The following is a 274,641-nucleotide window of genomic DNA, read 5'->3' as shown; positions in this document are numbered from 1 at the left end:
CGTCTCACGGACGTTCGGGTCGCTGGACTGGAGAGCGTCCTGTCGCCTGGCGCTGGAGAGAAGAGCCTGATTTCCCCTTTGCGCCCCCCTATTTATCCTCCCAACCTCAAAAGGATGCTGCGCTGAACAATGGGCTCGCGCACCTCCAGCACGCGCACGGCGGTTCCGGGCGCTTTTGATCTGCTAAACAGTGAGCGGCGTGCGCGGCGTAAATCCTAATTAATCCCTTACCCTTCCTAACAATGGGGTCTGCGCGCTCAAGCGTAATGATCCCAACCCTCCATGACTATGCGCAATAGCCCCGGCGGTCCCGCTACTCATGCTGTCCCGTCCCTCCCATGCTTGCCCCGTCGACACGTGGGTGGTGTGTGTGGGGGATGCGCTTCAACCGCGGTGGCCGAATGCCCCTTGCCGCGGCCATGCCATCTTAAGGCAGGTCGCAGCGCCGCGGTGCAACGTAGCGTCGGGGGATGCCGTCCAATTCCCTGATCGCCGGAAACCGTGAGAGTTAATCCCGATAAGGGTTTCTCGGATAAAAACCGGTCGATCAGGTGACCTTCCCTTCCAGCTCTATGGGGGGGCAAATGCGTGCAGGTGTGTTCATGTGAGGTGAGGTGAGGGGGACGAGGGGTTGGCTCCGTTGCTTGGTGGTGGCGAGGTTGGGGATGGGGCGCCTGCTGAACGGCTTCGTGGTGGCGGCATCACACAATTAAACAAATGCTCTGTTCATTCCAGATACCCTTTATGTCTTATTTAGGAACGGTATTTGAGCAGCATTCCAACATTGCATCAATCATGGAACATGGTTTAGAATAAATTGGGATGCCTATTGGAAGAAAGTATCGTGTTTTTTAAAGAAAAAAACTCGCTCTTTTTGAGCGGTCAGATTACATATGAAGTGGAGTCGGAGAATGGTTCAAGCACTTTAAGGCATCTGCGAGCCACCCTCACGCACCACGCAAACACGACATCTCCGCTCTCACGACAACACGCACCAATCACACGCGCGGGAAAGAGCTGGACGGGGGTGTCAGGGGTTAAAGGGCAGTGACGTCACCCGGAGCAGGCGTGCTGGACGCGGATGTGTATTGGGAGCGGAGATTGAGGAGTTAAAAGGGGCTGTGGGACGTGTGCCCGGGGTTGGTCTTGGAACGAGTATTGCTGTGCGTTGGTGAAAACAGGACCCTGCGGGGCGGGCTGGTAGGAACGAATAACCAAAGAATATAAACATAATGTATTATTACACTTGTTTAGCCAGGAAACCCCCACTGAGACTAAAGGTTTTTGTAGGGTCCTGCCAAATGTTTGCAGTAGGTGGCGATGTTGCTACACTGAATCGGACGATACGAAGGGAGAGTGTGAGGCCTAGGTCTAGGCTTTAGGCCTAGCTGTACGCTTTAGGGCGCCGTGAGTTAATTTTTAATTTACCTGTTTTTATAATTTATGTAAAAGCTTTAAATTTAAATGTTTCTATTTTAAAGCATCAGGGAATGTAACATTGTTAAACATAACTCCCTTGCACACACGCAGGGGAACAATACGAAGGGAGAGTTTGAGGCGTTCGAGGCTTGAGGCCTAGCTGTAGGCTTTAGGCCGCCGAGAGTTAATTTTTAATTTAAATGTTTTTATTATTCATGTAAAAGCTTTAAATTTAAATGTTTATATTTAAAAGCATCAGGGAATGTAACATTGTTAAACATTAACTCCCTTGCACACACGCAGGGGTACGATACGAAGTCAGACTTTGAGGCCCAGTTCTAGGCTTTAGGCCTAGCTGTAGGCTTTAGGGCGCTGTGAGATTTTTTATTTAATTTCAAAGTTTTAATTAAAAGCTATCTCAGGGAATTATAAGGGAATGTTACACGTGTTTAGCCAGGAAAGCCTCATTAATGTAAATGTTTTAATTAAAAGCTATCTTAGGGAATTATAAGGGAATGTTACACTTGTTTAGCCAGGAAAGTATCACAGAGTCTAAAGGTTTTTGTAGGGTCATGCCAAGTGTTTGCAATAGGGGGCGATGTTGCTACACGGACGGACGGACGATATAATCTATTGTAGGCTGGTCCACTTCGTTGCTACCAGTATAAAGAAGTGCATAAACCATTCTACGACTCCTCTTCACATGCGCGTGGAATGAATGATTCTTGCATTCGTTCTAGATTTGAAGCTTTCGTGACTGCAATGATTCATACTCTTAGTTTTTTTCGGTAAAGTCACGTAGGTAAAACAATAATAATAGATAATTTAAATAATATAAATAATAATTAAAATAATAAATCAGGGGGGGGCAGAGGGGGGGGGCCTTATCTGAATGTGGTTGCCGGGGAGTGGCGTGGGGTGTCGGGGCTAAAAGGGAACAAATGAGCACATCAGCTCAGGGTTGTGGCCAGTGTTAGCTGATAGTAAGCATAAAAGTACTGGTAAACGCTGGGGATGTCAACACTCGGTAAAGTATAATATTACCTGTCAAATAAGATGGTACAAATATGTGTAGTTAAATATTTTTACATGGTTAATAACATCTTTCCAATGATTACTCATTCGTGTTACCTAGTGCAGTAAATACGTGTTACTTATTGCAGTAAAAACAACTCATCGCATGAACCATCCTTCGCTCCTAGAATATCAACTCTGTCGGTGCATTAAACGTAAGATTATATATTTTCTTTAAACATTCGACTGCGGAGTCACTTGAGTTGAATTTGAGTGGTGATAATTGTGCACCGTGCCTCGATCTTGTTCAAGGCGCACGACCCTTCTGCAGTGCGTGAGCTATGTGGGGGTCGCTAGCCCCCGAGATCCCTCCCTCGATAATGCTAACGGCCGGGCTAACATCATCAATCGCCCCCCCGCTGCTAAGCGAACCGCCGCTAGGCTCCTCACCCATGGTGTGGGAGCCGTCGCCCGAGGATTCCCCTCCCCCGCGGGTCCGCGTAGCAGGCATGGTTAACCGCGTACGCGCACACCCACACCCAGCTCTGCACGGCACTCACTCAACGCTGACCACTCACGTTAGGATCGCGCACCTGTGTTACACACGTCGTGAACGTGCGCGCACACACATACAGCTCCACACGCGATACCCACTCTTGCGCCGCTCTGCGCCGCGCTGGCCGCTCACGTTACGATCGCTCACCTGGGGTACGCCGATTACGCACGCCGAGAGCTTACGCAAGTAACGAGCACACGCAAGCGGGGCACACGCCGACACAACGACTCAAGCCGCCACCGCCGTGCGCGCGAGACAAACCGTACAACAATGCGCAGCCGATTACGCGCTCGAGCCGCGGGGTCGGGGGTCAGGGGTCCACCACCGCGCCACACTTTACGCAAGTAACGAGCACACGCAAGCGGGGCACACGCCGACACGACGACTCGTCCCCTCCCCCACTCGCGCGTTCACGTAAACCCAAATATCGTACAAGGACGATTCTCCTCTCACACGGCTGCGTAGTCACGCCAACACACAAAAGTGCTCTCCCCGGGCGTTAACGCACACACCTCCGTACCCGCACAATCGTACAGAGACCACGGCCTTTATGCATACAACGACCACACACTCGCGAATGCAGTGCACGCTAATACCACGTTCCAAAAACACCCAACAACACGGTTTTGTTACTACGCTCGAGATTTTATTAGCCCTTGCTAACCAACCGAGCCACCCGTGTGTGTGTGCGGGCCAGCAAGGCGCTTCTAACCCACACTCTGGTGCCGTGTAGCCCTATTCTATGCTGCGCTCTCTGCTAAACCGCTTTCCTACTCGTCCTTACCCCGAACTAACCCTCTCCTACGGATCCTACTCTCCGCTCTGAGGTGTTGTAAGGCGCGCAACACGATACCGTCTGTAGTCCTTGGTGACCTTGCGGCGCTCAGATCGTCCTGCAGACAATCTAGCGGCTCGCCCGATGACTCCTTCGTCGCTGACCCCGTGTCCAAACTCCAGAAGAAGAGAGTTCCCTACTGCCCCTGCGTTTTCTTTTAAACTATTCACATCAAAGGCTAGGCGCCCCCGTCCCGACCGCCTTGGTCTCTCGACCAATCCTGAGCCTAGGATTTCCCGCTCTTTTGCGATCCCGCCGGCCTTTGAACTTTCGACCAATCAGTCGTCCCGGGTCCTGATCCCAGCTATCTGCCTTGCTGACCCGTGTTTGTGTTTGTATGCGTTTCTAACTGCGGGGCTCTCTGAGCTCGCCGTGGTCGTGCGATCTCAAATCCGCCCACGGCGCCGCAGTGTTACTTGGCCTGGGAAGGGTCCTGTCCAATTCCCTGGCCCTGAGAAACCGTGTGGTAACCCCCCTAGGGGGCCCTCGGGTGAAAACTCAGGGTAGGTGACCCGACCACGAGGCCCTACGTGGGTGCGGGTGCGTGTTTATGTGGGGGGGGTGATGGGGGGCAGTGCGGCGGTGGAAGCCGGGCGGCTCCCTGGCTCGGCCGAGCGGCCCCGTCGCTGTGGCACCACATAGCCCCCCGGGGTGCCAGTCCCCGTCCCGGGTTGACTGGAGCACCTCGCCTGTGTTGCCCCCACGAGGTATCGCCGCGGGGTCCGCGGGATTCGCCCGGCCCTTGTGGCTGGCCTCGGGGGTGGCGGCTCCGTCTCCTGGGGCTCCGGCGGTGGTCTACTCCTCCATTCCAACGGCTCCCCTCGGTCTCTGGCACCTGCGGGCTGGGGAACAAACTCAGAGGCGGTGGGGTTTAAGGGTCGCCGTCCTCGTCGCCCCCGGCCCCGCCCGGGGCCCCTCGGAGCCCAGGGCTCCGTGGGGCCCATATACTGCGCGAGGCCCCCGGGCACGGGGGGTGGGGGGACCCCGGGGTTTCGGGGTACTTGGACGGCGGGGCTCCCCCCCTCGGGGGCTGCTCGCCACGGCTTCAGTCGGCGGATGTTGACCACCATCTCCCGGCCCCTCTCTCCTCCCTGAATCAGCACCGTCCATGGTGAGATCTGCCGTCTCACAATCCAGGGTCCTCGCCAGTAGGTGGTCAGCTTCCCCACCTGTCCGGCACCGACGCGGGGAGTGTACAGCCACACCTCGGAGCCCGCAGTGTAGAAGGGGGGCTCCATACGGGGTCGGGCGCCCTGCTCTTGCCGCTGGTGCGCGGCCTCTCCGTGCGGGTAGGCTCGGCCCCTGGCCCCTCGCAGGGTCTCCAGCAAGTGCTCCACGGGGTGGCTCCCTTCCTCCCGTTGCGGCGGAGGGACACCGAACAGCAGATCTGCGGGCAGGCGAGACTCGCGACCAAACATCATTAGGAACGGGGTCTGTCCTGTAGATGTGTGAACGGCGGTGGTGTAGGCGAACAGGGCATAGGGGAGGTGTTTGTCCCAGTCCTGTTGATTCGCGGCCGCCATGCGTTTAAGCTTCCCGGCCAGAGTCTGATTCATCCTCTCTACCATCCCGTTCGCCTGGGGGTGATATGCCGTGGTTCGGTCCTTCTGGATCCCGAACTCTCGGCACAGCGCCTGGAATAGTTCGGCCTCGAATTCACTACCCTGGTCGGTAATGACTCGTTCGGGGATCCCGCACTTAAGTACGTAGTTTTCCACGAAGGCCCGGGCCACTACGAGGGCTGTTTTATCCGGAATAGCCACCGCCACGGGGTAGCGGGTGAAGTACTCCACCGCTACAAGAATATATCGGTTGCCCCGGTGGGATCGTGGAAAGGGCCCCTGCAGGTCGATTCCGACCAACTGATTCGTCCGACTGACTCGGAACGGCCTCTGGGGTACCTGGTACCTCGCCGGCTTTTGCCCACACTGCTGACAGGCCCGGCAGCCCTGCACCCAGGCGGCCACATCTTGCGCCAATTTAGGCCAGAGATACTGGCGACGCAGAGTCTCCCGGGTGCGCCGTTCCCCATCATGGCCCCCGAGCGGGTGGTCGTGTACCAGTCGTAGTAGTTGGGGTCGCACATGGGCGGGAACGCAGATGCACCCAGGCTGCCCAGCGTCGGCCAGTTCCCTCACCACCCCGTTTTCCACACACAACCGGGCATACAAACCGCTCCAGGGCCCTGGTAGTGCATCCTCCTTCTCTCGCAGTGCCGCCTCCACCGCCGCCAGATCCGGATCTCGCTGCTGGGTCTGTCTCAGCTGCTCGTCGTTCAGGCCCGGGAAGGCGCAGCCGACGTCCTCCTGGATCCGTCCGATCGGGTCCCGAGCTGCGGGTCCCGCGCTTGCCGGGCGGTCGACGGGATCCTCGGTGCCACCTGCGAGGGTCTCTGTGGCGCACACTGCACTCTCTCTCGCTGGGGGGGGGTCAGTGGCCGCAGCCTCTCGGGGGTCCGTTGCCTGCCGGCAGCGTCCCCCCGTGAAACACGGGCAAGCCTCCTCCGCCCTCGTCTCGGCGAACACCGTGGGTCGCCTCGACAAGGCGTCCGCGTTTGCATGCGTCCGGCCAGCCCGATACTCGATTTGCAGGTTGTACTCCTGCAACTGCGCCAACCACCGGGCCATCTGCCCCCGCGGCTCCTTGAATGTAAGAAGGAACTGCAGAGCATAATGGTCAGTGCGTACGCGACATCTCCTGCCGTACAAATACGGCCGGAACTGTTTGCATGCGAAAATTACGGCGTACAACTCTTGGCGGGTCACGCAATAGTTCAGCTCGGCCCCACTCAAGGTCCGGCTGGCGTACGCGATGACTCGTTCCGTCCCATCCTATACCTGTGACAACACCGCGCCTAGCCCGCTGCTGCAGGCGTCGGTGTCCAAAATAAAATCGGTGGTAAAATCGGGGAAAGCGAGGGTGGGGGCGTGGGTGAGGTGATCTTTGAGAGTGGTGAAGGCCGTCTGGCAGGCCCCCGTCCACTGGTAGGGGTGCTTAGGGGAGGTGAGTTGGGTGAGAGGGCGTGCAATCTCACTGAATCCCTTTACAAATCGACGATAATAGGTGGCGAGCCCCAAAAATGATCTGATCTCCGTCAGATTCCTTGGCCGTGGCCACTCCACTACGGCGCGTACCTTCTCCGGATCGGTGTGCACGCCTGCCTCGCTGACGCGATGCCCGAGGTACCCCACCTCGCGTTGTGCGATGTAACACTTACGTGGCTTGAGCTTGAGATGAGCCGCTCGCAGTCGCTGGAACACCTCTCGAAGCCTGGACCAATGCTCAGACAAAGATCTACTGAACACTATCACATCGTCCAAGTAAATCAGGCACTGTTCCCATTGCAAGCCCCGCATCACCAACTCCATCAGCCGCTGGAACGTCGCAGGCGCATTGGTGAGTCCGAACGGGAGTACTCGAAACTCGAATAGTCCCATCGGGGTGGTGAATGCGGTTTTCGGCCGATCCTCCTCCGCCATCTCCACCTGCCAGTACCCGGACGCGAGATCGAGGGTGGAAAAATATCGCGCTCCGGCGAGGCTGTCAAAGGTGTCGTCGATGCGGGGTATGGGGAAGGCATCGCCGAGCGTGACTGCATTTAGTTTACGGTAATCGACGCAGAACCGAGTTGACCCTTCCTTTTTCGTTACTAGTACCACTGGGGCTGACCAGGGGCTCGCCGAGGGCTGAATTATGTTATCGCGAAGCATGTCCCCAACTGCCTCTTTGATTTGGGCGCGTTCGGGTGCGCCCACTCGGTACGCAGGGAGTTTGATGGGTCGGGCTGCACCGGTGACAATTTGGTGCTTAACAAGTTCGGTCCGACCCAGGTCCGAGTCGTGTTCACTGAATACGTCGGCATACTCCCGCAGTAACTCGCTCAGCCGATCGGCCTCTCCCTTAGGTAAATCCGCCCATGGTACATGTAACGCGTCGAGCAGGGGAACGACCTCGGCTTGGGGAGTCGGGCCGACTCGCCATGCCAGGTCTTGGTCACCCACAGGACGCCCGGGGTCCTCAGCCCAGAGTGCGAACACCGAGTCGTCAGAGTGGCGTGCGTGCAGGGGGTGTACGGTGGCTATCGGGGTGCGCCGCCGCAGTATCGCTGGGCTACTGTGGGGGTTAAACATCCGCATAAACAATCGGTCCCCATCTGCGTTTACCAACGTGGCGGATCCCACTATCCCATACCGTTTTGCCAACTCCGGGTGAGGAGTTAGCATTACCTCTCCTGATGGTCGGAGCGCGGGGTCGGTGGGGGATGTTGCCACCGGCACCAGCATCTCGGTGAGCGGGCCGATGGTGACTGCCGTCGCCAGGATAGCGGCCACAGGTGCGAAGCGGGGGCGCGTTGGTTCTCGTCCCAGGAACGGTATCCGCTCGCCGTTGCTCTCCATGGTGGCGCATCGCTGGCGGGGTTGCACGTTGAGTCCCAGCCGTTCTAAGAGGTCGGTACCTGCGATACACTCGTGACACAACGCACTCGACACGTAGAACTCCTGGGTGCACACCTGACTGCCTATGTGGACCTCTAGGGTGGCTCTCCCCAGCAGCCCCATTCCGGCTCCGCTCGCCGTGTGCAGCGCGCGGTCCGGTGCCTGCAGGTGACGCACGTCGACCCCGATCGCGCTGCAGTGCGCTGCGCTCACGAGCGAGGCCACCGCCCCCGTGTCCAGCAGAATTCGGGTACGCACTCCGTTTACCTCCCCTTCCACCAGCGACGTGGCCCCCGTGATCCCCGCCACCAGCTCCCGTAGCCAGTCGCCAGGAGTCACCGTTTCCGTGGGCGTTGTTGTTGGAACCTGTGTGGAGATCACTCGCTCGCCATTATTACCGTCTTTTTGCATCGGGACCGCTTCGAATGCACCCCCAGATGGTCCACTCTCTAGGGGGCGTTGGGGTTTTAACCACGGCGCGTTTCTAGCGCGGGCGATCTGCGGACAGTCTCTCACGAGATGCCCTCGCCGGTCACACAGGTAACACGCACGGGGGCCGTCCCGTAGGAGCCCCCCCGTCCGTTCCCTATCCCCCCTCCGGCACGCCGCTGCCCCGACTCTGCCTCCAGTCGAGCCACCCTCCCAGATAACCCTCCCACCGTGGCGCGTAGGTCCCCCATTTCGGATCGGATGGTCTCAACGGAGTATTGCACCTGGGTTACCTGGCCGGCTATATCTCCCATGCCGGTCTGTAACCCAGCTACCCAACCCGGGGTTGTCTCGCGGGACACTGGAGGTTCTCTTTCCCGGCCCCTTACCGTCCTCGCGAGCTCCTGTTCCTCCTCCTCGTCTTCCGAGAGCAGGCTCGCAATGGCGCGCTCTCGTCCCAGCCCCCGGAGCTGCGCGCGTTCGCTGTGAATTCTTTCACACTTACGTGCGCGCTCGACAAGGGTGTTAAAGGGAAGACGTGGGCAGCTCATGTCTGGCTGCCACCACGCCGTGCGAGACAGGTACCGCTGGATTTTCTCGGCAGCCAGTTCCTCAATAACCTCAGTTGCGTACCCCGGGCGTGCGATCTTTGTTAACTCGCGCACATCCTCGGCGTAATCACGGAGATCTTCGCCAGGTTGGCGACGGCGCGCCTCTAAGGCCGATTTTGCTTCCTCCTCGTCACGTGTTCCAAAACGCTGATCGAGTCGGCGCATCAGCTCCTCTAGCTGTGTCTGTGCGCTCGCGGGTAACGCTTCTTCAAAATCGGCTGCCCGCCCATCAACATTCATATTAAGTTGACGTACTGCCTGCGCGTCCGTCCATCCATTAATTTCCTTGGCCCCTAAGAGATTGTGGGCGAATGCCTTCCACGAAGGGGCCCCCCGGCCGGTAAATATTAGTCTTATTTTAGCGTGAGGTAACGCGGGGGTCCGTACCGCTTCTGACACCAATTTGTGGGGGTCGCTAGCCCCCGAGATCCCTCCCTCGATAATGCTAACGGCCGGGCTAACATCATCAATCGCCCCCCCGCTGCTAAGCGAACCGCCGCTAGGCTCCTCACCCATGGTGTGGGAGCCGTCGCCCGAGGATTCCCCTCCCCCGCGGGTCCGCGTAGCAGGCATGGTTAACCGCGTACGCGCACACCCACACCCAGCTCTGCACGGCACTCACTCAACGCTGACCACTCACGTTAGGATCGCGCACCTGTGTTACACACGTCGTGAACGTGCGCGCACACACATACAGCTCCACACGCGATACCCACTCTTGCGCCGCTCTGCGCCGCGCTGGCCGCTCACGTTACGATCGCGCACCTGGGGTACGCCGATTACGCACGCCGAGAGCTTACGCAAGTAACGAGCACACGCAAGCGAGGCACACGCCGACACAACGACTCAAGCCGCCGTGCGCGCGAGACAAACCGTACAACAATGCGCAGCCGATTACGCGCTCGAGCCGCGGGGTCGGGGGTCAGGGGTCCACCACCGCGCCGCACTTTACGCAAGTAACGAGCACACGCAAGCGGGGCACACGCCGACACGACGACTCGTCCCCTCCCCCACTCGCGCGTGCACGTCAACACAAATATCGTACAAGGACGATTCTCCTCTCACACGGCTGCGCAGTCACGCCAACACACAAAAGTGCTCTCCCCGGGCGTTAACGCACACACCTCCGTACCCGCACAATCGTACAGAGACCACGGCCTTTATGCATACAACGACCACACACTCGCGAATGCAGTGCACGCTAATACCACGTTCCAAAAACACCCAACAACACGGTTTTGTTACTACGCTCGAGATTTTATTAGCCCTTGGTAACCAACCGAGCCACCCGTGTGTGTGTGCGGGCCAGCAAGGCGCTTCTAACCCACACTCTGGTGCCGTGTAGCCCTATTCTATGCTGCGCTCTCTGCTAAACCGCTTTCCTACTCGTCCTTACCCCGAACTAACCCTCTCCTACGGATCCTACTCTCCGCTCTGAGGTGTTGTAAGGCGCGCAACACGATACCGTCTGTAGTCCTTGGTGACCTTGCGGCGCTCAGATCGTCCTGCAGACAATCTAGCAGCTCGCCCGATGACTCCTTCGTCGCTGACCCCGTGTCCAAACTCCAGAAGAAGAGACTTCCCTACTGCCCCTACGTTTTCTTTTAAACTATTCACATCAAAGGCTAGGCGCCCCCGTCCCGACCGCCTTGGTCTCTCGACCAATCCTGAGCCTAGGATTTCCCGCTCTTTTGCGATCCCGCCGGCCTTTGAACTTTCGACCAATCAGTCGTCCCGGGTCCTGATCCCAGCTATCTGCCTTGCTGACCCGTGTTTGTGTTTGTATGCGTTTCTAACTGCGGGGCTCTCTGAGCTCGCCGTGGTCGTGCGATCTCAAATCCGCCCACGGCGCCGCAGTGTTACTTGGCCTGGGAAGGGTCCTGTCCAATTCCCTGGCCCTGAGAAACCGTGGGGTAACCCCCCTAGGGGGCCCTCGGGTGAAAACTCAGGGTAGGTGACCCGACCACGAGGCCCTACGTGGGTGCGGGTGCGTGTTTATGTGGGGGGGGTGATGGGGGGCAGTGCGGCGGTGGAAGCCGGGCGGCTCCCTGGCTCGGCCGAGCGGCCCCGTCGCTGTGGCACCACAGCTACTCACCTCTTGCCACGTAAAATGTTAAACTTTCTATTTAATGTCGGTTAATTTTGAGTAATTTTCTTCAGTTTGTTGTCCATCTGAAAATCCATATATTTATTAATTTCAAAGTTCGATTAAAACGTCCAGTTAAAAGTTCGTTGACAAGGGACGGTTGGCATGGCGTGCAGTCCTCACCATAGCGCGAGAGGAGGAATCGCGATCGCGCGAGGCAAAACTTAAATATAAAATATTTCGTTGGAATTAAATATGAGTAGTCTGTTGAAGCATCTTGTCTTGCAAAACATTCGAGTGTGTTTTAAATAGTGTTCATCATTAACACTTTTGAAAAACGACAATCATCATATCTCGCCCTGACCGAACAATGTCTCCCAAATGTTGGTTGTTCACTTGTTTTGAATTATAATTTATATCGTGAGCATTGTCGTATATTGCATAAGTAACGTACATTAAAGAAGTGATCTTCGTGATAATGTATCAACTATATGCATGTAAGTATGAACGTTACGGGAGTAATCGAGCCCAAAGGCAGGCGTGATAAACACAGTGAGTATGGTGGCAACTTCCTCACTAGATCTGAGTGCTGGATGATCTCAGCGACGTCCGCATTCAGTACGCCGCTTCTATAATAACCTCGGGCCTGGAGGACGCTCGGTTTGAATTCGTGAGAGCGCTGATTTCGATTTCAAAGAGGCGAGGCGATAAAAGCGACGTTTTGAGATGGTGGAAACTGCTCCTGCTCAACCACCCGCTGGGGCTACTTCAGCGCCTAAAAGCCCCAAGAAGAAGCGCGCCGCTCCAAAGTCCAAGAAGGTCGGCCCCAGCGTGTCCGAGCTCATCCTCAAGGCTCTGGCCAGCAGCAAGGAGAGGAACGGCGTGTCTCTTCCTGCGCTCAAAAAGTCGCTTGCTGCCGGAGGATACGACGTGGAGAAGAACAATGCCCGCGTGAAGTTGGCCATCAAGAAGCTCGTGGCCAAAGACGCCGTGGCGCAAGTGAAGGGCAGCGGTGCATCTGGCTCTTTCAAACTCAACAAGGAAAAGGCTGCCGCAAAGGCGAAGCCCAAGTCGTCAACATCAAAGCCCGCAGCTAAAAAGCCCGCGGCAGCCAAGAAGGTGAAGAAGCCCGCGGCAGCCAAGAAGACCGCGCCCAAGAAGTCTCCCAAGAAAGCAAAGAAGCCCGCGGCTGCCAAGTCGGCCAAGAGCCCCAAAAAGGTGAAGTCGGCTGTTAAGCCCAAGAAGGTGGCGAAGAGCCCAGCCAAGCCCAAGGCTGCGAAGCCCAAGGTCGCTAAGCCCAAGACCGTCAAGGCCAAGGCCGCCAAACCCAAGGTGGCCAAGCCCAAGAAGGCCGCGGCCAAGCCCAAGAAGACTGCGCCAAAGAAGTGAATCCGATCGGACGATGCTCGATTCACTCCACCTCAACGGCTCTTTTCAGAGCCACCCACTTAGTTAAAAAAGTGAACCAGGTGCTGCTGCGCTTCAATTAGTTCATCGTTAACACATGGCAGTGTATTGTGGGGGTCGCTAGCCCCCGAGATCCCTCCCTCGATAATACTAACGGCCGGACTAACATCATCAATCGCCCCCCCGCTGCTAAGCGAACCGCCGCTAGGCTCCTCACCCAGGGTGTGGGAGCCGTCACCCGAGGATTCCCCTCCACCGCGGGTCCGCGTAGCAGGCATGGTTAACCACGTACGCGCACACCCACACACAGCTCTGCACGGCACTCACCCAACACTGACCACTCACGTTAGGATCGCGCACCTGTGGTACACACGTCGTGAACGTGCGCGCACACACATACAGCTCCACACGCGATACCCACTCTTGCACCGCTCTGCGCCGCGCTGGCCGCTCACGTTACGATCGCGCACCTGGGGTACGCCGATTACGCACGCCGAGAGCTTACGCAAGTAACGAGCACACGCAAGCGGGGCACACGCCGACACAACGACTCAGGCCGCCGCCGCCGTGCGCGCGAGACAAACCGTACAACAATGCGCAGCCGATTACGCGCTCGAGCCGCGGGGTCGGGGGTCAGGGGTCCACCACCGCGCCGCACTTTACGCAAGTAACGAGCACACGCAAGCGGGGCACACGCCGACACGACGACTCGTCCCCTCCCCCACTCGCGCGTGCACGTCAACACAAATATCGTACAAGGACGATTCTCCTCTCACACGGCTGCGTAGTCACGCCAACACACAAAAGTGCTCTCCCCGGGCGTTAACGCACACACCTCCGTACCCCCACAATCGTACAGAGACCACGGCCTTTATGCATACAACGACCACACACTCGCGAATGCAGTGCACGCTAATACCACGTTCCAAAAACACCCAACAACACGGTTTTGTTACTACGCTCGAGATTTTATTAGCCCTTGCTAACCAACCGAGCCACCCGTGTGTGTGTGCGGGCCAGCAAGGCGCTTCTAACCCACACTCTGGTGCCGTGTAGCCCTATTCTATGCTGCGCTCTCTGCTAAACCGCTTTCCTACTCGTCCTTACCCCGAACTAACCCTCTCCTACGGATCCTACTCTCCGCTCTGAGGTGTTGTAAGGCGCGCAACACGATACCGTCTGTAGTCCTTTGTGACCTTGCGGCGCTCAGATCGTCCTGCAGACAATCTAGCGGCTCGCCCGATGACTCCTTCGTCGCTGACCCCGTGTCCAAACTCCAGAAAAAGAGACTTCCCTACTGCCCCTGCGTTTTCTTTTAAACTATTCACATCAAAGGCTAGGCGCCCCCGTCCCGACCGCCTTGGTCTCTCGACCAATCCTGAGCCTAGGATTTCCCGCTCTTTTGCGATCCCGCCGGCCTTTGAACTTTCGACCAATCAGTCGTCCCGGGTCCTGATCCCAGCTATCTGCCTTGCTGACCCGTGTTTGTGTTTGTATGCGTTTCTAACTGCGGGGCTCTTTGAGCTCGCCGTGGTCGTGCGATCTCAAATCCGCCCACGGCGCCGCAGTGTTACTTGGCCTGGGAAGGGTCCTGTCCAATTCCCTGGCCCTGAGAAACCGTGGGGTAACCCCCCTAGGGGGCCCTCGGGTGAAAACTCAGGGTAGGTGACCCGACCACGAGGCCCTACGTGGGTGCGTGTTTATGTGGGGGGGGTGATGGGGGGCAGTGCGGCGGTGGAAGCCGGGCGGCTCCCTGGCTCGGCCGAGCGGCCCCGTCGCTGTGGCACCACATAGGCCCCCGGGGTGCCAGTCCCCGTCCCGGGTTGACTGGAGCACCTCGCCTGGGTTGCCCCCACGAGGTATCGCCGCGGGGTCCGCGGGATTCGCCCGGCCCTTGTGGCTGGCCTCGGGGGTGGCGGCTCCGTCTCCTGGGGCTCCGGCGGTGGTCTCCTCCTCCATTCCAACGGCTCCCCTCGGTCTCTGGCACCTGCGGGCTGGGGAACAAACTCAGAGGCGGTGGGGTTTAAGGGTCGCCGTCCTCGTCGCCCCCGGCCCCGCCCGGGGCCCCTCGGAGCCCGGGGCTCCGTGGGGCCCATATACTGCGCGAGGCCCCCGGGCACGGGGGGTGGGGGGACCCCGGGGTTTCGGGGTACTTGGACGGCGGGGCTCCCCCCCTCGGGGGCTGCTCGCCTCGGCTTCAGTCGGCGGATGTTGACCACCATCTCCCGGCCCCTCTCTCCTCCCTGAATCAGCACCGTCCATGGTGAGATCTGCCGTCTCACAATCCAGGGTCCTCGCCAGTAGGTGGTCAGCTTCCCCACCTGTCCGGCACCGACGCGGGGAGTGTACAGCCACACCTCGGAGCCCGCAGTGTAGAAGGGGGGCTCCATACGGGGTCGGGCGCCCTGCTCTTGCCGCTGGTGCGCGGCCTCTCCGTGCGGGTAGGCTCGGCCCCTGGCCCCTCGCAGGGTCTCCAGCAAGTGCTCCACGGGGTGGCTCCCTTCCTCCCGTTGCGGCGGAGGGACACCGAACAGCAGATCTGCGGGCAGGCGAGACTCGCGACCAAACATCATTAGGAACGGGGTCTGTCCTGTAGATGTGTGAACGGCGGTGGTGTAGGCGAACAGGGCATAGGGGAGGTGTTCGTCCCAGTCCTGTTGATTCGCGGCCGCCATGCGTTTAAGCTTCCCGGCCAGAGTCTGGTTCATCCTCTCTACCATCCCGTTCGCCTGGGGGTGATATGCCGTGGTTCGGTCCTTCTGGATCCGGAACTCTCGGCACAGCGCCTGGAATAGTTTGGCCTCAAATTCACTACCCTGGTCGGTAATGACTCGTTCGGGGATCCCGCACTTAAGTACGTAGTTTTCCACGAAGGCCCGGGCCACTACGAGGGCTGTTTTATCCGGGATAGCCACCGCCACGGGGTAGCAGGTGAAGTACTCCACCGCTACAAGAATATATCGGTTGCCCCGGTGGGATCGTGGAAAGGGCCCCTGCAGGTCGATTCCGACCAACTGATTCGTCCGACTGACTCGGAACGGCCTCAGGGGTACCTGGTACCTCGCCGGCTTTTGCCCACACTGCTGACAGGCCCGGCAGCCCTGCACCCAGGCGGCCACATCTTGCGCCAATTTAGGCCAGAGATACTGGCGACGCAGAGTCTCCCGGGTGCGCCGTTCCCCATCATGGCCCCCGAGCGGGTGGTCGTGTACCAGTCGTAGTAGTTGGGGTCGCACATGGGCGGGAACGCAGATGCACCCAGGCTGCCCAGCGTCGGCCAGTTCCCTCACCACCCCGTTTTCCACACACAACCGGGCATACAAACCGCTCCAGGGCCCTGGTAGTGCATCCTCCTTCTCTCGCAGTGCCGCCTCCACCGCCGCCAGATCCGGATCTCGCTGCTGGGTCTGTCTCAGCTGCTCGTCGTTCAGGCCCGGGAAGGCGCAGCCGACGTCCTCCTGGATCCGTCCGATCGGGTCCCGAGCTGCGGGTCCCGCGCTTGCCGGGCGGTCGACGGGATCCTCGGTGCCACCTGCGAGGGTCTCTGTGGCGCACACTGCACTCTCTCTCGCTGGGGGGGGGTCAGTGGCCGCAGCCTCTCGGGGGTCCGTTGCCTGCCGGCAGCGTCCCCCCGTGAAACACGGGCAAGCCTCCTCCGCCCTCGTCTCGGCGAACACCGTGGGTCGCCTCGACAAGGCGTCCGCGTTTGCATGCGTCCGGCCAGCCCGATACTCGATTTGCAGGTTGTACTCCTGCAACTGCGCCAACCACCGGGCCATCTGCCCCCGCGGCTCCTTGAATGTAAGAAGGAACTGCAGAGCATAATGGTCAGTGCGTACGCGACATCTCCTGCCGTACAAATACGGCCGGAACTGTTTGCATGCGAAAATTACGGCGTTCAACTCTTGGCGGGTCACGCAATAGTTCAGCTCGGCCCCACTCAAGGTCCGGCTGGCGTACGCGATGGCTCGTTCCGTCCCATCCTGTACCTGTGACAACACCGCGCCCAGCCCGCTGCTGCAGGCGTCGGTGTCCAAAATAAAATCGGTGGTAAAATCGGGGAAAGCGAGGGTGGGGGCGTGGGTGAGGTGATCTTTGAGAGTGGTGAAGGCCGTCTGGCAGGCCCCCGTCCACTGGTAGGGGTGCTTAGGGGAGGTGAGTTGGGTGAGAGGGCGTGCAATCTCACTGAATCCCTTTACAAATCGACGATAATAGGTGGCGAGCCCCAAAAATGATCTGATCTCCGTCAGATTCCTTGGCCGTGGCCACTCCACTACGGCGCGTACCTTCTCCGGATCGGTGTGCACGCCTGCCTCGCTGACGCGATGCCCGAGGTACCCCACCTCGCGTTGTGCGATGTAACACTTACGTGGCTTGAGCTTGAGATGAGCCGCTCGCAGTCGCTGGAACACCTCTCGAAGCCTGGACCAATGCTCAGACAAAGATCTACTGAACACTATCACATCGTCCAAGTAAATCAGGCACTGTTCCCATTGCAAGCCCCGCATCACCAACTCCATCAGCCGCTGGAACGTCGCAGGCGCATTGGTGAGTCCGAACGGGAGTACTCGAAACTCGAATAGTCCCATCGGGGTGGTGAATGCGGTTTTCGGCCGATCCTCCTCCGCCATCTCCACCTGCCAGTACCCGGACGCGAGATCGAGGGTGGAAAAATATCGCGCTCCGGCGAGGCTGTCGAAGGTGTCGTCGATGCGGGGTATGGGGAAGGCATCGCCGAGCGTGACTGCATTTAGTTTACGGTAATCGACGCAGAACCGAGTTGACCCATCCTTTTTCGTTACTAGTACCACTGGGGCTGACCAGGGGCTCGCCGAGGGCTGAATTATGTTATCGCGAAGCATGTCCCCAACTGCCTCTTTGATTTGGGCGCGTTCGGGTGCGCCCACTCGGTACGCAGGGAGTTTGATGGGTCGGGCTGCACCGGTGTCAATTTGGTGCTTAACAAGTTCGGTCCGAGCCACGTCCGAGTCGTGTTCACTGAATACGTCGGCATACTCCCGCAGTAACTCGCGCAGCCGATCGGCCTCTCCCTTAGGTAAATCCGCCCATGGTACATGTAACGCGTCGAGCAGGGGAACGACCTCGGCTTGGGGAGTCGGGCCGACTCGCCATGCCAGGTCCTGGTCACCCTCAGGACGCCCGGGGTCCTCAGCCCAGAGTGCGAACACCGAGTCGTCAGAGTGGCGTGCGTGCAGGGGGTGTACGGTGGCTATCGGGGTGCGCCGCCGCAGTATCGCTGGGGTACTGTGGGGGTTAAACATCCGCATAAACAATCGGTCCCCATCTGCGTTTACCAACGTGGCGGATCCCACTATCCCATACCGTTTTGCCAACTCCGGGTGAGGAGTTAGCATTACCTCTCCTGATGGTCGGAGCGCGGGGTCGGTGGGGGATGTTGCCACCGGCACCAGCATCTCGGTGAGCGGGCCGATGGTGACTGCCGTCGCCAGGATAGCGGCCACAGGTGCGAAGCGGGGGCGCGTTGGTTCTCGTCCCAGGAACGGTATCCGCTCGCCGTTGCTCTCCATGGTGGCGCATCGCTGGCGGGGTTGCACGTTGAGTCCCAGCCGTTCTAAGAGGTCGGTACCTGCGATACACTCGTGACACAACGCACTCGACACGTAGAACTCCTGGGTGCACACCTGACTGCCTATGCGGACCTCTAGGGTGGCTCTCCCCAGCAGCCCCATTCCGGCTCCGCTCGCCGTGTGCAGCGCGCGGTCCGGTGCCTGCAGGTGACGCACGTCGACCCCGATCGCGCTGCAGTGCGCTGCGCTCACGAGCGAGGCCACTGCCCCCGTGTCCAGCAGAATTCGGGTACGCACTCCGTTTACCTCCCCTTCCACCAGCGACGTGGCCCCCGTGATCCCCGCCACCAGCTCCCGTAGCCAGTCGCCAGGAGTCACCGTTTCCGTGGGCGTTGTTGTTGGAACCTGTGTGGAGATCACTCGCTCGCCATTATTACCGTCTTTTTGCATCGGGACCGCTTCGAATGCACCCCCAGATGGTCCACTCTCTAGGGGGCGTTGGGGTTTAACCCCGGCGCGTTTCTAGCGCGGGCGATCTGCGGACAGTCTCTCACGAGATGCCCTCGCCGGTCACACAGGTAACACGCACGGGGGGCCGTCCCGTAGGAGCCCCCCCGTCCGTTCCCTATCCCCCCTCCGGCACGCCGCTGCCCCGACTCTGCATCCAGTCGAGCCACTCTCCCAGTTAATCCTCCTACCTCGGCCTGGACCGTCTCTACCATTGTCTCCAGCGCAGTCATGTGTGCCCGTACTTGGGTTACCTTGTTGTCTACTTGGGTTACCCTGTCACCTACCTGGGTTACCCTGTCACCTACCTGGGTTACCTGGCCGGAGACATCCTTTATACCCATTTGTATACCGGCAACCCATCCCGGGGTTGTCTCGCGGGACACTGGAGGCTCTCTTTCCCGGCCCCTTACCGTCCTCGCGAGCTCCTGTTCCTCCTCCTCGTCTTCCGAGAGCAGGCTCGCAATGGCGCGCTCTCGTCCCAGCCCCCGGAGCTGCGCGCGTTCCCTGTGAATTCTTTCACACTTACGTGCGCGCTCGACAAGGGCGTTAAAGGGAAGACGTGGGCAGCTCATGTCTGGCTGCCACCACGCCGTGCGAGACAGGTACCGCTGGATTTTCTCGGCGGCCAGTTCCTCAATAACATTAGTTGCGTACCCCGGGCGTGCGATCTTTGTTAACTCGCGCACATCCTCGGCGTAATCACGTAGATCTTCGCCAGTATGGCGACGGCGCGCCTCTAAGGCCGATTTTGCTTCCTCCTCGTCACGCGTGCCAAAACGCTGATCGAGTCGGCGCATCAGCTCCTCTAGCTGTGTCTGTGCGCTCGCGGGTAACGCTTCTACAAAATCGGCTGCCCGCCCATCAAGATTCATATTAAGTTGACGTACTGCCTGCGCGTCCGTCCATCCATTAATTTCCTTGGCCCCTAAGAGATTGCGGGCAAATGCCTTCCAAGAAGGGGCCCCCCGGCCGGTAAATATCAGTCTTATTTTAGCGTGAGGTAACGCGGGGGTCCGTACCGCTTCCGACACCAATTTGTGGGGGTCGCTAGCCCCTGAGATCCCTCCCTCGATAATACTAACGGCCGGACTAACATCATCAATCGCCCCCCCGCTGCTAAGCGAACCGCCGCTAGGCTCCTCACCCAGGGTGTGGGAGCCGTCACCCGAGGATTCCCCTCCACCGCGGGTCCGCGTAGCAGGCATGGTTAACCACGTACGCGCACACCCACACACAGCTCTGCACGGCACTCACCCAACACTGACCACTCACGTTAGGATCGCGCACCTGTGGTACACACGTCGTGAACGTGCGCGCACACACATACAGCTCCACACGCGATACCCACTCTTGCGCCGCTCTGCGCCGCGCTGGCCGCTCACGTTACGATCGCGCACCTGGGGTACGCCGATTACGCACGCCGAGAGCTTACGCAAGTAACGAGCACACGCAAGCGGGGCACACGCCGACACAACGACTCAGGCCGCCGCCGCCGTGCGCGCGAGACAAACCGTACAACAATGCGCAGCCGATTACGCGCTCGAGCCGCGGGGTCGGGGGTCAGGGGTCCACCACCGCGCCGCACTTTACGCAAGTAACGAGCACACGCAAGCGGGGCACACGCCGACACGACGACTCGTCCCCTCCCCCACTCGCGCGTGCACGTCAACACAAATATCGTACAAGGACGATTCTCCTCTCACACGGCTGCGTAGTCACGCCAACACACAAAAGTGCTCTCCCCGGGCGTTAACGCACACACCTCCATACCCGCACAATCGTACAGAGACCACGGCCTTTATGCATACAACGACCACACACTCGCGAATGCAGTGCACGCTGATACCACGTTCCAAAAACACCCAACAACACGGTTTTGTTACTACGCTCGAGATTTTATTAGCCCTTGCTAACCAACCGAGCCACCCGTGTGTGTGTGCGGCCCAGCAAGGCGTTTCTAACCCACACTCTGGTGCCGTGTAGCCCTATTCTATGCTGCGCTCTCTGCTAAACCGCTTTCCTACTCGTCCTTACCCCGAACTAACCCTCTCCTACGGATCCTACTCTCCGCTCTGAGGTGTTGTAAGGCGCGCAACACGATACCGTCTGTAGTCCTTTGTGACCTTGCGGCGCTCAGATCGTCCTGCAGACAATCTAGCGGCTCGCCCGATGACTCCTTCGTCGCTGACCCCGTGTCCAAACTCCAGAAAAAGAGACTTCCCTACTGCCCCTGCGTTTTCTTTTAAACTATTCACATCAAAGGCTAGGCGCCCCCGTCCCGACCGCCTTGGTCTCTCGACCAATCCTGAGCCTAGGATTTCCCGCTCTTTTGCGATCCCGCCGGCCTTTGAACTTTCGACCAATCAGTCGTCCCGGGTCCTGATCCCAGCTATCTGCCTTGCTGACCCGTGTTTGTGTTTGTATGCGTTTCTAACTGCGGGGCTCTCTGAGCTCGCCGTGGTCGTGCGATCTCAAATCCGCCCACGGCGCCGCAGTGTTACTTGGCCTGGGAAGGGTCCTGTCCAATTCCCTGGCCCTGAGAAACCGTGGGGTAACCCCCCTAGGGGGCCCTCGGGTGAAAACTCAGGGTAGGTGACCCGACCACGAGGCCCTACGTGGGTGCGGGTGCGTGTTTATGTGGGGGGGGTGATGGGGGGCAGTGCGGCGGTGGAAGCCGAGCGGCCCCGTCGCTGTGGCACCACATAGCCCCCCGGGGTGCCAGCCCCGTCCCGGGTTGACTGGAGCACCTCGCCTGGGTTGCCCCCACGAGGTATCGCCGCGGGGTCCGCGGGATTCGCCCGGCCCTTGTGGCTGGCCTCGGGGGTGGCGGCTCCGTCTCCTGGGGCTCCGGCGGTGGTCTCCTCCTCCATTCCAACGGCTCCCCTCGGTCTCTGGCACCTGCGGGCTGGGGAACAAACTCAGAGGCGGTGGGGTTTAAGGGTCGCCGTCCTCGTCGCCCCCGGCCCCGCCCGGGGCCCCTCGGAGCCCGGGGCTCCGTGGGGCCCATATACTGCGCGAGGCCCCCGGGCACGGGGGGTGGGGGGACCCCGGGGTTTCGGGGTACTTGGACGGCGGGGCTCCCCCTCTCGGGGGCTGCTCGCCACGGCTTCAGTCGGCGGATGTTGACCACCATCTCCCGGCCCCTCTCTCCTCCCTGAATCAGCACCGTCCATGGTGAGATCTGCCGTCTCACAATCCAGGGTCCTCGCCAGTAGGTGGTCAGCTTCCCCACCTGTCCGGCACCGACGCGGGGAGTGTACAGCCACACCTCGGAGCCCGCAGTGTAGAAGGGGGGCTCCATACGGGGTCGGGCGCCCTGCTCTTGCCGCTGGTGCGCGGCCTCTCCGTGCGGGTAGGCTCGGCCCCTGGCCCCTCGCAGGGTCTCCAGCAAGTGCTCCACGGGGTGGCTCCCTTCCTCCCGTTGCGGCGGAGGGACACCGAACAGCAGATCTGCGGGCAGGCGAGACTCGCGACCAAACATCATTAGGAACGGGGTCTGTCCTGTAGATGTGTGAACGGCGGTGGTGTAGGCGAACAGGGCATAGGGGAGGTGTTCGTCCCAGTCCTGTTGATTCGCGGCCGCCATGCGTTTAAGCTTCCCGGCCAGAGTCTGGTTCATCCTCTCTACCATCCCGTTCGCCTGGGGGTGATATGCCGTGGTTCGGTCCTTCTGGATCCCGAACTCTCGGCACAGCGCCTGGAATAGTTTGGCCTCGAATTCACTACCCTGGTCGGTAATGACTCGTTCGGGGATCCCGCACTTAAGTACGTAGTTTTCCACGAAGGCCCGGGCCACTACGAGGGCTGTTTTATCCGGGATAGCCACCGCCACGGGGTAGCGGGTGAAGTACTCCACCGCTACAAGAATATATCGGTTGCCCCGGTGGGATCGTGGAAAGGGCCCCTGCAGGTCGATTCCGACCAACTGATTCGTCCGACTTACTCGGACCGGCCTCAGGGGTACCTGGTACCTCGCCGGCTTTTACCCACACTGCTGACAGGCCCGGCAGCCCTGCACCCAGGCGGCCACATCTTGCGCCAATTTAGGCCAGAGATACTGGCGACGCAGAGTCTCCCGGGTGCGCCGTTCCCCATCATGGCCCCCGAGCGGGTGGTCGTGTACCAGTCGTAGTAGTTGGGGTCGCTCATGGGCGGGAACGCAGATGCACCCAGGCTGCCCAGCGTCGGCCAGTTCCCTCACCACCCCGTTTTCCACACACAACCGGGCATACAAACCGCTCCAGGGCCCTGGTAGTGCATCCTCCTTCTCTCGCAGTGCCGCCTCCACCGCCGCCAGATCCGGATCTCGCTGCTGGGTCTGTCTCAGCTGCTCGTCGTTCAGGCCCGGGAAGGCGCAGCCGACGTCCTCCTGGATCCGTCCGATCGGGTCCCGAGCTGCGGGTCCCGCGCTTGCCGGGCGGTCGACGGGATCCTCGGTGCCACCTGCGAGGGTCTCTGTGGCGCACACTGCACTCTCTCTCGCTGGGGGGGGGTCAGTGGCCGCAGCCTCTCGGGGGTCCGTTGCCTGCCGGCAGCGTCCCCCCGTGAAACACGGGCAAGCCTCCTCCGCCCTCGTCTCGGCGAACACCGTGGGTCGCCTCGACAAGGCGTCCGCGTTTGCATGCGTCCGGCCAGCCCGATACTCGATTTGCAGGTTGTACTCCTGCAACTGCGCCAACCACCGGGCCATCTGCCCCCGCGGCTCCTTGAATGTAAGAAGGAACTGCAGAGCATAATGGTCAGTGCGTACGCGACATCTCCTGCCGTACAAATACGGCCGGAACTGTTTGCATGCAAAAATTACGGCGTACAACTCTTGGCGGGTCACGCAATAGTTCAGCTCGGCCCCACTCAAGGTCCGGCTGGCGTACGCGATGGCTCGTTCCGTCCCATCCTGTACCTGTGACAACACCGCGCCCAGCCCGCTGCTGCAGGCGTCGGTGTCCAAAATAAAATCGGTGGTAAAATCGGGGAAAGCGAGGGTGGGGGCGTGGGTGAGGTGATCTTTGAGAGTGGTGAAGGCCGTCTGGCAGGCCCCCGTCCACTGGTAGGGGTGCTTAGGGGAGGTGAGTTGGGTGAGAGGGCGTGCAATCTCACTGAATCCCTTTACAAATCGACGATAATAGGTGGCGAGCCCCAAAAATGATCTGATCTCCGTCAGATTCCTTGGCCGTGGCCACTCCACTACGGCGCGTACCTTCTCCGGATCGGTGTGCACGCCTGCCTCGCTGACGCGATGCCCGAGGTACCCCACCTCGCGTTGTGCGATGTAACACTTACGTGGCTTGAGCTTGAGATGAGCCGCTCGCATTCGCTGGAACACCTCTCGAAGCCTGGAGCAATGCTCAGACAAAGATCTACTGAACACTATCACATCGTCCAAGTAAATCAGGCACTGTTCCCATTGCAAGCCCCGCATCACCAACTCCATCAGCCGCTGGAACGTCGCAGGCGCATTGGTGAGTCCGAACGGGAGTACTCGAAACTCGAATAGTCCCATCGGGGTGGTGAATGCGGTTTTCGGCCGATCCTCCTCCGCCATCTCCACCTGCCAGTACCCAGACGCGAGATCGAGGGTGGAAAAATATCGCGCTCCGGCGAGGCTGTCGAAGGTGTCGTCGATGCGGGGTATGGGGAAGGCATCGCCGAGCGTGACTGCATTTAGTTTACGGTAATCGACGCAGAACCGAGTTGACCCATCCTTTTTCGTTACTAGTACCACTGGGGCTGACCAGGGGCTCGCCGAGGGCTGAATTATGTTATCGCGAAGCATGTCCCCAACTGCCTCTTTGATTTGGGCGCGTTCGGGTGCGCCCACTCGGTACGCAGGGAGTTTGATGGGTCGGGCTGCACCGGTGTCAATTTGGTGCTTAACAAGTTCGGTCCGACCCACGTCCGAGTCGTGTTCACTGAATACGTCGGCATACTCCCGCAGTAACTCGCGCAGCCGATCGGCCTCTCCCTTAGGTAAATCCGCCCATGGTACATGTAACGCGTCGAGCAGGGGAACGACCTCGGCTTGGGGAGTCGGGCCGACTCGCCATGCCAGGTCCTGGTCACCCTCAGGACGCCCGGGGTCCTCAGCCCAGAGTGCGAACACCGAGTCGTCAGAGTGGCGTGCGTGCAGGGGGTGTACGGTGGCTATCGGGGTGCGCCGCCGCAGTATCACTGGGGTACTGTGGGGGTTAAACATCCACATAAACAATCGGTCCCCATCTGCGTTTACCAACGTGGCGGATCCCACTATCCCATACCGTTTTGCCAACTCCGGGTGAGGAGTTAGCATTACCTCTCCTGATGGTCGGAGCGCGGGGTCGGTGGGGGATGTTGCCACCGGCACCAGCATCTCGGTGAGCGGGCCGATGGTGACTTCCGTCGCCAGGATAGCGGCCACAGGTGCGAAGCGGGGGCGCGTTGGTTCTCGTCCCAGGAACGGTATCCGCTCGCCGTTGCTCTCCATGGTGGCGCATCGCTGGCGGGGTTGCACGTTGAGTCCCAGCCGTTCTAAGAGGTCGGTACCTGCGATACACTCGTGACACAACGCACTCGACACGTAGAACTCCTGGGTGCACACCTGACTGCCTATGCGGACCTCTAGGGTGGCTCTCCCCAGCAGCCCCATTCCGGCTCCGCTCGCCGTGTGCAGCGCGCGGTCCGGTGCCTGCAGGTGACGCACGTCGACCCCGATCGCGCTGCAGTGCGCTGCGCTCACGAGCGAGGCCACTGCCCCCGTGTCCAGCAGAATTCGGGTACGCACTCCGTTTACCTCCCCTTCCACCAGCGACGTGGCCCCCGTGATCCCCGCCACCAGCTCCCGTAGCCAGTCGCCAGGAGTCACCGTTTCCGTGGGCGTTGTTGTTGGAACCTGTGTGGAGATCACTCGCTCGCCATTATTACCGTCTTTTTGCATCGGGACCGCTTCGAATGCACCCCCAGATGGTCCACTCTCTAGGGGGCGTTGGGGTTTAACCCCGGCGCGTTTCTAGCGCGGGCGATCTGCGGACAGTCTCTCACGAGATGCCCTCGCCGGTCACACAGGTAACACGCACGGGGGGCCGTCCCGTAGGAGCCCCCCCGTCCGTTCCCTATCCCCCATCCGGCACGCCGCTGCCCCGACTCTGCATCCAGTCGAGCCACTCTCCCAGTTAATCCTCCTACCTCGGCCTGGACCGTCTCTACCATTGTCTCCAGCGCAGTCATGTGTGCCCGTACTTGGGTTACCTTGTTGTCTACTTGGGTTACCCTGTCACCTACCTGGGTTACCCTGTCACCTACCTGGGTTACCTGGCCGGAGACATCCTTTATACCCATTTGTATACCGGCAACCCATCCCGGGGTTGTCTCGCGGGACACTGGAGGCTCTCTTTCCCGGCCCCTTACCGTCCTCGCGAGCTCCTGTTCCTCCTCCTCGTCTTCCGAGAGCAGGCTCGCAATGGCGCGCTCTCGTCCCAGCCCCCGGAGCTGCGCGCGTTCGCTGTGAATTCTTTCACACTTACGTGCGCGCTCGACAAGGGCGTTAAAGGGAAGACGTGGGCAGCTCATGTCTGGCTGCCACCACGCCGTGCGAGACAGGTACCGCTGGATTTTCTCGGCGGCCAGTTCCTCAATAACATTAGTTGCGTACCCCGGGCATGCAATCTTTGTTAACTCGCGCACATCCTCGGCGTAATCACGTAGATCTTCGCCAGGTTGGCGACGGCGCGCCTCTAAGGCCGATTTTGCTTCCTCCTCGTCACGCGTGCCAAAACGCTGATCGAGTCGGCGCATCAGCTCCTCTAGCTGTGTCTGTGCGCTCGCGGGTAACGCTTCTACAAAATCGGCTGCCCGCCCATCAAGATTCATATTAAGTTGACGTACTGCCTGCGCGTCCGTCCATCCATTAATTTCCTTGGCCCCTAAGAGATTGCGGGCGAATGCCTTCCAAGAAGGGGCCCCCCGGCCGGTAAATATCAGTCTTATTTTAGCGTGAGGTAACGCGGGGGTCCGTACCGCTTCCGACACCAATTTGTGGGGGTCGCTAGCCCCTGAGATCCCTCCCTCGATAATACTAATGGCCGGACTAACATCATCAATCGCCCCCCCGCTGCTAAGCGAACCGCCGCTAGGCTCCTCACCCAGGGGGTGGGAGCCGTCACCCGAGGATTCCCCTCCACCGCGGGTCCGCGTAGCAGGCATGGTTAACCACGTACGCGCACAGCCACACACAGCTCTGCACGGCACTCACCCAACACTGACCACTCACGTTAGGATCGCGCACCTGTGGTACACACGTCGTGAACGTGCGCGCACACACATACAGCTCCACACGCGATACCCACTCTTGCGCCGCTCTGCGCCGCGCTGGCCGCTCACGTTACGATCGCGCACCTGGGGTACGCCGATTACGCACGCCGAGAGCTTACGCAAGTAACGAGCACACGCAAGCGGGGCACACGCCGACACAACGACTCAAGCCGCCGCCGCCGTGCGCGCGAGACAAACCGTACAACAATGCGCAGCCGATTACGCGCTCGACCCGCGGGGTCGGGGGTCAGGGGTCCACCACCGCGCCGCACTTTACGCAAGTAACGAGCACACGCAAGCGGGGCACACGCCGACACGACGACTCGTCCCCTCCCCCACTCGCGCGTGCACGTCAACACAAATATCGTACAAGGACGATTCTCCTCTCACACGGCTGCGTAGTCACGCCAACACACAAAAGTGCTCTCCCCGGGCGTTAACGCACACACCTCCGTACCCGCACAATCGTACAGAGACCACGGCCTTTATGCATACAACGACCACACACTCGCGAATGCAGTGCACGCTAATACCACGTTCCAAAAACACCCAACAACACGGTTTTGTTACTACGCTCGAGATTTTATTAGCCCTTGCTAACCAACCGAGCCACCCGTGTGTGTGTGCGGGCCAGCAAGGCGCTTCTAACCCACACTCTGGTGCCGTGTAGCCCTATTCTATGCTGCGCTCTCTGCTAAACCGCTTTCCTACTCGTCCTTACCCCGAACTAACCCTCTCCTACGGATCCTACTCTCCGCTCTGAGGTGTTGTAAGGCGCGCAACACGATACCGTCTGTAGTCCTTTGTGACCTTGCGGCGCTCAGATCGTCCTGCAGACAATCTAGCGGCTCGCACGATGACTCCTTCGTCGCTGACCCCGTGTCCAAACTCCAGAAGAAGAGACTTCCCTACTGCCCCTGCGTTTTCTTTTAAACTATTCACATCAAAGGCTAGGCGCCCCCGTCCCGACCGCCTTGGTCTCTCGACCAATCCTGAGCCTAGGATTTCCCGCTCTTTTGCGATCCCGCCGGCCTTTGAACTTTCGACCAATCAGTCGTCCCGGGTCCTGATCCCAGCTATCTGTCTTGCTGACCCGTGTTTGTGTTTGTATGCGTTTCTAACTGCGGGGCTCTCTGAGCTCGCCGTGGTCGTGCGATCTCAAATCCGCCCACGGCGCCGCAGTGTTACTTGGCCTGGGAAGGGTCCTGTCCAATTCCCTGGCCCTGAGAAACCGTGGGGTAACCCCCCTAGGGGGCCCTCGGGTGAAAACTCAGGGTAGGTGACCCGACCACGAGGCCCTACGTGGGTGCGGGTGCGTGTTTATGTGGGGGGGTGATGGGGGGCAGTGCGGCGGTGGAAGCCGGGCGGCTCCCTGGCTCGGCCGAGCGGCCCCGTCGCTGTGGCACCACATAGCCCCCCGGGGTGCCAGCCCCGTCCCGGGTTGACTGGAGCACCTCGCCTGGGTTGCCCCCACGAGGTATCGCCGCGGGGTCCGCGGGATTCGCCCGGCCCTTGTGGCTGGCCTCGGGGGTGGCGGCTCCGTCTCCTGGGGCTCCGGCGGTGGTCTCCTCCTCCATTCCAACGGCTCCCCTCGGTCTCTGGCACCTGCGGGCTGGGGAACAAACTCAGAGGCGGTGGGGTTTAAGGGTCGCCGTCCTCGTCGCCCCCGGCCCCGCCCGGGGCCCCTCGGAGCCCGGGGCTCCGTGGGGCCCATATACTGCGCGAGGCCCCCGGGCACGGGGGGTGGGGGGACCCCGGGGTTTCGGGGTACTTGGACGGCGGGGCTCCCCCTCTCGGGGGCTGCTCGCCACGGCTTCAGTCGGCGGATGTTGACCACCATCTCCCGGCCCCTCTCTCCTCCCTGAATCAGCACCGTCCATGGTGAGATCTGCCGTCTCACAATCCAGGGTCCTCGCCAGTAGGTGGTCAGCTTCCCCACCTGTCCGGCACCGACGCGGGGAGTGTACAGCCACACCTCGGAGCCCGCAGTGTAGAAGGGGGGCTCCATACGGGGTCGGGCGCCCTGCTCTTGCCGCTGGTGCGCGGCCTCTCCGTGCGGGTAGGCTCGGCCCCTGGCCCCTCGCAGGGTCTCCAGCAAGTGCTCCACGGGGTGGCTCCCTTCCTCCCGTTGCGGTGGAGGGACACCGAACAGCAGATCTGCGGGCAGGCGAGACTCGCGACCAAACATCATTAGGAACGGGGTCTGTCCTGTAGATGTGTGAACGGCGGTGGTGTAGGCGAACAGGGCATAGGGGAGGTGTTCGTCCCAGTCCTGTTGATTCGCGGCCGCCATGCGTTTAAGCTTCCCGGCCAGAGTCTGGTTCATCCTCTCTACCATCCCGTTCGCCTGGGGGTGATATGCCGTGGTTCGGTCCTTCTGGATCCCGAACTCTCGGCACAGCGCCTGGAATAGTTTGGCCTCGAATTCACTACCCTGGTCGGTAATGACTCGTTCGGGGATCCCGCACTTAAGTACGTAGTTTTCCACGAAGGCCCGGGCCACTACGAGGGCTGTTTTATCCGGGATAGCCACCGCCACGGGGTAGCGGGTGAAGTACTCCACCGCTACAAGAATATATCGGTTGCCCCGGTGGGATCGTGGAAAGGGCCCCTGCAGGTCGATTCCGACCAACTGATTCGTCCGACTTACTCGGACCGGCCTCAGGGGTACCTGGTACCTCGCCGGCTTTTGCCCACACTGCTGACAGGCCCGGCAGCCCTGCACCCAGGCGGCCACATCTTGCGCCAATTTAGGCCAGAGATACTGGTGACGCAGAGTCTCCCGGGTGCGCCGTTCCCCATCATGGCCCCCGAGCGGGTGGTCGTGTACCAGTCGTAGTAGTTGGGGTCGCACATGGGCGGGAACGCAGATGCACCCAGGCTGCCCAGCGTCGGCCAGTTCCCTCACCACCCCGTTTTCCACACACAACCGGGCATACAAACCGCTCCAGGGCCCTGGTAGTGCATCCTCCTTCTCTCGCAGTGCCGCCTCCACCGCCGCCAGATCCGGATCTCGCTGCTGGGTCTGTCTCAGCTGCTCGTCGTTCAGGCCCGGGAAGGCGCAGCCGACGTCCTCCTGGATCCGTCCGATCGGGTCCCGAGCTGCGGGTCCCGCGCTTGCCGGGCGGTCGACGGGATCCTCGGTGCCACCTGCGAGGGTCTCTGTGGCGCACACTGCACTCTCTCTCGCTGGGGGGGGGTCAGTGGCCGCAGCCTCTCGGGGGTCCGTTGCCTGCCGGCAGCGTCCCCCCGTGAAACACGGGCAAGCCTCCTCCGCCCTCGTCTCGGCGAACACCGTGGGTCGCCTCGACAAGGCGTCCGCGTTTGCATGCGTCCGGCCAGCCCGATACTCGATTTGCAGGTTGTACTCCTGCAACTGCGCCAACCACCGGGCCATCTGCCCCCGCGGCTCCTTGAATGTAAGAAGGAACTGCAGAGCATAATGGTCAGTGCGTACGCGACATCTCCTGCCGTACAAATACGGCCGGAACTGTTTGCATGCGAAAATTACGGCGTACAACTCTTGGCGGGTCACGCAATAGTTCAGCTCGGCCCCACTCAAGGTCCGGCTGGCGTACGCGATGGCTCGTTCCGTCCCATCCTGTACCTGTGACAACACCGCGCCCAGCCCGCTGCTGCAGGCGTCGGTGTCCAAAATAAAATCGGTGGTAAAATCGGGGAAAGCGAGGGTGGGGGCGTGGGTGAGGTGATCTTTGAGAGTGGTGAAGGCCGTCTGGCAGGCCCCCGTCCACTGGTAGGGGTGCTTAGGGGAGGTGAGTTGGGTGAGAGGGCGTGCAATCTCACTGAATCCCTTTACAAATCGACGATAATAGGTGGCGAGCCCCAAAAATGATCTGATCTCCGTCAGATTCCTTGGCCGTGGCCACTCCACTACGGCGCGTACCTTCTCCGGATCGGTGTGCACGCCTGCCTCGCTGACGCGATGCCCGAGGTACCCCACCTCGCGTTGTGCGATGTAACACTTACGTGGCTTGAGCTTGAGATGAGCCGCTCGCAGTCGCTGGAACACCTCTCGAAGCCTGGACCAATGCTCAGACAAAGATCTACTGAACACTATCACATCGTCCAAGTAAATCAGGCACTGTTCCCATTGCAAGCCCCGCATCACCAACTCCATCAGCCGCTGGAACGTCGCAGGCGCATTGGTGAGTCCGAACGGGAGTACTCGAAACTCGAATAGTCCCATCGGGGTGGTGAATGCGGTTTTCGGCCGATCCTCCTCCGCCATCTCCACCTGCCAGTACCCGGACGCGAGATCGAGGGTGGAAAAATATCGCGCTCCGGCGAGGCTGTCGAAGGTGTCGTCGATGCGGGGTATGGGGAAGGCATCGCCGAGCGTGACTGCATTTAGTTTACGGTAATCGACGCAGAACAGAGTTGACCCATCCTTTTTCGTTACTAGTACCACTGGGGCTGACCAGGGGCTCGCCGAGGGCTGAATTATGTTATCGCGAAGCATGTCCCCAACTGCCTCTTTGATTTGGGCGCGTTCGGGTGCGCCCACTCGGTACGCAGGGAGTTTGATGGGTCGGGCTGCACCGGTGTCAATTTGGTGCTTAACAAGTTCGGTCCGACCCACGTCCGAGTCGTGTTCACTGAATACGTCGGCATACTCCCGCAGTAACTCGCGCAGCCGATCGGCCTCTCCCTTAGGTAAATCCGCCCATGGTACATGTAACGCGTCGAGCAGGGGAACGACCTCGGCTTGGGGAGTCGGGCCGACTCGCCATGCCAGGTCCTGGTCACCCTCAGGACGCCCGGGGTCCTCAGCCCAGAGTGCGAACACCGAGTCGTCAGAGTGGCGTGCGTGCAGGGGGTGTACGGTGGCTATCGGGGTGCGCCGCCGCAGTATCGCTGGGGTACTGTGGGGGTTAAACATCCACATAAACAATCGGTCCCCATCTGCGTTTACCAACGTGGCGGATCCCACTATCCCATACCGTTTTGCCAACTCCGGGTGAGGAGTTAGCATTACCTCTCCTGATGGTCGGAGCGCGGGGTCGGTGGGGGATGTTGCCACCGGCACCAGCATCTCGGTGAGCGGGCCGATGGTGACTGCCGTCGCCAGGATAGCGGCCACAGGTGCGAAGCGGGGGCGCGTTGGTTCTCGTCCCAGGAACGGTATCCGCTCGCCGTTGCTCTCCATGGTGGCGCATCGCTGGCGGGGTTGCACGTTGAGTCCCAGCCGTTCTAAGAGGTCGGTACCTGCGATACACTCGTGACACAACGCACTCGACACGTAGAACTCCTGGGTGCACACCTGACTGCCTATGCGGACCTCTAGGGTGGCTCTCCCCAGCAGCCCCATTCCGGCTCCGCTCGCCGTGTGCAGCGCGCGGTCCGGTGCCTGCAGGTGACGCACGTCGACCCCGATCGCGCTGCAGTGCGCTGCGCTCACGAGCGAGGCCACTGCCCCCGTGTCCAGCAGAATTCGGGTACGCACTCCGTTTACCTCCCCTTCCACCAGCGACGTGGCCCCCGTGATCCCCGCCACCAGCTCCCGTAGCCAGTCGCCAGGAGTCACCGTTTCCGTGGGCGTTGTTGTTGGAACCTGTGTGGAGATCACTCGCTCGCCATTATTACCGTCTTTTTGCATCGGGACCGCTTCGAATGCACCCCCAGATGGTCCACTCTCTAGGGGGCGTTGGGGTTTAACCCCGGCGCGTTTCTAGCGCGGGCGATCTGCGGACAGTCTCTCACGAGATGCCCTCGCCGGTCACACAGGTAACACGCACGGGGGGCCGTCCCGTAGGAGCCCCCCCGTCCGTTCCCTATCCCCCCTCCGGCACGCCGCTGCCCCGACTCTGCATCCAGTCGAGCCACTCTCCCAGTTAATCCTCCTACCTCGGCCTGGACCGTCTCTACCATTGTCTCCAGCGCAGTCATGTGTGCCCGTACTTGGGTTACCTTGTTGTCTACTTGGGTTACCCTGTCACCTACCTGGGTTACCCTGTCACCTACCTGGGTTACCTGGCCGGAGACATCCTTTATACCCGTTTGTATACCGGCAACCCATCCCGGGGTTGTCTCGCGGGACACTGAAGGCTCTCTTTCCCGGCCCCTTACCGTCCTCGCGAGCTCCTGTTCCTCCTCCTCGTCTTCCGAGAGCAGGCTCGCAATGGCGCGCTCTCGTCCCAGCCCCCGGAGCTGCGCGCGTTCGCTGTGAATTCTTTCACACTTACGTGCGCGCTCGACAAGGGCGTTAAAGGGAAGACGTGGGCAGCTCATGTCTGGCTGCCACCACGCCGTGCGAGACAGGTACCGCTGGATTTTCTCGGCGGCCAGTTCCTCAATAACATTAGTTGCGTACCCCGGGCGTGCGATCTTTGTTAACTCGCGCACATCCTCGGCGTAATCACGTAGATCTTCGCCAGGTTGGCGACGGCGCGCCTCTAAGGCCGATTTTGCTTCCTCCTCGTCACGCGTGCCAAAACGCTGATCGAGTCGGCGCATCAGCTCCTCTAGCTGTGTCTGTGCGCTCGCGGGTAACGCTTCTACAAAATCGGCTGCCCGCCCATCAAGATTCATATTAAGTTGACGTACTGCCTGCGCGTCCGTCCATCCATTAATTTCCTTGGCCCCTAAGAGATTGCGGGCGAATGCCTTCCACGAAGGGGCCCCCCGGCCGGTAAATATCAGTCTTATTTTAGCGTGAGGTAACGCGGGGGTCCGTACCGCTTCCGACACCAATTTGTGGGGGTCGCTAGCCCCCGAGATCCCTCCCTCGATAATACTAACGGCCGGACTAACATCATCAATCGCCCCCCCGCTGCTAAGCGAACCGCCGCTAGGCTCCTCACCCAGGGTGTGGGAGCCGTCACCCGAGGATTCCCCTCCACCGCGGGTCCGCGTAGCAGGCATGGTTAACCACGTACGCGCACACCCACACACAGCTCTGCACGGCACTCACCCAACACTGACCACTCACGTTAGGATCGCGCACCTGTGGTACACACGTCGTGAACGTGCGCGCACACACATACAGCTCCACACGCGATACCCACTCTTGCGCCGCTCTGCGCCGCGCTGGCCGCTCACGTTACGATCGCGCACCTGGGGTACGCCGATTACGCACGCCGAGAGCTTACGCAAGTAACGAGCACACGCAAGCGGGGCACACGCCGACACAACGACTCAAGCCGCCGCCGCCGTGCGCGCGAGACAAACCGTACAACAATGCGCAGCCGATTACGCGCTCGAGCCGCGGGGTCGGGGGTCAGGGGTCCACCACCGCGCCGCACTTTACGCAAGTAACGAGCACACGCAAGCGGGGCACACGCCGACACGACGACTCGTCCTCTCCCCCACTCGCGCGTGCACGTCAACACAAATATCGTACAAGGACGATTCTCCTCTCACACGGCTGCGTAGTCACGCCAACACACAAAAGTGCTCTCCCCGGGCGTTAACGCACACACCTCCGTACCCGCACAATCGTACAGAGACCACGGCCTTTATGCATACAACGACCACACACTCGCGAATGCAGTGCACGCTAATACCACGTTCCAAAAACACCCAACAACACGGTTTTGTTACTACGCTCGAGATTTTATTAGCCCTTGCTAACCAACCGAGCCACCCGTGTGTGTGTGCGGGCCAGCAAGGCGCTTCTAACCCACACTCTGGTGCCGTGTAGCCCTATTCTATGCTGCGCTCTCTGCTAAACCGCTTTCCTACTCGTCCTTACCCCGAACTAACCCTCTCCTACGGATCCTACTCTCCGCTCTGAGGTGTTGTAAGGCGCGCAACACGATACCGTCTGTAGTCCTTTGTGACCTTGCGGCGCTCAGATCGTCCTGCAGACAATCTAGCGGCTCGCCCGATGATTCCTTCGTCGCTGACCCCGTGTCCAAACTCCAGAAGAAGAGAGTTCCCTACTGCCCCTGCGTTTTCTTTTAAACTATTCACATCAAAGGCTAGGCGCCCCCGTCCCGACCGCCTTGGTCTCTCGACCAATCCTGAGCCTAGGATTTCCCGCTCTTTTGCGATCCCGCCGGCCTTTGAACTTTCGACCAATCAGTCGTCCCGGGTCCTGATCCCAGCTATCTGCCTAACTGCGGGGCTCTCTGAGCTCGCCGTGGTCGTGCGATCTCAAATCCGCCCACGGCGCCGCAGTGTTACTTGGCCTGGGAAGGGTCCTGTCCAATTCCCTGGCCCTGAGAAACCGTGGGGTAACCCACCTAGGGGGCCCTCGGGTGAAAACTCAGGGTAGGTGACCCGACCACGAGGCCCTACGTGGGTGCGGGTGCGTGTTTATGTGGGGGGGGGTGATGGGGGGCAGTGCGGCGGTGGAAGCCGGGCGGCTCCCTGGCTCGGCCGAGCGGCCCCGTCGCTATGGCACCACAGTATTACGTTGCTGTTGAATGCGTGCCATATTCTGTAAGTCAAACCCATTCACGGCGTGGCGTTGGTTGCTCGCCTTGACTCGGCCCTGATCAAGGAGCTCGACGCTTGGTGCAGTTCAATCGTGAGGATTTGTGTAGATTGGATAAGTTTCGTACATTCGCCAAATTAACTGTATAACATTTTACCCACTCGATGTGTTTTAAGCATTGATGTGATGGGAGTAATCGAGCCCGAAAGCAGTAATCATAAACACAGGCGGGGCGGGTGGCAGCTCCCTCACTCGAACTGGGTGCAGAGTAATGTCAGCGACGTCAGCATTCTCGCTGGCGATTCTAATCTAAATCCAGATTCAAATCGATGCATTCTTGACGAACCTCCAATTTTGATTATGTGTTGCACCTCTTCATTCCGTCATCATGTTACTGGTGCCAAATATGGAATTTAGTCTAAAAATGTATTGATTCCAGACAGCTTTACTCAATTTGCCTTCATTCGCTCGTTCTCGCCTTTTCACTTTGTTTTTGTTTTGTAAACATTGCGGTGCACCATCTAAACTTCTCTATTAAAATAAATGTCTTTCTTACTTTGGGAGAACTAGTTGGTGACGTTCACTCAACTATTGTGTTGGAAGCCGTTTAGCTTCACACGATTATAAAGTTAGTTCATCTTGTTCACTTGAAAACAAGACCTTACACCGATTATTCACTCCACGTGCAATCTTGCAACAGATTGCGTTCCTCTCGCGTTCGCTGCGGGTGTGCCAATATCATTACAGAGTGCTTCGAAGAAGGGTCATTGCCCAAAACGTCGCATATTGTACATGTCACGGAAGTGTTTTTGACGACGGTGGAGGGTTTTCTTCGTCACAGAGGTTAAATGTCGAAGGTTTAAGGCGGAGCCATCGCGGAGGGCAGGGGTGGTCGGTGACGTCACCACGCTTCGGATATAAAGGTGGCTGCTGCTGCAAGCTGAGCGCGCATGTCTCTCGCGTGCTTTGTCAGAAGTAGTCGCAATGTCTGGACGCGGTAAAGGCGGTAAGGGGCTCGGCAAGGGAGGCGCAAAACGCCATCGCAAGGTGCTGCGCGACAACATCCAGGGCATCACCAAGCCCGCCATCCGCCGCCTCGCTCGCCGCGGCGGTGTGAAGCGCATCTCGGGCCTCATCTACGAGGAGACCCGCGGCGTCCTGAAGGTCTTCCTTGAGAACGTCATCCGCGACGCCGTCACCTACACGGAGCACGCCAAGCGCAAGACCGTCACCGCCATGGACGTGGTCTACGCCCTCAAGCGCCAGGGCCGCACTCTCTACGGCTTCGGAGGCTGAGCGCCCATCTCTCGCACATTAAGCCAACCCAAAGGCTCTTTTCAGAGCCACCCACCTCTTCGAAACTGCTTGCGCCAGTGTTGCCAAACACTTTCTAAATGGAGCACATGTCCTGGGTTATTGCGCGCCAATTCCTCGTGAGCGTGGTGGACGTTTGCTTGTTGAGTTGGCGAATCTTCATCTGCTTCCACATGAATGAAAGAAATCATGATATTCACGACACGTCACATTTAACAAGGCGTAATTCTTGAACGCATTAATACAGTACCCATTTCTGGTATTTTTGCGTGAATAATTTCCAGCTGCAGCCGATTCCGATATTACGTAGAGCATTTGGCGCCACAATCTTACAGCACACTCGTCCTAATTGACGTAGCGTGCCGGAACGCTAATCTCCACCTGTACAGCACAACAGCGAAGTTATTTTTCTCCACCGAGCGCTTGTATTTATCCAAATTGCGTTCATAAAACGCCCGTGTGCCGTATTAGACGAGTTGTGAAACAATCCTTCGTAAGAAACAAAAAAACCCACACTCAAAACAATATACTGTATTGGGTTTTCTAGTCATCCTTTTTAAAACAAAATCAATGGCCATGGCTGCAATTCACTAATATACATGTTTGGACATTACATTGTGTTATATTCACAAGTCATTTTTGCAGTAAAAACTATATTAAAGTGAACATCGCGTCCGCGTTTCTCATTGGAGGCTGATGGAGAGGGATGGTACTAAAAGAGCCACTCAGCAGCGCCGCGCACTACGATCCTCTGATTTGCATCTCGCCTCCTATAAAAGGAGCTCAACGCGCGACCGACATCCACATTCGCTTCCCGTCTGTTGTGAACTGACCCGAAGCTGCCTACGACGCGTCGACATGCCCGATCCTCCCGCATCAAAGAGCGCTGGGCCGGCTAAGGTTCCTGCTCCCAAGAAGGGCTCCAAGAAGGCTGTGACCAAGGCTACGCGCAAGGATGGCAAGAAGCGACGCCACCGCAGGAAGGAGAGCTACGCCATTTACATCTACAAGGTGATGAAGCAGGTGCACCCCGATACCGGCATCTCGTCCAAGGCAATGAGCATCATGAACTCGTTCGTCAACGACATCTTTGAGCGCATCGCTTCCGAGGCGTCCCGCCTGGCGCACTACAACAAACGCTCCACCATCACCTCTCGGGAGATCCAGACCGCAGTGCGACTGCTGCTCCCCGGCGAGCTGGCCAAGCACGCCGTGTCGGAGGGCACCAAGGCCGTCACCAAATACACAAGCTCCAAGTGAAGCCTCGACTCCACCATTAATTACAAAGGCTCTTTTCAGAGCCACCCACCTCTCCGAACCTGCTATTACCAGTCCTAGCAGGAGTACAAAACGAAACTTCCAACAAAGTCCCGGTTCACGCGGGGACATTGTTCGCTCATTGAAATGGAGAGATCGATCGCATTTTGACCTGTTTCAACGTGAATAAAAGCGATAACAATATTCATGGCACATCATATTCACCAGCAGGCATTTATTGGACTTGTTTGTCCATTGATTTCATCTGCAGCCCATTCAGATATTACATTGGATATTTGGCGCCAAAACCTTGCAATGCAATATATTTAATTCGTGGTTGTATTTTCGGGCAGGAACTAACATTTTGCACGTGTACATATATGTAAAAGTAAGCGCCTAGCATGGATGACTCGTGCAGTATAATTGATGATCATCATCTCAATGCCAAGAGAATAGATATCTATCCTTGTGATCGCCTCTTTCCGACATTTTTACGTATTACTGTTTCCAATGAAGTGCAGTTGCGGGGGTCGCTAGCACCCGAGATCCCTCCCTCGATAATGCTAACGGCCGGGCTAACATCATCAATCGCCCCCCCGCTGATAAGCGAACCGCTGCTAGGCTCCTCACCCATGGTGTGGGAGCCGTCGCCCGAGGATTCCCCTCCACCGCGGGTCCGCGTAGCAGGCATGGTCAATTACGTACGCGCACACCCACACACAGCTCTGCGCGGCACTCACTCAACCCTGACCACTCACGCTAGGATCGCGCACCTGTAGTACCCACGTCGTGAACGTGCGCGCACCCACATACAGCTCCACACGCGACACCCATTCTTTCGCCGCTCTGCGCCGCGCTGGCCGCTCACGTTACGATCGCGCACCTGGGGCACGCCGATTACGCACGCCGAGAGCTTACGCAAGTAACGAGCACACGCAAGCTCGCACCAAGCTAACAGCTTCACTGCGCACCGCGGTTCCGCACACGCGAGCGGGGCGCACGCCGACACGACGACTCGTCCCCTCCCGCACTCGCGCGTGCACGTCAACACAAGTATCGTACAAGGACGATTCTCCTCTCACACGGCGGCGTAGGCACGCCAACACACAAAAGTGCTCTCCCCGGGCGTTAACACACGCACCTCCGTACCCGCACAATCGTACAGAGACCACGGCCTTTACGCATACAACGACCACACACCCGCGAATGCCGTGCACGCTAATACCACGTTCAAAAACACCCAACAACACGGTTTTGTTACTACGCTCGAGATTTTATTAGCCCTACCTGGAACTAGATGTTAAGATCAGTGTGAGTCGACGAGGCTGGTCTATCCTACTTCCCCTGGACCTATTCCCTATTTATCGTTCACGAAATACTTTAACCTCCTTAATCACGGTTTGAGGCACTCGACGTTCTGTGGGTTTTCCTCGCTGCTTGCCTCGACACGTCGCACGGACGTCCGGAGGGCAGAGCTGGGGGCCGTCTTGGACGCTGGCTTCTCGGAGTAAGAGAGCGATTTCCCCTTTGCGCCCCCCTATTTATCTTCCCTACCTCAAAGGGATGCTGCGCTGAACAATCGGCTCGTGCACCTCGAGCCCGCGCACGGCGGTTCCGGGCGCTTTTGATCTGCTAATCAGTGAGCGGCGTTGGCGGCGTACATCCTAATTACTCCCTTACCCTTCCTAACAATGGGGCCTGCGCGCTCAAGCGTAATGATCCCAACCCTCCATGACTATGCGCAAGAGCCCCTGCGGTCTCGCTATTCATGCTGTCCCCTCCCTCCTCCGTCTGTCTCGTCGACCCGTGGGGGTGTGTGTGAGGGGAAATGCGCCTCAACCGCGGTGGCCGAATGCCCCACGCCGCGACCACACCATATTAAGGCTGGTCGCAGCGCCGCGGCGCAACGTAGCACGGGGGAGGTCGTCCAATTCCCTGATCGCCGGAAACCGTGAGAGTTATTCCCGATAAGGGTTTCTCGGATAAAAACCGGTCGATCAGGTGACCTTCCCTTCCAGCTCTATGGGGGGGGGGGGGAATGCGTGCGGGTGTGTGCTTATGTGAGGGGGGTGATGGGGGGCAGTGCGGTGGGGGAAGCCGGGCGGCTCCCTGGCTCAGCAGAGCAGCCCCGTCGCTGTGGCACCACATAGCCCCCCGGGGTGCCAGTCCCCGTCCCGGGTTGACTGGAGCACCTCGCCTGGGTTGCCCCCACGAGGTATCGCCGCGGGGTCCGCGGGATTCGCCCGGCCCTTGTGGCTGGCCTCGGGGGTGGCGGCTCCGTCTCCTGGGGCTCCGGCGGTGGTCTCCTCCTCCATTCCAACAGCTCCCCTCTGCCCCTGGCACCTGCGGGCTGGGGAACAAACTCAGAGGCGGTGGGGTTTAAGGGTCGCCGTCCTCGTCGCCCCTGGCCCCGCACGGGGCCCCTCGGAGCCCGGGGCTCCGTGGGGCCCATATACTGCGCGAGGCCCCCGGGCACGGGGGGTGGGGGGACCCCGGGGTTTCGGGGTACTTGGCCGGCGGGGCTCCCCCCCTCGGGGGCTGCTCGCCACGGCTTCAGTCGTCGGATGTTGACCACCATCTCCCGGCCCCTCTCTCCTCCCTGAATCAGCACCGTCCATGGTGAGATCTGCCGTCTCACAATCCAGGGTCCTCGCCAGTAGGTGGTCAGCTTCCCCACCTGTCCGGCACCGACGCGGGGAGTGTACAGCCACACCTCGGAGCCCGCAGTGTAGAAGGGGGGCTCCATACGGGGTCGGGCGCCCTGCTCTTGCCGCTGGTGTGCGGCCTCTCCGTGCGGGTAGGCTCGGCCCCTGGCCCCTCGGAGGGTCTCCAGCAAGTGCTCCACGGGGTGGCTCCCTTCCTCCCGTTGCGGCGGAGGGACACCGAACAGCAGATCTGCGGGCAGGCGAGACTCGCGACCAAACATCATTAGGAACGGGGTCTGTCCTGTAGATGTGTGAACGGCGGTGGTGTAGGCGAACAGGGCATAGGGGAGGTGTTCGTCCCAGTCCTGTTGATTCGCGGCCGCCATGCGTTTAAGCTTCCCGGCCAGAGTCTGGTTCATCCTCTCTACCATCCCGTTCGCCTGGGGGTGATACGCCGTGGTTCGGTCCTTCTGGATCCCGAACTCTCGGCACAGCGCCTGGAATAGTTCGGCCTCGAATTCACTTCCCTGGTCGGTAATGACTCGTTCGGGGATCCCGCACTTAAGTACGTAGTTTTCCACGAAGGCCCGGGCCACTACGAGGGCTGTTTTATCCGGGATAGCCACCGCCACGGGGTAGCGGGTGAAGTACTCCACCGCTACGAGAATATATCGGTTGCCCCGGTGGGATCGTGGAAAGGGGCCCTGTAGGTCGATTCCGACCAACTGATTCGTCCGACTGACTCGGAACGGCCTCAGGGGTACCTGGTACCTCGCCGGCTTTTGCCCACACTGCTGACAGGCCCGGCAGCCCTGCACCCAGGCGGCCACATCTTGCGCCAATTTAGGCCAGAGATACTGGCGACGCAGGGTCTCTCGAGTACGTCGTTCCCCATCGTGGCCCCCAAGTGGGTGGTCATGCACCAGCCGTAGCAGCTGGGGTCGCACCTGGGCAGGAACACAGATGCACCCCGGCTGGCCGGCCTCGGTTAACTCCCGTACCACTCCGTTCTGCACACACAACCGGGCATACAAACCGCTCCAGGGTCCTGGTAGGGCGCTCTTTTCCTCCCGCAGTGCCGCCTCCACTGCCGCCAGATCGGGATCTCGCTGCTGGGTCTGTCTCAGCTGCTCGTCGTTTAGGCCCGGGAAGGCACAGCCGACGTCCTCCTGGATCCGTCCGATCGGGTCCCGAGCCGCGGGTCCCGCGCTTGCCGGGCGGTCGACGGGATCCTCAGTGCCACCTGCGAGGGTCTCTGTGGCGCACACTGCACTCTCTCTCGGGGGGGGGAGTTTAGTTTCCGCGCGCTCCTTGGGTTCTGCTGCCTGGCGGCAGCGTCCCCCCGTGAAGCACGGGCAGGCGTCTCCCTCCCTCGTCTCAGCGCGCACCGCGGGCCGTCTTGACAAGGCGTCCGCGTTCGCGTGTGTCCGCCCCGCTCGGTACTCGATCTGCAGGTTGTACTCCTGCAGCTGCGCCAGCCATCGAGCCATCTGCCCCCGCGGTTCCTTGAATGTAAGGAGGAACTGCAGTGCATAATGATCGGTGCGCACACGACATTTCCTGCCGTACAAGTACGGTCGGAACTGTTTACACGCGAAAATTACAGCATACAGTTCCTGACGGGTTACACAATAGTTCAGTTCGGCCCCGCTCAGGGTCCGACTGGCGTACGCGATGACCCGCTCCGTCCCACCCTGCACTTGCGACAGCACCGCGCCCAGCCCACTGCTGCAGGCGTCAGTGTCCAAAATAAAATCGGTGGTGAAATCTGGGAAAGCCAAGGTGGGGGTGTGGGTGAGGTGGTCTTTGAGTGTGGTGAAAGCCGTCTGGCAGGCCTCCGACCACTGATAGGGGTTCTTAGGGGAGGTGAGTTGGGTGAGGGGGCGTGCAATCTCACTGAATCCCTTTACAAACCGACGGTAATAGGTGGCGAGTCCCAAGAATGACCTGATCTCCGTCAGGTTCCTCGGCCGCGGCCAATCCACTACGGTACGCACCTTCTCGGGATCGGTGCTCACCCCTGCCTCGCTGACTCGGTGTCCGAGGTACCCCACCTCGCGTTGCGCAATGTAACACTTACGTGGCTTGAGCTTGAGATGGGCTGCTCGCAGTCGCTGGAATACTTCCCGCAGCCTGGACCAGTGTTCGGACAGCGACCTACTGAACACTATTACGTCGTCCAGGTAAATCAGGCACTGTTCCCACTGCAAGCCCCGCATCACCAACTCCATCAACCGCTGGAACGTCGCGGGCGCGTTAGTGAGTCCGAACGGCAACACTCGAAACTCAAACAGGCCCATCGGGGTGGTGAATGCTGTTTTTGGCCGATCCTCCTCCGTCATCTCCACCTGCCAGTAACCGGACGCCAGATCGAGGGTGGAAAAATACCGCGCTCCTGCGAGACTGTCGAAGGTGTCGTCGATGCGTGGGATGGGAAAAGCGTCGCCGAGGGTGACTGCGTTCAATTTTCGGTAATCAACGCAGAACCGAGTCGATCCGTCCTTTTTCGTTACCAGTACCACCGGGGCAGACCAAGGGCTCGCGGAGGGCTGGATTATGTTATCGCGTAGCATATCCGTGACTGCCTCTTTGATCTGGGTCCGTTCAGGCGCGCCCACTCGGTATGCGGGGAGTTTGATGGGTCGGGCTGCACCTGTGTCAATTTGGTGCTTGACCAGGTCGGTCCGGCCCACGTCCGAATCGTGCTCACTGAACACGTCGGCGTACTCCCGCAATAACCCGCGCAGCTGATCGGCCTCCCCCTTAGGTAAGGCTGCCCAAGGCACATGTAGCGCATCCTGCAGGGGAACAATCTCGGCTCGGGGGGTCGGGCCGACCCGCCAGGCCAGATCCTGGCTGTCCTCGGGGCGGCCAGGGTCCTCCGCCCAGAGTGCGAACACCGAGTCGTTCGAGTGGCGAGCGTGCAGGGGGTGTACGGTGGCTACCGGGGTGCGTCGTCGTATCATTGCCGGGGTACTGTGTGGGTTAAACACACGTATAAACAGCCGGCCCCCATCTGCGTTTACCAGTGTGGCTGACCCTACCACCCCGTATCGCGATGCCAATTCCGGGTGAGGAGTCAGCATTACCTCGCCCGATGGTCGGTGGGTTGGGTCGGTGGAGAGGGTTGCCACTGGCACCAGCATCTCGGCGAGAGGCCCGATGGTGACGGCCGACACCAGCGTAGCGGCCACGGGTGTGAAGCGTGGGCGATTCGGCTCCTGTCCTAGGAACGGAATCCGCTCCCCGCTGCCCTCCACCGTAGCGCATCGTTGCCGGGGCTGTACGTTAAGTCCCAACTTTTCCAGGAGGTCCGTTCCTGCAATGCACTCGTGGCACAACACACTCGAAACGTAGAATTCCTGTGTGCACACCTGGTTTCCTAGACGGACCTCGAGGGAGACCTTCCCCAGCAACCCCATCCCGGCTCCGCTTGCCGTGTGCAGCGCGCGATCCGGGGCCTGCAGGCAGCCCACGTCCACCCCGAGCATGCTGCAGTGCGCGGCGCTCATGAGAGAGGCCACGGCGCCCGTGTCCAACAGGATCCGGGTGCGCTGCCCGTTCACCTGGCCTTCCACCAGCGACGTGGCTCCCGTTATCCCTGCCACCAGCTCCCGCAGCCAATCGCCCGAGGTCCCTGCGCCCTTGGGTGTTGTCGTTGTAACCTGTTTATGGATCACTCGCTCGCCATTATTATTACAGCTGGTTTGGGTCGGGTCTACGTCGATTTCATCCCCCGGTGGTCCCCTCTCTAGGGGGGGCTTAGTGTTTGACCTATGCATCGGCCTCGCACGGGCGAGCTGAGGGCAGTCCCTCATGAGATGCCCTCGACGGTCGCACACATAACACGTCCTGGGAGGAGTGGCGGCTCTGTGGCGAACTTTCTGCCCACTCCCTCCTCCCCCCGTGCGCTGTTGCTCATACTCGGCTTCTAGTCGGGCTATCCTTCCAGTTAGCCCTCCTACCGTGGAGTCTAGGTCCCCCATTTCGGATCGGATGGTCTCAACGGAGGATTGCAGTTGGGTCATATTTTTATTCGTTTCCTCACCTACTTGGTTTACCTTGTTGTCTATCTGGGTTACCTGGCCGGAGACATCCTTTATACCCGTTTGTATACCGGCAACCCATCCCGGGGTTGTCTCGCGGGACACTGGAGGCTCTCTTTCCCGGCCCCTTACCGTCCTCGCGAGCTCCTGTTCCTCCTCCTCGTCTTCCGAGAGCAGGCATGCAATGGCGCGCTCTCGTCCCAGCCCCCGGAGCTGCGCGCGTTCGCTGTGAATTCTTTCACACTTACGTGCGCGCTCGACAAGGGTGTTAAAGGGAAGACGTGGGCAGCTCATGTCTGGCTGCCACCACGCCGTGCGAGACAGGTACCGCTGGATTTTCTCGGCAGCCAGTTCCTCAATAACCTCAGTTGCGTACCCCGGGCGTGCGATCTTTGTTAACTCCCGCACATCCTCGGCGTAATCACGGAGATCTTCGCCAGGTTGGCGACGGCGCGCCTCTAAGGCCGATTTTGCTTCCTCCTCGTCACGCGTGCCAAAACGCTGATCGAGTCGGCGCATCAGCTCCTCTAGCTGTGTCTGTGCGCTCGCGGGTAACGCTTCTACAAAATCGGCTGCCCGCCCATCAAGATTCATATTAAGTTGACGTACTGCCTGCACGTCCGTCCATCCATTAATTTCCTTAGCCCCTAAGAGATTGCGGGCGAATGCCTTCCACGAAGGGGCCCCCCTGCCGGTAAATATTAGTCTTATTTTAGCGTGAGGTAACGCGGGGGTCCGTACCGCTTCTGACACCAATTTGCGGGGGTCGCTAGCCCCCGAGATCCCTCCCTCGATAATGCTAACGGCCGGGCTAACATCATCAATCGCCCCCCCGCTGATAAGCGAACCGCTGCTAGGCTCCTCACCCATGGTGTGGGAGCCGTCGCCCGAGGATTCCCCTCCACCGCGGGTCCGCGTAGCAGGCATGGTCAATTACGTACGCGCACACCCACACACAGCTCTGCGCGGCACTCACTCAACCCTGACCACTCACGCTAGGATCGCGCACCTGTAGTACCCACGTCGTGAACGTGCGCGCACCCACATACAGCTCCACACGCAACACCCATTCTTTCGCCGCTCTGCGCCGCGCTGGCCGCTCACGTTACGATCGCGCACCTGGGGCACGCCGATTACGCACGCCGAGAGCTTACGCAAGTAACGAGCACACGCAAGCTCGCACCAAGCTAACAGCTTCACTGCGCACCGCGGTTCCGCACACGCGAGCGGGGCGCACGCCGACACGACGACTCGTCCCCTCCCGCACTCGCGCGTGCACGTCAACACAAGTATCGTACAAGGACGATTTGTGGTGCCACAGCGACGGGGCCGCTCGGCCGAGCCAGGGAGCCGCCCGGCTTCCACCGCCGCACTGCCCCCCATCACCTCCCCCACATAAACACGCACCCGCACCCACGTAGGGCCTCGTGGTCGGGTCACCTACCCTGAGTTTTCACCCGAGGGCCCCCTAGGGGGGTTACCCCACGGTTTCTCAGGGCCAGGGAATTGGACAGGACCCTTCCCAGGCCAAGTAACACTGCGGCGCCGTGGGCGGATTTGAGATCGCACGACCACGGCGAGCTCAGAGAGCCCCGCAGTTAGAAACGCATACAAACACAAACACGGGTCAGCAAGGCAGATAGCTGGGATCAGGACCCGGGACGACTGATTGGTCGAAAGTTCAAAGGCCGGCGGGATCGCAAAAGAGCGGGAAATCCTAGGCTCAGGATTGGTCGAGAGACCAAGGCGGTCGGGACGGGGGCGCCTAGCCTTTGATGTGAATAGTTTAAAAGAAAACGCAGGGGCAGTAGGGGACTCTCTTCTTCTGGAGTTTGGACACGGGGTCAGCGACGAAGGAGTCATCGGGCGAGCCGCTAGATTGTCTGCAGGACGATCTGAGCGCCGCAAGGTCACCAAGGACTACAGACGGTATCGTGTTGCGCGCCTTACAACACCTCAGAGCGGAGGGTAGGATCCGTAGGAGAGGTTTAGTTCGGGGTAAGGACGAGTAGGAAAGCGGTTTAGCAGAGAGCGCAGCATAGAATAGGGCTACACGGCACCAGAGTGTGGGTTAGAAGCGCCTTGCTGTCCCGCACACACACACGGGTGGCTCGGTTGGTTAGCAAGGGCTAATAAAATCTCGAGCGTAGTAACAAAACCGTGTTGTTGGGTGTTTTTGGAACGTGGTATTAGCGTGCACTGCATTCGCGAGTGTGTGGTCGTATGCATAAAGGCCGTGGTCTCTGTACGATTGTGCGGGTACGGGGGTGTGTGCGTTAACGCCCGGGGAGAGCACTTTTGTGTGTCGGCGTGTGCCCCGCTTGCGTGTGCTCGTTACTTGCGTAAAGTGCGGCGCGGTGGTGGATCCCTGACCCCCGACCCCACGGCTCGAGCGCGTAATCGGCTGCGCATTGTTGTACGATTTGTCTCGCGCGCACGGCGGCGGCGGCTTGAGTCGTTGTGTCGGCGTGTGCCCCGCTTGCGTGTGCTCGTTACTTGCGTAAGTTCACGACGTGTGTAACACAGGTGCGCGATCCTAACGTGAGTGGTCAGTGTTGGGTGAGTGCCGTGCAGAGCTGTGTGTGGGTGTGCGCGTACGTGGTTAACTATGCCTGCTACGCGGACCCGCGGTGGAGGGGAATCCTCGGGTGACGGCTCCCACACCATGGGTGAGGAGCTTAGCGGCGGTTCGCTTAGCAGCGGGGGGGCGATTGATGATGTTAGTCCGGCCGTTAGTATTATCGAGGGAGGGATCTCGGGGGCTAGCGACCCCCACAAATTGGTGTCAGAAGCGGTACGGACCCCCGCGTTACCTCACGCTAAAATAAGACTAATATTTACCGGCAGGGGGGCCCCTTCGTGGAAGGCATTCGCCCGCAATCTCTTAGGGGCTAAGGAAATTAATGGATGGACAGACGTGCAGGCAGTACGTCAACTTAATATGAATCTTGATGGGCGGGCAGCCGATTTTGTAGAAGCGTTACCCGCGAGCGCACAGACACAGCTAGAGGAGCTGATGCGCCGACTCGATCAGCGTTTTGGCACGCGTGACGAGGAGGAAGCAAAATCGGCCTTAGAGGCGCGCCGTCGCCAACCTGGCGAAGATCTCCGTGATTACGCCGAGGATGTGCGCGAGTTAACAAAGATCGCACGCCCGGGGTACGCAACGGAGGTTATTGAGGAACTGGCTGCCGAGAAAATCCAGCGGTACCTGTCTCGCACGGCGTGGTGGCAGCCAGACCTGAGCTGCCCACGTCTTCCCTTTAACACCCTTGTCGAGCGCGCACGTAAGTGTGAAAGAATTCACAGCGAACGCGCGCAGCTCCGGGGGCTGGGACGAGAGCGCGCCATTGCGAGCCTGCTCTCGGAAGACGAGGAGGAGGAACAGGAGCTCGCGAGGACGGTAAGGGGCCGGGAAAGAGAGCCTCCAGTGTCCCGCGAGACAACCCCGGGATGGGTTGCCGGTATACAAACGGGTATAAAGGATGTCTCCGGCCAGGTAACCCAGATAGACAACAAGGTAAACCAAGTAGGTGAGGAAACGAATAAAAATATGGCCAAACTGCAATCCTCCGTTGAGACCATCCGATCCGAAATGGGGGACCTACGCGCCACGGTGGGAGGGTTATCTGGGAGGGTAGCCCGACTAGAGGCGGAGGGTGGACAGCGGCGTAATGGGGGGGGAGGGAGTGGGCAGGGGGCCCACTACGGAGCCGCCCCCCCTCCCCGGGCATGTTATATGTGTGATCGCCGAGGGCATCTAGTGAGAGACTGTCCTGAAATCACCCGAGCTAGGCAGGCGCGGGGGTTAAACTCCAACGCCTCCTAGTGAGCGGACCAACTAGGGGTGCAATCGACGCGGTCCCGATACAAATAGACGGTAATGAGAATAATGGCGAGCGAGTGATCCATAAACAGGTTACAACAACAACACCCAAGGGCGCGGGGACCTCGGGCGATTGGCTGCGGGAGCTGGTGGCAGGGATAACGGGAGCCACGTCGCTGGTGGAAGGCCAGGTGAACGGGCAGCGCACCCGGATCCTGCTGGACACGGGCGCCGTGGCCTCTCTCATGAGCGCCGCGCACTGCAGCATGCTCGGGGTGGACGTGGGCTGCCTGCAGGCCCCGGATCGCGCGCTGCACACGGCAAGCGGAGCCGGGATGGGGTTGCTGGGGAAGGTCTCCCTCGAGGTCCGTCTAGGAAACCAGGTGTGCACACAGGAATTCTACGTTTCGAGTGTGTTGTGCCACGAGTGCATTGCAGGAACGGACCTCCTGGAAAAGTTGGGACTTAACGTACAGCCCCGGCAACGATGCGCTACGGTGGAGGGCAGCGGGGAGCGGATTCCGTTCCTAGGACAGGAGCCGAATCGCCCACGCTTCACACCCGTGGCCGCTACGCTGGTGTCGGCCGTCACCATCGGGCCTCTCGCCGAGATGCTGGTGCCAGTGGCAACCCTCTCCACCGACCCAACCCACCGACCATCGGGCGAGGTAATGCTGACTCCTCACCCAGAGTTGGCATCGCGATACGGGGTGGTAGGGTCAGCCACACTGGTAAACGCAGATGGGGGCCGGCTGTTTATACGTGTGTTTAACCCACACAGTACCCCGGCAATGATACGACGACGCACCCCGGTAGCCACCGTACACCCCCTGCACGCTCGCCACTCGAACGACTCGGTGTTCGCACTCTGGGCGGAGGACCCTGGCCGCCCCGAGGACAGCCAGGATCTGGCCTGGCGGGTCGGCCCGACCCCCCGAGCCGAGATTGTTCCCCTGCAGGATGCGTTACATGTGCCTTGGGCAGCCTTACCTAAGGGGGAGGCCGATCAGCTGCGCGGGTTATTGCGGGAGTACGCCGACGTGTTCAGTGAGCACGATTCGGACGTGGGCCGGACCGACCTGGTCAAACACCAAATTGACACAGGTGCAGCCCGACCCATCAAACTCCCCGCATACCGAGTGGGCGCGCCTGAACGGACCCAGATCAAAGAGGCAGTCACGGATATGCTACGCGATAACATAATTCAGCCCTCCGCGAGCCCTTGGTCTGCCCCGGTGGTACTGGTAACGAAAAAGGACGGATCGACTCGGTTCTGCGTTGATTACCGAAAATTGAACGCAGTCACCCTCGGCGACGCTTTTCCCATCCCACGCATCGACGACACCTTCGACAGTCTCGCAGGAGCGCGGTATTTTTCCACCCTCGATCTGGCGTCCGGTTACTGGCAGGTGGAGATGACGGAGGAGGATCGGCCAAAAACAGCATTCACCACCCCGATGGGCCTGTTTGAGTTTCGAGTGTTGCCGTTCGGACTCACTAACGCGCCCGCGACGTTCCAGCGGTTGATGGAGTTGGTGATGCGGGGCTTGCAGTGGGAACAGTGCCTGATTTACCTGGACGACGTAATAGTGTTCAGTAGGTCGCTGTCCGAACACTGGTCCAGGCTGCGGGAAGTATTCCAGCGACTGCGAGCAGCCCATCTCAAGCTCAAGCCACGTAAGTGTTACATTGCGCAACGCGAGGTGGGGTACCTCGGACACCGAGTCAGCGAGGCAGGGGTGAGCACCGATCCCGAGAAGGTGCGTGCCGTAGTGGATTGGCCGCGGCCGAGGAACCTGACGGAGATCAGGTCATTCTTGGGACTCGCCACTTATTACCGTCGATTTGTAAAGGGATTCAGTGAGATTGCACGCCCCCTCACCCAACTCACCTCCCCTAAGAACCCCTATCAGTGGTCGGAGGCCTGCCAGACGGCTTTCACCACACTCAAAGACCACCTCACCCACACCCCCACCTTGGCTTTCCCAGATTTCACCACCGATTTTATTTTGGACACTGACGCCTGCAGCAGTGGGCTGGGCGCGGTGCTGTCGCAAGTGCAGGGTGGGACGGAGCGGGTCATCGCATACGCCAGTCGGACCCTGAGCGGGGCCGAACTGAACTATTGTGTAACCCGTCAGGAACTGTATGCTGTAATTTTCGCGTGTAAACAGTTCCGACCGTACTTGTACGGCAGGAAATGTCGTGTGCGCACCGATCATTATGCACTGCAGTTCCTCCTTACATTCAAGGAACCGCGGGGGCAGATGGCTCGATGGCTGGCGCAGCTGCAGGAGTACAACCTGCAGATCGAGTACCGAGCGGGGCGAACACACGCGAACGCGGACGCCTTGTCAAGACGGCCCGCGGTGCGCGCTGAGACGAGGGAGGGAGACGCCTGCCCGTGCTTCACGGGGGGACGCTGCCGCCAGGCAGCAGAACCCAAGGAGCGCGCGGAAACTAAACTCCCCCCCCCGAGAGAGAGTGCAGTGTGCGCCGCAGGAACCCCTGCAGAAGGAGCCCGGGGACAGACGGATCATCCCACCCCAACCGGGCGGATCCAAGAGGATGTCGGCTGCGCCTTCCCGGGCTTGGACGACGAGCAGCTGCGACAAACCCAGCAGCGGGATCCGGATCTGGCGGCGGTGGAGGCGGCACTGCGAGAGAGGAAGGATGCACTACCAGGGCCCTGGAGCGGTTTGTATGCCCGGTTGTGTGTAGAAAACGGGGTGGTGAGGGAACTGGCCGACGCTGGGCAGCCGGGGTGCATCTGCGTTCCCGCCCATGTGCGGCCCCAACTACTACGACTGGTACACGACCACCCGCTCGGGGGCCATGATGGGGAACGGCGCACCCGGGAGACTCTGCGTCGCCAGTATCTCTGGCCCAAATTAGCGCAAGATGTGGCCGCCTGGGTGCAGGGCTGCCGGGCCTGTCAGCAGTGTGGGCAAAAGCCGGCGAGGTACCAGGTACCCCTGAGGCCGTTCCGAGTCAGTCGGACGAATCAGTTGGTCGGAATCGACCTGCAGGGGCCCTTTCCACGATCTCACCGGGGCAACCGATATATTCTTGTAGCGGTGGAGTACTTCACCCGCTACCCCGTGGCGGTGGCTATCCCGGATAAAACAGCCCTCGTAGTGGCCCGGGCCTTCGTGGAAAACTACGTACTTAAGTGCGGGATCCCCGAACGAGTCATTACCGACCAGGGTAGTGAATTCGAGGCCGAACTATTCCAGGCGCTGTGCCGAGAGTTCGGGATCCAGAAGGACCGAACCACGGCATATCACCCCCAGGCGAACGGGATGGTAGAGAGGATGAACCAGACTCTGGCCGGGAAGCTTAAACGCATGGCGGCCGCGAATCAACAGGACTGGGACGAACACCTCCCCTATGCCCTGTTCGCCTACACCACCGCCGTTCACACATCTACAGGACAGACCCCGTTCCTAATGATGTTTGGTCGCGAGTCTCGCCTGCCCGCAGATCTGCTGTTCGGTGTCCCTCCGCCGCAACGGGAGGAAGGGAGCCACCCCATGGAGCACTTGCTGGAGACCCTGCGAGAGGCCAGGGGCCGAGCCTACCCGCACGGAGAGGCCGCGCACCAGCGGCAAGAGCAGGGCGCCCGACCCCGTATGGAGCCCCCCTTCTACACTGCGGGCTCCGAGGTGTGGCTGTACACTCCCCGCGTCGGTGCCGGACAGGTGGGGAAGCTGACCACCTACTGGCGAGGACCCTGGATTGTGAGACGGCAGATCTCACCATGGACGGTGCTGATTCAGGGAGGAGAGAGGGGCCGGGAGATGGTGGTCAACATCCGCCGACTGAAGCCGTGGCGAGCAGCCCCCGAGGGGGGGAGCCCCGCCGTCCAAGTACCCCGAAACCCCGGGGTCCCCCCACCCCCCGTGCCCGGGGGCCTCGCGCAGTATATGGGCCCCACGGAGCCCCGGGCTCCGAGGGGCCCCGGGCGGGGCCGGGGGCGACGAGGACGGCGACCCTTAAACCCCACCGCCTCTGAGTTTGTCCCCCAGCCCGCAGGTGCCGGAGACCGAGGGGAGCCGTTGGAATGGAGAAGGAGACCACCGCCGGAGCCCCAGGAGACGGAGCCGCCACCCCCGAGGCCAGCCACAAGGGCCGGGCGAATCCCGCGGACCCCGCGGCGATACCTCGTGGGGGCAACCCAGGCGAGGTGCTCCAGTCAACCCGGGACGGGGACTGGCACCCCGGGGGGCTATGTGGTGCCACAGCGACGGGGCCGCTCGGCCGAGCCAGGGAGCCGCCCGGCTTCCACCGCCGCACTGCCCCCCATCACCTCCCCCACATAAACACGCACCCGCACCCACGTAGGGCCTCGTGGTCGGGTCACCTACCCTGAGTTTTCACCCGAGGGCCCCCTAGGGGGGTTACCCCACGGTTTCTCAGGGCCAGGGAATTGGACAGGACCCTTCCCAGGCCAAGTAACACTGCGGCGCCGTGGGCGGATTTGAGATCGCACGACCACGGCGAGCTCAGAGAGCCCCGCAGTTAGAAACGCATACAAACACAAACACGGGTCAGCAAGGCAGATAGCTGGGATCAGGACCCGGGACGACTGATTGGTCGAAAGTTCAAAGGCCGGCGGGATCGCAAAAGAGCGGGAAATCCTAGGCTCAGGATTGGTCGAGAGACCAAGGCGGTCGGGACGGGGGCGCCTAGCCTTTGATGTGAATAGTTTAAAAGAAAACGCAGGGGCAGTAGGGGACTCTCTTCTTCTGGAGTTTGGACACGGGGTCAGCGACGAAGGAGTCATCGGGCGAGCCGCTAGATTGTCTGCAGGACGATCTGAGCGCCGCAAGGTCACCAAGGACTACAGACGGTATCGTGTTGCGCGCCTTACAACACCTCAGAGCGGAGGGTAGGATCCGTAGGAGAGGTTTAGTTCGGGGTAAGGACGAGTAGGAAAGCGGTTTAGCAGAGAGCGCAGCATAGAATAGGGCTACACGGCACCAGAGTGTGGGTTAGAAGCGCCTTGCTGTCCCGCACACACACACGGGTGGCTCGGTTGGTTAGCAAGGGCTAATAAAATCTCGAGCGTAGTAACAAAACCGTGTTGTTGGGTGTTTTTGGAACGTGGTATTAGCGTGCACTGCATTCGCGAGTGTGTGGTCGTATGCATAAAGGCCGTGGTCTCTGTACGATTGTGCGGGTACGGGGGTGTGTGCGTTAACGCCCGGGGAGAGCACTTTTGTGTGTCGGCGTGTGCCCCGCTTGCGTGTGCTCGTTACTTGCGTAAAGTGCGGCGCGGTGGTGGATCCCTGACCCCCGACCCCACGGCTCGAGCGCGTAATCGGCTGCGCATTGTTGTACGGTTTGTCTCGCGCGCACGGCGGCGGCGGCTTGAGTCGTTGTGTCGGCGTGTGCCCCGCTTGCGTGTGCTCGTTACTTGCGTAAGTTCACGACGTGTGTAACACAGGTGCGCGATCCTAACGTGAGTGGTCAGTGTTGGGTGAGTGCCGTGCAGAGCTGTGTGTGGGTGTGCGCGTACGTGGTTAACTATGCCTGCTACGCGGACCCGCGGTGGAGGGGAATCCTCGGGTGACGGCTCCCACACCATGGGTGAGGAGCTTAGCGGCGGTTCGCTTAGCAGCGGGGGGGCGATTGATGATGTTAGTCCGGCCGTTAGTATTATCGAGGGAGGGATCTCGGGGGCTAGCGACCCCCACAGATTCTCCTCTCACACGGCGGCGTAGGCACGCCAACACACAAAAGTGCTCTCCCCGGGCGTTAACACACGCACCTCCGTACCCGCACAATCGTACAGAGACCACGGCCTTTACGCATACAACGACCACACACCCGCGAATGCCGTGCACGCTAATACCACGTTCAAAAACACCCAACAACACGGTTTTGTTACTACGCTCGAGATTTTATTAGCCCTACCTGGAACTAGATGTTAAGATCAGTGTGAGTCGACGAGGCTGGTCTATCCTACTTCCCCTGGACCTATTCCCTATTTATCGTTCACGAAATACTTTAACCTCCTTACTCACGGTTTGAGGCACTCGACGTTCTGTGGGTTTTCCTCGCTGCTTGCCTCGACACGTCGCACGGACGTCCGGAGGGCAGAGCTGGGGGCCGTCTTGGACGCTGGCTTCTCGGAGTAAGAGAGCGATTTCCCCTTTGCGCCCCCCTATTTATCTTCCCTACCTCAAAGGGATGCTGCGCTGAACAATCGGCTCGTGCACCTCGAGCCCGCGCACGGCGGTTCCGGGCGCTTTTGATCTGCTAATCAGTGAGCGGCGTTGGCGGCGTACATCCTAATTACTCCCTTACCCTTCCTAACAATGGGGCCTGCGCGCTCAAGCGTAATGATCCCAACCCTCCATGACTATGCGCAAGAGCCCCTGCGGTCTCGCTATTCATGCTGTCCCCTCCCTCCTCCGTCTGTCTCGTCGACCCGTGGGGGTGTGTGTGAGGGGAAATGCGCCTCAACCGCGGTGGCCGAATGCCCCACGCCGCGACCACACCATATTAAGGCTGGTCGCAGCGCCGCGGCGCAACGTAGCACGGGGGAGGTCGTCCAATTCCCTGATCGCCGGAAACCGTGAGAGTTATTCCCGATAAGGGTTTCTCGGATAAAAACCGGTCGATCAGGTGACCTTCCCTTCCAGCTCTATGGGGGGGGGGGGGAATGCGTGCGGGTGTGTGCTTATGTGAGGGGGGTGATGGGGGGCAGTGCGGTGGGGGAAGCCGGGCGGCTCCCTGGCTCAGCAGAGCAGCCCCGTCGCTGTGGCACCACACAGTTTCTTCACACTTTATTTAGATCATGCAGAGCACTGTAAAGTCGTTTTCGGAAAGGTGTTTGCTTGAGAAAATAACATCCGTTAAAGACATCGACGGCGCTCAAACGGTACTACTGCATCGTGATACGGCATTCTGAAATGATCCAAACTGAACATTTTGTTGATTAAGAAGAGTTGACGACTCGAGATCATTGCACGCTGCCAACCAATCAGCACGCTCCCCGTCTTCGCACGTCACGACTCCGCTGACCAGTGAGCGCGCGCTCTGGGCTACATAAGCCGCCTTCTCCCCGCTTGTGAGAATCTTTGCCCACACCAAGCCATGGCTCGCACCAATCAGACCGCTCGCAAGTCCACGGGCGGCAAGGCCCCACGCAAGCAACTCGCCACCAAGGCGGCCCGAAAGAGCGCTCCGGCCACGGGCGGCGTCAAGAAGCCTCACCGCTACAGGCCCGGCACCGTCGCTCTGCGCGAGATCCGCCGCTACCAGAAGTCCACCGAGCTGCTCATCCGCAAACTGCCCTTCCAGCGCCTCGTCAGGGAGATCGCGCAGGACTTCAAGACCGACCTGCGCTTCCAGAGCTCCGCTGTCATGGCTCTGCAGGAGGCCAGCGAAGCGTACCTTGTCGCGCTCTTCGAGGACACCAACCTGTGCGCCATCCACGCCAAGCGCGTCACCATCATGCCCAAGGACATTCAGCTCGCCCGCCGCATTCGTGGCGAGCGCGCTTGAACGCCCAGCTCGGCCCTCAAAGCACAACACAAAGGCTCTTTTCAGAGCCACCACTTACGCATGAAAAAGCTTCCATGTGTGTCCTTCAAAGTTCGGGTGCCGGAAACCTTCGTTTGCTGGTCACGGCTCTCACGAGTCGTCAGGCGTAAGCGACAATGAAGTTCATTTTATATACCCCGCCGCTCATTTTTCAACATCACACGTTGGTGTTGTATATAAGCGTTGTGAAACCATGTTTACATAATCTACAACAAAAGGGTTATTTTGGTGAAATATATTAACTATTAAACCCAAAGATATTGGTTGATGTTGTTTCAATCCCGAGCTGATAAGAAGTTCACATTTTGCAAACTAAGAGACTGAATTTTTCACTCACATATATTTTTAGGCATTGCCCGAACAGGCGGTTAAAGGAATATATATACACCGTATAGGCACGTGGGCGATCAATCACGAGCTCAAGGCTATCACAATGATTTCTTATAACCAATGAGGTCCCTCAAAATGATGATTATAATCAATAATACATTGATATTTGCGGAATCCGCTTATAAGTTTGACTTGCCAGCACGTGCCCATAAATTAACTCAATAATGCTTAAAACTTGAACCTATTAAGTACGTGTATCGCATTGTTTAATTCCTAAGATACGTGTCCGCATAAAAATATATATGGATAAAAATAATTAAAGTCAACATCGAATCCTCGCGTCCCGGCTTTTCATTGGTGGCTCAAGGAGAGGGCGGGACTCGACCGAGAGGAGCCAATCAGCAGCGGCGCGCTCTACGATCCTCGTCTCCGCTATAAAAGACGCTCCGGTGGTGCGTGTTAACGTCACAAATCGTTCGTACTTTGTCTCTATTGCTTTTTGCATCCTAGGTCCCTTAGCAATGTCTGGACGCGGCAAGACCGGTGGCAAATCTCGCGCCAAGGCAAAGTCCCGCTCTTCCCGCGCCGGCTTGCAGTTCCCCGTGGGTCGCGTTCACAGGCTGCTCCGCAAGGGCAATTACGCCCAGCGGGTCGGCGCTGGAGCACCCGTCTACCTGGCCGCCGTGCTCGAGTACCTTTCTGCCGAGATCCTCGAGCTGGCTGGCAATGCCGCCCGCGACAACAAGAAGACGAGGATCATCCCCCGACACCTGCAGCTCGCCGTGCGAAACGACGAGGAGCTCAACAAGCTCATGGGCGGCGTGACTATCGCCCAGGGCGGTGTGCTGCCCAACATCCAGGCCGTGCTGCTGCCCAAGAAGACCTCTCAGGCAAAGAAGTGAACGCGCCGCCGCCTCTACCACCACAACAACGGCTCTTTTCAGAGCCACCCACTTGCTTGCAAAGAGCTCGGACAGTCGTACACAGGGGTTTTGTTATTAATAAGGACACCGTCGTCGAGTTGCCCTCGTGCCAAATTGCTCGCAATTAAACAAATGCTCTGCTCATTCCAGTTACCCTTTATTATGTCTAATTTAGGAACGGTATTTGAGCAGCATTCCAACATTGCATCAATCATGGAACATGGTTTAGAATAAATTGGGATGCCTATTGGAAGAAAGTATCGTGTTTTTTAAAGAATAAAACTCGCTCTTTTTGAGCGGTCAGATTACATATGAAGAGGAGTCGGAGAATGGTTCAAGCACTTTAAGGGATCTGCGAGCCACCCTCACGCACCACGCAAACACGACATCTCCGCTCTCACGACAACACGCACCAATCACACGCGCGGGAAAGAGCTGGACGGGGGTGTCAGGGGTTAAAGGGCAGTGACGTCACCCGGAGCAGGCGTGCTGGACGCGGATGTGTATTGGGAGCGGAGATTGAGGAGTTAAAAGGGGCTGTGGGACGTGTGCCCGGGGTTGGTCTTGGAACGAGTATTGCTGTGCGTTGGTGAAAACAGGACCCTGCGGGGTGGGCTGGTAGGAACGAATAACCAAAGAATATAAACATAATGTATTATTACACTTGTTTAGCCAGGAAAGCCCCACTGAGACTAAAGGTTTTTGTAGGGTCCTGCCAAGTGTTTGCAGTAGGGGGCGATGTTGCTACACTGAATCGGACGATACGAAGGGAGAGTGTGAGGCCTAGGTCTAGGCTTTAGGCCTAGCTGTAGGCTTTAGGGCGCCGTGAGTTAATTTTTAATTTACCTGTTTTTATAATTTATGTAAAAGCTTTAAATTTAAATGTTTCTATTTAAAAGCATCAGGGAATGTAACATTGTTAAACATAACTCCCTTGCACACACGCAGGGGAACAATACGAAGGGAGAGTTTGAGGCGTTCGAGGCTTGAGGCCTAGCTGTAGGCTTTAGGCCGCCGAGAGTTAATTTTTAATTTAAATGTTTTTATTATTCATGTAAAAGCTTTAAATTTAAATGTTTATATTTAAAAGCATCAGGGAATGTAACATTGTTAAACATTAACTCCCTTGCACACACGCAGGGGTACGATACGAAGTCAGACTTTGAGGCCCAGTTCTAGGCTTTAGGCCTAGCTGTAGGCTTTAGGGCGCTGTGAGTTTTTTTATTTAATTTCAAAGTTTTAATTAAAAGCTATCTCAGGGAATTATAAGGGAATGTTACACGTGTTTAGCCAGGAAAACCTCATTAATGTAAATGTTTTAATTAAAAGCTATCTTAGGGAATTATAAGGGAATGTTACACTTGTTTAGCCAGGAAAGTATCACAGAGTCTAAAGGTTTTTGTAGGGTCATGCCAAGTGTTTGCAATAGGGGGCGATGTTGCTACACGGACGGACGGACGGACGATATAATCTATTGTTGGCTGGTCCACTTCGTTGCTACCAGTATAAAGAAGTGCATAAACCATTCTACGACTCCTCTTCACATGCGCGTGGAATGAATGATTCTTGCATTCGTTCTAGATTTGAAGCTTTCGTGACTGCAATGATTCATACTCTTAGGTTTTTTCGGTAAAGTCACGTAGGTAAAACAATAATAATACATAATTTAAATAATATAAATAATAATTTAAATAATAAATCAGGGGGGGGGCAGAGGGGGGGGGCCTTATCTGAATGTGGTTGCCGGGGAGTGGCGTGGGGTGTCGGGGCTAAAAGGGAACAAATGAGCACATCAGCTCAGGGTTGTGGCCAGTGTTAGCTGATAGTAAGCATAAAAGTACTGGTTAACGCTGGGGATGTCAACACTCGGTAAAGTATAATATTACCTGTCAAATAAGATGGTACAAATATGTGTAGTTAAATATTTTTACATGGTTAATAACATCTTTCCAATGATTACTCATTCGTGTTACTTAGTGCAGTAAATACGTGTTACTTATTGCAGTAAAAACAACTCATCGCATGAACCATCCTGCGCTCCTAGAATATCAACTCTGTCGGTGCATTAAACGTAAGATTATATATGTTCTTTAAACATTCGACTGCGGAGTCACTTGAGTTGAATTTGAGTGGTGATAATTGTGCACCGTGCCTCGATCTTGTTCAAGGCGCGCGACCCTTCTGCAGTGCGTGAGCTACTCACCTCTTGCCACGTAACATGTTAAACTTTCTATTTAATGTCGGTTAATTTTGAGTAATTTTCTTCAGTTTGTTGTCCATCTGAAAATCCATATATTTATTAATTTCAAAGTTCGATTAAAACGTCCAGTTAAAAGTTCGGTGACAAGGGACGGTTGGCATGGCGCGCAGTCCTCACCATAGCGCGAGAGGAGGAATCGCGAGCGCGCGAGGCAAAACTTAAATAGAAAATATTTCGTTGGAATTAAATATGAGTAGTCTGTTGAAGCATCTTGTCTTGCAAAACATTCGAGTGTGTTTTAAATAGTGTTCATCATTAACACTTTTGAAAAACGACAATCATCATATCTCGCCCTGACCGAACAATGTCTCCCAAATGTTGGTTGTTCACTTGTTTTGAATTATAATTTATATCGTGAGCATTGTCGTATATTGCATAAGTAACGTACATTAAAGAAGTGATCTTCGTGATAATGTATCAACTATATGCATGTAAGTATGAACGTTACGGGAGTAATCGAGCCCAAAGGCAGGCGTGATAAACACAGTGAGTATGGTGGCAACTTCCTCACTAGATCTGAGTGCTGGATGATCTCAGCGACGTCCGCATTCAGTACGCCGCTTCTATAATAACCTCGGGCCTGGAGGACGCTCGGTTTGAATCCGTGAGAGCGCTGATTTTGATTTCAAAGAGGCGAGGCGATAAAAGCGACGTTTTGAGATGGCGGAAACTGCTCCTGCTCAACCACCAGCTGCGGCTACTTCAGCGCCTAAAAGCCCCAAGAAGAAGCGCGCCGCTCCAAAGTCCAAGAAGGTCGGCCCCAGCGTGTCCGAGCTCATCCTCAAGGCTCTGGCCAGCAGCAAGGAGAGGAACGGCGTGTCTCTTCCTGCGCTCAAAAAGTCGCTTGCTGCCGGAGGATACGACGTGGAGAAGAACAATGCCCGCGTGAAGTTGGCCATCAAGAAGCTCGTGGCCAAAGACGCCGTGGCGCAAGTGAAGGGCAGCGGTGCATCTGGCTCTTTCAAACTCAACAAGGAAAAGGCTGCCGCAAAGGCGAAGCCCAAGTCGTCAACATCAAAGCCCGCAGCTAAAAAGCCCGCGGCAGCCAAGAAGGTGAAGAAGCCCGCGGCAGCCAAGAAGACCGCGCCCAAGAAGTCTCCCAAGAAAGCAAAGAAGCCCGCGGCTGCCAAGTCGGCCAAGAGCCCCAAAAAGGTGAAGTCGGCTGTTAAGCCCAAGAAGGTGGCGAAGAGCCCAGCCAAGCCCAAGGCTGCGAAGCCCAAGGTCGCTAAGCCCAAGACCGTCAAGGCCAAGGCCGCCAAACCCAAGGTGGCCAAGCCCAAGAAGGCCGCGGCCAAGCCCAAGAAGACTGCGCCAAAGAAGTGAATCCGATCGGACGATGCTCGATTCACTCCACCTCAACGGCTCTTTTCAGAGCCACCCACTTAGTTAAAAAAAGTGAACCAGGTGCTGCTGCGCTTCAATTAGTTCATCGTTAACACATGGCAGTGTATTACGTTGCTGTTGAATGCGTGCCATATTCTGTAAGTCAAACCCATTTACGGCGTGGCGATGGTTGCTCGCCTTGACTCGGCCCTGATCAAGGAGCTCGACGCTTGGTGCAGTTCAATCGTGAGGATTTGTGTAGATTGGATAAGTTTCGTACATTCGCCAAATTAACTGTATAACATTTTACCCACTCGATGTGTTTTAAGCATTGATGTGATGGGAGTAATCGAGCCCGAAAGCAGTAATCATAAACACAGGCGGGGCGGGTGGCAGCTCCCTCACTCGAACTGGGTGCAGAGTAATGTCAGCGACGTCAGCATTCTCGCTGGCGATTCTAATCTAAATCCAGATTCAAATCGATGCATTCTTGACGAACCTCCAATTTTGATTATGTGTTGCACCTCTTCATTCCGTCATCATGTTACTGGTGCCAAATATGGAATTTAGTCTAAAAATGTATTGATTCCAGACAGCTTTACTCAATTTGCCTTCATTCGCTCGTTCTCGCCTTTTCACTTTGTTTTTGTTTTGTAAACATTGCGGTGCACCATCTAAACTTCTCTATTAAAATAAATGTCTTTCTTACTTTGGGAGAACTAGTTGGTGACGTTCACTCAACTATTGTGTTGGAAGCCGTTTAGCTTCACACGATTATAAAGTTAGTTCTGTGGGGGTCGCTAGCCCCCGAGATCCCTCCCTCGATAATACTAACGGCCGGACTAACATCATCAATCGCCCCCCCGCTGCTAAGCGAACCGCCGCTAGGCTCCTTACCCAGGGTGTGGGAGCCGTCACCCGAGGATTCCCCTCCACCGCGGGTCCGCGTAGCAGGCATGGATAACCACGCACGCGCACACCCACACACAGCTCTGCACGGCACTCACCCAACCCTGACCACTCACGTTAGGATCGCGCACCTGTGTTACACACGTCGTGAACATGCGCGCACACACGCATACAGCTCCACACGCGATACCCACTCCTGCGCCGCTCTGCGCCGCGCTGGCCGCCCACGTTACGATCGCGCACCTTGGGCACGCCGATTACGCACGCCGAGAGCTTACGCAAGTAACGAGCGCACGCAAGCGGGGCACACGCCGACACGACGACTCGTCCCCTCCCCCACTCGCGCGTGCACGTCAACACAAATATCGTACAAGGACGATTCTCCTCTCACACGGCTGCGTAGTCACGCCAACACACCAAAAGTGCTCTCCCCGGGCGTTAACGCACACACCTCCGTACCCGCACAGTCGTACAGAGACCACGGCCTTTATGCGTACAACGACCACACACTCGCGAATGCAGTGCACGCTAATACCACGTTCCAAAAACACCCAACAACACGGTTTTGTTACTACGCTCGAGATTTTATTAGCCCTTGCTAACCAACCGAGCCACCCGTGTGTGTGTGCGGGACAGCAAGGCGCTTCTAACCCACACTCTGGTGCCGTGTAGCCCTATTCTATGCTGCGCTCTCTGCTAAACCGCTTTCCTACTCGTCCTTACCCCGAACTAACCCTCTCCTACGGATCCTACCCTCCGCTCTGAGGTGTTGTAAGGCGCGCAACACGATACCGTCTGTAGTCCTTGGTGACCTTGCGGCGCTCAGATCGTCCTGCAGACAATCTAGCGGCTCGCCCGATGACTCCTTCGTCGCTGACCCCGTGTCCAAACTCCAGAAGAAGAGAGTTCCCTACTGCCCCTGCGTTTTCTTTTAAACTATTCACATCAAAGGCTAGGCGCCCCCGTCCCGACCGCCTTGGTCTCTCGACCAATCCTGAGCCTAGGATTTCCCGCTCTTTTGCGATCCCGCCGGCCTTTGAACTTTCGACCAATCAGTCGTCCCGGGTCCTGATCCCAGCTATCTGCCTTGCTGACCCGTGTTTGTGTTTGTATGCGTTTCTAACTGCGGGGCTCTCTGAGCTCGCCGTGGTCGTGCGATCTCAAATCCGCCCACGGCGCCGCAGTGTTACTTGGCCTGGGAAGGGTCCTGTCCAATTCCCTGGCCCTGAGAAACCGTGGGGTAACCCCCCTAGGGGGCCCTCGGGTGAAAACTCAGGGTAGGTGACCCGACCACGAGGCCCTACGTGGGTGCGGGTGCGTGTTTATGTGGGGGGGGTGATGGGGGGCAGTGCGGCGGTGGAAGCCGGGCGGCTCTCTGGCTCGGCCGAGCGGCCCCGTCGCTGTGGCACCACATAGCCCCCCGGGGTGCCAGTCCCCGTCCCGGGTTGACTGGAGCACCTCGCCTGGGTTGCCCCCACGAGGTATCGCCGCGGGGTCCGCGGGATTCGCCCGGCCCTTGTGGCTGGCCTCGGGGGTGGCGGCTCCGTCTCCTGGGGCTCCGGCGGTGGTCTCCTCCTCCATTCCAACGGCTCCCCTCGGTCTCCGGCACCTGCGGGCTGGGGGACAAACTCAGAGGCGGTGGGGTTTAAGGGTCGCCGTCCTCGTCGCCCCCGGCCCCGCCCGGGGCCCCTCGGAGCCCGGGGCTCCGTGGGGCCCATATACTGCGCGAGGCCCCCGGGCACGGGGGGTGGGGGGACCCCGGGGTTTCGGGGTACTTGGACGGCGGGGCTTCCCCCCTCGGGGGCTGCTCGCCACGGCTTCAGTCGGCGGATGTTGACCACCATCTCCCGGCCCCTCTCTCCTCCCTGAATCAGCACCGTCCATGGTGAGATCTGCCGTCTTACAATCCAGGGTCCTCGCCAGTAGGTGGTCAGCTTCCCCACCTGTCCGGCACCGACGCGGGGAGTGTACAGCCACACCTCGGAGCCCGCAGTGTAGAAGGGGGGCTCCATACGGGGTCGGGCGCCCTGCTCTTGCCGCTGGTGCGCGGCCTCTCCGTGCGGGTAGGCTCGGCCCCTGGCCTCTCGCAGGGTCTCCAGCAAGTGCTCCATGGGGTGGCTCCCTTCCTCCCGTTGCGGCGGAGGGACACCGAACAGCAGATCTGCGGGCAGGCGAGACTCGCGACCAAACATCATTAGGAACGGGGTCTGTCCTGTAGATGTGTGAACGGCGGTGGTGTAGGCGAACAGGGCATAGGGGAGGTGTTCGTCCCAGTCCTGTTGATTCGCGGCCGCCATGCGTTTAAGCTTCCCGGCCAGAGTCTGGTTCATCCTCTCTACCATCCCGTTCGCCTGGGGGTGATATGCCGTGGTTCGGTCCTTCTGGATCCCGAACTCTCGGCACAGCGCCTGGAATAGTTCGGCCTCGAATTCACTACCCTGGTCGGTAATGACTCGTTCGGGGATCCCGCACTTAAGTACGTAGTTTTCCACGAAGGCCCGGGCCACTACGAGGGCTGTTTTATCCGGGATAGCCACCGCCACGGGGTAGCGGGTGAAGTACTCCACCGCTACAAGAATATATCGGTTGCCCCGGTGGGATCGTGGAAAGGGCCCCTGCAGGTCGATTCCGACCAACTGATTCGTCCGACTCACTCGGAACGGCCTCAGGGGTACCTGGTACCTCGCCGGCTTTTGCCCACACTGCTGACAGGCCCGGCAGCCCTGCACCCAGGCGGCCACATCTTGCGCTAATTTAGGCCAGAGATACTGGCGACGCAGAGTCTCCCGGGTGCGCCGTTCCCCATCATGGCCCCCGAGCGGGTGGTCGTGTACCAGTCGTAGTAGTTGGGGCCGCACATGGGCGGGAACGCAGATGCACCCCGGCTGCCCAGCGTCGGCCAGTTCCCTCACCACCCCGTTTTCTACACACAACCGGGCATACAAACCGCTCCAGGGCCCTGGTAGTGCATCCTTCCTCTCTCGCAGTGCCGCCTCCACCGCCGCCAGATCCGGATCCCGCTGCTGGGTTTGTCGCAGCTGCTCGTCGTCCAAGCCCGGGAAGGCGCAGCCGACATCCTCTTGGATCCGCCCGGTTGGGGTGGGATGATCCGTCTGTCCCCGGGCTCCTTCTGCAGGGGTTCCTGCGGCGCACACTGCACTCTCTCTCGGGGGGGGGAGTTTAGTTTCCGCGCGCTCCTTGGGTTCTGCTGCCTGGCGGCAGCGTCCCCCCGTGAAGCACGGGCAGGCGTCTCCCTCCCTCATCTCAGCGCGCACCGCGGGCCGTCTTGACAAGGCGTCCGCGTTCGCGTGTGTTCGCCCCGCTCGGTACTCGATCTGCAGGTTGTACTCCTGCAGCTGCGCCAGCCATCGAGCCATCTGCCCCCGCGGTTCCTTGAATGTAAGGAGGAACTGCAGTGCATAATGATCGGTGCGCACACGACATTTCCTGCCGTACAAGTACGGTCGGAACTGTTTACACGCGAAAATTACAGCATACAGTTCCTGACGGGTTACACAATAGTTCAGTTCGGCCCCGCTCAGGGTCCGACTGGCGTACGCGATGACCCGCTCCGTCCCACCCTGCACTTGCGACAGCACCGCGCCCAGCCCACTGCTGCAGGCGTCAGTGTCCAAAATAAAATCGGTGGTGAAATCTGGGAAAGCCAAGGTGGGGGTGTGGGTGAGGTGGTCTTTGAGTGTGGTGAAAGCCGTCTGGCAGGCCTCCGACCACTGATAGGGGTTCTTAGGGGAGGTGAGTTGGGTGAGGGGGCGTGCAATCTCACTGAATCCCTTTACAAACCGACGGTAATAGGTGGCGAGTCCCAAGAATGACCTGATCTCCGTCAGGTTCCTCGGCCGCGGCCAATCCACTACGGTACGCACCTTCTCGGGATCGGTGCTCACCCCTGCCTCGCTGACTCGGTGTCCGAGGTACCCCACCTCGCGTTGCGCAATGTAACACTTACGTGGCTTGAGCTTGAGATGGGCTGCTCGCAGTCGCTGGAATACTTCCCGCAGCCTGGACCAGTGTTCGGACAGCGACCTACTGAACACTATTACGTCGTCCAGGTAAATCAGGCACTGTTCCCACTGCAAGCCCCGCATCACCAACTCCATCAACCGCTGGAACGTCGCGGGCGCGTTAGTGAGTCCGAACGGCAACACTCGAAACTCAAACAGGCCCATCGGGGTGGTGAATGCTGTTTTTGGCCGATCCTCCTCCGTCATCTCCACCTGCCAGTAACCGGACGCCAGATCGAGGGTGGAAAAATACCGCGCTCCTGCGAGACTGTCGAAGGTGTCGTCGATGCGTGGGATGGGAAAAGCGTCACCGAGGGTGACTGCGTTCAATTTTCGGTAATCAACGCAGAACCGAGTCGATCCGTCCTTTTTCGTTACCAGTACCACCGGGGCAGACCAAGGGCTCGCGGAGGGCTGGATTATGTTATCGCGTAGCATATCCGTGACTGCCTCTTTGATCTGGGTCCGTTCAGGCGCGCCCACTCGGTATGCGGGGAGTTTGATGGGTCGGGCTGCACCTGTGTCAATTTGGTGCTTGACCAGGTCGGTCCGGCCCACGTCCGAATCGTGCTCACTGAACACGTCGGCGTACTCCCGCAATAACCCGCGCAGCTGATCGGCCTCCCCCTTAGGTAAGGCTGCCCAAGGCACATGTAGCGCATCCTGCAGGGGAACAATCTCGGCTCGGGGGGTCGGGCCGACCCGCCAGGCCAGATCCTGGCTGTCCTCGGGGCGGCCAGGGTCCTCCGCCCAGAGTGCGAACACCGAGTCGTTCGAGTGGCGAGCGTGCAGGGGGTGTACGGTGGCTACCGGGGTGCGTCGTCGTATCATTGCCGGGGTACTGTGTGGGTTAAACACACGTATAAACAGCCGGCCCCCATCTGCGTTTACCAGTGTGGCTGACCCTACCACCCCGTATCGCGATGCCAACTCCGGGTGAGGAGTCAGCATTACCTCGCCCGATGGTCGGTGGGTTGGGTCGGTGGAGAGGGTTGCCACTGGCACCAGCATCTCGGCGAGAGGCCCGATGGTGACGGCCGACACCAGCGTAGCGGCCACGGGTGTGAAGCGTGGGCGATTCGGCACCTGTCCTAGGAACGGAATCCGCTCCCCGCTGCCCTCCACCGTAGCGCATCGTTGCCGGGGCTGTACGTTAAGTCCCAACTTTTCCAGGAGGTCCGTTCCTGCAATGCACTCGTGGCACAACACACTCGAAACGTAGAATTCCTGTGTGCACACCTGGTTTCCTAGACGGACCTCGAGGGAGACCTTCCCCAGCAACCCCATCCCGGCTCCGCTTGCCGTGTGCAGCGCGCGATCCGGGGCCTGCAGGCAGCCCACGTCCACCCCGAGCATGCTGCAGTGCGCGGCGCTCATGAGAGAGGCCACGGCGCCCGTGTCCAACAGGATCCGGGTGCGCTGCCCGTTCACCTGGCCTTCCACCAGCGACGTGGCTCCCGTTATCCCTGCCACCAGCTCCCGCAGCCAATCGCCCGAGGTCCCTGCGCCCTTGGGTGTTGTCGTTGTAACCTGTTTATGGATCACTCGCTCGCCATTATTATTACAGCTGGTTTGGGTCGGGTCTACGTCGATTTCATCCCCCGGTGGTCCCCTCTCTAGGGGGGGCTTAGTGTTTGACCTATGCATCGGCCTCGCACGGGCGAGCTGAGGGCAGTCCCTCATGAGATGCCCTCGACGGTCGCACACATAACACGTCCTGGGAGGAGTGGCGGCTCTGTGGCGAACTTTCTGCCCACTCCCTCCTCCCCCCGTGCGCTGTTGCTCATACTCTGCTTCTAGTCGGGCTATCCTTCCAGTTAGCCCTCCTACCGTGGAGTCTAGGTCCCCCATTTCGGATCGGATGGTCTCAACGGAGGATTGCAGTTGGGTCATATTTTTATTCGTTTCCTCACCTACTTGGTTTACCTTGTTGTCTATCTGGGTTACCTGGCCGGAGACATCCTTTATACCCGTTTGTATACCGGCAACCCATCCCGGGGTTGTCTCGCGGGACACTGGAGGCTCTCTTTCCCGGCCCCTTACCGTCCTCGCGAGCTCCTGTTCCTCCTCCTCGTCTTCCGAGAGCAGGCATGCAATGGCGCGCTCTCGTCCCAGCCCCCGGAGCTGCGCGCGTTCGCTGTGAATTCTTTCACACTTACGTGCGCGCTCGACAAGGGTGTTAAAGGGAAGACGTGGGCAGCTCATGTCTGGCTGCCACCACGCCGTGCGAGACAGGTACCGCTGGATTTTCTCGGCAGCCAGTTCCTCAATAACCTCAGTTGCGTACCCCGGGCGTGCGATCTTTGTTAACTCGCGCACATCCTCGGCGTAATCACGGAGATCTTCGCCAGGTTGGCGACGGCGCGCCTCTAAGGCCGATTTTGCTTCTGTGGTGCCACAGCGACGGGGCCGCTCGGCCGAGCCAGGGAGCCGCCCGGCTTCCACCGCCGCACTGCCCCCCATCACCCCCCCCACATAAACACGCACCCGCACCCACGTAGGGCCTCGTGGTCGGGTCACCTACCCTGAGTTTTCACCCGAGGGCCCCCTAGGGGGGTTACCCCACGGTTTCTCAGGGCCAGGGAATTGGACAGGACCCTTCCCAGGCCAAGTAACACTGCGGCGCCGTGGGCGGATTTGAGATCGCACGACCACGGCGAGCTCAGAGAGCCCCGCAGTTAGAAACGCATACAAACACAAACACGGGTCAGCAAGGCAGATAGCTGGGATCAGGACCCGGGACGACTGATTGGTCGAAAGTTCAAAGGCCGGCGGGATCGCAAAAGAGCGGGAAATCCTAGGCTCAGGATTGGTCGAGAGACCAAGGCGGTCGGGACGGGGGCGCCTAGCCTTTGATGTGAATAGTTTAAAAGAAAACGCAGGGGCAGTAGGGAACTCTCTTCTTCTGGAGTTTGGACACGGGGTCAGCGACGAAGGAGTCATCGGGCGAGCCGCTAGATTGTCTGCAGGACGATCTGAGCGCCGCAAGGTCACCAAGGACTACAGACGGTATCGTGTTGCGCGCCTTACAACACCTCAGAGCGGAGGGTAGGATCCGTAGGAGAGGGTTAGTTCGGGGTAAGGACGAGTAGGAAAGCGGTTTAGCAGAGAGCGCAGCATAGAATAGGGCTACACGGCACCAGAGTGTGGGTTAGAAGCGCCTTGCTGTCCCGCACACACACACGGGTGGCTCGGTTGGTTAGCAAGGGCTAATAAAATCTCGAGCGTAGTAACAAAACCGTGTTGTTGGGTGTTTTTGGAACGTGGTATTAGCGTGCACTGCATTCGCGAGTGTGTGGTCGTTGTACGCATAAAGGCCGTGGTCTCTGTACGATTGTGCGGGTACGGAGGTGTGTGCGTTAACGCCCGGGGAGAGCACTTTTGGTGTGTTGGCGTGACTACGCAGCCGTGTGAGAGGAGAATCGTCCTTGTACGATATTTGTGTTGACGTGCACGCGCGAGTGGGGGAGGGGACGAGTCGTCGTGTCGGCGTGTGCCCCGCTTGCGTGCGCTCGTTACTTGCGTAAGCTCTCGGCGTGCGTAATCGGCGTGCCCAAGGTGCGCGATCGTAACGTGGGCGGCCAGCGCAGCGCAGAGCGGCGCAGGAGTGGGTATCGCGTGTGGAGCTGTACGCGTGTGTGCGCGCACGTTCACGACGTGTGTAACACAGGTGCGCGATCCTAACGTGAGTGGTCAGGGTTGGGTGAGTGCCGTGCAGAGCTGTGTGTGGGTGTGCGCGTGCGTGGTTATCCATGCCTGCTACGCGGACCCGCGGTGGAGGGGAATCCTCGGGTGACGGCTCCCACACCCTGGGTGAGGAGCCTAGCGGCGGTTCGCTTAGCAGCGGGGGGGCGATTGATGATGTTAGTCCGGCCGTTAGTATTATCGAGGGAGGGATCTCGGGGGCTAGCGACCCCCACAAATTGGTGTCAGAAGCGGTACGGACCCCCGCGTTACCTCACGCTAAAATAAGACTAATATTTACCGGCAGGGGGGCCCCTTCGTGGAAGGCATTCGCCCGCAATCTCTTAGGGGCTAAGGAAATTAATGGATGGACGGACGTGCAGGCAGTACGTCAACTTAATATGAATCTTGATGGGCGGGCAGCCGATTTTGTAGAAGCGTTACCCGCGAGCGCACAGACACAGCTAGAGGAGCTGATGCGCCGACTCGATCAGCGTTTTGGCACGCGTGACGAGGAGGAAGCAAAATCGGCCTTAGAGGCGCGCCGTCGCCAACCTGGCGAAGATCTCCGTGATTACGCCGAGGATGTGCGCGAGTTAACAAAGATCGCACGCCCGGGGTACGCAACTGAGGTTATTGAGGAACTGGCTGCCGAGAAAATCCAGCGGTACCTGTCTCGCACGGCGTGGTGGCAGCCAGACATGAGCTGCCCACGTCTTCCCTTTAACACCCTTGTCGAGCGCGCACGTAAGTGTGAAAGAATTCACAGCGAACGCGCGCAGCTCCGGGGGCTGGGACGAGAGCGCGCCATTGCGAGCCTGCTCTCGGAAGACGAGGAGGAGGAACAGGAGCTCGCGAGGACGGTAAGAGGCCGGGAAAGAGAGCCTCCAGTGTCCCGCGAGACAACCCCGGGATGGGTTGCCGGTATACAAACGGGTATAAAGGATGTCTCCGGCCAGGTAACCCAGATAGACAACAAGGTAAACCAAGTAGGTGAGGAAACGAATAAAAATATGACCCAACTGCAATCCTCCGTTGAGACCATCCGATCCGAAATGGGGGACCTAGACTCCACGGTAGGAGGGCTAACTGGAAGGATAGCCCGACTAGAAGCAGAGTATGAGCAACAGCGCACGGGGGGAGGAGGGAGTGGGCAGAAAGTTCGCCACAGAGCCGCCACTCCTCCCAGGACGTGTTATGTGTGCGACCGTCGAGGGCATCTCATGAGGGACTGCCCTCAGCTCGCCCGTGCGAGGCCGATGCATAGGTCAAACACTAAGCCCCCCCTAGAGAGGGGACCACCGGGGGATGAAATCGACGTAGACCCGACCCAAACCAGCTGTAATAATAATGGCGAGCGAGTGATCCATAAACAGGTTACAACGACAACACCCAAGGGCGCAGGGACCTCGGGCGATTGGCTGCGGGAGCTGGTGGCAGGGATAACGGGAGCCACGTCGCTGGTGGAAGGCCAGGTGAACGGGCAGCGCACCCGGATCCTGTTGGACACGGGCGCCGTGGCCTCTCTCATGAGCGCCGCGCACTGCAGCATGCTCGGGGTGGACGTGGGCTGCCTGCAGGCCCCGGATCGCGCGCTGCACACGGCAAGCGGAGCCGGGATGGGGTTGCTGGGGAAGGTCTCCCTCGAGGTCCGTCTAGGAAACCAGGTGTGCACACAGGAATTCTACGTTTCGAGTGTGTTGTGCCACGAGTGCATTGCAGGAACGGACCTCCTGGAAAAGTTGGGACTTAACGTACAGCCCCGGCAACGATGCGCTACGGTGGAGGGCAGCGGGGAGCGGATTCCGTTCCTAGGACAGGAGCCGAATCGCCCACGCTTCACACCCGTGGCCGCTACGCTGGTGTCGGCCGTCACCATCGGGCCTCTCGCCGAGATGCTGGTGCCAGTGGCAACCCTCTCCACCGACCCAACCCACCGACCATCGGGCGAGGTAATGCTGACTCCTCACCCGGAGTTGGCATCGCGATACGGGGTGGTAGGGTCAGCCACACTGGTAAACGCAGATGGGGGCCGGCTGTTTATACGTGTGTTTAACCCACACAGTACCCCGGCAATGATACGACGACGCACCCCGGTAGCCACCGTACACCCCCTGCACGCTCGCCACTCGAACGACTCGGTGTTCGCACTCTGGGCGGAGGACCCTGGCCGCCCCGAGGACAGCCAGGATCTGGCCTGGCGGGTCGGCCCGACCCCCCGAGCCGAGATTGTTCCCCTGCAGGATGCGTTACATGTGCCTTGGGCAGCCTTACCTAAGGGGGAGGCCGATCAGCTGCGCGGGTTATTGCGGGAGTACGCCGACGTGTTCAGTGAGCACGATTCGGACGTGGGCCGGACCGACCTGGTCAAGCACCAAATTGACACAGGTGCAGCCCGACCCATCAAACTCCCTGCATACCGAGTGGGCGCGCCTGAACGGACCCAGATCAAAGAGGCAGTCACGGATATGCTACGCGATAACATAATCCAGCCCTCCGCGAGCCCTTGGTCTGCCCCGGTGGTACTGGTAACGAAAAAGGACGGATCGACTCGGTTCTGTGTTGATTACCGAAAATTGAACGCAGTCACCCTCGGCGACGCTTTTCCCATCCCACGCATCGACGACACCTTCGACAGTCTCGCAGGAGCGCGGTATTTTTCCACCCTCGATCTGGCGTCCGGTTACTGGCAGGTGGAGATGACGGAGGAGGATCGGCCAAAAACAGCATTCACCACCCCGATGGGCCTGTTTGAGTTTCGAGTGTTGCCGTTCGGACTCACTAACGCGCCCGCGACGTTCCAGCGGTTGATGGAGTTGGTGATGCGGGGCTTGCAGTGGGAACAGTGCCTGATTTACCTGGACGATGTAATAGTGTTCAGTAGGTCGCTGTCCGAACACTGGTCCAGGCTGCGGGAAGTATTCCAGCGACTGCGAGCAGCCCATCTCAAGCTCAAGCCACGTAAGTGTTACATTGCGCAACGCGAGGTGGGGTACCTCGGACACCGAGTCAGCGAGGCAGGGGTGAGCACCGATCCCGAGAAGGTGCGTGCCGTAGTGGATTGGCCGCGGCCGAGGAACCTGACGGAGATCAGGTCATTCTTGGGACTCGCCACTTATTACCGTCGATTTGTAAAGGGATTCAGTGAGATTGCACGCCCCCTCACCCAACTCACCTCCCCTAAGAACCCCTATCAGTGGTCGGAGGCCTGCCAGACGGCTTTCACCACACTCAAAGACCACCTCACCCACACCCCCACCTTGGCTTTCCCAGATTTCACCACCGATTTTATTTTGGACACTGACGCCTGCAGCAGTGGGCTGGGCGCGGTGCTGTCGCAAGTGCAGGGTGGGACGGAGCGGGTCATCGCATACGCCAGTCGGACCCTGAGCGGGGCCGAACTGAACTATTGTGTAACCCGTCAGGAACTGTATGCTGTAATTTTCGCGTGTAAACAGTTCCGACCGTACTTGTACGGCAGGAAATGTCGTGTGCGCACCGATCATTATGCACTGCAGTTCCTCCTTACATTCAAGGAACCGCGGGGGCAGATGGCTCGATGGCTGGCGCAGCTGCAGGAGTACAACCTGCAGATCGAGTACCGAGCGGGGCGAACACACGCGAACGCGGACGCCTTGTCAAGACGGCCCGCGGTGCGCGCTGAGACGAGGGAGGGAGACGCCTGCCCGTGCTTCACGGGGGGACGCTGCCGCCAGGCAGCAGAACCCAAGGAGCGCGCGGAAACTAAACTCCCCCCCCCGAGAGAGAGTGCAGTGTGCGCCGCAGGAACCCCTGCAGAAGGAGCCCGGGGACAGACGGATCATCCCACCCCAACCGGGCGGATCCAAGAGGATGTCGGCTGCGCCTTCCCGGGCTTGGACGACGAGCAGCTGCGACAAACCCAGCAGCGGGATCCGGATCTGGCGGCGGTGGAGGCGGCACTGCGAGAGAGGAAGGATGCACTACCAGGGCCCTGGAGCGGTTTGTATGCCCGGTTGTGTGTAGAAAACGGGGTGGTGAGGGAACTGGCCGACGCTGGGCAGCCGGGGTGCATCTGCGTTCCCGCCCATGTGCGGCCCCAACTACTACGACTGGTACACGACCACCCGCTCGGGGGCCATGATGGGGAACGGCGCACCCGGGAGACTCTGCGTCGCCAGTATCTCTGGCCTAAATTAGCGCAAGATGTGGCCGCCTGGGTGCAGGGCTGCCGGGCCTGTCAGCAGTGTGGGCAAAAGCCGGCGAGGTACCAGGTACCCCTGAGGCCGTTCCGAGTCAGTCGGACGAATCAGTTGGTCGGAATCGACCTGCAGGGGCCCTTTCCACGATCCCACCGGGGCAACCGATATATTCTTGTAGCGGTGGAGTACTTCACCCGCTACCCCGTGGCGGTGGCTATCCCGGATAAAACAGCCCTCGTAGTGGCCCGGGCCTTCGTGGAAAACTACGTACTTAAGTGCGGGATCCCCGAACGAGTCATTACCGACCAGGGTAGTGAATTCGAGGCCGAACTATTCCAGGCGCTGTGCCGAGAGTTCGGGATCCAGAAGGACCGAACCACGGCATATCACCCCCAGGCGAACGGGATGGTAGAGAGGATGAACCAGACTCTGGCCGGGAAGCTTAAACGCATGGCGGCCGCGAATCAACAGGACTGGGACGAACACCTCCCCTATGCCCTGTTCGCCTACACCACCGCCGTTCACACATCTACAGGACAGACCCCGTTCCTAATGATGTTTGGTCGCGAGTCTCGCCTGCCCGCAGATCTGCTGTTCGGTGTCCCTCCGCCGCAACGGGAGGAAGGGAGCCACCCCATGGAGCACTTGCTGGAGACCCTGCGAGAGGCCAGGGGCCGAGCCTACCCGCACGGAGAGGCCGCGCACCAGCGGCAAGAGCAGGGCGCCCGACCCCGTATGGAGCCCCCCTTCTACACTGCGGGCTCCGAGGTGTGGCTGTACACTCCCCGCGTCGGTGCCGGACAGGTGGGGAAGCTGACCACCTACTGGCGAGGACCCTGGATTGTGAGACGGCAGATCTCACCATGGACGGTGCTGATTCAGGGAGGAGAGAGGGGCCGGGAGATGGTGGTCAACATCCGCCGACTGAAGCCGTGGCGAGCAGCCCCCGAGGGGGGGAGCCCCGCCGTCCAAGTACCCCGAAACCCCGGGGTCCCCCCACCCCCCGTGCCCGGGGGCCTCGCGCAGTATATGGGCCCCACGGAGCCCCGGGCTCCGAGGGGCCCCGGGCGGGGCCGGGGGCGACGAGGACGGCGACCCTTAAACCCCACCGCCTCTGAGTTTGTCCCCCAGCCCGCAGGTGCCGGAGACCGAGGGGAGCCGTTGGAATGGAGGAGGAGACCACCGCCGGAGCCCCAGGAGACAGAGCCGCCACCCCCGAGGCCAGCCACAAGGGCCGGGCGAATCCCGCGGACCCCGCGGCGATACCTCGTGGGGGCAACCCAGGCGAGGTGCTCCAGTCAACCCGGGACGGGGACTGGCACCCCGGGGGGCTATGTGGTGCCACAGCGACGGGGCCGCTCGGCCGAGCCAGGGAGCCGCCCGGCTTCCACCGCCGCACTGCCCCCCATCACCCCCCCCACATAAACACGCACCGCACCCACGTAGGGCCTCGTGGTCGGGTCACCTACCCTGAGTTTTCACCCGAGGGCCCCCTAGGGGGGTTACCCCACGGTTTCTCAGGGCCAGGGAATTGGACAGGACCCTTCCCAGGCCAAGTAACACTGCGGCGCCGTGGGCGGATTTGAGATCGCACGACCACGGCGAGCTCAGAGAGCCCCGCAGTTAGAAACGCATACAAACACAAACACGGGTCAGCAAGGCAGATAGCTGGGATCAGGACCCGGGACGACTGATTGGTCGAAAGTTCAAAGGCCGGCGGGATCGCAAAAGAGCGGGAAATCCTAGGCTCAGGATTGGTCGAGAGACCAAGGCGGTCGGGACGGGGGCGCCTAGCCTTTGATGTGAATAGTTTAAAAGAAAACGCAGGGGCAGTAGGGAACTCTCTTCTTCTGGAGTTTGGACACGGGGTCAGCGACGAAGGAGTCATCGGGCGAGCCGCTAGATTGTCTGCAGGACGATCTGAGCGCCGCAAGGTCACCAAGGACTACAGACGGTATCGTGTTGCGCGCCTTACAACACCTCAGAGCGGAGGGTAGGATCCGTAGGAGAGGGTTAGTTCGGGGTAAGGACGAGTAGGAAAGCGGTTTAGCAGAGAGTGCAGCATAGAATAGGGCTACACGGCACCAGAGTGTGGGTTAGAAGCGCCTTGCTGTCCCGCACACACACACGGGTGGCTCGGTTGGTTAGCAAGGGCTAATAAAATCTCGAGCGTAGTAACAAAACCGTGTTGTTGGGTGTTTTTGGAACGTGGTATTAGCGTGCACTGCATTCGCGAGTGTGTGGTCGTTGTACGCATAAAGGCCGTGGTCTCTGTACGATTGTGCGGGTACGGAGGTGTGTGCGTTAACGCCCGGGGAGAGCACTTTTGGTGTGTTGGCGTGACTACGCAGCCGTGTGAGAGGAGAATCGTCCTTGTACGATATTTGTGTTGACGTGCACGCGCGAGTGGGGGAGGGGACGAGTCGTCGTGTCGGCGTGTGCCCCGCTTGCGTGCGCTCGTTACTTGCGTAAGCTCTCGGCGTGCGTAATCGGCGTGCCCAAGGTGCGCGATCGTAACGTGGGTGGCCAGCGCAGCGCAGAGCGGCGCAGGAGTGGGTATCGCGTGTGGAGCTGTACGCGTGTGTGCGCGCACGTTCACGACGTGTGTAACACAGGTGCGCGATCCTAACGTGAGTGGTCAGGGTTGGGTGAGTGCCGTGCAGAGCTGTGTGTGGGTGTGCGCGTGCGTGGTTATCCATGCCTGCTACGCGGACCCGCGGTGGAGGGGAATCCTCGGGTGACGGCTCCCACACCCTGGGTGAGGAGCCTAGCGGCGGTTCGCTTAGCAGCGGGGGGGCGATTGATGATGTTAGTCCGGCCGTTAGTATTATCGAGGGAGGGATCTCGGGGGCTAGCGACCCCCACACTTCCTCCTCGTCACGCGTGCCAAAACGCTGATCGAGTCGGCGCATCAGCTCCTCTAGCTGTGTCTGTGCGCTCGCGGGTAACGCTTCTACAAAATCGGCTGCCCGCCCATCAAGATTCATATTAAGTTGTCGTACTGCCTGCACGTCCGTCCATCCATTAATTTCCTTAGCCCCTAAGAGATTGCGGGCGAATGCCTTCCACGAAGGGGCCCCCCTGCCGGTAAATATTAGTCTTATTTTAGCGTGAGGTAACGCGGGGGTCCGTACCGCTTCTGACACCAATTTGTGGGGGTCGCTAGCCCCCGAGATCCCTCCCTCGATAATACTAACGGCCGGACTAACATCATCAATCGCCCCCCCGCTGCTAAGCGAACCGCCGCTAGGCTCCTTACCCAGGGTGTGGGAGCCGTCACCCGAGGATTCCCCTCCACCGCGGGTCCGCGTAGCAGGCATGGATAACCACGCACGCGCACACCCACACACAGCTCTGCACGGCACTCACCCAACCCTGACCACTCACGTTAGGATCGCGCACCTGTGTTACACACGTCGTGAACATGCGCGCACACACGCATACAGCTCCACACGCGATACCCACTCCTGCGCCGCTCTGCGCCGCGCTGGCCGCCCACGTTACGATCGCGCACCTTGGGCACGCCGATTACGCACGCCGAGAGCTTACGCAAGTAACGAGCGCACGCAAGCGGGGCACACGCCGACACGACGACTCGTCCCCTCCCCCACTCGCGCGTGCACGTCAACACAAATATCGTACAAGGACGATTCTCCTCTCACACGGCTGCGTAGTCACGCCAACACACCAAAAGTGCTCTCCCCGGGCGTTAACGCACACACCTCCGTACCCGCACAGTCGTACAGAGACCACGGCCTTTATGCGTACAACGACCACACACTCGCGAATGCAGTGCACGCTAATACCACGTTCCAAAAACACCCAACAACACGGTTTTGTTACTACGCTCGAGATTTTATTAGCCCTTGCTAACCAACCGAGCCACCCGTGTGTGTGTGCGGGACAGCAAGGCGCTTCTAACCCACACTCTGGTGCCGTGTAGCCCTATTCTATGCTGCGCTCTCTGCTAAACCGCTTTCCTACTCGTCCTTACCCCGAACTAACCCTCTCCTACGGATCCTACCCTCCGCTCTGAGGTGTTGTAAGGCGCGCAACACGATACCATCTGTAGTCCTTGGTGACCTTGCGGCGCTCAGATCGTCCTGCAGACAATCTAGCGGCTCGCCCGATGACTCCTTCGTCGCTGACCCCGTGTCCAAACTCCAGAAGAAGAGAGTTCCCTACTGCCCCTGCGTTTTCTTTTAAACTATTCACATCAAAGGCTAGGCGCCCCCGTCCCGACCGCCTTGGTCTCTCGACCAATCCTGAGCCTAGGATTTCCCGCTCTTTTGCGATCCCGCCGGCCTTTGAACTTTCGACCAATCAGTCGTCCCGGGTCCTGATCCCAGCTATCTGCCTTGCTGACCCGTGTTTGTGTTTGTATGCGTTTCTAACTGCGGGGCTCTCTGAGCTCGCCGTGGTCGTGCGATCTCAAATCCGCCCACGGCGCCGCAGTGTTACTTGGCCTGGGAAGGGTCCTGTCCAATTCCCTGGCCCTGAGAAACCGTGGGGTAACCCCCCTAGGGGGCCCTCGGGTGAAAACTCAGGGTAGGTGACCCGACCACGAGGCCCTACGTGGGTGCGGGTGCGTGTTTATGTGGGGGGGGTGATGGGGGGCAGTGCGGCGGTGGAAGCCGGGCGGCTCTCTGGCTCGGCCGAGCGGCCCCGTCGCTGTGGCACCACAGTTCATCTTGTTCACTTGAAAACAAGACCTTACACCGATTATTCACTCCACGTGCAATCTTGCAACAGATTGCGTTCCTCTCGCGTTCGCTGCGGGTGTGCCAATATCATTACAGAGTGCTTCGAAGAAGGGTCATTGCCCAAAACGTCGCATATTGTACATGTCACGGAAGTGTTTTTGACGACGGTGGAGGGTTTTCTTCGTCACAGAGGTTAAATGTCGAAGGTTTAAGGCGGAGCCATCGCGGAGGGCAGGGGTGGTCGGTGACGTCACCACGCTTCGGATATAAAGGTGGCTGCTGCTGCAAGCTGAGCGCGCATGTCTCTCGCGTGCTTTGTCAGAAGTAGTCGCAATGTCTGGACGCGGTAAAGGCGGTAAGGGGCTCGGCAAGGGAGGCGCAAAACGCCATCGCAAGGTGCTGCGCGACAACATCCAGGGCATCACCAAGCCCGCCATCCGCCGCCTCGCTCGCCGCGGCGGTGTGAAGCGCATCTCGGGCCTCATCTACGAGGAGACCCGCGGCGTCCTGAAGGTCTTCCTTGAGAACGTCATCCGCGACGCCGTCACCTACACGGAGCACGCCAAGCGCAAGACCGTCACCGCCATGGACGTGGTCTACGCCCTCAAGCGCCAGGGCCGCACTCTCTACGGCTTCGGAGGCTGAGCGCCCATCTCTCGCACATTAAGCCAACCCAAAGGCTCTTTTCAGAGCCACCCACCTCTTCGAAACTGCTTGCGCCAGTGTTGCCAAACACTTTCTAAATGGAGCACATGTCCTGGGTTATTGCGCGCCAATTCCTCGTGAGCGTGGTGGACGTTTGCTTGTTGAGTTGGCGAATCTTCATCTGCTTCCACATGAATGAAAGAAATCATGATATTCACGACACGTCACATTTAACAAGGCGTAATTCTTGAACGCATTAATACAGTACCCATTTCTGGTATTTTTGCGTGAATAATTTCCAGCTGCAGCCGATTCCGATATTACGTAGAGCATTTGGCGCCACAATCTTACAGCACACTCGTCCTAATTGACGTAGCGTGCCGGAACGCTAATCTCCACCTGTACAGCACAACAGCGAAGTTATTTTTCTCCACCGAGCGCTTGTATTTATCCAAATTGCGTTCATAAAACGCCCGTGTGCCGTATTAGACGAGTTGTGAAACAATCCTTCGTAAGAAACAAAAAAACCCACACTCAAAACACAATATACTGTATTGGGTTTTCTAGTCATCCTTTTTAAAACAAAATCAATGGCCATGGCTGCAATTCACTAATATACATGTTTGGACATTACATTGTGTTATATTCACAAGTCATTTTTGCAGTAAAAACTATATTAAAGTGAACATCGCGTCCGCGTTTCTCATTGGAGGCTGATGGAGAGGGATGGTACTAAAAGAGCCACTCAGCAGCGCCGCGCACTACGATCCTCTGATTTGCATCTCGCCTCCTATAAAAGGAGCTCAACGCGCGACCGACATCCACATTCGCTTCCCGTCTGTTGTGAACTGACCCGAAGCTGCCTACGACGCGTCGACATGCCCGATCCTCCCGCATCAAAGAGCGCTGGGCCGGCTAAGGTTCCTGCTCCCAAGAAGGGCTCCAAGAAGGCTGTGACCAAGGCTACGCGCAAGGATGGCAAGAAGCGACGCCACCGCAGGAAGGAGAGCTACGCCATTTACATCTACAAGGTGATGAAGCAGGTGCACCCCGATACCGGCATCTCGTCCAAGGCAATGAGCATCATGAACTCGTTCGTCAACGACATCTTTGAGCGCATCGCTTCCGAGGCGTCCCGCCTGGCGCACTACAACAAACGCTCCACCATCACCTCTCGGGAGATCCAGACCGCAGTGCGACTGCTGCTCCCCGGCGAGCTGGCCAAGCACGCCGTGTCGGAGGGCACCAAGGCCGTCACCAAGTACACAAGCTCCAAGTGAAGCCTCGACTCCACCATTAATTACAAAGGCTCTTTTCAGAGCCACCCACCTCTCCGAACCTGCTATTACCAGTCCTAGCAGGAGTACAAAACGAAACTTCCAACAAAGTCCCGGTTCACGCGGGGACATTGTTCGCTCATTGAAATGGAGAGATCGATCGCATTTTGACCTGTTTCAACGTGAATAAAAGCGATAACAATATTCATGGCACATCATATTCACCAGCAGGCATTTATTGGACTTGTTTGTCTGTGGGGGTCGCTAGCCCCCGAGATCCCTCCCTCGATAATACTAACGGCCGGACTAACATCATCCATCGCCCCCCCGCTGCTAAGCGAACCGCCGCTAGGCTCTTCACCCATGGTGTGGGAGCCGTCACCCGAGGATTCCCCTCCACCGCGGGTCCGCGTAGCAGGCACGGTTAACCACGTACGCGCGCACCCACACACAGCTCTGCACGGCACTCACCCAACACTGACCACTCACGTTAGGATCGCGCACCTGTGTTACACATGTCGTGAACGTGCGCGCACACACATACAGCTCCACACGCGAGACCCACTCTTGCGCCGCTCTGCGCCGCGCTGGCCGCTCACGTTACGATCGCGCACCTGGGGTACGCCGATTACGCACGCCGAGAGCTTACGCAAGTAACGAGCGCACGCAAGCGGGGCACACGCCGACACGACGACTCGTCCCCTCCCCCACTCGCGCGTGCACGTCAACACAAATACCGTACAAGGACGATTCTCCTCTCACACGGCTGCGTAGTCACGCCAACACACAAAAGTGCTCTCCCCGGGCGTTAACGCACACACCTCCGTACCCGCACAATCGTACAGAGACCACGGCCTTTATGCATACAACGACCACACACTCGCGAATGCAGTGCACGCTAATACCACGTTCAAAAACACCCAACAACACGGTTTTGTTACTACGCTCTAGATTTTATTAGCCCTACCTGGAACTAGATGTTAAGATCAGTGTGAGTCGACGAGGCTGGTCTATCCTACTTCCCCTGGACCTATTCCCTATTTATCGTTCACGAAATACTTTTACCTCCTTACTCACGGTTTGAGGCACTCGACGTTCCGTGGGTTTTCCTCGCTGCTTGCCTCGACACGTCGCACGGACGTCCGGAGGGCAGAGCTGGGGGCCGTCTTGGACGCTGGCTTCTCGGAGTAAGAGCGCCATTTCCCCTTTGCGCCCCCCTATTTATCTTCCCTACCTCAAAGGGATGCTGCGCTGAACAATCGGCTCGTGCACCTCGAGCCCGCGCACGGCGGTTCCGGGCGCTTTTGATCTGCTAATCAGTGAGCGGCGTTGGCGGCGTACATCCTAATTACTCCCTTACCCTTCCTAACAATGGGGCCTGCGCGCTCAAGCGTAATTATCCCAACCCTCCATGACTATGCGCAAGAGCCCCCGCGGTCCCGCCATTCATGCTGTCCCCTCCCTCCTCCGTCTGTCTCGTCGACCCGTGGGGGGTGTGTGTGAGGGGAAATGCGCCTCAACCGCGGTGGCCGAATGCCCCACGCCGCGACCACACCATATTAAGGCTGGTAGCAGCGCCGCGGCGCAACGTAGCACGGGGGAGGTCGTCCAATTCCCTGATCGCCGGAAACCGTGAGAGTTATTCCCGAAAAGGGTTTCTCGGATAAAAACCGGTCGATCAGGTGACCTTCCCTTCCAGCTCTATGGGGGGGGGGGGGGGAATGCGTGCGGGTGTGTGCTTATGTGAGGGGGGTGATGGGGGGCAGTGCGGTGGGGGAAGCCGGGCGGCTCCCTGGCTCGGCAGAGCAGCCCCGTCGCTGTGGCACCACATAGCCCCCCGGGGTGCCAGTCCCCGTCCCGGGTTGACTGGAGCACCTCGCCTGGGTTGCCCCCACGAGGTATCGCCGCGGGGTCCGCGGGATTCGCCCGGCCCTTGTGGCTGGCCTCGGGGGTGGCGGCTCCGTCTCCTGGGGCTCCGGCGGTGGTCTCCTCCTCCATTCCAACAGCTCCCCTCTGCCCCTGGCACCTGCGGGCTGGGGAACAAACTCAGAGGCGGTGGCGTTTAAGGATCGCCGTCCTCGTCGCCCCCGGCCCCGCACGGGGCCCCTCGGAGCCCGGGGCTCCGTGGGGCCCATATACTGCGCGAGGCCCCCGGGCACGGGGGGTGGGGGGACCCCGGTGTTTCGGGGTACTTGGCCGGCGGGGCTCCCCCCCTCGGGGGCTGCTCGCCACGGCTTCAGTCGTCGGATGTTGACCACCATCTCCCGGCCCCTCTCTCCTCCCTGAATCACCACCGTCCATGGTGAGATCTGCCGTCTCACAATCCAGGGTCCTCGCCAGTAGGTGGTCAGCTTCCCCACCTGTCCGGCACCGACGCGGGGGGTGTACAGCCACACCTCGGAGCCCGCAGTGTAGAAGGGGGGCTCCATACGGGGTCGGGCGCCCTGCTCTTGCCGCTGGTGTGCGGCCTCTCCGTGCGGGTAGGCTCGGCCCCTGGCCCCTCGGAGGGTCTCCAGCAAGTGCTCCACGGGGTGGCTCCCTTCCTCCCGTTGCGGCGGAGGGACACCGAACAGCAGATCTGCGGGCAGGCGAGACTCACGACCAAACATCATTAGGAACGGGGTCTGTCCTGTAGATGTGTGAACGGCGGTGGTGTAGGCGAACAGGGCATAGGGGAGGTGTTCGTCCCAGTCCTGTTGATTCGCGGCCGCCATGCGTTTAAGCTTCCCGGCCAGAGTCTGGTTCATCCTCTCTACCATCCCGTTCGCCTGGGGGTGATACGCCGTGGTTCGGTCCTTCTGGATCCCGAACTCTCGGCACAGCGCCTGGAATAGTTCGGCCTCGAATTCACTTCCCTGGTCGGTAATGACTCGTTCGGGGATCCCGCACTTAAGTACGTAGTTTTCCACGAAGGCCCGGGCCACTACGAGGGCTGTTTTATCCGGGATAGCCACCGCCACGGGGTAGCGGGTGAAGTACTCCACCGCTACGAGAATATATCGGTTGCCCCGGTGGGATCGTGGAAAGGGGCCCTGTAGGTCGATTCCGACCAACTGATTCGTCCGACTGACTCGGAACGGCCTCAGGGGTACCTGGTACCTCGCCGGCTTTTGCCCACACTGCTGACAGGCCCGGCAGCCCTGCACCCAGGCGGCCACATCTTGCGCCAATTTAGGCCAGAGATACTGGCGACGCAGGGTCTCTCGAGTACGTCGTTCCCCATCGTGGCCCCCAAGTGGTTGGTCATGCACCAGCCGTAGCAGCTGGGGTCGCACCTGGGCAGGAACACAGATGCACCCCGGCTGGCCGGCCTCGGTTAACTCCCGTACCACTCCGTTCTGTACACACAACCGGGCATACAAACCGCTCCAGGGTCCTGGTAGGGCGCTCTTTTCCTCCCGCAGTGCCGCCTCCACTGCCGCCAGATCCGGATCTCGCTGCTGGGTCTGTCTCAGCTGCTCGTCGTTTAGGCCCGGGAAGGCACAGCCGACGTCCTCCTGGATCCGTCCGATTGGGTCCCGAGCCGCGGGTCCCGCGCTTGCCGGGCGGTCGACGGGATCCTCAGTGCCACCTGCGAGGGTCTCTGTGGCGCACACTGCACTCTCTTTCGGGGGGGGGAGTTTAGTTTCCGCGCGCTCCTTGGGTTCTGCTGCCTGGCGGCAGCGTCCCCCCGTGAAGCACGGGCAGGCGTCTCCCTCCCTCGTCTCAGCGCGCACCGCGGGCCGTCTTGACAAGGCGTCCGCGTTCGCGTGTGTCCGCCCCGCTCGGTACTCGATCTGCAGGTTGTACTCCTGCAGCTGCGCCAGCCATCGAGCCATCTGCCCCCGCGGTTCCTTGAATGTAAGGAGGAACTGCAGTGCATAATGATCGGTGCGCACACGACATTTCCTGCCGTACAAGTACGGTCGGAACTGTTTACACGCGAAAATTACAGCATACAGTTCCTGACGGGTTACACAATAGTTCAGTTCGGCCCCGCTCAGGGTCCGACTGGCGTACGCGATGACCCGCTCCGTCCCACTCTGCACTTGCGATAGCACCGCGCCCAGCCCACTGCTGCAGGCGTCAGTGTCCAAAATAAAATCGGTGGTGAAATCTGGGAAAGCCAAGGTGGGGGTGTGGGTGAGGTGGTCTTTGAGTGTGGTGAAAGCCGTCTGGCAGGCCTCCGACCACTGATAGGGGTTCTTAGGGGAGGTGAGTTGGGTGAGGGGGCGTGCAATCTCACTGAATCCCTTTACAAACCGACGGTAATAAGTGGCGAGTCCCAAGAATGACCTGATCTCCGTCAGGTTCCTCGGCCGCGGCCAATCCACTACGGCACGCACCTTCTCGGGATCGGTGCTCACCCCTGCCTCGCTGACTCGGTGTCCGAGGTACCCCACCTCGCGTTGCGCAATGTAACACTTACGTGGCTTGAGCTTGAGATGGGCTGCTCGCAGTCGCTGGAATACTTTCCGCAGCCTGGACCAGTGTTCGGACAGCGACCTACTGAACACTATTACGTCGTCCAGGTAAATCAGGCACTGTTCCCACTGCAAGCCCCGCATCACCAACTCCATCAACCGCTGGAACGTCGAGGGCGCGTTAGTGAGTCCGAACGGCAACACTCGAAACTCAAACAGGCCCATCGGGGTGGTGAATGCTGTTTTTGGCCGATCCTCCTCCGTCATCTCCACCTGCCAGTAACCGGACGCCAGATCGAGGGTGGAAAAATACCGCGCTCCTGCGAGACTGTCGAAGGTGTCGTCGATGCGGGGGATGGGAAAAGCGTCGCCGAGGGTGACTGCGTTCAATTTTCGGTAATCAACGCAGAACCGAGTCGATCCGTCCTTTTTCGTTACCAGTACCACCGGGGCAGACCAAGGGCTCGCGGAGGGCTGGATTATGTTATCGCGTAGCATATCCGTGACTGCCTCTTTGATCTGGGTCCGTTCAGGCGCGCCCACTCGGTATGCGGGGAGTTTGATGGGTCGGGCTGCACCTGTGTCAATTTGGTGCTTGACCAGGTCGGTCCGGCCCACGTCCGAATCGTGCTCACTGAACACGTCGGCGTACTCCCGCAATAACCCGCGCAGCTGATCGGCCTCCCCCTTAGGTAAGGCTGCCCAAGGCACATGTAGCGCATCCTGCAGGGGAACAATCTCGGCTCGGGGGGTCGGGCCGACCCGCCAGGCCAGATCCTGGCTGTCCTCGGGGCGGCCAGGGTCCTCCGCCCAGAGTGCGAACACCGAGTCGTTCGAGTGGCGAGCGTGCAGGGGGTGTACGGTGGCTACCGGGGTGCGTCGTCGTATCATTGCCGGGGTACTGTGTGGGTTAAACACACGTATAAACAGCCGGCCCCCATCTGCGTTTACCAGTGTGGCTGACCCTACCACCCCGTATCGCGATGCCAACTCCGGGTGAGGAGTCAGCATTACCTCGCCCGATGGTCGGTGGGTTGGGTCGGTGGAGAGGGTTGCCACTGGCACCAGCATCTCGGCGAGAGGCCCGATGGTGACGGCCGCTATAAAAGACGCTCCGGTGGTGCGTGTTAACGTCACAAATCGTTCGTACTTTGTCTCTATTGCTTTTTGCATCCTAGGTCCCTTAGCAATGTCTGGACGCGGCAAGACCGGTGGCAAATCTCGCGCCAAGGCAAAGTCCCGCTCTTCCCGCGCCGGCTTGCAGTTCCCCGTGGGTCGCGTTCACAGGCTGCTCCGCAAGGGCAATTACGCCCAGCGGGTCGGCGCTGGAGCACCCGTCTACCTGGCCGCCGTGCTCGAGTACCTTTCTGCCGAGATCCTCGAGCTGGCTGGCAATGCCGCCCGCGACAACAAGAAGACGAGGATCATCCCCCGACACCTGCAGCTCGCCGTGCGAAACGACGAGGAGCTCAACAAGCTCATGGGCGGCGTGACTATCGCCCAGGGCGGTGTGCTGCCCAACATCCAGGCCGTGCTGCTGCCCAAGAAGACCTCTCAGGCAAAGAAGTGAACGCGCCGCCGCCTCTACCACCACAACAACGGCTCTTTTCAGAGCCACCCACTTGCTTGCAAAGAGCTCGGACAGTCGTACACAGGGGTTTTGTTATTAATAAGGACACCGTCGTCGAGTTGCCCTCGTGCCAAATTGCTCGCAATTAAACAAATGCTCTGCTCATTCCAGTTACCCTTTATTATGTCTAATTTAGGAACGGTATTTGAGCAGCATTCCAACATTGCATCAATCATGGAACATGGTTTAGAATAAATTGGGATGCCTATTGGAAGAAAGTATCGTGTTTTTTAAAGAATAAAACTCGCTCTTTTTGAGCGGTCAGATTACATATGAAGAGGAGTCGGAGAATGGTTCAAGCACTTTAAGGGATCTGCGAGCCACCCTCACGCACCACGCAAACACGACATCTCCGCTCTCACGACAACACGCACCAATCACACGCGCGGGAAAGAGCTGGACGGGGGTGTCAGGGGTTAAAGGGCAGTGACGTCACCCGGAGCAGGCGTGCTGGACGCGGATGTGTATTGGGAGCGGAGATTGAGGAGTTAAAAGGGGCTGTGGGACGTGTGCCCGGGGTTGGTCTTGGAACGAGTATTGCTGTGCGTTGGTGAAAACAGGACCCTGCGGGGTGGGCTGGTAGGAACGAATAACCAAAGAATATAAACATAATGTATTATTACACTTGTTTAGCCAGGAAAGCCCCACTGAGACTAAAGGTTTTTGTAGGGTCCTGCCAAGTGTTTGCAGTAGGGGGCGATGTTGCTACACTGAATCGGACGATACGAAGGGAGAGTGTGAGGCCTAGGTCTAGGCTTTAGGCCTAGCTGTAGGCTTTAGGGCGCCGTGAGTTAATTTTTAATTTACCTGTTTTTATAATTTATGTAAAAGCTTTAAATTTAAATGTTTCTATTTAAAAGCATCAGGGAATGTAACATTGTTAAACATAACTCCCTTGCACACACGCAGGGGAACAATACGAAGGGAGAGTTTGAGGCGTTCGAGGCTTGAGGCCTAGCTGTAGGCTTTAGGCCGCCGAGAGTTAATTTTTAATTTAAATGTTTTTATTATTCATGTAAAAGCTTTAAATTTAAATGTTTATATTCAAAAGCATCAGGGAATGTAACATTGTTAAACATTAACTCCCTTGCACACACGCAGGGGTACGATACGAAGTCAGACTTTGAGGCCCAGTTCTAGGCTTTAGGCCTAGCTGTAGGCTTTAGGGCGCTGTGAGTTTTTTCTATTTAATTTCAAAGTTTTAATTAAAAGCTATCTCAGGGAATTATAAGGGAATGTTACACGTGTTTAGCCAGGAAAACCTCATTAATGTAAATGTTTCAATTAAAAGCTATCTTAGGGAATTATAAGGGAATGTTACACTTGTTTAGCCAGGAAAGTATCACAGAGTCTAAAGGTTTTTGTAGGGTCATGCCAAGTGTTTGCAATAGGGGGCGATGTTGCTACACGGACGGACGGACGGACGATATAATCTATTGTAGGCTGGTCCACTTCGTTGCTACCAGTATAAAGAAGTGCATAAACCATTCTACGACTCCTCTTCACATGCGCGTGGAATGAATGATTCTTGCATTCGTTCTAGACTTGAAGCTTTCGTGACTGCAATGATTCATACTCTTAGGTTTTTTCGGTAAAGTCACGTAGGTAAAACAATAATAATACATAATTTAAATAATATAAATAATAATTTAAATAATAAATCAGGGGGGGGCAGAGGGGGGGGGCCTTATCTGAATGTGGTTGCCGGGGAGTGGCGTGGGGTGTCGGGGCTAAAAGGGAACAAATGAGCACATCAGCACAGGGTTGTGGCCAGTGTTAGCTGATAGTAAGCATAAAAGTACTGGTAAACGCTGGGGATGTCAACACTCGGTAAAGTATAATATTACCTGTCAAATAAGATGGTACAAATATGTGTAGTTAAATATTTTTACATGGTTAATAACATCTTTCCAATGATTACTCATTCGTGTTACTTAGTGCAGTAAATACGTGTTACTTATTGCAGTAAAAACAACTCATCGCATGAACCATCCTGCGCTCCTAGAATATCAACTCTGTCGGTGCATTAAACGTAAGATTATATATGTTCTTTAAACATTCGACTGCGGAGTCACTTGAGTTGAATTTGAGTGGTGATAATTGTGCACCGTGCCTCGATCTTGTTCAAGGCGCGCGACCCTTCTGCAGTGCGTGAGCTACTCACCTCTTGCCACGTAACATGTTAAACTTTCTATTTAATGTCGGTTAATTTTGAGTAATTTTCTTCAGTTTGTTGTCCATCTGAAAATCCATATATTTATTAATTTCAAAGTTCGATTAAAACGTCCAGTTAAAAGTTCGGTGACAAGGGACGGTTGGCATGGCGCGCAGTCCTCACCATAGCGCGAGAGGAGGAATCGCGAGAGCGCGAGGCAAAACTTAAATAGAAAATATTTCGTTGGAATTAAATATGAGTAGTCTGTTGAAGCATCTTGTCTTGCAAAACATTCGAGTGTGTTTTAAATAGTGTTCATCATTAACACTTTTGAAAAACGACAATCATCATATCTCGCCCTGACCAAACAATGTCTCCCAAATGTTGGTTGTTCACTTGTTTTGAATTATAATTTATATCGTGAGCATTGTCGTATATTGCATAAGTAACGTACATTAAAGAAGTGATCTTCGTGATAATGTATCAACTGTATGCATGTAAGTATGAACGTTACGGGAGTAATCGAGCCCAAAGGCAGGCGTGATAAACACAGTGAGTATGGTGGCAACTTCCTCACTAGATCTGAGTGCTGGATGATCTCAGCGACGTCCGCATTCAGTACGCCGCTTCTATAATAACCTCGGGCCTGGAGGACGCTCGGTTTGAATCCGTGAGAGCGCTGATTTCGATTTCAAAGAGGCGAGGCGATAAAAGCGACGTTTTGAGATGGCGGAAACTGCTCCTGCTCAACCACCAGCTGCGGCTACTTCAGCGCCTAAAAGCCCCAAGAAGAAGCGCGCCGCTCCAAAGTCCAAGAAGGTCGGCCCCAGCGTGTCCGAGCTCATCCTCAAGGCTCTGGCCAGCAGCAAGGAGAGGAACGGCGTGTCTCTTCCTGCGCTCAAAAAGTCGCTTGCTGCCGGAGGATACGACGTGGAGAAGAACAATGCCCGCGTGAAGTTGGCCATCAAGAAGCTCGTGGCCAAAGACGCCGTGGCGCAAGTGAAGGGCAGCGGTGCATCTGGCTCTTTCAAACTCAACAAGGAAAAGGCTGCCGCAAAGGCGAAGCCCAAGTCGTCAACATCAAAGCCCGCAGCTAAAAAGCCCGCGGCAGCCAAGAAGGTGAAGAAGCCCGCGGCAGCCAAGGAGACCGCGCCCAAGAAGTCTCCCAAGAAAGCAAAGAAGCCCGCGGCTGCCAAGTCGGCCAAGAGCCCCAAAAAGGTGAAGTCGGCTGTTAAGTGTGGGGGTCGCTAGCCCCCGAGATCCCTCCCTCGATAATACTAACGGCCGGACTAACATCATCAATCGCCCCCCCGCTGCTAAGCGAACCGCCGCTAGGCTCCTCACCCATGGTGTGGGAGCCGTCACCCGAGGATTCCCCTCCACCGCGGGTCCGCGTAGCAGGCATGGTTAACCACGTACGCGCACACCCACACACAGCTCTGCACGGCACTCACCCAACACTGATGTGGGGGTCGCTAGCCCCCGAGATCCCTCCCTCGATAATACTAACGGCCGGACTAACATCATCAATCGCCCCCCCGCTGCTAAGCGAACCGCCGCTAAGCTCCTCACCCATGGTGTGGGAGCCGTCACCCGAGGATTCCCCTCCACCGCGGGTCCGCGTAGCAGGCATAGTTAACCACGTACGCGCACACCCACACACAGCTCTGCACGGCACTCACCCAACACTGACCACTCACGTTAGGATCGCGCACCTGTGTTACACACGTCGTGAACTTACGCAAGTAACGAGCACACGCAAGCGGGGCACACGCCGACACAACGACTCAAGCCGCCGCCGCCGTGCGCGCGAGACAAACCGTACAACAATGCGCAGCCGATTACGCGCTCGAGCCGTGGGGTCGGGGGTCAGGGGTCCACCACCGCGCCGCACTTTACGCAAGTAACGAGCACACGCAAGCGGGGCACACGCCGACACACAAAAGTGCTCTCCCCGGGCGTTAACGCACACACCCCCGTACCCGCACAATCGTACAGAGACCACGGCCTTTATGCATACGACCACACACTCGCGAATGCAGTGCACGCTAATACCACGTTCCAAAAACACCCAACAACACGGTTTTGTTACTACGCTCGAGATTTTATTAGCCCTTGCTAACCAACCGAGCCACCCGTGTGTGTGTGCGGGACAGCAAGGCGCTTCTAACCCACACTCTGGTGCCGTGTAGCCCTATTCTATGCTGCGCTCTCTGCTAAACCGCTTTCCTACTCGTCCTTACCCCGAACTAACCCTCTCCTACGGATCCTACCCTCCGCTCTGAGGTGTTGTAAGGCGCGCAACACGATACCGTCTGTAGTCCTTGGTGACCTTGCGGCGCTCAGATCGTCCTGCAGACAATCTAGCGGCTCGCCCGATGACTCCTTCGTCGCTGACCCCGTGTCCAAACTCCAGAAGAAGAGAGTTCCCTACTGCCCCTGCGTTTTCTTTTAAACTATTCACATCAAAGGCTAGGCGCCCCCGTCCCGACCGCCTTGGTCTCTCGACCAATCCTGAGCCTAGGATTTCCCGCTCTTTTGCGATCCCGCCGGCCTTTGAACTTTCGACCAATCAGTCGTCCCGGGTCCTGATCCCAGCTATCTGCCTTGCTGACCCGTGTTTGTGTTTGTATGCGTTTCTAACTGCGGGGCTCTCTGAGCTCGCCGTGGTCGTGCGATCTCAAATCCGCCCACGGCGCCGCAGTGTTACTTGGCCTGGGAAGGGTCCTGTCCAATTCCCTGGCCCTGAGAAACCGTGGGGTAACCCCCCTAGGGGGCCCTCGGGTGAAAACTCAGGGTAGGTGACCCGACCACGAGGCCCTACGTGGGTGCGGGTGCGTGTTTATGTGGGGGAGGTGATGGGGGGCAGTGCGGCGGTGGAAGCCGGGCGGCTCCCTGGCTCGGCCGAGCGGCCCCGTCGCTGTGGCACCACATAGCCCCCCGGGGTGCCAGTCCCCGTCCCGGGTTGACTGGAGCACCTCGCCTGGGTTGCCCCCACGAGGTATCGCCGCGGGGTCCGCGGGATTCGCCCGGCCCTTGTGGCTGGCCTCGGGGGTGGCGGCTCCGTCTCCTGGGGCTCCGGCGGTGGTCTCCTCCTCCATTCCAACGGCTCCCCTCGGTCTCCGGCACCTGCGGGCTGGGGGACAAACTCAGAGGCGGTGGGGTTTAAGGGTCGCCGTCCTCGTCGCCCCCGGCCCCGCCCGGGGCCCCTCGGAGCCCGGGGCTCCGTGGGGCCCATATACTGCGCGAGGCCCCCGGGCACGGGGGGTGGGGGGACCCCGGGGTTTCGGGGTACTTGGACGGCGGGGCTCCCCCCCTCGGGGGCTGCTCGCCACGGCTTCAGTCGGCGGATGTTGACCACCATCTCCCGGCCCCTTTCTCCTCCCTGAATCAGCACCGTCCATGGTGAGATCTGCCGTCTCACAATCCAGGGTCCTCGCCAGTAGGTGGTCAGCTTCCCCACCTGTCCGGCACCGACGCGGGGAGTGTACAGCCACACCTCGGAGCCCGCAGTGTAGAAGGGGGGCTCCATACGGGGTCGGGCGCCCTGCTCTTGCCGCTGGTGCGCGGCCTCTCCGTGCGGGTAGGCTCGGCCCCTGGCCTCTCGCAGGGTCTCCAGCAAGTGCTCCATGGGGTGGCTCCCTTCCTCCCGTTGCGGCGGAGGGACACCGAACAGCAGATCTGCGGGCAGGCGAGACTCGCGACCAAACATCATTAGGAACGGGGTCTGTCCTGTAGATGTGTGAACGGCGGTGGTGTAGGCGAACAGGGCATAGGGGAGGTGTTCGTCCCAGTCCTGTTGATTCGCGGCCGCCATGCGTTTAAGCTTCCCGGCCAGAGTCTGGTTCATCCTCTCTACCATCCCGTTCGCCTGGGGGTGATATGCCGTGGTTCGGTCCTTCTGGATCCCGAACTCTCGGCACAGCGCCTGGAATAGTTCGGCCTCGAATTCACTACCCTGGTCGGTAATGACTCGTTCGGGGATCCCGCACTTAAGTACGTAGTTTTCCACGAAGGCCCGGGCCACTACGAGGGCTGTTTTATCCGGGATAGCCACCGCCACGGGGTAGCGGGTGAAGTACTCCACCGCTACAAGAATATATCGGTTGCCCCGGTGGGATCGTGGAAAGGGCCCCTGCAGGTCGATTCCGACCAACTGATTCGTCCGACTGACTCGGAACGGCCTCAGGGGTACCTGGTACCTCGCCGGCTTATGCCCACACTGCTGACAGGCCCGGCAGCCCTGCACCCAGGCGGCCACATCTTGCGCTAATTTAGGCCAGAGATACTGGCGACGCAGAGTCTCCCGGGTGCGCCGTTCCCCATCATGGCCCCCGAGCGGGTGGTCGTGTACCAGTCGTAGTAGTTGGGGCCGCACATGGGCGGGAACGCAGATGCACCCCGGCTGCCCAGCGTCGGCCAGTTCCCTCACCACCCCGTTTTCTACACACAACCGGGCATACAAACCGCTCCAGGGCCCTGGTAGTGCATCCTTCCTCTCTCGCAGTGCCGCCTCCACCGCCGCCAGATCCGGATCCCGCTGCTGGGTTTGTCGCAGCTGCTCGTCGTCCAAGCCCGGGAAGGCGCAGCCGACATCCTCTTGGATCCGCCCGGTTGGGGTGGGATGATCCGTCTGTCCCCGGGTTCCTTCTGCAGGGGTTCCTGCGGCGCACACTGCACTCTCTCTCGGGGGGGGGAGTTTAGTTTCCGCGCGCTCCTTGGGTTCTGCTGCCTGGCGGCAGCGTCCCCCCGTGAAGCACGGGCAGGCGTCTCCCTCCCTCGTCTCAGCGCGCACCGCGGGCCGTCTTGACAAGGCGTCCGCGTTCGCGTGTGTTCGCCCCGCTCGGTACTCGATCTGCAGGTTGTACTCCTGCAGCTGCGCCAGCCATCGAGCCATCTGCCCCCGCGGTTCCTTGAATGTAAGGAGGAACTGCAGTGCATAATGATCGGTGCGCACACGACATTTCCTGCCGTACAAGTACGGTCGGAACTGTTTACACGCGAAAATTACAGCATACAGTTCCTGACGGGTTACACAATAGTTCAGTTCGGCCCCGCTCAGGGTCCGACTGGCGTATGCGATGACCCGCTCCGTCCCACCCTGCACTTGCGACAGCACCGCGCCCAGCCCACTGCTGCAGGCGTCAGTGTCCAAAATAAAATCGGTGGTGAAATCTGGGAAAGCCAAGGTGGGGGTGTGGGTGAGGTGGTCTTTGAGTGTGGTGAAAGCCGTCTGGCAGGCCTCCGACCACTGATAGGGGTTCTTAGGGGAGGTGAGTTGGGTGAGGGGGCGTGCAATCTCACTGAATCCCTTTACAAATCGACGGTAATAAGTGGCGAGTCCCAAGAATGACCTGATCTCCGTCAGGTTCCTCGGCCGCGGCCAATCCACTACGGCACGCACCTTCTCGGGATCGGTGCTCACCCCTGCCTCGCTGACTCGGTGTCCGAGGTACCCCACCTCGCGTTGCGCAATGTAACACTTACGTGGCTTGAGCTTGAGATGGGCTGCTCGCAGTCGCTGGAATACTTCCCGCAGCCTGGACCAGTGTTCGGACAGCGACCTACTGAACACTATTACGTCGTCCAGGTAAATCAGGCACTGTTCCCACTGCAAGCCCCGCATCACCAACTCCATCAACCGCTGGAACGTCGCGGGCGCGTTAGTGAGTCCGAACGGCAACACTCGAAACTCAAACAGGCCCATCGGGGTGGTGAATGCTGTTTTTGGCCGATCCTCCTCCGTCATCTCCACCTGCCAGTAACCGGACGCCAGATCGAGGGTGGAAAAATACCGCGCTCCTGCGAGACTGTCGAAGGTGTCGTCGATGCGTGGGATGGGAAAAGCGTCGCCGAGGGTGACTGCGTTCAATTTTCGGTAATCAACGCAGAACCGAGTCGATCCGTCCTTTTTCGTTACCAGTACCACCGGGGCAGACCAAGGGCTCGCGGAGGGCTGGATTATGTTATCGCGTAGCATATCCGTGACTGCCTCTTTGATCTGGGTCCGTTCAGGCGCGCCCACTCGGTATGCGGGGAGTTTGATGGGTCGGGCTGCACCTGTGTCAATTTGGTGTTTGACCAGGTCGGTCCGGCCCACGTCCGAATCGTGCTCACTGAACACGTCGGCGTACTCCCGCAATAACCCGCGCAGCTGATCGGCCTCCCCCTTAGGTAAGGCTGCCCAAGGCACATGTAACGCATCCTGCAGGGGAACAATCTCGGCTCGGGGGGTCGGGCCGACCCGCCAGGCCAGATCCTGGCTGTCCTCGGGGCGGCCAGGGTCCTCCGCCCAGAGTGCGAACACCGAGTCGTTCGAGTGGCGAGCGTGCAGGGGGTGTACGGTGGCTACCGGGGTGCGTCGTCGTATCATTGCCGGGGTACTGTGTGGGTTAAACACACGTATAAACAGCAGGCCTCCATCTGCGTTTACCAGTGTGGCTGACCCTACCACCCCGTATCGCGATGCCAACTCTGGGTGAGGAGTCAGCATTACCTCGCCCGATGGTCGGTGGGTTGGGTCGGTGGAGAGGGTTGCCACTGGCACCAGCATCTCGGCGAGAGGCCCGATGGTGACGGCCGACACCAGCGTAGCGGCCACGGGTGTGAAGCGTGGGCGATTCGGCTCCTGTCCTAGGAACGGAATCCGCTCCCCGCTGCCCTCCACCGTAGCGCATCGTTGCCGGGGCTGTACGTTAAGTCCCAACTTTTCCAGGAGGTCCGTTCCTGCAATGCACTCGTGGCACAACACACTCGAAACGTAGAATTCCTGTGTGCACACCTGGTTTCCTAGACGGACCTCGAGGGAGACCTTCCCCAGCAACCCCATCCCGGCTCCGCTTGCCGTGTGCAGCGCGCGATCCGGGGCCTGCAGGCAGCCCACGTCCACCCCGAGCATGCTGCAGTGCGCGGCGCTCATGAGAGAGGCCACGGCGCCCGTGTCCAGCAGGATCCGGGTGCGCTGCCCGTTCACCTGGCCTTCCACCAGCGACGTGGCTCCCGTTATCCCTGCCACCAGCTCCCGCAGCCAATCGCCCGAGGTCCCCGCGCCCTTGGGTGTTGTTGTTGTAACCTGTTTATGGATCACTCGCTCGCCATTATTCTCATTACCGTCTATTTGTATCGGGACCGCGTCGATTGCACCCCTAGTTGGTCCGCTCACTAGGAGGCGTTGGAGTTTAACCCCCGCGCCTGCCTAGCTCGGGTGATTTCAGGACAGTCTCTCACTAGATGCCCTCGGCGATCACACATATAACATGCCCGGGGAGGGGGGGCGGCTCCGTAGTGGGCCCCCTGCCCACTCCCTCCCCCCCCATTACGCCGCTGTCCACCCTCCGCCTCTAGTCGGGCTACCCTCCCAGATAACCCTCCCACCGTGGCGCGTAGGTCCCCCATTTCGGATCGGATGGTCTCAACGGAGGATTGCAGTTTGGCCATATTTTTATTCGTTTCCTCACCTACTTGGTTTACCTTGTTGTCTATCTGGGTTACCTGGCCGGAGACATCCTTTATACCCGTTTGTATACCGGCAACCCATCCCGGGGTTGTCTCGCGGGACACTGGAGGCTCTCTTTCCCGGCCCCTTACCGTCCTCGCGAGCTCCTGTTCCTCCTCCTCGTCTTCCGAGAGCAGGCTCGCAATGGCGCGCTCTCGTCCCAGCCCCCGGAGCTGCGCGCGTTCGCTGTGAATTCTTTCACACTTACGTGCGCGCTCGACAAGGGTGTTAAAGGGAAGACGTGGGCAGCTCAGGTCTGGCTGCCACCACGCCGTGCGAGACAGGTACCGCTGGATTTTCTCGGCAGCCAGTTCCTCAATAACCTCCGTTGCGTACCCCGGGCGTGCGATCTTTGTTAACTCGCGCACATCCTCGGCGTAATCACGGAGATCTTCGCCAGGTTGGCGACGGCGCGCCTCTAAGGCCGATTTTGCTTCCTCCTCGTCACGCGTGCCAAAACGCTGATCGAGTCGGCGCATCAGCTCCTCTAGCTGTGTCTGTGCGCTCGCGGGTAACGCTTCTACAAAATCGGCTGCCCGCCCATCAAGATTCATATTAAGTTGACGTACTGCCTGCACGTCCGTCCATCCATTAATTTCCTTAGCCCCTAAGAGATTGCGGGCGAATGCCTTCCACGAAGGGGCCCCCCTGCCGGTAAATATTAGTCTTATTTTAGCGTGAGGTAACGCGGGGGTCCGTACCGCTTCTGACACCAATTTGTGGGGGTCGCTAGCCCCCGAGATCCCTCCCTCGATAATACTAACGGCCGGACTAACATCATCAATCGCCCCCCCGCTGCTAAGCGAACCGCCGCTAAGCTCCTCACCCATGGTGTGGGAGCCGTCACCCGAGGATTCCCCTCCACCGCGGGTCCGCGTAGCAGGCATAGTTAACCACGTACGCGCACACCCACACACAGCTCTGCACGGCACTCACCCAACACTGACCACTCACGTTAGGATCGCGCACCTGTGTTACACACGTCGTGAACTTACGCAAGTAACGAGCACACGCAAGCGGGGCACACGCCGACACAACGACTCAAGCCGCCGCCGCCGTGCGCGCGAGACAAACCGTACAACAATGCGCAGCCGATTACGCGCTCTAGCCGTGGGGTCGGGGGTCAGGGGTCCACCACCGCGCCGCACTTTACGCAAGTAACGAGCACACGCAAGCGGGGCACACGCCGACACACAAAAGTGCTCTCCCCGGGCGTTAACGCACACACCCCCGTACCCGCACAATCGTACAGAGACCACGGCCTTTATGCATACGACCACACACTCGCGAATGCAGTGCACGCTAATACCACGTTCCAAAAACACCCAACAACACGGTTTTGTTACTACGCTCGAGATTTTATTAGCCCTTGCTAACCAACCGAGCCACCCGTGTGTGTGTGCGGGACAGCAAGGCGCTTCTAACCCACACTCTGGTGCCGTGTAGCCCTATTCTATGCTGCGCTCTCTGCTAAACCGCTTTCCTACTCGTCCTTACCCCGAACTAACCCTCTCCTACGGATCCTACCCTCCGCTCTGAGGTGTTGTAAGGCGCGCAACACGATACCGTCTGTAGTCCTTGGTGACCTTGCGGCGCTCAGATCGTCCTGCAGACAATCTAGCGGCTCGCCCGATGACTCCTTCGTCGCTGACCCCGTGTCCAAACTCCAGAAGAAGAGAGTTCCCTACTGCCCCTGCGTTTTCTTTTAAACTATTCACATCAAAGGCTAGGCGCCCCCGTCCCGACCGCCTTGGTCTCTCGACCAATCCTGAGCCTAGGATTTCCCGCTCTTTTGCGATCCCGCCGGCCTTTGAACTTTCGACCAATCAGTCGTCCCGGCTCCTGATCCCAGCTATCTGCCTTGCTGACCCGTGTTTGTGTTTGTATGCGTTTCTAACTGCGGGGCTCTCTGAGCTCGCCGTGGTCGTGCGATCTCAAATCCGCCCACGGCGCCGCAGTGTTACTTGGCCTGGGAAGGGTCCTGTCCAATTCCCTGGCCCTGAGAAACCGTGGGGTAACCCCCCTAGGGGGCCCTCGGGTGAAAACTCAGGGTAGGTGACCCGACCACGAGGCCCTACGTGGGTGCGGGTGCGTGTTTATGTGGGGGGGGTGATGGGGGGCAGTGCGGCGGTGGAAGCCGGGCGGCTCCCTGGCTCGGCCGAGCGGCCCCGTCGCTGTGGCACCACAAGTGCACGCTAATACCACGTTCCAAAAACACCCAACAACACGGTTTTGTTACTACGCTCGAGATTTTATTAGCCCTTGCTAACCAACCGAGCCACCCGTGTGTGTGTGCGGGACAGCAAGGCGCTTCTAACCCACACTCTGGTGCCGTGTAGCCCTATTCTATGCTGCGCTCTCTGCTAAACCGCTTTCCTACTCGTCCTTACCCCGAACTAACCCTCTCCTACGGATCCTACCCTCCGCTCTGAGGTGTTGTAAGGCGCGCAACACGATACCGTCTGTAGTCCTTGGTGACCTTGCGGCGCTCAGATCGTCCTGCAGACAATCTAGCGGCTCGCCCGATGACTCCTTCGTCGCTGACCCCGTGTCCAAACTCCAGAAGAAGAGAGTTCCCTACTGCCCCTGCGTTTTCTTTTAAACTATTCACATCAAAGGCTAGGCGCCCCCGTCCCGACCGCCTTGGTCTCTCGACCAATCCTGAGCCTAGGATTTCCCGCTCTTTTGCGATCCCGCCGGCCTTTGAACTTTCGACCAATCAGTCGTCCCGGGTCCTGATCCCAGCTATCTGCCTTGCTGACCCGTGTTTGTGTTTGTATGCGTTTCTAACTGCGGGGCTCTCTGAGCTCGCCGTGGTCGTGCGATCTCAAATCCGCCCACGGCGCCGCAGTGTTACTTGGCCTGGGAAGGGTCCTGTCCAATTCCCTGGCCCTGAGAAACCGTGGGGTAACCCCCCTAGGGGGCCCTCGGGTGAAAACTCAGGGTAGGTGACCCGACCACGAGGCCCTACGTGGGTGCGGGTGCGTGTTTATGTGGGGGAGGTGATGGGGGGCAGTGCGGCGGTGGAAGCCGGGCGGCTCCCTGGCTCGGCCGAGCGGCCCCGTCGCTGTGGCACCACACTGACCACTCACGTTAGGATCGCGCACCTGTGTTACACACGTCGTGAACGTGCGCGCACACACATACAGCTCCACACGCGATACCGACTCTTGCGCCGCTCTGCGCCGCGCTGGCCGCTCACGTTACGATTGCGCACCTGGTGTACGCCGATTACGCACGCCGAGAGCTTACGCAAGTAACGAGCACACGCAAGCGGGGCACACGCCGACACAACGACTCAAGCCGCCGCCGCCGTGCGCGCGAGACAAACCGTACAACAATGCGCAGCCGATTACGCGCTCGAGCCGTGGGGTCGGGGGTCAGGGGTCCACCACCGCGCCGCACTTTACGCAAGCGGGGCACACGCCGACACGACGACTCGTCCCCTCCCCCACTCGCGCGTGCACGTCACCACAAATATCGTACAAGGACGATTCTCCTCTCACACGGCTGCGTAGTCACGCCAACACACAAAAGTGCTCTCCCCGGGCGTTAACGCACACACCTCCGTACCCGCACAATCGTACAGAGACCACGGCCTTTATGCATACAACGACCACACACTCGCGAATGCAGTGCACGCTAGTACCACGTTCCAAAAACACCCAACAACACGGTTTTGTTACTACGCTCGAGATTTTATTAGCCCTTGCTAACCAACCGAGCCACCCGTGTGTGTGTGCGGGCCAGCAAGGCGCTTCTAACCCACACTCTGGTGCCGTGTAGCCCTATTCTATGCTGCGCTCTCTGCTAAACCGCTTTCCTACTCGTCCTTACCCCGAACTAACCCTCTCCTACGGATCCTACTCTCCGCTCTGAGGTGTTGTAAGGCGGGCAACACGATACCGTCTGTAGTCCTTGGTGACCTTGCGGCGCTCAGATCGTCCTGCAGACAATCTAGCGGCTCGCCCGATGACTCCTTCGTCGCTGACCCCGTGTCCAAACTCCAGAAGAAGAGACTTCCCTACTGCCCCTGCGTTTTCTTTTAAACTATTCACATCAAAGGCTAGGCGCCCCCGTCCCAACCGCCTTGGTCTCTCGACCAATCCTGAGCCTAGGATTTCCCGCTCTTTTGCGATCCCGCCGGCCTTTGAACTTTCGACCAATCAGTCGTCCCGGGTCCTGATCCCAGCTATCTGCCTTGCTGACCCGTGTTTGTGTTTGTATGCGTTTCTAACTGCGGGGCTCTCTGAGCTCGCCGTGGTCGTGCGATCTCAAATCCGCCCACGGCGCCGCAGTGTTACTTGGCCTGGGAAGGGTCCTGTCCAATTCCCTGGCCCTGAGAAACCGTGGGGTAACCCCCCTAGGGGGCCCTCGGGTGAAAACTCAGGGTAGGTGACCCGACCACGAGGCCCTACGTGGGTGCGTGTTTATGTGGGGGGGGTGATGGGGGGCAGTGCGGCGGTGGAAGCCGGGCGGCTCCCTGGCTCGGCCGAGCGGCCCCGTCGCTGTGGCACCACATAAGCCCAAGAAGGTGGCGAAGAGCCCAGCCAAGCCCAAGGCTGCGAAGCCCAAGGTCGCTAAGCCCAAGACCGTCAAGGCCAAGGCCGCCAAACCCAAGGTGGCCAAGCCCAAGAAGGCCGCGGCCAAGCCCAAGAAGACTGCGCCAAAGAAGTGAATCCGATCGGACGATGCTCGATTCACTCCACCTCAACGGCTCTTTTCAGAGCCACCCACTTAGTTAAAAAAAGTGAACCAGGTGCTGCTGCGCTTCAATTAGTTCATCGTTAACACATGGCAGTGTATTACGTTGCTGTTGAATGCGTGCCATATTCTGTAAGTCAAACCCATTTACGGCGTGGCGATGGTTGCTCGCCTTGACTCGGCCCTGATCAAGGAGCTCGACGCTTGGTGCAGTTCAATCGTGAGGATTTGTGTAGATTGGATAAGTTTCGTACATTCGCCAAATTAACTGTATAACATTTTACCCACTCGATGTGTTTTAAGCATTGATGTGATGGGAGTAATCGAGCCCGAAAGCAGTAATCATAAACACAGGCGGGGCGGGTGGCAGCTCCCTCACTCGAACTGGGTGCAGAGTAATGTCAGCGACGTCAGTATTCTCGCTGGCGATTCTAATCTAAATCCAGATTCAAATCGATGCATTCTTGACGAACCTCCAATTTTGATTATGTGTTGCACCTCTTCATTCCGTCATCATGTTACTGGTGCCAAATATGGAATTTAGTCTAAAAATGTATTGATTCCAGACAGCTTTACTCAATTTGCCTTCATTCGCTCGTTCTCGCCTTTTCACTTTGTTTTTGTTTTGTAAACATTGCGGTGCACCATCTAAACTTCTCTATTAAAATAAATGTCTTTCTTACTTTGGGAGAACTAGTTGGTGACGTTCACTCAACTATTGTGTTGGAAGCCGTTTTGCTTCACACGATTATAAAGTTAGTTCATCTTGTTCACTTGAAAACAAGACCTTACACCGATTATTCACTCCACGTGCAATCTTGCAACAGATTGCGTTCCTCTCGCGTTCGCTGCGGGTGTGCCAATATCATTACAGAGTGCTTCGAAGAAGGGTCATTGCCCAAAACGTCGCATATTGTACATGTCACGGAAGTGTTTTTGACGACGGTGGAGGGTTTTCTTCGTCACAGAGGTTAAATGTCGAAGGTTTAAGGCGGAGCCATCGCGGAGGGCAGGGGTGGTCGGTGACGTCACCACGCTTCGGATATAAAGGTGGCTGCTGCTGCAAGCTGAGCGCGCATGTCTCTCGCGTGCTTTGTCAGAAGTAGTCGCAATGTCTGGACGCGGTAAAGGCGGTAAGGGGCTCGGCAAGGGAGGCGCAAAACGCCATCGCAAGGTGCTGCGCGACAACATCCAGGGCATCACCAAGCCCGCCATCCGCCGCCTCGCTCGCCGCGGCGGTGTGAAGCGCATCTCGGGCCTCATCTACGAGGAGACCCGCGGCGTCCTGAAGGTCTTCCTTGAGAACGTCATCCGCGACGCCGTCACCTACACGGAGCACGCCAAGCGCAAGACCGTCACCGCCATGGACGTGGTCTACGCCCTCAAGCGCCAGGGCCGCACTCTCTACGGCTTCGGAGGCTGAGCGCCCATCTCTCGCACATTAAGCCAACCCAAAGGCTCTTTTCAGAGCCACCCACCTCTTCGAAACTGCTTGCGCCAGTGTTGCCAAACACTTTCTAAATGGAGCACATGTCCTGGGTTATTGCGCGCCAATTCCTCGTGAGCGTGGTGGACGTTTGCTTGTTGAGTTGGCGAATCTTCATCTGCTTCCACATGAATGAAAGAAATCATGATATTCACGACACGTCATATTTAACAAGGCGTAATTCTTGAACGCATTAATACAGTACCCATTTCTGGTATTTTTGCGTGAATAATTTCCAGCTGCAGCCGATTCCGATATTGCGTAGAGCATTTGGCGCCACAATCTTACAGCACACTCGTCCTAATTGACGTAGCGTGCCGGAACGCTAATCTCCACCTGTACAGCACAACAGCGAAGTTATTTTTCTCCACCGAGCGCTTGTATTTATCCAAATTGCGTTCATAAAACGCCCGTGTGCCGTATTAGACGAGTTGTGAAACAATCCTTCGTAAGAAACAAAAAAACCCACACTCAAAACACAATATACTGTATTGGGTTTTCTAGTCATCCTTTTTAAAACAAAATCAATGGCCATGGCTGCAATTCACTAATATACATGTTTGGACATTACATTGTGTTATATTCACAAGTCATTTTTGCAGTAAAAACTATATTAAAGTGAACATCGCGTCCGCGTTTCTCATTGGAGGCTGATGGAGAGGGATGGTACTAAAAGAGCCACTCAGCAGCGCCGCGCACTACGATCCTCTGATTTGCATCTCGCCTCCTATAAAAGGAGCTCAACGCGCGACCGACATCCACATTCGCTTCCCGTCTGTTGTGAACTGACCCGAAGCTGCCTACGACGCGTCGACATGCCCGATCCTCCCGCATCAAAGAGCGCTGGGCCGGCTAAGGTTCCTGCTCCCAAGAAGGGCTCCAAGAAGGCTGTGACCAAGGCTACGCGCAAGGATGGCAAGAAGCGACGCCACCGCAGGAAGGAGAGCTACGCCATTTACATCTACAAGGTGATGAAGCAGGTGCACCCCGATACCGGCATCTCGTCCAAGGCAATGAGCATCATGAACTCGTTCGTCAACGACATCTTTGAGCGCATCGCTTCCGAGGCGTCCCGCCTGGCGCACTACAACAAACGCTCCACCATCACCTCTCGGGAGATCCAGACCGCAGTGCGACTGCTGCTCCCCGGCGAGCTGGCCAAGCACGCCGTGTCGGAGGGCACCAAGGCCGTCACCAAGTACACAAGCTCCAAGTGAAGCCTCGACTCCACCATTAATTACAAAGGCTCTTTTCAGAGCCACCCACCTCTCCGAACCTGCTATTACCAGTCCTAGCAGGAGTACAAAACGAAACTTCCAACAAAGTCCCGGTTCACGCGGGGACATTGTTCGCTCATTGAAATGGAGAGATCGATCGCATTTTGACCTGTTTCAACGTGAATAAAAGCGATAACAATATTCATGGCACATCATATTCACCAGCAGGCATTTATTGGACTTGTTTGTCCATTGATTTCATCTGCAGCCCATTCAGATATTACATTGGATATTTGGCGCCAAAACCTTGCAATGCAATATATTTAATTCGTGGTTGTATTTTCGGGCAGGAACTAACATTTTGCACGTGTACATATATGTAAAAGTAAGCGCCTAGCATGGATGACTCGTGCAGTATAATTGATGATCATCATCTCAATGCCAAGAGAATAGATATCTATCCCTGTGATCACCTCTTTCCGACATTTTTACGTATTACTGTTTCCAATGAAGTGCAGTTTCTTCACACTTTATTTAGATCATGCAGAGCACTGTAAAGTCGTTTTCGGAAAGGTGTTTGCTTGAGAAAATAACATCCGTTAAAGACATCGACGGCGCTCAAACGGTACTACTGCATCGTGATACGGCATTCTGAAATGATCCAAACTGAACATTTTGTTGATTAAGAAGAGTTGACGACTCGAGATCATTGCACGCTGCCAACCAATCAGCACGCTCCCCGTCTTCGCACGTCACGACTCCGCTGACCAGTGAGCGCGCGCTCTGGGCTACATAAGCCGCCTTCTCCCCGCTTGTGAGAATCTTTGCCCACACCAAGCCATGGCTCGCACCAAGCAGACCGCTCGCAAGTCCACGGGCGGCAAGGCCCCACGCAAGCAACTCGCCACCAAGGCGGCCCGAAAGAGCGCTCCGGCCACGGGCGGCGTCAAGAAGCCTCACCGCTACAGGCCCGGCACCGTCGCTCTGCGCGAGATCCGCCGCTACCAGAAGTCCACCGAGCTGCTCATCCGCAAACTGCCCTTCCAGCGCCTCGTCAGGGAGATCGCGCAGGACTTCAAGACCGACCTGCGCTTCCAGAGCTCCGCTGTCATGGCTCTGCAGGAGGCCAGCGAAGCGTACCTTGTCGCGCTCTTCGAGGACACCAACCTGTGCGCCATCCACGCCAAGCGCGTCACCATCATGCCCAAGGACATTCAGCTCGCCCGCCGCATTCGTGGCGAGCGCGCTTGAACGCCCAGCTCGGCCCTCAAAGCACAACACAAAGGCTCTTTTCAGAGCCACCACTTACGCATGAAAAAGCTTCCATGTGTGTCCTTCAAAGTTCGGGTGCCGGAAACCTTCGTTTGCTGGTCACGGCTCTCACGAGTCGTCAGGCGTAAGCGACAATGAAGTTCATTTTATATACCCCGCCGCTCATTTTTCAACATCACACGTTGGTGTTGTATATAAGCGTTGTGAAACCATGTTTACATAATCTACAACAAAAGGGTTATTTTGGTGAAATATATTAACTATTAAACCCAAAGATATTGGTTGATGTTGTTTCAATCCCGAGCTGATAAGAAGTTCACATTTTGCAAACTAAGAGACTGAATTATTCACGCACATATATTTTTAGGCATTGCCCGAACAGGCGGTTAAAGGAATATATATACACCGTATAGGCACGTGGGCGATCAATCACGAGCTCAAGGCTATCACAATGATTTCTTATAACCAATGAGGTCCCTCAAAATGATGATTATAATCAATAATACATTGATATTTGCGGAATCCGCTTATAAGTTTGACTTGCCAGCACGTGCCCATAAATTAACTCAATAATGCTTAAAACTTGAACCTATTAAGTACGTGTATCGCATTGTTTAATTCCTAAGATACGTGTCCGCATAAAAATATATATGGATAAAAATAATTAAAGTCAACATCGAATCCTCGCGTCCCGGCTTTTCATTGGTGGCTCAAGGAGAGGGCGGGACTCGACCGAGAGGAGCCAATCAGCAGCGGCGCGCTCTACGATCCTCGTCTCCGCTATAAAAGACGCTCCGGTGGTGCGTGTTAACGTCACAAATCGTTCGTACTTTGTCTCTATTGCTTTTTGCATCCTAGGTCCCTTAGCAATGTCTGGACGCGGCAAGACCGGTGGCAAATCTCGCGCCAAGGCAAAGTCCCGCTCTTCCCGCGCCGGCTTGCAGTTCCCCGTGGGTCGCGTTCACAGGCTGCTCCGCAAGGGCAATTACGCCCAGCGGGTCGGCGCTGGAGCACCCGTCTACCTGGCCGCCGTGCTCGAGTACCTTTCTGCCGAGATCCTCGAGCTGGCTGGCAATGCCGCCCGCGACAACAAGAAGACGAGGATCATCCCCCGACACCTGCAGCTCGCCGTGCGAAACGACGAGGAGCTCAACAAGCTCATGGGCGGCGTGACTATCGCCCAGGGCGGTGTGCTGCCCAACATCCAGGCCGTGCTGCTGCCCAAGAAGACCTCTCAGGCAAAGAAGTGAACGCGCCGCCGCCTCTACCACCACAACAACGGCTCTTTTCAGAGCCACCCACTTGCTTGCAAAGAGCTCGGACAGTCGTACACAGGGGTTTTGTTATTAATAAGGACACCGTCGTCGAGTTGCCCTCGTGCCAAATTGCTCGCAATTAAACAAATGCTCTGCTCATTCCAGTTACCCTTTATTATGTCTAATTTAGGAACGGTATTTGAGCAGCATTCCAACATTGCATCAATCATGGAACATGGTTTAGAATAAATTGGGATGCCTATTGGAAGAAAGTATCGTGTTTTTTAAAGAATAAAACTCGCTCTTTTTGAGCGGTCAGATTACATATGAAGAGGAGTCGGAGAATGGTTCAAGCACTTTAAGGGATCTGCGAGCCACCCTCACGCACCACGCAAACACGACATCTCCGCTCTCACGACAACACGCACCAATCACACGCGCGGGAAAGAGCTGGACGGGGGTGTCAGGGGTTAAAGGGCAGTGACGTCACCCGGAGCAGGCGTGCTGGACGCGGATGTGTATTGGGAGCGGAGATTGAGGAGTTAAAAGGGGCTGTGGGACGTGTGCCCGGGGTTGGTCTTGGAACGAGTATTGCTGTGCGTTGGTGAAAACAGGACCCTGCGGGGTGGGCTGGTAGGAACGAATAACCAAAGAATATAAACATAATGTATTATTACACTTGTTTAGCCAGGAAAGCCCCACTGAGACTAAAGGTTTTTGTAGGGTCCTGCCAAGTGTTTGCAGTAGGGGGCGATGTTGCTACACTGAATCGGACGATACGAAGGGAGAGTGTGAGGCCTAGGTCTAGGCTTTAGGCCTAGCTGTAGGCTTTAGGGCGCCGTGAGTTAATTTTTAATTTACCTGTTTTTATAATTTATGTAAAAGCTTTAAATTTAAATGTTTCTATTTAAAAGCATCAGGGAATGTAACATTGTTAAACATAACTCCCTTGCACACACGCAGGGGTACGATACGAAGTCAGACTTTGAGGCCCAGTTCTAGGCTTTAGGCCTAGCTGTAGGCTTTAGGGCGCTGTGAGTTTTTTTTATTTAATTTCAAAGTTTTAATTAAAAGCTATCTCAGGGAATTATAAGGGAATGTTACACGTGTTTAGCCAGGAAAACCTCATTAATGTAAATGTTTTAATTAAAAGCTATCTTAGGGAATTATAAGGGAATGTTACACTTGTTTAGCCAGGAAAGTATCACAGAGTCTAAAGGTTTTTGTAGGGTCATGCCAAGTGTTTGCAATAGGGGGCGATGTTGCTACACGGACGGACGGACGGACGATATAATCTATTGTAGGCTGGTCCACTTCGTTGCTACCAGTATAAAGAAGTGCATAAACCATTCTACGACTCCTCTTCACATGCGCGTGGAATGAATGATTCTTGCATTCGTTCTAGATTTGAAGCTTTCGTGACTGCAATGATTCATACTCTTAGGTTTTTTCGGTAAAGTCACGTAGGTAAAACAATAATAATACATAATTTAAATAATATAAATAATAATTTAAATAATAAATCAGGGGGGGGCAGAGGGGGGGGGCCTTATCTGAATGTGGTTGCCGGGGAGTGGCGTGGGGTGTCGGGGCTAAAAGGGAACAAATGAGCACATCAGCACAGGGTTGTGGCCAGTGTTAGCTGATAGTAAGCATAAAAGTACTGGTAAACGCTGGGGATGTCAACACTCGGTAAAGTATAATATTACCTGTCAAATAAGATGGTACAAATATGTGTAGTTAAATATTTTTACATGGTTAATAACATCTTTCCAATGATTACTCATTCGTGTTACTTAGTGCAGTAAATACGTGTTACTTATTGCAGTAAAAACAACTCATCGCATGAACCATCCTGCGCTCCTAGAATATCAACTCTGTCGGTGCATTAAACGTAAGATTATATATGTTCTTTAAACATTCGACTGCGGAGTCACTTGAGTTGAATTTGAGTGGTGATAATTGTGCACCGTGCCTCGATCTTGTTCAAGGCGCGCGACCCTTCTGCAGTGCGTGAGCTACTCACCTCTTGCCACGTAACATGTTAAACTTTCTATTTAATGTCGGTTAATTTTGAGTAATTTTCTTCAGTTTGTTGTCCATCTGAAAATCCATATATTTATTAATTTCAAAGTTCGATTAAAACGTCCAGTTAAAAGTTCGGTGACAAGGGACGGTTGGCATGGCGCGCAGTCCTCACCATAGCGCGAGAGGAGGAATCGCGAGCGCGCGAGGCAAAACTTAAATAGAAAATATTTCGTTGGAATTAAATATGAGTAGTCTGTTGAAGCATCTTGTCTTGCAAAACATTCGAGTGTGTTTTAAATAGTGTTCATCATTAACACTTTTGAAAAACGACAATCATCATATCTCGCCCTGACCGAACAATGTCTCCCAAATGTTGGTTGTTCACTTGTTTTGAATTATAATTTATATCGTGAGCATTGTCGTATATTGCATAAGTAACGTACATTAAAGAAGTGATCTTCGTGATAATGTATCAACTATATGCATGTAAGTATGAACGTTACGGGAGTAATCGAGCCCAAAGGCAGGCGTGATAAACACAGTGAGTATGGTGGCAACTTCCTCACTAGATCTGAGTGCTGGATGATCTCAGCGACGTCCGCATTCAGTACGCCGCTTCTATAATAACCTCGGGCCTGGAGGACGCTCGGTTTGAATCCGTGAGAGCGCTGATTTCGATTTCAAAGAGGCGAGGCGATAAAAGCGACGTTTTGAGATGGCGGAAACTGCTCCTGCTCAACCACCAGCTGCGGCTACTTCAGCGCCTAAAAGCCCCAAGAAGAAGCGCGCCGCTCCAAAGTCCAAGAAGGTCGGCCCCAGCGTGTCCGAGCTCATCCTCAAGGCTCTGGCCAGCAGCAAGGAGAGGAACGGCGTGTCTCTTCCTGCGCTCAAAAAGTCGCTTGCTGCCGGAGGATACGACGTGGAGAAGAACAATGCCCGCGTGAAGTTGGCCATCAAGAAGCTCGTGGCCAAAGACGCCGTGGCGCAAGTGAAGGGCAGCGGTGCATCTGGCTCTTTCAAACTCAACAAGGAAAAGGCTGCCGCAAAGGCGAAGCCCAAGTCGTCAACATCAAAGCCCGCAGCTAAAAAGCCCGCGGCAGCCAAGAAGGTGAAGAAGCCCGCGGCAGCCAAGAAGACCGCGCCCAAGAAGTCTCCCAAGAAAGCAAAGAAGCCCGCGGCTGCCAAGTCGGCCAAGAGCCCCAAAAAGGTGAAGTCGGCTGTTAAGCCCAAGAAGGTGGCGAAGAGCCCAGCCAAGCCCAAGGCTGCGAAGCCCAAGGTCGCTAAGCCCAAGACCGTCAAGGCCAAGGCCGCCAAACCCAAGGTGGCCAAGCCCAAGAAGGCCGCGGCCAAGCCCAAGAAGACTGCGCCAAAGAAGTGAATCCGATCGGACGATGCTCGATTCACTCCACCTCAACGGCTCTTTTCAGAGCCACCCACTTAGTTAAAAAAAAGTGAACCAGGTGCTGCTGCGCTTCAATTAGTTCATCGTTAACACATGGCAGTGTATTACGTTGCTGTTGAATGCGTGCCATATTCTGTAAGTCAAACCCATTTACGGCGTGGCGATGGTTGCTCGCCTTGACTCGGCCCTGATCAAGGAGCTCGACGCTTGGTGCAGTTCAATCGTGAGGATTTGTGTAGATTGGATAAGTTTCGTACATTCGCCAAATTAACTGTATAACATTTTACCCACTCGATGTGTTTTAAGCATTGATGTGATGGGAGTAATCGAGCCCGAAAGCAGTAATCATAAACACAGGCGGGGCGGGTGGCAGCTCCCTCACTCGAACTGGGTGCAGAGTAATGTCAGCGACGTCAGTATTCTCGCTGGCGATTCTAATCTAAATCCAGATTCAAATCGATGCATTCTTGACGAACCTCCAATTTTGATTATGTGTTGCACCTCTTCATTCCGTCATCATGTTACTGGTGCCAAATATGGAATTTAGTCTAAAAATGTATTGATTCCAGACAGCTTTACTCAATTTGCCTTCATTCGCTCGTTCTCGCCTTTTCACTTTGTTTTTGTTTTGTAAACATTGCGGTGCACCATCTAAACTTCTCTATTAAAATAAATGTCTTTCTTACTTTGGGAGAACTAGTTGGTGACGTTCACTCAACTATTGTGTTGGAAGCCGTTTTGCTTCACACGATTATAAAGTTAGTTCATCTTGTTCACTTGAAAACAAGACCTTACACCGATTATTCACTCCACGTGCAATCTTGCAACAGATTGCGTTCCTCTCGCGTTCGCTGCGGGTGTGCCAATATCATTACAGAGTGCTTCGAAGAAGGGTCATTGCCCAAAACGTCGCATATTGTACATGTCACGGAAGTGTTTTTGACGACGGTGGAGGGTTTTCTTCGTCACAGAGGTTAAATGTCGAAGGTTTAAGGCGGAGCCATCGCGGAGGGCAGGGGTGGTCGGTGACGTCACCACGCTTCGGATATAAAGGTGGCTGCTGCTGCAAGCTGAGCGCGCATGTCTCACGCGTGCTTTGTCAGAAGTAGTCGCAATGTCTGGACGCGGTAAAGGCGGTAAGGGGCTCGGCAAGGGAGGCGCAAAACGCCATCGCAAGGTGCTGCGCGACAACATCCAGGGCATCACCAAGCCCGCCATCCGCCGCCTCGCTCGCCGCGGCGGTGTGAAGCGCATCTCGGGCCTCATCTACGAGGAGACCCGCGGCGTCCTGAAGGTCTTCCTTGAGAACGTCATCCGCGACGCCGTCACCTACACGGAGCACGCCAAGCGCAAGACCGTCACCGCCATGGACGTGGTCTACGCCCTCAAGCGCCAGGGCCGCACTCTCTACGGCTTCGGAGGCTGAGCGCCCATCTCTCGCACATTAAGCCAACCCAAAGGCTCTTTTCAGAGCCACCCACCTCTTCGAAACTGCTTGCGCCAGTGTTGCCAAACACTTTCTAAATGGAGCACATGTCCTGGGTTATTGCGCGCCAATTCCTCGTGAGCGTGGTGGACGTTTGCTTGTTGAGTTGGCGAATCTTCATCTGCTTCCACATGAATGAAAGAAATCATGATATTCACACGTCATATTTAACAAGGCGTAATTCTTGAACGCATTAATACAGTACCCATTTCTGGTATTTTTGCGTGAATAATTTCCAGCTGCAGCCGATTCCGATATTGCGTAGAGCATTTGGCGCCACAATCTTACAGCACACTCGTCCTAATTGACGTAGCGTGCCGGAACGCTAATCTCCACCTGTACAGCACAACAGCGAAGTTATTTTTCTCCACCGAGCGCTTGTATTTATCCAAATTGCGTTCATAAAACGCCCGTGTGCCGTATTAGACGAGTTGTGAAACAATCCTTCGTAAGAAACAAAAAAACCCACACTCAAAACACAATATACTGTATTGGGTTTTCTAGTCATCCTTTTTAAAACAAAATCAATGGCCATGGCTGCAATTCACTAATATACATGTTTGGACATTACATTGTGTTATATTCACAAGTCATTTTTGCAGTAAAAACTATATTAAAGTGAACATCGCGTCCGCGTTTCTCATTGGAGGCTGATGGAGAGGGATGGTACTAAAAGAGCCACTCAGCAGCGCCGCGCACTACGATCCTCTGATTTGCATCTCGCCTCCTATAAAAGGAGCTCAACGCGCGACCGACATCCACATTCGCTTCCCGTCTGTTGTGAACTGACCCGAAGCTGCCTACGACGCGTCGACATGCCCGATCCTCCCGCATCAAAGAGCGCTGGGCCGGCTAAGGTTCCTGCTCCCAAGAAGGGCTCCAAGAAGGCTGTGACCAAGGCTACGCGCAAGGATGGCAAGAAGCGACGCCACCGCAGGAAGGAGAGCTACGCCATTTACATCTACAAGGTGATGAAGCAGGTGCACCCCGATACCGGCATCTCGTCCAAGGCAATGAGCATCATGAACTCGTTCGTCAACGACATCTTTGAGCGCATCGCTTCCGAGGCGTCCCGCCTGGCGCACTACAACAAACGCTCCACCATCACCTCTCGGGAGATCCAGACCGCAGTGCGACTGCTGCTCCCCGGCGAGCTGGCCAAGCACGCCGTGTCGGAGGGCACCAAGGCCGTCACCAAGTACACAAGCTCCAAGTGAAGCCTCGACTCCACCATTAATTACAAAGGCTCTTTTCAGAGCCACCCACCTCTCCGAACCTGCTATTACCAGTCCTAGCAGGAGTACAAAACGAAACTTCCAACAAAGTCCCGGTTCACGCGGGGACATTGTTCGCTCATTGAAATGGAGAGATCGATCGCATTTTGACCTGTTTCAACGTGAATAAAAGCGATAACAATATTCATGGCACATCATATTCACCAGCAGGCATTTATTGGACTTGTTTGTCCATTGATTTCATCTGCAGCCCATTCAGATATTACATTGGATATTTGGCGCCAAAACCTTGCAATGCAATATATTTAATTCGTGGTTGTATTTTCGGGCAGGAACTAACATTTTGCACGTGTACATATATGTAAAAGTAAGCGCCTAGCATGGATGACTCGTGCAGTATAATTGATGATCATCATCTCAATGCCAAGAGAATAGATATCTATCCCTGTGATCACCTCTTTCCGACATTTTTACGTATTACTGTTTCCAATGAAGTGCAGTTTCTTCACACTTTATTTAGATCATGCAGAGCACTGTAAAGTCGTTTTCGGAAAGGTGTTTGCTTGAGAAAATAACATCCGTTAAAGACATCGACGGCGCTCAAACGGTACTACTGCATCGTGATACGGCATTCTGAAATGATCCAAACTGAACATTTTGTTGATTAAGAAGAGTTGACGACTCGAGATCATTGCACGCTGCCAACCAATCAGCACGCTCCCCGTCTTCGCACGTCACGACTCCGCTGACCAGTGAGCGCGCGCTCTGGGCTACATAAGCCGCCTTCTCCCCGCTTGTGAGAATCTTTGCCCACACCAAGCCATGGCTCGCACCAAGCAGACCGCTCGCAAGTCCACGGGCGGCAAGGCCCCACGCAAGCAACTCGCCACCAAGGCGGCCCGAAAGAGCGCTCCGGCCACGGGCGGCGTCAAGAAGCCTCACCGCTACAGGCCCGGCACCGTCGCTCTGCGCGAGATCCGCCGCTACCAGAAGTCCACCGAGCTGCTCATCCGCAAACTGCCCTTCCAGCGCCTCGTCAGGGAGATCGCGCAGGACTTCAAGACCGACCTGCGCTTCCAGAGCTCCGCTGTCATGGCTCTGCAGGAGGCCAGCGAAGCGTACCTTGTCGCGCTCTTCGAGGACACCAACCTGTGCGCCATCCACGCCAAGCGCGTCACCATCATGCCCAAGGACATTCAGCTCGCCCGCCGCATTCGTGGCGAGCGCGCTTGAACGCCCAGCTCGGCCCTCAAAGCACAACACAAAGGCTCTTTTCAGAGCCACCACTTACGCATGAAAAAGCTTCCATGTGTGTCCTTCAAAGTTCGGGTGCCGGAAACCTTCGTTTGCTGGTCACGGCTCTCACGAGTCGTCAGGCGTAAGCGACAATGAAGTTCATTTTATATACCCCGCCGCTCATTTTTCAACATCACACGTTGGTGTTGTATATAAGCGTTGTGAAACCATGTTTACATAATCTACAACAAAAGGGTTATTTTGGTGAAATATATTAACTATTAAACCCAAAGATATTGGTTGATGTTGTTTCAATCCCGAGCTGATAAGAAGTTCACATTTTGCAAACTAAGAGACTGAATTATTCACGCACATATATTTTTAGGCATTGCCCGAACAGGCGGTTAAAGGAATATATATACACCGTATAGGCACGTGGGCGATCAATCACGAGCTCAAGGCTATCACAATGATTTCTTATAACCAATGAGGTCCCTCAAAATGATGATTATAATCAATAATACATTGATATTTGCGGAATCCGCTTATAAGTTTGACTTGCCAGCACGTGCCCATAAATTAACTCAATAATGCTTAAAACTTGAACCTATTAAGTACGTGTATCGCATTGTTTAATTCCTAAGATACGTGTCCGCATAAAAATATATATGGATAAAAATAATTAAAGTCAACATCGAATCCTCGCGTCCCGGCTTTTCATTGGTGGCTCAAGGAGAGGGCGGGACTCGACCGAGAGGAGCCAATCAGCAGCGGCGCGCTCTACGATCCTCGTCTCCGCTATAAAAGACGCTCCGGTGGTGCGTGTTAACGTCACAAATCGTTCGTACTTTGTCTCTATTGCTTTTTGCATCCTAGGTCCCTTAGCAATGTCTGGACGCGGCAAGACCGGTGGCAAATCTCGCGCCAAGGCAAAGTCCCGCTCTTCCCGCGCCGGCTTGCAGTTCCCCGTGGGTCGCGTTCACAGGCTGCTCCGCAAGGGCAATTACGCCCAGCGGGTCGGCGCTGGAGCACCCGTCTACCTGGCCGCCGTGCTCGAGTACCTTTCTGCCGAGATCCTCGAGCTGGCTGGCAATGCCGCCCGCGACAACAAGAAGACGAGGATCATCCCCCGACACCTGCAGCTCGCCGTGCGAAACGACGAGGAGCTCAACAAGCTCATGGGCGGCGTGACTATCGCCCAGGGCGGTGTGCTGCCCAACATCCAGGCCGTGCTGCTGCCCAAGAAGACCTCTCAGGCAAAGAAGTGAACGCGCCGCCGCCTCTACCACCACAACAACGGCTCTTTTCAGAGCCACCCACTTGCTTGCAAAGAGCTCGGACAGTCGTACACAGGGGTTTTGTTATTAATAAGGACACCGTCGTCGAGTTGCCCTCGTGCCAAATTGCTCGCAATTAAACAAATGCTCTGCTCATTCCAGTTACCCTTTATTATGTCTAATTTAGGAACGGTATTTGAGCAGCATTCCAACATTGCATCAATCATGGAACATGGTTTAGAATAAATTGGGATGCCTATTGGAAGAAAGTATCGTGTTTTTTAAAGAATAAAACTCGCTCTTTTTGAGCGGTCAGATTACATATGAAGAGGAGTCGGAGAATGGTTCAAGCACTTTAAGGGATCTGCGAGCCACCCTCACGCACCACGCAAACACGACATCTCCGCTCTCACGACAACACGCACCAATCACACGCGCGGGAAAGAGCTGGACGGGGGTGTCAGGGGTTAAAGGGCAGTGACGTCACCCGGAGCAGGCGTGCTGGACGCGGATGTGTATTGGGAGCGGAGATTGAGGAGTTAAAAGGGGCTGTGGGACGTGTGCCCGGGGTTGGTCTTGGAACGAGTATTGCTGTGCGTTGGTGAAAACAGGACCCTGCGGGGTGGGCTGGTAGGAACGAATAACCAAAGAATATAAACATAATGTATTATTACACTTGTTTAGCCAGGAAAGCCCCACTGAGACTAAAGGTTTTTGTAGGGTCCTGCCAAGTGTTTGCAGTAGGGGGCGATGTTGCTACACTGAATCGGACGATACGAAGGGAGAGTGTGAGGCCTAGGTTTAGGCTTTAGGCCTAGCTGTAGGCTTTAGGGCGCCGTGAGTTAATTTTTAATTTACCTGTTTTTATAATTTATGTAAAAGCTTTAAATTTAAATGTTTCTATTTAAAAGCATCAGGGAATGTAACATTGTTAAACATAACTCCCTTGCACACACGCAGGGGAACAATACGAAGGGAGAGTTTGAGGCGTTCGAGGCTTGAGGCCTAGCTGTAGGCTTTAGGCCGCCGAGAGTTAATTTTTAATTTAAATGTTTTTATTTTTCATGTAAAAGCTTTAAATTTAAATGTTTATATTTAAAAGCATCAGGGAATGTAACATTGTTAAACATTAACTCCCTTGCACACACGCAGGGGTACGATACGAAGTCAGACTTTGAGGCCCAGTTCTAGGCTTTAGGCCTAGCTGTAGGCTTTAGGGCGCTGTGAGTTTTTTTATTTAATTTCAAAGTTTTAATTAAAAGCTATCTCAGGGAATTATAAGGGAATGTTACACGTGTTTAGCCAGGAAAACCTCATTAATGTAAATGTTTTAATTAAAAGCTATCTTAGGGAATTATAAGGGAATGTTACACTTGTTTAGCCAGGAAAGTATCACAGAGTCTAAAGGTTTTTGTAGGGTCATGCCAAGTGTTTGCAATAGGGGGCGATGTTGCTACACGGACGGACGGACGGACGATATAATCTATTGTAGGCTGGTCCACTTCGTTGCTACCAGTATAAAGAAGTGCATAAACCATTCTACGACTCCTCTTCACATGCGCGTGGAATGAATGATTCTTGCATTCGTTCTAGATTTGAAGCTTTCGTGACTGCAATGATTCATACTCTTAGGTTTTTTCGGTAAAGTCACGTAGGTAAAACAATAATAATGTGGGGGTCGCTAGCCCCCGAGATCCCTCCCTCGATAATACTAACGGCCGGACTAACATCATCAATCGCCCCCCCGCTGCTAAGCGAACCGCCGCTAGGCTCCTCACCCAGGGTGTGGGAGCCGTCACCCGAGGGTTCCCCTCCACCGCGGGTCCGCGTAGCAGGCATGGATAACCACGCACGCGCACACCCACACACAGCTCTGCACGGCACTCACCCAACCCTGACCACTCACGTTAGGATCGCGCACCTGTGTTACACACGTCGTGAACGTGCGCGCACACACGCATACAGCTCCACACGCGATACCCACTCCTGCGCCGCTCTGCGCCGCGCTGGCCGCCCACGTTACGATCGCGCACCTTGGGCACGCCGATTACGCACGCCGAGAGCTTACGCAAGTAACGAGCGCACGCAAGCGGGGCACACGCCGACACGACGACTCGTCCCCTCCCCCACTCGCGCGTGCACGTCAACACAAATATCGTACAAGGACGATTCTCCTCTCACACGGCTGCGTAGTCACGCCAACACACCAAAAGTGCTCTCCCCGGGCGTTAACGCACACACCTCCGTACCCGCACAATCGTACAGAGACCACGGCCTTTATGCGTACAACGACCACACACTCGCGAATGCAGTGCACGCTAATACCACGTTCCAAAAACACCCAACAACACGGTTTTGTTACTACGCTCGAGATTTTATTAGCCCTTGCTAACCAACCGAGCCACCCGTGTGTGTGTGCGGGACAGCAAGGCGCTTCTAACCCACACTCTGGTGCCGTGTAGCCCTATTCTATGCTGCGCTCTCTGCTAAACCGCTTTCCTACTCGTCCTTACCCCGAACTAACCCTCTCCTACGGATCCTACCCTCCGCTCTGAGGTGTTGTAAGGCGCGCAACACGATACCGTCTGTAGTCCTTGGTGACCTTGCGGCGCTCAGATCGTCCTGCAGACAATCTAGCGGCTCGCCCGATGACTCCTTCGTCGCTGACCCCGTGTCCAAACTCCAGAAGAGAAGAGTTCCCTACTGCCCCTGCGTTTTCTTTTAAACTATTCACATCAAAGGCTAGGCGCCCCCGTCCCGACCGCCTTGGTCTCTCGACCAATCCTGAGCCTAGGATTTCCCGCTCTTTTGCGATCCCGCCGGCCTTTGAACTTTCGACCAATCAGTCGTCCCGGTTCCTGATCCCAGCTATCTGCCTTGCTGACCCGTGTTTGTGTTTGTATGCGTTTCTAACTGCGGGGCTCTCTGAGCTCGCCGTGGTCGTGCGATCTCAAATCCGCCCACGGCGCCGCAGTGTTACTTGGCCTGGGAAGGGTCCTGTCCAATTCCCTGGCCCTGAGAAACCGTGGGGTAACCCCCCTAGGGGGCCCTCGGGTGAAAACTCAGGGTAGGTGACCCGACCACGAGGCCCTACGTGGGTGCGGGTGCGTGTTTATGTGGGGGGGGTGATGGGGGGCAGTGCGGCGGTGGAAGCCGGGCGGCTCCCTGGCTCGGCCGAGCGGCCCCGTCGCTGTGGCACCACATAGCCCCCCGGGGTGCCAGTCCCCGTCCCGGGTTGACTGGAGCACCTCGCCTGGGTTGCCCCCACGAGGTATCGCCGCGGGGTCCGCGGGATTCGCCCGGCCCTTGTGGCTGGCCTCGGGGGTGGCGGCTCCGTCTCCTGGGGCTCCGGCGGTGGTCTCCTCCTCCATTCCAACGGCTCCCCTCGGTCTCTGGCACCTGCGGGCTGGGGAACAAACTCAGAGGCGGTGGGGTTTAAGGGTCGCCGTCCTCGTCGCCCCCGGCCCCGCCCGGGGCCCCTCGGAGCCCGGGGCTCCGTGGGGCCCATATACTGCGCGAGGCCCCCGGGCACGGGGGGTAGGGGGACCCCGGGGTTTCGGGGTACTTGGACGGCGGGGCTCCCCCCCTCGGGGGCTGCTCGCCACGGCTTCAGTCGGCGGATGTTGACCACCATCTCCCGGCCCCTCTCTCCTCCCTGAATCAGCACCGTCCATGGTGAGATCTGCCGTCTCACAATCCAGGGTCCTCGCCAGTAGGTGGTCAGCTTCCCCACCTGTCCGGCACCGACGCGGGGAGTGTACAGCCACACCTCGGAGCCCGCAGTGTAGAAGGGGGGCTCCATACGGGGTCGGGCGCCCTGCTCTTGCCGCTGGTGCGCGGCCTCTCCGTGCGGGTAGGCTCGGCCCCTGGCCCCTCGCAGGGTCTCCAGCAAGTGCTCCACGGGGTGGCTCCCTTCCTCCCGTTGCGGCGGAGGGACACCGAACAGCAGATCTGCGGGCAGGCGAGACTCGCGACCAAACATCATTAGGAACGGGGTCTGTCCTGTAGATGTGTGAACGGCGGTGGTGTAGGCGAACAGGGCATAGGGGAGGTGTTCGTCCCAGTCCTGTTGATTCGCGGCCGCCATGCGTTTAAGCTTCCCGGCCAGAGTCTGGTTCATCCTCTCTACCATCCCGTTCGCCTGGGGGTGATATGCCGTGGTTCGGTCCTTCTGGATCCCGAACTCTCGGCACAGCGCCTGGAATAGTTCGGCCTCGAATTCACTACCCTGGTCGGTAATGACTCGTTCGGGGATCCCGCACTTAAGTACGTAGTTTTCCACGAAGGCCCGGGCCACTACGAGGGCTGTTTTATCCGGGATAGCCACCGCCACGGGGTAGCGGGTGAAGTACTCCACCGCTACAAGAATATATCGGTTGCCCCGGTGGGATCGTGGAAAGGGCCCTTGCAGGTCGATTCCGACCAACTGATTCGTCCGACTGACTCGGAACGGCCTCAGGGGTACCTGGTACCTCGCCGGCTTTTGCCCACACTGCTGACAGGCCCGGCAGCCCTGCACCCAGGCGGCCACATCTTGCGCCAATTTAGGCCAGAGATACTGGCGACGCAGAGTCTCCCGGGTGCGCCGTTCCCCATCATGGCCCCCGAGCGGGTGGTCGTGTACCAGTCGTAGCAGCTGGGGTCGCACCTGGGCAGGAACACAGATACACCCCGGCTGGCCGGCCTCGGTTAACTCCCGTACCACTCCGTTCTGTACACACAACCGGGCATACAAACCGCTCCAGGGTCCTGGTAGGGCGCTCTTTTCCTCCCGCAGTGCCGCCTCCACTGCCGCCAGATCCGGATCTCGCTGCTGGGTCTGTCTCAGCTGCTCGTCGTTTAGGCCCGGGAAGGCACAGCCGACGTCCTCCTGGGTCCGTCCGATCGGGTCCCGAGCCGCGGGTCCCGCGCTTGCCGGGCGGTCGACGGGATCCTCAGTGCCACCTGCGAGGGTCTCTGTGGCGCACACTGCACTCTCTCTCGGGGGGGGGAGTTTAGTTTCCGCGCGCTCCTTGGGTTCTGCTGCCTGGCGGCAGCGTCCCCCCGTGAAGCACGGGCAGGCGTCTCCCTCCCTCGTCTCAGCGCGCACCGCGGGCCGTCTTGACAAGGCGTCCGCGTTCGCGTGTGTCCGCCCCGCTCGGTACTCGATCTGCAGGTTGTACTCCTGCAGCTGCGCCAGCCATCGAGCCATCTGCCCCCGCGGTTCCTTGAATGTAAGGAGGAACTGCAGTGCATAATGATCGGTGCGCACACGACATTTCCTGCCGTACAAGTACGGTCGGAACTGTTTACACGCGAAAATTACAGCATACAGTTCCTGACGGGTTACACAATAGTTCAGTTCGGCCCCGCTCAGGGTCCGACTGGCGTACGCGATGACCCGCTCCGTCCCACCCTGCACTTGCGACAGCACCGCGCCCAGCCCACTGCTGCAGGCGTCAGTGTCCAAAATAAAATCGGTGGTGAAATCTGGGAAAGCCAAGGTGGGGGTGTGGGTGAGGTGGTCTTTGAGTGTGGTGAAAGCCGTCTGGCAGGCCTCCGACCACTGATAGGGGTTCTTAGGGGAGGTGAGTTGGGTGAGGGGGCGTGCAATCTCACTGAATCCCTTTACAAATCGACGGTAATAAGTGGCGAGTCCCAAGAATGACCTGATCTCCGTCAGGTTCCTCGGCCGCGGCCAATCCACTACGGCACGCACCTTCTCGGGATCGGTGCTCACCCCTGCCTCGCTGACTCGGTGTCCGAGGTACCCCACCTCGCGTTGCGCAATGTAACACTTACGTGGCTTGAGCTTGAGATGGGCTGCTCGCAGTCGCTGGAATACTTCCCGCAGCCTGGACCAGTGTTCGGACAGCGACCTACTGAACACTATTACGTCGTCCAGGTAAATCAGGCACTGTTCCCACTGCAAGCCCCGCATCACCAACTCCATCAACCGCTGGAACGTCGCGGGCGCGTTAGTGAGTCCGAACGGCAACACTCGAAACTCAAACAGGCCCATCGGGGTGGTGAATGCTGTTTTTGGCCGATCCTCCTCCGTCATCTCCACCTGCCAGTAACCGGACGCCAGATCGAGGGTGGAAAAATACCGCGCTCCTGCGAGACTGTCGAAGGTGTCGTCGATGCGTGGGATGGGAAAAGCGTCGCCGAGGGTGACTGCGTTCAATTTTCGGTAATCAACGCAGAACCGAGTCGATCCGTCCTTTTTCGTTACCAGTACCACCGGGGCAGACCAAGGGCTCGCGGAGGGCTGGATTATGTTATCGCGTAGCATATCCGTGACTGCCTCTTTGATCTGGGTCCGTTCAGGCGCGCCCACTCGGTATGCGGGGAGTTTGATGGGTCGGGCTGCACCTGTGTCAATTTGGTGCTTGACCAGGTCGGTCCGGCCCACGTCCGAATCGTGCTCACTGAACACGTCGGCGTACTCCCGCAATAACCCGCGCAGCTGATCGGCCTCCCCCTTAGGTAAGGCTGCCCAAGGCACATGTAGCGCATCCTGCAGGGGAACAATCTCGGCTCGGGGGGTCGGGCCGACTCGCCAGGCCAGATCCTGGCTGTCCTCGGGGCGGCCAGGGTCCTCCGCCCAGAGTGCGAACACCGAGTCGTTCGAGTGGCGAGCGTGCAGGGGGTGTACGGTGGCTACCGGGGTGCGTCGTCGTATCATTGCCGGGGTACTGTGTGGGTTAAACACACGTATAAACAGCCGGCCCCCATCTGCGTTTACCAGTGTGGCTGACCCTACCACCCCGTATCGCGATGCCAACTCCGGGTGAGGAGTCAGCATTACCTCGCCCGATGGTCGGTGGGTTGGGTCGGTGGAGAGGGTTGCCACTGGCACCAGCATCTCGGCGAGAGGCCCGATGGTGACGGCCGACACCAGCGTAGCGGCCACGGGTGTGAAGCGTGGGCGATTCGGCTCCTGTCCTAGGAACGGAATCCGCTCCCCGCTGCCCTCCACCGTAGCGCATCGTTGCCGGGGCTGTACGTTAAGTCCCAACTTTTCCAGGAGGTCCGTTCCTGCAATGCACTCGTGGCACAACACACTCGAAACGTAGAATTCCTGTGTGCACACCTGGTTTCCTAGACGGACCTCGAGGGAGACCTTCCCCAGCAACCCCATCCCGGCTCCGCTTGCCGTGTGCAGCGCGCGATCCGGGGCCTGCAGGCAGCCCACGTCCACCCCGAGCATGCTGCAGTGCGCGGCGCTCATGAGAGAGGCCACGGCGCCCGTGTCCAACAGGATCCGGGTGCGCTGCCCGTTCACCTGGCCTTCCACCAGCGACGTGGCTCCCGTTATCCCTGCCACCAGCTCCCGCAGCCAATCGCCCGAGGTCCATGCGCCCTTGGGTGTTGTCGTTGTAACCTGTTTATGGATCACTCGCTCGCCATTATTATTACAGCTGGTTTGGGTCGGGTCTACGTCGATTTCATCCCCTGGTGGTCCCCTCTCTAGGGGGGGCTTAGTGTTTGACCTATGCATCGGCCTCGCACGGGCGCGCTGAGGGCAGTCCCTCATGAGATGCCCTCGACGGTCGCACACATAACACGTCCTGGGAGGAGTGGCGGCTCTGTGGCGAACTTTCTGCCCACTCCCTCCTCCCCCCGTGCGCTGTTGCTCATACTCTGCTTCTAGTCGGGCTATCCTCCCAGTTAATCCTCCTACCTCGGCCTGGACCGTCTCTACCATTGTCTCCAGCGCAGTCATGTGTGCCCGTACTTGGGTTACCTTGTTGTCTACTTGGGTTACCCTGTCACCTACCTGGGTTACCCTGTCACCTACCTGGGTTACCTGGCCGGAGACATCCTTTATACCCGTTTGTATACCGGCAACCCATCCCGGGGTTGTCTCGCGGGACACTGGAGGTTCTCTTTCCCGGCCCCTTACCGTCCTCGCGAGCTCCTGTTCCTCCTCCTCGTCTTCCGAGAGCAGGCTCGCAATGGCGCGCTCTCGTCCCAGCCCCCGGAGCTGCGCGCGTTCGCTGTGAATTCTTTCACACTTACGTGCGCGCTCGACAAGGGTGTTAAAGGGAAGACGTGGGCAGCTCATGTCTGGCTGCCACCACGCCGTGCGAGACAGGTACCGCTGGATTTTCTCGGCAGCCAGTTCCTCAATAACCTCAGTTGCGTACCCCGGACGTGCGATCTTTGTTAACTCGCGCACATCCTCGGCGTAATCACGGAGATCTTCGCCAGGTTGGCGACGGCGCGCCTCTAAGGCCGATTTTGCTTCCTCCTCGTCACGCGTGCCAAAACGCTGATCGAGTCGGCGCATCAGCTCCTCTAGCTGTGTCTGTGCACTCGCGGGTAACGCTTCTACAAAATCGGCTGCCCGCCCATCAAGATTCATATTAAGTTGACGTACTGCCTGCGCGTCCGTCCATCCATTAATTTCCTTGGCCCCTAAGAGATTGCGGGCGAATGCCTTCCACGAAGGGGCCCCCCGGCCGGTAAATATCAGTCTTATTTTAGCGTGAGGTAACGCGGGGGTCCGTACCGCTTCCGACACCAATTTGTGGGGGTCGCTAGCCCCCGAGATCCCTCCCTCGATAATACTAACGGCCGGACTAACATCATCAATCGCCCCCCCGCTGCTAAGCGAACCGCCGCTAGGCTCCTCACCCAGGGTGTGGGAGCCGTCACCCGAGGGTTCCCCTCCACCGCGGGTCCGCGTAGCAGGCATGGATAACCACGCACGCGCACACCCACACACAGCTCTGCACGGCACTCACCCAACCCTGACCACTCACGTTAGGATCGCGCACCTGTGTTACACACGTCGTGAACGTGCGCGCACACACGCATACAGCTCCACACGCGATACCCACTCCTGCGCCGCTCTGCGCCGCGCTGGCCGCCCACGTTACGATCGCGCACCTTGGGCACGCCGATTACGCACGCCGAGAGCTTACGCAAGTAACGAGCGCACGCAAGCGGGGCACACGCCGACACGACGACTCGTCCCCTCCCCCACTCGCGCGTGCACGTCAACACAAATATCGTACAAGGACGATTCTCCTCTCACACGGCTGCGTAGTCACGCCAACACACCAAAAGTGCTCTCCCCGGGCGTTAACGCACACACCTCCGTACCCGCACAATCGTACAGAGACCACGGCCTTTATGCGTACAACGACCACACACTCGCGAATGCAGTGCACGCTAATACCACGTTCCAAAAACACCCAACAACACGGTTTTGTTACTACGCTCGAGATTTTATTAGCCCTTGCTAACCAACCGAGCCACCCGTGTGTGTGTGCGGGACAGCAAGGCGCTTCTAACCCACACTCTGGTGCCGTGTAGCCCTATTCTATGCTGCGCTCTCTGCTAAACCGCTTTCCTACTCGTCCTTACCCCGAACTAACCCTCTCCTACGGATCCTACCCTCCGCTCTGAGGTGTTGTAAGGCGCGCAACACGATACCGTCTGTAGTCCTTGGTGACCTTGCGGCGCTCAGATCGTCCTGCAGACAATCTAGCGGCTCGCCCGATGACTCCTTCGTCGCTGACCCCGTGTCCAAACTCCAGAAGAGAAGAGTTCCCTACTGCCCCTGCGTTTTCTTTTAAACTATTCACATCAAAGGCTAGGCGCCCCCGTCCCGACCGCCTTGGTCTCTCGACCAATCCTGAGCCTAGGATTTCCCGCTCTTTTGCGATCCCGCCGGCCTTTGAACTTTCGACCAATCAGTCGTCCCGGTTCCTGATCCCAGCTATCTGCCTTGCTGACCCGTGTTTGTGTTTGTATGCGTTTCTAACTGCGGGGCTCTCTGAGCTCGCCGTGGTCGTGCGATCTCAAATCCGCCCACGGCGCCGCAGTGTTACTTGGCCTGGGAAGGGTCCTGTCCAATTCCCTGGCCCTGAGAAACCGTGGGGTAACCCCCCTAGGGGGCCCTCGGGTGAAAACTCAGGGTAGGTGACCCGACCACGAGGCCCTACGTGGGTGCGGGTGCGTGTTTATGTGGGGGGGGTGATGGGGGGCAGTGCGGCGGTGGAAGCCGGGCGGCTCCCTGGCTCGGCCGAGCGGCCCCGTCGCTGTGGCACCACAATAATACATAATTTAAATAATATAAATAATAATTTAAATAATAAATCAGGGGGGGGCAGAGGGGGGGGGGCCTTATCTGAATGTGGTTGCCGGGGAGTGGCGTGGGGTGTCGGGGCTAAAAGGGAACAAATGAGCACATCAGCTCAGGGTTGTGGCCAGTGTTAGCTGATAGTAAGCATAAAAGTACTGGTAAACGCTGGGGATGTCAACACTCGGTAAAGTATAATATTACCTGTCAAATAAGATGGTACAAATATGTGTAGTTAAATATTTTTACATGGTTAATAACATCTTTCCAATGATTACTCATTCGTGTTACTTAGTGCAGTAAATACGTGTTACTTATTGCAGTAAAAACAACTCATCGCATGAACCATCCTGCGCTCCTAGAATATCAACTCTGTCGGTGCATTAAACGTAAGATTATATATGTTCTTTAAACATTCGACTGCGGAGTCACTTGAGTTGAATTTGAGTGGTGATAATTGTGCACCGTGCCTCGATCTTGTTCAAGGCGCGCGACCCTTCTGCAGTGCGTGAGCTACTCACCTCTTGCCACGTAACATGTTAAACTTTCTATTTAATGTCGGTTAATTTTGAGTAATTTTCTTCAGTTTGTTGTCCATCTGAAAATCCATATATTTATTAATTTCAAAGTTCGATTAAAACGTCCAGTTAAAAGTTCGGTGACAAGGGACGGTTGGCATGGCGCGCAGTCCTCACCATAGCGCGAGAGGAGGAATCGCGAGCGCGCGAGGCAAAACTTAAATAGAAAATATTTCGTTGGAATTAAATATGAGTAGTCTGTTGAAGCATCTTGTCTTGCAAAACATTCGAGTGTGTTTTAAATAGTGTTCATCATTAACACTTTTGAAAAACGACAATCATCATATCTCGCCCTGACCGAACAATGTCTCCCAAATGTTGGTTGTTCACTTGTTTTGAATTATAATTTATATCGTGAGCATTGTCGTATATTGCATAAGTAACGTACATTAAAGAAGTGATCTTCGTGATAATGTATCAACTATATGCATGTAAGTATGAACGTTACGGGAGTAATCGAGCCCAAAGGCAGGCGTGATAAACACAGTGAGTATGGTGGCAACTTCCTCACTAGATCTGAGTGCTGGATGATCTCAGCGACGTCCGCATTCAGTACGCCGCTTCTATAATAACCTCGGGCCTGGAGGACGCTCGGTTTGAATCCGTGAGAGCGCTGATTTCGATTTCAAAGAGGCGAGGCGATAAAAGCGACGTTTTGAGATGGCGGAAACTGCTCCTGCTCAACCACCAGCTGCGGCTACTTCAGCGCCTAAAAGCCCCAAGAAGAAGCGCGCCGCTCCAAAGTCCAAGAAGGTCGGCCCCAGCGTGTCCGAGCTCATCCTCAAGGCTCTGGCCAGCAGCAAGGAGAGGAACGGCGTGTCTCTTCCTGCGCTCAAAAAGTCGCTTGCTGCCGGAGGATACGACGTGGAGAAGAACAATGCCCGCGTGAAGTTGGCCATCAAGAAGCTCGTGGCCAAAGACGCCGTGGCGCAAGTGAAGGGCAGCGGTGCATCTGGCTCTTTCAAACTCAACAAGGAAAAGGCTGCCGCAAAGGCGAAGCCCAAGTCGTCAACATCAAAGCCCGCAGCTAAAAAGCCCGCGGCAGCCAAGAAGGTGAAGAAGCCCGCGGCAGCCAAGAAGACCGCGCCCAAGAAGTCTCCCAAGAAAGCAAAGAAGCCCGCGGCTGCCAAGTCGGCCAAGAGCCCCAAAAAGGTGAAGTCGGCTGTTAAGCCCAAGAAGGTGGCGAAGAGCCCAGCCAAGCCCAAGGCTGCGAAGCCCAAGGTCGCTAAGCCCAAGACCGTCAAGGCCAAGGCCGCCAAACCCAAGGTGGCCAAGCCCAAGAAGGCCGCGGCCAAGCCCAAGAAGACTGCGCCAAAGAAGTGAATCCGATCGGACGATGCTCGATTCACTCCACCTCAACGGCTCTTTTCAGAGCCACCCACTTAGTTAAAAAAAGTGAACCAGGTGCTGCTGCGCTTCAATTAGTTCATCGTTAACACATGGCAGTGTATTACGTTGCTGTTGAATGCGTGCCATATTTTGTAAGTCAAACCCATTTACGGCGTGGCGATGGTTGCTCGCCTTGACTCGGCCCTGATCAAGGAGCTCGACGCTTGGTGCAGTTCAATCGTGAGGATTTGTGTAGATTGGATAAGTTTCGTACATTCGCCAAATTAACTGTATAACATTTTACCCACTCGATGTGTTTTAAGCATTGATGTGATGGGAGTAATCGAGCCCGAAAGCAGTAATCATAAACACAGGCGGGGCGGGTGGCAGCTCCCTCACTCGAACTGGGTGCAGAGTAATGTCAGCGACGTCAGCATTCTCGCTGGCGATTCTAATCTAAATCCAGATTCAAATCGATGCATTCTTGACGAACCTCCAATTTTGATTATGTGTTGCACCTCTTCATTCCGTCATCATGTTACTGGTGCCAAATATGGAATTTAGTCTAAAAATGTATTGATTCCAGACAGCTTTACTCAATTTGCCTTCATTCGCTCGTTCTCGCCTTTTCACTTTGTTTTTGTTTTGTAAACATTGCGGTGCACCATCTAAACTTCTCTATTAAAATAAATGTCTTTCTTACTTTGGGAGAACTAGTTGGTGACGTTCACTCAACTATTGTGTTGGAAGCCGTTTAGCTTCACACGATTATAAAGTTAGTTCATCTTGTTCACTTGAAAACAAGACCTTACACCGATTATTCACTCCACGTGCAATCTTGCAACAGATTGCGTTCCTCTCGCGTTCGCTGCGGGTGTGCCAATATCATTACAGAGTGCTTCGAAGAAGGGTCATTGCCCAAAACGTCGCATATTGTACATGTCACGGAAGTGTTTTTGACGACGGTGGAGGGTTTTCTTCGTCACAGAGGTTAAATGTCGAAGGTTTAAGGCGGAGCCATCGCGGAGGGCAGGGGTGGTCGGTGACGTCACCACGCTTCGGATATAAAGGTGGCTGCTGCTGCAAGCTGAGCGCGCATGTCTCTCGCGTGCTTTGTCAGAAGTAGTCGCAATGTCTGGACGCGGTAAAGGCGGTAAGGGGCTCGGCAAGGGAGGCGCAAAACGCCATCGCAAGGTGCTGCGCGACAACATCCAGGGCATCACCAAGCCCGCCATCCGCCGCCTCGCTCGCCGCGGCGGTGTGAAGCGCATCTCGGGCCTCATCTACGAGGAGACCCGCGGCGTCCTGAAGGTCTTCCTTGAGAACGTCATCCGCGACGCCGTCACCTACACGGAGCACGCCAAGCGCAAGACCGTCACCGCCATGGACGTGGTCTACGCCCTCAAGCGCCAGGGCCGCACTCTCTACGGCTTCGGAGGCTGAGCGCCCATCTCTCGCACATTAAGCCAACCCAAAGGCTCTTTTCAGAGCCACCCACCTCTTCGAAACTGCTTGCGCCAGTGTTGCCAAACACTTTCTAAATGGAGCACATGTCCTGGGTTATTGCGCGCCAATTCCTCGTGAGCGTGGTGGACGTTTGCTTGTTGAGTTGGCGAATCTTCATCTGCTTCCACATGAATGAAAGAAATCATGATATTCACGACACGTCACATTTAACAAGGCGTAATTCTTGAACGCATTAATACAGTACCCATTTCTGGTATTTTTGCGTGAATAATTTCCAGCTGCAGCCGATTCCGATATTACGTAGAGCATTTGGCGCCACAATCTTACAGCACACTCGTCCTAATTGACGTAGCGTGCCGGAACGCTAATCTCCACCTGTACAGCACAACAGCGAAGTTATTTTTCTCCACCGAGCGCTTGTATTTATCCAAATTGCGTTCATAAAACGCCCGTGTGCCGTATTAGACGAGTTGTGAAACAATCCTTCGTAAGAAACAAAAAAACCCACACTCAAAACACAATATACTGTATTGGGTTTTCTAGTCATCCTTTTTAAAACAAAATCAATGGCCATGGCTGCAATTCACTAATATACATGTTTGGACATTACATTGTGTTATATTCACAAGTCATTTTTGCAGTAAAAACTATATTAAAGTGAACATCGCGTCCGCGTTTCTCATTGGAGGCTGATGGAGAGGGATGGTACTAAAAGAGCCACTCAGCAGCGCCGCGCACTACGATCCTCTGATTTGCATCTCGCCTCCTATAAAAGGAGCTCAACGCGCGACCGACATCCACATTCGCTTCCCGTCTGTTGTGAACTGACCCGAAGCTGCCTACGACGCGTCGACATGCCCGATCCTCCCGCATCAAAGAGCGCTGGGCCGGCTAAGGTTCCTGCTCCCAAGAAGGGCTCCAAGAAGGCTGTGACCAAGGCTACGCGCAAGGATGGCAAGAAGCGACGCCACCGCAGGAAGGAGAGCTACGCCATTTACATCTACAAGGTGATGAAGCAGGTGCACCCCGATACCGGCATCTCGTCCAAGGCAATGAGCATCATGAACTCGTTCGTCAACGACATCTTTGAGCGCATCGCTTCCGAGGCGTCCCGCCTGGCGCACTACAACAAACGCTCCACCATCACCTCTCGGGAGATCCAGACCGCAGTGCGACTGCTGCTCCCCGGCGAGCTGGCCAAGCACGCCGTGTCGGAGGGCACCAAGGCCGTCACCAAGTACACAAGCTCCAAGTGAAGCCTCGACTCCACCATTAATTACAAAGGCTCTTTTCAGAGCCACCCACCTCTCCGAACCTGCTATTACCAGTCCTAGCAGGAGTACAAAACGAAACTTCCAACAAAGTCCCGGTTCACGCGGGGACATTGTTCGCTCATTGAAATGGAGAGATCGATCGCATTTTGACCTGTTTCAACGTGAATAAAAGCGATAACAATATTCATGGCACATCATATTCACCAGCAGGCATTTATTGGACTTGTTTGTCCATTGATTTCATCTGCAGCCCATTCAGATATTACATTGGATATTTGGCGCCAAAACCTTGCAATGCAATATATTTAATTCGTGGTTGTATTTTCGGGCAGGAACTAACATTTTGCACGTGTACATATATGTAAAAGTAAGCGCCTAGCATGGATGACTCGTGCAGTATAATTGATGATCATCATCTCAATGCCAAGAGAATAGATATCTATCCCTGTGATCACTTCTTTCCGACATTTTTACGTATTACTGTTTCCAATGAAGTGCAGTTTCTTCACACTTTATTTAGATCATGCAGAGCACTTTAAAGTCGTTTTCGGAAAGGTGTTTGCTTGAGAAAATAACATCCGTTAAAGACATCGACGGCGCTCAAACGGTACTACTGCATCGTGATACGGCATTCTGAAATGATCCAAACTGAACATTTTGTTGATTAAGAAGAGTTGACGACTCGAGATCATTGCACGCTGCCAACCAATCAGCACGCTCCCCGTCTTCGCACGTCACGACTCCGCTGACCAGTGAGCGCGCGCTCTGGGCTACATAAGCCGCCTTCTCCCCGCTTGTGAGAATCTTTGCCCACACCAAGCCATGGCTCGCACCAAGCAGACCGCTCGCAAGTCCACGGGCGGCAAGGCCCCACGCAAGCAACTCGCCACCAAGGCGGCCCGAAAGAGCGCTCCGGCCACGGGCGGCGTCAAGAAGCCTCACCGCTACAGGCCCGGCACAGTCGCTCTGCGCGAGATCCGCCGCTACCAGAAGTCCACCGAGCTGCTCATCCGCAAACTGTGTGGTGCCACAGCGACGGGGCCGCTCGGCCGAGCCAGGGAGCCGCCCGGCTTCCACCGCCGCACTGCCCCCCATCACCCCCCCCACATAAACACGCACCCGCACCCACGTAGGGCCTCGTGGTCGGGTCACCTACCCTGAGTTTTCACCCGAGGGCCCCCTAGGGGGGTTACCCCACGGTTTCTCAGGGCCAGGGAATTGGACAGGACCCTTCCCAGGCCAAGTAACACTGCGGCGCCGTGGGCGGATTTGAGATCGCACGACCACGGCGAGCTCAGAGAGCCCCGCAGTTAGAAACGCATACAAACACAAACACGGGTCAGCAAGGCAGATAGCTGGGATCAGGACCCGGGACGACTGATTGGTCGAAAGTTCAAAGGCCGGCGGGATCGCAAAAGAGCGGGAAATCCTAGGCTCAGGATTGGTCGAGAGACCAAGGCGGTCGGGACGGGGGCGCCTAGCCTTTGATGTGAATAGTTTAAAAGAAAACGCAGGGGCAGTAGGGAACTCTCTTCTTCTGGAGTTTGGACGGGGTCAGCGACGAAGGAGTCATCGGGCGAGCCGCTAGATTGTCTGCAGGACGATCTGAGCGCCGCAAGGTCACCAAGGACTACAGACGGTATCGTGTTGCGCGCCTTACAACACCTCAGAGCGGAGGGTAGGATCCGTAGGAGAGGGTTAGTTCGGGGTAAGGACGAGTAGGAAAGCGGTTTAGCAGAGAGCGCAGCATAGAATAGGGCTACACGGCACCAGAGTGTGGGTTAGAAGCGCCTTGCTGTCCCGCACACACACACGGGTGGCTCGGTTGGTTAGCAAGGGCTAATAAAATCTCGAGCGTAGTAACAAAACCGTGTTGTTGGGTGTTTTTGGAACGTGGTATTAGCGTGCACTGCATTCGCGAGTGTGTGGTCGTTGTACGCATAAAGGCCGTGGTCTCTGTACGATTGTGCGGGTACGGAGGTGTGTGCGTTAACGCCCGGGGAGAGCACTTTTGGTGTGTTGGCGTGACTACGCAGCCGTGTGAGAGGAGAATCGTCCTTGTACGATATTTGTGTTGACGTGCACGCGCGAGTGGGGGAGGGGACGAGTCGTCGTGTCGGCGTGTGCCCCGCTTGCGTGCGCTCGTTACTTGCGTAAGCTCTCGGCGTGCGTAATCGGCGTGCCCAAGGTGCGCGATCGTAACGTGGGCGGCCAGCGCGGCGCAGAGCGGCGCAGGAGTGGGTATCGCGTGTGGAGCTGTATGCGTGTGTGCGCGCACGTTCACGACGTGTGTAACACAGGTGCGCGATCCTAACGTGAGTGGTCAGGGTTGGGTGAGTGCCGTGCAGAGCTGTGTGTGGGTGTGCGCGTGCGTGGTTATCCATGCCTGCTACGCGGACCCGCGGTGGAGGGGAATCCTCGGGTGACGGCTCCCACACCCTGGGTGAGGAGCCTAGCGGCGGTTCGCTTAGCAGCGGGGGGGCGATTGATGATGTTAGTCCGGCCGTTAGTATTATCGAGGGAGGGATCTCGGGGGCTAGCGACCCCTACAAATTGGTGTCGGAAGCGGAACGGACCCCCGCGTTACCTCACGCTAAAATAAGACTGATATTTACCGGCCGGGGGGCCCCTTCGTGGAAGGCATTCGCCCGAAATATCTTAGGGGCCAAGGAAATTAATGGATGGACGGACGCGCAGGCAGTACGTCAACTTAATATGAATCTTGATGGGCGGGCAGCCGATTTTGTAGAAGCGTTACCCGCGAGCGCACAGACACAGCTAGAGGAGCTGATGCGCCGACTCGATCAGCGTTTTGGCACACGTGACGAGGAGGAAGCAAAATCGGCCTTAGAGGCGCGCCGTCGCCAACCTGGCGAAGATCTCCGTGATTACGCCGAGGATGTGCGCGAGTTAACAAAGATCGCACGCCCGGGGTACGCAACTGAGGTTATTGAGGAACTGGCTGCCGAGAAAATCCAGCGGTACCTGTCTCGCACGGCGTGGTGGCAGCCAGACCTGAGCTGCCCACGTCTTCCCTTTAACACCCTTGTCGAGCGCGCACGTAAGTGTGAAAGAATTCACAGCGAACGCGCGCAGCTCCGGGGGCTGGGACGAGAGCGCGCCATTGCGAGCCTGCTCTCGGAAGACGAGGAGGAGGAACAGGAGCTCGCGAGGACGGTAAGGGGCCGGGAAAGAGAACCTCCCGTGTCCCGCGAGACAACCCCGGGTTGGGTAGCTGGGTTACAGACCGGCATGGGAGATATAGCCGGCCAGGTAACCCAGGTGCAATCCTCCGTTGAGACCATCCGATCCGAAATGGGGGACCTAGACTCCGCGGAAGGAGGGCTAACTGGAAGGATAGCCCGACTAGAAGCAGAGTATGAGCAACAGCGCACGGGGGGAGGAGGGAGTGGGCAGAAAGTTCGCCACAGAGCCGCCACTCCTCCCAGGACGTGTTATGTGTGCGACCGTCGAGGGCATCTCATGAGGGACTGCCCTCAGCTCGCCCGTGCGAGGCCGATGCATAGGTCAAACACTAAGCCCCCCCTAGAGAGGGGACCACCGGGGGATGAAATCGACGTGGACCCGACCCAAACCAGCTGTAATAATAATGGCGAGCGAGTGATCCATAAACAGGTTACAACGACAACACCCAAGGGCGCAGGGACCTCGGGCGATTGGCTGCGGGAGCTGGTGGCAGGGATAACGGGAGCCACGTCGCTGGTGGAAGGCCAGGTGAACGGGCAGCGCACCCGGATCCTGTTGGACACGGGCGCCGTGGCCTCTCTCATGAGCGCCACGCACTGCAGCATGCTCGGGGTGGACGTGGGCTGCCTGCAGGCCCCGGATCGCGCGCTGCACACGGCAAGCGGAGCCGGGATGGGGTTGCTGGGGAAGGTCTCCCTCGAGGTCCGTCTAGGAAACCAGGTGTGCACACAGGAATTCTACGTTTCGAGTGTGTTGTGCCACGAGTGCATTGCAGGAACGGACCTCCTGGAAAAGTTGGGACTTAACGTACAGCCCCGGCAACGATGCGCTACGGTGGAGGGCAGCGGGGAGCGGATTCCGTTCCTAGGACAGGAGCCGAATCGCCCACGCTTCACACCCGTGGCCGCTACGCTGGTGTCGGCCGTCACCATCGGGCCTCTCGCCGAGATGCTGGTGCCAGTGGCAACCCTCTCCACCGACCCAACCCACCGACCATCGGGCGAGGTAATGCTGACTCCTCACCCGGAGTTGGCATCGCGATACGGGGTGGTAGGGTCAGCCACACTGGTAAACGCAGATGGGGGCCGGCTGTTTATACGTGTGTTTAACCCACACAGTACCCCGGCAATGATACGACGACGCACCCCGGTAGCCACCGTACACCCCCTGCACGCTCGCCACTCGAACGACTCGGTGTTCGCACTCTGGGCGGAGGACCCTGGCCGCCCCGAGGACAGCCAGGATCTGGCCTGGCGGGTCGGCCCGACCCCCCGAGCCGAGATTGTTCCCCTGCAGGATGCGTTACATGTGCCTTGGGCAGCCTTACCTAAGGGGGAGGCCGATCAGCTGCGCGGGTTATTGCGGGAGTACGCCGACGTGTTCAGTGAGCACGATTCGGACGTGGGCCGGACCGACCTGGTCAAGCACCAAATTGACACAGGTGCAGCCCGACCCATCAAACTCCCCGCATACCGAGTGGGCGCGCCTGAACGGACCCAGATCAAAGAGGCAGTCACGGATATGCTACGCGATAACATAATCCAGCCCTCCGCGAGCCCTTGGTCTGCCCCGGTGGTACTGGTAACGAAAAAGGACGGATCGACTCGGTTCTGCGTTGATTACCGAAAATTGAACGCAGTCACCCTCGGCGACGCTTTTCCCATCCCACGCATCGACGACACCTTCGACAGTCTCGCAGGAGCGCGGTATTTTTCCACCCTCGATCTGGCGTCCGGTTACTGGCAGGTGGAGATGACGGAGGAGGATCGGCCAAAAACAGCATTCACCACCCCGATGGGCCTGTTTGAGTTTCGAGTGTTGCCGTTCGGACTCACTAACGCGCCCGCGACGTTCCAGCGGTTGATGGAGTTGGTGATGCGGGGCTTGCAGTGGGAACAGTGCCTGATTTACCTGGACGACGTAATAGTGTTCAGTAGGTCGCTGTCCGAACACTGGTCCAGGCTGCGGGAAGTATTCCAGCGACTGCGAGCAGCCCATCTCAAGCTCAAGCCACGTAAGTGTTACATTGCGCAACGCGAGGTGGGGTACCTCGGACACCGAGTCAGCGAGGCAGGGGTGAGCACCGATCCCGAGAAGGTGCGTGCCGTAGTGGATTGGCCGCGGCCGAGGAACCTGACGGAGATCAGGTCATTCTTGGGACTCGCCACTTATTACCGTCGATTTGTAAAGGGATTCAGTGAGATTGCACGCCCCCTCACCCAACTCACCTCCCCTAAGAACCCCTATCAGTGGTCGGAGGCCTGCCAGACGGCTTTCACCACACTCAAAGACCACCTCACCCACACCCCCACCTTGGCTTTCCCAGATTTCACCACCGATTTTATTTTGGACACTGACGCCTGCAGCAGTGGGCTGGGCGCGGTGCTGTCGCAAGTGCAGGGTGGGACGGAGCGGGTCATCGCATACGCCAGTCGGACCCTGAGCGGGGCCGAACTGAACTATTGTGTAACCCGTCAGGAACTGTATGCTGTAATTTTCGCGTGTAAACAGTTCCGACCGTACTTGTACGGCAGGAAATGTCGTGTGCGCACCGATCATTATGCACTGCAGTTCCTCCTTACATTCAAGGAACCGCGGGGGCAGATGACTCGATGGCTGGCGCAGCTGCAGGAGTACAACCTGCAGATCGAGTACCGAGCGGGGCGAACACACGCGAACGCGGACGCCTTGTCAAGACGGCCCGCGGTGCGCGCTGAGACGAGGGAGGGAGACGCCTGCCCGTGCTTCACGGGGGGACGCTGCCGCCAGGCAGCAGAACCCAAGGAGCGCGCGGAAACTAAACTCCCCCCCCCGAGAGAGAGTGCAGTGTGCGCCGCAGGAACCCCTGCAGAAGGAGCCCGGGGACAGACGGATCATCCCACCCCAACCGGGCGGATCCAAGAGGATGTCGGCTGCGCCTTCCCGGGCTTGGACGACGAGCAGCTGCGACAAACCCAGCAGCGGGATCCGGATCTGGCGGCGGTGGAGGCGGCACTGCGAGAGAGGAAGGATGCACTACCAGGGCCCTGGAGCGGTTTGTATGCCCGGTTGTGTGTAGAAAACGGGGTGGTGAGGGAACTGGCCGACGCTGGGCAGCCGGGGTGCATCTGCGTTCCCGCCCATGTGCGGCCCCAACTACTACGACTGGTACACGACCACCCGCTCGGGGGCCATGATGGGGAACGGCGCACCCGGGAGACTCTGCGTCGCCAGTATCTCTGGCCTAAATTAGCGCAAGATGTGGCCGCCTGGGTGCAGGGCTGCCGGGCCTGTCAGCAGTGTGGGCAAAAGCCGGCGAGGTACCAGGTACCCCTGAGGCCGTTCCGAGTCAGTCGGACGAATCAGTTGGTCGGAATCGACCTGCAGGGGCCCTTTCCACGATCCCACCGGGGCAACCGATATATTCTTGTAGCGGTGGAGTACTTCACCCGCTACCCCGTGGCGGTGGCTATCCCGGATAAAACAGCCCTCGTAGTGGCCCGGGCCTTCGTGGAAAACTACGTACTTAAGTGCGGGATCCCCGAACGAGTCATTACCGACCAGGGTAGTGAATTCGAGGCCGAACTATTCCAGGCGCTGTGCCGAGAGTTCGGGATCCAGAAGGACCGAACCACGGCATATCACCCCCAGGCGAACGGGATGGTAGAGAGGATGAACCAGACTCTGGCCGGGAAGCTTAAACGCATGGCGGCCGCGAATCAACAGGACTGGGACGAACACCTCCCCTATGCCCTGTTCGCCTACACCACCGCCGTTCACACATCTACAGGACAGACCCCGTTCCTAATGATGTTTGGTCGCGAGTCTCGCCTGCCCGCAGATCTGCTGTTCGGTGTCCCTCCGCCGCAACGGGAGGAAGGGAGCCACCCCATGGAGCACTTGCTGGAGACCCTGCGAGAGGCCAGGGGCCGAGCCTACCCGCACGGAGAGGCCGCGCACCAGCGGCAAGAGCAGGGCGCCCGACCCCGTATGGAGCCCCCCTTCTACACTGCGGGCTCCGAGGTGTGGCTGTACACTCCCCGCGTCGGTGCCGGACAGGTGGGGAAGCTGACCACCTACTGGCGAGGACCCTGGATTGTGAGACGGCAGATCTCACCATGGACGGTGCTGATTCAGGGAGGAGAGAGGGGCCGGGAGATGGTGGTCAACCTCCGCCGACTGAAGCCGTGGCGAGCAGCCCCCGAGGGGGGGAGCCCCGCCGTCCAAGTACCCCGAAACCCCGGGGTCCCCCCACCCCCCGTGCCCGGGGGCCTCGCGCAGTATATGGGCCCCACGGAGCCCCGGGCTCCGAGGGGCCCCGGGCGGGGCCGGGGGCGACGAGGACGGCGACCCTTAAACCCCACCGCCTCTGAGTTTGTCCCCCAGCCCGCAGGTGCCGGAGACCGAGGGGAGCCGTTGGAATGGAGGAGGAGACCACCGCCGGAGCCCCAGGAGACGGAGCCGCCACCCCCGAGGCCAGCCACAAGGGCCGGGCGAATCCCGCGGACCCCGCGGCGATACCTCGTGGGGGCAACCCAGGCGAGGTGCTCCAGTCAACCCGGGACGGGGACTGGCACCCCGGGGGGCTATGTGGTGCCACAGCGACGGGGCCGCTCGGCCGAGCCAGGGAGCCGCCCGGCTTCCACCGCCGCACTGCCCCCCATCACCCCCCCCACATAAACACGCACCCGCACCCACGTAGGGCCTCGTGGTCGGGTCACCTACCCTGAGTTTTCACCCGAGGGCCCCCTAGGGGGGTTACCCCACGGTTTCTCAGGGCCAGGGAATTGGACAGGACCCTTCCCAGGCCAAGTAACACTGCGGCGCCGTGGGCGGATTTGAGATCGCACGACCACGGCGAGCTCAGAGAGCCCCGCAGTTAGAAACGCATACAAACACAAACACGGGTCAGCAAGGCAGATAGCTGGGATCAGGACCCGGGACGACTGATTGGTCGAAAGTTCAAAGGCCGGCGGGATCGCAAAAGAGCGGGAAATCCTAGGCTCAGGATTGGTCGAGAGACCAAGGCGGTCGGGACGGGGGCGCCTAGCCTTTGATGTGAATAGTTTAAAAGAAAACGCAGGGGCAGTAGGGAACTCTCTTCTTCTGGAGTTTGGACGGGGTCAGCGACGAAGGAGTCATCGGGCGAGCCGCTAGATTGTCTGCAGGACGATCTGAGCGCCGCAAGGTCACCAAGGACTACAGACGGTATCGTGTTGCGCGCCTTACAACACCTCAGAGCGGAGGGTAGGATCCGTAGGAGAGGGTTAGTTCGGGGTAAGGACGAGTAGGAAAGCGGTTTAGCAGAGAGCGCAGCATAGAATAGGGCTACACGGCACCAGAGTGTGGGTTAGAAGCGCCTTGCTGTCCCGCACACACACACGGGTGGCTCGGTTGGTTAGCAAGGGCTAATAAAATCTCGAGCGTAGTAACAAAACCGTGTTGTTGGGTGTTTTTGGAACGTGGTATTAGCGTGCACTGCATTCGCGAGTGTGTGGTCGTTGTACGCATAAAGGCCGTGGTCTCTGTACGATTGTGCGGGTACGGAGGTGTGTGCGTTAACGCCCGGGGAGAGCACTTTTGGTGTGTTGGCGTGACTACGCAGCCGTGTGAGAGGAGAATCGTCCTTGTACGATATTTGTGTTGACGTGCACGCGCGAGTGGGGGAGGGGACGAGTCGTCGTGTCGGCGTGTGCCCCGCTTGCGTGCGCTCGTTACTTGCGTAAGCTCTCGGCGTGCGTAATCGGCGTGCCCAAGGTGCGCGATCGTAACGTGGGCGGCCAGCGCGGCGCAGAGCGGCGCAGGAGTGGGTATCGCGTGTGGAGCTGTATGCGTGTGTGCGCGCACGTTCACGACGTGTGTAACACAGGTGCGCGATCCTAACGTGAGTGGTCAGGGTTGGGTGAGTGCCGTGCAGAGCTGTGTGTGGGTGTGCGCGTGCGTGGTTATCCATGCCTGCTACGCGGACCCGCGGTGGAGGGGAATCCTCGGGTGACGGCTCCCACACCCTGGGTGAGGAGCCTAGCGGCGGTTCGCTTAGCAGCGGGGGGGCGATTGATGATGTTAGTCCGGCCGTTAGTATTATCGAGGGAGGGATCTCGGGGGCTAGCGACCCCCACAACTGCCCTTCCAGCGCCTCGTCAGGGAGATCGCGCAGGACTTCAAGACCGACCTGCGCTTCCAGAGCTCCGCTGTCATGGCTCTGCAGGAGGCCAGCGAAGCGTACCTTGTCGCGCTCTTCGAGGACACCAACCTGTGCGCCATCCACGCCAAGCGCGTCACCATCATGCCCAAGGACATTCAGCTCGCCCGCCGCATTCGTGGCGAGCGCGCTTGAACGCCCAGCTCGGCCCTCAAAGCACAACACAAAGGCTCTTTTCAGAGCCACCACTTACGCATGAAAAAGCTTCCATGTGTGTCCTTCAAAGTTCGGGTGCCGGAAACCTTCGTTTGCTGGTCACGGCTCTCACGAGTCGTCAGGCGTAAGCGACAATGAAGTTCATTTTATATACCCCGCCGCTCATTTTTCAACATCACACGTTGGTGTTGTATATAAGCGTTGTGAAACCATGTTTACATAATCTACAACAAAAGGGTTATTTGGGTGAAATATATTAACTATTAAACCCAAAGATATTGGTTGATGTTGTTTCAATCCCGAGCTGATTAGAAGTTCACATTTTGCAAACTAAGAGACTGAATTATTCACGCACATATATTTTTAGGCATTGCCCGAACAGGCGGTTAAAGGAATATATATACACCGTATAGGCACGTGGGCGATCAATCACGAGCTCAAGGCTATCACAATGATTTCTTATAACCAATGAGGTCCCTCAAAATGATGATTATAATCAATAATACATTGATATTTGCGGAATCCGCTTATAAGTTTGACTTGCCAGCACGTGCCCATAAATTAACTCAATAATGCTTAAAACTTGAACCTATTAAGTACGTGTATCGCATTGTTTAATTCCTAAGATACGTGTCCGCATAAAAATATATATGGATAAAAATAATTAAAGTCAACATCGAATCCTCGCGTCCCGGCTTTTCATTGGTGGCTCAAGGAGAGGGCGGGACTCGACCAAGAGGAGCCAATCAGCAGCGGCGCGCTCTACGATCCTCGTCTCCGCTATAAAAGACGCTCCGGTGGTGCGTGTTAACGTCACAAATCGTTCGTACTTTGTCTCTATTGCTTTTTGCATCCTAGGTCCCTTAGCAATGTCTGGACGAGGCAAGACCGGTGGCAAATCTCGCGCCAAGGCAAAGTCCCGCTCGTCCCGCGCCGGCTTGCAGTTCCCCGTGGGTCGCGTTCACAGGCTGCTCCGCAAGGGCAATTACGCCCAGCGGGTCGGCGCTGGAGCACCCGTCTACCTGGCCGCCGTGCTCGAGTACCTTTCTGCCGAGATCCTCGAGCTGGCTGGCAATGCCGCCCGCGACAACAAGAAGACGAGGATCATCCCCCGACACCTGCAGCTCGCCGTGCGAAACGACGAGGAGCTCAACAAGCTCATGGGCGGCGTGACTATCGCCCAGGGCGGTGTGCTGCCCAACATCCAGGCCGTGCTGCTGCCCAAGAAGACCTCTCAGGCAAAGAAGTGAACGCGCCGCCGCCTCTACCACCACAACAACGGCTCTTTTCAGAGCCACCCACTTGCTTGCAAAGAGCTCGGACAGTCGTACACAGGGGTTTTGTTATTAATAAGGACACCGTCGTCGAGTTGCCCTCGTGCCAAATTGCTCGCAATTAAACAAATGCTCTGCTCATTCCAGTTACCCTTTATTATGTCTAATTTAGGAACGGTATTTGAGCAGCATTCCAACATTGCATCAATCATGGAACATGGTTTAGAATAAATTGGGATGCCTATTGGAAGAAAGTATCGTGTTTTTTAAAGAATAAAACTCGCTCTTTTTGAGCGGTCAGATTACATATGAAGAGGAGTCGGAGAATGGTTCAAGCACTTTAAGGGATCTGCGAGCCACCCTCACGCACCACGCAAACACATCTCCGCTCTCACGACAACACGCACCAATCACACGCGCGGGAAAGAGCTGGACGGGGGTGTCAGGGGTTAAAGGGCAGTGACGTCACCCGGAGCAGGCGTGCTGGACGCGGATGTGTATTGGGAGCGGAGATTGAGGAGTTAAAAGGGGCTGTGGGACGTGTGCCCGGGGTTGGTCTTGGAACGAGTATTGCTGTGCGTTGGTGAAAACAGGACCCTGCGGGGTGGGCTGGTAGGAACGAATAACCAAAGAATATAAACATAATGTATTATTACACTTGTTTAGCCAGGAAAGCCCCACTGAGACTAAAGGTTTTTGTAGGGTCCTGCCAAGTGTTTGCAGTAGGGGGCGATGTTGCTACACTGAATCGGACGATACGAAGGGAGAGTGTGAGGCCTAGGTCTAGGCTTTAGGCCTAGCTGTAGGCTTTAGGGCGCCGTGAGTTAATTTTTAATTTACCTGTTTTTATAATTTATGTAAAAGCTTTAAATTTAAATGTTTCTATTTAAAAGCATCAGGGAATGTAACATTGTTAAACATAACTCCCTTGCACACACGCAGGGGAACAATACGAAGGGAGAGTTTGAGGCGTTCGAGGCTTGAGGCCTAGCTGTAGGCTTTAGGCCGCCGAGAGTTAATTTTTAATTTAAATGTTTTTATTATTCATGTAAAAGCTTTAAATTTAAATGTTTATATTTAAAAGCATCAGGGAATGTAACATTGTTAAACATTAACTCCCTTGCACACACGCAGGGGTACGATACGAAGTCAGACTTTGAGGCCCAGTTCTAGGCTTTAGGCCTAGCTGTAGGCTTTAGGGCGCTGTGAGTTTTTTTATTTAATTTCAAAGTTTTAATTAAAAGCAATCTCAGGGAATTATAAGGGAATGTTACACGTGTTTAGCCAGGAAAACCTCATTAATGTAAATGTTTTAATTAAAAGCTATCTTAGGGAATTATAAGGGAATGTTACACTTGTTTAGCCAGGAAAGTATCACAGAGTCTAAAGGTTTTTGTAGGGTCATGCCAAGTGTTTGCAATAGGGTGGCGATGTTGCTACACGGACGGACGGACGGACGATATAATCTATTGTAGGCTGGTCCACTTCGTTGCTACCAGTATAAAGAAGTGCATAAACCATTCTACGACTCCTCTTCACATGCGCGTGGAATAAATGATTCTTGCATTCGTTCTAGATTTGAAGCTTTCGTGACTGCAATGATTCATACTCTTAGGTTTTTTTCGGTAAAGTCACGTAGGTAAAACAATAATAATACATAATTTAAATAATATAAATAATAATTTAAATAATAAATCAGGGGGGGGCAGAGGGGGGGGGCCTTATCTGAATGTGGTTGCCGGGGAGTGGCGTGGGGTGTCGGGGCTAAAAGGGAACAAATGAGCACATCAGCTCAGGGTTGTGGCCAGTGTTAGCTGATAGTAAGCATAAAAGTACTGGTAAACGCTGGGGATGTCAACACTCGGTAAAGTATAATATTACCTGTCAAATAAGATGGTACAAATATGTGTCGTTAAATATTTTTACATGGTTAATAACATCTTTCCAATGATTACTCATTCGTGTTACTTAGTGCAGTAAATACGTGTTACTTATTGCAGTAAAAACAACTCATCGCATGAACCATCCTGCGCTCCTAGAATATCAACTCTGTCGGTGCATTAAACGTAAGATTATATATTTTCTTTAAACATTCGACTGCGGAGTCACTTGAGTTGAATTTGAGTGGTGATAATTGTGCACCGTGCCTCGATCTTGTTCAAGGCGCGCGACCCTTCTGCAGTGCGTGAGCTACTCACCTCTTGCCACGTAACATGTTAAACTTTCTATTTAATGTCGGTTAATTTTGAGTAATTTTCTTCAGTTTGTTGTCCATCTGAAAATCCATATATTTATTAATTTCAAAGTTCGATTAAAACGTCCAGTTAAAAGTTCGGTGACAAGGGACGGTTGGCATGGCGCGCAGTCCTCACCATAGCGCGAGAGGAGGAATCGCGAGCGCGCGAGGCAAAACTTAAATAGAAAATATTTCGTTGGAATTAAATACGAGTAGTCTGTTGAAGCATCTTGTCTTGCAAAACATTCGAGTGTGTTTTAAATAGTGTTCATCATTAACACTTTTGAAAAACGACAATCATCATATCTCGCCCTGACCGAACAATGTCTCCCAAATGTTGGTTGTTCACTTGTTTTGAATTATAATTTATATCGTGAGCATTGTCGTATATTGCATAAGTAACTGTGGGGGTCGCTAGCCCCCGAGATCCCTCCCTCGATAATACTAACGGCCGGACTAACATCATCAATCGCCCCCCCGCTGCTAAGCGAACCGCCGCTAGGCTCCTCACCCAGGGTGTGGGAGCCGTCACCCGAGGATTCCCCTCCACCGCGGGTCCGCGTAGCAGGCATGGATAACCACGCACGCGCACACCCACATACAGCTCCACACGCGATACCCACTCCTGCGCCGCTCTGCGCCGCGCTGGCCGCCCACGTTACGATCGCGCACCTTGGGCACGCCGATTACGCACGCCGAGAGCTTACGCAAGTAACGAGCGCACGCAAGCGGGGCACACGCCGACACGACGACTCGTCCCCTCCCCCACTCGCGCGTGCACGTCAACACAAATATCGTACAAGGACGATTCTCCTCTCACACGGCTGCGTAGTCACGCCAGCACACCAAAAGTGCTCTCCCCGGGCGTTAACGCACACACCTCCGTACCCGCACAATCGTACAGAGACCACGGCCTTTATGCGTACAACGACCACACACTCGCGAATGCAGTGCACGCTAATACCACGTTCCAAAAACACCCAACAACACGGTTTTGTTACTACGCTCGAGATTTTATTAGCCCTTGCTAACCAACCGAGCCACCCGTGTGTGTGTGCGGGACAGCAAGGCGCTTCTAACCCACACTCTGGTGCCGTGTAGCCCTATTCTATGCTGCGCTCTCTGCTAAACCGCTTTCCTACTCGTCCTTACCCCGAACTAACCCTCTCCTACGGATCCTACCCTCCGCTCTGAGGTGTTGTAAGGCGCGCAACACGATACCGTCTGTAGTCCTTGGTGACCTTGCGGCGCTCAGATCGTCCTGCAGACAATCTAGCGGCTCGCCCGATGACTCCTTCGTCGCTGACCCCGTGTCCAAACTCCAGAAGAAGAGAGTTCCCTACTGCCCCTGCGTTTTCTTTTAAACTATTCACATCAAAGGCTAGGAGCCCCCGTCCCGACCGCCTTGGTCTCTCGACCAATCCTGAGCCTAGGATTTCCCGCTCTTTTGCGATCCCGCCGGCCTTTGAACTTTCGACCAATCAGTCGTCCCGGGTCCTGATCCCAGCTATCTGCCTTGCTGACCCGTGTTTGTGTTTGTATGCGTTTCTAACTGCGGGGCTCTCTGAGCTCGCCGTGGTCGTGCGATCTCAAATCCGCCCACGGCGCCGCAGTGTTACTTGGCCTGGGAAGGGTCCTGTCCAATTCCCTGGCCCTGAGAAACCGTGGGGTAACCCCCCTAGGGGGCCCTCGGGTGAAAACTCAGGGTAGGTGACCCGACCACGAGGCCCTACGTGGGTGCGGGTGCGTGTTTATGTGGGGGGGGTGATGGGGGGCAGTGCGGCGGTGGAAGCCGGGCGGCTCCCTGGCTCGGCCGAGCGGCCCCGTCGCTGTGGCACCACATAGCCCCCCGGGGTGCCAGTCCCCGTCCCGGGTTGACTGGAGCACCTCGCCTGGGTTGCCCCCACGAGGTATCGCCGCGGGGTCCGCGGGATTCGCCCGGCCCTTGTGGCTGGCCTCGGGGGTGGCGGCTCCGTCTCCTGGGGCTCCGGCGGTGGTCTCCTCCTCCATTCCAACGGCTCACCTCGGTCTCCGGCACCTGCGGGCTGGGGAACAAACTCAGAGGCGGTGGGGTTTAAGGGTCGCCGTCCTCGTCGCCCCCGGCCCCGCCCGGGGCCCCTCGGAGCCCGGGGCTCCGTGGGGCCCATATACTGCGCGAGGCCCCCGGGCACGGGGGGTGGGGGGACCCCGGGGTTTCGGGGTACTTGGACGGCGGGGCTCCCCCCCTCGGGGGCTGCTCGCCACGGCTTCAGTCGGCGGATGTTGACCACCATCTCCCGGCCCCTCTCTCCTCCCTGAATCAGCACCGTCCATGGTGAGATCTGCCGTCTCACAATCCAGGGTCCTCGCCAGTAGGTGGTCAGCTTCCCCACCTGTCCGGCACCGACGCGGGGAGTGTACAGCCACACCTCGGAGCCCGCAGTGTAGAAGGGGGGCTCCATACGGGGTCGGGCGCCCTGCTCTTGCCGCTGGTGCGCGGCCTCTCCGTGCGGGTAGGCTCGGCCCCTGGCCTCTCGCAGGGTCTCCAGCAAGTGCTCCATGGGGTGGCTCCCTTCCTCCCGTTGCGGCGGAGGGACACCGAACAGCAGATCTGCGGGCAGGCGAGACTCGCGACCAAACATCATTAGGAACGGGGTCTGTCCTGTAGATGTGTGAACGGCGGTGGTGTAGGCGAACAGGGCGTAGGGGAGGTGTTCGTCCCAGTCCTGTTGATTCGCGGCCGCCATGCGTTTAAGCTTCCCGGCCAGAGTCTGGTTCATCCTCTCTACCATCCCGTTTGCCTGGGGGTGATATGCCGTGGTTCGGTCCTTCTGGATCCCGAACTCTCGGCACAGCGCCTGGAATAGTTCGGCCTCGAATTCACTACCCTGGTCGGTAATGACTCGTTCGGGGATCCCGCACTTAAGTACGTAGTTTTCCACGAAGGCCCGGGCCACTACGAGGGCTGTTTTATCCGGGATAGCCACCGCCACGGGGTAGCGGGTGAAGTACTCCACCGCTACAATAATATATCGGTTGCCCCGGTGGGATCGTGGAAAGGGCCCCTGCAAGTCGATTCCGACCAACTGATTCGTCCGACTGACTCGGAACGGCCTCAGGGGTACCTGGTACCTCGCCGGCTTTTGCCCACACTGCTGGCAGGCCCGGCAGCCCTGCACCCAGGCGGCCACATCTTGTGCCAATTTAGGCCAGAGATACTGGCGACGCAGAGTCTCCCGGGTGCGCCGTTCCCCATCATGGCCCCCGAGCGGGTGGTCGTGTACCAGTCGTAGTAGTTGGGGTCGCACATGGGCGGGAACGCAGATGCACCCAGGCTGCCCAGCGTCGGCCAGTTCCCTCACCACCCCGTTTTCCACACACAACCGGGCATACAAACCGCTCCAGGGCCCTGGTAGTGCATCCTCCTTCTCTCGCAGTGCCGCCTCCACCGCCGCCAGATCCGGATCTCGCTGCTGGGTCTGTCTCAGCTGCTCGTCGTTCAGGCCCGGGAAGGCGCAGCCGACGTCCTCCTGGATCCGTCCGATCGGGTCCCGAGCTGCGGGTCCCGCGCTTGCCGGGCGGTCGACGGGATCCTCGGTGCCACCTGCAAGGGTCTCTGTGGCGCACACTGCACTCTCTCTCGCTGGGGGGGGGTCAGTGGCCGCGGCCTCTCGGGGGTCCGTTGCCTGCCGGCAGCGTCCCCCCGTGAAACACGGGCAGGCCTCCTCCGCCCTCGTCTCGGCGAACACCGTGGGTCGCCTCGACAAGGCGTCCGCGTTTGCGTGCGTCCGGCCAGCCCGATACTCGATTTGCAGGTTGTACTCCTGCAACTGCGCCAACCACCGGGCCATCTGCCCCCGCGGCTCCTTGAATGTAAGAAGGAACTGCAGAGCATAATGGTCAGTGCGTACGCGACATCTCCTGCCGTACAAATACGGCCGGAACTGTTTGCATGCGAAAATTACGGCGTACAACTCTTGGCGGGTCACGCAATAGTTCAGCTCGGCCCCACTCAAGGTCCGGCTGGCGTACGCGATGACTCGTTCCGTCCCATCCTGTACCTGTGACAACACCGCGCCCAGCCCGCTGCTGCAGGCGTCGGTGTCCAAAATAAAATCGGTGGTAAAATCGGGGAAAGCGAGGGTGGGGGCGTGGGTGAGGTGATCTTTGAGAGTGGTGAAGGCCGTCTGGCAGGCCCCCGTCCACTGGTAGGGGTGCTTAGGGGAGGTGAGTTGGGTGAGAGGGCGTGCAATCTCACTGAATCCCTTTACAAATCGACGATAATAGGTGGCGAGCTCCAAAAATGATCTGATCTCCGTCAGATTCCTTGGCCGTGGCCACTCCACTACGGCGCGTACCTTCTCCGGATCGGTGTGCACGCCTGCCTCGCTGACGCGATGCCCGAGGTACCCCACCTCGCGTTGTGCGATGTAACACTTACGTGGCTTGAGCTTGAGATGAGCCGCTCGCAGTCGCTGGAACACCTCTCGAAGCCTGGACCAATGCTCAGACAAAGATCTACTGAACACTATCACATCGTCCAAGTAAATCAGGCACTGTTCCCACTGCAAGCCCCGCATCACCAACTCCATCAACCGCTGGAACGTCGCGGGCGCGTTAGTGAGTCCGAACGGCAACACTCGAAACTCAAACAGGCCCATCGGGGTGGTGAATGCTGTTTTTGGCCGATCCTCCTCCGTCATCTCCACCTGCCAGTACCCGGACGCGAGATCGAGGGTGGAAAAATACCGCGCTCCTGCGAGACTGTCGAAGGTGTCGTCGATGCGTGGGATGGGAAAAGCGTCGCCGAGGGTGACTGCGTTCAATTTTCGGTAATCAACGCAGAACCGAGTCGATCCGTCCTTTTTCGTTACCAGTACCACCGGGGCAGACCAAGGGCTCGCGGAGGGCTGGATTATGTTATCGCGTAGCATATCCGTGACTGCCTCTTTGATCTGGGTCCGTTCAGGCGCGCCCACTCGGTATGCGGGGAGTTTGATGGGTCGGGCTGCACCTGTGTCAATTTGGTGCTTGACCAGGTCGGTCCGGCCCACGTCCGAATCGTGCTCACTGAACACGTCGGCGTACTCCCGCAATAACCCGCGCAGCTGATCGGCCTCCCCCTTAGGTAAGGCTGCCCAAGGCACATGTAACGCATCCTGCAGGGGAACAATCTCGGCTCGGGGGGTCGGGCCGACCCGCCAGGCCAGATCCTGGCTGTCCTCGGGGCGGCCAGGGTCCTCCGCCCAGAGTGCGAACACCGAGTCGTTCGAGTGGCGAGCGTGCAGGGGGTGTACGGTGGCTACCGGGGTGCGTCGTCGTATCATTGCCGGGGTACTGTGTGGGTTAAACACACGTATAAACAATCGGTCCCCATCTGCGTTTACCAACGTGGCGGATCCCACTATCCCATACCGTTTTGCCAACTCCGGGTGAGGAGTTAGCATTACCTCTCCTGATGGTCGGAGCGCGGGGTCGGTGGGGGATGTTGCCACCGGCACCAGCATCTCGGTGAGTGGGTCGATGGTGACTGCCGTCGCCAGGATAGCGACCACAGGTGCGAAGCGGGGGCGCGTTGGTTCTCGTCCCAGGAACGGTATCCGCTCGCCGTTGCTCTCCATGGTGGCGCATCGCTGGCGGGGTTGCACGTTGAGTCCCAGCCGTTCTAAGAGGTCGGTACCTGCGATACACTCGTGACACAACGCACTCGACACGTAGAACTCCTGGGTGCACACCTGACTGCCTATGCGGACCTCTAGGGTGGCTCTCCCCAGCAGCCCCATTCCGGCTCCGCTCGCCGTGTGCAGCGCGCGGTCCGGTGCCTGCAGGTGACGCACGTCGACCCCGATCGCGCTGCAGTGCGCTGCGCTCACGAGCGAGGCCACCGCCCCCGTGTCCAGCAGAATTCGGGTACGCACTCCGTTTACCTCCCCTTCCACGAGCGACGTGGCCCCCGTGATCCCCGCCACCAGCTCCCGTAGCCAGTCGCCAGGAGTCACCGTTTCCGTGGGCGTTGTTGTTGGAACCTGTGTGGAGATCACTCGCTCGCCATTATTACCGTCTTTTTGCATCGGGACCGCTTCGAATGCACCCCCAGATGGTCCACTCTCTAGGGGGCGTTGGGGTTTAACCCCGGCGCGTTTCTAGCGCGGGCGATCTGCGGACAGTCTCTCACGAGATGCCCTCGCCGGTCACACAGGTAACACGCACGGGGGGCCGTCCCGTAGGAGCCCCCCCGTCCGTTTCCTATCCCCCCTCCGGCACGCCGCTGCCCCGACTCTGCCTCTAGTCGGGCTACCCTCCCAGATAACCCTCCCACCGTGGCGCGTAGGTCCCCCATTTCGGATCGGATGGTCTCAACGGAGGATTGCACCTGGGTTACCTGGCCGGCTATATCTCCCATGCCGGTCTGTAACCCAGCTACCCAACCCGGGGTTGTCTCGCGGGACACTGGAGGTTCTCTTTCCCGGCCCCTTACTGTCCTCGCGAGCTCCTGTTCCTCCTCCTCGTCTTCCGAGAGCAGGCTCGCAATGGCGCGCTCTCGTCCCAGCCCCCGGAGCTGCGCGCGTTCGCTGTGAATTCTTTCACACTTACGTGCGCGCTCGACAAGGGTGTTAAAGGGAAGACGTGGGCAGCTCATGTCTGGCTGCCACCACGCCGTGCGAGACAGGTACCGCTGGATTTTCTCGGCAGCCAGTTCCTCAATAACCTCAGTTGCGTACCCCGGGCGTGCGATCTTTGTTAACTCGCGCACATCCTCGGCGTAATCACGGAGATCTTCGCCAGGTTGGCGACGGCGCGCCTCTAAGGCCGATTTTGCTTCCTCCTCGTCCCGTGTGCCAAAACGCTGATCGAGTCGGCGCATCAGCTCCTCTAGCTGTGTCTGTGCGCTCGCGGGTAACGCTTCTACAAAATCGGCTGCCCGCCCATCAAGATTCATATTAAGTTGACGTACTGCCTGCGCGTCCGTCCATCCATTAATTTCCTTGGCCCCTAAGAGATTGCGGGCGAATGCCTTCCACGAAGGGGCCCCCCGGCCGGTAAATATCAGTCTTATTTTAGCGTGAGGTAACGCGGGGGTCCGTACCGCTTCCGACACCAATTTGTGGGGGTCGCTAGCCCCCGAGATCCCTCCCTCGATAATACTAACGGCCGGACTAACATCATCAATCGCCCCCCCGCTGCTAAGCGAACCGCCGCTAGGCTCCTCACCCAGGGTGTGGGAGCCGTCACCCGAGGATTCCCCTCCACCGCGGGTCCGCGTAGCAGGCATGGATAACCACGCACGCGCACACCCACACACAGCTCTGCACGGCACTCACCCAACCCTGACCACTCACGTTAGGATCGCGCACCTGTGTTACACACGTCGTGAACGTGCGCGCACACACGCATACAGCTCCACACGCGATACCCACTCCTGCGCCGCTCTGCGCCGCGCTGGCCGCCCACGTTACGATCGCGCACCTTGGGCACGCCGATTACGCACGCCGAGAGCTTACGCAAGTAACGAGCGCACGCAAGCGGGGCACACGCCGACACGACGACTCGTCCCCTCCCCCACTCGCGCGTGCACGTCAACACAAATATCGTACAAGGACGATTCTCCTCTCACACGGCTGCGTAGTCACGCCAGCACACCAAAAGTGCTCTCCTCGGGCGTTAACGCACACACCTCCGTACCCGCACAATCGTACAGAGACCACGGCCTTTATGCATACGACCACACACTCGCGAATGCAGTGCACGCTAATACCACGTTCCAAAAACACCCAACAACACGGTTTTGTTACTACGCTCGAGATTTTATTAGCCCTTGCTAACCAACCGAGCCACCCGTGTGTGTGTGCGGGACAGCAAGGCGCTTCTAACCCACACTCTGGTGCCGTGTAGCCCTATTCTATGCTGCGCTCTCTGCTAAACCGCTTTCCTACTCGTCCTTACCCCGAACTAACCCTCTCCTACGGATCCTACCCTCCGCTCTGAGGTGTTGTAAGGCGCGCAACACGATACCGTCTGTAGTCCTTGGTGACCTTGCGGCGCTCAGATCGTCCTGCAGACAATCTAGCGGCTCGCCCGATGACTCCTTCGTCGCTGACCCCGTGTCCAAACTCCAGAAGAAGAGAGTTCCCTACTGCCCCTGCGTTTTCTTTTAAACTATTCACATCAATGGCTAGGAGCCCCCGTCCCGACCGCCTTGGTCTCTCGACCAATCCTGAGCCTAGGATTTCCCGCTCTTTTGCGATCCCGCCGGCCTTTGAACTTTCGACCAATCAGTCGTCCCGGGTCCTGATCCCAGCTATCTGCCTTGCTGACCCGTGTTTGTGTTTGTATGCGTTTCTAACTGCGGGGCTCTCTGAGCTCGCCGTGGTCGTGCGATCTCAAATCCGCCCACGGCGCCGCAGTGTTACTTGGCCTGGGAAGGGTCCTGTCCAATTCCCTGGCCCTGAGAAACCGTGGGGTAACCCCCCTAGGGGGCCCTCGGGTGAAAACTCAGGGTAGGTGACCCGACCACGAGGCCCTACGTGGGTGCGGGTGCGTGTTTATGTGGGGGGGGTGATGGGGGGCAGTGCGGCGGTGGAAGCCGGGCGGCTCCCTGGCTCGGCCGAGCGGCCCCGTCGCTGTGGCACCACATAGCCCCCCGGGGTGCCAGTCCCCGTCCCGGGTTGACTGGAGCACCTCGCCTGGGTTGCCCCCACGAGGTATCGCCGCGGGGTCCGCGGGATTCGCCCGGCCCTTGTGGCTGGCCTCGGGGGTGGCGGCTCCGTCTCCTGGGGCTCCGGCGGTGGTCTCCTCCTCCATTCCAACGGCTCCCCTCGGTCTCTGGCACCTGCGGGCTGGGGAACAAACTCAGAGGCGGTGGGGTTTAAGGGTCGCCGTCCTCGTCGCCCCCGGCCCCGCCCGGGGCCCCTCGGAGCCCGGGGCTCCGTGGGGCCCATATACTGCGCGAGGCCCCCGGGCACGGGGGGTAGGGGGACCCCGGGGTTTCGGGGTACTTGGACGGCGGGGCTCCCCCCCTCGGGGGCTGCTCGCCACGGCTTCAGTCGGCGGATGTTGACCACCATCTCCCGGCCCCTCTCTCCTCCCTGAATCAGCACCGTCCATGGTGAGATCTGCCGTCTCACAATCCAGGGTCCTCGCCAGTAGGTGGTCAGCTTCCCCACCTGTCCGGCACCGACGCGGGGAGTGTACAGCCACACCTCGGAGCCCGCAGTGTAGAAGGGGGGCTCCATACGGGGTCGGGCGCCCTGCTCTTGCCGCTGGTGCGCGGCCTCTCCGTGCGGGTAGGCTCGGCCCCTGGCCCCTCGCAGGGTCTCCAGCAAGTGCTCCACGGGGTGGCTCCCTTCCTCCCGTTGCGGCGGAGGGACACCGAACAGCAGATCTGCGGGCAGGCGAGACTCGCGACCAAACATCATTAGGAACGGGGTCTGTCCTGTAGATGTGTGAACGGCGGTGGTGTAGGCGAACAGGGCATAGGGGAGGTGTTCGTCCCAGTCCTGTTGATTCGCGGCCGCCATGCGTTTAAGCTTCCCGGCCAGAGTCTGGTTCATCCTCTCTACCATCCCGTTCGCCTGGGGGTGATATGCCGTGGTTCGGTCCTTCTGGATCCCGAACTCTCGGCACAGCGCCTGGAATAGTTCGGCCTCGAATTCACTACCCTGGTCGGTAATGACTCGTTCGGGGATCCCGCACTTAAGTACGTAGTTTTCCACGAAGGCCCGGGCCACTACGAGGGCTGTTTTATCCGGGATAGCCACCGCCACGGGGTAGCGGGTGAAGTACTCCACCGCTACAAGAATATATCGGTTGCCCCGGTGGGATCGTGGAAAGGGCCCTTGCAGGTCGATTCCGACCAACTGATTCGTCCGACTGACTCGGAACGGCCTCAGGGGTACCTGGTACCTCGCCGGCTTTTGCCCACACTGCTGACAGGCCCGGCAGCCCTGCACCCAGGCGGCCACATCTTGCGCCAATTTAGGCCAGAGATACTGGCGACGCAGAGTCTCCCGGGTGCGCCGTTCCCCATCATGGCCCCCGAGCGGGTGGTCGTGTACCAGTCGTAGCAGCTGGGGTCGCACCTGGGCAGGAACACAGATACACCCCGGCTGGCCGGCCTCGGTTAACTCCCGTACCACTCCGTTCTGTACACACAACCGGGCATACAAACCGCTCCAGGGTCCTGGTAGGGCGCTCTTTTCCTCCCGCAGTGCCGCCTCCACTGCCGCCAGATCCGGATCTCGCTGCTGGGTCTGTCTCAGCTGCTCGTCGTTTAGGCCCGGGAAGGCACAGCCGACGTCCTCCTGGATCCGTCCGATCGGGTCCCGAGCCGCGGGTCCCGCGCTTGCCGGGCGGTCGACGGGATCCTCAGTGCCACCTGCGAGGGTCTCTGTGGCGCACACTGCACTCTCTCTCGGGGGGGGGAGTTTAGTTCCCGCGCGCTCCTTGGGTTCTGCTGCCTGGCGGCAGCGTCCCCCCGTGAAGCACGGGCAGGCGTCTCCCTCCCTCGTCTCAGCGCGCACCGCGGGCCGTCTTGACAAGGCGTCCGCGTTCGCGTGTGTCCGCCCCACTCGGTACTCGATCTGCAGGTTGTACTCCTGCAGCTGCGCCAGCCATCGAGCCATCTGCCCCCGCGGTTCCTTGAATGTAAGGAGGAACTGCAGTGCATAATGATCGGTGCGCACACGACATTTCCTGCCGTACAAGTACGGTCGGAACTGTTTACACGCGAAAATTACAGCATACAGTTCCTGACGGGTTACACAATAGTTCAGTTCGGCCCCGTTCAGGGTCCGACTGGCGTACGCGATGACCCGCTCCGTCCCACCCTGCACTTGCGACAGCACCGCGCCCAGCCCACTGCTGCAGGCGTCAGTGTCCAAAATAAAATCGGTGGTGAAATCTGGGAAAGCCAAGGTGGGGGTGTGGGTGAGGTGGTCTTTGAGTGTGGTGAAAGCCGTCTGGCAGGCCTCCGACCACTGATAGGGGTTCTTAGGGGAGGTGAGTTGGGTGAGGGGGCGTGCAATCTCACTGAATCCCTTTACAAATCGACGGTAATAAGTGGCGAGTCCCAAGAATGACCTGATCTCCGTCAGGTTCCTCGGCCGCGGCCAATCCACTACGGCACGCACCTTCTCGGGATCGGTGCTCACCCCTGCCTCGCTGACTCGGTGTCCGAGGTACCCCACCTCGCGTTGCGCAATGTAACACTTGCGTGGCTTGAGCTTGAGATGGGCTGCTCGCAGTCGCTGGAATACTTCCCGCAGCCTGGACCAGTGTTCGGACAGCGACCTACTGAACACTATTACGTCGTCCAGGTAAATCAGGCACTGTTCCCACTGCAAGCCCCGCATCACCAACTCCATCAACCGCTGGAACGTCGCGGGCGCGTTAGTGAGTCCGAACGGCAACACTCGAAACTCAAACAGGCCCATCGGGGTGGTGAATGCTGTTTTTGGCCGATCCTCCTCCGTCATCTCCACCTGCCAGTAACCGGACGCCAGATCGAGGGTGGAAAAATACCGCGCTCCTGCGAGACTGTCGAAGGTGTCGTCGATGCGTGGGATGGGAAAAGCGTCGCCGAGGGTGACTGCGTTCAATTTTCGGTAATCAACGCAGAACCGAGTCGATCCGTCCTTTTTCGTTACCAGTACCACCGGGGCAGACCAAGGGCTCGCGGAGGGCTGGATTATGTTATCGCGTAGCATATCCGTGACTGCCTCTTTGATCTGGGTCCGTTCAGGCGCGCCCACTCGGTATGCGGGGAGTTTGATGGGTCGGGCTGCACCTGTGTCAATTTGGTGCTTGACCAGGTCGGTCCGGCCCACGTCCGAATCGTGCTCACTGAACACGTCGGCGTACTCCCGCAATAACCCGCGCAGCTGATCGGCCTCCCCCTTAGGTAAGGCTGCCCAAGGCACATGTAGCGCATCCTGCAGGGGAACAATCTCGGCTCGGGGGGTCGGGCCGACTCGCCAGGCCAGATCCTGGCTGTCCTCGGGGCGGCCAGGGTCCTCCGCCCAGAGTGCGAACACCGAGTCGTTCGAGTGGCGAGCGTGCAGGGGGTGTACGGTGGCTACCGGGGTGCGTCGTCGTATCATTGCCGGGGTACTGTGTGGGTTAAACACACGTATAAACAGCCGGCCCCCATCTGCGTTTACCAGTGTGGCTGACCCTACCACCCCGTATCGCGATGCCAACTCCGGGTGAGGAGTCAGCATTACCTCGCCCGATGGTCGGTGGGTTGGGTCGGTGGAGAGGGTTGCCACTGGCACCAGCATCTCGGCGAGAGGCCCGATGGTGACGGCCGACACCAGCGTAGCGGCCACGGGTGTGAAGCGTGGGCGATTCGGCTCCTGTCCTAGGAACGGAATCCGCTCCCCGCTGCCCTCCACCGTAGCGCATCGTTGCCGGGGCTGTACGTTAAGTCCCAACTTTTCCAGGAGGTCCGTTCCTGCAATGCACTCGTGGCACAACACACTCGAAACGTAGAATTCCTGTGTGCACACCTGGTTTCCTAGACGGACCTCGAGGGAGACCTTCCCCAGCAACCCCATCCCGGCTCCGCTTGCCGTGTGCAGCGCGCGATCCGGGGCCTGCAGGCAGCCCACGTCCACCCCGAGCATGCTGCAGTGCGCGGCGCTCATGAGAGAGGCCACGGCGCCCGTGTCCAACAGGATCCGGGTGCGCTGCCCGTTCACCTGGCCTTCCACCAGCGACGTGGCTCCCGTTATCCCTGCCACCAGCTCCCGCAGCCAATCGCCCGAGGTCCATGCGCCCTTGGGTGTTGTCGTTGTAACCTGTTTATGGATCACTCGCTCGCCATTATTATTACAGCTGGTTTGGGTCGGGTCTACGTCGATTTCATCCCCTGGTGGTCCCCTCTCTAGGGGGGGCTTAGTGTTTGACCTATGCATCGGCCTCGCACGGGCGCGCTGAGGGCAGTCCCTCATGAGATGCCCTCGACGGTCGCACACATAACACGTCCTGGGAGGAGTGGCGGCTCTGTGGCGAACTTTCTGCCCACTCCCTCCTCCCCCCGTGCGCTGTTGCTCATACTCTGCTTCTAGTCGGGCTATCCTCCCAGTTAATCCTCCTACCTCGGCCTGGACCGTCTCTACCATTGTCTCCAGCGCAGTCATGTGTGCCCGTACTTGGGTTACCTTGTTGTCTACTTGGGTTACCCTGTCACCTACCTGGGTTACCCTGTCACCTACCTGGGTTACCTGGCCGGAGACATCCTTTATACCCGTTTGTATACCGGCAACCCATCCCGGGGTTGTCTCGCGGGACACTGGAGGCTCTCTTTCCCGGCCCCTTACCGTCCTCGCGAGCTCCTGTTCCTCCTCCTCGTCTTCCGAGAGCAGGCTCGCAATGGCGTGCTCTCGTCCCAGCCCCCGGAGCTGCGCGCGTTCGCTGTGAATTCTTTCACACTTACGTGCGCGCTCGACAAGGGCGTTAAAGGGAAGACGTGGGCAGCTCATGTCTGGCTGCCACCACGCCGTGCGAGACAGGTACCGCTGGATTTTCTCGGCGGCCAGTTCCTCAATAACATTAGTTGCGTACCCCGGGCGTGCGATCCTTGTTAACTCGCGCACATCCTCGGCGTAATCACGGAGATCTTCGCCAGGTTGGCGACGGCGCGCCTCTAAGGCCGATTTTGCTTCCTCCTCGTCACGCGTGCCAAAACGCTGATCGAGTCGGCGCATCAGCTCCTCTAGCTGTGTCTGTGCGCTCGCGGGTAACGCTTCTACAAAATCGGCTGCCCGCCCATCAAGATTCATATTAAGTTGACGTACTGCCTGCGCGTCCGTCCATCCATTAATTTCCTTGGCCCCTAAGAGATTGCGGGCGAATGCCTTCCACGAAGGGGCCCCCCGGCCGGTAAATATCAGTCTTATTTTAGCGTGAGGTAACGCGGGGGTCCGTACCGCTTCCGACACCAATTTGTGGGGGTCGCTAGCCCCCGAGATCCCTCCCTCGATAATACTAACGGCCGGACTAACATCATCAATCGCCCCCCCGCTGCTAAGCGAACCGCCGCTAGGCTCCTCACCCAGGGTGTGGGAGCCGTCACCCGAGGGTTCCCCTCCACCGCGGGTCCGCGTAGCAGGCATGGATAACCACGCACGCGCACACCCACACACAGCTCTGCACGGCACTCACCCAACCCTGACCACTCACGTTAGGATCGCGCACCTGTGTTACACACGTCGTGAACGTGCGCGCACACACGCGTACAGCTCCACACGCGATACCCACTCCTGCGCCGCTCTGCGCTGCGCTGGCCGCCCACGTTACGATCGCGCACCTTGGGCACGCCGATTACGCACGCCGAGAGCTTACGCAAGTAACGAGCGCACGCAAGCGGGGCACACGCCGACACGACGACTCGTCCCCTCCCCCACTCGCGCGTGCACGTCAACACAAATATCGTACAAGGACGATTCTCCTCTCACACGGCTGCGTAGTCACGCCAACACACCAAAAGTGCTCTCCCCGGGCGTTAACGCACACACCTCCGTACCCGCACAATCGTACAGAGACCACGGCCTTTATGCGTACAACGACCACACACTCGCGAATGCAGTGCACGCTAATACCACGTTCCAAAAACACCCAACAACACGGTTTTGTTACTACGCTCGAGATTTTATTAGCCCTTGCTAACCAACCGAGCCACCCGTGTGTGTGTGCGGGACAGCAAGGCGCTTCTAACCCACACTCTGGTGCCGTGTAGCCCTATTCTATGCTGCGCTCTCTGCTAAACCGCTTTCCTACTCGTCCTTACCCCGAACTAACCCTCTCCTACGGATCCTACCCTCCGCTCTGAGGTGTTGTAAGGCGCGCAACACGATACCGTCTGTAGTCCTTGGTGACCTTGCGGCGCTCAGATCGTCCTGCAGACAATCTAGCGGCTCGCCCGATGACTCCTTCGTCGCTGACCCCGTGTCCAAACTCCAGAAGAAGAGAGTTCCCTACTGCCCCTGCGTTTTCTTTTAAACTATTCACATCAAAGGCTAGGCGCCCCCGTCCCGACCGCCTTGGTCTCTCGACCAATCCTGAGCCTAGGATTTCCCGCTCTTTTGCGATCCCGCCGGCCTTTGAACTTTCGACCAATCAGTCGTCCCGGTTCCTGATCCCAGCTATCTGCCTTGCTGACCCGTGTTTGTGTTTGTATGCGTTTCTAACTGCGGGGCTCTCTGAGCTCGCCGTGGTCGTGCGATCTCAAATCCGCCCACGGCGCCGCAGTGTTACTTGGCCTGGGAAGGGTCCTGTCCAATTCCCTGGCCCTGAGAAACCGTGGGGTAACCCCCCTAGGGGGCCCTCGGGTGAAAACTCAGGGTAGGTGACCCGACCACGAGGCCCTACGTGGGTGCGGGTGCGTGTTTATGTGGGGGGGGTGATGGGGGGCAGTGCGGCGGTGGAAGCCGGGCGGCTCCCTGGCTCGGCCGAGCGGCCCCGTCGCTGTGGCACCACACTTACAGCACACTCGTCCTAATTGACGTAGCGTGCCGGAACGCTAATCTCCACCTGTACAGCACAACAGCGAAGTTATTTTTCTCCACCGAGCGCTTGTATTTATCCAAATTGCGTTCATAAAACGCCCGTGTGCCGTATTAGACGAGTTGTGAAACAATCCTTCGTAAGAAACAAAAACACCCACACTCAAAACACAATATACTGTATTGGGTTTTCTAGTCATCCTTTTTAAAACAAAATCAATGGCCATGGCTGCAATTCACTAATATACATGTTTGGACATTACATTGTGTTATATTCACAAGTCATTTTTGCAGTAAAAACTATATTAAAGTGAACATCGCGTCCGCGTTTCTCATTGGAGGCTGATGGAGAGGGATGGTACTAAAAGAGCCACTCAGCAGCGCCGCGCACTACGATCCTCTGATTTGCATCTCGCCTCCTATAAAAGGAGCTCAACGCGCGACCGACATCCACATTCGCTTCCCGTCTGTTGTGAACTGACCCGAAGCTGCCTACGACGCGTCGACATGCCCGATCCTCCCGCATCAAAGAGCGCTGGGCCGGCTAAGGTTCCTGCTCCCAAGAAGGGCTCCAAGAAGGCTGTGACCAAGGCTACGCGCAAGGATGGCAAGAAGCGACGCCACCGCAGGAAGGAGAGCTACGCCATTTACATCTACAAGGTGATGAAGCAGGTGCACCCCGATACCGGCATCTCGTCCAAGGCAATGAGCATCATGAACTCGTTCGTCAACGACATCTTTGAGCGCATCGCTTCCGAGGCGTCCCGCCTGGCGCACTACAACAAACGCTCCACCATCACCTCTCGGGAGATCCAGACCGCAGTGCGACTGCTGCTCCCCGGCGAGCTGGCCAAGCACGCCGTGTCGGAGGGCACCAAGGCCGTCACCAAGTACACAAGCTCCAAGTGAAGCCTCGACTCCACCATTAATTACAAAGGCTCTTTTCAGAGCCACCCACCTCTCCGAACCTGCTATTACCAGTCCTAGCAGGAGTACAAAACGAAACTTCCAACAAAGTCCCGGTTCACGCGGGGACATTGTTCGCTCATTGAAATGGAGAGATCGATCGCATTTTGACCTGTTTCAACGTGAATAAAAGCGATAACAATATTCATGGCACATCATATTCACCAGCAGGCATTTATTGGACTTGTTTGTCCATTGATTTCATCTGCAGCCCATTCAGATATTACATTGGATATTTGGCGCCAAAACCTTGCAATGCAATATATTTAATTCGTGGTTGTATTTTCGGGCAGGAACTAACATTTTGCACGTGTACATATATGTAAAAGTAAGCGCCTAGCATGGATGACTCGTGCAGTATAATTGATGATCATCATCTCAATGCCAAGAGAATAGATATCTATCCCTGTGATCACCTCTTTCCGACATTTTTACGTATTACTGTTTCCAATGAAGTGCAGTTTCTTCACACTTTATTTAGATCATGCAGAGCACTGTAAAGTCGTTTTCGGAAAGGTGTTTGCTTGAGAAAATAACATCCGTTAAAGACATCGACGGCGCTCAAACGGTACTACTGCATCGTGATACGGCATTCTGAAATGATCCAAACTGAACATTTTGTTGATTAAGAAGAGTTGACGACTCGAGATCATTGCACGCTGCCAACCAATCAGCACGCTCCCCGTCTTCGCACGTCACGACTCCGCTGACCAGTGAGCGCGCGCTCTGGGCTACATAAGCCGCCTTCTCCCCGCTTGTGAGAATCTTTGCCCACACCAAGCCATGGCTCGCACCAAGCAGACCGCTCGCAAGTCCACGGGCGGCAAGGCCCCACGCAAGCAACTCGCCACCAAGGCGGCCCGAAAGAGCGCTCCGGCCACGGGCGGCGTCAAGAAGCCTCACCGCTACAGGCCCGGCACCGTCGCTCTGCGCGAGATCCGCCGCTACCAGAAGTCCACCGAGCTGCTCATCCGCAAACTGCCCTTCCAGCGCCTCGTCAGGGAGATCGCGCAGGACTTCAAGACCGACCTGCGCTTCCAGAGCTCCGCTGTCATGGCTCTGCAGGAGGCCAGCGAAGCGTACCTTGTCGCGCTCTTCGAGGACACCAACCTGTGCGCCATCCACGCCAAGCGCGTCACCATCATGCCCAAGGACATTCAGCTCGCCCGCCGCATTCGTGGCGAGCGCGCTTGAACGCCCAGCTCGGCCCTCAAAGCACAACACAAAGGCTCTTTTCAGAGCCACCACTTACGCATGAAAAAGCTTCCATGTGTGTCCTTCAAAGTTCGGGTGCCGGAAACCTTCGTTTGCTGGTCACGGCTCTCACGAGTCGTCAGGCGTAAGCGACAATGAAGTTCATTTTATATACCCCGCCGCTCATTTTTCAACATCACACGTTGGTGTTGTATATAAGCGTTGTGAAACCATGTTTACATAATCTACAACAAAAGGGTTATTTGGGTGAAATATATTAACTATTAAACCCAAAGATATTGGTTGATGTTGTTTCAATCCCGAGCTGATAAGAAGTTCACATTTTGCAAACTAAGAGACTGAATTATTCACGCACATATATTTTTAGGCATTGCCCGAACAGGCGGTTAAAGGAATATATATACACCGTATAGGCACGTGGGCGATCAATCACGAGCTCAAGGCTATCACAATGATTTCTTATAACCAATGAGGTCCCTCAAAATGATGATTATAATCAATAATACATTGATATTTGCGGAATCCGCTTATAAGTTTGACTTGCCAGCACGTGCCCATAAATTAACTCAATAATGCTTAAAACTTGAACCTATTAAGTACGTGTATCGCATTGTTTAATTCCTAAGATACGTGTCCGCATAAAAATATATATGGATAAAAATAATTAAAGTCAACATCGAATCCTCGCGTCCCGGCTTTTCATTGGTGGCTCAAGGAGAGGGCGGGACTCGACCGAGAGGAGCCAATCAGCAGCGGCGCGCTCTACGATCCTCGTCTCCGCTATAAAAGACGCTCCGGTGGTGCGTGTTAACGTCACAAATCGTTCGTACTTTGTCTCTATTGCTTTTTGCATCCTAGGTCCCTTAGCAATGTCTGGACGCGGCAAGACCGGTGGCAAATCTGGCGCCAAGGCAAAGTCCCGCTCTTCCCGCGCCGGCTTGCAGTTCCCCGTGGGTCGCGTTCACAGGCTGCTCCGCAAGGGCAATTACGCCCAGCGGGTCGGCGCTGGAGCACCCGTCTACCTGGCCGCCGTGCTCGAGTACCTTTCTGCCGAGATCCTCGAGCTGGCTGGCAATGCCGCCCGCGACAACAAGAAGACGAGGATCATCCCCCGACACCTGCAGCTCGCCGTGCGAAACGACGAGGAGCTCAACAAGCTCATGGGCGGCGTGACTATCGCCCAGGGCGGTGTGCTGCCCAACATCCAGGCCGTGCTGCTGCCCAAGAAGACCTCTCAGGCAAAGAAGTGAACGCGCCGCCGCCTCTACCACCACAACAACGGCTCTTTTCAGAGCCACCCACTTGCTTGCAAAGAGCTCGGACAGTCGTACACAGGGGTTTTGTTATTAATAAGGACACCGTCGTCGAGTTGCCCTCGTGCCAAATTGCTCGCAATTAAACAAATGCTCTGCTCATTCCAGTTACCCTTTATTATGTCTAATTTAGGAACGGTATTTGAGCAGCATTCCAACATTGCATCAATCATGGAACATGGTTTAGAATAAATTGGGATGCCTATTGGAAGAAAGTATCGTGTTTTTTAAAGAATAAAACTCGCTCTTTTTGAGCGGTCAGATTACATATGAAGAGGAGTCGGAGAATGGTTCAAGCACTTTAAGGGATCTGCGAGCCACCCTCACGCACCACGCAAACACGACATCTCCGCTCTCACGACAACACGCACCAATCACACGCGCGGGAAAGAGCTGGACGGGGGTGTCAGGGGTTAAAGGGCAGTGACGTCACCCGGAGCAGGCGTGCTGGACGCGGATGTGTATTGGGAGCGGAGATTGAGGAGTTAAAAGGGGCTGTGGGACGTGTGCCCGGGGTTGGTCTTGGAACGAGTATTGCTGTGCGTTGGTGAAAACAGGACCCTGCGGGGTGGGCTGGTAGGAACGAATAACCAAAGAATATAAACATAATGTATTATTACACTTGTTTAGCCAGGAAAGCCCCACTGAGACTAAAGGTTTTTGTAGGGTCCTGCCAAGTGTTTGCAGTAGGGGGCGATGTTGCTACACTGAATCGGACGATACGAAGGGAGAGTGTGAGGCCTAGGTCTAGGCTTTAGGCCTAGCTGTAGGCTTTAGGGCGCCGTGAGTTAATTTTTAATTTACCTGTTTTTATAATTTATGTAAAAGCTTTAAATTTAAATGTTTCTATTTAAAAGCATCAGGGAATGTAACATTGTTAAACATAACTCCCTTGCACACACGCAGGGGAACAATACGAAGGGAGAGTTTGAGGCGTTCGAGGCTTGAGGCCTAGCTGTAGGCTTTAGGCCGCCGAGAGTTAATTTTTAATTTAAATGTTTTTATTATTCATGTAAAAGCTTTAAATTTAAATGTTTATATTTAAAAGCATCAGGGAATGTAACATTGTTAAACATTAACTCCCTTGCACACACGCAGGGGTACGATACGAAGTCAGACTTTGAGGCCCAGTTCTAGGCTTTAGGCCTAGCTGTAGGCTTTAGGGCGCTGTGAGTTTTTTTTATTTAATTTCAAAGTTTTAATTAAAAGCTATCTCAGGGAATTATAAGGGAATGTTACACGTGTTTAGCCAGGAAAACCTCATTAATGTAAATGTTTTAATTAAAAGCTATCTTAGGGAATTATAAGGGAATGTTACACTTGTTTAGCCAGGAAAGTATCACAGAGTCTAAAGGTTTTTGTAGGGTCATGCCAAGTGTTTGCAATAGGGGGCGATGTTGCTACACGGACGGACGGACGGACGATATAATCTATTGTAGGCTGGTCCACTTCGTTGCTACCAGTATAAAGAAGTGCATAAACCATTCTACGACTCCTCTTCACATGCGCGTGGAATGAATGATTCTTGCATTCGTTCTAGATTTGAAGCTTTCGTGACTGCAATGATTCATACTCTTAGGTTTTTTCGGTAAAGTCACGTAGGTAAAACAATAATAATACATAATTTAAATAATATAAATAATAATTTAAATAATAAATCAGGGGGGGGCAGAGGGGGGGGGCCTTATCTGAATGTGGTTGCCGGGGAGTGGCGTGGGGTGTCGGGGCTAAAAGGGAACAAATGAGCACATCAGCTCAGGGTTGTGGCCAGTGTTAGCTGATAGTAAGCATAAAAGTACTGGTAAACGCTGGGGATGTCAACACTCGGTAAAGTATAATATTACCTGTCAAATAAGATGGTACAAATATGTGTAGTTAAATATTTTTACATGGTTAATAACATCTTTCCAATGATTACTCATTCGTGTTACTTAGTGCAGTAAATACGTGTTACTTATTGCAGTAAAAACAACTCATCGCATGAACCATCCTGCGCTCCTAGAATATCAACTCTGTCGGTGCATTAAACGTAAGATTATATATGTTCTTTAAACATTCGACTGCGGAGTCACTTGAGTTGAATTTGAGTGGTGATAATTGTGCAACGTGCCTCGATCTTGTTCAAGGCGCGCGACCCTTCTGCAGTGCGTGAGCTACTCACCTCTTGCCACGTAACATGTTAAACTTTCTATTTAATGTCGGTTAATTTTGAGTAATTTTCTTCAGTTTGTTGTCCATCTGAAAATCCATATATTTATTAATTTCAAAGTTCGATTAAAACGTCCAGTTAAAAGTTCGGTGACAAGGGACGGTTGGCATGGCGCGCAGTCCTCACCATAGCGCGAGAGGAGGAATCGCGAGCGCGCGAGGCAAAACTTAAATAGAAAATATTTCGTTGGAATTAAATATGAGTAGTCTGTTGAAGCATCTTGTCTTGCAAAACATTCGAGTGTGTTTTAAATAGTGTTCATCATTAACACTTTTGAAAAACGACAATCATCATATCTCGCCCTGACCGAACAATGTCTCCCAAATGTTGGTTGTTCACTTGTTTTGAATTATAATTTATATCGTGAGCATTGTCGTATATTGCATAAGTAACGTACATTAAAGAAGTGATCTTCGTGATAATGTATCAACTATATGCATGTAAGTATGAACGTTACGGGAGTAATCGAGCCCAAAGGCAGGCGTGATAAACACAGTGAGTATGGTGGCAACTTCCTCACTAGATCTGAGTGCTGGATGATCTCAGCGACGTCCGCATTCAGTACGCCGCTTCTATAATAACCTCGGGCCTGGAGGACGCTCGGTTTGAATCCGTGAGAGCGCTGATTTCGATTTCAAAGAGGCGAGGCGATAAAAGCGACGTTTTGAGATGGCGGAAACTGCTCCTGCTCAACCACCAGCTGCGGCTACTTCAGCGCCTAAAAGCCCCAAGAAGAAGCGCGCCGCTCCAAAGTCCAAGAAGGTCGGCCCCAGCGTGTCCGAGCTCATCCTCAAGGCTCTGGCCAGCAGCAAGGAGAGGAACGGCGTGTCTCTTCCTGCGCTCAAAAAGTCGCTTGCTGCCGGAGGATACGACGTGGAGAAGAACAATGCCCGCGTGAAGTTGGCCATCAAGAAGCTCGTGGCCAAAGACGCCGTGGCGCAAGTGAAGGGCAGCGGTGCATCTGGCTCTTTCAAACTCAACAAGGAAAAGGCTGCCGCAAAGGCGAAGCCCAAGTCGTCAACATCAAAGCCCGCAGCTAAAAAGCCCGCGGCAGCCAAGAAGGTGAAGAAGCCCGCGGCAGCCAAGAAGACCGCGCCCAAGAAGTCTCCCAAGAAAGCAAAGAAGCCCGCGGCTGCCAAGTCGGCCAAGAGCCCCAAAAAGGTGAAGTCGGCTGTTAAGCCCAAGAAGGTGGCGAAGAGCCCAGCCAAGCCCAAGGCTGCGAAGCCCAAGGTCGCTAAGCCCAAGACCGTCAAGGCCAAGGCCGCCAAACCCAAGGTGGCCAAGCCCAAGAAGGCCGCGGCCAAGCCCAAGAAGACTGCGCCAAAGAAGTGAATCCGATCGGACGATGCTCGATTCACTCCACCTCAACGGCTCTTTTCAGAGCCACCCACTTAGTTAAAAAAAGTGAACCAGGTGCTGCTGCGCTTCAATTAGTTCATCGTTAACACATGGCAGTGTATTACGTTGCTGTTGAATGCGTGCCATATTCTGTAAGTCAAACCCATTTACGGCGTGGCGATGGTTGCTCGCCTTGACTCGGCCCTGATCAAGGAGCTCGACGCTTGGTGCAGTTCAATCGTGAGGATTTGTGTAGATTGGATAAGTTTCGTACATTCGCCAAATTAACTGTATAACATTTTACCCACTCGATGTGTTTTAAGCATTGATGTGATGGGAGTAATCGAGCCCGAAAGCAGTAATCATAAACACAGGCGGGGCGGGTGGCAGCTCCCTCACTCGAACTGGGTGCAGAGTAATGTCAGCGACGTCAGCATTCTCGCTGGCGATTCTAATCTAAATCCAGATTCAAATCGATGCATTCTTGACGAACCTCCAATTTTGATTATGTGTTGCACCTCTTCATTCCGTCATCATGTTACTGGTGCCAAATATGGAATTTAGTCTAAAAATGTATTGATTCCAGACAGCTTTACTCAATTTGCCTTCATTCGCTCGTTCTCGCCTTTTCACTTTGTTTTTGTTTTGTAAACATTGCGGTGCACCATCTAAACTTCTCTATTAAAATAAATGTCTTTCTTACTTTGGGAGAACTAGTTGGTGACGTTCACTCAACTATTGTGTTGGAAGCCGTTTAGCTTCACACGATTATAAAGTTAGTTCATCTTGTTCACTTGAAAACAAGACCTTACACCGATTATTCACTCCACGTGCAATCTTGCAACAGATTGCGTTCCTCTCGCGTTCGCTGCGGGTGTGCCAATATCATTACAGAGTGCTTCGAAGAAGGGTCATTGCCCAAAACGTCGCATATTGTACATGTCACGGAAGTGTTTTTGACGACGGTGGAGGGTTTTCTTCGTCACAGAGGTTAAATGTCGAAGGTTTAAGGCGGAGCCATCGCGGAGGGCAGGGGTGGTCGGTGACGTCACCACGCTTCGGATATAAAGGTGGCTGCTGCTGCAAGCTGAGCGCGCATGTCTCTCGCGTGCTTTGTCAGAAGTAGTCGCAATGTCTGGACGCGGTAAAGGCGGTAAGGGGCTCGGCAAGGGAGGCGCAAAACGCCATCGCAAGGTGCTGCGCGACAACATCCAGGGCATCACCAAGCCCGCCATCCGCCGCCTCGCTCGCCGCGGCGGTGTGAAGCGCATCTCGGGCCTCATCTACGAGGAGACCCGCGGCGTCCTGAAGGTCTTCCTTGAGAACGTCATCCGCGACGCCGTCACCTACACGGAGCACGCCAAGCGCAAGACCGTCACCGCCATGGACGTGGTCTACGCCCTCAAGCGCCAGGGCCGCACTCTCTACGGCTTCGGAGGCTGAGCGCCCATCTCTCGCACATTAAGCCAACCCAAAGGCTCTTTTCAGAGCCACCCACCTCTTCGAAACTGCTTGCGCCAGTGTTGCCAAACACTTTCTAAATGGAGCACATGTCCTGGGTTATTGCGCGCCAATTCCTCGTGAGCGTGGTGGACGTTTGCTTGTTGAGTTGGCGAATCTTCATCTGCTTCCACATGAATGAAAGAAATCATGATATTCACGACACGTCACATTTAACAAGGCGTAATTCTTGAACGCATTAATACAGTACCCATTTCTGGTATTTTTGCGTGAATAATTTCCAGCTGCAGCCGATTCCGATATTACGTAGAGCATTTGGCGCCACAATCTTACAGCACACTCGTCCTAATTGACGTAGCGTGCCGGAACGCTAATCTCCACCTGTACAGCACAACAGCGAAGTTATTTTTCTCCACCGAGCGCTTGTATTTATCCAAATTGCGTTCATAAAACGCCCGTGTGCCGTATTAGACGAGTTGTGAAACAATCCTTCGTAAGAAACAAAAAAACCCACACTCAAAACACAATATACTGTATTGGGTTTTCTAGTCATCCTTTTTAAAACAAAATCAATGGCCATGGCTGCAATTCACTAATATACATGTTTGGACATTACATTGTGTTATATTCACAAGTCATTTTTGCAGTAAAAACTATATTAAAGTGAACATCGCGTCCGCGTTTCTCATTGGAGGCTGATGGAGAGGGATGGTACTAAAAGAGCCACTCAGCAGCCCCGCGCACTACGATCCTCTGATTTGCATCTCGCCTCCTATAAAAGGAGCTCAACGCGCGACCGACATCCACATTCGCTTCCCGTCTGTTGTGAACTGACCCGAAGCTGCCTACGACGCGTTGACATGCCCGATCCTCCCGCATCAAAGAGCGCTGGGCCGGCTAAGGTTCCTGCTCCCAAGAAGGGCTCCAAGAAGGCTGTGACCAAGGCTACGCGCAAGGATGGCAAGAAGCGACGCCACCGCAGGAAGGAGAGCTACGCCATTTACATCTACAAGGTGATGAAGCAGGTGCACCCCGATACCGGAATCTCGTCCAAGGCAATGAGCATCATGAACTCGTTCGTCAACGACATCTTTGAGCGCATCGCTTCCGAGGCGTCCCGCCTGGCGCACTACAACAAACGCTCCACCATCACCTCTCGGGAGATCCAGACCGCAGTGCGACTGCTGCTCCCCGGCGAGCTGGCCAAGCACGCCGTGTCGGAGGGCACCAAGGCCGTCACCAAGTACACAAGCTCCAAGTGAAGCCTCGACTCCACCATTAATTACAAAGGCTCTTTTCAGAGCCACCCACCTCTCCGAACCTGCTATTACCAGTCCTAGCAGGAGTACAAAACGAAACTTCCAACAAAGTCCCGGTTCACGCGGGGACATTGTTCGCTCATTGAAATGGAGAGATCGATCGCATTTTGACCTGTTTCAACGTGAATAAAAGCGATAACAATATTCATGGCACATCATATTCACCAGCAGGCATTTATTGGACTTGTTTGTCCATTGATTTCATCTGCAGCCCATTCAGATATTACATTGGATATTTGGCGCCAAAACCTTGCAATGCAATATATTTAATTCGTGGTTGTATTTTCGGGCAGGAACTAACATTTTGCACGTGTACATATATGTAAAAGTAAGCGCCTAGCATGGATGACTCGTGCAGTATAATTGATGATCATCATCTCAATGCCAAGAGAATAGATATCTATCCCTGTGATCACTTCTTTCCGACATTTTTACGTATTACTGTTTCCAATGAAGTGCAGTTTCTTCACACTTTATTTAGATCATGCAGAGCACTGTAAAGTCGTTTTCGGAAAGGTGTTTGCTTGAGAAAATAACATCCGTTAAAGACATCGACGGCGCTCAAACGGTACTACTGCATCGTGATACGGCATTCTGAAATGATCCAAACTGAACATTTTGTTGATTAAGAAGAGTTGACGACTCGAGATCATTGCACGCTGCCAACCAATCAGCACGCTCCCCGTCTTCGCACGTCACGACTCCGCTGACCAGTGAGCGCGCGCTCTGGGCTACATAAGCCGCCTTCTCCCCGCTTGTGAGAATCTTTGCCCACACCAAGCCATGGCTCGCACCAAGCAGACCGCTCGCAAGTCCACGGGCGGCAAGGCCCCACGCAAGCAACTCGCCACCAAGGCGGCCCGAAAGAGCGCTCCGGCCACGGGCGGCGTCAAGAAGCCTCACCGCTACAGGCCCGGCACCGTCGCTCTGCGCGAGATCCGCCGCTACCAGAAGTCCACCGAGCTGCTCATCCGCAAACTGCCCTTCCAGCGCCTCGTCAGGGAGATCGCGCAGGACTTCAAGACCGACCTGCGCTTCCAGAGCTCCGCTGTCATGGCTCTGCAGGAGGCCAGCGAAGCGTACCTTGTCGCGCTCTTCGAGGACACCAACCTGTGCGCCATCCACGCCAAGCGCGTCACCATCATGCCCAAGGACATTCAGCTCGCCCGCCGCATTCGTGGCGAGCGCGCTTGAACGCCCAGCTCGGCCCTCAAAGCACAACACAAAGGCTCTTTTCAGAGCCACCACTTACGCATGAAAAAGCTTCCATGTGTGTCCTTCAAAGTTCGGGTGCCGGAAACCTTCGTTTGCTGGTCACGGCTCTCACGAGTCGTCAGGCGTAAGCGACAATGAAGTTCATTTTATATACCCCGCCGCTCATTTTTCAACATCACACGTTGGTGTTGTATATAAGCGTTGTGAAACCATGTTTACATAATCTACAACAAAAGGGTTATTTGGGTGAAATATATTAACTATTATACCCAAAGATATTGGTTGATGTTGTTTCAATCCCGAGCTGATTAGAAGTTCACATTTTGCAAACTAAGAGACTGAATTATTCACGCACATATATTTTTAGGCATTGCCCGAACAGGCGGTTAAAGGAATATATATACACCGTATAGGCACGTGGGCGATCAATCACGAGCTCAAGGCTATCACAATGATTTCTTATAACCAATGAGGTCTCTCAAAATGATGATTATAATCAATAATACATTGATATTTGCGGAATCCGCTTATAAGTTTGACTTGCCAGCACGTGCCCATAAATTAACTCAATAATGCTTAAAACTTGAACCTATTAAGTACGTGTATCGCATTGTTTAATTCCTAAGATACGTGTCCGCATAAAAATATATATGGATAAAAATAATTAAAGTCAACATCGAATCCTCGCGTCCCGGCTTTTCATTGGTGGCTCAAGGAGAGGGCGGGACTCGACCGAGAGGAGCCAATCAGCAGCGGCGCGCTCTACGATCCTCGTCTCCGCTATAAAAGACGCTCCGGTGGTGCGTGTTAACGTCACAAATCGTTCGTACTTTGTCTCTATTGCTTTTTGCATCCTAGGTCCCTTAGCAATGTCTGGACGAGGCAAGACCGGTGGCAAATCTCGCGCCAAGGCAAAGTCCCGCTCGTCCCGCGCCGGCTTGCAGTTCCCCGTGGGTCGCGTTCACAGGCTGCTCCGCAAGGGCAATTACGCCCAGCGGGTCGGCGCTGGAGCACCCGTCTACCTGGCCGCCGTGCTCGAGTACCTTTCTGCCGAGATCCTCGAGCTGGCTGGCAATGCCGCCCGCGACAACAAGAAGACGAGGATCATCCCCCGACACCTGCAGCTCGCCGTGCGAAACGACGAGGAGCTCAACAAGCTCATGGGCGGCGTGACTATCGCCCAGGGCGGTGTGCTGCCCAACATCCAGGCCGTGCTGCTGCCCAAGAAGACCTCTCAGGCAAAGAAGTGAACGCGCCGCCGCCTCTACCACCACAACAACGGCTCTTTTCAGAGCCACCCACTTGCTTGCAAAGAGCTCGGACAGTCGTACACAGGGGTTTTGTTATTAATAAGGACACCGTCGTCGAGTTGCCCTCGTGCCAAATTGCTCGCAATTAAACAAATGCTCTGCTCATTCCAGTTACCCTTTATTATGTCTAATTTAGGAACGGTATTTGAGCAGCATTCCAACATTGCATCAATCATGGAACATGGTTTAGAATAAATTGGGATGCCTATTGGAAGAAAGTATCGTGTTTTTTAAAGAATAAAACTCGCTCTTTTTGAGCGGTCAGATTACATATGAAGAGGAGTCGGAGAATGGTTCAAGCACTTTAAGGGATCTGCGAGCCACCCTCACGCACCACGCAAACACATCTCCGCTCTCACGACAACACGCACCAATCACACGCGCGGGAAAGAGCTGGACGGGGGTGTCAGGGGTTAAAGGGCAGTGACGTCACCCGGAGCAGGCGTGCTGGACGCGGATGTGTATTGGGAGCGGAGATTGAAGAGTTAAAAGGGGCTGTGGGACGTGTGCCCGGGGTTGGTCTTGGAACGAGTATTGCTGTGCGTTGGTGAAAACAGGACCCTGCGGGGTGGGCTGGTAGGAACGAATAACCAAAGAATATAAACATAATGTATTATTACACTTGTTTAGCCAGGAAAGCCCCACTGAGACTAAAGGTTTTTGTAGGGTCCTGCCAAGTGTTTGCAGTAGGGGGCGATGTTGCTACACTGAATCGGACGATACGAAGGGAGAGTGTGAGGCCTAGGTCTAGGCTTTAGGCCTAGCTGTAGGCTTTAGGGCGCCGTGAGTTAATTTTTAATTTACCTGTTTTTATAATTTATGTAAAAGCTTTAAATTTAAATGTTTCTATTTAAAAGCATCAGGGAATGTAACATTGTTAAACATAACTCCCTTGCACACACGCAGGGGAACAATACGAAGGGAGAGTTTGAGGCGTTCGAGGCTTGAGGCCTAGCTGTAGGCTTTAGGCCGCCGAGAGTTAATTTTTAATTTAAATGTTTTTATTATTCATGTAAAAGCTTTAAATTTAAATGTTTATATTTAAAAGCATCAGGGAATGTAACATTGTTAAACATTAACTCCCTTGCACACACGCAGGGGTACGATACGAAGTCAGACTTTGAGGCCCAGTTCTAGGCTTTAGGCCTAGCTGTAGGCTTTAGGGCGCTGTGAGTTTTTTTATTTAATTTCAAAGTTTTAATTAAAAGCTATCTCAGGGAATTATAAGGGAATGTTACACGTGTTTAGCCAGGAAAACCTCATTAATGTAAATGTTTTAATTAAAAGCTATCTTAGGGAATTATAAGGGAATGTTACACTTGTTTAGCCAGGAAAGTATCACAGAGTCTAAAGGTTTTTGTAGGGTCATGCCAAGTGTTTGCAATAGGGTGGCGATGTTGCTACACGGACGGACGGACGGACGATATAATCTATTGTAGGCTGGTCCACTTCGTTGCTACCAGTATAAAGAAGTGCATAAACCATTCTACGACTCCTCTTCACATGCGCGTGGAATGAATGATTCTTGCATTCGTTCTAGATTTGAAGCTTTCGTGACTGCAATGATTCATACTCTTAGGTTTTTTTCGGTAAAGTCACGTAGGTAAAACAATAATAATACATAATTTAAATAATATAAATAATAATTTAAATAATAAATCAGGGGGGGGCAGAGGGGGGGGGCCTTATCTGAATGTGGTTGCCGGGGAGTGGCGTGGGGTGTCGGGGCTAAAAGGGAACAAATGAGCACATCAGCTCAGGGTTGTGGCCAGTGTTAGCTGATAGTAAGCATAAAAGTACTGGTAAACGCTGGGGATGTCAACACTCGGTAAAGTATAATATTACCTGTCAAATAAGATGGTACAAATATGTGTCGTTAAATATTTTTACATGGTTAATAACATCTTTCCAATGATTACTCATTCGTGTTACTTAGTGCAGTAAATACGTGTTACTTATTGCAGTAAAAACAACTCATCGCATGAACCATCCTGCGCTCCTAGAATATCAACTCTGTCGGTGCATTAAACGTAAGATTATATATTTTCTTTAAACATTCGACTGCGGAGTCACTTGAGTTGAATTTGAGTGGTGATAATTGTGCACCGTGCCTCGATCTTGTTCAAGGCGCGCGACCCTTCTGCAGTGCGTGAGCTACTCACCTCTTGCCACGTAACATGTTAAACTTTCTATTTAATGTCGGTTAATTTTGAGTAATTTTCTTCAGTTTGTTGTCCATCTGAAAATCCATATATTTATTAATTTCAAAGTTCGATTAAAACGTCCAGTTAAAAGTTCGGTGACAAGGGACGGTTGGCATGGCGCGCAGTCCTCACCATAGCGCGAGAGGAGGAATCGCGAGCGCGCGAGGCAAAACTTAAATAGAAAATATTTCGTTGGAATTAAATACGAGTAGTCTGTTGAAGCATCTTGTCTTGCAAAACATTCGAGTGTGTTTTAAATAGTGTTCATCATTAACACTTTTGAAAAACGACAATCATCATATCTCGCCCTGACCGAACAATGTCTCCCAAATGTTGGTTGTTCACTTGTTTTGAATTATAATTTATATCGTGAGCATTGTCGTATATTGCATAAGTAACTGTGGGGGTCGCTAGCCCCCGAGATCCCTCCCTCGATAATACTAACGGCCGGACTAACATCATCAATCGCCCCCCCGCTGCTAAGCGAACCGCCGCTAGGCTCCTCACCCAGGGTGTGGGAGCCGTCACCCGAGGATTCCCCTCCACCGCGGGTCCGCGTAGCAGGCATGGATAACCACGCACGCGCACACCCACACACAGCTCTGCACGGCACTCACCCAACCCTGACCACTCACGTTAGGATCGCGCACCTGTGTTACACACGTCGTGAACGTGCGCGCACACACGCATACAGCTCCACACGCGATACCCACTCCTGCGCCGCTCTGCGCCGCGCTGGCCGCCCACGTTACGATCGCGCACCTTGGGCACGCCGATTACGCACGCCGAGAGCTTACGCAAGTAACGAGCGCACGCAAGCGGGGCACACGCCGACACGACGACTCGTCCCCTCCCCCACTCGCGCGTGCACGTCAACACAAATATCGTACAAGGACGATTCTCCTCTCACACGGCTGCGTAGTCACGCCAGCACACCAAAAGTGCTCTCCCCGGGCGTTAACGCACACACCTCCGTACCCGCACAATCGTACAGAGACCACGGCCTTTATGCGTACAACGACCACACACTCGCGAATGCAGTGCACGCTAATACCACGTTCCAAAAACACCCAACAACACGGTTTTGTTACTACGCTCGAGATTTTATTAGCCCTTGCTAACCAACCGAGCCACCCGTGTGTGTGTGCGGGACAGCAAGGCGCTTCTAACCCACACTCTGGTGCCGTGTAGCCCTATTCTATGCTGCGCTCTCTGCTAAACCGCTTTCCTACTCGTCCTTACCCCGAACTAACCCTCTCCTACGGATCCTACCCTCCGCTCTGAGGTGTTGTAAGGCGCGCAACACGATACCGTCTGTAGTCCTTGGTGACCTTGCGGCGCTCAGATCGTCCTGCAGACAATCTAGCGGCTCGCCCGATGACTCCTTCGTCGCTGACCCCGTGTCCAAACTCCAGAAGAAGAGAGTTCCCTACTGCCCCTGCGTTTTCTTTTAAACTATTCACATCAAAGGCTAGGCGCCCCCGTCCCGACCGCCTTGGTCTCTCGACCAATCCTGAGCCTAGGATTTCCCGCTCTTTTGCGATCCCGCCGGCCTTTGAACTTTCGACCAATCAGTCGTCCCGGGTCCTGATCCCAGCTATCTGCCTTGCTGACCCGTGTTTGTGTTTGTATGCGTTTCTAACTGCGGGGCTCTCTGAGCTCGCCGTGGTCGTGCGATCTCAAATCCGCCCACGGCGCCGCAGTGTTACTTGGCCTGGGAAGGGTCCTGTCCAATTCCCTGGCCCTGAGAAACCGTGGGGTAACCCCCCTAGGGGGCCCTCGGGTGAAAACTCAGGGTAGGTGACCCGACCACGAGGCCCTACGTGGGTGCGGGTGCGTGTTTATGTGGGGGGGGTGATGGGGGGCAGTGCGGCGGTGGAAGCCGGGCGGCTCCCTGGCTCGGCCGAGCGGCCCCGTCGCTGTGGCACCACATAGCCCCCCGGGGTGCCAGTCCCCGTCCCGGGTTGACTGGAGCACCTCGCCTGGGTTGCCCCCACGAGGTATCGCCGCGGGGTCCGCGGGATTCGCCCGGCCCTTGTGGCTGGCCTCGGGGGTGGCGGCTCCGTCTCCTGGGGCTCCGGCGGTGGTCTCCTCCTCCATTCCAACGGCTCCCCTCGGTCTCCGGCACCTGCGGGCTGGGGAACAAACTCAGAGGCGTGGGGTTTAAGGGTCGCCGTCCTCGTCGCCCCCGGCCCCGCCCGGGGCCCCTCGGAGCCCGGGGCTCCGTGGGGCCCATATACTGCGCGAGGCCCCCGGGCACGGGGGGTGGGGGGACCCCGGGGTTTCGGGGTACTTGGACGGCGGGGCTCCCCCCCTCGGGGGCTGCTCGCCACGGCTTCAGTCGGCGGATGTTGACCACCATCTCCCGGCCCCTCTCTCCTCCCTGAATCAGCACCGTCCATGGTGAGATCTGCCGTCTCACAATCCAGGGTCCTCGCCAGTAGGTGGTCAGCTTCCCCACCTGTCCGGCACCGACGCGGGGAGTGTACAGCCACACCTCGGAGCCCGCAGTGTAGAAGGGGGGCTCCATACGGGGTCGGGCGCCCTGCTCTTGCCGCTGGTGCGCGGCCTCTCCGTGCGGGTAGGCTCGGCCCCTGGCCTCTCGCAGGGTCTCCAGCAAGTGCTCCATGGGGTGGCTCCCTTCCTCCCGTTGCGGCGGAGGGACACCGAACAGCAGATCTGCGGGCAGGCGAGACTCGCGACCAAACATCATTAGGAACGGGGTCTGTCCTGTAGATGTGTGAACGGCGGTGGTGTAGGCGAACAGGGCGTAGGGGAGGTGTTCGTCCCAGTCCTGTTGATTCGCGGCCGCCATGCGTTTAAGCTTCCCGGCCAGAGTCTGGTTCATCCTCTCTACCATCCCGTTTGCCTGGGGGTGATATGCCGTGGTTCGGTCCTTCTGGATCCCGAACTCTCGGCACAGCGCCTGGAATAGTTCGGCCTCGAATTCACTACCCTGGTCGGTAATGACTCGTTCGGGGATCCCGCACTTAAGTACGTAGTTTTCCACGAAGGCCCGGGCCACTACGAGGGCTGTTTTATCCGGGATAGCCACCGCCACGGGGTAGCGGGTGAAGTACTCCACCGCTACAATAATATATCGGTTGCCCCGGTGGGATCGTGGAAAGGGCCCCTGCAAGTCGATTCCGACCAACTGATTCGTCCGACTGACTCGGAACGGCCTCAGGGGTACCTGGTACCTCGCCGGCTTTTGCCCACACTGCTGGCAGGCCCGGCAGCCCTGCACCCAGGCGGCCACATCTTGTGCCAATTTAGGCCAGAGATACTGGCGACGCAGAGTCTCCCGGGTGCGCCGTTCCCCATCATGGCCCCCGAGCGGGTGGTCGTGTACCAGTCGTAGTAGTTGGGGTCGCACATGGGCGGGAACGCAGATGCACCCAGGCTGCCCAGCGTCGGCCAGTTCCCTCACCACCCCGTTTTCCACACACAACCGGGCATACAAACCGCTCCAGGGCCCTGGTAGTGCATCCTCCTTCTCTCGCAGTGCCGCCTCCACCGCCGCCAGATCCGGATCTCGCTGCTGGGTCTGTCTCAGCTGCTCGTCGTTCAGGCCCGGGAAGGCGCAGCCGACGTCCTCCTGGATCCGTCCGATCGGGTCCCGAGCTGCGGGTCCCGCGCTTGCCGGGCGGTCGACGGGATCCTCGGTGCCACCTGCAAGGGTCTCTGTGGCGCACACTGCACTCTCTCTCGCTGGGGGGGGGTCAGTGGCCGCGGCCTCTCGGGGGTCCGTTGCCTGCCGGCAGCGTCCCCCCGTGAAACACGGGCAGGCCTCCTCCGCCCTCGTCTCGGCGAACACCGTGGGTCGCCTCGACAAGGCGTCCGCGTTTGCGTGCGTCCGGCCAGCCCGATACTCGATTTGCAGGTTGTACTCCTGCAACTGCGCCAACCACCGGGCCATCTGCCCCCGCGGCTCCTTGAATGTAAGAAGGAACTGCAGAGCATAATGGTCAGTGCGTACGCGACATCTCCTGCCGTACAAATACGGCCGGAACTGTTTGCATGCGAAAATTACGGCGTACAACTCTTGGCGGGTCACGCAATAGTTCAGCTCGGCCCCACTCAAGGTCCGGCTGGCGTACGCGATGACTCGTTCCGTCCCATCCTGTACCTGTGACAACACCGCGCCCAGCCCGCTGCTGCAGGCGTCGGTGTCCAAAATAAAATCGGTGGTAAAATCGGGGAAAGCGAGGGTGGGGGCGTGGGTGAGGTGATCTTTGAGAGTGGTGAAGGCCGTCTGGCAGGCCCCCGTCCACTGGTAGGGGTGCTTAGGGGAGGTGAGTTGGGTGAGAGGGCGTGCAATCTCACTGAATCCCTTTACAAATCGACGATAATAGGTGGCGAGCCCCAAAAATGATCTGATCTCCGTCAGATTCCTTGGCCGTGGCCACTCCACTACGGCGCGTACCTTCTCCGGATCGGTGTGCACGCCTGCCTCGCTGACGCGATGCCCGAGGTACCCCACCTCGCGTTGTGCGATGTAACACTTACGTGGCTTGAGCTTGAGATGAGCCGCTCGCAGTCGCTGGAACACCTCTCGAAGCCTGGACCAATGCTCAGACAAAGATCTACTGAACACTATCACATCGTCCAAGTAAATCAGGCACTGTTCCCACTGCAAGCCCCGCATCACCAACTCCATCAACCGCTGGAACGTCGCGGGCGCGTTAGTGAGTCCGAACGGCAACACTCGAAACTCAAACAGGCCCATCGGGGTGGTGAATGCTGTTTTTGGCCGATCCTCCTCCGTCATCTCCACCTGCCAGTACCCGGACGCGAGATCGAGGGTGGAAAAATACCGCGCTCCTGCGAGACTGTCGAAGGTGTCGTCGATGCGTGGGATGGGAAAAGCGTCGCCGAGGGTGACTGCGTTCAATTTTCGGTAATCAACGCAGAACCGAGTCGATCCGTCCTTTTTCGTTACCAGTACCACCGGGGCAGACCAAGGGCTCGCGGAGGGCTGGATTATGTTATCGCGTAGCATATCCGTGACTGCCTCTTTGATCTGGGTCCGTTCAGGCGCGCCCACTCGGTATGCGGGGAGTTTGATGGGTCGGGCTGCACCTGTGTCAATTTGGTGCTTGACCAGGTCGGTCCGGCCCACGTCCGAATCGTGCTCACTGAACACGTCGGCGTACTCCCGCAATAACCCGCGCAGCTGATCGGCCTCCCCCTTAGGTAAGGCTGCCCAAGGCACATGTAACGCATCCTGCAGGGGAACAATCTCGGCTCGGGGGGTCGGGCCGACCCGCCAGGCCAGATCCTGGCTGTCCTCGGGGCGGCCAGGGTCCTCCGCCCAGAGTGCGAACACCGAGTCGTTCGAGTGGCGAGCGTGCAGGGGGTGTACGGTGGCTACCGGGGTGCGTCGTCGTATCATTGCCGGGGTACTGTGTGGGTTAAACACACGTATAAACAATCGGTCCCCATCTGCGTTTACCAACGTGGCGGATCCCACTATCCCATACCGTTTTGCCAACTCCGGGTGAGGAGTTAGCATTACCTCTCCTGATGGTCGGAGCGCGGGGTCGGTGGGGGATGTTGCCACCGGCACCAGCATCTCGGTGAGTGGGTCGATGGTGACTGCCGTCGCCAGGATAGCGACCACAGGTGCGAAGCGGGGGCGCGTTGGTTCTCGTCCCAGGAACGGTATCCGCTCGCCGTTGCTCTCCATGGTGGCGCATCGCTGGCGGGGTTGCACGTTGAGTCCCAGCCGTTCTAAGAGGTCGGTACCTGCGATACACTCGTGACACAACGCACTCGACACGTAGAACTCCTGGGTGCACACCTGACTGCCTATGCGGACCTCTAGGGTGGCTCTCCCCAGCAGCCCCATTCCGGCTCCGCTCGCCGTGTGCAGCGCGCGGTCCGGTGCCTGCAGGTGACGCACGTCGACCCCGATCGCGCTGCAGTGCGTTGCGCTCACGAGCGAGGCCACCGCCCCCGTGTCCAGCAGAATTCGGGTACGCACTCCGTTTACCTCCCCTTCCACGAGCGACGTGGCCCCCGTGATCCCCGCCACCAGCTCCCGTAGCCAGTCGCCAGGAGTCACCGTTTCCGTGGGCGTTGTTGTTGGAACCTGTGTGGAGATCACTCGCTCGCCATTATTACCGTCTTTTTGCATCGGGACCGCTTCGAATGCACCCCCAGATGGTCCACTCTCTAGGGGGCGTTGGGGTTTAACCCCGGCGCGTTTCTAGCGCGGGCGATCTGCGGACAGTCTCTCACGAGATGCCCTCGCCGGTCACACAGGTAACACGCACGGGGGGCCGTCCCGTAGGAGCCCCCCCGTCCGTTTCCTATCCCCCCTCCGGCACGCCGCTGCCCCGACTCTGCCTCTAGTCGGGCTACCCTCCCAGATAACCCTCCCACCGTGGCGCGTAGGTCCCCCATTTCGGATCGGATGGTCTCAACGGAGGATTGCACCTGGGTTACCTGGCCGGCTATATCTCCCATGCCGGTCTGTAACCCAGCTACCCAACCCGGGGTTGTCTCGCGGGACACTGGAGGTTCTCTTTCCCGGCCCCTTACCGTACTCGCGAGCTCCTGTTCCTCCTCCTCGTCTTCCGAGAGCAGGCTCGCAATGGCGCGCTCTCGTCCCAGCCCCCGGAGCTGCGCGCGTTCGCTGTGAATTCTTTCACACTTACGTGCGCGCTCGACAAGGGTGTTAAAGGGAAGACGTGGGCAGCTCATGTCTGGCTGCCACCACGCCGTGCGAGACAGGTACCGCTGGATTTTCTCGGCAGCCAGTTCCTCAATAACCTCAGTTGCGTACCCCGGGCGTGCGATCTTTGTTAACTCGCGCACATCCTCGGCGTAATCACGGAGATCTTCGCCAGGTTGGCGACGGCGCGCCTCTAAGGCCGATTTTGCTTCCTCCTCGTCCCGTGTGCCAAAACGCTGATCGAGTCGGCGCATCAGCTCCTCTAGCTGTGTCTGTGCGCTCGCGGGTAACGCTTCTACAAAATCGGCTGCCCGCCCATCAAGATTCATATTAAGTTGACGTACTGCCTGCGCGTCCGTCCATCCATTAATTTCCTTGGCCCCTAAGAGATTGCGGGCGAATGCCTTCCACGAAGGGGCCCCCCGGCCGGTAAATATCAGTCTTATTTTAGCGTGAGGTAACGCGGGGGTCCGTACCGCTTCCGACACCAATTTGTGGGGGTCGCTAGCCCCCGAGATCCCTCCCTCGATAATACTAACGGCCGGACTAACATCATCAATCGCCCCCCCGCTGCTAAGCGAACCGCCGCTAGGCTCCTCACCCAGGGTGTGGGAGCCGTCACCCGAGGATTCCCCTCCACCGCGGGTCCGCGTAGCAGGCATGGATAACCACGCACGCGCACACCCACACACAGCTCTGCACGGCACTCACCCAACCCTGACCACTCACGTTAGGATCGCGCACCTGTGTTACACACGTCGTGAACGTGCGCGCACACACGCATACAGCTCCACACGCGATACCCACTCCTGCGCCGCTCTGCGCCGCGCTGGCCGCCCACGTTACGATCGCGCACCTTGGGCACGCCGATTACGCACGCCGAGAGCTTACGCAAGTAACGAGCGCACGCAAGCGGGGCACACGCCGACACGACGACTCGTCCCCTCCCCCACTCGCGCGTGCACGTCAACACAAATATCGTACAAGGACGATTCTCCTCTCACACGGCTGCGTAGTCACGCCAGCACACCAAAAGTGCTCTCCTCGGGCGTTAACGCACACACCTCCGTACCCGCACAATCGTACAGAGACCACGGCCTTTATGCGTACAACGACCACACACTCGCGAATGCAGTGCACGCTAATACCACGTTCCAAAAACACCCAACAACACGGTTTTGTTACTACGCTCGAGATTTTATTAGCCCTTGCTAACCAACCGAGCCACCCGTGTGTGTGTGCGGGACAGCAAGGCGCTTCTAACCCACACTCTGGTGCCGTGTAGCCCTATTCTATGCTGCGCTCTCTGCTAAACCGCTTTCCTACTCGTCCTTACCCCGAACTAACCCTCTCCTACGGATCCTACCCTCCGCTCTGAGGTGTTGTAAGGCGCGCAACACGATACCGTCTGTAGTCCTTGGTGACCTTGCGGCGCTCAGATCGTCCTGCAGACAATCTAGCGGCTCGCCCGATGACTCCTTCGTCGCTGACCCCGTGTCCAAACTCCAGAAGAAGAGAGTTCCCTACTGCCCCTGCGTTTTCTTTTAAACTATTCACATCAAAGGCTAGGAGCCCCCGTCCCGACCGCCTTGGTCTCTCGACCAATCCTGAGCCTAGGATTTCCCGCTCTTTTGCGATCCCGCCGGCCTTTGAACTTTCGACCAATCAGTCGTCCCGGGTCCTGATCCCAGCTATCTGCCTTGCTGACCCGTGTTTGTGTTTGTATGCGTTTCTAACTGCGGGGCTCTCTGAGCTCGCCGTGGTCGTGCGATCTCAAATCCGCCCACGGCGCCGCAGTGTTACTTGGCCTGGGAAGGGTCCTGTCCAATTCCCTGGCCCTGAGAAACCGTGGGGTAACCCCCCTAGGGGGCCCTCGGGTGAAAACTCAGGGTAGGTGACCCGACCACGAGGCCCTACGTGGGTGCGGGTGCGTGTTTATGTGGGGGGGGTGATGGGGGGCAGTGCGGCGGTGGAAGCCGGGCGGCTCCCTGGCTCGGCCGAGCGGCCCCGTCGCTGTGGCACCACATAACGTACATTAAAGAAGTGATCTTCGTGATAATGTATCAACTATATGCATGTAAGTATGAACGTTACGGGAGTAATCGAGCCCAAAGGCAGGCGTGATAAACACAGTGAGTATGGTGGCAACTTCCTCACTAGATCTGAGTGCTGGATGATCTCAGCGACGTCCGCATTCAGTACGCCGCTTCTATAATAACCTCGGGCCTGGAGGACGCTCGGTTTGAATCCGTGAGAGCGCTGATTTCGATTTCAAAGAGGCGAGGCGATAAAAGCGACGTTTTGAGATGGCGGAAACTGCTCCTGCTCAACCACCAGCTGCGGCTACTTCAGCGCCTAAAAGCCCCAAGAAGAAGCGCGCCGCTCCAAAGTCCAAGAAGGTCGGCCCCAGCGTGTCCGAGCTCATCCTCAAGGCTCTGGCCAGCAGCAAGGAGAGGAACGGCGTGTCTCTTCCTGCGCTCAAAAAGTCGCTTGCTGCCGGAGGATACGACGTGGAGAAGAACAATGCCCGCGTGAAGTTGGCCATCAAGAAGCTCGTGGCCAAAGACGCCGTGGCGCAAGTGAAGGGCAGCGGTGCATCTGGCTCTTTCAAACTCAACAAGGAAAAGGCTGCCGCAAAGGCGAAGCCCAAGTCGTCAACATCAAAGCCCGCAGCTAAAAAGCCCGCGGCAGCCAAGAAGGTGAAGAAGCCCGCGGCAGCCAAGAAGACCGCGCCCAAGAAGTCTCCCAAGAAAGCAAAGAAGCCCGCGGCTGCCAAGTCGGCCAAGAGCCCCAAAAAGGTGAAGTCGGCTGTTAAGCCCAAGAAGGTGGCGAAGAGCCCAGCCAAGCCCAAGGCTGCGAAGCCCAAGGTCGCTAAGCCCAAGACCGTCAAGGCCAAGGCCGCCAAACCCAAGGTGGCCAAGCCCAAGAAGGCCGCGGCCAAGCCCAAGAAGACTGCGCCAAAGAAGTGAATCCGATCGGACGATGCTCGATTCACTCCACCTCAACGGCTCTTTTCAGAGCCACCCACTTAGTTAAAAAAAGTGAACCAGGTGCTGCTGCGCTTCAATTAGTTCATCGTTAACACATGGCAGTGTATTACGTTGCTGTTGAATGCGTGCCATATTCTGTAAGTCAAACCCATTTACGGCGTGGCGATGGTTGCTCGCCTTGACTCGGCCCTGATCAAGGAGCTCGACGCTTGGTGCAGTTCAATCGTGAGGATTTGTGTAGATTGGATAAGTTTCGTACATTCGCCAAATTAACTGTATAACATTTTACCCACTCGATGTGTTTTAAGCATTGATGTGATGGGAGTAATCGAGCCCGAAAGCAGTAATCATAAACACAGGCGGGGCGGGTGGCAGCTCCCTCACTCGAACTGGGTGCAGAGTAATGTCAGCGACGTCAGCATTCTCGCTGGCGATTCTAATCTAAATCCAGATTCAAATCGATGCATTCTTGACGAACCTCCAATTTTGATTATGTGTTGCACCTCTTCATTCCGTCATCATGTTACTGGTGCCAAATATGGAATTTAGTCTAAAAATGTATTGATTCCAGACAGCTTTACTCAATTTGCCTTCATTCGCTCGTTCTCGCCTTTTCACTTTGTTTTTGTTTTGTAAACATTGCGGTGCACCATCTAAACTTCTCTATTAAAATAAATGTCTTTCTTACTTTGGGAGAACTAGTTGGTGACGTTCACTCAACTATTGTGTTGGAAGCCGTTTAGCTTCACACGATTATAAAGTTAGTTCATCTTGTTCACTTGAAAACAAGACCTTACACCGATTATTCACTCCACGTGCAATCTTGCAACAGATTGCGTTCCTCTCGCGTTCGCTGCGGGTGTGCCAATATCATTACAGAGTGCTTCGAAGAAGGGTCATTGCCCAAAACGTCGCATATTGTACATGTCACGGAAGTATTTTTGACGACGGTGGAGGGTTTTCTTCGTCACAGAGGTTAAATGTCGAAGGTTTAAGGCGGAGCCATCGCGGAGGGCAGGGGTGGTCGGTGACGTCACCACGCTTCGGATATAAAGGTGGCTGCTGCTGCAAGCTGAGCGCGCATGTCTCTCGCGTGCTTTGTCAGAAGTAGTCGCAATGTCTGGACGCGGTAAAGGCGGTAAGGGGCTCGGCAAGGGAGGCGCAAAACGCCATCGCAAGGTGCTGCGCGACAACATCCAGGGCATCACCAAGCCCGCCATCCGCCGCCTCGCTCGCCGCGGCGGTGTGAAGCGCATCTCGGGCCTCATCTACGAGGAGACCCGCGGCGTCCTGAAGGTCTTCCTTGAGAACGTCATCCGCGACGCCGTCACCTACACGGAGCACGCCAAGCGCAAGACCGTCACCGCCATGGACGTGGTCTACGCCCTCAAGCGCCAGGGCCGCACTCTCTACGGCTTCGGAGGCTGAGCGCCCATCTCTCGCACATTAAGCCAACCCAAAGGCTCTTTTCAGAGCCACCCACCTCTTCGAAACTGCTTGCGCCAGTGTTGCCAAACACTTTCTAAATGGAGCACATGTCCTGGGTTATTGCGCGCCAATTCCTCGTGAGCGTGGTGGACGTTTGCTTGTTGAGTTGGCGAATCTTCATCTGCTTCCACATGAATGAAAGAAATCATGATATTCACGACACGTCACATTTAACAAGGCGTAATTCTTGAACGCATTAATACAGTACCCATTTCTGGTATTTTTGCGTGAATAATTTCCAGCTGCAGCCGATTCCGATATTACGTAGAGCATTTGGCGCCACAATCTTACAGCACACTCGTCCTAATTGACGTAGCGTGCCGGAACGCTAATCTCCACCTGTACAGCACAACAGCGAAGTTATTTTTCTCCACCGAGCGCTTGTATTTATCCAAATTGCGTTCATAAAACGCCCGTGTGCCGTATTAGACGAGTTGTGAAACAATCCTTCGTAAGAAACAAAAACACCCACACTCAAAACACAATATACTGTATTGGGTTTTCTAGACATCCTTTTTAAAACAAAATCAATGGCCATGGCTGCAATTCACTAATATACATGTTTGGACATTACATTGTGTTATATTCACAAGTCATTTTTGCAGTAAAAACTATATTAAAGTGAACATCGCGTCCGCGTTTCTCATTGGAGGCTGATGGAGAGGGATGGTACTAAAAGAGCCACTCAGCAGCGCCGCGCACTACGATCCTCTGATTTGCATCTCGCCTCCTATAAAAGGAGCTCAACGCGCGACCGACATCCACATTCGCTTCCCGTCTGTTGTGAACTGACCCGAAGCTGCCTACGACGCGTCGACATGCCCGATCCTCCCGCATCAAAGAGCGCTGGGCCGGCTAAGGTTCCTGCTCCCAAGAAGGGCTCCAAGAAGGCTGTGACCAAGGCTACGCGCAAGGATGGCAAGAAGCGACGCCACCGCAGGAAGGAGAGCTACGCCATTTACATCTACAAGGTGATGAAGCAGGTGCACCCCGATACCGGCATCTCGTCCAAGGCAATGAGCATCATGAACTCGTTCGTCAACGACATCTTTGAGCGCATCGCTTCCGAGGCGTCCCGCCTGGCGCACTACAACAAACGCTCCACCATCACCTCTCGGGAGATCCAGACCGCAGTGCGACTGCTGCTCCCCGGCGAGCTGGCCAAGCACGCCGTGTCGGAGGGCACCAAGGCCGTCACCAAGTACACAAGCTCCAAGTGAAGCCTCGACTCCACCATTAATTACAAAGGCTCTTTTCAGAGCCACCCACCTCTCCGAACCTGCTATTACCAGTCCTAGCAGGAGTACAAAACGAAACTTCCAACAAAGTCCCGGTTCACGCGGGGACATTGTTCGCTCATTGAAATGGAGAGATCGATCGCATTTTGACCTGTTTCAACGTGAATAAAAGCGATAACAATATTCATGGCACATCATATTCACCAGCAGGCATTTATTGGACTTGTTTGTCCATTGATTTCATCTGCAGCCCATTCAGATATTACATTGGATATTTGGCGCCAAAACCTTGCAATGCAATATATTTAATTCGTGGTTGTATTTTCGGGCAGGAACTAACATTTTGCACGTGTACATATATGTAAAAGTAAGCGCCTAGCATGGATGACTCGTGCAGTATAATTGATGATCATCATCTCAATGCCAAGAGAATAGATATCTATCCCTGTGATCACCTCTTTCCGACATTTTTACGTATTACTGTTTCCAATGAAGTGCAGTTTCTTCACACTTTATTTAGATCATGCAGAGCACTGTAAAGTCGTTTTCGGAAAGGTGTTTGCTTGAGAAAATAACATCCGTTAAAGACATCGACGGCGCTCAAACGGTACTACTGCATCGTGATACGGCATTCTGAAATGATCCAAACTGAACATTTTGTTGATTAAGAAGAGTTGACGACTCGAGATCATTGCACGCTGCCAACCAATCAGCACGCTCCCCGTCTTCGCACGTCACGACTCCGCTGACCAGTGAGCGCGCGCTCTGGGCTACATAAGCCGCCTTCTCCCCGCTTGTGAGAATCTTTGCCCACACCAAGCCATGGCTCGCACCAAGCAGACCGCTCGCAAGTCCACGGGCGGCAAGGCCCCACGCAAGCAACTCGCCACCAAGGCGGCCCGAAAGAGCGCTCCGGCCACGGGCGGCGTCAAGAAGCCTCACCGCTACAGGCCCGGCACCGTCGCTCTGCGCGAGATCCGCCGCTACCAGAAGTCCACCGAGCTGCTCATCCGCAAACTGCCCTTCCAGCGCCTCGTCAGGGAGATCGCGCAGGACTTCAAGACCGACCTGCGCTTCCAGAGCTCCGCTGTCATGGCTCTGCAGGAGGCCAGCGAAGCGTACCTTGTCGCGCTCTTCGAGGACACCAACCTGTGCGCCATCCACGCCAAGCGCGTCACCATCATGCCCAAGGACATTCAGCTCGCCCGCCGCATTCGTGGCGAGCGCGCTTGAACGCCCAGCTCGGCCCTCAAAGCACAACACAAAGGCTCTTTTCAGAGCCACCACTTACGCATGAAAAAGCTTCCATGTGTGTCCTTCAAAGTTCGGGTGCCGGAAACCTTCGTTTGCTGGTCACGGCTCTCACGAGTCGTCAGGCGTAAGCGACAATGAAGTTCATTTTATATACCCCGCCGCTCATTTTTCAACATCACACGTTGGTGTTGTATATAAGCGTTGTGAAACCATGTTTACATAATCTACAACAAAAGGGTTATTTGGGTGAAATATATTAACTATTAAACCCAAAGATATTGGTTGATGTTGTTTCAATCCCGAGCTGATAAGAAGTTCACATTTTGCAAACTAAGAGACTGAATTATTCACGCACATATATTTTTAGGCATTGCCCGAACAGGCGGTTAAAGGAATATATATACACCGTATAGGCACGTGGGCGATCAATCACGAGCTCAAGGCTATCACAATGATTTCTTATAACCAATGAGGTCCCTCAAAATGATGATTATAATCAATAATACATTGATATTTGCGGAATCCGCTTATAAGTTTGACTTGCCAGCACGTGCCCATAAATTAACTCAATAATGCTTAAAACTTGAACCTATTAAGTACGTGTATCGCATTGTTTAATTCCTAAGATACGTGTCCGCATAAAAATATATATGGATAAAAATAATTAAAGTCAACATCGAATCCTCGCGTCCCGGCTTTTCATTGGTGGCTCAAGGAGAGGGCGGGACTCGACCGAGAGGAGCCAATCAGCAGCGGCGCGCTCTACGATCCTCGTCTCCGCTATAAAAGACGCTCCGGTGGTGCGTGTTAACGTCACAAATCGTTCGTACTTTGTCTCTATTGCTTTTTGCATCCTAGGTCCCTTAGCAATGTCTGGACGAGGCAAGACCGGTGGCAAATCTCGCGCCAAGGCAAAGTCCCGCTCGTCCCGCGCCGGCTTGCAGTTCCCCGTGGGTCGCGTTCACAGGCTGCTCCGCAAGGGCAATTACGCCCAGCGGGTCGGCGCTGGAGCACCCGTCTACCTGGCCGCCGTGCTCGAGTACCTTTCTGCCGAGATCCTCGAGCTGGCTGGCAATGCCGCCCGCGACAACAAGAAGACGAGGATCATCCCCCGACACCTGCAGCTCGCCGTGCGAAACGACGAGGAGCTCAACAAGCTCATGGGCGGCGTGACTATCGCCCAGGGCGGTGTGCTGCCCAACATCCAGGCCGTGCTGCTGCCCAAGAAGACCTCTCAGGCAAAGAAGTGAACGCGCCGCCGCCTCTACCACCACAACAACGGCTCTTTTCAGAGCCACCCACTTGCTTGCAAAGAGCTCGGACAGTCGTACACAGGGGTTTTGTTATTAATAAGGACACGGTCGTCGAGTTGCCCTCGTGCCAAATTGCTCGCAATTAAACAAATGCTCTGCTCATTCCAGTTACCCTTTATTATGTCTAATTTAGGAACGGTATTTGAGCAGCATTCCAACATTGCATCAATCATGGAACATGGTTTAGAATAAATTGGGATGCCTATTGGAAGAAAGTATCGTGTTTTTTAAAGAATAAAACTCGCTCTTTTTGAGCGGTCAGATTACATATGAAGAGGAGTCGGAGAATGGTTCAAGCACTTTAAGGGATCTGCGAGCCACCCTCACGCACCACGCAAACACATCTCCGCTCTCACGACAACACGCACCAATCACACGCGCGGGAAAGAGCTGGACGGGGGTGTCAGGGGTTAAAGGGCAGTGACGTCACCCGGAGCAGGCGTGCTGGACGCGGATGTGTATTGGGAGCGGAGATTGAGGAGTTAAAAGGGGCTGTGGGACGTGTGCCCGGGGTTGGTCTTGGAACGAGTATTGCTGTGCGTTGGTGAAAACAGGACCCTGCGGGGTGGGCTGGTAGGAACGAATAACCAAAGAATATAAACATAATGTATTATTACACTTGTTTAGCCAGGAAAGCCCCACTGAGACTAAAGGTTTTTGTAGGGTCCTGCCAAGTGTTTGCAGTAGGGGGCGATGTTGCTACACTGAATCGGACGATACGAAGGGAGAGTGTGAGGCCTAGGTCTAGGCTTTAGGCCTAGCTGTAGGCTTTAGGGCGCCGTGAGTTAATTTTTAATTTACCTGTTTTTATAATTTATGTAAAAGCTTTAAATTTAAATGTTTCTATTTAAAAGCATCAGGGAATGTAACATTGTTAAACATAACTCCCTTGCACACACGCAGGGGAACAATACGAAGGGAGAGTTTGAGGCGTTCGAGGCTTGAGGCCTAGCTGTAGGCTTTAGGCCGCCGAGAGTTAATTTTTAATTTAAATGTTTTTATTATTCATGTAAAAGCTTTAAATTTAAATGTTTATATTTAAAAGCATCAGGGAATGTAACATTGTTAAACATTAACTCCCTTGCACACACGCAGGGGTACGATACGAAGTCAGACTTTGAGGCCCAGTTCTAGGCTTTAGGCCTAGCTGTAGGCTTTAGGGCGCTGTGAGTTTTTTTATTTAATTTCAAAGTTTTAATTAAAAGCTATCTCAGGGAATTATAAGGGAATGTTACACGTGTTTAGCCAGGAAAACCTCATTAATGTAAATGTTTTAATTAAAAGCTATCTTAGGGAATTATAAGGGAATGTTACACTTGTTTAGCCAGGAAAGTATCACAGAGTCTAAAGGTTTTTGTAGGGTCATGCCAAGTGTTTGCAACAGGGTGGCGATGTTGCTACACGGACGGACGGACGGACGATATAATCTATTGTAGGCTGGTCCACTTCGTTGCTACCAGTATAAAGAAGTGCATAAACCATTCTACGACTCCTCTTCACATGCGCGTGGAATGAATGATTCTTGCATTCGTTCTAGATTTGAAGCTTTCGTGACTGCAATGATTCATACTCTTAGGTTTTTTTCGGTAAAGTCACGTAGGTAAAACAATAATAATACATAATTTAAATAATATAAATAATAATTTAAATAATAAATCAGGGGGGGGCAGAGGGGGGGGGGCTTATCTGAATGTGGTTGCCGGGGAGTGGCGTGGGGTGTCGGGGCTAAAAGGGAACAAATGAGCACATCAGCTCAGGGTTGTGGCCAGTGTTAGCTGATAGTAAGCATAAAAGTACTGGTAAACGCTGGGGATGTCAACACTCGGTAAAGTATAATATTACCTGTCAAATAAGATGGTACAAATATGTGTCGTTAAATATTTTTACATGGTTAATAACATCTTTCCAATGATTACTCATTCGTGTTACTTAGTGCAGTAAATACGTGTTACTTATTGCAGTAAAAACAACTCATCGCATGAACCATCCTGCGCTCCTAGAATATCAACTCTGTCGGTGCATTAAACGTAAGATTATATATGTTCTTTAAACATTCGACTGCGGAGTCACTTGAGTTGAATTTGAGTGGTGATAATTGTGCACCGTGCCTCTGTGGGGGTCGCTAGCCCCCGAGATCCCTCCCTCGATAATACTAACGGCCGGACTAACATCATCAATCGCCCCCCCGCTGCTAAGCGAACCGCCGCTAGGCTCCTCACCCAGGGTGTGGGAGCCGTCACCCGAGGGTTCCCCTCCACCGCGGGTCCGCGTAGCAGGCATGGATAACCACGCACGCGCACACCCACACACAGCTCTGCACGGCACTCACCCAACCCTGACCACTCACGTTAGGATCGCGCACCTGTGTTACACACGTCGTGAACGTGCGCGCACACACGCATACAGCTCCACACGCGATACCCACTCCTGCGCCGCTCTGCGCCGCGCTGGCCGCCCACGTTACGATCGCGCACCTTGGGCACGCCGATTACGCACGCCGAGAGCTTACGCAAGTAACGAGCGCACGCAAGCGGGGCACACGCCGACACGACGACTCGTCCCCTCCCCCACTCGCGCGTGCACGTCAACACAAATATCGTACAAGGACGATTCTCCTCTCACACGGCTGCGTAGTCACGCCAACACACCAAAAGTGCTCTCCCCGGGCGTTAACGCACACACCTCCGTACCCGCACAATCGTACAGAGACCGCGGCCTTTATGCGTACAACGACCACACACTCGCGAATGCAGTGCACGCTAATACCACGTTCCAAAAACACCCAACAACACGGTTTTGTTACTACGCTCGAGATTTTATTAGCCCTTGCTAACCAACCGAGCCACCCGTGTGTGTGTGCGGGACAGCAAGGCGCTTCTAACCCACACTCTGGTGCCGTGTAGCCCTATTCTATGCTTCGCTCTCTGCTAAACCGCTTTCCTACTCGTCCTTACCCCGAACTAACCCTCTCCTACGCATCCTACCCTCCGCTCTGAGGTGTTGTAAGGCGCGCAACACGATACCGTCTGTAGTCCTTGGTGACCTTGCGGCGCTCAGATCGTCCTGCAGACAATCTAGCGGCTCGCCCGATGACTCCTTCGTCGCTGACCCCGTGTCCAAACTCCAGAAGAAGAGAGTTCCCTACTGCCCCTGCGTTTTCTTTTAAACTATTCACATCAAAGGCTAGGCGCCCCCGTCCCGACCGCCTTGGTCTCTCGACCAATCCTGAGCCTAGGATTTCCCGCTCTTTTGCGATCCCGCCGGCCTTTGAACTTTCGACCAATCAGTCGTCCCGGGTCCTGATCCCAGCTATCTGCCTTGCTGACCCGTGTTTGTGTTTGTATGCGTTTCTAACTGCGGGGCTCTCTGAGCTCGCCGTGGTCGTGCGATCTCAAATCCGCCCACGGCGCCGCAGTGTTACTTGGCCTGGGAAGGGTCCTGTCCAATTCCCTGGCCCTGAGAAACCGTGGGGTAACCCCCCTAGGGGGCCCTCGGGTGAAAACTCAGGGTAGGTGACCCGACCACGAGGCCCTACGTGGGTGCGGGTGCGTGTTTATGTGGGGGGGGTGATGGGGGGCAGTGCGGCGGTGGAAGCCGGGCGGCTCCCTGGCTCGGCCGAGCGGCCCCGTCGCTGTGGCACCACATAGCCCCCCGGGGTGCCAGTCCCCGTCCCGGGTTGACTGGAGCACCTCGCCTGGGTTGCCCCCACGAGGTATCGCCGCGGGGTCCGCGGGATTCGCCCGGCCCTTGTGGCTGGCCTCGGGGGTGGCGGCTCCGTCTCCTGGGGCTCCGGCGGTGGTCTCCTCCTCCATTCCAACGGCTCCCCTCGGTCTCCGGCACCTGCGGGCTGGGGGACAAACTCAGAGGCGGTGGGGTTTAAGGGTCGCCGTCCTCGTCGCCCCCGGCCCCGCCCGGGGCCCCTCGGAGCCCGGGGCTCCGTGGGGCCCATATACTGCGCGAGGCCCCCGGGCACGGGGGGTGGGGGGACCCCGGGGTTTCGGGGTACTGGGACGGCGGGGCTCCCCCCCTCGGGGGCTGCTCGCCACGGCTTCAGTCGGCGGATGTTGACCACCATCTCCCGGCCCCTCTCTCCTCCCTGAATCAGCACCGTCCATGGTGAGATCTGCCGTCTCACAATCCAGGGTCCTCGCCAGTAGGTGGTCAGCTTCCCCACCTGTCCGGCACCGACGCGGGGAGTGTACAGCCACACCTCGGAGCCCGCAGTGTAGAAGGGGGGCTCCATACGGGGTCGGGCGCCGTGCTCTTGCCGCTGGTGCGCGGCCTCTCCGTGCGGGTAGGCTCGGCCCCTGGCCCCTCGCAGGGTCTCCAGCAGGTGCTCCACGGGGTGGCTCCCTCCCTCCCGTTGCGGCGGAGGGACACCGAACAGCAGATCTGCGGGCAGGCGAGACTCGCGACCAAACATCATTAGGAACGGGGTCTGTCCTGTAGATGTGTGAACGGCGGTGGTGTAGGCGAACAGGGCATAGGGGAGGTGTTCGTCCCAGTCCTGTTGATTCGCGGCCGCCATGCGTTTAAGCTTCCCGGCCAGAGTCTGGTTCATCCTCTCTACCATCCCGTTCGCCTGGGGGTGATATGCCGTGGTTCGGTCCTTCTGGATCCCGAACTCTCGGCACAGCGCCTGGAATAGTTCGGCCTCGAATTCACTACCCTGGTCGGTAATGACTCGTTCGGGGATCCCGCACTTAAGTACGTAGTTTTCCACGAAGGCCCGGGCCACTACGAGGGCTGTTTTATCCGGGATAGCCACCGCCACGGGGTAGCGGGTGAAGTACTCCACCGCTACAAGAATATATCGGTTGCCCCGGTGGGATCGTGGAAAGGGCCCTTGCAGGTCGATTCCGACCAACTGATTCGTCCGACTGACTCGGAACGGCCTCAGGGGTACCTGGTACCTCGCCGGCTTTTGCCCACACTGCTGACAGGCCCGGCAGCCCTGCACCCAGGCGGCCACATCTTGCGCCAATTTAGGCCAGAGATACTGGCGACGCAGAGTCTCCCGGGTGCGCCGTTCCCCATCATGGCCCCCGAGCGGGTGGTCGTGTACCAGTCGTAGCAGCTGGGGTCGCACCTGGGCAGGAACACAGATGCACCCCGGCTGGCCGGCCTCGGTTAACTCCCGTACCACTCCGTTCTGTACACACAACCGGGCATACAAACCGCTCCAGGGTCCTGGTAGGGCGCTCTTTTCCTCCCGCAGTGCCGCCTCCACTGCCGCCAGATCCGGATCTCGCTGCTGGGTCTGTCTCAGCTGCTCGTCGTTTAGGCCCGGGAAGGCACCGCCGACGTCCTCCTGGATCCGTCCGATCGGGTCCCGAGCCGCGGGTCCCGCGCTTGCCGGGCGGTCGACGGGATCCTCAGTGCCACCTGCGAGGGTCTCTGTGGCGCACACTGCACTCTCTCTCGGGGGGGGGAGTTTAGTTCCCGCGCGCTCCTTGGGTTCTGCTGCCTGGCGGCAGCGTCCCCCCGTGAAGCACGGGCAGGCGTCTCCCTCCCTCGTCTCAGCGCGCACCGCGGGCCGTCTTGACAAGGCGTCCGCGTTCGCGTGTGTCCGCCCCACTCGGTACTCGATCTGCAGGTTGTACTCCTGCAGCTGCGCCAGCCATCGAGCCATCTGCCCCCGCGGTTCCTTGAATGTAAGGAGGAACTGCAGTGCATAATGATCGGTGCGCACACGACATTTCCTGCCGTACAAGTACGGTCGGAACTGTTTACACGCGAAAATTACAGCATACAGTTCCTGACGGGTTACACAATAGTTCAGTTCGGCCCCGCTCAGGGTCCGACTGGCGTACGCGATGACCCGCTCCGTCCCACCCTGCACTTGCGACAGCACCGCGCCCAGCCCACTGCTGCAGGCGTCAGTGTCCAAAATAAAATCGGTGGTGAAATCTGGGAAAGCCAAGGTGGGGGTGTGGGTGAGGTGGTCTTTGAGTGTGGTGAAAGCCGTCTGGCAGGCCTCCGACCACTGATAGGGGTTCTTAGGGGAGGTGAGTTGGGTGAGGGGGCGTGCAATCTCACTGAATCCCTTTACAAATCGACGGTAATAAGTGGCGAGTCCCAAGAATGACCTGATCTCCGTCAGGTTCCTCGGCCGCGGCCAATCCACTACGGCACGCACCTTCTCGGGATCGGTGCTCACCCCTGCCTCGCTGACTCGGTGTCCGAGGTACCCCACCTCGCGTTGCGCAATGTAACACTTACGTGGCTTGAGCTTGAGATGGGCTGCTCGCAGTCGCTGGAATACTTCCCGCAGCCTGGACCAGTGTTCGGACAGCGACCTACTGAACACTATTACGTCGTCCAGGTAAATCAGGCACTGTTCCCACTGCAAGCCCCGCATCACCAACTCCATCAACCGCTGGAACGTCGCGGGCGCGTTAGTGAGTCCGAACGGCAACACTCGAAACTCAAACAGGCCCATCGGGGTGGTGAATGCTGTTTTTGGCCGATCCTCCTCCGTCATCTCCACCTGCCAGTAACCGGACGCCAGATCGAGGGTGGAAAAATACCGCGCTCCTGCGAGACTGTCGAAGGTGTCGTCGATGCGTGGGATGGGAAAAGCGTCGCCGAGGGTGACTGCGTTCAATTTTCGGTAATCAACGCAGAACCGAGTCGATCCGTCCTTTTTCGTTACCAGTACCACCGGGGCAGACCAAGGGCTCGCGGAGGGCTGGATTATGTTATCGCGTAGCATATCCGTGACTGCCTCTTTGATCTGGGTCCGTTCAGGCGCGCCCACTCGGTATGCGGGGAGTTTGATGGGTCGGGCTGCACCTGTGTCAATTTGGTGCTTGACCAGGTCGGTCCGGCCCACGTCCGAATCGTGCTCACTGAACACGTCGGCGTACTCCCGCAATAACCCGCGCAGCTGATCGGCCTCCCCCTTAGGTAAGGCTGCCCAAGGCACATGTAGCGCATCCTGCAGGGGAACAATCTCGGCTCGGGGGGTCGGGCCGACTCGCCAGGCCAGATCCTGGCTGTCCTCGGGGCGGCCAGGGTCCTCCGCCCAGAGTGCGAACACCGAGTCGTTCGAGTGGCGAGCGTGCAGGGGGTGTACGGTGGCTACCGGGGTGCGTCGTCGTATCATTGCCGGGGTACTGTGTGGGTTAAACACACGTATAAACAGCCGGCCCCCATCTGCGTTTACCAGTGTGGCTGACCCTACCACCCCGTATCGCGATGCCAACTCCGGGTGAGGAGTCAGCATTACCTCGCCCGATGGTCGGTGGGTTGGGTCGGTGGAGAGGGTTGCCACTGGCACCAGCATCTCGGCGAGAGGCCCGATGGTGACGGCCGACACCAGCGTAGCGGCCACGGGTGTGAAGCGTGGGCGATTCGGCTCCTGTCCTAGGAACGGAATCCGCTCCCCGCTGCCCTCCACCGTAGCGCATCGTTGCCGGGGCTGTACGTTAAGTCCCAACTTTTCCAGGAGGTCCGTTCCTGCAATGCACTCGTGGCACAACACACTCGAAACGTAGAATTCCTGTGTGCACACCTGGTTTCCTAGACGGACCTCGAGGGAGACCTTCCCCAGCAACCCCATCCCGGCTCCGCTTGCCGTGTGCAGCGCGCGATCCGGGGCCTGCAGGCAGCCCACGTCCACCCCGAGCATGCTGCAGTGCGCGGCGCTCATGAGAGAGGCCACGGCGCCCGTGTCCAACAGGATCCGGGTGCGCTGCCCGTTCACCTGGCCTTCCACCAGCGACGTGGCTCCCGTTATCCCTGCCACCAGCTCCCGCAGCCAATCGCCCGAGGTCCATGCGCCCTTGGGTGTTGTCGTTGTAACCTGTTTATGGATCACTCGCTCGCCATTATTATTACAGCTGGTTTGGGTCGGGTCTACGTCGATTTCATCCCCTGGTGGTCCCCTCTCTAGGGGGGGCTTAGTGTTTGACCTATGCATCGGCCTCGCACGGGCGCGCTGAGGGCAGTCCCTCATGAGATGCCCTCGACGGTCGCACACATAACACGTCCTGGGAGGAGTGGCGGCTCTGTGGCGAACTTTCTGCCCACTCCCTCCTCCCCCCGTGCGCTGTTGCTCATACTCTGCTTCTAGTCGGGCTATCCTCCCAGTTAATCCTCCTACCTCGGCCTGGACCGTCTCTACCATTGTCTCCAGCGCAGTCATGTGTGCCCGTACTTGGGTTACCTTGTTGTCTACTTGGGTTACCCTGTCACCTACCTGGGTTACCCTGTCACCTACCTGGGTTACCTGGCCGGAGACATCCTTTATACCCGTTTGTATACCGGCAACCCATCCCGGGGTTGTCTCGCGGGACACTGGAGGTTCTCTTTCCCGGCCCCTTACCGTCCTCGCGAGCTCCTGTTCCTCCTCCTCGTCTTCCGAGAGCAGGCTCGCAATGGCGCGCTCTCGTCCCAGCCCCCGGAGCTGCGCGCGTTCGCTGTGAATTCTTTCCCACTTACGTGCGCGCTCGACAAGGGTGTTAAAGGGAAGACGTGGGCAGCTCATGTCTGGCTGCCACCACGCCGTGCGAGACAGGTACCGCTGGATTTTCTCGGCAGCCAGTTCCTCAATAACCTCAGTTGCGTACCCCGGGCGTGCGATCTTTGTTAACTCGCGCACATCCTCGGCGTAATCACGGAGATCTTCGCCAGGTTGGCGACGGCGCGCCTCTAAGGCCGATTTTGCTTCCTCCTCGTCACGCGTGCCAAAACGCTGATCGAGTCGGCGCATCAGCTCCTCTAGCTGTGTCTGTGCGCTCGCGGGTAACGCTTCTACAAAATCGGCTGCCCGCCCATCAAGATTCATATTAAGTTGGCGTACTGCCTGCGCGTCCGTCCATCCATTAATTTCCTTGGCCCCTAAGAGATTGCGGGCGAATGCCTTCCACGAAGGGGCCCCCCGGCCGGTAAATATCAGTCTTATTTTAGCGTGAGGTAACGCGGGGGTCCGTACCGCTTCCGACACCAATTTGTGGGGGTCGCTAGCCCCCGAGATCCCTCCCTCGATAATACTAACGGCCGGACTAACATCATCAATCGCCCCCCCCGCTGCTAAGCGAACCGCCGCTAGGCTCCTCACCCAGGGTGTGGGAGCCGTCACCCGAGGGTTCCCCTCCACCGCGGGTCCGCGTAGCAGGCATGGATAACCACGCACGCGCACACCCACACACAGCTCTGCACGGCACTCACCCAACCCTGACCACTCACGTTAGGATCGCGCACCTGTGTTACACACGTCGTGAACGTGCGCGCACACACGCATACAGCTCCACACGCGATACCCACTCCTGCGCCGCTCTGCGCCGCGCTGGCCGCCCACGTTACGATCGCGCACCTTGGGCACGCCGATTACGCACGCCGAGAGCTTACGCAAGTAACGAGCGCACGCAAGCGGGGCACACGCCGACACGACGACTCGTCCCCTCCCCCACTCGCGCGTGCACGTCAACACAAATATCGTACAAGGACGATTCTCCTCTCACACGGCTGCGTAGTCACGCCAACACACCAAAAGTGCTCTCCCCGGGCGTTAACGCACACACCTCCGTACCCGCACAATCGTACAGAGACCGCGGCCTTTATGCGTACAACGACCACACACTCGCGAATGCAGTGCACGCTAATACCACGTTCCAAAAACACCCAACAACACGGTTTTGTTACTACGCTCGAGATTTTATTAGCCCTTGCTAACCAACCGAGCCACCCGTGTGTGTGTGCGGGACAGCAAGGCGCTTCTAACCCACACTCTGGTGCCGTGTAGCCCTATTCTATGCTTCGCTCTCTGCTAAACCGCTTTCCTACTCGTCCTTACCCCGAACTAACCCTCTCCTACGCATCCTACCCTCCGCTCTGAGGTGTTGTAAGGCGCGCAACACGATACCGTCTGTAGTCCTTGGTGACCTTGCGGCGCTCAGATCGTCCTGCAGACAATCTAGCGGCTCGCCCGATGACTCCTTCGTCGCTGACCCCGTGTCCAAACTCCAGAAGAAGAGAGTTCCCTACTGCCCCTGCGTTTTCTTTTAAACTATTCACATCAAAGGCTAGGCGCCCCCGTCCCGACCGCCTTGGTCTCTCGACCAATCCTGAGCCTAGGATTTCCCGCTCTTTTGCGATCCCGCCGGCCTTTGAACTTTCGACCAATCAGTCGTCCCGGGTCCTGATCCCAGCTATCTGCCTTGCTGACCCGTGTTTGTGTTTGTATGCGTTTCTAACTGCGGGGCTCTCTGAGCTCGCCGTGGTCGTGCGATCTCAAATCCGCCCACGGCGCCGCAGTGTTACTTGGCCTGGGAAGGGTCCTGTCCAATTCCCTGGCCCTGAGAAACCGTGGGGTAACCCCCCTAGGGGGCCCTCGGGTGAAAACTCAGGGTAGGTGACCCGACCACGAGGCCCTACGTGGGTGCGGGTGCGTGTTTATGTGGGGGGGGTGATGGGGGGCAGTGCGGCGGTGGAAGCCGGGCGGCTCCCTGGCTCGGCCGAGCGGCCCCGTCGCTGTGGCACCACACCTCGATCTTGTTCAAGGCGCGCGACCCTTCTGCAGTGCGTGAGCTACTCACCTCTTGCCACGTAACATGTTAAACTTTCTATTTAATGTCGGTTAATTTTGAGTAATTTTCTTCAGTTTGTTGTCCATCTGAAAATCCATATATTTATTAATTTCAAAGTTCGATTCAAACGTCCAGTTAAAAGTTCGGTGACAAGGGACGGTTGGCATGGCGCGCAGTCCTCACCATAGCGCGAGAGGAGGAATCGCGAGCGCGCGAGGCAAAACTTAAATAGAAAATATTTCGTTGGAATTAAATACGAGTAGTCTGTTGAAGCATCTTGTCTTGCAAAACATTCGAGTGTGTTTTAAATAGTGTTCATCATTAACACTTTTGAAAAACGACAATCATCATATCTCGCCCTGACCGAACAATGTCTCCCAAATGTTGGTTGTTCACTTGTTTTGAATTATAATTTATATCGTGAGCATTGTCGTATATTGCATAAGTAACGTACATTAAAGAAGTGATCTTCGTGATAATGTATCAACTATATGCATGTAAGTATGAACGTTACGGGAGTAATCGAGCCCAAAGGCAGGCGTGATAAACACAGTGAGTATGGTGGCAACTTCCTCACTAGATCTGAGTGCTGGATGATCTCAGCGACGTCCGCATTCAGTACGCCGCTTCTATAATAACCTCGGGCCTGGAGGACGCTCGGTTTGAATCCGTGAGAGCGCTGATTTCGATTTCAAAGAGGCGAGGCGATAAAAGCGACGTTTTGAGATGGCGGAAACTGCTCCTGCTCAACCACCAGCTGCGGCTACTTCAGCGCCTAAAAGCCCCAAGAAGAAGCGCGCCGCTCCAAAGTCCAAGAAGGTCGGCCCCAGCGTGTCCGAGCTCATCCTCAAGGCTCTGGCCAGCAGCAAGGAGAGGAACGGCGTGTCTCTTCCTGCGCTCAAAAAGTCGCTTGCTGCCGGAGGATACGACGTGGAGAAGAACAATGCCCGCGTGAAGTTGGCCATCAAGAAGCTCGTGGCCAAAGACGCCGTGGCGCAAGTGAAGGGCAACGGTGCATCTGGCTCTTTCAAACTCAACAAGGAAAAGGCTGCCGCAAAGGCGAAGCCCAAGTCGTCAACATCAAAGCCCGCAGCTAAAAAGCCCGCGGCAGCCAAGAAGGTGAAGAAGCCCGCGGCAGCCAAGAAGACCGCGCCCAAGAAGTCTCCCAAGAAAGCAAAGAAGCCCGCGGCTGCCAAGAGCCCCAAAAAGGTGAAGTCGGCTGTTAAGCCCAAGAAGGTGGCGAAGAGCCCAGCCAAGCCCAAGGCTGCGAAGCCCAAGGTCGCTAAGCCCAAGACCGTCAAGGCCAAGGCCGCCAAACCCAAGGTGGCCAAGCCCAAGAAGGCCGCGGCCAAGCCCAAGAAGACTGCGCCAAAGAAGTGAATCCGATCGGACGATGCTCGATTCACTCCACCTCAACGGCTCTTTTCAGAGCCACCCACTTAGTTAAAAAAAGTGAACCAGGTGCTGCTGCGCTTCAATTAGTTCATCGTTAACACATGGCAGTGTATTACGTTGCTGTTGAATGCGTGCCATATTCTGTAAGTCAAACCCATTTACGGCGTGGCGATGGTTGCTCGCCTTGACTCGGCCCTGATCAAGGAGCTCGACGCTTGGTGCAGTTCAATCGTGAGGATTTGTGTAGATTGGATAAGTTTCGTACATTCGCCAAATTAACTGTATAACATTTTACCCACTCGATGTGTTTTAAGCATTGATGTGATGGGAGTAATCGAGCCCGAAAGCAGTAATCATAAACACAGGCGGGGCGGGTGGCAGCTCCCTCACTCGAACTGGGTGCAGAGTAATGTCAGCGACGTCAGCATTCTCGCTGGCGATTCTAATCTAAATCCAGATTCAAATCGATGCATTCTTGACGAACCTCCAATTTTGATTATGTGTTGCACCTCTTCATTCCGTCATCATGTTACTGGTGCCAAATATGGAATTTAGTCTAAAAATGTATTGATTCCAGACAGCTTTACTCAATTTGCCTTCATTCGCTCGTTCTCGCCTTTTCACTTTGTTTTTGTTTTGTAAACATTGCGGTGCACCATCTAAACTTCTCTATTAAAATAAATGTCTTTCTTACTTTGGGAGAACTAGTTGGTGACGTTCACTCAACTATTGTGTTGGAAGCCGTTTAGCTTCACACGATTATAAAGTTAGTTCATCTTGTTCACTTGAAAACAAGACCTTACACCGATTATTCACTCCACGTGCAATCTTGCAACAGATTGCGTTCCTCTCGCGTTCGCTGCGGGTGTGCCAATATCATTACAGAGTGCTTCGAAGAAGGGTCATTGCCCAAAACGTCGCATATTGTACATGTCACGGAAGTATTTTTGACGACGGTGGAGGGTTTTCTTCGTCACAGAGGTTAAATGTCGAAGGTTTAAGGCGGAGCCATCGCGGAGGGCAGGGGTGGTCGGTGACGTCACCACGCTTCGGATATAAAGGTGGCTGCTGCTGCAAGCTGAGCGCGCATGTCTCTCGCGTGCTTTGTCAGAAGTAGTCGCAATGTCTGGACGCGGTAAAGGCGGTAAGGGGCTCGGCAAGGGAGGCGCAAAACGCCATCGCAAGGTGCTGCGCGACAACATCCAGGGCATCACCAAGCCCGCCATCCGCCGCCTCGCTCGCCGCGGCGGTGTGAAGCGCATCTCGGGCCTCATCTACGAGGAGACCCGCGGCGTCCTGAAGGTCTTCCTTGAGAACGTCATCCGCGACGCCGTCACCTACACGGAGCACGCCAAGCGCAAGACCGTCACCGCCATGGACGTGGTCTACGCCCTCAAGCGCCAGGGCCGCACTCTCTACGGCTTCGGAGGCTGAGCGCCCATCTCTCGCACATTAAGCCAACCCAAAGGCTCTTTTCAGAGCCACCCACCTCTTCGAAACTGCTTGCGCCAGTGTTGCCAAACACTTTCTAAATGGAGCACATGTCCTGGGTTATTGCGCGCCAATTCCTCGTGAGCGTGGTGGACGTTTGCTTGTTGAGTTGGCGAATCTTCATCTGCTTCCACATGAATGAAAGAAATCATGATATTCACGACACGTCACATTTAACAAGGCGTAATTCTTGAACGCATTAATACAGTACCCATTTCTGGTATTTTTGCGTGAATAATTTCCAGCTGCAGCCGATTCCGATATTACGTAGAGCATTTGGCGCCACAATCTTACAGCACACTCGTCCTAATTGACGTAGCGTGCCGGAACGCTAATCTCCACCTGTACAGCACAACAGCGAAGTTATTTTTCTCCACCGAGCGCTTGTATTTATCCAAATTGCGTTCATAAAACGCCCGTGTGCCGTATTAGACGAGTTGTGAAACAATCCTTCGTAAGAAACAAAAAAACCCACACTCAAAACACAATATACTGTATTGGGTTTTCTAGTCATCCTTTTTAAAAAAAATCAATGGCCATGGCTGCAATTCACTAATATACATGTTTGGACATTACATTGTGTTATATTCACAAGTCATTTTTGCAGTAAAAACTATATTAAAGTGAACATCGCGTCCGCGTTTCTCATTGGAGGCTGATGGAGAGGGATGGTACTAAAAGAGCCACTCAGCAGCGCCGCGCACTACGATCCTCTGATTTGCATCTCGCCTCCTATAAAAGGAGCTCAACGCGCGACCGACATCCACATTCGCTTCCCGTCTGTTGTGAACTGACCCGAAGCTGCCTACGACGCGTCGACATGCCCGATCCTCCCGCATCAAAGAGCGCTGGGCCGGCTAAGGTTCCTGCTCCCAAGAAGGGCTCCAAGAAGGCTGTGACCAAGGCTACGCGCAAGGATGGCAAGAAGCGACGCCACCGCAGGAAGGAGAGCTACGCCATTTACATCTACAAGGTGATGAAGCAGGTGCACCCCGATACCGGCATCTCGTCCAAGGCAATGAGCATCATGAACTCGTTCGTCAACGACATCTTTGAGCGCATCGCGTCCGAGGCGTCCCGCCTGGCGCACTACAACAAACGCTCCACCATCACCTCTCGGGAGATCCAGACCGCAGTGCGACTGCTGCTCCCCGGCGAGCTGGCCAAGCACGCCGTGTCGGAGGGCACCAAGGCCGTCACCAAGTACACAAGCTCCAAGTGAAGCCTCGACTCCACCATTAATTACAAAGGCTCTTTTCAGAGCCACCCACCTCTCCGAACCTGCTATTACCAGTCCTAGCAGGAGTACAAAACGAAACTTCCAACAAAGTCCCGGTTCACGCGGGGACATTGTTCGCTCATTGAAATGGAGAGATCGATCGCATTTTGACCTGTTTCAACGTGAATAAAAGCGATAACAATATTCATGGCACATCATATTCACCAGCAGGCATTTATTGGACTTGTTTGTCCATTGATTTCATCTGCAGCCCATTCAGATATTACATTGGATATTTGGCGCCAAAACCTTGCAATGCAATATATTTAATTCGTGGTTGTATTTTCGGGCAGGAACTAACATTTTGCACGTGTACATATATGTAAAAGTAAGCGCCTAGCATGGATGACTCGTGCAGTATAATTGATGATCATCATCTCAATGCCAAGAGAATAGATATCTATCCCTGTGATCACCTCTTTCCGACATTTTTACGTATTACTGTTTCCAATGAAGTGCAGTTTCTTCACACTTTATTTAGATCATGCAGAGCACTGTAAAGTCGTTTTCGGAAAGGTGTTTGCTTGAGAAAATAACATCCGTTAAAGACATCGACGGCGCTCAAACGGTACTACTGCATCGTGATACGGCATTCTGAAATGATCCAAACTGAACATTTTGTTGATTAAGAAGAGTTGACGACTCGAGATCATTGCACGCTGCCAACCAATCAGCACGCTCCCCGTCTTCGCACGTCACGACTCCGCTGACCAGTGAGCGCGCGCTCTGGGCTACATAAGCCGCCTTCTCCCCGCTTGTGAGAATCTTTGCCCACACCAAGCCATGGCTCGCACCAAGCAGACCGCTCGCAAGTCCACGGGCGGCAAGGCCCCACGCAAGCAACTCGCCACCAAGGCGGCCCGAAAGAGCGCTCCGGCCACGGGCGGCGTCAAGAAGCCTCACCGCTACAGGCCCGGCACCGTCGCTCTGCGCGAGATCCGCCGCTACCAGAAGTCCACCGAGCTGCTCATCCGCAAACTGCCCTTCCAGCGCCTCGTCAGGGAGATCGCGCAGGACTTCAAGACCGACCTGCGCTTCCAGAGCTCCGCTGTCATGGCTCTGCAGGAGGCCAGCGAAGCGTACCTTGTCGCGCTCTTCGAGGACACCAACCTGTGCGCCATCCACGCCAAGCGCGTCACCATCATGCCCAAGGACATTCAGCTCGCCCGCCGCATTCGTGGCGAGCGCGCTTGAACGCCCAGCTCGGCCCTCAAAGCACAACACAAAGGCTCTTTTCAGAGCCACCACTTACGCATGAAAAAGCTTCCATGTGTGTCCTTCAAAGTTCGGGTGCCGGAAACCTTCGTTTGCTGGTCACGGCTCTCACGAGTCGTCATGCGTAAGCGACAATGAAGTTCATTTTATATACCCCGCCGCTCATTTTTCAACATCACACGTTGGTGTTGTATATAAGCGTTGTGAAACCATGTTTACATAATCTACAACAAAAGGGTTATTTTGGTGAAATATATTAACTATTAAACCCAAAGATATTGGTTGATGTTGTTTCAATCCCGAGCTGATAAGAAGTTCACATTTTGCAAACTAAGAGACTGAATTATTCACGCACATATATTTTTAGGCATTGCCCGAACAGGCGGTTAAAGGAATATATATACACCGTATAGGCACGTGGGCGATCAATCACGAGCTCAAGGCTATCACAATGATTTCTTATAACCAATGAGGTCCCTCAAAATGATGATTATAATCAATAATACATTGATATTTGCGGAATCCGCTTATAAGTTTGACTTGCCAGCACGTGCCCATAAATTAACTCAATAATGCTTAAAACGTGAACCTATTAAGTACGTGTATCGCATTGTTTAATTCCTAAGATACGTGTCCGCATAAAAATATATATGGATAAAAATAATTAAAGTCAACATCGAATCCTCGCGTCCCGGCTTTTCATTGGTGGCTCAAGGAGAGGGCGGGACTCGACCGAGAGGAGCCAATCAGCAGCGGCGCGCTCTACGATCCTCGTCTCCGCTATAAAAGACGCTCCGGTGGTGCGTGTTAACGTCACAAATCGTTCGTACTTTGTCTCTATTGCTTTTTGCATCCTAGGTCCCTTAGCAATGTCTGGACGCGGCAAGACCGGTGGCAAATCTCGCGCCAAGGCAAAGTCCCGCTCTTCCCGCGCCGGCTTGCAGTTCCCCGTGGGTCGCGTTCACAGGCTGCTCCGCAAGGGCAATTACGCCCAGCGGGTCGGCGCTGGAGCACCCGTCTACCTGGCCGCCGTGCTCGAGTACCTTTCTGCCGAGATCCTCGAGCTGGCTGGCAATGCCGCCCGCGACAACAAGAAGACGAGGATCATCCCCCGACACCTGCAGCTCGCCGTGCGAAACGACGAGGAGCTCAACAAGCTCATGGGCGGCGTGACTATCGCCCAGGGCGGTGTGCTGCCCAACATCCAGGCCGTGCTGCTGCCCAAGAAGACCTCTCAGGCAAAGAAGTGAACGCGCCGCCGCCTCTACCACCACAACAACGGCTCTTTTCAGAGCCACCCACTTGCTTGCAAAGAGCTCGGACAGTCGTACACAGGGGTTTTGTTATTAATAAGGACACCGTCGTCGAGTTGCCCTCGTGCCAAATTGCTCGCAATTAAACAAATGCTCTGCTCATTCCAGTTACCCTTTATTATGTCTAATTTAGGAACGGTATTTGAGCAGCATTCCAACATTGCATCAATCATGGAACATGGTTTAGAATAAATTGGGATGCCTATTGGAAGAAAGTATCGTGTTTTTTAAAGAATAAAACTCGCTCTTTTTGAGCGGTCAGATTACATATGAAGAGGAGTCGGAGAATGGTTCAAGCACTTTAAGGGATCTGCGAGCCACCCTCACGCACCACGCAAACACATCTCCGCTCTCACGACAACACGCACCAATCACACGCGCGGGAAAGAGCTGGACGGGGGTGTCAGGGGTTAAAGGGCAGTGACGTCACCCGGAGCAGGCGTGCTGGACGCGGATGTGTATTGGGAGCGGAGATTGAAGAGTTAAAAGGGGCTGTGGGACGTGTGCCCGGGGTTGGTCTTGGAACGAGTATTGCTGTGCGTTGGTGAAAACAGGACCCTGCGGGGTGGGCTGGTAGGAACGAATAACCAAAGAATATAAACATAATGTATTATTACACTTGTTTAGCCAGGAAAGCCCCACTGAGACTAAAGGTTTTTGTAGGGTCCTGCCAAGTGTTTGCAGTAGGGGGCGATGTTGCTACACTGAATCGGACGATACGAAGGGAGAGTGTGAGGCCTAGGTCTAGGCTTTAGGCCTAGCTGTAGGCTTTAGGGCGCCGTGAGTTAATTTTTTATTTACCTGTTTTTATAATTTATGTAAAAGCTTTAAATTTAAATGTTTCTATTTAAAAGCATCAGGGAATGTAACATTGTTAAACATAACTCCCTTGCACACACGCAGGGGAACAATACGAAGGGAGAGTTTGAGGCGTTCGAGGCTTGAGGCCTAGCTGTAGGCTTTAGGCCGCCGAGAGTTAATTTTTAATTTAAATGTTTTTATTATTCATGTAAAAGCTTTAAATTTAAATGTTTATATTTAAAAGCATCAGGGAATGTAACATTGTTAAACATTAACTCCCTTGCACACACGCAGGGGTACGATACGAAGTCAGACTTTGAGGCCCAGTTCTAGGCTTTAGGCCTAGCTGTAGGCTTTAGGGTGCTGTGAGTTTTTTTATTTAATTTCAAAGTTTTAATTAAAAGCTATCTCAGGGAATTATAAGGGAATGTTACACGTGTTTAGCCAGGAAAACCTCATTAATGTAAATGTTTTAATTAAAAGCTATCTTAGGGAATTATAAGGGAATGTTACACTTGTTTAGCCAGGAAAGTATCACAGAGTCTAAAGGTTTTTGTAGGGTCATGCCAAGTGTTTGCAATAGGGTGGCGATGTTGCTACACGGACGGACGGACGGACGATATAATCTATTGTAGGCTGGTCCACTTCGTTGCTACCAGTATAAAGAAGTGCATAAACCATTCTACGACTCCTCTTCACATGCGCGTGGAATGAATGATTCTTGCATTCGTTCTAGATTTGAAGCTTTCGTGACTGCAATGATTCATACTCTTAGGTTTTTTTCGGTAAAGTCACGTAGGTAAAACAATAATAATACATAATTTAAATAATATAAATAATAATTTAAATAATAAATCAGGGGGGGGCAGAGGGGGGGGGCCATATCTGAATGTGGTTGCCGGGGAGTGGCGTGGGGTGTCGGGGCTAAAAGGGAACAAATGAGCACATCAGCTCAGGGTTGTGGCCAGTGTTAGCTGATAGTAAGTGTGGGGGTCGCTAGCCCCCGAGATCCCTCCCTCGATAATACTAACGGCCGGACTAACATCATCAATCGCCCCCCCGCTGCTAAGCGAACCGCCGCTAGGCTCCTCACCCAGGGTGTGGGAGCCGTCACCCGAGGGTTCCCCTCCACCGCGGGTCCGCGTAGCAGGCATGGATAACCACGCACGCGCACACCCACACACAGCTCTGCACGGCACTCACCCAACCCTGACCACTCACGTTAGGATCGCGCACCTGTGTTACACACGTCGTGAACGTGCGCGCACACACGCATACAGCTCCACACGCGATACCCACTCCTGCGCCGCTCTGCGCCGCGCTGGCCGCCCACGTTACGATCGCGCACCTTGGGCACGCCGATTACGCACGCCGAGAGCTTACGCAAGTAACGAGCGCACGCAAGCGGGGCACACGCCGACACGACGACTCGTCCCCTCCCCCACTCGCGCGTGCACGTCAACACAAATATCGTACAAGGACGATTCTCCTCTCACACGGCTGCGTAGTCACGCCAACACACCAAAAGTGCTCTCCCCGGGCGTTAACGCACACACCTCCGTACCCGCACAATCGTACAGAGACCACGGCCTTTATGCGTACAACGACCACACACTCGCGAATGCAGTGCACGCTAATACCACGTTCCAAAAACACCCAACAACACGGTTTTGTTACTACGCTCGAGATTTTATTAGCCCTTGCTAACCAACCGAGCCACCCGTGTGTGTGTGCGGGACAGCAAGGCGCTTCTAACCCACACTCTGGTGCCGTGTAGCCCTATTCTATGCTGCGCTCTCTGCTAAACCGCTTTCCTACTCGTCCTTACCCCGAACTAACCCTCTCCTACGGATCCTACCCTCCGCTCTGAGGTGTTGTAAGGCGCGCAACACGATACCGTCTGTAGTCCTTGGTGACCTTGCGGCGCTCAGATCGTCCTGCAGACAATCTAGCGGCTCGCCCGATGACTCCTTCGTCGCTGACCCCGTGTCCAAACTCCAGAAGAAGAGAGTTCCCTACTGCCCCTGCGTTTTCTTTTAAACTATTCACATCAAAGGCTAGGCGCCCCCGTCCCGACCGCCTTGGTCTCTCGACCAATCCTGAGCCTAGGATTTCCCGCTCTTTTGCGATCCCGCCGGCCTTTGAACTTTCGACCAATCAGTCGTCCCGGTTCCTGATCCCAGCTATCTGCCTTGCTGACCCGTGTTTGTGTTTGTATGCGTTTCTAACTGCGGGGCTCTCTGAGCTCGCCGTGGTCGTGCGATCTCAAATCCGCCCACGGCGCCGCAGTGTTACTTGGCCTGGGAAGGGTCCTGTCCAATTCCCTGGCCCTGAGAAACCGTGGGGTAACCCCCCTAGGGGGCCCTCGGGTGAAAACTCAGGGTAGGTGACCCGACCACGAGGCCCTACGTGGGTGCGGGTGCGTGTTTATGTGGGGGGGGTGATGGGGGGCAGTGCGGCGGTGGAAGCCGGGCGGCTCCCTGGCTCGGCCGAGCGGCCCCGTCGCTGTGGCACCACATAGCCCCCCGGGGTGCCAGTCCCCGTCCCGGGTTGACTGGAGCACCTCGCCTGGGTTGCCCCCACGAGGTATCGCCGCGGGGTCCGCGGGATTCGCCCGGCCCTTGTGGCTGGCCTCGGGGGTGGCGGCTCCGTCTCCTGGGGCTCCGGCGGTGGTCTCCTCCTCCATTCCAACGGCTCCCCTCGGTCTCTGGCACCTGCGGGCTGGGGAACAAACTCAGAGGCGGTGGGGTTTAAGGGTCGCCGTCCTCGTCGCCCCCGGCCCCGCCCGGGGCCCCTCGGAGCCCGGGGCTCCGTGGGGCCCATATACTGCGCGAGGCCCCCGGGCACGGGGGGTAGGGGGACCCCGGGGTTTCGGGGTACTTGGACGGCGGGGCTCCCCCCCTCGGGGGCTGCTCGCCACGGCTTCAGTCGGCGGATGTTGACCACCATCTCCCGGCCCCTCTCTCCTCCCTGAATCAGCACCGTCCATGGTGAGATCTGCCGTCTCACAATCCAGGGTCCTCGCCAGTAGGTGGTCAGCTTCCCCACCTGTCCGGCACCGACGCGGGGAGTGTACAGCCACACCTCGGAGCCCGCAGTGTAGAAGGGGGGCTCCATACGGGGTCGGGCGCCCTGCTCTTGCCGCTGGTGCGCGGCCTCTCCGTGCGGGTAGGCTCGGCCCCTGGCCCCTCGCAGGGTCTCCAGCAAGTGCTCCACGGGGTGGCTCCCTTCCTCCCGTTGCGGCGGAGGGACACCGAACAGCAGATCTGCGGGCAGGCGAGACTCGCGACCAAACATCATTAGGAACGGGGTCTGTCCTGTAGATGTGTGAACGGCGGTGGTGTAGGCGAACAGGGCATAGGGGAGGTGTTCGTCCCAGTCCTGTTGATTCGCGGCCGCCATGCGTTTAAGCTTCCCGGCCAGAGTCTGGTTCATCCTCTCTACCATCCCGTTCGCCTGGGGGTGATATGCCGTGGTTCGGTCCTTCTGGATCCCGAACTCTCGGCACAGCGCCTGGAATAGTTCGGCCTCGAATTCACTACCCTGGTCGGTAATGACTCGTTCGGGGATCCCGCACTTAAGTACGTAGTTTTCCACGAAGGCCCGGGCCACTACGAGGGCTGTTTTATCCGGGATAGCCACCGCCACGGGGTAGCGGGTGAAGTACTCCACCGCTACAAGAATATATCGGTTGCCCCGGTGGGATCGTGGAAAGGGCCCTTGCAGGTCGATTCCGACCAACTGATTCGTCCGACTGACTCGGAACGGCCTCAGGGGTACCTGGTACCTCGCCGGCTTTTGCCCACACTGCTGACAGGCCCGGCAGCCCTGCACCCAGGCGGCCACATCTTGCGCCAATTTAGGCCAGAGATACTGGCGACGCAGAGTCTCCCGGGTGCGCCGTTCCCCATCATGGCCCCCGAGCGGGTGGTCGTGTACCAGTCGTAGCAGCTGGGGTCGCACCTGGGCAGGAACACAGATACACCCCGGCTGGCCGGCCTCGGTTAACTCCCGTACCACTCCGTTCTGTACACACAACCGGGCATACAAACCGCTCCAGGGTCCTGGTAGGGCGCTCTTTTCCTCCCGCAGTGCCGCCTCCACTGCCGCCAGATCCGGATCTCGCTGCTGGGTCTGTCTCAGCTGCTCGTCGTTTAGGCCCGGGAAGGCACAGCCGACGTCCTCCTGGGTCCGTCCGATCGGGTCCCGAGCCGCGGGTCCCGCGCTTGCCGGGCGGTCGACGGGATCCTCAGTGCCACCTGCGAGGGTCTCTGTGGCGCACACTGCACTCTCTCTCGGGGGGGGGAGTTTAGTTTCCGCGCGCTCCTTGGGTTCTGCTGCCTGGCGGCAGCGTCCCCCCGTGAAGCACGGGCAGGCGTCTCCCTCCCTCGTCTCAGCGCGCACCGCGGGCCGTCTTGACAAGGCGTCCGCGTTCGCGTGTGTCCGCCCCGCTCGGTACTCGATCTGCAGGTTGTACTCCTGCAGCTGCGCCAGCCATCGAGCCATCTGCCCCCGCGGTTCCTTGAATGTAAGGAGGAACTGCAGTGCATAATGATCGGTGCGCACACGACATTTCCTGCCGTACAAGTACGGTCGGAACTGTTTACACGCGAAAATTACAGCATACAGTTCCTGACGGGTTACACAATAGTTCAGTTCGGCCCCGCTCAGGGTCCGACTGGCGTACGCGATGACCCGCTCCGTCCCACCCTGCACTTGCGACAGCACCGCGCCCAGCCCACTGCTGCAGGCGTCAGTGTCCAAAATAAAATCGGTGGTGAAATCTGGGAAAGCCAAGGTGGGGGTGTGGGTGAGGTGGTCTTTGAGTGTGGTGAAAGCCGTCTGGCAGGCCTCCGACCACTGATAGGGGTTCTTAGGGGAGGTGAGTTGGGTGAGGGGGCGTGCAATCTCACTGAATCCCTTTACAAATCGACGGTAATAAGTGGCGAGTCCCAAGAATGACCTGATCTCCGTCAGGTTCCTCGGCCGCGGCCAATCCACTACGGCACGCACCTTCTCGGGATCGGTGCTCACCCCTGCCTCGCTGACTCGGTGTCCGAGGTACCCCACCTCGCGTTGCGCAATGTAACACTTACGTGGCTTGAGCTTGAGATGGGCTGCTCGCAGTCGCTGGAATACTTCCCGCAGCCTGGACCAGTGTTCGGACAGCGACCTACTGAACACTATTACGTCGTCCAGGTAAATCAGGCACTGTTCCCACTGCAAGCCCCGCATCACCAACTCCATCAACCGCTGGAACGTCGCGGGCGCGTTAGTGAGTCCGAACGGCAACACTCGAAACTCAAACAGGCCCATCGGGGTGGTGAATGCTGTTTTTGGCCGATCCTCCTCCGTCATCTCCACCTGCCAGTAACCGGACGCCAGATCGAGGGTGGAAAAATACCGCGCTCCTGCGAGACTGTCGAAGGTGTCGTCGATGCGTGGGATGGGAAAAGCGTCGCCGAGGGTGACTGCGTTCAATTTTCGGTAATCAACGCAGAACCGAGTCGATCCGTCCTTTTTCGTTACCAGTACCACCGGGGCAGACCAAGGGCTCGCGGAGGGCTGGATTATGTTATCGCGTAGCATATCCGTGACTGCCTCTTTGATCTGGGTCCGTTCAGGCGCGCCCACTCGGTATGCGGGGAGTTTGATGGGTCGGGCTGCACCTGTGTCAATTTGGTGCTTGACCAGGTCGGTCCGGCCCACGTCCGAATCGTGCTCACTGAACACGTCGGCGTACTCCCGCAATAACCCGCGCAGCTGATCGGCCTCCCCCTTAGGTAAGGCTGCCCAAGGCACATGTAGCGCATCCTGCAGGGGAACAATCTCGGCTCGGGGGGTCGGGCCGACTCGCCAGGCCAGATCCTGGCTGTCCTCGGGGCGGCCAGGGTCCTCCGCCCAGAGTGCGAACACCGAGTCGTTCGAGTGGCGAGCGTGCAGGGGGTGTACGGTGGCTACCGGGGTGCGTCGTCGTATCATTGCCGGGGTACTGTGTGGGTTAAACACACGTATAAACAGCCGGCCCCCATCTGCGTTTACCAGTGTGGCTGACCCTACCACCCCGTATCGCGATGCCAACTCCGGGTGAGGAGTCAGCATTACCTCGCCCGATGGTCGGTGGGTTGGGTCGGTGGAGAGGGTTGCCACTGGCACCAGCATCTCGGCGAGAGGCCCGATGGTGACGGCCGACACCAGCGTAGCGGCCACGGGTGTGAAGCGTGGGCGATTCGGCTCCTGTCCTAGGAACGGAATCCGCTCCCCGCTGCCCTCCACCGTAGCGCATTGTTGCCGGGGCTGTACGTTAAGTCCCAACTTTTCCAGGAGGTCCGTTCCTGCAATGCACTCGTGGCACAACACACTCGAAACGTAGAATTCCTGTGTGCACACCTGGTTTCCTAGACGGACCTCGAGGGAGACCTTCCCCAGCAACCCCATCCCGGCTCCGCTTGCCGTGTGCAGCGCGCGATCCGGGGCCTGCAGGCAGCCCACGTCCACCCCGAGCAGGCTGCAGTGCGCGGCGCTCATGAGAGAGGCCACGGCGCCCGTGTCCAACAGGATCCGGGTGCGCTGCCCGTTCACCTGGCCTTCCACCAGCGACGTGGCTCCCGTTATCCCTGCCACCAGCTCCCGCAGCCAATCGCCCGAGGTCCATGCGCCCTTGGGTGTTGTCGTTGTAACCTGTTTATGGATCACTCGCTCGCCATTATTATTACAGCTGGTTTGGGTCGGGTCTACGTCGATTTCATCCCCTGGTGGTCCCCTCTCTAGGGGGGGCTTAGTGTTTGACCTATGCATCGGCCTCGCACGGGCGCGCTGAGGGCAGTCCCTCATGAGATGCCCTCGACGGTCGCACACATAACACGTCCTGGGAGGAGTGGCGGCTCTGTGGCGAACTTTCTGCCCACTCCCTCCTCCCCCCGTGCGCTGTTGCTCATACTCTGCTTCTAGTCGGGCTATCCTCCCAGTTAATCCTCCTACCTCGGCCTGGACCGTCTCTACCATTGTCTCCAGCGCAGTCATGTGTGCCCGTACTTGGGTTACCTTGTTGTCTACTTGGGTTACCCTGTCACCTACCTGGGTTACCCTGTCACCTACCTGGGTTACCTGGCCGGAGACATCCTTTATACCCGTTTGTATACCGGCAACCCATCCCGGGGTTGTCTCGCGGGACACTGGAGGTTCTCTTTCCCGGCCCCTTACCGTCCTCGCGAGCTCCTGTTCCTCCTCCTCGTCTTCCGAGAGCAGGCTCGCAATGGCGCGCTCTCGTCCCAGCCCCCGGAGCTGCGCGCGTTCGCTGTGAATTCTTTCACACTTACGTGCGCGCTCGACAAGGGTGTTAAAGGGAAGACGTGGGCAGCTCATGTCTGGCTGCCACCACGCCGTGCGAGACAGGTACCGCTGGATTTTCTCGGCAGCCAGTTCCTCAATAACCTCAGTTGCGTACCCCGGGCGTGCGATCTTTGTTAACTCGCGCACATCCTCGGCGTAATCACGGAGATCTTCGCCAGGTTGGCGACGGCGCGCCTCTAAGGCCGATTTTGCTTCCTCCTCGTCACGCGTGCCAAAACGCTGATCGAGTCGGCGCATCAGCTCCTCTAGCTGTGTCTGTGCGCTCGCGGGTAACGCTTCTACAAAATCGGCTGCCCGCCCATCAAGATTCATATTAAGTTGACGTACTGCCTGCGCGTCCGTCCATCCATTAATTTCCTTGGCCCCTAAGAGATTGCGGGCGAATGCCTTCCACGAAGGGGCCCCCCGGCCGGTAAATATCAGTCTTATTTTAGCGTGAGGTAACGCGGGGGTCCATCCCACTTCTGACACCAATTTGTGGGGGTCGCTAGCCCCCGAGATCCCTCCCTCGATAATACTAACGGCCGGACTAACATCATCAATCGCCCCCCCGCTGCTAAGCGAACCGCCGCTAGGCTCCTCACCCAGGGTGTGGGAGCCGTCACCCGAGGGTTCCCCTCCACCGCGGGTCCGCGTAGCAGGCATGGATAACCACGCACGCGCACACCCACACACAGCTCTGCACGGCACTCACCCAACCCTGACCACTCACGTTAGGATCGCGCACCTGTGTTACACACGTCGTGAACGTGCGCGCACACACGCATACAGCTCCACACGCGATACCCACTCCTGCGCCGCTCTGCGCCGCGCTGGCCGCCCACGTTACGATCGCGCACCTTGGGCACGCCGATTACGCACGCCGAGAGCTTACGCAAGTAACGAGCGCACGCAAGCGGGGCACACGCCGACACGACGACTCGTCCCCTCCCCCACTCGCGCGTGCACGTCAACACAAATATCGTACAAGGACGATTCTCCTCTCACACGGCTGCGTAGTCACGCCAACACACCAAAAGTGCTCTCCCCGGGCGTTAACGCACACACCTCCGTACCCGCACAATCGTACAGAGACCACGGCCTTTATGCGTACAACGACCACACACTCGCGAATGCAGTGCACGCTAATACCACGTTCCAAAAACACCCAACAACACGGTTTTGTTACTACGCTCGAGATTTTATTAGCCCTTGCTAACCAACCGAGCCACCCGTGTGTGTGTGCGGGACAGCAAGGCGCTTCTAACCCACACTCTGGTGCCGTGTAGCCCTATTCTATGCTGCGCTCTCTGCTAAACCGCTTTCCTACTCGTCCTTACCCCGAACTAACCCTCTCCTACGGATCCTACCCTCCGCTCTGAGGTGTTGTAAGGCGCGCAACACGATACCGTCTGTAGTCCTTGGTGACCTTGCGGCGCTCAGATCGTCCTGCAGACAATCTAGCGGCTCGCCCGATGACTCCTTCGTCGCTGACCCCGTGTCCAAACTCCAGAAGAAGAGAGTTCCCTACTGCCCCTGCGTTTTCTTTTAAACTATTCACATCAAAGGCTAGGCGCCCCCGTCCCGACCGCCTTGGTCTCTCGACCAATCCTGAGCCTAGGATTTCCCGCTCTTTTGCGATCCCGCCGGCCTTTGAACTTTCGACCAATCAGTCGTCCCGGTTCCTGATCCCAGCTATCTGCCTTGCTGACCCGTGTTTGTGTTTGTATGCGTTTCTAACTGCGGGGCTCTCTGAGCTCGCCGTGGTCGTGCGATCTCAAATCCGCCCACGGCGCCGCAGTGTTACTTGGCCTGGGAAGGGTCCTGTCCAATTCCCTGGCCCTGAGAAACCGTGGGGTAACCCCCCTAGGGGGCCCTCGGGTGAAAACTCAGGGTAGGTGACCCGACCACGAGGCCCTACGTGGGTGCGGGTGCGTGTTTATGTGGGGGGGGTGATGGGGGGCAGTGCGGCGGTGGAAGCCGGGCGGCTCCCTGGCTCGGCCGAGCGGCCCCGTCGCTGTGGCACCACATAAGCATAAAAGTACTGGTAAACGCTGGGGATGTCAACACTCGGTAAAGTATAATATTACCTGTCAAATAAGATGGTACAAATATGTGTAGTTAAATATTTTTACATGGTTAATAACATCTTTCCAATGATTACTCATTCGTGTTACTTAGTGCAGTAAATACGTGTTACTTATTGCAGTAAAAACAACTCATCGCATGAACCATCCTGCGCTCCTAGAATATCAACTCTGTCGGTGCATTAAACGTAAGATTATATATGTTCTTTAAACATTCGACTGCGGAGTCACTTGAGTTGAATTTGAGTGGTGATAATTGTGCACCGTGCCTCGATCTTGTTCAAGGCGCGCGACCCTTCTGCAGTGCGTGAGCTACTCACCTCTTGCCACGTAACATGTTAAACTTTCTATTTAATGTCGGTTAATTTTGAGTAATTTTCTTCAGTTTGTTGTCCATCTGAAAATCCATATATTTATTAATTTCAAAGTTCGATTCAAACGTCCAGTTAAAAGTTCGGTGACAAGGGACGGTTGGCATGGCGCGCAGTCCTCACCATAGCGCGAGAGGAGGAATCGCGAGCGCGCGAGGCAAAACTTAAATAGAAAATATTTCGTTGGAATTAAATATGAGTAGTCTGTTGAAGCATCTTGTCTTGCAAAACATTCGAGTGTGTTTTAAATAGTGTTCATCATTAACACTTTTGAAAAACGACAATCATCATATCTCGCCCTGACCGAACAATGTCTCCCAAATGTTGGTTGTTCACTTGTTTTGAATTATAATTTATATCGTGAGCATTGTCGTATATTGCATAAGTAACGTACATTAAAGAAGTGATCTTCGTGATAATGTATCAACTATATGCATGTAAGTATGAACGTTACGGGAGTAATCGAGCCCAAAGGCAGGCGTGATAAACACAGTGAGTATGGTGGCAACTTCCTCACTAGATCTGAGTGCTGGATGATCTCAGCGACGTCCGCATTCAGTACGCCGCTTCTATAATAACCTCGGGCCTGGAGGACGCTCGGTTTGAATCCGTGAGAGCGCTGATTTCGATTTCAAAGAGGCGAGGCGATAAAAGCGACGTTTTGAGATGGCGGAAACTGCTCCTGCTCAACCACCAGCTGCGGCTACTTCAGCGCCTAAAAGCCCCAAGAAGAAGCGCGCCGCTCCAAAGTCCAAGAAGGTCGGCCCCAGCGTGTCCGAGCTCATCCTCAAGGCTCTGGCCAGCAGCAAGGAGAGGAACGGCGTGTCTCTTCCTGCGCTCAAAAAGTCGCTTGCTGCCGGAGGATACGACGTGGAGAAGAACAATGCCCGCGTGAAGTTGGCCATCAAGAAGCTCGTGGCCAAAGACGCCGTGGCGCAAGTGAAGGGCAGCGGTGCATCTGGCTCTTTCAAACTCAACAAGGAAAAGGCTGCCGCAAAGGCGAAGCCCAAGTCGTCAACATCAAAGCCCGCAGCTAAAAAGCCCGCGGCAGCCAAGAAGGTGAAGAAGCCCGCGGCAGCCAAGAAGACCGCGCCCAAGAAGTCTCCCAAGAAAGCAAAGAAGCCCGCGGCTGCCAAGTCGGCCAAGAGCCCCAAAAAGGTGAAGTCGGCTGTTAAGCCCAAGAAGGTGGCGAAGAGCCCAGCCAAGCCCAAGGCTGCGAAGCCCAAGGTCGCTAAGCCCAAGACCGTCAAGGCCAAGGCCGCCAAACCCAAGGTGGCCAAGCCCAAGAAGGCCGCGGCCAAGCCCAAGAAGACTGCGCCAAAGAAGTGAATCCGATCGGACGATGCTCGATTCACTCCACCTCAACGGCTCTTTTCAGAGCCACCCACTTAGTTAAAAAAAGTGAACCAGGTGCTGCTGCGCTTCAATTAGTTCATCGTTAACACATGGCAGTGTATTACGTTGCTGTTGAATGCGTGCCATATTCTGTAAGTGTGGTGCCACAGCGACGGGGCCGCTCGGCCGAGCCAGGGAGCCGCCCGGCTTCCACCGCCGCACTGCCCCCCATCACCCCCCCCACATAAACACGCACCCGCACCCACGTAGGGCCTCGTGGTCGGGTCACCTACCCTGAGTTTTCACCCGAGGGCCCCCTAGGGGGGTTACCCCACGGTTTCTCAGGGCCAGGGAATTGGACAGGACCCTTCCCAGGCCAAGTAACACTGCGGCGCCGTGGGCGGATTTGAGATCGCACGACCACGGCGAGCTCAGAGAGCCCCGCAGTTAGAAACGCATACAAACACAAACACGGGTCAGCAAGGCAGATAGCTGGGATCAGGAACCGGGACGACTGATTGGTCGAAAGTTCAAAGGCCGGCGGGATCGCAAAAGAGCGGGAAATCCTAGGCTCAGGATTGGTCGAGAGACCAAGGCGGTCGGGACGGGGGCGCCTAGCCTTTGATGTGAATAGTTTAAAAGAAAACGCAGGGGCAGTAGGGAACTCTCTTCTTCTGGAGTTTGGACACGGGGTCAGCGACGAAGGAGTCATCGGGCGAGCCGCTAGATTGTCTGCAGGACGATCTGAGCGCCGCAAGGTCACCAAGGACTACAGACGGTATCGTGTTGCGCGCCTTACAACACCTCAGAGCGGAGGGTAGGATCCGTAGGAGAGGGTTAGTTCGGGGTAAGGACGAGTAGGAAAGCGGTTTAGCAGAGAGCGCAGCATAGAATAGGGCTACACGGCACCAGAGTGTGGGTTAGAAGCGCCTTGCTGTCCCGCACACACACACGGGTGGCTCGGTTGGTTAGCAAGGGCTAATAAAATCTCGAGCGTAGTAACAAAACCGTGTTGTTGGGTGTTTTTGGAACGTGGTATTAGCGTGCACTGCATTCGCGAGTGTGTGGTCGTTGTACGCATAAAGGCCGTGGTCTCTGTACGATTGTGCGGGTACGGAGGTGTGTGCGTTAACGCCCGGGGAGAGCACTTTTGGTGTGTTGGCGTGACTACGCAGCCGTGTGAGAGGAGAATCGTCCTTGTACGATATTTGTGTTGACGTGCACGCGCGAGTGGGGGAGGGGACGAGTCGTCGTGTCGGCGTGTGCCCCGCTTGCGTGCGCTCGTTACTTGCGTAAGCTCTCGGCGTGCGTAATCGGCGTGCCCAAGGTGCGCGATCGTAACGTGGGCGGCCAGCGCAGCGCAGAGCGGCGCAGGAGTGGGTATCGCGTGTGGAGCTGTACGCGTGTGTGCGCGCACGTTCACGACGTGTGTAACACAGGTGCGCGATCCTAACGTGAGTGGTCAGGGTTGGGTGAGTGCCGTGCAGAGCTGTGTGTGGGTGTGCGCGTGCGTGGTTATCCATGCCTGCTACGCGGACCCGCGGTGGAGGGGAATCCTCGGGTGACGGCTCCCACACCCTGGGTGAGGAGCCTAGCGGCGGTTCGCTTAGCAGCGGGGGGGCGATTGATGATGTTAGTCCGGCCGTTAGTATTATCGAGGGAGGGATCTCGGGGGCTAGCGACCCCCACAAATTGGTGTCGGAAGCGGTACGGACCCCCGCGTTACCTCACGCTAAAATAAGACTGATATTTACCGGCCGGGGGGCCCCTTCGTGGAAGGCATTCGCCCGCAATCTCTTAGGGGCCAAGGAAATTAATGGATGGACGGACGCGCAGGCAGTACGTCAACTTAATATGAATCTTGATGGGCGGGCAGCCGATTTTGTAGAAGCGTTACCCGCGAGCGCACAGACACAGCTAGAGGAGCTGATGCGCCGACTCGATCAGCGTTTTGGCACGCGTGACGAGGAGGAAGCAAAATCGGCCTTAGAGGCGCGCCGTCGCCAACCTGGCGAAGATCTCCGTGATTACGCCGAGGATGTGCGCGAGTTAACAAAGATCGCACGCCCGGGGTACGCAACTGAGGTTATTGAGGAACTGGCTGCCGAGAAAATCCAGCGGTACCTGTCTCGCACGGCGTGGTGGCAGCCAGACATGAGCTGCCCACGTCTTCCCTTTAACACCCTTGTCGAGCGCGCACGTAAGTGTGAAAGAATTCACAGCGAACGCGCGCAGCTCCGGGGGCTGGGACGAGAGCGCGCCATTGCGAGCCTGCTCTCGGAAGACGAGGAGGAGGAACAGGAGCTCGCGAGGACGGTAAGGGGCCGGGAAAGAGAACCTCCAGTGTCCCGCGAGACAACCCCGGGATGGGTTGCCGGTATACAAACGGGTATAAAGGATGTCTCCGGCCAGGTAACCCAGGTAGGTGACAGCGTAACCCAGGTAGGTGACAGGGTAACCCAAGTAGACAACAAGGTAACCCAAGTACGGGCACACATGACTGCGCTGGAGACAATGGTAGAGACGGTCCAGGCCGAGGTAGGAGGATTAACTGGGAGAGTGGCTCGACTGGAGGCAGAGTCGGGGCAGCGGCGTGCCGGAGGGGGGATAGGGAACGGACGGGGGGGCTCCTACGGGACGGCCCCCCGTGCGTGTTACCTGTGTGACCGGCGAGGGCATCTCGTGAGAGACTGTCCGCAGATCGCCCGCGCTAGAAACGCGCCGGGGTTAAACCCCAACGCCCCCTAGAGAGTGGACCATCTGGGGGTGCATTCGAAGCGGTCCCGATGCAAAAAGACGGTAATAATGGCGAGCGAGTGATCTCCACACAGGTTCCAACAACAACGCCCACGGAAACGGTGACTCCTGGCGACTGGCTACGGGAGCTGGTGGCGGGGATCACGGGGGCCACGTCGCTGGTGGAAGGGGAGGTAAACGGAGTGCGTACCCGAATTCTGCTGGACACGGGGGCGGTGGCCTCGCTCGTGAGCGCAGCGCACTGCAGCGCGATCGGGGTCGACGTGCGTCACCTGCAGGCACCGGACCGCGCGCTGCACACGGCGAGCGGAGCCGGAATGGGGCTGCTGGGGAGAGCCACCCTAGAGGTCCGCATAGGCAGTCAGGTGTGCACCCAGGAGTTCTACGTGTCGAGTGCGTTGTGTCACGAGTGTATCGCAGGTACCGACCTCTTAGAACGGCTGGGACTCAACGTGCAACCCCGCCAGCGATGCGCCACCATGGAGAGCAACGGCGAGCGGATACCGTTCCTGGGACGAGAACCAACGCGCCCCCGCTTCGCACCTGTGGCCGCTACGCTGGTGTCGGCCGTCACCATCGGGCCTCTCGCCGAGATGCTGGTGCCGGTGGCAACCCTCTCCACCGACCCAACCCACCGACCATCGGGCGAGGTAATGCTGACTCCTCACCCGGAGTTGGCATCGCGATACGGGGTGGTAGGGTCAGCCACACTGGTAAACGCAGATGGGGGCCGGCTGTTTATACGTGTGTTTAACCCACACAGTACCCCGGCAATGATACGACGACGCACCCCGGTAGCCACCGTACACCCCCTGCATGCTCGCCACTCGAACGACTCGGTGTTCGCACTCTGGGCGGAGGACCCTGGCCGCCCCGAGGACAGCCAGGATCTGGCCTGGCGGGTCGGCCCGACCCCCCGAGCCGAGATTGTTCCCCTGCAGGATGCGTTACATGTGCCTTGGGCAGCCTTACCTAAGGGGGAGGCCGATCAGCTGCGCGGGTTATTGCGGGAGTACGCCGACGTGTTCAGTGAGCACGATTCGGACGTGGGCCGGACCGACCTGGTCAAGCACCAAATTGACACAGGTGCAGCCCGACCCATCAAACTCCCCGCATACCGAGTGGGCGCGCCTGAACGGACCCAGATCAAAGAGGCAGTCACGGATATGCTACGCAATAACATAATCCAGCCCTCCGCTAGCCCTTGGTCTGCCCCGGTGGTACTGGTAACGAAAAAGGACGGATCGACTCGGTTCTGCGTTGATTACCGAAAATTGAACGCAGTCACCCTCGGCGACGCTTTTCCCATCCCACGCATCGACGACACCTTCGACAGTCTCGCAGGAGCGCGGTATTTTTCCACCCTCGATCTGGCGTCCGGTTACTGGCAGGTGGAGATGACGGAGGAGGATCGGCCAAAAACAGCATTCACCACCCCGATGGGCCTGTTTGAGTTTCGAGTGTTGCCGTTCGGACTCACTAACGCGCCCGCGACGTTCCAGCGGTTGATGGAGTTGGTGATGCGGGGCTTGCAGTGGGAACAGTGCCTGATTTACCTGGACGACGTAATAGTGTTCAGTAGGTCGCTGTCCGAACACTGGTCCAGGCTGCGGGAAGTATTCCAGCGACTGCGAGCAGCCCATCTCAAGCTCAAGCCACGTAAGTGTTACATTGCGCAACGCGAGGTGGGGTACCTCGGACACCGAGTCAGCGAGGCAGGGGTGAGCACCGATCCCGAGAAGGTGCGTGCCGTAGTGGATTGGCCGCGGCCGAGGAACCTGACGGAGATCAGGTCATTCTTGGGACTCGCCACTTATTACCGTCGATTTGTAAAGGGATTCAGTGAGATTGCACGCCCCCTCACCCAACTCACCTCCCCTAAGAACCCCTATCAGTGGTCGGAGGCCTGCCAGACGGCTTTCACCACACTCAAAGACCACCTCACCCACACCCCCACCTTGGCTTTCCCAGATTTCACCACCGATTTTATTTTGGACACTGACGCCTGCAGCAGTGGGCTGGGCGCGGTGCTGTCGCAAGTGCAGGGTGGGACGGAGCGGGTCATCGCGTACGCCAGTCGGACCCTGAGCGGGGCCGAACTGAACTATTGTGTAACCCGTCAGGAACTGTATGCTGTAATTTTCGCGTGTAAACAGTTCCGACCGTACTTGTACGGCAGGAAATGTCGTGTGCGCACCGATCATTATGCACTGCAGTTCCTCCTTACATTCAAGGAACCGCGGGGGCAGATGGCTCGATGGCTGGCGCAGCTGCAGGAGTACAACCTGCAGATCGAGTACCGAGCGGGGCGGACACACGCGAACGCGGACGCCTTGTCAAGACGGCCCGCGGTGCGCGCTGAGACGAGGGAGGGAGACGCCTGCCCGTGCTTCACGGGGGGACGCTGCCGCCAGGCAGCAGAACCCAAGGAGCGCGCGGAAACTAAACTCCCCCCCCCGAGAGAGAGTGCAGTGTGCGCCACAGAGACCCTCGCAGGTGGCACTGAGGATCCCGTCGACCGCCCGGCAAGCGCGGGACCCGCGGCTCGGGACCCGATCGGACGGACCCAGGAGGACGTCGGCTGTGCCTTCCCGGGCCTAAACGACGAGCAGCTGAGACAGACCCAGCAGCGAGATCCGGATCTGGCGGCAGTGGAGGCGGCACTGCGGGAGGAAAAGAGCGCCCTACCAGGACCCTGGAGCGGTTTGTATGCCCGGTTGTGTGTACAGAACGGAGTGGTACGGGAGTTAACCGAGGCCGGCCAGCCGGGGTGTATCTGTGTTCCTGCCCAGGTGCGACCCCAGCTGCTACGACTGGTACACGACCACCCGCTCGGGGGCCATGATGGGGAACGGCGCACCCGGGAGACTCTGCGTCGCCAGTATCTCTGGCCTAAATTGGCGCAAGATGTGGCCGCCTGGGTGCAGGGCTGCCGGGCCTGTCAGCAGTGTGGGCAAAAGCCGGCGAGGTACCAGGTACCCCTGAGGCCGTTCCGAGTCAGTCGGACGAATCAGTTGGTCGGAATCGACCTGCAAGGGCCCTTTCCACGATCCCACCGGGGCAACCGATATATTCTTGTAGCGGTGGAGTACTTCACCCGCTACCCCGTGGCGGTGGCTATCCCGGATAAAACAGCCCTCGTAGTGGCCCGGGCCTTCGTGGAAAACTACGTACTTAAGTGCGGGATCCCCGAACGAGTCATTACCGACCAGGGTAGTGAATTCGAGGCCGAACTATTCCAGGCGCTGTGCCGAGAGTTCGGGATCCAGAAGGACCGAACCACGGCATATCACCCCCAGGCGAACGGGATGGTAGAGAGGATGAACCAGACTCTGGCCGGGAAGCTTAAACGCATGGCGGCCGCGAATCAACAGGACTGGGACGAGCACCTCCCCTATGCCCTGTTCGCCTACACCACCGCCGTTCACACATCTACAGGACAGACCCCGTTCCTAATGATGTTTGGTCGCGAGTCTCGCCTGCCCGCAGATCTGCTGTTCGGTGTCCCTCCGCCGCAACGGGAGGAAGGGAGCCACCCCGTGGAGCACTTGCTGGAGACCCTGCGAGGGGCCAGGGGCCGAGCCTACCCGCACGGAGAGGCCGCGCACCAGCGGCAAGAGCAGGGCGCCCGACCCCGTATGGAGCCCCCCTTCTACACTGCGGGCTCCGAGGTGTGGCTGTACACTCCCCGCGTCGGTGCCGGACAGGTGGGGAAGCTGACCACCTACTGGCGAGGACCCTGGATTGTGAGACGGCAGATCTCACCATGGACGGTGCTGATTCAGGGAGGAGAGAGGGGCCGGGAGATGGTGGTCAACATCCGCCGACTGAAGCCGTGGCGAGCAGCCCCCGAGGGGGGGAGCCCCGCCGTCCAAGTACCCCGAAACCCCGGGGTCCCCCTACCCCCCGTGCCCGGGGGCCTCGCGCAGTATATGGGCCCCACGGAGCCCCGGGCTCCGAGGGGCCCCGGGCGGGGCCGGGGGCGACGAGGACGGCGACCCTTAAACCCCACCGCCTCTGAGTTTGTTCCCCAGCCCGCAGGTGCCAGAGACCGAGGGGAGCCGTTGGAATGGAGGAGGAGACCACCGCCGGAGCCCCAGGAGACGGAGCCGCCACCCCCGAGGCCAGCCACAAGGGCCGGGCGAATCCCGCGGACCCCGCGGCGATACCTCGTGGGGGCAACCCAGGCGAGGTGCTCCAGTCAACCCGGGACGGGGACTGGCACCCCGGGGGGCTATGTGGTGCCACAGCGACGGGGCCGCTCGGCCGAGCCAGGGAGCCGCCCGGCTTCCACCGCCGCACTGCCCCCCATCACCCCCCCCACATAAACACGCACCCGCACCCACGTAGGGCCTCGTGGTCGGGTCACCTACCCTGAGTTTTCACCCGAGGGCCCCCTAGGGGGGTTACCCCACGGTTTCTCAGGGCCAGGGAATTGGACAGGACCCTTCCCAGGCCAAGTAACACTGCGGCGCCGTGGGCGGATTTGAGATCGCACGACCACGGCGAGCTCAGAGAGCCCCGCAGTTAGAAACGCATACAAACACAAACACGGGTCAGCAAGGCAGATAGCTGGGATCAGGAACCGGGACGACTGATTGGTCGAAAGTTCAAAGGCCGGCGGGATCGCAAAAGAGCGGGAAATCCTAGGCTCAGGATTGGTCGAGAGACCAAGGCGGTCGGGACGGGGGCGCCTAGCCTTTGATGTGAATAGTTTAAAAGAAAACGCAGGGGCAGTAGGGAACTCTCTTCTTCTGGAGTTTGGACACGGGGTCAGCGACGAAGGAGTCATCGGGCGAGCCGCTAGATTGTCTGCAGGACGATCTGAGCGCCGCAAGGTCACCAAGGACTACAGACGGTATCGTGTTGCGCGCCTTACAACACCTCAGAGCGGAGGGTAGGATCCGTAGGAGAGGGTTAGTTCGGGGTAAGGACGAGTAGGAAAGCGGTTTAGCAGAGAGCGCAGCATAGAATAGGGCTACACGGCACCAGAGTGTGGGTTAGAAGCGCCTTGCTGTCCCGCACACACACACGGGTGGCTCGGTTGGTTAGCAAGGGCTAATAAAATCTCGAGCGTAGTAACAAAACCGTGTTGTTGGGTGTTTTTGGAACGTGGTATTAGCGTGCACTTGTGGTGCCACAGCGACGGGGCCGCTCGGCCGAGCCAGGGAGCCGCCCGGCTTCCACCGCCGCACTGCCCCCCATCACCCCCCCCACATAAACACGCACCCGCACCCACGTAGGGCCTCGTGGTCGGGTCACCTACCCTGAGTTTTCACCCGAGGGCCCCCTAGGGGGGTTACCCCACGGTTTCTCAGGGCCAGGGAATTGGACAGGACCCTTCCCAGGCCAAGTAACACTGCGGCGCCGTGGGCGGATTTGAGATCGCACGACCACGGCGAGCTCAGAGAGCCCCGCAGTTAGAAACGCATACAAACACAAACACGGGTCAGCAAGGCAGATAGCTGGGATCAGGAGCCGGGACGACTGATTGGTCGAAAGTTCAAAGGCCGGCGGGATCGCAAAAGAGCGGGAAATCCTAGGCTCAGGATTGGTCGAGAGACCAAGGCGGTCGGGACGGGGGCGCCTAGCCTTTGATGTGAATAGTTTAAAAGAAAACGCAGGGGCAGTAGGGAACTCTCTTCTTCTGGAGTTTGGACACGGGGTCAGCGACGAAGGAGTCATCGGGCGAGCCGCTAGATTGTCTGCAGGACGATCTGAGCGCCGCAAGGTCACCAAGGACTACAGACGGTATCGTGTTGCGCGCCTTACAACACCTCAGAGCGGAGGGTAGGATCCGTAGGAGAGGGTTAGTTCGGGGTAAGGACGAGTAGGAAAGCGGTTTAGCAGAGAGCGCAGCATAGAATAGGGCTACACGGCACCAGAGTGTGGGTTAGAAGCGCCTTGCTGTCCCGCACACACACACGGGTGGCTCGGTTGGTTAGCATGGGCTAATAAAATCTCGAGCGTAGTAACAAAACCGTGTTGTTGGGTGTTTTTGGAACGTGGTATTAGCGTGCACTGCATTCGCGAGTGTGTGGTCGTTGTACGCATAAAGGCCGTGGTCTCTGTACGATTGTGCGGGTACGGAGGTGTGTGCGTTAACGCCCGGGGAGAGCACTTTTGGTGTGTTGGCGTGACTACGCAGCCGTGTGAGAGGAGAATCGTCCTTGTACGATATTTGTGTTGACGTGCACGCGCGAGTGGGGGAGGGGACGAGTCGTCGTGTCGGCGTGTGCCCCGCTTGCGTGCGCTCGTTACTTGCGTAAGCTCTCGGCGTGCGTAATCGGCGTGCCCAAGGTGCGCGATCGTAACGTGGGCGGCCAGCGCGGCGCAGAGCGGCGCAGGAGTGGGTATCGCGTGTGGAGCTGTATGCGTGTGTGCGCGCACGTTCACGACGTGTGTAACACAGGTGCGCGATCCTAACGTGAGTGGTCAGGGTTGGGTGAGTGCCGTGCAGAGCTGTGTGTGGGTGTGCGCGTGCGTGGTTATCCATGCCTGCTACGCGGACCCGCGGGGGAGGGGAACCCTCGGGTGACGGCTCCCACACCCTGGGTGAGGAGCCTAGCGGCGGTTCGCTTAGCAGCGGGGGGGCGATTGATGAGGTTAGTCCGGCCGTTAGTATTATCGAGGGAGGGATCTCGGGGGCTAGCGACCCCCACAAATTGGTGTCGGAAGCGGTACGGACCCCCGCGTTACCTCACGCTAAAATAAGACTGATATTTACCGGCCGGGGGGCCCCTTCGTGGAAGGCATTCGCCCGCAATCTCTTAGGGGCCAAGGAAATTAATGGATGGACGGACGCGCAGGCAGTACGTCAACTTAATATGAATCTTGATGGGCGGGCAGCCGATTTTGTAGAAGCGTTACCCGCGAGCGCACAGACACAGCTAGAGGAGCTGATGCGCCGACTCGATCAGCGTTTTGGCACGCGTGACGAGGAGGAAGCAAAATCGGCCTTAGAGGCGCGCCGTCGCCAACCTGGCGAAGATCTCCGTGATTACGCCGAGGATGTGCGCGAGTTAACAAAGATCGCACGCCCGGGGTACGCAACCGAGGTTATTGAGGAACTGGCTGCCGAGAAAATCCAGCGGTACCTGTCTCGCACGGCGTGGTGGCAGCCAGACATGAGCTGCCCACGTCTTCCCTTTAACACCCTTGTCGAGCGCGCACGTAAGTGTGAAAGAATTCACAGCGAACGCGCGCAGCTCCGGGGGCTGGGACGAGAGCGCGCCATTGCGAGCCTGCTCTCGGAAGACGAGGAGGAGGAACAGGAGCTCGCGAGGACGGTAAGGGGCCGGGAAAGAGAACCTCCAGTGTCCCGCGAGACAACCCCGGGATGGGTTGCCGGTATACAAACGGGTATAAAGGATGTCTCCGGCCAGGTAACCCAGGTAGGTGACAGGGTAACCCAGGTAGGTGACAGGGTAACCCAAGTAGACAACAAGGTAACCCAAGTACGGGCACACATGACTGCGCTGGAGACAATGGTAGAGACGGTCCAGGCCGAGGTAGGAGGATTAACTGGGAGGATAGCCCGACTAGAAGCAGAGTATGAGCAACAGCGCACGGGGGGAGGAGGGAGTGGGCAGAAAGTTCGCCACAGAGCCGCCACTCCTCCCAGGACGTGTTATGTGTGCGACCGTCGAGGGCATCTCATGAGGGACTGCCCTCAGCGCGCCCGTGCGAGGCCGATGCATAGGTCAAACACTAAGCCCCCCCTAGAGAGGGGACCACCAGGGGATGAAATCGACGTAGACCCGACCCAAACCAGCTGTAATAATAATGGCGAGCGAGTGATCCATAAACAGGTTACAACGACAACACCCAAGGGCGCATGGACCTCGGGCGATTGGCTGCGGGAGCTGGTGGCAGGGATAACGGGAGCCACGTCGCTGGTGGAAGGCCAGGTGAACGGGCAGCGCACCCGGATCCTGTTGGACACGGGCGCCGTGGCCTCTCTCATGAGCGCCGCGCACTGCAGCATGCTCGGGGTGGACGTGGGCTGCCTGCAGGCCCCGGATCGCGCGCTGCACACGGCAAGCGGAGCCGGGATGGGGTTGCTGGGGAAGGTCTCCCTCGAGGTCCGTCTAGGAAACCAGGTGTGCACACAGGAATTCTACGTTTCGAGTGTGTTGTGCCACGAGTGCATTGCAGGAACGGACCTCCTGGAAAAGTTGGGACTTAACGTACAGCCCCGGCAACGATGCGCTACGGTGGAGGGCAGCGGGGAGCGGATTCCGTTCCTAGGACAGGAGCCGAATCGCCCACGCTTCACACCCGTGGCCGCTACGCTGGTGTCGGCCGTCACCATCGGGCCTCTCGCCGAGATGCTGGTGCCAGTGGCAACCCTCTCCACCGACCCAACCCACCGACCATCGGGCGAGGTAATGCTGACTCCTCACCCGGAGTTGGCATCGCGATACGGGGTGGTAGGGTCAGCCACACTGGTAAACGCAGATGGGGGCCGGCTGTTTATACGTGTGTTTAACCCACACAGTACCCCGGCAATGATACGACGACGCACCCCGGTAGCCACCGTACACCCCCTGCACGCTCGCCACTCGAACGACTCGGTGTTCGCACTCTGGGCGGAGGACCCTGGCCGCCCCGAGGACAGCCAGGATCTGGCCTGGCGAGTCGGCCCGACCCCCCGAGCCGAGATTGTTCCCCTGCAGGATGCGCTACATGTGCCTTGGGCAGCCTTACCTAAGGGGGAGGCCGGTCAGCTGCGCGGGTTATTGCGGGAGTACGCCGACGTGTTCAGTGAGCACGATTCGGACGTGGGCCGGACCGACCTGGTCAAGCACCAAATTGACACAGGTGCAGCCCGACCCATCAAACTCCCCGCATACCGAGTGGGCGCGCCTGAACGGACCCAGATCAAAGAGGCAGTCACGGATATGCTACGCGATAACATAATCCAGCCCTCCGCGAGCCCTTGGTCTGCCCCGGTGGTACTGGTAACGAAAAAGGACGGATCGACTCGGTTCTGCGTTGATTACCGAAAATTGAACGCAGTCACCCTCGGCGACGCTTTTCCCATCCCACGCATCGACGACACCTTCGACAGTCTCGCAGGAGCGCGGTATTTTTCCACCCTCGATCTGGCGTCCGGTTACTGGCAGGTGGAGATGACGGAGGAGGATCGGCCAAAAACAGCATTCACCACCCCGATGGGCCTGTTTGAGTTTCGAGTGTTGCCGTTCGGACTCACTAACGCGCCCGCGACGTTCCAGCGGTTGATGGAGTTGGTGATGCGGGGCTTGCAGTGGGAACAGTGCCTGATTTACCTGGACGACGTAATAGTGTTCAGTAGGTCGCTGTCCGAACACTGGTCCAGGCTGCGGGAAGTATTCCAGCGACTGCGAGCAGCCCATCTCAAGCTCAAGCCACGTAAGTGTTACATTGCGCAACGCGAGGTGGGGTACCTCGGACACCGAGTCAGCGAGGCAGGGGTGAGCACCGATCCCGAGAAGGTGCGTGCCGTAGTGGATTGGCCGCGACCGAGGAACCTGACGGAGATCAGGTCATTCTTGGGACTCGCCACTTATTACCGTCGATTTGTAAAGGGATTCAGTGAGATTGCACGCCCCCTCACCCAACTCACCTCCCCTAAGAACCCCTATCAGTGGTCGGAGGCCTGCCAGACGGCTTTCACCACACTCAAAGACCACCTCACCCACACCCCCACCTTGGCTTTCCCAGATTTCACCACCGATTTTATTTTGGACACTGACGCCTGCAGCAGTGGGCTGGGCGCGGTGCTGTCGCAAGTGCAGGGTGGGACGGAGCGTGTCATCGCGTACGCCAGTCGGACCCTGAGCGGGGCCGAACTGAACTATTGTGTAACCCGTCAGGAACTGTATGCTGTAATTTTCGCGTGTAAACAGTTCCGACCGTACTTGTACGGCAGGAAATGTCGTGTGCGCACCGATCATTATGCACTGCAGTTCCTCCTTACATTCAAGGAACCGCGGGGGCAGATGGCTCGATGGCTGGCGCAGCTGCAGGAGTACAACCTGCAGATCGAGTACCGAGCGGGGCGGACACACGCGAACGCGGACGCCTTGTCAAGACGGCCCGCGGTGCGCGCTGAGACGAGGGAGGGAGACGCCTGCCCGTGCTTCACGGGGGGACGCTGCCGCCAGGCAGCAGAACCCAAGGAGCGCGCGGAAACTAAACTCCCCCCCCCCGAGAGAGAGTGCAGTGTGCGCCACAGAGACCCTCGCAGGTGGCACTGAGGATCCCGTCGACCGCCCGGCAAGCGCGGGACCCGCGGCTCGGGACCCGATCGGACGGACCCAGGAGGACGTCGGCTGTGCCTTCCCGGGCCTAAACGACGAGCAGCTGAGACAGACCCAGCAGCGAGATCCGGATCTGGCGGCAGTGGAGGCGGCACTGCGGGAGGAAAAGAGCGCCCTACCAGGACCCTGGAGCGGTTTGTATGCCCGGTTGTGTGTACAGAACGGAGTGGTACGGGAGTTAACCGAGGCCGGCCAGCCGGGGTGTATCTGTGTTCCTGCCCAGGTGCGACCCCAGCTGCTACGACTGGTACACGACCACCCGCTCGGGGGCCATGATGGGGAACGGCGCACCCGGGAGACTCTGCGTCGCCAGTATCTCTGGCCTAAATTGGCGCAAGATGTGGCCGCCTGGGTGCAGGGCTGCCGGGCCTGTCAGCAGTGTGGGCAAAAGCCGGCGAGGTACCAGGTACCCCTGAGGCCGTTCCGAGTCAGTCGGACGAATCAGTTGGTCGGAATCGACCTGCAAGGGCCCTTTCCACGATCCCACCGGGGCAACCGATATATTCTTGTAGCGGTGGAGTACTTCACCCGCTACCCCGTGGCGGTGGCTATCCCGGATAAAACAGCCCTCGTAGTGGCCCGGGCCTTCGTGGAAAACTACGTACTTAAGTGCGGGATCCCCGAACGAGTCATTACCGACCAGGGTAGTGAATTCGAGGCCGAACTATTCCAGGCGCTGTGCCGAGAGTTCGGGATCCAGAAGGACCGAACCACGGCATATCACCCCCAGGCGAACGGGATGGTAGAGAGGATGAACCAGACTCTGGCCGGGAAGCTTAAACGCATGGCGGCCGCGAATCAACAGGACTGGGACGAACACCTCCCCTATGCCCTGTTCGCCTACACCACCGCCGTTCACACATCTACAGGACAGACCCCGTTCCTAATGATGTTTGGTCGCGAGTCTCGCCTGCCCGCAGATCTGCTGTTCGGTGTCCCTCCGCCGCAACGGGAGGAAGGGAGCCACCCGTGGAGCACTTGCTGGAGACCCTGCGAGGGGCCAGGGGCCGAGCCTACCCGCACGGAGAGGCCGCGCACCAGCGGCAAGAGCAGGGCGCCCGACCCCGTATGGAGCCCCCCTTCTACACTGCGGGCTCCGAGGTGTGGCTGTACACTCCCCGCGTCGGTGCCGGACAGGTGGGGAAGCTGACCACCTACTGGCGAGGACCCTGGATTGTGAGACGGCAGATCTCACCATGGACGGTGCTGATTCAGGGAGGAGAGAGGGGCCGGGAGATGGTGGTCAACATCCGCCGACTGAAGCCGTGGCGAGCAGCCCCCGAGGGGGGGAGCCCCGCCGTCCAAGTACCCCGAAACCCCGGGGTCCCCCTACCCCCCGTGCCCGGGGGCCTCGCGCAGTATATGGGCCCCACGGAGCCCCGGGCTCCGAGGGGCCCCGGACGGGGCCGGGGGCGACGAGGACGGCGACCCTTAAACCCCACCGCCTCTGAGTTTGTTCCCCAGCCCGCAGGTGCCAGAGACCGAGGGGAGCCGTTGGAATGGAGGAGGAGACCACCGCCGGAGCCCCAGGAGACGGAGCCGCCACCCCCGAGGCCAGCCACAAGGGCCGGGCGAATCCCGCGGACCCCGCGGCGATACCTCGTGGGGGCAACCCAGGCGAGGTGCTCCAGTCAACCCGGGACGGGGACTGGCACCCCGGGGGGCTATGTGGTGCCACAGCGACGGGGCCGCTCGGCCGAGCCAGGGAGCCGCCCGGCTTCCACCGCCGCACTGCCCCCCATCACCCCCCCCACATAAACACGCACCCGCACCCACGTAGGGCCTCGTGGTCGGGTCACCTACCCTGAGTTTTCACCCGAGGGCCCCCTAGGGGGGTTACCCCACGGTTTCTCAGGGCCAGGGAATTGGACAGGACCCTTCCCAGGCCAAGTAACACTGCGGCGCCGTGGGCGGATTTGAGATCGCACGACCACGGCGAGCTCAGAGAGCCCCGCAGTTAGAAACGCATACAAACACAAACACGGGTCAGCAAGGCAGATAGCTGGGATCAGGAGCCGGGACGACTGATTGGTCGAAAGTTCAAAGGCCGGCGGGATCGCAAAAGAGCGGGAAATCCTAGGCTCAGGATTGGTCGAGAGACCAAGGCGGTCGGGACGGGGGCGCCTAGCCTTTGATGTGAATAGTTTAAAAGAAAACGCAGGGGCAGTAGGGAACTCTCTTCTTCTGGAGTTTGGACACGGGGTCAGCGACGAAGGAGTCATCGGGCGAGCCGCTAGATTGTCTGCAGGACGATCTGAGCGCCGCAAGGTCACCAAGGACTACAGACGGTATCGTGTTGCGCGCCTTACAACACCTCAGAGCGGAGGGTAGGATCCGTAGGAGAGGGTTAGTTCGGGGTAAGGACGAGTAGGAAAGCGGTTTAGCAGAGAGCGCAGCATAGAATAGGGCTACACGGCACCAGAGTGTGGGTTAGAAGCGCCTTGCTGTCCCGCACACACACACGGGTGGCTCGGTTGGTTAGCAAGGGCTAATAAAATCTCGAGCGTAGTAACAAAACCGTGTTGTTGGGTGTTTTTGGAACGTGGTATTAGCGTGCACTGCATTCGCGAGTGTGTGGTCGTTGTACGCATAAAGGCCGTGGTCTCTGTACGATTGTGCGGGTACGGAGGTGTGTGCGTTAACGCCCGGGGAGAGCACTTTTGGTGTGTTGGCGTGACTACGCAGCCGTGTGAGAGGAGAATCGTCCTTGTACGATATTTGTGTTGACGTGCACGCGCGAGTGGGGGAGGGGACGAGTCGTCGTGTCGGCGTGTGCCCCGCTTGCGTGCGCTCGTTACTTGCGTAAGCTCTCGGCGTGCGTAATCGGCGTGCCCAAGGTGCGCGATCGTAACGTGGGCGGCCAGCGCGGCGCAGAGCGGCGCAGGAGTGGGTATCGCGTGTGGAGCTGTATGCGTGTGTGCGCGCACGTTCACGACGTGTGTAACACAGGTGCGCGATCCTAACGTGAGTGGTCAGGGTTGGGTGAGTGCCGTGCAGAGCTGTGTGTGGGTGTGCGCGTGCGTGGTTATCCATGCCTGCTACGCGGACCCGCGGGGGAGGGGAACCCTCGGGTGACGGCTCCCACACCCTGGGTGAGGAGCCTAGCGGCGGTTCGCTTAGCAGCGGGGGGGCGATTGATGAGGTTAGTCCGGCCGTTAGTATTATCGAGGGAGGGATCTCGGGGGCTAGCGACCCCCACACACTGCATTCGCGAGTGTGTGGTCGTTGTACGCATAAAGGCCGTGGTCTCTGTACGATTGTGCGGGTACGGAGGTGTGTGCGTTAACGCCCGGGGAGAGCACTTTTGGTGTGTTGGCGTGACTACGCAGCCGTGTGAGAGGAGAATCGTCCTTGTACGATATTTGTGTTGACGTGCACGCGCGAGTGGGGGAGGGGACGAGTCGTCGTGTCGGCGTGTGCCCCGCTTGCGTGCGCTCGTTACTTGCGTAAGCTCTCGGCGTGCGTAATCGGCGTGCCCAAGGTGCGCGATCGTAACGTGGGCGGCCAGCGCAGCGCAGAGCGGCGCAGGAGTGGGTATCGCGTGTGGAGCTGTACGCGTGTGTGCGCGCACGTTCACGACGTGTGTAACACAGGTGCGCGATCCTAACGTGAGTGGTCAGGGTTGGGTGAGTGCCGTGCAGAGCTGTGTGTGGGTGTGCGCGTGCGTGGTTATCCATGCCTGCTACGCGGACCCGCGGTGGAGGGGAATCCTCGGGTGACGGCTCCCACACCCTGGGTGAGGAGCCTAGCGGCGGTTCGCTTAGCAGCGGGGGGGCGATTGATGATGTTAGTCCGGCCGTTAGTATTATCGAGGGAGGGATCTCGGGGGCTAGCGACCCCCACATAAGTCAACCCCATTTACGGCGTGGCGATGGTTGCTCGCCTTGACTCGGCCCTGATCAAGGAGCTCGACGCTTGGTGCAGTTCAATCGTGAGGATTTGTGTAGATTGGATAAGTTTCGTACATTCGCCAAATTAACTGTATAACATTTTACCCACTCGATGTGTTTTAAGCATTGATGTGATGGGAGTAATCGAGCCCGAAAGCAGTAATCATAAACACAGGCGGGGCGGGTGGCAGCTCCCTCACTCGAACTGGGTGCAGAGTAATGTCAGCGACGTCAGCATTCTCGCTGGCGATTCTAATCTAAATCCAGATTCAAATCGATGCATTCTTGACGAACCTCCAATTTTGATTATGTGTTGCACCTCTTCATTCCGTCATCATGTTACTGGTGCCAAATATGGAATTTAGTCTAAAAATGTATTGATTCCAGACAGCTTTACTCAATTTGCCTTCATTCGCTCGTTCTCGCCTTTTCACTTTGTTTTTGTTTTGTAAACATTGCGGTGCACCATCTAAACTTCTCTATTAAAATAAATGTCTTTCTTACTTTGGGAGAACTAGTTGGTGACGTTCACTCAACTATTGTGTTGGAAGCCGTTTAGCTTCACACGATTATAAAGTTAGTTCATCTTGTTCACTTGAAAACAAGACCTTACACCGATTATTCACTCCACGTGCAATCTTGCAACAGATTGCGTTCCTCTCGCGTTCGCTGCGGGTGTGCCAATATCATTACAGAGTGCTTCGAAGAAGGGTCATTGCCCAAAACGTCGCATATTGTACATGTCACGGAAGTGTTTTTGACGACGGTGGAGGGTTTTCTTCGTCACAGAGGTTAAATGTCGAAGGTTTAAGGCGGAGCCATCGCGGAGGGCAGGGGTGGTCGGTGACGTCACCACGCTTCGGATATAAAGGTGGCTGGTGCTGCAAGCTGAGCGCGCATGTCTCTCGCGTGCTTTGTCAGAAGTAGTCGCAATGTCTGGACGCGGTAAAGGCGGTAAGGGGCTCGGCAAGGGAGGCGCAAAACGCCATCGCAAGGTGCTGCGCGACAACATCCAGGGCATCACCAAGCCCGCCATCCGCCGCCTCGCTCGCCGCGGCGGTGTGAAGCGCATCTCGGGCCTCATCTACGAGGAGACCCGCGGCGTCCTGAAGGTCTTCCTTGAGAACGTCATCCGCGACGCCGTCACCTACACGGAGCACGCCAAGCGCAAGACCGTCACCGCCATGGACGTGGTCTACGCCCTCAAGCGCCAGGGCCGCACTCTCTACGGCTTCGGAGGCTGAGCGCCCATCTCTCGCACATTAAGCCAACCCAAAGGCTCTTTTCAGAGCCACCCACCTCTTCGAAACTGCTTGCGCCAGTGTTGCCAAACACTTTCTAAATGGAGCACATGTCCTGGGTTATTGCGCGCCAATTCCTCGTGAGCGTGGTGGACGTTTGCTTGTTGAGTTGGCGAATCTTCATCTGCTTCCACATGAATGAAAGAAATCATGATATTCACGACACGTCACATTTAACAAGGCGTAATTCTTGAACGCATTAATACAGTACCCATTTCTGGTATTTTTGCGTGAATAATTTCCAGCTGCAGCCGATTCCGATATTACGTAGAGCATTTGGCGCCACAATCTTACAGCACACTCGTCCTAATTGACGTAGCGTGCCGGAACGCTAATCTCCACCTGTACAGCACAACAGCGAAGTTATTTTTCTCCACCGAGCGCTTGTATTTATCCAAATTGCGTTCATAAAACGCCCGTGTGCCGTATTAGACGAGTTGTGAAACAATCCTTCGTAAGAAACAAAAACACCCACACTCAAAACACAATATACTGTATTGGGTTTTCTAGTCATCCTTTTTAAAACAAAATCAATGGCCATGGCTGCAATTCACTAATATACATGTTTGGACATTACATTGTGTTATATTCACAAGTCATTTTTGCAGTAAAAACTATATTAAAGTGAACATCGCGTCCGCGTTTCTCATTGGAGGCTGATGGAGAGGGATGGTACTAAAAGAGCCACTCAGCAGCGCCGCGCACTACGATCCTCTGATTTGCATCTCGCCTCCTATAAAAGGAGCTCAACGCGCGACCGACATCCACATTCGCTTCCCGTCTGTTGTGAACTGACCCGAAGCTGCCTACGACGCGTCGACATGCCCGATCCTCCCGCATCAAAGAGCGCTGGGCCGGCTAAGGTTCCTGCTCCCAAGAAGGGCTCCAAGAAGGCTGTGACCAAGGCTACGCGCAAGGATGGCAAGAAGCGACGCCACCGCAGGAAGGAGAGCTACGCCATTTACATCTACAAGGTGATGAAGCAGGTGCACCCCGATACCGGCATCTCGTCCAAGGCAATGAGCATCATGAACTCGTTCGTCAACGACATCTTTGAGCGCATCGCTTCCGAGGCGTCCCGCCTGGCGCACTACAACAAACGCTCCACCATCACCTCTCGGGAGATCCAGACCGCAGTGCGACTGCTGCTCCCCGGCGAGCTGGCCAAGCACGCCGTGTCGGAGGGCACCAAGGCCGTCACCAAGTACACAAGCTCCAAGTGAAGCCTCGACTCCACCATTAATTACAAAGGCTCTTTTCAGAGCCACCCACCTCTCCGAACCTGCTATTACCAGTCCTAGCAGGAGTACAAAACGAAACTTCCAACAAAGTCCCGGTTCACGCGGGGACATTGTTCGCTCATTGAAATGGAGAGATCGATCGCATTTTGACCTGTTTCAACGTGAATAAAAGCGATAACAATATTCATGGCACATCATATTCACCAGCAGGCATTTATTGGACTTGTTTGTCCATTGATTTCATCTGCAGCCCATTCAGATATTACATTGGATATTTGGCGCCAAAACCTTGCAATGCAATATATTTAATTCGTGGTTGTATTTTCGGGCAGGAACTAACATTTTGCACGTGTACATATATGTAAAAGTAAGCGCCTAGCATGGATGACTCGTGCAGTATAATTGATGATCATCATCTCAATGCCAAGAGAATAGATATCTATCCCTGTGATCACCTCTTTCCGACATTTTTACGTATTACTGTTTCCAATGAAGTGCAGTTTCTTCACACTTTATTTAGATCATGCAGAGCACTGTAAAGTCGTTTTCGGAAAGGTGTTTGCTTGAGAAAATAACATCCGTTAAAGACATCGACGGCGCTCAAACGGTACTACTGCATCGTGATACGGCATTCTGAAATGATCCAAACTGAACATTTTGTTGATTAAGAAGAGTTGACGACTCGAGATCATTGCACGCTGCCAACCAATCAGCACGCTCCCCGTCTTCGCACGTCACGACTCCGCTGACCAGTGAGCGCGCGCTCTGGGCTACATAAGCCGCCTTCTCCCCGCTTGTGAGAATCTTTGCCCACACCAAGCCATGGCTCGCACCAAGCAGACCGCTCGCAAGTCCACGGGCGGCAAGGCCCCACGCAAGCAACTCGCCACCAAGGCGGCCCGAAAGAGCGCTCCGGCCACGGGCGGCGTCAAGAAGCCTCACCGCTACAGGCCCGGCACCGTCGCTCTGCGCGAGATCCGCCGCTACCAGAAGTCCACCGAGCTGCTCATCCGCAAACTGCCCTTCCAGCGCCTCGTCAGGGAGATCGCGCAGGACTTCAAGACCGACCTGCGCTTCCAGAGCTCCGCTGTCATGGCTCTGCAGGAGGCCAGCGAAGCGTACCTTGTCGCGCTCTTCGAGGACACCAACCTGTGCGCCATCCACGCCAAGCGCGTCACCATCATGCCCAAGGACATTCAGCTCGCCCGCCGCATTCGTGGCGAGCGCGCTTGAACGCCCAGCTCGGCCCTCAAAGCACAACACAAAGGCTCTTTTCAGAGCCACCACTTACGCATGAAAAAGCTTCCATGTGTGTCCTTCAAAGTTCGGGTGCCGGAAACCTTCGTTTGCTGGTCACGGCTCTCACGAGTCGTCAGGCGTAAGCGACAATGAAGTTCATTTTATATACCCCGCCGCTCATTTTTCAACATCACACGTTGGTGTTGTATATAAGCGTTGTGAAACCATGTTTACATAATCTACAACAAAAGGGTTATTTGGGTGAAATATATTAACTATTAAACCCAAAGATATTGGTTGATGTTGTTTCAATCCCGAGCTGATAAGAAGTTCACATTTTGCAAACTAAGAGACTGAATTATTCACGCACATATATTTTTAGGCATTGCCCGAACAGGCGGTTAAAGGAATATATATACACCGTATAGGCACGTGGGCGATCAATCACGAGCTCAAGGCTATCACAATGATTTCTTATAACCAATGAGGTCCCTCAAAATGATGATTATAATCAATAATACATTGATATTTGCGGAATCCGCTTATAAGTTTGACTTGCCAGCACGTGCCCATAAATTAACTCAATAATGCTTAAAACTTGAACCTATTAAGTACGTGTATCGCATTGTTTAATTCCTAAGATACGTGTCCGCATAAAAATATATATGGATAAAAATAATTAAAGTCAACATCGAATCCTCGCGTCCCGGCTTTTCATTGGTGGCTCAAGGAGAGGGCGGGACTCGACCGAGAGGAGCCAATCAGCAGCGGCGCGCTCTACGATCCTCGTCTCCGCTATAAAAGACGCTCCGGTGGTGCGTGTTAACGTCACAAATCGTTCGTACTTTGTCTCTATTGCTTTTTGCATCCTAGGTCCCTTAGCAATGTCTGGACGCGGCAAGACCGGTGGCAAATCTCGCGCCAAGGCAAAGTCCCGCTCTTCCCGCGCCGGCTTGCAGTTCCCCGTGGGTCGCGTTCACAGGCTGCTCCGCAAGGGCAATTACGCCCAGCGGGTCGGCGCTGGAGCACCCGTCTACCTGGCCGCCGTGCTCGAGTACCTTTCTGCCGAGATCCTCGAGCTGGCTGGCAATGCCGCCCGCGACAACAAGAAGACGAGGATCATCCCCCGACACCTGCAGCTCGCCGTGCGAAACGACGAGGAGCTCAACAAGCTCATGGGCGGCGTGACTATCGCCCAGGGCGGTGTGCTGCCCAACATCCAGGCCGTGCTGCTGCCCAAGAAGACCTCTCAGGCAAAGAAGTGAACGCGCCGCCGCCTCTACCACCACAACAACGGCTCTTTTCAGAGCCACCCACTTGCTTGCAAAGAGCTCGGACAGTCGTACACAGGGGTTTTGTTATTAATAAGGACACGGTCGTCGAGTTGCCCTCGTGCCAAATTGCTCGCAATTAAACAAATGCTCTGCTCATTCCAGTTACCCTTTATTATGTCTAATTTAGGAACGGTATTTGAGCAGCATTCCAACATTGCATCAATCATGGAACATGGTTTAGAATAAATTGGGATGCCTATTGGAAGAAAGTATCGTGTTTTTTAAAGAATAAAACTCGCTCTTTTTGAGCGGTCAGATTACATATGAAGAGGAGTCGGAGAATGGTTCAAGCACTTTAAGGGATCTGCGAGCCACCCTCACGCACCACGCAAACACATCTCCGCTCTCACGACAACACGCACCAATCACACGCGCGGGAAAGAGCTGGACGGGGGTGTCAGGGGTTAAAGGGCAGTGACGTCACCCGGAGCAGGCGTGCTGGACGCGGATGTGTATTGGGAGCGGAGATTGAGGAGTTAAAAGGGGCTGTGGGACGTGTGCCCGGGGTTGGTCTTGGAACGAGTATTGCTGTGCGTTGGTGAAAACAGGACCCTGCGGGGTGGGCTGGTAGGAACGAATAACCAAAGAATATAAACATAATGTATTATTACACTTGTTTAGCCAGGAAAGCCCCACTGAGACTAAAGGTTTTTGTAGGGTCCTGCCAAGTGTTTGCAGTAGGGGGCGATGTTGCTACACTGAATCGGACGATACGAAGGGAGAGTGTGAGGCCTAGGTCTAGGCTTTAGGCCTAGCTGTAGGCTTTAGGGCGCCGTGAGTTAATTTTTAATTTACCTGTTTTTATAATTTATGTAAAAGCTTTAAATTTAAATGTTTCTATTTAAAAGCATCAGGGAATGTAACATTGTTAAACATAACTCCCTTGCACACACGCAGGGGAACAATACGAAGGGAGAGTTTGAGGCGTTCGAGGCTTGAGGCCTAGCTGTAGGCTTTAGGCCGCCGAGAGTTAATTTTTAATTTAAATGTTTTTATTATTCATGTAAAAGCTTTAAATTTAAATGTTTATATTTAAAAGCATCAGGGAATGTAACATTGTTAAACATTAACTCCCTTGCACACACGCAGGGGTACGATACGAAGTCAGACTTTGAGGCCCAGTTCTAGGCTTTAGGCCTAGCTGTAGGCTTTAGGGCGCTGTGAGTTTTTTTATTTAATTTCAAAGTTTTAATTAAAAGCTATCTCAGGGAATTATAAGGGAATGTTACACGTGTTTAGCCAGGAAAACCTCATTAATGTAAATGTTTTAATTAAAAGCTATCTTAGGGAATTATAAGGGAATGTTACACTTGTTTAGCCAGGAAAGTATCACAGAGTCTAAAGGTTTTTGTAGGGTCATGCCAAGTGTTTGCAACAGGGTGGCGATGTTGCTACACGGACGGACGGACGGACGATATAATCTATTGTAGGCTGGTCCACTTCGTTGCTACCAGTATAAAGAAGTGCATAAACCATTCTACGACTCCTCTTCACATGCGCGTGGAATGAATGATTCTTGCATTCGTTCTAGATTTGAAGCTTTCGTGACTGCAATGATTCATACTCTTAGGTTTTTTTCGGTAAAGTCACGTAGGTAAAACAATAATAATACATAATTTAAATAATATAAATAATAATTTAAATAATAAATCAGGGGGGGGCAGAGGGGGGGGGCCTTATCTGAATGTGGTTGCCGGGGAGTGGCGTGGGGTGTCGGGGCTAAAAGGGAACAAATGAGCACATCAGCTCAGGGTTGTGGCCAGTGTTAGCTGATAGTAAGCATAAAAGTACTGGTAAACGCTGGGGATGTCAACACTCGGTAAAGTATAATATTACCTGTCAAATAAGATGGTACAAATATGTGTCGTTAAATATTTTTACATGGTTAATAACATCTTTCCAATGATTACTCATTCGTGTTACTTAGTGCAGTAAATACGTGTTACTTATTGCAGTAAAAACAACTCATCGCATGAACCATCCTGCGCTCCTAGAATATCAACTCTGTCGGTGCATTAAACGTAAGATTATATATTTTCTTTAAACATTCGACTGCGGAGTCACTTGAGTTGAATTTGAGTGGTGATAATTGTGCACCGTGCCTCGATCTTGTTCAAGGCGCGCGACCCTTCTGCAGTGCGTGAGCTACTCACCTCTTGCCACGTAACATGTTAAACTTTCTATTTAATGTCGGTTAATTTTGAGTAATTTTCTTCAGTTTGTTGTCCATCTGAAAATCCATATATTTATTAATTTCAAAGTTCGATTAAAACGTCCAGTTAAAAGTTCGGTGACAAGGGACGGTTGGCATGGCGCGCAGTCCTCACCATAGCGCGAGAGGAGGAATCGCGAGCGCGCGAGGCAAAACTTAAATAGAAAATATTTCGTTGGAATTAAATACGAGTAGTCTGTTGAAGCATCTTGTCTTGCAAAACATTCGAGTGTGTTTTAAATAGTGTTCATCATTAACACTTTTGAAAAACGACAATCATCATATCTCGCCCTGACCGAACAATGTCTCCCAAATGTTGGTTGTTCACTTGTTTTGAATTATAATTTATATCGTGAGCATTGTCGTATATTGCATAAGTAACGTACATTAAAGAAGTGATCTTCGTGATAATGTATCAACTATATGCATGTAAGTATGAACGTTACGGGAGTAATCGAGCCCAAAGGCAGGCGTGATAAACACAGTGAGTATGGTGGCAACTTCCTCACTAGATCTGAGTGCTGGATGATCTCAGCGACGTCCGCATTCAGTACGCCGCTTCTATAATAACCTCGGGCCTGGAGGACGCTCGGTTTGAATCCGTGAGAGCGCTGATTTCGATTTCAAAGAGGCGAGGCGATAAAAGCGACGTTTTGAGATGGCGGAAACTGCTCCTGCTCAACCACCAGCTGCGGCTACTTCAGCGCCTAAAAGCCCCAAGAAGAAGCGCGCCGCTCCAAAGTCCAAGAAGGTCGGCCCCAGCGTGTCCGAGCTCATCCTCAAGGCTCTGGCCAGCAGCAAGGAGAGGAACGGCGTGTCTCTTCCTGCGCTCAAAAAGTCGCTTGCTGCCGGAGGATACGACGTGGAGAAGAACAATGCCCGCGTGAAGTTGGCCATCAAGAAGCTCGTGGCCAAAGACGCCGTGGCGCAAGTGAAGGGCAGCGGTGCATCTGGCTCTTTCAAACTCAACAAGGAAAAGGCTGCCGCAAAGGCGAAGCCCAAGTCGTCAACATCAAAGCCCGCAGCTAAAAAGCCCGCGGCAGCCAAGAAGGTGAAGAAGCCCGCGGCAGCCAAGAAGACCGCGCCCAAGAAGTCTCCCAAGAAAGCAAAGAAGCCCGCGGCTGCCAAGTCGGCCAAGAGCCCCAAAAAGGTGAAGTCGGCTGTTAAGCCCAAGAAGGTGGCGAAGAGCCCAGCCAAGCCCAAGGCTGCGAAGCCCAAGGTCGCTAAGCCCAAGACCGTCAAGGCCAAGGCCGCCAAACCCAAGGTGGCCAAGCCCAAGAAGGCCGCGGCCAAGCCCAAGAAGACTGCGCCAAAGAAGTGAATCCGATCGGACGATGCTCGATTCACTCCACCTCAACGGCTCTTTTCAGAGCCACCCACTTAGTTAAAAAAAGTGAACCAGGTGCTGCTGCGCTTCAATTAGTTCATCGTTAACACATGGCAGTGTATTACGTTGCTGTTGAATGCGTGCCATATTCTGTAAGTCAAACCCATTTACGGCGTGGCGATGGTTGCTCGCCTTGACTCGGCCCTGATCAAGGAGCTCGACGCTTGGTGCAGTTCAATCGTGAGGATTTGTGTAGATTGGATAAGTTTCGTACATTCGCCAAATTAACTGTATAACATTTTACCCACTCGATGTGTTTTAAGCATTGATGTGATGGGAGTAATCGAGCCCGAAAGCAGTAATCATAAACACAGGCGGGGCGGGTGGCAGCTCCCTCACTCGAACTGGGTGCAGAGTAATGTCAGCGACGTCAGCATTCTCGCTGGCGATTCTAATCTAAATCCAGATTCAAATCGATGCATTCTTGACGAACCTCCAATTTTGATTATGTGTTGCACCTCTTCATTCCGTCATCATGTTACTGGTGCCAAATATGGAATTTAGTCTAAAAATGTATTGATTCCAGACAGCTTTACTCAATTTGCCTTCATTCGCTCGTTCTCGCCTTTTCACTTTGTTTTTGTTTTGTAAAGATTGCGGTGCACCATCTAAACTTCTCTATTAAAATAAATGTCTTTCTTACTTTGGGAGAACTAGTTGGTGACGTTCACTCAACTATTGTGTTGGAAGCCGTTTAGCTTCACACGATTATAAAGTTAGTTCATCTTGTTCACTTGAAAACAAGACCTTACACCGATTATTCACTCCACGTGCAATCTTGCAACAGATTGCGTTCCTCTCGCGTTCGCTGCGGGTGTGCCAATATCATTACAGAGTGCTTCGAAGAAGGGTCATTGCCCAAAACGTCGCATATTGTACATGTCACGGAAGTATTTTTGACGACGGTGGAGGGTTTTCTTCGTCACAGAGGTTAAATGTCGAAGGTTTAAGGCGGAGCCATCGCGGAGGGCAGGGGTGGTCGGTGACGTCACCACGCTTCGGATATAAAGGTGGCTGCTGCTGCAAGCTGAGCGCGCATGTCTCTCGCGTGCTTTGTCAGAAGTAGTCGCAATGTCTGGACGCGGTAAAGGCGGTAAGGGGCTCGGCAAGGGAGGCGCAAAACGCCATCGCAAGGTGCTGCGCGACAACATCCAGGGCATCACCAAGCCCGCCATCCGCCGCCTCGCTCGCCGCGGCGGTGTGAAGCGCATCTCGGGCCTCATCTACGAGGAGACCCGCGGCGTCCTGAAGGTCTTCCTTGAGAACGTCATCCGCGACGCCGTCACCTACACGGAGCACGCCAAGCGCAAGACCGTCACCGCCATGGACGTGGTCTACGCCCTCAAGCGCCAGGGCCGCACTCTCTACGGCTTCGGAGGCTGAGCGCCCATCTCTCGCACATTAAGCCAACCCAAAGGCTCTTTTCAGAGCCACCCACCTCTTCGAAACTGCTTGCGCCAGTGTTGCCAAACACTTTCTAAATGGAGCACATGTCCTGGGTTATTGCGCGCCAATTCCTCGTGAGCGTGGTGGACGTTTGCTTGTTGAGTTGGCGAATCTTCATCTGCTTCCACATGAATGAAAGAAATCATGATATTCACGACACGTCACATTTAACAAGGCGTAATTCTTGAACGCATTAATACAATACCCATTTCTGGTATTTTTGCGTGAATAATTTCCAGCTGCAGCCGATTCCGATATTACGTAGAGCATTTGGCGCCACAATCTTACAGCACACTCGTCCTAATTGACGTAGCGTGCCGGAACGCTAATCTCCACCTGTACAGCACAACAGCGAAGTTATTTTTCTCCACCGAGCGCTTGTATTTATCCAAATTGCGTTCATAAAACGCCCGTGTGCCGTATTAGACGAGTTGTGAAACAATCCTTCGTAAGAAACAAAAAAACCCACACTCAAAACACAATATACTGTATTGGGTTTTCTAGTCATCCTTTTTAAAAAAAATCAATGGCCATGGCTGCAATTCACTAATATACATGTTTGGACATTACATTGTGTTATATTCACAAGTCATTTTTGCAGTAAAAACTATATTAAAGTGAACATCGCGTCCGCGTTTCTCATTGGAGGCTGATGGAGAGGGATGGTACTAAAAGAGCCACTCAGCAGCGCCGCGCACTACGATCCTCTGATTTGCATCTCGCCTCCTATAAAAGGAGCTCAACGCGCGACCGACATCCACATTCGCTTCCCGTCTGTTGTGAACTGACCCGAAGCTGCCTACGACGCGTCGACATGCCCGATCCTCCCGCATCAAAGAGCGCTGGGCCGGCTAAGGTTCCTGCTCCCAAGAAGGGCTCCAAGAAGGCTGTGACCAAGGCTACGCGCAAGGATGGCAAGAAGCGACGCCACCGCAGGAAGGAGAGCTACGCCATTTACATCTACAAGGTGATGAAGCAGGTGCACCCCGATACCGGCATCTCGTCCAAGGCAATGAGCATCATGAACTCGTTCGTCAACGACATCTTTGAGCGCATCGCGTCCGAGGCGTCCCGCCTGGCGCACTACAACAAACGCTCCACCATCACCTCTCGGGAGATCCAGACCGCAGTGCGACTGCTGCTCCCCGGCGAGCTGGCCAAGCACGCCGTGTCGGAGGGCACCAAGGCCGTCACCAAGTACACAAGCTCCAAGTGAAGCCTCGACTCCACCATTAATTACAAAGGCTCTTTTCAGAGCCACCCACCTCTCCGAACCTGCTATTACCAGTCCTAGCAGGAGTACAAAACGAAACTTCCAACAAAGTCCCGGTTCACGCGGGGACATTGTTCGCTCATTGAAATGGAGAGATCGATCGCATTTTGACCTGTTTCAACGTGAATAAAAGCGATAACAATATTCATGGCACATCATATTCACCAGCAGGCATTTATTGGACTTGTTTGTCCATTGATTTCATCTGCAGCCCATTCAGATATTACATTGGATATTTGGCGCCAAAACCTTGCAATGCAATATATTTAATTCGTGGTTGTATTTTCGGGCAGGAACTAACATTTTGCACGTGTACATATATGTAAAAGTAAGCGCCTAGCATGGATGACTCGTGCAGTATAATTGATGATCATCATCTCAATGCCAAGAGAATAGATATCTATCCCTGTGATCACCTCTTTCCGACATTTTTACGTATTACTGTTTCCAATGAAGTGCAGTTTCTTCACACTTTATTTAGATCATGCAGAGCACTGTAAAGTCGTTTTCGGAAAGGTGTTTGCTTGAGAAAATAACATCCGTTAAAGACATCGACGGCGCTCAAACGGTACTACTGCATCGTGATACGGCATTCTGAAATGATCCAAACTGAACATTTTGTTGATTAAGAAGAGTTGACGACTCGAGATCATTGCACGCTGCCAACCAATCAGCACGCTCCCCGTCTTCGCACGTCACGACTCCGCTGACCAGTGAGCGCGCGCTCTGGGCTACATAAGCCGCCTTCTCCCCGCTTGTGAGAATCTTTGCCCACACCAAGCCATGGCTCGCACCAAGCAGACCGCTCGCAAGTCCACGGGCGGCAAGGCCCCACGCAAGCAACTCGCCACCAAGGCGGCCCGAAAGAGCGCTCCGGCCACGGGCGGCGTCAAGAAGCCTCACCGCTACAGGCCCGGCACCGTCGCTCTGCGCGAGATCCGCCGCTACCAGAAGTCCACCGAGCTGCTCATCCGCAAACTGCCCTTCCAGCGCCTCGTCAGGGAGATCGCGCAGGACTTCAAGACCGACCTGCGCTTCCAGAGCTCCGCTGTCATGGCTCTGCAGGAGGCCAGCGAAGCGTACCTTGTCGCGCTCTTCGAGGACACCAACCTGTGCGCCATCCACGCCAAGCGCGTCACCATCATGCCCAAGGACATTCAGCTCGCCCGCCGCATTCGTGGCGAGCGCGCTTGAACGCCCAGCTCGGCCCTCAAAGCACAACACAAAGGCTCTTTTCAGAGCCACCACTTACGCATGAAAAAGCTTCCATGTGTGTCCTTCAAAGTTCGGGTGCCGGAAACCTTCGTTTGCTGGTCACGGCTCTCACGAGTCGTCATGCGTAAGCGACAATGAAGTTCATTTTATATACCCCGCCGCTCATTTTTCAACATCACACGTTGGTGTTGTATATAAGCGTTGTGAAACCATGTTTACATAATCTACAACAAAAGGGTTATTTTGGTGAAATATATTAACTATTAAACCCAAAGATATTGGTTGATGTTGTTTCAATCCCGAGCTGATAAGAAGTTCACATTTTGCAAACTAAGAGACTGAATTATTCACGCACATATATTTTTAGGCATTGCCCGAACAGGCGGTTAAAGGAATATATATACACCGTATAGGCACGTGGGCGATCAATCACGAGCTCAAGGCTATCACAATGATTTCTTATAACCAATGAGGTCCCTCAAAATGATGATTATAATCAATAATACATTGATATTTGCGGAATCCGCTTATAAGTTTGACTTGCCAGCACGTGCCCATAAATTAACTCAATAATGCTTAAAACGTGAACCTATTAAGTACGTGTATCGCATTGTTTAATTCCTAAGATACGTGTCCGCATAAAAATATATATGGATAAAAATAATTAAAGTCAACATCGAATCCTCGCGTCCCGGCTTTTCATTGGTGGCTCAAGGAGAGGGCGGGACTCGACCGAGAGGAGCCAATCAGCAGCGGCGCGCTCTACGATCCTCGTCTCCGCTATAAAAGACGCTCCGGTGGTGCCTGTTAACGTCACAAATCGTTCGTACTTTGTCTCTATTGCTTTTTGCATCCTAGGTCCCTTAGCAATGTCTGGACGCGGCAAGACCGGTGGCAAATCTCGCGCCAAGGCAAAGTCCCGCTCTTCCCGCGCCGGCGTGCAGTTCCCCGTGGGTCGCGTTCACAGGCTGCTCCGCAAGGGCAATTACGCCCAGCGGGTCGGCGCTGGAGCACCCGTCTACCTGGCCGCCGTGCTCGAGTACCTTTCTGCCGAGATCCTCGAGCTGGCTGGCAATGCCGCCCGCGACAACAAGAAGACGAGGATCATCCCCCGACACCTGCAGCTCGCCGTGCGAAACGACGAGGAGCTCAACAAGCTCATGGGCGGCGTGACTATCGCCCAGGGCGGTGTGCTGCCCAACATCCAGGCCGTGCTGCTGCCCAAGAAGACCTCTCAGGCAAAGAAGTGAACGCGCCGCCGCCTCTACCACCACAACAACGGCTCTTTTCAGAGCCACCCACTTGCTTGCAAAGAGCTCGGACAGTCGTACACAGGGGTTTTGTTATTAATAAGGACACCGTCGTCGAGTTGCCCTCGTGCCAAATTGCTCGCAATTAAACAAATGCTCTGCTCATTCCAGTTACCCTTTATTATGTCTAATTTAGGAACGGTATTTGAGCAGCATTCCAACATTGCATCAATCATGGAACATGGTTTAGAATAAATTGGGATGCCTATTGGAAGAAAGTATCGTGTTTTTTAAAGAATAAAACTCGCTCTTTTTGAGCGGTCAGATTACATATGAAGAGGAGTCGGAGAATGGTTCAAGCACTTTAAGGGATCTGCGAGCCACCCTCACGCACCACGCAAACACATCTCCGCTCTCACGACAACACGCACCAATCACACGCGCGGGAAAGAGCTGGACGGGGGTGTCAGGGGTTAAAGGGCAGTGACGTCACCCGGAGCAGGCGTGCTGGACGCGGATGTGTATTGGGAGCGGAGATTGAAGAGTTAAAAGGGGCTGTGGGACGTGTGCCCGGGGTTGGTCTTGGAACGAGTATTGCTGTGCGTTGGTGAAAACAGGACCCTGCGGGGTGGGCTGGTAGGAACGAATAACCAAAGAATATAAACATAATGTATTATTACACTTGTTTAGCCAGGAAAGCCCCACTGAGACTAAAGGTTTTTGTAGGGTCCTGCCAAGTGTTTGCAGTAGGGGGCGATGTTGCTACACTGAATCGGACGATACGAAGGGAGAGTGTGAGGCCTAGGTCTAGGCTTTAGGCCTAGCTGTAGGCTTTAGGGCGCCGTGAGTTAATTTTTTATTTACCTGTTTTTATAATTTATGTAAAAGCTTTAAATTTAAATGTTTCTATTTAAAAGCATCAGGGAATGTAACATTGTTAAACATAACTCCCTTGCACACACGCAGGGGAACAATACGAAGGGAGAGTTTGAGGCGTTCGAGGCTTGAGGCCTAGCTGTAGGCTTTAGGCCGCCGAGAGTTAATTTTTAATTTAAATGTTTTTATTATTCATGTAAAAGCTTTAAATTTAAATGTTTATATTTAAAAGCATCAGGGAATGTAACATTGTTAAACATTAACTCCCTTGCACACACGCAGGGGTACGATACGAAGTCAGACTTTGAGGCCCAGTTCTAGGCTTTAGGCCTAGCTGTAGGCTTTAGGGTGCTGTGAGTTTTTTTATTTAATTTCAAAGTTTTAATTAAAAGCTATCTCAGGGAATTATAAGGGAATGTTACACGTGTTTAGCCAGGAAAACCTCATTAATGTAAATGTTTTAATTAAAAGCTATCTTAGGGAATTATAAGGGAATGTTACACTTGTTTAGCCAGGAAAGTATCACAGAGTCTAAAGGTTTTTGTAGGGTCATGCCAAGTGTTTGCAATAGGGTGGCGATGTTGCTACACGGACGGACGGACGGACGATATAATCTATTGTAGGCTGGTCCACTTCGTTGCTACCAGTATAAAGAAGTGCATAAACCATTCTACGACTCCTCTTCACATGCGCGTGGAATGAATGATTCTTGCATTCGTTCTAGATTTTAAGCTTTCGTGACTGCAATGATTCATACTCTTAGGTTTTTTTCGGTAAAGTCACGTAGGTAAAACAATAATAATACATAATTTAAATAATATAAATAATAATTTAAATAATAAATCAGGGGGGGGCAGAGGGGGGGGGCCATATCTGAATGTGGTTGCCGGGGAGTGGCGTGGGGTGTCGGGGCTAAAAGGGAACAAATGAGCACATCAGCTCAGGGTTGTGGCCAGTGTTAGCTGATAGTAAGCATAAAAGTACTGGTAAACGCTGGGGATGTCAACACTCGGTAAAGTATAATATTACCTGTCAAATAAGATGGTACAAATATGTGTAGTTAAATATTTTTACATGGTTAATAACATCTTTCCAATGATTACTCATTCGTGTTACTTAGTGCAGTAAATACGTGTTACTTATTGCAGTAAAAACAACTCATCGCATGAACCATCCTGCGCTCCTAGAATATCAACTCTGTCGGTGCATTAAACGTAAGATTATATATGTTCTTTAAACATTCGACTGCGGAGTCACTTGAGTTGAATTTGAGTGGTGATAATTGTGCACCGTGCCTCGATCTTGTTCAAGGCGCGCGACCCTTCTGCAGTGCGTGAGCTACTCACCTCTTGCCACGTAACATGTTAAACTTTCTATTTAATGTCGGTTAATTTTGAGTAATTTTCTTCAGTTTGTTGTCCATCTGAAAATCCATATATTTATTAATTTCAAAGTTCGATTCAAACGTCCAGTTAAAAGTTCGGTGACAAGGGACGGTTGGCATGGCGCGCAGTCCTCACCATAGCGCGAGAGGAGGAATCGCGAGCGCGCGAGGCAAAACTTAAATAGAAAATATTTCGTTGGAATTAAATATGAGTAGTCTGTTGAAGCATCTTGTCTTGCAAAACATTCGAGTGTGTTTTAAATAGTGTTCATCATTAACACTTTTGAAAAACGACAATCATCATATCTCGCCCTGACCGAACAATGTCTCCCAAATGTTGGTTGTTCACTTGTTTTGAATTATAATTTATATCGTGAGCATTGTCGTATATTGCATAAGTAACGTACATTAAAGAAGTGATCTTCGTGATAATGTATCAACTATATGCATGTAAGTATGAACGTTACGGGAGTAATCGAGCCCAAAGGCAGGCGTGATAAACACAGTGAGTATGGTGGCAACTTCCTCACTAGATCTGAGTGCTGGATGATCTCAGCGACGTCCGCATTCAGTACGCCGCTTCTATAATAACCTCGGGCCTGGAGGACGCTCGGTTTGAATCCGTGAGAGCGCTGATTTCGATTTCAAAGAGGCGAGGCGATAAAAGCGACGTTTTGAGATGGCGGAAACTGCTCCTGCTCAACCACCAGCTGCGGCTACTTCAGCGCCTAAAAGCCCCAAGAAGAAGCGCGCCGCTCCAAAGTCCAAGAAGGTCGGCCCCAGCGTGTCCGAGCTCATCCTCAAGGCTCTGGCCAGCAGCAAGGAGAGGAACGGCGTGTCTCTTCCTGCGCTCAAAAAGTCGCTTGCTGCCGGAGGATACGACGTGGAGAAGAACAATGCCCGCGTGAAGTTGGCCATCAAGAAGCTCGTGGCCAAAGACGCCGTGGCGCAAGTGAAGGGCAGCGGTGCATCTGGCTCTTTCAAACTCAACAAGGAAAAGGCTGCCGCAAAGGCGAAGCCCAAGTCGTCAACATCAAAGCCCGCAGCTAAAAAGCCCGCGGCAGCCAAGAAGGTGAAGAAGCCCGCGGCAGCCAAGAAGACCGCGCCCAAGAAGTCTCCCAAGAAAGCAAAGAAGCCCGCGGCTGCCAAGTCGGCCAAGAGCCCCAAAAAGGTGAAGTCGGCTGTTAAGCCCAAGAAGGTGGCGAAGAGCCCAGCCAAGCCCAAGGCTGCGAAGCCCAAGGTCGCTAAGCCCAAGACCGTCAAGGCCAAGGCCGCCAAACCCAAGGTGGCCAAGCCCAAGAAGGCCGCGGCCAAGCCCAAGAAGACTGCGCCAAAGAAGTGAATCCGATCGGACGATGCTCGATTCACTCCACCTCAACGGCTCTTTTCAGAGCCACCCACTTAGTTAAAAAAAGTGAACCAGGTGCTGCTGCGCTTCAATTAGTTCATCGTTAACACATGGCAGTGTATTACGTTGCTGTTGAATGCGTGCCATATTCTGTAAGTCAAACCCATTTACGGCGTGGCGATGGTTGCTCGCCTTGACTCGGCCCTGATCAAGGAGCTCGACGCTTGGTGCAGTTCAATCGTGAGGATTTGTGTAGATTGGATAAGTTTCGTACATTCGCCAAATTAACTGTATAACATTTTACCCACTCGATGTGTTTTAAGCATTGATGTGATGGGAGTAATCGAGCCCGAAAGCAGTAATCATAAACACAGGCGGGGCGGGTGGCAGCTCCCTCACTCGAACTGGGTGCAGAGTAATGTCAGCGACGTCAGCATTCTCGCTGGCGATTCTAATCTAAATCCAGATTCAAATCGATGCATTCTTGACGAACCTCCAATTTTGATTATGTGTTGCACCTCTTCATTCCGTCATCATGTTACTGGTGCCAAATATGGAATTTAGTCTAAAAATGTATTGATTCCAGACAGCTTTACTCAATTTGCCTTCATTCGCTCGTTCTCGCCTTTTCACTTTGTTTTTGTTTTGTAAACATTGCGGTGCACCATCTAAACTTCTCTATTAAAATAAATGTCTTTCTTACTTTGGGAGAACTAGTTGGTGACGTTCACTCAACTATTGTGTTGGAAGCCGTTTAGCTTCACACGATTATAAAGTTAGTTCATCTTGTTCACTTGAAAACAAGACCTTACACCGATTATTCACTCCACGTGCAATCTTGCAACAGATTGCGTTCCTCTCGCGTTCGCTGCGGGTGTGCCAATATCATTACAGAGTGCTTCGAAGAAGGGTCATTGCCCAAAACGTCGCATATTGTACATGTCACGGAAGTATTTTTGACGACGGTGGAGGGTTTTCTTCGTCACAGAGGTTAAATGTCGAAGGTTTAAGGCGGAGCCATCGCGGAGGGCAGGGGTGGTCGGTGACGTCACCACGCTTCGGATATAAAGGTGGCTGCTGCTGCAAGCTGAGCGCGCATGTCTCTCGCGTGCTTTGTCAGAAGTAGTCGCAATGTCTGGACGCGGTAAAGGCGGTAAGGGGCTCGGCAAGGGAGGCGCAAAACGCCATCGCAAGGTGCTGCGCGACAACATCCAGGGCATCACCAAGCCCGCCATCCGCCGCCTCGCTCGCCGCGGCGGTGTGAAGCGCATCTCGGGCCTCATCTACGAGGAGACCCGCGGCGTCCTGAAGGTCTTCCTTGAGAACGTCATCCGCGACGCCGTCACCTACACGGAGCACGCCAAGCGCAAGACCGTCACCGCCATGGACGTGGTCTACGCCCTCAAGCGCCAGGGCCGCACTCTCTACGGCTTCGGAGGCTGAGCGCCCATCTCTCGCACATTAAGCCAACCCAAAGGCTCTTTTCAGAGCCACCCACCTCTTCGAAACTGCTTGCGCCAGTGTTGCCAAACACTTTCTAAATGGAGCACATGTCCTGGGTTATTGCGCGCCAATTCCTCGTGAGCGTGGTGGACGTTTGCTTGTTGAGTTGGCGAATCTTCATCTGCTTCCACATGAATGAAAGAAATCATGATATTCACGACACGTCACATTTAACAAGGCGTAATTCTTGAACGCATTAATACAGTACCCATTTCTGGTATTTTTGCGTGAATAATTTCCAGCTGCAGCCGATTCCGATATTACGTAGAGCATTTGGCGCCACAATCTTACAGCACACTCGTCCTAATTGACGTAGCGTGCCGGAACGCTAATCTCCACCTGTACAGCACAACAGCGAAGTTATTTTTCTCCACCGAGCGCTTGTATTTATCCAAATTGCGTTCATAAAACGCCCGTGTGCCGTATTAGACGAGTTGTGAAACAATCCTTCGTAAGAAACAAAAAAACCCACACTCAAAACACAATATACTGTATTGGGTTTTCTAGTCATCCTTTTTAAAAAAAATCAATGGCCATGGCTGCAATTCACTAATATACATGTTTGGACATTACATTGTGTTATATTCACAAGTCATTTTTGCAGTAAAAACTATATTAAAGTGAACATCGCGTCCGCGTTTCTCATTGGAGGCTGATGGAGAGGGATGGTACTAAAAGAGCCACTCAGCAGCGCCGCGCACTACGATCCTCTGATTTGCATCTCGCCTCCTATAAAAGGAGCTCAACGCGCGACCGACATCCACATTCGCTTCCCGTCTGTTGTGAACTGACCCGAAGCTGCCTACGACGCGTCGACATGCCCGATCCTCCCGCATCAAAGAGCGCTGGGCCGGCTAAGGTTCCTGCTCCCAAGAAGGGCTCCAAGAAGGCTGTGACCAAGGCTACGCGCAAGGATGGCAAGAAGCGACGCCACCGCAGGAAGGAGAGCTACGCCATTTACATCTACAAGGTGATGAAGCAGGTGCACCCCGATACCGGCATCTCGTCCAAGGCAATGAGCATCATGAACTCGTTCGTCAACGACATCTTTGAGCGCATCGCGTCCGAGGCGTCCCGCCTGGCGCACTACAACAAACGCTCCACCATCACCTCTCGGGAGATCCAGACCGCAGTGCGACTGCTGCTCCCCGGCGAGCTGGCCAAGCACGCCGTGTCGGAGGGCACCAAGGCCGTCACCAAGTACACAAGCTCCAAGTGAAGCCTCGACTCCACCATTAATTACAAAGGCTCTTTTCAGAGCCACCCACCTCTCCGAACCTGCTATTACCAGTCCTAGCAGGAGTACAAAACGAAACTTCCAACAAAGTCCCGGTTCACGCGGGGACATTGTTCGCTCATTGAAATGGAGAGATCGATCGCATTTTGACCTGTTTCAACGTGAATAAAAGCGATAACAATATTCATGGCACATCATATTCACCAGCAGGCATTTATTGGACTTGTTTGTCCATTGATTTCATCTGCAGCCCATTCAGATATTACATTGGATATTTGGCGCCAAAACCTTGCAATGCAATATATTTAATTCGTGGTTGTATTTTCGGGCAGGAACTAACATTTTGCACGTGTACATATATGTAAAAGTAAGCGCCTAGCATGGATGACTCGTGCAGTATAATTGATGATCATCATCTCAATGCCAAGAGAATAGATATCTATCCCTGTGATCACCTCTTTCCGACATTTTTACGTATTACTGTTTCCAATGAAGTGCAGTTTCTTCACACTTTATTTAGATCATGCAGAGCACTGTAAAGTCGTTTTCGGAAAGGTGTTTGCTTGAGAAAATAACATCCGTTAAAGACATCGACGGCGCTCAAACGGTACTACTGCATCGTGATACGGCATTCTGAAATGATCCAAACTGAACATTTTGTTGATTAAGAAGAGTTGACGACTCGAGATCATTGCACGCTGCCAACCAATCAGCACGCTCCCCGTCTTCGCACGTCACGACTCCGCTGACCAGTGAGCGCGCGCTCTGGGCTACATAAGCCGCCTTCTCCCCGCTTGTGAGAATCTTTGCCCACACCAAGCCATGGCTCGCACCAAGCAGACCGCTCGCAAGTCCACGGGCGGCAAGGCCCCACGCAAGCAACTCGCCACCAAGGCGGCCCGAAAGAGCGCTCCGGCCACGGGCGGCGTCAAGAAGCCTCACCGCTACAGGCCCGGCACCGTCGCTCTGCGCGAGATCCGCCGCTACCAGAAGTCCACCGAGCTGCTCATCCGCAAACTGCCCTTCCAGCGCCTCGTCAGGGAGATCGCGCAGGACTTCAAGACCGACCTGCGCTTCCAGAGCTCCGCTGTCATGGCTCTGCAGGAGGCCAGCGAAGCGTACCTTGTCGCGCTCTTCGAGGACACCAACCTGTGCGCCATCCACGCCAAGCGCGTCACCATCATGCCCAAGGACATTCAGCTCGCCCGCCGCATTCGTGGCGAGCGCGCTTGAACGCCCAGCTCGGCCCTCAAAGCACAACACAAAGGCTCTTTTCAGAGCCACCACTTACGCATGAAAAAGCTTCCATGTGTGTCCTTCAAAGTTCGGGTGCCGGAAACCTTCGTTTGCTGGTCACGGCTCTCACGAGTCGTCATGCGTAAGCGACAATGAAGTTCATTTTATATACCCCGCCGCTCATTTTTCAACATCACACGTTGGTGTTGTATATAAGCGTTGTGAAACCATGTTTACATAATCTACAACAAAAGGGTTATTTTGGTGAAATATATTAACTATTAAACCCAAAGATATTGGTTGATGTTGTTTCAATCCCGAGCTGATAAGAAGTTCACATTTTGCAAACTAAGAGACTGAATTATTCACGCACATATATTTTTAGGCATTGCCCGAACAGGCGGTTAAAGGAATATATATACACCGTATAGGCACGTGGGCGATCAATCACGAGCTCAAGGCTATCACAATGATTTCTTATAACCAATGAGGTCCCTCAAAATGATGATTATAATCAATAATACATTGATATTTGCGGAATCCGCTTATAAGTTTGACTTGCCAGCACGTGCCCATAAATTAACTCAATAATGCTTAAAACGTGAACCTATTAAGTACGTGTATCGCATTGTTTAATTCCTAAGATACGTGTCCGCATAAAAATATATATGGATAAAAATAATTAAAGTCAACATCGAATCCTCGCGTCCCGGCTTTTCATTGGTGGCTCAAGGAGAGGGCGGGACTCGACCGAGAGGAGCCAATCAGCAGCGGCGCGCTCTACGATCCTCGTCTCCGCTATAAAAGACGCTCCGGTGGTGCGTGTTAACGTCACAAATCGTTCGTACTTTGTCTCTATTGCTTTTTGCATCCTAGGTCCCTTAGCAATGTCTGGACGCGGCAAGACCGGTGGCAAATCTCGCGCCAAGGCAAAGTCCCGCTCTTCCCGCGCCGGCTTGCAGTTCCCCGTGGGTCGCGTTCACAGGCTGCTCCGCAAGGGCAATTACGCCCAGCGGGTCGGCGCTGGAGCACCCGTCTACCTGGCCGCCGTGCTCGAGTACCTTTCTGCCGAGATCCTCGAGCTGGCTGGCAATGCCGCCCGCGACAACAAGAAGACGAGGATCATCCCCCGACACCTGCAGCTCGCCGTGCGAAACGACGAGGAGCTCAACAAGCTCATGGGCGGCGTGACTATCGCCCAGGGCGGTGTGCTGCCCAACATCCAGGCCGTGCTGCTGCCCAAGAAGACCTCTCAGGCAAAGAAGTGAACGCGCCGCCGCCTCTACCACCACAACAACGGCTCTTTTCAGAGCCACCCACTTGCTTGCAAAGAGCTCGGACAGTCGTACACAGGGGTTTTGTTATTAATAAGGACACCGTCGTCGAGTTGCCCTCGTGCCAAATTGCTCGCAATTAAACAAATGCTCTGCTCATTCCAGTTACCCTTTATTATGTCTAATTTAGGAACGGTATTTGAGCAGCATTCCAACATTGCATCAATCATGGAACATGGTTTAGAATAAATTGGGATGCCTATTGGAAGAAAGTATCGTGTTTTTTAAAGAATAAAACTCGCTCTTTTTGAGCGGTCAGATTACATATGAAGAGGAGTCGGAGAATGGTTCAAGCACTTTAAGGGATCTGCGAGCCACCCTCACGCACCACGCAAACACATCTCCGCTCTCACGACAACACGCACCAATCACACGCGCGGGAAAGAGCTGGACGGGGGTGTCAGGGGTTAAAGGGCAGTGACGTCACCCGGAGCAGGCGTGCTGGACGCGGATGTGTATTGGGAGCGGAGATTGAAGAGTTAAAAGGGGCTGTGGGACGTGTGCCCGGGGTTGGTCTTGGAACGAGTATTGCTGTGCGTTGGTGAAAACAGGACCCTGCGGGGTGGGCTGGTAGGAACGAATAACCAAAGAATATAAACATAATGTATTATTACACTTGTTTAGCCAGGAAAGCCCCACTGAGACTAAAGGTTTTTGTAGGGTCCTGCCAAGTGTTTGCAGTAGGGGGCGATGTTGCTACACTGAATCGGACGATACGAAGGGAGAGTGTGAGGCCTAGGTCTAGGCTTTAGGCCTAGCTGTAGGCTTTAGGGCGCCGTGAGTTAATTTTTTATTTACCTGTTTTTATAATTTATGTAAAAGCTTTAAATTTAAATGTTTCTATTTAAAAGCATCAGGGAATGTAACATTGTTAAACATAACTCCCTTGCACACACGCAGGGGAACAATACGAAGGGAGAGTTTGAGGCGTTCGAGGCTTGAGGCCTAGCTGTAGGCTTTAGGCCGCCGAGAGTTAATTTTTAATTTAAATGTTTTTATTATTCATGTAAAAGCTTTAAATTTAAATGTTTATATTTAAAAGCATCAGGGAATGTAACATTGTTAAACATTAACTCCCTTGCACACACGCAGGGGTACGATACGAAGTCAGACTTTGAGGCCCAGTTCTAGGCTTTAGGCCTAGCTGTAGGCTTTAGGGTGCTGTGAGTTTTTTGATTTAATTTCAAAGTTTTAATTAAAAGCTATCTCAGGGAATTATAAGGGAATGTTACACGTGTTTAGCCAGGAAAACCTCATTAATGTAAATGTTTTAATTAAAAGCTATCTTAGGGAATTATAAGGGAATGTTACACTTGTTTAGCCAGGAAAGTATCACAGAGTCTAAAGGTTTTTGTAGGGTCATGCCAAGTGTTTGCAATAGGGTGGCGATGTTGCTACACGGACGGACGGACGGACGATATAATCTATTGTAGGCTGGTCCACTTCGTTGCTACCAGTATAAAGAAGTGCATAAACCATTCTACGACTCCTCTTCACATGCGCGTGGAATGAATGATTCTTGCATTCGTTCTAGATTTGAAGCTTTCGTGACTGCAATGATTCATACTCTTAGGTTTTTTTCGGTAAAGTCACGTAGGTAAAACAATAATAATACATAATTTAAATAATATAAATAATAATTTAAATAATAAATCAGGGGGGGGCAGAGGGGGGGGGGGCATATCTGAATGTGGTTGCCGGGGAGTGGCGTGGGGTGTCGGGGCTAAAAGGGAACAAATGAGCACATCAGCTCAGGGTTGTGGCCAGTGTTAGCTGATAGTAAGCATAAAAGTACTGGTAAACGCTGGGGATGTCAACACTCGGTAAAGTATAATATTACCTGTCAAATAAGATGGTACAAATATGTGTAGTTAAATATTTTTACATGGTTAATAACATCTTTCCAATGATTACTCATTCGTGTTACTTAGTGCAGTAAATACGTGTTACTTATTGCAGTAAAAACAACTCATCGCATGAACCATCCTGCGCTCCTAGAATATCAACTCTGTCGGTGCATTAAACGTAAGATTATATATGTTCTTTAAACATTCGACTGCGGAGTCACTTGAGTTGAATTTGAGTGGTGATAATTGTGCACCGTGCCTCGATCTTGTTCAAGGCGCGCGACCCTTCTGCAGTGCGTGAGCTACTCACCTCTTGCCACGTAACATGTTAAACTTTCTATTTAATGTCGGTTAATTTTGAGTAATTTTCTTCAGTTTGTTGTCCATCTGAAAATCCATATATTTATTAATTTCAAAGTTCGATTCAAACGTCCAGTTAAAAGTTCGGTGACAAGGGACGGTTGGCATGGCGCGCAGTCCTCACCATAGCGCGAGAGGAGGAATCGCGAGCGCGCGAGGCAAAACTTAAATAGAAAATATTTCGTTGGAATTAAATATGAGTAGTCTGTTGAAGCATCTTGTCTTGCAAAACATTCGAGTGTGTTTTAAATAGTGTTCATCATTAACACTTTTGAAAAACGACAATCATCATATCTCGCCCTGACCGAACAATGTCTCCCAAATGTTGGTTGTTCACTTGTTTTGAATTATAATTTATATCGTGAGCATTGTCGTATATTGCATAAGTAACGTACATTAAAGAAGTGATCTTCGTGATAATGTATCAACTATATGCATGTAAGTATGAACGTTACGGGAGTAATCGAGCCCAAAGGCAGGCGTGATAAACACAGTGAGTATGGTGGCAACTTCCTCACTAGATCTGAGTGCTGGATGATCTCAGCGACGTCCGCATTCAGTACGCCGCTTCTATAATAACCTCGGGCCTGGAGGACGCTCGGTTTGAATCCGTGAGAGCGCTGATTTCGATTTCAAAGAGGCGAGGCGATAAAAGCGACGTTTTGAGATGGCGGAAACTGCTCCTGCTCAACCACCAGCTGCGGCTACTTCAGCGCCTAAAAGCCCCAAGAAGAAGCGCGCCGCTCCAAAGTCCAAGAAGGTCGGCCCCAGCGTGTCCGAGCTCATCCTCAAGGCTCTGGCCAGCAGCAAGGAGAGGAACGGCGTGTCTCTTCCTGCGCTCAAAAAGTCGCTTGCTGCCGGAGGATACGACGTGGAGAAGAACAATGCCCGCGTGAAGTTGGCCATCAAGAAGCTCGTGGCCAAAGACGCCGTGGCGCAAGTGAAGGGCAGCGGTGCATCTGGCTCTTTCAAACTCAACAAGGAAAAGGCTGCCGCAAAGGCGAAGCCCAAGTCGTCAACATCAAAGCCCGCAGCTAAAAAGCCCGCGGCAGCCAAGAAGGTGAAGAAGCCCGCGGCAGCCAAGAAGACCGCGCCCAAGAAGTCTCCCAAGAAAGCAAAGAAGCCCGCGGCTGCCAAGTCGGCCAAGAGCCCCAAAAAGGTGAAGTCGGCTGTTAAGCCCAAGAAGGTGGCGAAGAGCCCAGCCAAGCCCAAGGCTGCGAAGCCCAAGGTCGCTAAGCCCAAGACCGTCAAGGCCAAGGCCGCCAAACCCAAGGTGGCCAAGCCCAAGAAGGCCGCGGCCAAGCCCAAGAAGACTGCGCCAAAGAAGTGAATCCGATCGGACGATGCTCGATTCACTCCACCTCAACGGCTCTTTTCAGAGCCACCCACTTAGTTAAAAAAAGTGAACCAGGTGCTGCTGCGCTTCAATTAGTTCATCGTTAACACATGGCAGTGTATTACGTTGCTGTTGAATGCGTGCCATATTCTGTAAGTCAAACCCATTTACGGCGTGGCGATGGTTGCTCGCCTTGACTCGGCCCTGATCAAGGAGCTCGACGCTTGGTGCAGTTCAATCGTGAGGATTTGTGTAGATTGGATAAGTTTCGTACATTCGCCAAATTAACTGTATAACATTTTACCCACTCGATGTGTTTTAAGCATTGATGTGATGGGAGTAATCGAGCCCGAAAGCAGTAATCATAAACACAGGCGGGGCGGGTGGCAGCTCCCTCACTCGAACTGGGTGCAGAGTAATGTCAGCGACGTCAGCATTCTCGCTGGCGATTCTAATCTAAATCCAGATTCAAATCGATGCATTCTTGACGAACCTCCAATTTTGATTATGTGTTGCACCTCTTCATTCCGTCATCATGTTACTGGTGCCAAATATGGAATTTAGTCTAAAAATGTATTGATTCCAGACAGCTTTACTCAATTTGCCTTCATTCGCTCGTTCTCGCCTTTTCACTTTGTTTTTGTTTTGTAAACATTGCGGTGCACCATCTAAACTTCTCTATTAAAATAAATGTCTTTCTTACTTTGGGAGAACTAGTTGGTGACGTTCACTCAACTATTGTGTTGGAAGCCGTTTAGCTTCACACGATTATAAAGTTAGTTCATCTTGTTCACTTGAAAACAAGACCTTACACCGATTATTCACTCCACGTGCAATCTTGCAACAGATTGCGTTCCTCTCGCGTTCGCTGCGGGTGTGCCAATATCATTACAGAGTGCTTCGAAGAAGGGTCATTGCCCAAAACGTCGCATATTGTACATGTCACGGAAGTGTTTTTGACGACGGTGGAGGGTTTTCTTCGTCACAGAGGTTAAATGTCGAAGGTTTAAGGCGGAGCCATCGCGGAGGGCAGGGGTGGTCGGTGACGTCACCACGCTTCGGATATAAAGGTGGCTGGTGCTGCAAGCTGAGCGCGCATGTCTCTCGCGTGCTTTGTCAGAAGTAGTCGCAATGTCTGGACGCGGTAAAGGCGGTAAGGGGCTCGGCAAGGGAGGCGCAAAACGCCATCGCAAGGTGCTGCGCGACAACATCCAGGGCATCACCAAGCCCGCCATCCGCCGCCTCGCTCGCCGCGGCGGTGTGAAGCGCATCTCGGGCCTCATCTACGAGGAGACCCGCGGCGTCCTGAAGGTCTTCCTTGAGAACGTCATCCGCGACGCCGTCACCTACACGGAGCACGCCAAGCGCAAGACCGTCACCGCCATGGACGTGGTCTACGCCCTCAAGCGCCAGGGCCGCACTCTCTACGGCTTCGGAGGCTGAGCGCCCATCTCTCGCACATTAAGCCAACCCAAAGGCTCTTTTCAGAGCCACCCACCTCTTCGAAACTGCTTGCGCCAGTGTTGCCAAACACTTTCTAAATGGAGCACATGTCCTGGGTTATTGCGCGCCAATTCCTCGTGAGCGTGGTGGACGTTTGCTTGTTGAGTTGGCGAATCTTCATCTGCTTCCACATGAATGAAAGAAATCATGATATTCACGACACGTCACATTTAACAAGGCGTAATTCTTGAACGCATTAATACAGTACCCATTTCTGGTATTTTTGCGTGAATAATTTCCAGCTGCAGCCGATTCCGATATTACGTAGAGCATTTGGCGCCACAATCTTACAGCACACTCGTCCTAATTGACGTAGCGTGCCGGAACGCTAATCTCCACCTGTACAGCACAACAGCGAAGTTATTTTTCTCCACCGAGCGCTTGTATTTATCCAAATTGCGTTCATAAAACGCCCGTGTGCCGTATTAGACGAGTTGTGAAACAATCCTTCGTAAGAAACAAAAACACCCACACTCAAAACACAATATACTGTATTGGGTTTTCTAGTCATCCTTTTTAAAACAAAATCAATGGCCATGGCTGCAATTCACTAATATACATGTTTGGACATTACATTGTGTTATATTCACAAGTCATTTTTGCAGTAAAAACTATATTAAAGTGAACATCGCGTCCGCGTTTCTCATTGGAGGCTGATGGAGAGGGATGGTACTAAAAGAGCCACTCAGCAGCGCCGCGCACTACGATCCTCTGATTTGCATCTCGCCTCCTATAAAAGGAGCTCAACTCGCGACCGACATCCACATTCGCTTCCCGTCTGTTGTGAACTGACCCGAAGCTGCCTACGACGCGTCGACATGCCCGATCCTCCCGCATCAAAGAGCGCTGGGCCGGCTAAGGTTCCTGCTCCCAAGAAGGGCTCCAAGAAGGCTGTGACCAAGGCTACGCGCAAGGATGGCAAGAAGCGACGCCACCGCAGGAAGGAGAGCTACGCCATTTACATCTACAAGGTGATGAAGCAGGTGCACCCCGATACCGGCATCTCGTCCAAGGCAATGAGCATCATGAACTCGTTCGTCAACGACATCTTTGAGCGCATCGCTTCCGAGGCGTCCCGCCTGGCGCACTACAACAAACGCTCCACCATCACCTCTCGGGAGATCCAGACCGCAGTGCGACTGCTGCTCCCCGGCGAGCTGGCCAAGCACGCCGTGTCGGAGGGCACCAAGGCCGTCACCAAGTACACAAGCTCCAAGTGAAGCCTCGACTCCACCATTAATTACAAAGGCTCTTTTCAGAGCCACCCACCTCTCCGAACCTGCTATTACCAGTCCTAGCAGGAGTACAAAACGAAACTTCCAACAAAGTCCCGGTTCACGCGGGGACATTGTTCGCTCATTGAAATGGAGAGATCGATCGCATTTTGACCTGTTTCAACGTGAATAAAAGCGATAACAATATTCATGGCACATCATATTCACCAGCAGGCATTTATTGGACTTGTTTGTCCATTGATTTCATCTGCAGCCCATTCAGATATTACATTGGATATTTGGCGCCAAAACCTTGCAATGCAATATATTTAATTCGTGGTTGTATTTTCGGGCAGGAACTAACATTTTGCACGTGTACATATATGTAAAAGTAAGCGCCTAGCATGGATGACTCGTGCAGTATAATTGATGATCATCATCTCAATGCCAAGAGAATAGATATCTATCCCTGTGATCACCTCTTTCCGACATTTTTACGTATTACTGTTTCCAATGAAGTGCAGTTTCTTCACACTTTATTTAGATCATGCAGAGCACTGTAAAGTCGTTTTCGGAAAGGTGTTTGCTTGAGAAAATAACATCCGTTAAAGACATCGACGGCGCTCAAACGGTACTACTGCATCGTGATACGGCATTCTGAAATGATCCAAACTGAACATTTTGTTGATTAAGAAGAGTTGACGACTCGAGATCATTGCACGCTGCCAACCAATCAGCACGCTCCCCGTCTTCGCACGTCACGACTCCGCTGACCAGTGAGCGCGCGCTCTGGGCTACATAAGCCGCCTTCTCCCCGCTTGTGAGAATCTTTGCCCACACCAAGCCATGGCTCGCACCAAGCAGACCGCTCGCAAGTCCACGGGCGGCAAGGCCCCACGCAAGCAACTCGCCACCAAGGCGGCCCGAAAGAGCGCTCCGGCCACGGGCGGCGTCAAGAAGCCTCACCGCTACAGGCCCGGCACCGTCGCTCTGCGCGAGATCCGCCGCTACCAGAAGTCCACCGAGCTGCTCATCCGCAAACTGCCCTTCCAGCGCCTCGTCAGGGAGATCGCGCAGGACTTCAAGACCGACCTGCGCTTCCAGAGCTCCGCTGTCATGGCTCTGCAGGAGGCCAGCGAAGCGTACCTTGTCGCGCTCTTCGAGGACACCAACCTGTGCGCCATCCACGCCAAGCGCGTCACCATCATGCCCAAGGACATTCAGCTCGCCCGCCGCATTCGTGGCGAGCGCGCTTGAACGCCCAGCTCGGCCCTCAAAGCACAACACAAAGGCTCTTTTCAGAGCCACCACTTACGCATGAAAAAGCTTCCATGTGTGTCCTTCAAAGTTCGGGTGCCGGAAACCTTCGTTTGCTGGTCACGGCTCTCACGAGTCGTCAGGCGTAAGCGACAATGAAGTTCATTTTATATACCCCGCCGCTCATTTTTCAACATCACACGTTGGTGTTGTATATAAGCGTTGTGAAACCATGTTTACATAATCTACAACAAAAGGGTTATTTTGGTGAAATATATTAACTATTAAACCCAAAGATATTGGTTGATGTTGTTTCAATCCCGAGCTGATAAGAAGTTCACATTTTGCAAACTAAGAGACTGAATTATTCACGCACATATATTTTTAGGCATTGCCCGAACAGGCGGTTAAAGGAATATATATACACCGTATAGGCACGTGGGCGATCAATCACGAGCTCAAGGCTATCACAATGATTTCTTATAACCAATGAGGTCCCTCAAAATGATGATTATAATCAATAATACATTGATATTTGCGGAATCCGCTTATAAGTTTGACTTGCCAGCACGTGCCCATAAATTAACTCAATAATGCTTAAAACGTGAACCTATTAAGTACGTGTATCGCATTGTTTAATTCCTAAGATACGTGTCCGCATAAAAATATATATGGATAAAAATAATTAAAGTCAACATCGAATCCTCGCGTCCCGGCTTTTCATTGGTGGCTCAAGGAGAGGGCGGGACTCGACCGAGAGGAGCCAATCAGCAGCGGCGCGCTCTACGATCCTCGTCTCCGCTATAAAAGACGCTCCGGTGGTGCGTGTTAACGTCACAAATCGTTCGTACTTTGTCTCTATTGCTTTTTGCATCCTAGGTCCCTTAGCAATGTCTGGACGCGGCAAGACCGGTGGCAAATCTCGCGCCAAGGCAAAGTCCCGCTCTTCCCGCGCCGGCTTGCAGTTCCCCGTGGGTCGCGTTCACAGGCTGCTCCGCAAGGGCAATTACGCCCAGCGGGTCGGCGCTGGAGCACCCGTCTACCTGGCCGCCGTGCTCGAGTACCTTTCTGCCGAGATCCTCGAGCTGGCTGGCAATGCCGCCCGCGACAACAAGAAGACGAGGATCATCCCCCGACACCTGCAGCTCGCCGTGCGAAACGACGAGGAGCTCAACAAGCTCATGGGCGGCGTGACTATCGCCCAGGGCGGTGTGCTGCCCAACATCCAGGCCGTGCTGCTGCCCAAGAAGACCTCTCAGGCAAAGAAGTGAACGCGCCGCCGCCTCTACCACCACAACAACGGCTCTTTTCAGAGCCACCCACTTGCTTGCAAAGAGCTCGGACAGTCGTACACAGGGGTTTTGTTATTAATAAGGACACCGTCGTCGAGTTGCCCTCGTGCCAAATTGCTCGCAATTAAACAAATGCTCTGCTCATTCCAGTTACCCTTTATTATGTCTAATTTAGGAACGGTATTTGAGCAGCATTCCAACATTGCATCAATCATGGAACATGGTTTAGAATAAATTGGGATGCCTATTGGAAGAAAGTATCGTGTTTTTTAAAGAATAAAACTCGCTCTTTTTGAGCGGTCAGATTACATATGAAGAGGAGTCGGAGAATGGTTCAAGCACTTTAAGGGATCTGCGAGCCACCCTCACGCACCACGCAAACACATCTCCGCTCTCACGACAACACGCACCAATCACACGCGCGGGAAAGAGCTGGACGGGGGTGTCAGGGGTTAAAGGGCAGTGACGTCACCCGGAGCAGGCGTGCTGGACGCGGATGTGTATTGGGAGCGGAGATTGAAGAGTTAAAAGGGGCTGTGGGACGTGTGCCCGGGGTTGGTCTTGGAACGAGTATTGCTGTGCGTTGGTGAAAACAGGACCCTGCGGGGTGGGCTGGTAGGAACGAATAACCAAAGAATATAAACATAATGTATTATTACACTTGTTTAGCCAGGAAAGCCCCACTGAGACTAAAGGTTTTTGTAGGGTCCTGCCAAGTGTTTGCAGTAGGGGGCGATGTTGCTACACTGAATCGGACGATACGAAGGGAGAGTGTGAGGCCTAGGTCTAGGCTTTAGGCCTAGCTGTAGGCTTTAGGGCGCCGTGAGTTAATTTTTAATTTACCTGTTTTTATAATTTATGTAAAAGCTTTAAATTTAAATGTTTCTATTTAAAAGCATCAGGGAATGTAACATTGTTAAACATAACTCCCTTGCACACACGCAGGGGAACAATACGAAGGGAGAGTTTGAGGCGTTCGAGGCTTGAGGCCTAGCTGTAGGCTTTAGGCCGCCGAGAGTTAATTTTTAATTTAAATGTTTTTATTATTCATGTAAAAGCTTTAAATTTAAATGTTTATATTTAAAAGCATCAGGGAATGTAACATTGTTAAACATTAACTCCCTTGCACACACGCAGGGGTACGATACGAAGTCAGACTTTGAGGCCCAGTTCTAGGCTTTAGGCCTAGCTGTAGGCTTTAGGGTGCTGTGAGTTTTTTTTATTTAATTTCAAAGTTTTAATTAAAAGCTATCTCAGGGAATTATAAGGGAATGTTACACGTGTTTAGCCAGGAAAACCTCATTAATGTAAATGTTTTAATTAAAAGCTATCTTAGGGAATTATAAGGGAATGTTACACTTGTTTAGCCAGGAAAGTATCACAGAGTCTAAAGGTTTTTGTAGGGTCATGCCAAGTGTTTGCAATAGGGTGGCGATGTTGCTACACGGACGGACGGACGGACGATATAATCTATTGTAGGCTGGTCCACTTCGTTGCTACCAGTATAAAGAAGTGCATAAACCATTCTACGACTCCTCTTCACATGCGCGTGGAATGAATGATTCTTGCATTCGTTCTAGATTTGAAGCTTTCGTGACTGCAATGATTCATACTCTTAGGCTTTTTTTCGGTAAAGTCACGTAGGTAAAACAATAATAATACATAATTTAAATAATATAAATAATAATTTAAATAATAAATCAGGGGGGGGCAGAGGGGGGGGGGCATATCTGAATGTGGTTGCCGGGGAGTGGCGTGGGGTGTCGGGGCTAAAAGGGAACAAATGAGCACATCAGCTCAGGGTTGTGGCCAGTGTTAGCTGATAGTAAGCATAAAAGTACTGGTAAACGCTGGGGATGTCAACACTCGGTAAAGTATAATATTACCTGTCAAATAAGATGGTACAAATATGTGTAGTTAAATATTTTTACATGGTTAATAACATCTTTCCAATGATTACTCATTCGTGTTACTTAGTGCAGTAAATACGTGTTACTTATTGCAGTAAAAACAACTCATCGCATGAACCATCCTGCGCTCCTAGAATATCAACTCTGTCGGTGCATTAAACGTAAGATTATATATGTTCTTTAAACATTCGACTGCGGAGTCACTTGAGTTGAATTTGAGTGGTGATAATTGTGCACCGTGCCTCGATCTTGTTCAAGGCGCGCGACCCTTCTGCAGTGCGTGAGCTACTCACCTCTTGCCACGTAACATGTTAAACTTTCTATTTAATGTCGGTTAATTTTGAGTAATTTTCTTCAGTTTGTTGTCCATCTGAAAATCCATATATTTATTAATTTCAAAGTTCGATTCAAACGTCCAGTTAAAAGTTCGGTGACAAGGGACGGTTGGCATGGCGCGCAGTCCTCACCATAGCGCGAGAGGAGGAATCGCGAGCGCGCGAGGCAAAACTTAAATAGAAAATATTTCGTTGGAATTAAATATGAGTAGTCTGTTGAAGCATCTTGTCTTGCAAAACATTCGAGTGTGTTTTAAATAGTGTTCATCATTAACACTTTTGAAAAACGACAATCATCATATCTCGCCCTGACCGAACAATGTCTCCCAAATGTTGGTTGTTCACTTGTTTTGAATTATAATTTATATCGTGAGCATTGTCGTATATTGCATAAGTAACGTACATTAAAGAAGTGATCTTCGTGATAATGTATCAACTATATGCATGTAAGTATGAACGTTACGGGAGTAATCGAGCCCAAAGGCAGGCGTGATAAACACAGTGAGTATGGTGGCAACTTCCTCACTAGATCTGAGTGCTGGATGATCTCAGCGACGTCCGCATTCAGTACGCCGCTTCTATAATAACCTCGGGCCTGGAGGACGCTCGGTTTGAATCCGTGAGAGCGCTGATTTCGATTTCAAAGAGGCGAGGCGATAAAAGCGACGTTTTGAGATGGCGGAAACTGCTCCTGCTCAACCACCAGCTGCGGCTACTTCAGCGCCTAAAAGCCCCAAGAAGAAGCGCGCCGCTCCAAAGTCCAAGAAGGTCGGCCCCAGCGTGTCCGAGCTCATCCTCAAGGCTCTGGCCAGCAGCAAGGAGAGGAACGGCGTGTCTCTTCCTGCGCTCAAAAAGTCGCTTGCTGCCGGAGGATACGACGTGGAGAAGAACAATGCCCGCGTGAAGTTGGCCATCAAGAAGCTCGTGGCCAAAGACGCCGTGGCGCAAGTGAAGGGCAGCGGTGCATCTGGCTCTTTCAAACTCAACAAGGAAAAGGCTGCCGCAAAGGCGAAGCCCAAGTCGTCAACATCAAAGCCCGCAGCTAAAAAGCCCGCGGCAGCCAAGAAGGTGAAGAAGCCCGCGGCAGCCAAGAAGACCGCGCCCAAGAAGTCTCCCAAGAAAGCAAAGAAGCCCGCGGCTGCCAAGTCGGCCAAGAGCCCCAAAAAGGTGAAGTCGGCTGTTAAGCCCAAGAAGGTGGCGAAGAGCCCAGCCAAGCCCAAGGCTGCGAAGCCCAAGGTCGCTAAGCCCAAGACCGTCAAGGCCAAGGCCGCCAAACCCAAGGTGGCCAAGCCCAAGAAGGCCGCGGCCAAGCCCAAGAAGACTGCGCCAAAGAAGTGAATCCGATCGGACGATGCTCGATTCACTCCACCTCAACGGCTCTTTTCAGAGCCACCCACTTAGTTAAAAAAAGTGAACCAGGTGCTGCTGCGCTTCAATTAGTTCATCGTTAACACATGGCAGTGTATTACGTTGCTGTTGAATGCGTGCCATATTCTGTAAGTCAAACCCATTTACGGCGTGGCGATGGTTGCTCGCCTTGACTCGGCCCTGATCAAGGAGCTCGACGCTTGGTGCAGTTCAATCGTGAGGATTTGTGTAGATTGGATAAGTTTCGTACATTCGCCAAATTAACTGTATAACATTTTACCCACTCGATGTGTTTTAAGCATTGATGTGATGGGAGTAATCGAGCCCGAAAGCAGTAATCATAAACACAGGCGGGGCGGGTGGCAGCTCCCTCACTCGAACTGGGTGCAGAGTAATGTCAGCGACGTCAGCATTCTCGCTGGCGATTCTAATCTAAATCCAGATTCAAATCGATGCATTCTTGACGAACCTCCAATTTTGATTATGTGTTGCACCTCTTCATTCCGTCATCATGTTACTGGTGCCAAATATGGAATTTAGTCTAAAAATGTATTGATTCCAGACAGCTTTACTCAATTTGCCTTCATTCGCTCGTTCTCGCCTTTTCACTTTGTTTTTGTTTTGTAAACATTGCGGTGCACCATCTAAACTTCTCTATTAAAATAAATGTCTTTCTTACTTTGGGAGAACTAGTTGGTGACGTTCACTCAACTATTGTGTTGGAAGCCGTTTAGCTTCACACGATTATAAAGTTAGTTCATCTTGTTCACTTGAAAACAAGACCTTACACCGATTATTCACTCCACGTGCAATCTTGCAACAGATTGCGTTCCTCTCGCGTTCGCTGCGGGTGTGCCAATATCATTACAGAGTGCTTCGAAGAAGGGTCATTGCCCAAAACGTCGCATATTGTACATGTCACGGAAGTGTTTTTGACGACGGTGGAGGGTTTTCTTCGTCACAGAGGTTAAATGTCGAAGGTTTAAGGCGGAGCCATCGCGGAGGGCAGGGGTGGTCGGTGACGTCACCACGCTTCGAATATAAAGGTGGCTGCTGCTGCAAGCTGAGCGCGCATGTCTCTCGCGTGCTTTGTCAGAAGTAGTCGCAATGTCTGGACGCGGTAAAGGCGGTAAGGGGCTCGGCAAGGGAGGCGCAAAACGCCATCGCAAGGTGCTGCGCGACAACATCCAGGGCATCACCAAGCCCGCCATCCGCCGCCTCGCTCGCCGCGGCGGTGTGAAGCGCATCTCGGGCCTCATCTACGAGGAGACCCGCGGCGTCCTGAAGGTCTTCCTTGAGAACGTCATCCGCGACGCCGTCACCTACACGGAGCACGCCAAGCGCAAGACCGTCACCGCCATGGACGTGGTCTACGCCCTCAAGCGCCAGGGCCGCACTCTCTACGGCTTCGGAGGCTGAGCGCCCATCTCTCGCACATTAAGCCAACCCAAAGGCTCTTTTCAGAGCCACCCACCTCTTCGAAACTGCTTGCGCCAGTGTTGCCAAACACTTTCTAAATGGAGCACATGTCCTGGGTTATTGCGCGCCAATTCCTCGTGAGCGTGGTGGACGTTTGCTTGTTGAGTTGGCGAATCTTCATCTGCTTCCACATGAATGAAAGAAATCATGATATTCACGACACGTCACATTTAACAAGGCGTAATTCTTGAACGCATTAATACAGTACCCATTTCTGGTATTTTTGCGTGAATAATTTCCAGCTGCAGCCGATTCCGATATTACGTAGAGCATTTGGCGCCACAATCTTACAGCACACTCGTCCTAATTGACGTAGCGTGCCGGAACGCTAATCTCCACCTGTACAGCACAACAGCGAAGTTATTTTTCTCCACCGAGCGCTTGTATTTATCCAAATTGCGTTCATAAAACGCCCGTGTGCCGTATTAGACGAGTTGTGAAACAATCCTTCGTAAGAAACAAAAACACCCACACTCAAAACACAATATACTGTATTGGGTTTTCTAGTCATCCTTTTTAAAACAAAATCAATGGCCATGGCTGCAATTCACTAATATACATGTTTGGACATTACATTGTGTTATATTCACAAGTCATTTTTGCAGTAAAAACTATATTAAAGTGAACATCGCGTCCGCGTTTCTCATTGGAGGCTGATGGAGAGGGATGGTACTAAAAGAGCCACTCAGCAGCGCCGCGCACTACGATCCTCTGATTTGCATCTCGCCTCCTATAAAAGGAGCTCAACGCGCGACCGACATCCACATTCGCTTCCCGTCTGTTGTGAACTGACCCGAAGCTGCCTACGACGCGTCGACATGCCCGATCCTCCCGCATCAAAGAGCGCTGGGCCGGCTAAGGTTCCTGCTCCCAAGAAGGGCTCCAAGAAGGCTGTGACCAAGGCTACGCGCAAGGATGGCAAGAAGCGACGCCACCGCAGGAAGGAGAGCTACGCCATTTACATCTACAAGGTGATGAAGCAGGTGCACCCCGATACCGGCATCTCGTCCAAGGCAATGAGCATCATGAACTCGTTCGTCAACGACATCTTTGAGCGCATCGCTTCCGAGGCGTCCCGCCTGGCGCACTACAACAAACGCTCCACCATCACCTCTCGGGAGATCCAGACCGCAGTGCGACTGCTGCTCCCCGGCGAGCTGGCCAAGCACGCCGTGTCGGAGGGCACCAAGGCCGTCACCAAGTACACAAGCTCCAAGTGAAGCCTCGACTCCACCATTAATTACAAAGGCTCTTTTCAGAGCCACCCACCTCTCCGAACCTGCTATTACCAGTCCTAGCAGGAGTACAAAACGAAACTTCCAACAAAGTCCCGGTTCACGCGGGGACATTGTTCGCTCATTGAAATGGAGAGATCGATCGCATTTTGACCTGTTTCAACGTGAATAAAAGCGATAACAATATTCATGGCACATCATATTCACCAGCAGGCATTTATTGGACTTGTTTGTCCATTGATTTCATCTGCAGCCCATTCAGATATTACATTGGATATTTGGCGCCAAAACCTTGCAATGCAATATATTTAATTCGTGGTTGTATTTTCGGGCAGGAACTAACATTTTGCACGTATACATATATGTAAAAGTAAGCGCCTAGCATGGATGACTCGTGCAGTATAATTGATGATCATCATCTCAATGCCAAGAGAATAGATATCTATCCCTGTGATCACCTCTTTCCGACATTTTTACGTATTACTGTTTCCAATGAAGTGCAGTTTCTTCACACTTTATTTAGATCATGCAGAGCACTGTAAAGTCGTTTTCGGAAAGGTGTTTGCTTGAGAAAATAACATCCGTTAAAGACATCGACGGCGCTCAAACGGTACTACTGCATCGTGATACGGCATTCTGAAATGATCCAAACTGAACATTTTGTTGATTAAGAAGAGTTGACGACTCGAGATCATTGCACGCTGCCAACCAATCAGCACGCTCCCCGTCTTCGCACGTCACGACTCCGCTGACCAGTGAGCGCGCGCTCTGGGCTACATAAGCCGCCTTCTCCCCGCTTGTGAGAATCTTTGCCCACACCAAGCCATGGCTCGCACCAAGCAGACCGCTCGCAAGTCCACGGGCGGCAAGGCCCCACGCAAGCAACTCGCCACCAAGGCGGCCCGAAAGAGCGCTCCGGCCACGGGCGGCGTCAAGAAGCCTCACCGCTACAGGCCCGGCACCGTCGCTCTGCGCGAGATCCGCCGCTACCAGAAGTCCACCGAGCTGCTCATCCGCAAACTGCCCTTCCAGCGCCTCGTCAGGGAGATCGCGCAGGACTTCAAGACCGACCTGCGCTTCCAGAGCTCCGCTGTCATGGCTCTGCAGGAGGCCAGCGAAGCGTACCTTGTCGCGCTCTTCGAGGACACCAACCTGTGCGCCATCCACGCCAAGCGCGTCACCATCATGCCCAAGGACATTCAGCTCGCCCGCCGCATTCGTGGCGAGCGCGCTTGAACGCCCAGCTCGGCCCTCAAAGCACAACACAAAGGCTCTTTTCAGAGCCACCACTTACGCATAAAAAAGCTTCCATGTGTGTCCTTCAAAGTTCGGGTGCCGGAAACCTTCGTTTGCTGGTCACGGCTCTCACGAGTCGTCAGGCGTAAGCGACAATGAAGTTCATTTTATATACCCCGCCGCTCATTTTTCAACATCACACGTTGGTGTTGTATATAAGCGTTGTGAAACCATGTTTACATAATCTACAACAAAAGGGTTATTTTGGTGAAATATATTAACTATTAAACCCAAAGATATTGGTTGATGTTGTTTCAATCCCGAGCTGATAAGAAGTTCACATTTTGCAAACTAAGAGACTGAATTATTCACGCACATATATTTTTAGGCATTGCCCGAACAGGCGGTTAAAGGAATATATATACACCGTATAGGCACGTGGGCGATCAATCACGAGCTCCAGGCTATCACAATGATTTCTTATAACCAATGAGGTCCCTCAAAATGATGATTATAATCAATAATACATTGATATTTGCGGAATCCGCTTATAAGTTTGACTTGCCAGCACGTGCCCATAAATTAACTCAATAATGCTTAAAACGTGAACCTATTAAGTACGTGTATCGCATTGTTTAATTCCTAAGATACGTGTCCGCATAAAAATATATATGGATAAAAATAATTAAAGTCAACATCGAATCCTCGCGTCCCGGCTTTTCATTGGTGGCTCAAGGAGAGGGCGGGACTCGACCGAGAGGAGCCAATCAGCAGCGGCGCGCTCTACGATCCTCGTCTCCGCTATAAAAGACGCTCCGGTGGTGCGTGTTAACGTCACAAATCGTTCGTACTTTGTCTCTATTGCTTTTTGCATCCTAGGTCCCTTAGCAATGTCTGGACGCGGCAAGACCGGTGGCAAATCTCGCGCCAAGGCAAAGTCCCGCTCTTCCCGCGCCGGCTTGCAGTTCCCCGTGGGTCGCGTTCACAGGCTGCTCCGCAAGGGCAATTACGCCCAGCGGGTCGGCGCTGGAGCACCCGTCTACCTGGCCGCCGTGCTCGAGTACCTTTCTGCCGAGATCCTCGAGCTGGCTGGCAATGCCGCCCGCGACAACAAGAAGACGAGGATCATCCCCCGACACCTGCAGCTCGCCGTGCGAAACGACGAGGAGCTCAACAAGCTCATGGGCGGCGTGACTATCGCCCAGGGCGGTGTGCTGCCCAACATCCAGGCCGTGCTGCTGCCCAAGAAGACCTCTCAGGCAAAGAAGTGAACGCGCCGCCGCCTCTACCACCACAACAACGGCTCTTTTCAGAGCCACCCACTTGCTTGCAAAGAGCTCGGACAGTCGTACACAGGGGTTTTGTTATTAATAAGGACACCGTCGTCGAGTTGCCCTCGTGCCAAATTGCTCGCAATTAAACAAATGCTCTGCTCATTCCAGTTACCCTTTATTATGTCTAATTTAGGAACGGTATTTGAGCAGCATTCCAACATTGCATCAATCATGGAACATGGTTTAGAATAAATTGGGATGCCTATTGGAAGAAAGTATCGTGTTTTTTAAAGAATAAAACTCGCTCTTTTTGAGCGGTCAGATTACATATGAAGAGGAGTCGGAGAATGGTTCAAGCACTTTAAGGGATCTGCGAGCCACCCTCACGCACCACGCAAACACGACATCTCCGCTCTCACGACAACACGCACCAATCACACGCACGGGAAAGAGCTGGACGGGGGTGTCAGGGGTTAAAGGGCAGTGACGTCACCCGGAGCAGGCGTGCTGGACGCGGATGTGTATTGGGAGCGGAGATTGAGGAGTTAAAAGGGGCTGTGGGACGTGTGCCCGGGGTTGGTCTTGGAAC

The 274,641-nt window shown here is 55.9% G+C and overlaps 47 protein-coding genes and 11 pseudogenes across 48 annotated transcripts; all 58 read left to right on the top strand.

Moving 5' to 3' along the window:
- Positions 1-12,112: 12,112 nt before the first annotated feature.
- Positions 12,113-12,828, top strand: LOC144947910 (histone H1 pseudogene; annotated as a pseudogene).
- Positions 12,829-36,433: 23,605 nt separating this feature from the next.
- Positions 36,434-37,140, top strand: LOC144948745 (histone H4). Its single transcript, XM_078878396.1, has one exon. The coding sequence runs from the start codon at positions 36,518-36,520 to the stop codon at positions 36,827-36,829; it is 312 nt and encodes a 103-aa protein (XP_078734522.1). The 5' UTR covers positions 36,434-36,517; the 3' UTR covers positions 36,830-37,140.
- A 565-nt stretch (positions 37,141-37,705) lies between these two features.
- LOC144948728 (histone H2B type 3-B) lies at positions 37,706-38,107 on the top strand. Its single transcript, XM_078878393.1, has one exon. It carries the CDS (start codon positions 37,706-37,708, stop codon positions 38,105-38,107), a length of 402 nt encoding a protein of 133 aa, XP_078734519.1.
- A 17,618-nt stretch (positions 38,108-55,725) lies between these two features.
- On the top strand, positions 55,726-56,136 carry LOC144947905 (histone H3-like). The gene has a single exon (XM_078877299.1). It carries the CDS (start codon positions 55,726-55,728, stop codon positions 56,134-56,136), a length of 411 nt encoding a protein of 136 aa, XP_078733425.1.
- An 890-nt stretch (positions 56,137-57,026) lies between these two features.
- Positions 57,027-57,407, top strand: LOC144947899 (histone H2A). Its single transcript, XM_078877287.1, has one exon. The coding sequence runs from the start codon at positions 57,027-57,029 to the stop codon at positions 57,405-57,407; it is 381 nt and encodes a 126-aa protein (XP_078733413.1).
- A 2,925-nt stretch (positions 57,408-60,332) lies between these two features.
- LOC144948712 (histone H1 pseudogene) lies at positions 60,333-61,064 on the top strand (annotated as a pseudogene).
- A 17,695-nt stretch (positions 61,065-78,759) lies between these two features.
- Positions 78,760-79,466, top strand: LOC144948705 (histone H4). Its single transcript, XM_078878387.1, has one exon. It carries the CDS (start codon positions 78,844-78,846, stop codon positions 79,153-79,155), a length of 312 nt encoding a protein of 103 aa, XP_078734513.1. The 5' UTR covers positions 78,760-78,843; the 3' UTR covers positions 79,156-79,466.
- Positions 79,467-80,033: 567 nt separating this feature from the next.
- Positions 80,034-80,435, top strand: LOC144948701 (histone H2B type 3-B). The gene has a single exon (XM_078878372.1). It carries the CDS (start codon positions 80,034-80,036, stop codon positions 80,433-80,435), a length of 402 nt encoding a protein of 133 aa, XP_078734498.1.
- A 5,589-nt stretch (positions 80,436-86,024) lies between these two features.
- Positions 86,025-86,405, top strand: LOC144948693 (histone H2A). The gene has a single exon (XM_078878359.1). It carries the CDS (start codon positions 86,025-86,027, stop codon positions 86,403-86,405), a length of 381 nt encoding a protein of 126 aa, XP_078734485.1.
- Positions 86,406-101,846: 15,441 nt separating this feature from the next.
- LOC144948688 (histone H4) lies at positions 101,847-102,422 on the top strand. The gene has a single exon (XM_078878345.1). It carries the CDS (start codon positions 101,931-101,933, stop codon positions 102,240-102,242), a length of 312 nt encoding a protein of 103 aa, XP_078734471.1. The 5' UTR covers positions 101,847-101,930; the 3' UTR covers positions 102,243-102,422.
- Positions 102,423-103,120: 698 nt separating this feature from the next.
- LOC144948678 (histone H2B type 3-B) lies at positions 103,121-103,522 on the top strand. The gene has a single exon (XM_078878333.1). The coding sequence runs from the start codon at positions 103,121-103,123 to the stop codon at positions 103,520-103,522; it is 402 nt and encodes a 133-aa protein (XP_078734459.1).
- Positions 103,523-104,362: 840 nt separating this feature from the next.
- LOC144948669 (histone H3) lies at positions 104,363-104,773 on the top strand. Its single transcript, XM_078878321.1, has one exon. The coding sequence runs from the start codon at positions 104,363-104,365 to the stop codon at positions 104,771-104,773; it is 411 nt and encodes a 136-aa protein (XP_078734447.1).
- An 890-nt stretch (positions 104,774-105,663) lies between these two features.
- Positions 105,664-106,044, top strand: LOC144948662 (histone H2A). Its single transcript, XM_078878309.1, has one exon. The coding sequence runs from the start codon at positions 105,664-105,666 to the stop codon at positions 106,042-106,044; it is 381 nt and encodes a 126-aa protein (XP_078734435.1).
- Positions 106,045-108,596: 2,552 nt separating this feature from the next.
- LOC144950884 (histone H1 pseudogene) lies at positions 108,597-109,509 on the top strand (annotated as a pseudogene).
- A 1,085-nt stretch (positions 109,510-110,594) lies between these two features.
- LOC144950894 (histone H2A-like) lies at positions 110,595-114,705 on the top strand. The gene is made up of 2 exons (XM_078881062.1): positions 110,595-110,616; positions 114,323-114,705. Exons 1-2 carry the CDS (start codon positions 110,595-110,597, stop codon positions 114,703-114,705), a joined length of 405 nt encoding a protein of 134 aa, XP_078737188.1.
- Positions 111,782-112,183, top strand: LOC144950905 (histone H2B type 3-B). The gene has a single exon (XM_078881075.1). The coding sequence runs from the start codon at positions 111,782-111,784 to the stop codon at positions 112,181-112,183; it is 402 nt and encodes a 133-aa protein (XP_078737201.1).
- On the top strand, positions 113,024-113,434 carry LOC144948654 (histone H3). The gene has a single exon (XM_078878295.1). The coding sequence runs from the start codon at positions 113,024-113,026 to the stop codon at positions 113,432-113,434; it is 411 nt and encodes a 136-aa protein (XP_078734421.1).
- An 11,125-nt stretch (positions 114,706-125,830) lies between the features above and the next one.
- On the top strand, positions 125,831-126,743 carry LOC144950869 (histone H1 pseudogene; annotated as a pseudogene).
- Positions 126,744-127,743: 1,000 nt separating this feature from the next.
- LOC144950880 (histone H4) lies at positions 127,744-128,450 on the top strand. The gene has a single exon (XM_078881048.1). The coding sequence runs from the start codon at positions 127,828-127,830 to the stop codon at positions 128,137-128,139; it is 312 nt and encodes a 103-aa protein (XP_078737174.1). The 5' UTR covers positions 127,744-127,827; the 3' UTR covers positions 128,140-128,450.
- A 567-nt stretch (positions 128,451-129,017) lies between these two features.
- On the top strand, positions 129,018-129,419 carry LOC144950877 (histone H2B type 3-B). Its single transcript, XM_078881033.1, has one exon. The coding sequence runs from the start codon at positions 129,018-129,020 to the stop codon at positions 129,417-129,419; it is 402 nt and encodes a 133-aa protein (XP_078737159.1).
- Positions 129,420-130,259: 840 nt separating this feature from the next.
- On the top strand, positions 130,260-138,960 carry LOC144947891 (histone H3). The gene is made up of 2 exons (XM_078877273.1): positions 130,260-130,452; positions 138,743-138,960. The coding sequence occupies exons 1-2, from the start codon at positions 130,260-130,262 to the stop codon at positions 138,958-138,960; spliced, it is 411 nt and encodes a 136-aa protein (XP_078733399.1).
- An 890-nt stretch (positions 138,961-139,850) lies between these two features.
- On the top strand, positions 139,851-140,231 carry LOC144948650 (histone H2A). The gene has a single exon (XM_078878282.1). The coding sequence runs from the start codon at positions 139,851-139,853 to the stop codon at positions 140,229-140,231; it is 381 nt and encodes a 126-aa protein (XP_078734408.1).
- An 18,249-nt stretch (positions 140,232-158,480) lies between these two features.
- LOC144948642 (histone H2B type 3-B) lies at positions 158,481-158,882 on the top strand. Its single transcript, XM_078878269.1, has one exon. The coding sequence runs from the start codon at positions 158,481-158,483 to the stop codon at positions 158,880-158,882; it is 402 nt and encodes a 133-aa protein (XP_078734395.1).
- Positions 158,883-159,722: 840 nt separating this feature from the next.
- LOC144948636 (histone H3) lies at positions 159,723-160,133 on the top strand. Its single transcript, XM_078878256.1, has one exon. It carries the CDS (start codon positions 159,723-159,725, stop codon positions 160,131-160,133), a length of 411 nt encoding a protein of 136 aa, XP_078734382.1.
- Positions 160,134-161,023: 890 nt separating this feature from the next.
- LOC144947882 (histone H2A-like) lies at positions 161,024-161,404 on the top strand. Its single transcript, XM_078877263.1, has one exon. The coding sequence runs from the start codon at positions 161,024-161,026 to the stop codon at positions 161,402-161,404; it is 381 nt and encodes a 126-aa protein (XP_078733389.1).
- A 2,744-nt stretch (positions 161,405-164,148) lies between these two features.
- On the top strand, positions 164,149-165,061 carry LOC144950843 (histone H1 pseudogene; annotated as a pseudogene).
- A 1,084-nt stretch (positions 165,062-166,145) lies between these two features.
- Positions 166,146-170,259, top strand: LOC144950855 (histone H2A-like). Its single transcript, XM_078880999.1, has 2 exons — positions 166,146-166,167; positions 169,877-170,259. The coding sequence occupies exons 1-2, from the start codon at positions 166,146-166,148 to the stop codon at positions 170,257-170,259; spliced, it is 405 nt and encodes a 134-aa protein (XP_078737125.1).
- Positions 167,336-167,737, top strand: LOC144950861 (histone H2B type 3-B). The gene has a single exon (XM_078881011.1). The coding sequence runs from the start codon at positions 167,336-167,338 to the stop codon at positions 167,735-167,737; it is 402 nt and encodes a 133-aa protein (XP_078737137.1).
- Positions 168,578-168,988, top strand: LOC144950848 (histone H3). Its single transcript, XM_078880985.1, has one exon. It carries the CDS (start codon positions 168,578-168,580, stop codon positions 168,986-168,988), a length of 411 nt encoding a protein of 136 aa, XP_078737111.1.
- Positions 170,260-181,311: 11,052 nt separating the features above from the next.
- Positions 181,312-182,224, top strand: LOC144950813 (histone H1 pseudogene; annotated as a pseudogene).
- Positions 182,225-183,308: 1,084 nt separating this feature from the next.
- Positions 183,309-187,422, top strand: LOC144950827 (histone H2A-like). The gene is made up of 2 exons (XM_078880945.1): positions 183,309-183,330; positions 187,040-187,422. Exons 1-2 carry the CDS (start codon positions 183,309-183,311, stop codon positions 187,420-187,422), a joined length of 405 nt encoding a protein of 134 aa, XP_078737071.1.
- Positions 184,499-184,900, top strand: LOC144950837 (histone H2B type 3-B). The gene has a single exon (XM_078880958.1). The coding sequence runs from the start codon at positions 184,499-184,501 to the stop codon at positions 184,898-184,900; it is 402 nt and encodes a 133-aa protein (XP_078737084.1).
- Positions 185,741-186,151, top strand: LOC144950819 (histone H3). Its single transcript, XM_078880934.1, has one exon. It carries the CDS (start codon positions 185,741-185,743, stop codon positions 186,149-186,151), a length of 411 nt encoding a protein of 136 aa, XP_078737060.1.
- Positions 187,423-198,546: 11,124 nt separating the features above from the next.
- On the top strand, positions 198,547-202,125 carry LOC144950776 (histone H2B type 1-L-like). 2 transcript variants are annotated; one of them, XM_078880873.1, is made up of 2 exons: positions 198,547-199,016; positions 201,781-202,125. In XM_078880873.1, the coding sequence occupies exons 1-2, from the start codon at positions 198,744-198,746 to the stop codon at positions 202,123-202,125; spliced, it is 618 nt and encodes a 205-aa protein (XP_078736999.1). In that variant the 5' UTR covers positions 198,547-198,743. The 2 variants fall into 2 exon arrangements, with proteins under 2 accessions (XP_078736999.1, XP_078736990.1); XM_078880864.1 differs by lacking the exon at positions 201,781-202,125 and having other exon boundaries at positions 198,547-199,450.
- Positions 200,451-201,157, top strand: LOC144950796 (histone H4). The gene has a single exon (XM_078880899.1). The coding sequence runs from the start codon at positions 200,535-200,537 to the stop codon at positions 200,844-200,846; it is 312 nt and encodes a 103-aa protein (XP_078737025.1). The 5' UTR covers positions 200,451-200,534; the 3' UTR covers positions 200,847-201,157.
- An 840-nt stretch (positions 202,126-202,965) lies between the features above and the next one.
- Positions 202,966-203,376, top strand: LOC144950791 (histone H3). The gene has a single exon (XM_078880885.1). The coding sequence runs from the start codon at positions 202,966-202,968 to the stop codon at positions 203,374-203,376; it is 411 nt and encodes a 136-aa protein (XP_078737011.1).
- Positions 203,377-204,209: 833 nt separating this feature from the next.
- On the top strand, positions 204,210-204,647 carry LOC144950801 (histone H2A). The gene has a single exon (XM_078880912.1). It carries the CDS (start codon positions 204,267-204,269, stop codon positions 204,645-204,647), a length of 381 nt encoding a protein of 126 aa, XP_078737038.1. The 5' UTR covers positions 204,210-204,266.
- Positions 204,648-215,770: 11,123 nt separating this feature from the next.
- Positions 215,771-216,683, top strand: LOC144948628 (histone H1 pseudogene; annotated as a pseudogene).
- Positions 216,684-234,522: 17,839 nt separating this feature from the next.
- LOC144950760 (histone H2A-like) lies at positions 234,523-238,636 on the top strand. Its single transcript, XM_078880840.1, has 2 exons — positions 234,523-234,544; positions 238,254-238,636. The coding sequence occupies exons 1-2, from the start codon at positions 234,523-234,525 to the stop codon at positions 238,634-238,636; spliced, it is 405 nt and encodes a 134-aa protein (XP_078736966.1).
- LOC144950768 (histone H2B type 3-B) lies at positions 235,713-236,114 on the top strand. The gene has a single exon (XM_078880852.1). The coding sequence runs from the start codon at positions 235,713-235,715 to the stop codon at positions 236,112-236,114; it is 402 nt and encodes a 133-aa protein (XP_078736978.1).
- Positions 236,955-237,365, top strand: LOC144948620 (histone H3). The gene has a single exon (XM_078878232.1). The coding sequence runs from the start codon at positions 236,955-236,957 to the stop codon at positions 237,363-237,365; it is 411 nt and encodes a 136-aa protein (XP_078734358.1).
- A 2,742-nt stretch (positions 238,637-241,378) lies between the features above and the next one.
- Positions 241,379-242,291, top strand: LOC144950719 (histone H1 pseudogene; annotated as a pseudogene).
- Positions 242,292-243,291: 1,000 nt separating this feature from the next.
- LOC144950752 (histone H4) lies at positions 243,292-243,944 on the top strand. The gene has a single exon (XM_078880828.1). The coding sequence runs from the start codon at positions 243,376-243,378 to the stop codon at positions 243,685-243,687; it is 312 nt and encodes a 103-aa protein (XP_078736954.1). The 5' UTR covers positions 243,292-243,375; the 3' UTR covers positions 243,688-243,944.
- A 620-nt stretch (positions 243,945-244,564) lies between these two features.
- On the top strand, positions 244,565-244,966 carry LOC144950741 (histone H2B type 3-B). Its single transcript, XM_078880817.1, has one exon. The coding sequence runs from the start codon at positions 244,565-244,567 to the stop codon at positions 244,964-244,966; it is 402 nt and encodes a 133-aa protein (XP_078736943.1).
- An 840-nt stretch (positions 244,967-245,806) lies between these two features.
- Positions 245,807-246,217, top strand: LOC144950730 (histone H3). Its single transcript, XM_078880806.1, has one exon. It carries the CDS (start codon positions 245,807-245,809, stop codon positions 246,215-246,217), a length of 411 nt encoding a protein of 136 aa, XP_078736932.1.
- An 890-nt stretch (positions 246,218-247,107) lies between these two features.
- Positions 247,108-247,488, top strand: LOC144947876 (histone H2A-like). The gene has a single exon (XM_078877249.1). It carries the CDS (start codon positions 247,108-247,110, stop codon positions 247,486-247,488), a length of 381 nt encoding a protein of 126 aa, XP_078733375.1.
- A 2,742-nt stretch (positions 247,489-250,230) lies between these two features.
- On the top strand, positions 250,231-251,143 carry LOC144950672 (histone H1 pseudogene; annotated as a pseudogene).
- A 1,084-nt stretch (positions 251,144-252,227) lies between these two features.
- LOC144950698 (histone H2A-like) lies at positions 252,228-256,340 on the top strand. The gene is made up of 2 exons (XM_078880775.1): positions 252,228-252,249; positions 255,958-256,340. Exons 1-2 carry the CDS (start codon positions 252,228-252,230, stop codon positions 256,338-256,340), a joined length of 405 nt encoding a protein of 134 aa, XP_078736901.1.
- LOC144950708 (histone H2B type 3-B) lies at positions 253,417-253,818 on the top strand. The gene has a single exon (XM_078880785.1). The coding sequence runs from the start codon at positions 253,417-253,419 to the stop codon at positions 253,816-253,818; it is 402 nt and encodes a 133-aa protein (XP_078736911.1).
- On the top strand, positions 254,659-255,069 carry LOC144950689 (histone H3). The gene has a single exon (XM_078880763.1). The coding sequence runs from the start codon at positions 254,659-254,661 to the stop codon at positions 255,067-255,069; it is 411 nt and encodes a 136-aa protein (XP_078736889.1).
- A 2,743-nt stretch (positions 256,341-259,083) lies between the features above and the next one.
- On the top strand, positions 259,084-259,996 carry LOC144950608 (histone H1 pseudogene; annotated as a pseudogene).
- Positions 259,997-261,080: 1,084 nt separating this feature from the next.
- LOC144950640 (histone H2A-like) lies at positions 261,081-265,194 on the top strand. Its single transcript, XM_078880761.1, has 2 exons — positions 261,081-261,102; positions 264,812-265,194. Exons 1-2 carry the CDS (start codon positions 261,081-261,083, stop codon positions 265,192-265,194), a joined length of 405 nt encoding a protein of 134 aa, XP_078736887.1.
- Positions 262,271-262,672, top strand: LOC144950656 (histone H2B type 3-B). Its single transcript, XM_078880762.1, has one exon. The coding sequence runs from the start codon at positions 262,271-262,273 to the stop codon at positions 262,670-262,672; it is 402 nt and encodes a 133-aa protein (XP_078736888.1).
- LOC144950624 (histone H3) lies at positions 263,513-263,923 on the top strand. Its single transcript, XM_078880760.1, has one exon. It carries the CDS (start codon positions 263,513-263,515, stop codon positions 263,921-263,923), a length of 411 nt encoding a protein of 136 aa, XP_078736886.1.
- A 2,744-nt stretch (positions 265,195-267,938) lies between the features above and the next one.
- Positions 267,939-268,851, top strand: LOC144950575 (histone H1 pseudogene; annotated as a pseudogene).
- Positions 268,852-269,935: 1,084 nt separating this feature from the next.
- Positions 269,936-274,049, top strand: LOC144950590 (histone H2A-like). Its single transcript, XM_078880742.1, has 2 exons — positions 269,936-269,957; positions 273,667-274,049. The coding sequence occupies exons 1-2, from the start codon at positions 269,936-269,938 to the stop codon at positions 274,047-274,049; spliced, it is 405 nt and encodes a 134-aa protein (XP_078736868.1).
- Positions 271,126-271,527, top strand: LOC144950596 (histone H2B type 3-B). The gene has a single exon (XM_078880754.1). It carries the CDS (start codon positions 271,126-271,128, stop codon positions 271,525-271,527), a length of 402 nt encoding a protein of 133 aa, XP_078736880.1.
- On the top strand, positions 272,368-272,778 carry LOC144950581 (histone H3). Its single transcript, XM_078880728.1, has one exon. The coding sequence runs from the start codon at positions 272,368-272,370 to the stop codon at positions 272,776-272,778; it is 411 nt and encodes a 136-aa protein (XP_078736854.1).
- Positions 274,050-274,641: the final 592 nt, after the last annotated feature.

The sequence above is a fragment of the Lampetra fluviatilis genome, chromosome 3 (assembly GCF_964198595.1).
Source record: "Lampetra fluviatilis chromosome 3, kcLamFluv1.1, whole genome shotgun sequence".
Lineage (NCBI taxonomy): Eukaryota > Metazoa > Chordata > Hyperoartia > Petromyzontiformes > Petromyzontidae > Lampetra > Lampetra fluviatilis.
This window is presented reverse-complemented; position numbering and strand designations above follow the sequence as displayed.

Excerpts from the sequence above, each read along its gene's own strand:
- LOC144948745 (XM_078878396.1), top strand. The coding sequence starts at position 36,518 with ATGTCTGGACGCGGTAAAGGCGGTAAGGGGCTCGGCAAGGGAGGCGCA.
- LOC144948728 (XM_078878393.1), top strand. The coding sequence starts at position 37,706 with ATGCCCGATCCTCCCGCATCAAAGAGCGCTGGGCCGGCTAAGGTTCCT.
- LOC144947905 (XM_078877299.1), top strand. The coding sequence starts at position 55,726 with ATGGCTCGCACCAATCAGACCGCTCGCAAGTCCACGGGCGGCAAGGCC.
- LOC144947899 (XM_078877287.1), top strand. The coding sequence starts at position 57,027 with ATGTCTGGACGCGGCAAGACCGGTGGCAAATCTCGCGCCAAGGCAAAG.
- LOC144948705 (XM_078878387.1), top strand. The coding sequence starts at position 78,844 with ATGTCTGGACGCGGTAAAGGCGGTAAGGGGCTCGGCAAGGGAGGCGCA.
- LOC144948701 (XM_078878372.1), top strand. The coding sequence starts at position 80,034 with ATGCCCGATCCTCCCGCATCAAAGAGCGCTGGGCCGGCTAAGGTTCCT.
- LOC144948693 (XM_078878359.1), top strand. The coding sequence starts at position 86,025 with ATGTCTGGACGCGGCAAGACCGGTGGCAAATCTCGCGCCAAGGCAAAG.
- LOC144948688 (XM_078878345.1), top strand. The coding sequence starts at position 101,931 with ATGTCTGGACGCGGTAAAGGCGGTAAGGGGCTCGGCAAGGGAGGCGCA.
- LOC144948678 (XM_078878333.1), top strand. The coding sequence starts at position 103,121 with ATGCCCGATCCTCCCGCATCAAAGAGCGCTGGGCCGGCTAAGGTTCCT.
- LOC144948669 (XM_078878321.1), top strand. The coding sequence starts at position 104,363 with ATGGCTCGCACCAAGCAGACCGCTCGCAAGTCCACGGGCGGCAAGGCC.
- LOC144948662 (XM_078878309.1), top strand. The coding sequence starts at position 105,664 with ATGTCTGGACGCGGCAAGACCGGTGGCAAATCTCGCGCCAAGGCAAAG.
- LOC144950894 (XM_078881062.1), top strand. The coding sequence starts at position 110,595 with ATGTCTGGACGCGGTAAAGGCG. Across the intron at positions 110,617-114,322 it reads GTCTGGACGCGGTAAAGGCG|CAATGTCTGGACGCGGCAAG; the intron begins GTAAGGGGCTCG and ends TAGGTCCCTTAG.
- LOC144950905 (XM_078881075.1), top strand. The coding sequence starts at position 111,782 with ATGCCCGATCCTCCCGCATCAAAGAGCGCTGGGCCGGCTAAGGTTCCT.
- LOC144948654 (XM_078878295.1), top strand. The coding sequence starts at position 113,024 with ATGGCTCGCACCAAGCAGACCGCTCGCAAGTCCACGGGCGGCAAGGCC.
- LOC144950880 (XM_078881048.1), top strand. The coding sequence starts at position 127,828 with ATGTCTGGACGCGGTAAAGGCGGTAAGGGGCTCGGCAAGGGAGGCGCA.
- LOC144950877 (XM_078881033.1), top strand. The coding sequence starts at position 129,018 with ATGCCCGATCCTCCCGCATCAAAGAGCGCTGGGCCGGCTAAGGTTCCT.
- LOC144947891 (XM_078877273.1), top strand. The coding sequence starts at position 130,260 with ATGGCTCGCACCAAGCAGACCGCTCGCAAGTCCACGGGCGGCAAGGCC. Across the intron at positions 130,453-138,742 it reads CACCGAGCTGCTCATCCGCA|AACTGCCCTTCCAGCGCCTC; the intron begins AACTGTGTGGTG and ends AGCGACCCCCAC.
- LOC144948650 (XM_078878282.1), top strand. The coding sequence starts at position 139,851 with ATGTCTGGACGAGGCAAGACCGGTGGCAAATCTCGCGCCAAGGCAAAG.
- LOC144948642 (XM_078878269.1), top strand. The coding sequence starts at position 158,481 with ATGCCCGATCCTCCCGCATCAAAGAGCGCTGGGCCGGCTAAGGTTCCT.
- LOC144948636 (XM_078878256.1), top strand. The coding sequence starts at position 159,723 with ATGGCTCGCACCAAGCAGACCGCTCGCAAGTCCACGGGCGGCAAGGCC.
- LOC144947882 (XM_078877263.1), top strand. The coding sequence starts at position 161,024 with ATGTCTGGACGCGGCAAGACCGGTGGCAAATCTGGCGCCAAGGCAAAG.
- LOC144950855 (XM_078880999.1), top strand. The coding sequence starts at position 166,146 with ATGTCTGGACGCGGTAAAGGCG. Across the intron at positions 166,168-169,876 it reads GTCTGGACGCGGTAAAGGCG|CAATGTCTGGACGAGGCAAG; the intron begins GTAAGGGGCTCG and ends TAGGTCCCTTAG.
- LOC144950861 (XM_078881011.1), top strand. The coding sequence starts at position 167,336 with ATGCCCGATCCTCCCGCATCAAAGAGCGCTGGGCCGGCTAAGGTTCCT.
- LOC144950848 (XM_078880985.1), top strand. The coding sequence starts at position 168,578 with ATGGCTCGCACCAAGCAGACCGCTCGCAAGTCCACGGGCGGCAAGGCC.
- LOC144950827 (XM_078880945.1), top strand. The coding sequence starts at position 183,309 with ATGTCTGGACGCGGTAAAGGCG. Across the intron at positions 183,331-187,039 it reads GTCTGGACGCGGTAAAGGCG|CAATGTCTGGACGAGGCAAG; the intron begins GTAAGGGGCTCG and ends TAGGTCCCTTAG.
- LOC144950837 (XM_078880958.1), top strand. The coding sequence starts at position 184,499 with ATGCCCGATCCTCCCGCATCAAAGAGCGCTGGGCCGGCTAAGGTTCCT.
- LOC144950819 (XM_078880934.1), top strand. The coding sequence starts at position 185,741 with ATGGCTCGCACCAAGCAGACCGCTCGCAAGTCCACGGGCGGCAAGGCC.
- LOC144950776 (XM_078880864.1), top strand. The coding sequence starts at position 198,744 with ATGGCGGAAACTGCTCCTGCTCAACCACCAGCTGCGGCTACTTCAGCG.
- LOC144950796 (XM_078880899.1), top strand. The coding sequence starts at position 200,535 with ATGTCTGGACGCGGTAAAGGCGGTAAGGGGCTCGGCAAGGGAGGCGCA.
- LOC144950791 (XM_078880885.1), top strand. The coding sequence starts at position 202,966 with ATGGCTCGCACCAAGCAGACCGCTCGCAAGTCCACGGGCGGCAAGGCC.
- LOC144950801 (XM_078880912.1), top strand. The coding sequence starts at position 204,267 with ATGTCTGGACGCGGCAAGACCGGTGGCAAATCTCGCGCCAAGGCAAAG.
- LOC144950760 (XM_078880840.1), top strand. The coding sequence starts at position 234,523 with ATGTCTGGACGCGGTAAAGGCG. Across the intron at positions 234,545-238,253 it reads GTCTGGACGCGGTAAAGGCG|CAATGTCTGGACGCGGCAAG; the intron begins GTAAGGGGCTCG and ends TAGGTCCCTTAG.
- LOC144950768 (XM_078880852.1), top strand. The coding sequence starts at position 235,713 with ATGCCCGATCCTCCCGCATCAAAGAGCGCTGGGCCGGCTAAGGTTCCT.
- LOC144948620 (XM_078878232.1), top strand. The coding sequence starts at position 236,955 with ATGGCTCGCACCAAGCAGACCGCTCGCAAGTCCACGGGCGGCAAGGCC.
- LOC144950752 (XM_078880828.1), top strand. The coding sequence starts at position 243,376 with ATGTCTGGACGCGGTAAAGGCGGTAAGGGGCTCGGCAAGGGAGGCGCA.
- LOC144950741 (XM_078880817.1), top strand. The coding sequence starts at position 244,565 with ATGCCCGATCCTCCCGCATCAAAGAGCGCTGGGCCGGCTAAGGTTCCT.
- LOC144950730 (XM_078880806.1), top strand. The coding sequence starts at position 245,807 with ATGGCTCGCACCAAGCAGACCGCTCGCAAGTCCACGGGCGGCAAGGCC.
- LOC144947876 (XM_078877249.1), top strand. The coding sequence starts at position 247,108 with ATGTCTGGACGCGGCAAGACCGGTGGCAAATCTCGCGCCAAGGCAAAG.
- LOC144950698 (XM_078880775.1), top strand. The coding sequence starts at position 252,228 with ATGTCTGGACGCGGTAAAGGCG. Across the intron at positions 252,250-255,957 it reads GTCTGGACGCGGTAAAGGCG|CAATGTCTGGACGCGGCAAG; the intron begins GTAAGGGGCTCG and ends TAGGTCCCTTAG.
- LOC144950708 (XM_078880785.1), top strand. The coding sequence starts at position 253,417 with ATGCCCGATCCTCCCGCATCAAAGAGCGCTGGGCCGGCTAAGGTTCCT.
- LOC144950689 (XM_078880763.1), top strand. The coding sequence starts at position 254,659 with ATGGCTCGCACCAAGCAGACCGCTCGCAAGTCCACGGGCGGCAAGGCC.
- LOC144950640 (XM_078880761.1), top strand. The coding sequence starts at position 261,081 with ATGTCTGGACGCGGTAAAGGCG. Across the intron at positions 261,103-264,811 it reads GTCTGGACGCGGTAAAGGCG|CAATGTCTGGACGCGGCAAG; the intron begins GTAAGGGGCTCG and ends TAGGTCCCTTAG.
- LOC144950656 (XM_078880762.1), top strand. The coding sequence starts at position 262,271 with ATGCCCGATCCTCCCGCATCAAAGAGCGCTGGGCCGGCTAAGGTTCCT.
- LOC144950624 (XM_078880760.1), top strand. The coding sequence starts at position 263,513 with ATGGCTCGCACCAAGCAGACCGCTCGCAAGTCCACGGGCGGCAAGGCC.
- LOC144950590 (XM_078880742.1), top strand. The coding sequence starts at position 269,936 with ATGTCTGGACGCGGTAAAGGCG. Across the intron at positions 269,958-273,666 it reads GTCTGGACGCGGTAAAGGCG|CAATGTCTGGACGCGGCAAG; the intron begins GTAAGGGGCTCG and ends TAGGTCCCTTAG.
- LOC144950596 (XM_078880754.1), top strand. The coding sequence starts at position 271,126 with ATGCCCGATCCTCCCGCATCAAAGAGCGCTGGGCCGGCTAAGGTTCCT.
- LOC144950581 (XM_078880728.1), top strand. The coding sequence starts at position 272,368 with ATGGCTCGCACCAAGCAGACCGCTCGCAAGTCCACGGGCGGCAAGGCC.